Source organism: Chiloscyllium punctatum, chromosome 37 (assembly GCF_047496795.1).
Source record: "Chiloscyllium punctatum isolate Juve2018m chromosome 37, sChiPun1.3, whole genome shotgun sequence".
In the NCBI taxonomy this organism is placed as follows: Eukaryota; Metazoa; Chordata; class Chondrichthyes; order Orectolobiformes; family Hemiscylliidae; genus Chiloscyllium; species Chiloscyllium punctatum.
In genome coordinates, this window is record NC_092775.1 from 29,348,193 (window position 1) to 29,636,550 (window position 288,358).

General features: G+C 41.6%; 2 protein-coding genes across 6 annotated transcripts; both read right to left on the reverse strand.

Moving 5' to 3' along the window:
- Positions 1-3,400: 3,400 nt before the first annotated feature.
- On the reverse strand, positions 3,401-123,997 carry LOC140462958 (breast carcinoma-amplified sequence 1-like). Of its 4 annotated transcripts, none has more exons than XM_072556514.1 (12): positions 123,779-123,997; positions 111,011-111,092; positions 101,451-101,529; positions 80,673-81,193; positions 47,370-47,534; positions 46,526-46,588; positions 44,445-44,612; positions 40,920-40,958; positions 34,842-35,009; positions 30,741-30,806; positions 7,357-7,635; positions 3,401-4,705 (listed from the first exon to the last, which is right to left on the reverse strand). In XM_072556514.1, the coding sequence occupies exons 2-12, from the start codon at positions 111,080-111,082 to the stop codon at positions 4,631-4,633; spliced, it is 1,695 nt and encodes a 564-aa protein (XP_072412615.1). In that variant the 5' UTR covers positions 111,083-111,092; positions 123,779-123,997; the 3' UTR covers positions 3,401-4,630. The 4 variants fall into 4 exon arrangements, with proteins under 4 accessions (XP_072412615.1, XP_072412616.1, XP_072412617.1 ...); XM_072556515.1 differs by having other exon boundaries at positions 111,011-111,095; XM_072556516.1 differs by having other exon boundaries at positions 40,938-40,958; positions 123,779-123,995.
- A 133,817-nt stretch (positions 123,998-257,814) lies between these two features.
- On the reverse strand, positions 257,815-278,493 carry cyp24a1 (cytochrome P450, family 24, subfamily A, polypeptide 1). Of its 2 annotated transcripts, none has more exons than XM_072556520.1 (12): positions 278,337-278,493; positions 277,641-277,831; positions 277,072-277,165; positions 275,939-276,035; positions 274,815-274,906; positions 274,040-274,151; positions 270,435-270,571; positions 265,950-266,116; positions 265,064-265,142; positions 261,720-261,917; positions 261,500-261,611; positions 257,815-259,801 (listed from the first exon to the last, which is right to left on the reverse strand). In XM_072556520.1, the coding sequence occupies exons 2-11, from the start codon at positions 277,793-277,795 to the stop codon at positions 261,501-261,503; spliced, it is 1,242 nt and encodes a 413-aa protein (XP_072412621.1). In that variant the 5' UTR covers positions 277,796-277,831; positions 278,337-278,493; the 3' UTR covers positions 257,815-259,801; position 261,500. The 2 variants fall into 2 exon arrangements, with proteins under 2 accessions (XP_072412621.1, XP_072412620.1); XM_072556519.1 differs by lacking the exon at positions 278,337-278,493 and adding an exon at positions 278,037-278,301.
- Positions 278,494-288,358: the final 9,865 nt, after the last annotated feature.

Sequence of the window (288,358 nt, forward strand, 5' to 3'; positions counted from 1 at the left end):
TTCGCAACACTCCCCTACTATTGACTATATAAGTCCTGCCCTTATTTGCATTTCCAAAATGCAACACCTCACATTTATCTAAATTAAACTCCATCTGCCACTTCTCAGCTCATTGGCCCATCTGATCAAGGTCCTGGTACACTCAGATCATCTTCTTCACTTTGCACAACACCATCTATTTTGGTGTCATCTGTAAACTTACTAACCATACCTTCTCTATTCACATCCAAATCATTTATATAAATACTGAAAAGCAGTGGATCCAGCTCTGACCCTTGCAGCACACTGCTGATCACAGGCCTCCTGCCCAAAAAGCAACCCTCTACCAAGACTCTCTGTCTCCTACCTTCACACCAATTTTGTATCCAATTGGCTAGCTCCCCTGGATTCCATGTGATCTAGCTTTATTAACCAGTCTACCATGCATAGCTTTGCTGAATACTTTGCTGAAGTCCAAACAGACGTCTACTGCTCTGTCTTCAAACTTCTGTGCCACGTCTTCAAAAAACTCAATAAAGTTAGTGAGACACAATTTCCCACACACAAAACCAGGCTGACCATTCCTAATCAGTCCTTGCCTTTCTAAATGCATGTTAAACCTGTCCCTTAGAGTCCTCTCCAACAACCTACCCACCACTGATGTCAGGCTCGCCGATCTATTGTTCCCTAGCTTTTCCTTCCCACCTTTCTTCAATAATAGCACCATATTTGCCAAACTCCAGTCTTCAGGTAACTCCTTATCAGGATTTCATTTGAAGCAGGCAACTGTGGGATTCTCACACTGATTTAAAACAACCATTTACTAGTGTTAAATGTTAATGAATTTACATCCAATGTTTTCTTCCACCTTCCAATGGAATATTCTTCATATTAAAAATGATATTCAAACAATTCACAAATTGTCATGTCTTGAGTTCTGTAACTAGACCCCTCAGGCTGTGTGCCTAACAAAGAATATACATTGTGAAGATCAAGAGTATTGAAAATGCATTAATGCAAATCATAATGGAACATAGTATACAAAGAAAAGTTTATTTGTATTACACTTTGGTAATTTTCCAATTTAAAATGATTTACTCACTGTTTCTAAACATGCCATGGAATATATTCTGTTAATATTAAGACTATTGTGATCATACTGAGTGGAGCATACTGCATGGAAACAAGTTGAATTTTATTGCAAATTCCGTAACATTCAAGTTCAAATATTTTATAATTTGTTTTACAAATTTTAAAAATAAAATATTCATTTGGAGAAAAAAATCTATCAAAGGTGCTCTTGGTTTCCTGTTCTTGATCATTTTTCAGAAATATCTGTTGGAATACCAGCATGGACATTAGATGAGTGGAAGATTGTGTTTTGCTGTAAATCTCGTCAATTAGATAAGTTGCCATCAGTTTAAGATCTACAATGAAGATTAACAGCTTGACTAAGGTATTTAAAGACAGCACCGGCAAGATTCAGCATTTGCAGAAAAAGGGGGTAAAAGGGGCTATTATATAATCTTAAATATATAATACTAAATTACTCTTCAGTTTGTAAATTTATTCTTGGTAACAAGGAATTAATTTACAAAGTGTCTGAGGCTATAAATCAAAAGCTGCTTGAGCTCAACAGCAAACTGAACAAAGCAGGATATCACTCGACAAATTTTGACCAGAACTGCCAAAGATGTAATATCAATCAGATAAAAGCTTGCTTTATTCAAATGCAGGAACACAAATAGGAGTTTGTACAATGAATGAAATTTTAATTGTTCAAGATAATAATGAACTGTATACAGATGAATCAAAAGTAATGCATACATAGCCTGAAAGGCAATGTTCAGAAACAGTTCAGAACTTGTTGGCAATAACTCAGAGAACTCTGAATTTTAGCAGCAATTAACACATGATGAAAGCTTTATACCATAATTACGCTGTGATGACATGTAAAGGTTTTTTTTCCGTGAAGGTTTAATTCTGATCAGCTTTTCAAAATTCATGTAGCCAGAGTATAACTTAAAATTGTTCAATTAACCTTGGATAATAACGGAATAATTAAAGAAAATAGGATATCGGAAATTAAGGCATATAAACTAAATTAAATAGACGGCAATTATCCTAAGTCTTTCGTTGCGAATGTGTTAGTGAACATAAAAGATTGAATTATAAAATTAATTTCCAAAATATATAGACCATTGACATATCGATAAATATTCATTAAGAATTTCTACTTTTAAAATTATGATATTAGAAACCAGAGCTTTCTTCAATCATGTAGACATTCAAAGTTTCCTCAGATTATTTAAAAAGTTAATAAAATGCATTAAAAACAAATTTATCAAAAATTAGTAGAAAGTTGCTGCATTCTTTTCTTAAATTAAGGATTGGATATCCCATTTGTACTGATGTGGCATAAAATATTTTGCTATGTGGCTTATTCTGTGTTACGATGAAGAGCAATATTTAATGCTCAACTATAGAGCCAGCATCAGTCCTGTTTTGCCTCTTTTCAGGAATGGCCCCTAATTAAGGGCCAATCAGGTGGTTAAGTGGACAGTGCTGAGATTCCCTGGGATCAAGGGCACTTGAGTGGGGAGGGTAAAGGGAAAACTGACAGGCACTTAGCTGCTGCTAATTACTACACGCACCCAAGGCCTAGGATTGCCTATGGACCTAGGCACTATTGAAAGATGGTTCTTGAGGCATCAGAGAATGGTGTTCATGAGTGATGGGTAGAGGAAGGTGGCAGTAAGCCTAGGACTTGGCTGTTTCCTCTCTGGAATACTGGCTTCCTCAATCACATTCCAAGTACTTTTGAATAGGTATACCCTGGAACCCACAAGCAATAAAGAGAGAGTTTGTATGGCACCATGAATGGCTGGATAACTGTCCATTGGTAGGTAAATATTGGCAGTAGCAGGGTGACACTGTAGACATTAAAGACCTCAGTTGGCAACAGGACCAAATGGTCATGGAAGCCCCTATACCTGGCCATTCTGCTTGAATAAATGACCACTCCACCAAACTCACGACAAAGAAGGGCACATTCATGGCCTTTTCTTGAGTTATCACTAAAACTAAAGCTCTAACTTGGTTTGACATGACAATATTTAGACTCTCTGTAAACCTAATTCTAGTCATGAAAGCTGTAATTTATTACTAATACAAACACATCTGTTATTAGATAGTATATGCAAACTATAATATTCCCCATCAGCTTTTTTGAAATTAAAATGTTTGACCATTGCTGCCATGTAATTTAAAATCTTTAAAAAATCCTTAAAATTCACTGTACAATGAGGCTCAGAATGTGTTCCACGCTAATAGCACATCTCACTGTTTTATCATTATTTTGACTTAACTCTTTGACTTGTGATGTTATTTTAACTTGTTGCAGCTTAAGTGCCTTGCAACACGCTGAAGACAACTTGCTATACTGTGTGAAACCTCTGAGGGCAGGTTTCTTTTCCAGATGATGCTGCTTCCCAAACCACCTCCTGAGGAGTTGGGGTGGGGGAGGTGACATATCCTTTGTCAATCGCAGCAGCCTCAAAATGAGTGTTAATTGGATGGGGACAGGATGTTTGCCCAACACTCAGAGTAAAGTCCTGCCTCGGAGAGATGCTGTCCAATCTGATTGACCTTGCAACTCTCTAGCCCCCGGCAATGCCTCTGAAAGCAGTGGCCATATGTACAAGCAGTTCCCAGATTCTCAATGCAGGAGGCATCTCAGAGTGGGGGGGGGGGGGGGGGGGAATGTGAACCCTAGGCTGGGGCATGGCGACCTTGATTGTGAGGTCAGGGATGTGGGGGTTTTGGGGAAAGGAGAGTTTACCCATTAAAGGAAGGGCTCCCTTAAATCTTGAGTGAGACCCTGCTCTTTCAGTCTGGGCCATGAGCAGTGTGACCTGCCAACTCCTCAGAAGGTGGTTTGGGAAACTGCACTGTCTGGGGAAAAAAAAACCTACACTCAGAGGTTTCACAACAGCAAGTTGTCTTCAGTGTGTTGCAAGGCACTTAAGCTTGCAATGAGTTAAAATAACACCACAAATCAAAGAGTTATGTCAAAATAATGAATGAACAGTGAGATACGCTATTACCATGGAACACAGTCTGCTACTGAGCTTCTGCGTCAGCCTCAAAATTAAAGATGAGCTGGAATACGCCTTTAAGTAGTCAATAAATGCCCACATTTGGATGAGTGCAGGGAGGTGTCCCTAGACCTCACCCGGCAAAAGCCTGTTGACAAGAGTGAGGGCGAACGAAAAGGAAGGCCACCCAGAGAATTTCATGGGCCCCACCTATTGCAAACTTGCCAGTAGTGGACTGGAGATTTTACTCCTGATGTTTGTACATTAACAATTAGAACTAAATGACTAATATGTTTAGTGAAACTATACATTTCTACCAATGCACTTACCGAAAACATGAAAATGATGGGTATTCACATACAGCTTTAACGATTCTGAAATCTTTTGAAAGTACACTAATTAATTATCTAGAAATATGGTCAGAAATATATTCTTGGGCATGGCTGGAATGCTGATAGATACAAAAGGAACACTCAGAGCTGTCCACAGTATGTGATTTCACCAAGTGTTAAAGCATGTTGCCAAGCTTCCTTGAATGAAGGACTACGCTGGTATCACTTTGTCTTCCCTGCAGGAGAGATAACAACAGGATCTGTTTGCACTGCAACATCTGCTGTCTTTTTGCCTCCCTGTGAAGCATAAAAATAAATTGCAGACAATTACAGCAATGATGATCATCTACATATAGTTTTATCACTTTTACATCCAATAATTTAATATTTTATACCTGCTTTCCTTTATTTTTCTCCTCTCTGTCTGAAGAAATTTCCTTTGCTGAGGTGCATTGTAACAAAGCCAGTGCAGCAGAAGGACTGCTTAACTGCGGAGTACATCACAACTGAGTTTAAACATACCCCGCTATGCTATTCATATACGAACGCTTCCAATTTGGCAATTGTGAATGGGAACCTTGATTGTGATATTTTTCCTTCCCAAATCTATGATGGTCCAATCCATTATAGTGCCTCTATTACAGCCGTTTTTAAGATCAGCTAACACAATGTAAACATTCTTTTAACTTGCTTTTTCCTTTCTCTGTTCTGGCAATAACAGTGATATATTTGATTGAATAGAACCACTGATTAAACAGCATTCAACCAAGGTTAATGGACTGTGGAAAAATGCAGAACAGTTGGTTCTTTTCAAAGGAAAACAAGGTTGTACCGGAGGAAAACTAATGATGAATATTTTTTTGTTGTCTGCCAAATTGTGGTACCTCAACACAAGTGGACATTATTTTTAATTTGAGCCATTCCATTGAGTCATAGCAGACTATTCAACCATGAAGGTCATTACAATCCTGTCAACCTGACATCTGCACTTTGGTTGTTTCAGCTAGGTGGCAATGAAATAATGATTTGTAACAAACATTCTTTCTGATATTCCTGTCTGTAACACAAGTTAGTGAGATCAATTGCCACTGTGAATAGAAAAATATAGCTTGCCCTACATTTTCGTATGGCTTAAATTCTGTTCAGCTTCCTGAAAAGGCTTTATTAAGTATTAAGCAAATTTTGTAGAATTTACATTTAAACCCACCCTTTTAGACTAAATTTCTACAAAAAGTTGTTCATCTTTAAACATCGTTAATGCTATCCAACAAAGATTAAGAAACCTCCAAAGCTTTGGGATTACACATTTAAGATAGTCATGGTGAAGGACAAAAAGAAACACTAAAAATATGCAACAAAATAAAAGAGCAAGACTATGTTGATTGATGATAATATCAGTAATTTACTAATTCTGTTCAGGCATCTTAATTGTTACTCCTCTTGATGTGTTCGTAACCAGATTTTGAAAATGAGTACCTCAGGGTTGATATGAAATGGTGATTATGCTGTTATATTTCTGTTTTATTTTAAAACATTCCAATCATGTATAACTTGCACATGAAGGGTAAAAAGTGGGTGAAGGCACCTATTTTTATTATACTTGTACGTCTACATTTTGAAATTTAAAAAAACACTCAAAGCATCTGTCATGACTAATAAGTCACCTACAAGATAAAACTGTGCATTAAACTTCAGTTTTTCTAACTATTAATCAAATTATGACACAAGAATATCCTTCATGACTGTGAATACTGAGACCAATTATAATCACTGAACAGGATTGCCTCCTTCACTGGATGATCTTTCAATTCTCCTCTCATTAAGCCCCCACCTTCTGTTGGATCTGGTGTACTTTTCCAGACATTAGGAGCAATATCCACTAGGGATTATTCCATTGAGCAGAAGGAAAAGCTAAACGCATGACCAGCTGTGCTCACTGATCCAAGCTGGGGGTTAATCAGCATTCATGCAGAGGTAGAATTATCTAAATATTGCACTGTACTAGTACTATGATAGAATTAATACAGTGGAATTATTATCTGCAATCCCACTAGTGCTTCTGTGAATTATGCAGCTAATCATTTTGGCTTGATATAGAGATACGAGGCATATCAGTAACACTTGTGAGTAGCTATAAACTCAGTTATAATCTGATTATTTTGAAAATAATGTGGACCACTGATCAAAAGTGGTCTGTTTGCAAAGACTTTAAGTGGAACCATATCGGCCACACTAACTTGCAATTCATTGTTAAATTCTACTGAAAAGTCATCTGACTACATGTTAGACTTTCTGTCTTACAACATTTTCGGTGTTAAGTTCTTAGTCACAGCTGGAACTTTCCAGGAAGGCATATTACCTCAGGGAGAGTGGGTGTAGCAAACACAAAGGAAATTAAATTGTGAGTTAAACCATAATACTCCAATGTGCTGACAAGGAGGTGCAATGCTTAGGTTTGAACACAAGTCATGCACTGATATCTCAGTACGACAGCTGGGAAAATGTGGACAAGCGTAAGAAAAATAGCTAAAAACATGAACCGTAAAGAAAACGTGTCTATTTTTCCAACTACCCGCAGCAAAGTAAATGCGTGTTTCAATGTCTGCATCATTATTAGTGATTGCTAGTCGAGTTTACTAACTATATATTCATGAAAATTTATTTCTATTTAGACCCTTATGGAGATGCCATTAAAATTGCCATTAAAATTTGTGGTCTCTAGCATTCTTTCGTCAAGTCAGTTCAGGATAAACTATATAAAGACGAATAATGCAAGTGGGAAAAATAAAATAGCAAAGATTATGGAGCAAAGCTATCATTATGGTTTAACAAAATCCTCAAACTCCACAAAAATGACAAGTTATATAAATTTGTAGTTAATTTAGTTTTGAAATGCTTAAATGGAAAAAGCTGTGGAATCTTATTTTATCTGAGCTTCCTTAACATACCAATTGTTTCAGGAACACCCCAAATGATTGCTTCTTCTCCAGTCCCTTCCCTGGGGTTCCTTTGACTTTGATGTTATTGCCATTGGGTATTGGCACTGAAGCAGCATTCTGTTGCTGAGCAGGAGGAAGGTCTTCCATAGATTTTGCTCTCTGAGGTTCTGCTTGATTGCCTTCTGTTGCTGACTTTTTCTGTTTCGAATTGTCTTTGCCTTTCTTTGCTGGTGTATTTTCTCTCGTCTCAACTCCTTTCTTCGCCAGGTCATCTGCCAAGCTTGAGTCCTGCAAAGGAGAAAGCAATGCTATCAGAATCTTAAACAGTAACATGAAAACGTCTCATTAATTTTTGCACTTCCAGTAAACTGAGACAGAAAGCAGGTCATTGAGCTGCTGATGCAATATCAACCATAGTGAAGAGGTAACTGTGTGGCTGGAGAGATGGTGTGCAAAACAAGGTTTCAGACCTCTGGAAGGAGAACAGTATTAGAATTTGGGGAGAGGAAGAAGACTACCAGGGGTTTAGCACTGTCTGTGCGGCAAGGCTAAGTCATTTCAGACGTTGACAGCTGCATTTAAAACAATGCAAGTCAATGAAGGTAAGTGAACTATAAGGGACATGATAGGGTCATGATGACAAAAGGATCATTGCTGCACTGGAATTGCATCCAGCAGTTAACCTCCACCTTGTTTCCCTGTGAAAAGGTGCAGAAGGCTTCAGTGTAAAAATGTAAAGGGGCACTTTAAATCCCAGTCAACATTGGACATGCACTCTCTAGTGCTGATCCAAAGATCTGGACCATTTATATGCTGGAAATTGAAGCTGCCTGGTATAGAGATTAGTTTTTATATTAAGTTGCTTCTTCTTCTAAATAATCAGCTGATTGCACATTTCTATTTTTAAAAAAAATCACACAATACCAGGTTATAGTCCAACAGGTTTATTTGGAAGCACTAGCTGCTCTCTGTTGGACTATAACTTGGTGTTGTGTGATTTTTAACTTTGTCTACCCCAGTTCAACATGCGGCTCCTCTGCATTAATTCTATTCAAGGCATTCCATTACAAAGTAGCATAACTTAGGCACCAAGGAGAAAAGACATCCAGCTTGATTTTAACATTGTTTCTTCACCTGCTCAGCATCAGAATCTCTGAAGTCATTTCCCAATCCATGAGTTCCCAGCAGCACTGTGGATGTACCTGCACCAGATGCAGTGTTCAAAATGGTATATCACTCAGCATATCATTGTCTCTGGTATGTCTAAGAACGGACTATAAACTGTATCCCAGCCAATGACTCCCACTCTCATGAACAAATCTAAAAAACATGCTGCACAATTCAGAATTTTTGAAATGTTAAATCTTGCCAAAATTAAGTCTGTCAGCTGTATTTGAAGTTATATTCCAGGACAATGCTTTGTAATGGTCTTTTTAAAGGACTTATAAAGATATACCCTGTACACAGGGTGGTATTTAATGCCAAGTCATTTGAGAGATGGGTGGGGGTTGGGAAGAATAATAAGAAATGGGATGGATTAGTATTGAGAACACAGCAGCTTCCCAAATGGAGGCCAACTGAGGGTATTCGGGAGGGAGGTATCTATATGTTGGGAAGACTGCACAAGTATCCTCTGGGATGAGGTGGGAGGGGGGGGCGCTGCTGCCGGTCTTGAGGGTGGTGTCTCTTTTGCTTGGCAACCTTTTGGTGCCAAGTGTCCCTCACATAGGAAGACCACCGGCTACTTAATTTGACCCCTTCCCTTCCTGTCACTGGAGTTTGCCTGATTGTTCCTGTGAACCCATCCTATTTACCAGCCTTACAGCATTCCTTAGCTGCATTCATCCTTGGGTCTTCTGCAATACCTGTAGTAGCCACTACTCTCAGGAGTGCTGTTTTTGAAGATTTGCTGGTTTATGATTGGCCAGCAGCTCTTGAAGGAAGGGTATCATCCTACAGGGACCTGGAAGCCCCGGAGCTGAACAAATAGGTGTCTGATTGGTTTTTATTCATGTAGTGAGTTGGGGCACACAGGAATGGCAGCTCTGGGGTTGCCACATCATCTCCAACCATGGGCACTAAATCCAAATTTTTATTTATTTTCCTTTTATTTTCCATTTAGTTGCAACTGATAGTATGGAACACCTTCAGTGTCTGACAGAAAACAAGACACAGTCTGTTCTGTCCTGTTGGAAAAATCTTGCCTTTCTACGACCATTCTTGTAAATCTATCTTGCCCCTTCTCCAGTGCCTCTATATTCTGTTTATAATATAGCACTGGCACTTTATGCAATACTTTATAATTCTATAAGATGTAGGAGCAGAAAGGGCCTTTCATTGTGATCATGGCTGCTCTGATATTCCTCAAATACATGTTCCTGCCTTTCCCCATAATCTTTGATTCCCTTACTGATTACAAATTTGTCTATTTCAGCCCTGAATATAATGTAATCTAACCATGATCTGAGAAAATTATATCGTAACTTCTCTGCTTTTCAATTGTATCCCTCGAGAAATAACTCTGGATTTCCTTTTCTATTGTTTTATTAACTTTGTAATCTTAGCTAGCTTGCCCTTGCCACAGATAATCCAAAACATCATTACTATTTTTACCTCAACAAAATAGTATAGACTTGTCCTGCAATGTTTATAGGTTAGGAAAGTCACCATTCATTATGAGACTCTCTGTCGCTTCTTCAGAATTAGCTGCAGAGTTTCTTTATGTTGACATCAATGATGTAAAGAGTAGATTCAAGCCAACAAATCTTTTGCCTGTAAGATCACTGGAATGAAAAAGTGATCTCACAGCAGAAAACAAAGCCATAACTGTTAGATATAAATAATACGGTAGTTATCCTGCACAATATTTCTTGTGATTTCCGAAAAGGCATAAAAATAAGTTTTATAAGTAATCATTAAGGAATACGTACCAGGTAAACGTCCTTCCCATATATTTATGAGAACAAGATGCCCATTATTCATTTAATTTAAATGCAAATTAATCAAATAAATAAGGAGTTGAGCAATATCTGGCAGCTCTTTTTGGCTGCCAGTTGAATACTATTTCACAGTACTGTTGAGCTTATGGTGCTTAGAGCTCTAGATTTCTCCATTAAAAGCAATGAGTAAGAGAGGTTCCTAGAATCAAGTGTAAGTGAATAAAAATAAGTGATGTTCCTAACTGAAAAGCCAAACACTGCAATGTGCCTTCTCATGATGAAACGGGTGAAGAAATATTGAGAAAAAGAATTGCCAAGGGTATAATTTTTTGTGCATACGTGAAGGAAAGATTACAGTAACCCATAGCTTTGATTATTCTTTAGTACAATTTTTTTAAAATTAACTACAACAGCAACCGTTAACATTGCTAGCTTACACCTTTGCAGTTTATTAACCAAACCTGCTTTTAACTCTGCACAAGTGAATGGGCTTTGAAAGAGTTAAAATCTCATTGAAAGAATCCACATGAATTTGGGAATGCTCTTCAGGACTTCAATTTTACTTTAGTAATTCTATATAGAATTTGAGGTTGAAAATTTATGGGAGTGGTGCCCTCTCTTTTTCTTGAGAATGTTGTTGCTGGTGTTTTGTTCCATTTGTATTCGTAGTCCTTCAGTGCATGTATGAATAAACATTTCTCATAAGTCAACCTAACTTTAAGTACCAATGTTGAGTGTGATCCTGCTCAGCTTAAGGTGGAAAATGCCCATGTGTATCTTTCTCGTGTACACTGATAAGATAGCAAGCTGGATCTCAAAACCATTCAAATTTCTTCGATTCAAACCTAATGGGTCAACTGAGTCTATGCAGCAGCCTGACTGATTTTCGTTGTTGTTGGAGGGAATCCTGAGGGCCAGGATGTACATGTATTTGGAAAGGCAAGGACTGATTATGGATCGTCAATATGGCTTTGTGTGTGGGAAATCATGTCTCACAAACTTGATTGAGTTTTTTCAAGACGTAACAAAGAGGATTGATGAGGGCAGAGCGGTAGATGTGATCTATATGGACTTGGGTAAGGCATTCGACAAGGTTCCCCATAGGAGACTGATTAGCAAGGTTAGATCTCATTGAATACAGGGAGAATTCGCCATTTGGATACAGAACTGGCTCTAAGGTAGAAGACAGAGGGTGGTGGTAGTGAGTTGTTTTTCAGACTGGAGGGCTGTGACCACTGGAGTGCCACAAGGATTGGTGCTGGGTCCTCTACTTTTTGTCATTTACATAAATGATTTGGATGCGAGCATAAGAGGTACAGTGAGTAAGTTTGCAAATGGCACCAAAATTGGCGGTGCAGTGGCCAGCGAAGAAGGCTACTTCAGATTACAATAGGATCTTGATCAGATGGGCCAATGGGCTGAGAAGTGGCAGATGGAGTTTAATTCAGATAAATGCAAGGTGCTGCATTTTGGGAAAGCAAATCTCAGTAGGACTTAAACACTGAATGATAAGGTCCTGGGGAGTGTTGCTGAACAAAGAGACCTTGGAGTGCAGGTTCATAGCTCAATGAACATGGAATCACAGTTAGATAGGATAGTGAAGAAGGCGTTTGGTATTTTTTCTTTTATTGGTCAGTGTATTGAGTACAGGAGTTGGGAGGTCATATTGCGGCTCTACAGGACATTGGTTAGGCCACTGATGAAATATTGCACACAATTCTGGTCTCTTTCCTATCGGAAAGATGTTGTGAAACTTGAAAGGGTTCAGAAGTGATTTACAAGAATGTTGCCAGAGTTGGAGGATTTGAGCTACAGGGAGAGGCTGAACAGGCTAGAGCTGTTTCCCCTGGGGCGCCAGAGTCTGAGGGATGACCTTCCAGTGGCTTATAAAATCATGAGGTGCATTGACAGGAGAAACAGACAAAGTCTCTTCCCGAGGGTGGGGGAGTCAGAACTAGAGGGCATAGGTTTACGATGAGAGGGGAACGATATGAAAGAGACGTAAGGGGCAGCTTTTTCACTCTGAGGGTGGTACGGGTATGGAATGAGCAGCCAGAGGAAGTGGTGGAGGCTGGTACAATTGCAACATTTAAAAGGCATCTGAATGGGTATATGAATAGGAAGGGTTCGGAGGGATATAGGCCAGGTGCTGTCAGATGGGACTAGATTGGGTTGGGATATCTGGTCGGCATGGATGAGTTGGACCGAAGGGTCTGTTTCCATGCTGTACATCTCTATGACTCTATGACTCTGTTTGGGTTTCGCTGTTTGAGTCAGCAGGTATTGCTCATCACTGATTCCTGCAGAAGTGGTGGTCAGCTGCCTTCTTGAACAGATTCAGTTCATTTGCTGTGGGTAGACCCACAATGCCATTAGGGAAGGAATTACTGGATTTTTATCCAGCAACACTAAAGGAACTGTGGTATATTTCCAAATCAGGATGGGCAGCAGCTTGGAGGAGAACATGCAAGTATTTCCATGTATCTGCTGCCCTTGTCCTTCTAAATAAAAGTGGTTATGGATTTGGAAGAAGAAAGAATTAATTGATACGTCCAGTCATGTTATGACAAAACTCGGTGGTGAAGAAACATGAATCCAGGCCTCTTGGCTCAGAAGCAGGGAGACTATCACTGCGCCACAAGAAATTTCTTGCTTCCTCATCTTTCTGGTCAAGTTAACCATTGATTGTATTACGTATCACCAAAACAATTCTAAGTTACCTTTAAAAATAACAAGCTATCTAGGAGAGACCATGGTGAGCTCATTTAATACAAAATGAAGAGAAAGAAAGAATAAAAGTAACAAACCACAAATACTTTGAAAAATAGATAAGAGTGAGGTGGAAGTTCTAGAAGATTAGGTGGAGTTTTCATTTCTGTGGCTACGTGGAGGTGTGGAGGTAGTTGTACCTGTAGCTTATGTGTAGCTATAGAATAATAATATATAATAAACAATAATTCTTGTTTAGAACAGAAACTTAGTTGATATTTTCTGTCAACCTTGGTTTGAAAGTTAGGCAAATTGACTTATTTGAAAAAAAATCTTTACCTCTGCTTCTGACTCTGGGAATAGTGGGGTTTGATTTGCCATGCCCTGGCTCAGTAGGTTGTTACAGTGTGCTGAAGGGGAGATTGGATATGGCCCACCACATGGTGAGAACTTCTCGAAACGGCTTATACCAACTCCTCATCAGGAGTCAATATTGTAATGAAACTTTGGGTCAGGATGGCACATCACAGCACTAACAAAACTTTATGTTTATCTCTGCAACTTCTGTGACACAGAGCAAAAGGAAGGGCCAGAACAGAAAAGCCCAGCTCCCAAGCCCATTTCTCCCAACCAGCCTCCAGATGACCCCTTTGAGGAGGAACAACCAGGACTTTCAGAGAATGAACTGTCAATGCATTCCAGAACCCAACCTCCTCCAGTGCAGAGACACCCACCTCAGTGGGGAACTTAGCTTGAGTAGGTTTGGGTTCACATTCTGGTGAGCACACTGACATTGGCCTGAAGATATAGGAGGAAGAAATCATCAAATCACAGAAGCCCCACAGTGTGGAAGACTGGTCATTTGGCCCAATAAGTCCACGCCGACCCTTCAAAGAGCGTCCCACCAAGACCCAGCCCCCTACCCTTTCCCTACAACCCTGCATTCGCTGTGGCTAATGCAACTAACTTACATATGCGTGATGTCTCTGACACTCACAGGACTCATGGTGAACAAAGTTCTGTTCAGCTCAGTACAGATGATGAGTCTTTGGACTTGGCCATTAATGAGCTGATAGAGATGCAGAAGCACGCAGGGGAACATCTGGTGGAAGTGCCAGAGATCATTCACAGACATGGAATGATGGACAGGGGAGACTCCAATGCCCACATTCTATCTGATTTTGTAAATCCGGCATGGAAATTTTTGCTGTCTCCATAGATCAGTGATAGCTGCAGTAGCGAGCCAGGTTCAGCAGAACTGTCAGTATCTGCTGGACAGATGATTGGACTTCTCTCCAATGCTTGAAGGCATTCACTGGCTCAGCGAGAGGGGACAAAGGAACTTTAACCTCACTCCAGGTTCCTTAGCACCTTAAGTGGTGAGGGAGGTGTTGTTGCACGTGAAAAGGGAGGAGAAATGACAGATAGGATCCCAGAAGTTGTCCTCCTAGGTCACTCCAGAGGTGCTTTCCCACATCACTTTCCCTATGCGGCGCACCCAAGTGACTTCACCAGCTTCGGAGTTTGCACTGTGCACCCTTTAGTTTGCCAGAAGATGTCTGTTAACGTCATCTGAGGCAAAGCACTCAGCAGGTTTCCACAAGTTCAGATGTACTTACCAAGGTGGCATCACCTCATGGTATAAGCGATAGAAAGATTAAAGAATACTGAAGCCCCCTTGGATGCATGGATGTTAACTTTCAGGACACTACACTGGAAATAAATGTAACATTTGTATCTGTGTTCCTGTGGTTTCATCCAATCTACCAAGACTTGTAGCTGCATATCTTTTTATTGTAGATTATCCTGAGGTGCCATTTTGACACTACATATATATATAGCAGGTTTAATGTTGAAAATAGCTATGAGACTCTAACTTACAGGTGTCAGCTGGGACAGCACCAACCTTTTGCAGCCAGATACAGAAGCTCTATAGTTATGTTTGAAAAGTTAATCAGTGTTTCTTTATCATGTGAATAATCCTTGTAAACTAAACATTATCACTTCCATGTGTGGCCACCATGTAAGCCTGCAGGAGTCCATATTGAGGATCCAGTCAAGAAACTAAAAATGTGCTTATTGGTACAAAAGAAGCAAAATATTTTACAATGTATGACAAACAAAGGATCATAATCTTTCACAATTTTTAGGAAATGATGACAGTAACACCTCAGGGTCACTATTGTCCATAACATCTGAGTGTCCACAAAAATCTCCACACAAAGCAATAAGGAGTGAAAGTGCACAGTGCAGTAAGGAGTGATAGTACACAGGGCAGGAAGGAGTGACAGTACACAGTGCAGTAAGGAGTGATAGTACACAGGGCAGTAAGGAGTGACAGTACACAGTGCAGTAAGGAGTGATAGTACACAGTGCAGTAAGGAGTGACAGCACACAATGCAGTAAGGAGTGACAGGACACAGTGCAGGAAGGAGTGACAATGCACAGTGCACTAAGGAGTGACAGTACACAGTGCAGTAAGGAGTGATAGTACACAGTGCAGTAAGGAGTGACAGTACACAGGGCAGGAAGGAGTGATAGTGCACTAAGGAGTGACAGTACACAGTGCAGTAAGGAGTGATAGTACACAGTGCACTAAGGAGTGACAGTACACAGTGCAGTAAGGAGTGATAGTACACAGTGCAGTAAGGAGTGACAGTACACAGGGCAGGAAGGAGTGATAGTGCACAGTGCAGGAAGGAGTGATAGTACACAGTGCAGTAAGGAGTGACAGTACACAGGGCAGGAAGGAGTGACAGTACACAGTGCAGTAAGGAGTGACAGTACACAGGGCAGGAAGGAGTGATAGTGCACAGTGCAGGAAGGAGTGACAGTGTGTAGTGCACTAAACAGTGACAGTACACAGTGCAGTAAAGAGTGACAGTACACAGTGCAGTAAGGAGTGACAGTACACAGTGCAGTAAGGAGTGACAGTACACAGGGCAGGAAGGAGTGATAGTGCACAGTGCAGGAAGGAGTGATAGTACACAGTGCAGTAAGGAGTAACAGTACACAGGGCAGGAAGGAGTGACAGTACACAGTGCAGTAAGGAGTGACAGTACACAGGGCAGGAAGGAGTGATAGTGCACAGTGCAGGAAGGAGTGACAGTGCTTAGTGCACTAAGGAGTGACAGTACACAGTGCACTAAGGAGTGACAGTACACAGTGCAGTAAGGAATGACAGTACACAGTGCAGTAAGGAGTGACAGTATACAGTGCAGTAAGGACTGATAGTACACAGTGCAGGAAGGAGTGACAGTGCTTAGTGCACTAAGGAGTGATAGTACACAGTGCACTAAGGAGTGACAGTACACAGGGCAGGAAGGAGTGATAGTGCACTAAGGAGTGACAGTACACAGGCCAGGAAGGAGTGATAGTGCACAGAGCAGTAAGGAGTGACAGTACACAGGGCAGGAAGGAGTGATAGTGCACAGTACAGGAAGGAGTGACAGTACACAATGCAGTAAGGAGTGATAGTACACAGTGCAGTAAGGAGTGACAGTACACAGGGCAGGAAGGAGTGATAGTGCACTAAGGAGTGACAGTACACAGTGCAGTAAGGAGTGATAGTACACAGTGCACTAAGGAGTGACAGTACACAGTGCAGTAAGGAGTGATAGTACACAGGGCAGTAAGGAGTCACAGGACACAGGGCAGGAAGGAGTGATAGTGCACTAAGGAGTGACAGTACACAGTGCAGTAAGGAGTGATAGTACACAATGCAGTAAGGAGTGATAGTACACAGTGCACTAAGGAGTGACAGGACACAGTGCAGGAAGGAGTGACAATGCACAGTGCACTAAGGAGTGACAGTACACAGTGCACTAAGGGGTGACAGTACACAGTGCAGTAAGGAGTGACAGTACACAGTGCAGTAAGGAGTGATAGTACACAGTGCACTAAGGAGTGACAGTACACAGGGCAGCAAGGAGTGATAGTGCACAGTGCAGGAAGGAGTGACAGTGTGTAGTGCACTAAACAGTGACAGTACACAGTGCAGTAAAGAGTGACAGTACACAGTGCAGTAAGGAGTGACAGTACACAGTGCAGTAAGGAGTGACAGTACACAGGGCAGGAAGGAGTGATAGTGCACAGTGCAGGAAGGAGTGATAGTACACAGTGCAGTAAGGAGTAACAGTACACAGGGCAGGAAGGAGTGACAGTACACAGTGCAGTAAGGAGTGACAGTACACAGGGCAGGAAGGAGTGATAGTGCACAGTGCAGGAAGGAGTGACAGTGCTTAGTGCACTAAGGAGTGACAGTACACAGTGCACTAAGGAGTGACAGTACACAGTGCAGTAAGGAATGACAGTACACAGTGCAGTAAGGAGTGACAGTATACAGTGCAGTAAGGACTGATAGTACACAGTGCAGGAAGGAGTGACAGTGCTTAGTGCACTAAGGAGTGATAGTACACAGTGCACTAAGGAGTGACAGTACACAGGGCAGGAAGGAGTGATAGTGCACTAAGGAGTGACAGTACACAGGCCAGGAAGGAGTGATAGTGCACAGAGCAGTAAGGAGTGACAGTACACAGGGCAGGAAGGAGTGATAGTGCACAGTGCAGTAAGGATTGACAGTACACAGTACAGTAAGGAGTGACAGTACACAGTGCAGTAAGCAGTGACAGTGCACAGGTCAGTAAGGAGTGACAGTGCACAGTGCACTAAGGAGTGACAGTACACAGTGCACTAAGGGGTGACAGTACACAGTGCAGTAAGGAGTGACAGTACACAGTGCAGTAAGGAGTGATAGTACACAGTACACTAAGGAGTGACAGTACACAGGGCAGCAAGGAGTGATAGTGCACAGTGCAGGAAGGAGTGACAGTGCGTAGTGCACTAAAGAGTGACAGTACACAGTGCAGTAAAGAGTGACAGTACACAGTGCAGTAAGGAGTGACAGTACACAGTGCAGTAAGGAGTGACAGTACACAGGGCAGTAAGGAGTGATAGTGCACAGTGCAGTAAGGAGTGACAGTACACAGGGCAGGAAGGAGTGACAGTACACAGTGCAGTAAGGAGTGACAGTACACAGTGCAGTAAGGAGTGACAGTACACAGGGCAGGAAGGAGTGATAGTGCATAGTGCAGGAAGGAGTGACAGTGCTTAGTGCACTAAGGAGTGACAGTACACAGTGCACTAAGGAGTGACAGTACACAGTGCAGTAAGGAATGACAGTACACAGTGCAGTAAGGAGTGACAGTATACAGTGCAGTAAGGACTGATAGTACACAGTGCAGGAAGGAGTGACAGTGCTTAGTGCACTAAGGAGTGATAGTACACAGTGCACTAAGGAGTGACAGTACACAGGGCAGGAAGGAGTGATAGTGCACTAAGGAGTGACAGTACACAGGCCAGGAAGGAGTGATAGTGCACAGAGCAGTAAGGAGTGACAGTACACAGGGCAGGAAGGAGTGATAGTGCACAGTACAGGAAGGAGTGACAGTACACAATGCAGTAAGGAGGTTCAGTGCACAGTGCAGTAAGGATTGACAGTACACAGTACAGTAAGGCGTGACAGTACACAGTGCAGTAAGCAGTGACAGTGCACAGGTCAGTAAGGAGTGACAGTGCACAGGGCAGTAAGGAGTGACGGTACTCTGCAGTAAGCAGTGACAGTGCACAATGCAGTAAGGAGTGACAGTGCACAGGGCAGTGAGGAGTGATAGTACACAGTGCAGTGAGGAGTGATAGTACACAGTGCAGGAAGGAGTGACAGTACACAGTGCAGTAAGGAGTGATAGTACACAGTGCACTAAGGAGTGACAGTACACAGGGCAGGAAGAAGTGATAGTGCACTAAGGAGTGACAGTACACAGGCCAGGAAGGAGTGATAGTGCACAGAGCAGTAAGGAGTGACAGTACACAGGCCAGGAAGGAGTGATAGTGCACAGAGCAGTAAGGAGTGACAGTACACAGTGCAGTGAGGAGTGACAGTGCACAGTGCAGTAAGGAGTGACAGTACACAGTGCAGTAAGGAGTGATGCTACACAGTGCAATAAGGAGTGACAGTAGACAGGGCAGTAAGGAGTGACAGTGCACATGGCAGTAAGGAGTGACGGTACTCAGTGCAGTAAGCAGTGACAGTGCACAATGCAGTAAGGAGTGACAGTGCACAGGGCAGTAGGTAGTGACAGTGCACAATTCATTAAGGAGTGACAGTACACAGGGCAGTAAGGAGTGACAGTGCAGAGTGCAGTAAGGAGTGACAGTGCACAGTGTAGTAGGTAGTGACAGTGCACAATGCAGTAAGGAGTGACAGTACACAGGGCAGTAAGGAGTGTCAGTGCACAGTGCAGTAAGGAATGACAGTACACAGGGCAGTAAGGAGTTACAGTGCACAATGCAGTAAGGAGTGACGGTACTCAGTGCAGTAAGCAGTGACAGTGCACAATGCAGTAAGGAGTGACAGTGCACAGGGCAGTAGTTAGTGACAGTGCACAATGCAGTAAGGAGTGACAGTACACAGGCAGTAAGGAGTGACAGTGCACAGTGCAGTAAGGAATGACAGTACACAGTGCAGTAAGGTGTGACAGTACACAGTGCAGTAAGGAGTGACAGTATACAGGCAGTAAGGAGTGACAGTGCACATCGCAGTAAGGAGTGGCAGTACATCAGGGCAGTAATGAGTGACAGTGCACAGTGCAGTAAGGAGTGACAGTACACAATGCAGTAAGGAGTGTCAGTGCACAGTGCAGTAAGGAATGACAGTACACAGTGTAGTAAGGTGTGACAGTACACAATGCAGTAAGGAGTGTCAGTGCACAGTGCAGTAAGGAATGACAGTACACAGTGCAGTAAGGTGTGACAGTACACAGTGCAGTAAGGCGTGACAGTGCACAGTGCAGTAAGGAGTGACAGTACACAGTGCAGTAAGGAATGACAGTGCACAGTGCAGTAAGGAGTGACAGTACACAGTGCAGTGAGGAGTGACAGTGCACAGTGCAGTAAGGTGTGTTAGTACACAGGGCAGTGAGGAGTGATAGTACACAGTGCAGTGAGGAGTGACAGTGCACAGTGCAGTAAGGAGTGACGGTACACAGGGCAGTGAGGAGTGAATTTGCACAGTGCAGTAAGGAGTGACAGTACACAGTGCAGTGAGGAGTGACAGTGCACAGTGCAGTAAGGTGTGTTAGTACACAGGGCAGTGAGGAGTGATAGTACACAGTGCAGTGAGGAGTGACAGTGCACAGTGCAGTAAGGAGTGACGGTACACAGGGCAGTGAGGAGTGAATTTGCACAGTGCAGTAAGGAGTGACAGTACACATGCAGTAAGGAGTGACAGTGCACATCACAGTAAGGAGCGGCAGTACATCAGGGCAGTAATGAGTGACAGTGCACAGTGCAGTAAGGAATGACAGTGCACAGTGCAGTAAGGAGTGACAGTACACAATGCAGTAAGGAGTGTCAGTGCACAGTGCAGTAAGGAATGACAGTACACAGTGCAGTAAGGAGTGACAGTACACATGGCAGTAAGGAGTGATGGAACTCAGTGCAGTAAGCAGTGACAGTGCACAATGCAGTAAGGAGTGACAGTGCACAGGGCAGTAGGTAGTGACAGTGCACAATTCATTAAGGAGTGACAGTACACAGGGCAGTAAGGAGTGACAGTGCAGAGTGCAGTAAGGAGTGACAGTGCACAGTGTAGTAGGTAGTGACAGTGCACAATGCAGTAAGGAGTGACAGTACACAGGGCAGTAAGGAGTGTCAGTGCACAGTGCAGTAAGGAATGACAGTACACAGGGCAGTAAGGAGTTACAGTGCACAATGCAGTAAGGAGTGACGGTACTCAGTGCAGTAAGCAGTGACAGTGCACAATGCAGTAAGGAGTGACAGTGCACAGGGCAGTAGTTAGTGACAGTGCACAATGCAGTAAGGAGTGACAGTACACAGGCAGTAAGGAGTGACAGTGCACAGTGCAGTAAGGAATGACAGTACACAGTGCAGTAAGGTGTGACAGTACACAGTGCAGTAAGGAGTGACAGTATACAGGCAGTAAGGAGTGACAGTGCACATCGCAGTAAGGAGTGGCAGTACATCAGGGCAGTAATGAGTGACAGTGCACAGTGCAGTAAGGAGTGACAGTACACAATGCAGTAAGGAGTGTCAGTGCACAGTGCAGTAAGGAATGACAGTACACAGTGCAGTAAGGTGTGACAGTACACAATGCAGTAAGGAGTGTCAGTGCACAGTGCAGTAAGGAATGACAGTACACAGTGCAGTAAGGTGTGACAGTACACAGTGCAGTAAGGCGTGACAGTGCACAGTGCAGTAAGGAGTGACAGTACACAGTGCAGTAAGGAATGACAGTGCACAGTGCAGTAAGGAGTGACAGTACACAGTGCAGTGAGGAGTGACAGTGCACAGTGCAGTAAGGTGTGTTAGTACACAGGGCAGTGAGGAGTGATAGTACACAGTGCAGTGAGGAGTGACAGTGCACAGTGCAGTAAGGAGTGACGGTACACAGGGCAGTGAGGAGTGAATTTGCACAGTGCAGTAAGGAGTGACAGTACACATGCAGTAAGGAGTGACAGTGCACATCGCAGTAAGGAGCGGCAGTACATCAGGGCAGTAATGAGTGACAGTACACAGTGCAGTAAGGAATGACAGTGCACAGTGCAGTAAGGAGTGACAGTACACAGTGCAGTGAGGAGTGACAGTGCACAGTGCAGTAAGGTGTGTTAGTACACAGGGCAGTGAGGAGTGATAGTACACAGTGCAGTGAGGAGTGACAGTGCACAGTGCAGTAAGGAGTGACGGTACACAGGGCAGTGAGGAGTGAATTTGCACAGTGCAGTAAGGAGTGACAGTACACATGCAGTAAGGAGTGACAGTGCACATCGCAGTAAGGAGCGGCAGTACATCAGGGCAGTAATGAGTGACAGTGCACAGTGCAGTAAGGAATGACAGTACACAGTGCAGCAAGGAGTGACAGTACACAATGCAGTAAGGAGTGTCAGTGCACAGTGCAGTAAGGAATGACAGTACACAGTACAGTAAGGAGTGACAGTACACATGGCAGTAAGGAGTGATGGAACTCAGTGCAGTAAGCAGTGACAGTGCACAATGCAGTAAGGAGTGACAGTGCACAGGGCAGTAAGGAGTGACAGTGCAGAGTGCAGTAAGGAGTGACAGTACACAGGGCAGGAAGGAGTGACAGTGCACAGTGCAGAAAGGAGTGACAGTACACAGTGCAGTGAGGAGTGATCCTACACAGTGCAATAAGGAGTGACAGTAGACAGGGCAGTAAGGAATAACACTGCACAGTGCAGTAAGGAGTGACAGTGCACAGTGCAGAAAGGAGTGACGGTACTCAGGGCAGTAAGCAATGAAAGTGCACAATGCAGTAAGGAGTGACAGTGCACAGGGCAGTAAGTAGTGACAGTGCACAATGCAGTAAGGAGTGTCAGTGCACAGTGCAGTAAGGAATGACAGTACACAGTGCAGTAAGGAGTGACAGTACACAATGCAGTAAGGAGTGTCAGTGCACAGTGCAGTAAGGAATGACAGTACACAGTGCAGTCAGGAGTGACAGTACACAATGCAGTAAGGAGTGTCAGTGCACAGTGCAGTAAGGAATGACAGTACACAGTACAGTAAGGAGTGACAGTACACATGGCAGTAAGGAGTGATGGAACTCAGTGCAGTAAGCAGTGACAGTGCACAATGCAGTAAGGAGTGACAGTGCACAGGGCAGTAAGGAGTGACAGTGCAGAGTGCAGTAAGGAGTGACAGTACACAGGGCAGGAAGGAGTGACAGTGCACAGTGCAGAAAGGAGTGACGGTACTCAGGGCAGTAAACAGTGACAGTGCGCAATGCAGTAAGGAGTGACAGTGCACAGGGCAGTAAGTAGTGACAGTGCACAATGCAGTAAGGAGTGACAGTACACAGGGCAGTAAGGAGTCACAGTGCAGAGTGCAGTAAGGAGTGACAGTACACAGTGCAGTGAGGAGTGATCCTACACAGTGCAATAAGGAGTGACAGTAGACAGGGCAGTAAGGAATAACACTGCACAGTGCAGTAAGGAGTGACAGTGCACAGTGCAGAAAGGAGTGACGGTACTCAGGGCAGTAAGCAATGAAAGTGCACAATGCAGTAAGGAGTGACAGTGCACAGGGCAGTAAGTAGTGACAGTGCACAATGCAGTAAGGTGTAACAGTGCACAGTGCAGTATGGAGTGACAGTACACAGTGCCGTAAGGAATGACAGTGCACAGTGCAGTAAGGAGTGACAGTACACAGTGCAGTAAAGAGTGACAGTGCACAGTGCAGTAAGGAGTGACGGTACTCAGTGCAGTAAGCAGTGACAGTGCACAATGCAGTAAGGAGTGACAGTGCACAGTGCAGTAAGGAGTGACAGTACACAGTGCAGTAAGGTGTGTCAGTTTACAGGGCAGTGAGGAGTGATAGTACACAGTGCAGTAAGGAGTGACAGTACACAGGCAGTAAGGAGTGACAGTGCAGAGTGCAGTAAGGAGTGACAGTACAGAGTGCAGTAAGGAGTGACAGTGCACAGGGCAGTAAGGAGCAACAGTACACAGCGCAATAAGGAGTGACGGTACTCAGTGCAGTAAGCAGTGACAGTGCACAATGCAGTAAGGAGTGACAGTGCACAGGGCAGTAAGTAGTGACAGTGCACAATGCAGTAAGGAGTGACAGTACACAGGGCAGTAAGGAGTTACTGTGCACAGTGCAGTAAGGAGTGACAGTGCACAGGGCAGTAAGGAATTACAGTGCACAGTGCAATAAAGAGTCAGTACACAGTACAGTAAGGAGTGACAGTCCACAGAGCAGTAAGGAGTGACAGTACATAGTGCAGTAAGGAGTGATGGTACACAGGCAGTAAGGAGAGACAATGCACAGTGCAGAAAGGAGTGATGGTACACAGGGCAGTAAGGAGTGACAGGACACAGGCAGTAAGGAGTGACAGTCCACAGTGCAGTAAGGAGTGACAGTACACAGAGCAGTAAGGAGTTAGAGTGCTCAGTGCAGAAAGGAGTGACAGTACACAGTGCAGTAAGGAGTGATGGTACATGGCAGTAATGAGTGACAGTACACATGGCAGTGAGGAGTGAGAGTACATAGTGCAGTAAGGAGTTACAGTGCACATTGCAGTAAGGAGTGACAGTGCACAGTTCAGTAAGGAGAGACAATACAAAGGACATTAAGGAGTGACAGTACACAGAGCAGTAAGGAGTGATGGTACTCCGGGCAGTAAGGAATGACATTACACAGGCAGTAAGGAGTGACAGTGCACAGTGCTGTAAGGAGTGACAGTGCACAGGGCAATGAGGAGTGACACTGCAGAGTGCAGTAAGGAGTGACATTATACAAGGCAGAAAGGAATGGCAGTGCACAGTGCAGTAAGGAATGATGGTACACAGGGCAGTAAGGAGTGAATGTGCACAGTCCAGTAAGGAGTCAATGTGCACAGTCCAGTAAGGAGTCAATGTGCACAGTCCAGTAAGGAGTGACAGTACACAGGCAGTAAGGAGTGACAGTGCACAGTGCAGTAAGGAGTGACAGTACACAGGGCAGTGAGGAGTGACAGTGCACAGTGCAGTAAAGAGTGACAGTACACAGTGCAGTAAGGAGTGACAGTACACAGGACAGTGAGGAGTGACAGTGCACAGTGCAGTAATGAGTGACAATACACAATGCAGTAAGGAATGACAGTGTACAATGCAGTAAGGAGTGACAGTGCACAGTGCAGTAAGGAGTGACAGTACACAGGGCAGTGAGGAGTGACAGTGCACAGTGCAGTAATGAGTGACAATACACAATGCAGTAAGGAGTGACAGTGCACAATGCAGTAAGGAGTGACAGTACACAGTGTACAGTGCAGTAAGGAGTGACAGTACACAGTGAAGTAAGGAGTGACAGTGTAGAATGCAGTAAGGAGTGACGGTACACAGTGCAGTGAGGAGTGACAGTACACTGTGCAGTAAGGAGTGACAGTACACAGGACAGTGAGGAGTGACAGTGCACAGTGCAGTAATGAGTGACAATACACAATGCAGTAAGGAATGACAGTGTACAATGCAGTAAGGAGTGACAGTACACAGTGTACAGTGCAGTAAGGAGTGACAGTACATAGTGAAGTAAGGAGTGACAGTGTACAATGCATAAAGGAGTGATGGTACACAGTGCAGTAAGGAGTAACAGTGCACAAGGCAGTGAGGAATGACAGTACACAGGGCAGTAAGGAGTGACAGTGCACAGTGCAGTAAGGAGTGACAGTACACAGTGCAGTAAGGTGTAACAGTGCAAAATGCAGTAAGGAGTGACAGTACACAGTGTACAGTGCAGTAAGGAGTGACAGTACACAGTGAAGTAAGGAGTGACAGTGTACAATGCAGTAAGGAGTGACGGTACACAGTGCAGTAAGGAGTGACAGTACACAGTGAAGTAAGGAGTGACGGTACTCAGTGCAGTAAGCAGTGACAGTGCACAATGCAGTAAGGAGTGACAATGCACAGTGCAGTATGGAGTGACAGTACACAGTGCAGTGAGGAGTGACAGTGCACAGTGCAGTAAGGTGTGTTAGTACACAGGGCAGTATGGAGTGACAGTACACAGTGCCGTAAGGAATGACAGTGCACAGTGCAGTAAGGAGTGAAAGTGCACAGTGCAGTAAGGAGTGACAGTACACAGTGCAGTAAGGAATGACAGTGCACAGTGCAGTAAGGAATGACAGTACACAGTGCAGTGAGGAGTGACAGTGCACAGTGCAGTAAGGAGTGACAGTGCACAGGGCAGTAAGGAGTGACGGTACTCAGTGCAGTAAGCAGTGACAGTGCACAATGCAGTAAGGAGTGACAGTGCACATCGCAGTAAGGACTGACAGTGCACATCGCAGTAAGGAGTGACAGTACACAGTGCAGTAAGGAGTGACAGTACACAATGCAGTAAGGAGTGACAGTACACAATGCAGTAAGGAGTGTCAGTGCACAGTGCAGTAAGGAATGACAGTACACAGGGCAGTAAGGAGTTACAGTGCACATGGCAGTAAGGAGTGACGGTACTCTGTGCAGTAAGCAGTGACAGTGCACAGGGCAGTAGTTAGTGACAGTGCACAATGCAGTAAGGAGTGACAGTGCACAGGGCAGTAGTTAGTGACAGTGCACAATGCAGTAAGGAGTGACAGTACACAGGGCAGTAAGGAGTGACAGTGCACAGTGCAGTAAGGAGTGACAGTTCACAGTGCAGTAAGGAGTGACCGAGCACAGTGCAGTAAGGAGTGACGGTACTCAGGGCAGTAAGCAGTGACAGTGCACAATGCAGTAAGGAGTGACAGTGCGCAGGGCAGTAAGTAGTGACAGTGCACAATGCAGTAAGGTGTAACAGTGCACAGTGCAGTATGGAGTGACAGTACACAGTGCAATATGGAGTGACAGTGCACAGTGCTGTAAGGACTGACAGTACACAATGCAGTAAAGAGTGACAGTACACAGTGCAGTAAGGATTGACAGTACACAGTACAGTAAGGAGCAACAGTACACAGTGCAGTAAGGAGTGACAGTGCACAGGGCAGTGAGGAGAGACAGTTCACAGGGCAATGAGGAGTGTCAGTGCACAGGGCAGTGAGGAATGACCGTGCACAGTGCAGTAATGAGTGACAATACAAAATGCAGTAAGGAGTGACAGTGCACAATGCAGTAAGGAGTGACAGTGCACAGGGCAGTGATGAGTGACAGTTCACAGGGCAATGAGGAGTGTCAGTGCACAGGGCAGTGAGGAGTGACAGTGCACAGTACAGTAATGAGTGACAATACACAATGCAGTAAGGAGTGACAGTGCACCATGCGGTAAGGAGTGACAGTACACAATGTACAGTGCAGTAAGGAGCGACAGTACACAGTGCAGTAAGGAATGACAGTGCACAGGGCAGTGAGGGGTGACAGTACACAGGGCAGTAAGGAGTGGTAATGCACTGTGCAGTAAGGAGTGACAGTACACAGTGCAATATGGAGTGACAGTGCACAGTGCTGTTAGGAGTGACAGTGCCAGGGCAATAAGGTGTGACTGTACACAGTGCAATATGGAGTGACAGTGCACAGTGCAGTAAGGAGTGACAGTACACAGTGCTGTAAGGAGTGACTGTGCACAGTGCAGTAAGGAGTGACAGTACACAGTGCAGTAAGGAGTGACAGTACACAGTGCAATATGGAGTGACAGTGCACAGTGCAGTAAGGAGTGACAGTACACAGTGAAGTAAGGAGTGACAGTACACAGTGCAGTAAGGAGTGCTGAAGGGTGACCTTATAGAGGTTTACAAAATTATGAGGGGTATGGATAAGATAAATAAAAATGTCTTTTCCCTGGGGTCGGGAGTCCAGAACTAGAGGGCATAGGTTTAGGGTGAGAGGGGAAAGATATAAAAGAAACCTAATACTTTTTCACGCAGAGTGTGGTACATGTATGGAATGAGCTGCCAGAGGATGTGGTGGAGGTTGGTACAATTGCAACATTTAAGAGGAATTTGGATGGGTATATAAATAGGAAGGGTTTGGCGGGATATGGGCCAGGCACTGGCAGGTGGGACTAAATTGGGTTGGGAAATCTGGTCGGCATGGACGGGTTGGACCAAAGGGTCTGTTTCCTTGCTGTACATCTCTATGACTCTATGAATGACAGTGCACAGTGCAGTGAGGAGTGAGAGTAAATAGGGCAGGAAGCAGTGACAGTGCACAGTGCAGTAAGGAGTGACTGTACACAGGGCAGGAAGGAGTGACAGTGCACAGTGCAATAAGGAGCGACAGTGCACAGGGCAGTAAGGTGTGACAGTGCACAGTGCAGTAAGGATTGACAGTACACAGTGCAATACGGACTGACAGTGCACAGGGCAGTAAGGAGTGACAGTACACAGTGCAATATTGCCTGACAGTTCACAGTGCAGTACGGACTGACAGTGCACAGGGCAGTAAGGAGTGACAATACACAGTGCAGTAAGCAGTGACAGTGCACAGTGCAGTAAGGAGTGAAAGTGCACAGTGCATTAAGGAGTGACAGTGCACAGTGCAGTAATGAGTGACAGTACACAGTGAAGTAAGGAGCGACAGTGCACAGTGCAGTAAGGAGTCACAGCACACAGGGCAGCGAGGAGTGATAGTACACAGTGCAGTAAGGAGTGAAAGTGCAGAGGACAGTAATGAGTGACAGTACACAGTGAAGTAAGGAGTGACAGTGCACAGGGCAGTAAAGTGTGACAGTACGCAGTGCAGTAAGGAGTGACAGTACTCTGGGCAGTAAGGAGTGACAGTGCACAATGCAGTAAGGAGTGACAGTACACAGGCAGTAAGGAGTGACAGTGCACAGTGCAGTAAGGAGTGCCAGTTCACAGGGCAGTGAAGAATGACAGTACACAGGGCAGTGAGGAGTGACAGTACACAGGCAGTAAGGAGTGACAGTGCACAGTGCAGAAAGGAATGACAGTACTCAGGGCAGTAAGGAGTGACAGTACACAATGCCGTAAGGAGTCACAGTGCAGAATGCAGTATGGAGTGACAGTGCACAGTGCCGTAAGGAGTCACAGTGCAGAATGCAGTAAGGAGTGACAATGCACAGGGCAGTAAGGAGCAAGGGGGCATAGCTTTAAATTAAGGGGGGGTAGATATAGGACTGATGTTAGGGGTAGGTTCTTCACTCAGCGAGTCGTAAGTTCATGGAATGCCCTGCCAGTAGCAGTAGTGGACTCTCCCTCTTTATGGGTATTTAAGCGGGCATTGGATAGGTATATGGAGGATAGTGGGTTAGTGTAGGTTAGGTGGGCTTTGATCGGCGCAACATCGAGGGCCGAAGGGCCTGTACTGTGCTGTATTCTTCTATGTTCTATGTTCTATGAGTGACAGTAACAGTGCTGTGAGGAATGACAATACACTGTAGAGTGAGAAGTGATAATAAACCCATGTTGTCTGTATGGTATTCTGCCACAATGTATGAAATGGCAATACATTGAGCATTATAAAAGGTAGTTCTAGAAAAAAAGTATGGTCCTGCCCATGTTACACACAGTCCAAGAATAAATAAAAACTCACTGGCATTTTTATATCATCATCTAATCAATCTATATTAGAGGTTCTGTGAAAATAAAATTGACAAAGTGTAATTATATCCTTTTGCAGCTGAAAGGTTGTATTTAAGTGTGGATGTAGGAATTCAAAATGGACAGGATGCACTACTTTGAAAGAAGGACTGAATTATGTTTGAGAGTCTTAGTCTTATTCATCCACCATAATTCTGCTGACATTGATGACTCCATTTGGTCTTAACCTGCATATGTAACATCAAAGAAATTCAACTAGTGCTCAAATAAATAGCTTATCACTCATGAAAGTTTTCTGAGCATTTTCTCTGAGAGATGAATTCTCTGAACTGTTCTGCCACCACTCCCACCTCACGGGACCTATTCTCCACCCGCTGAGGTTTCCTATTTCCTGCTAAAGCTTTCGAAAATGGTTTTTGTGCCATAGCTTTTTTTTTAATCTTTCCGGCCTACCATTGGCAATTTGCCACTGAACATTGTTCTTGGTTTGAAGAATGACTGCTGGCTGTTTCTTTTGATGCCCTTCACATTTCTACCACTTGATGGAGCTTCACAAGCAAGCTGCAGATCTCCATTTCTGTATCTACAATATCATCAATCTGTTATAAGGTCAGAAGTAATGAGTTTGCTGACAATAGCACAATTTTCAGCACTGTTCATGACTCCTCAGATACTGAAGCAGTCCACATTCAAACGTAGAAGACCTGGACAACATCTAGGTTTGGGTTGAAAAGTGGCAAGTAACATTCATGGTGCACAAAGGCCAAACAATGACCACATCCTGTAGGTAGAACCTAATTAGCGTACCTTGATTTCAATGAAATAACCATCACTGAATTGTCCACTATCAACATCTTGGGGGTTACCTTTGACCAGAACCCTACAGGACTAGCCATGTAAGTAGTGGCTACAAGAGTAGATTGAGGCTGGAAATACTGTGGTGAGTAGACCATAAGACCATAAGACATAGGAGTGGAAGTAAGGCCATTCGGCCCATCGAGTCCACTCCGCCATTCAATCATGGCTGATGCGCATTTCAGCTCCACTTTTGCTTGAAGTCAGGAGTAGCTCATCTCCTGACTCCTCAAAGTCAAGAGTGTGATGGAATGCTCCCCACTTGCCTGGATGAGTATAGCTTCAACAACAGTGAAGACATTTGACACTATCCAGGACAAAGCAGCCTGCTTGACTGGCACAACATACCTAAAAATCCACTCCCTCTGCCATTGACACCCAGTAGCAGCACTGTGTACCATCCACAAGATGCACTGCAGAAATTCAGCAAGGCTCCTTAGATTGAACCTACCAAACCCATGACCACTACCATTAAGGAGGACAAGTGCAGCAGATATATGGGAGTACCATTCTTTCAAGTTCCCCTCCAAGCCACTCACCATTCTGACTTGGAAATATGTTCCTTCAGTGTTGCTGGGTCAAAATCCTGGCACTCCCTCCCGCCCTCCCTAGTGACATTTTGTGTGTTTCTACACCAAATTGACTGTGGCAGTTCAAGAGGATACCATCAACTTCAGGGTAACTAGGGAGGAGCCCAGAATGCTGGCCCAACCATTAACGTTCACATCACATGAATGAATAAAAATAATTGAGCACAACTAGTTTTCTCTAAAATTCATGGGACATTAATACTTTAATAAATCTGTGCCCTGAACATTATGACATATCATAAACACATTTACCTTTGCTTCAGAACCTTTTACAGTTGAGCCCATAGAATCGGCATGTTTTTCATCCTCTTTGACTGACTGTAATCATAGAAACAAACTACTATTAGTTTATGAAGACATATTGAAATGTACAGTCAGTTGCTGACTATCCATTCTATAGATGTCTTAATGATGCCACTGAGTTCATGATCAGCAGCACCAATAAGCATCATATCACCGCAGAATAGATAACTTGATCCTGGCTTTTCTTATCAGCTCTGACCTGCTCTGTTTCTTTTAGAACAGTTGCTTTCAGCATTAATCAACTTTTCCTTCCATTAATGATGTTTGTTGTAATATGTTGAACTGAAAGGGCTTCTGGAAACAGCTTGAAGTGCTGGTATTTATCATAAACAACAAACAAAAGGAAGACAATTAAAATGATTCACATGCTTTTTGAAAATTAAACCAAAAATGCAGACTATCAGTTGTGCATCTAAGATTGGAAAAGATAAGCTATGTCGCTTTGTTTGCAAGCTTGCCGTCAAAATTACATGTTCTCCTTTCAGATTTTTAATATGCATTGTGTTTTATCTTTTGAATTTATTGTGTGTGTTTGCTTTGCTGTGTGATTGCCAATTCCCAATTCAATTTCAAGGACAGCAATCACAGAATAGCAAGCATCAGAGCTGGTAACTTCTTATTATGTTACGATATCCTCCAATGTTATGGAGACAGTTAAAATTTATTTATGTATATTTTCAGAAAGGAAACTCGCAATACAGGTTAATACTTTATTAAATTCTTCTCATAATAACACTTCTGTGTATTTTACTTAATTACTAACTTTAAAGTTTTTAACATTTTCAAGAGATTTCCCTTTTGTGTGAAAACTTATTAAATTTTCTCCCTTCTGGGATATGATTTGGAGTTATTTACTGGTGGATATATTATTTAATGTATCATTTGTCAGTCTCAATGATGAAGGCTGTTCAGATATTCTGACATGGATGGTGACATATCTGAATCTGTTAACTTATCCTTAGCTCATATGATGTACACTCTTGTGTCTTCCAGAATCATGGTCTGGTGTTGGTGGACAGTGTCTTTTATTTTCTATTGAGAATTTCATAAATGCTTTGGGAAAATGCCAGAGGCAAGGTTCCAACTCAAATTAGTCTATTTTTAATGTTTCATAGTCTCATTTGCCATTCTTGTTATATAGTCCATTATTGGCTTGGCAATTTGCACTACCTAATAAGATTGTGCCTGCTACACACTAGATTAGTAACAAGTATGTCAACATCAATGATACAAATTCCTGGTCTAAATTGAAACATGACTTAATTTGTGCCACATGGTATTTGATGTGGCCTTAAACAACACTAACTACATTCTGCTAAGGTCATGACTTATGAGTGTTTCTAATGAAATAACACTGAATATCTGTAATTGATTACTGCTTGCAGCCATCACGTTTTCAATCAATATTGCGTCTAACAAGCACCATTTGTAAACGAAGAATATTCTTTCATGACTCGCAGGATGAAATAAATTGTTGAAAACTATAAAAGTTGTTGTAAAGATCTTTGTTTGTAAATCCAATATAAATTTTTCACAAATGCATTTTCAGCAATTCGTCATTTAGACGATCTCCAAAATCCCTCAAAAGTTTGCTGAATACAATCAAAAGCATTCAGAAACGTTAAACATGCTTTGAGCAGAAAAGAAGTCTCTGACAAATAGAAGTAAATTCCGAGGTTCAGAGTTGAGTACACTTCTGTTTTTGGTCATTATAAATGATTTGCTCTCGACAGTACAAATTTTAAATTTACTGCTGACACAACAGTGGGAATTTTAGCAAACATTGTGGAGAAGCATAAATGACTCCAGAACATAAATAGGAGGGTAGATTAGAAAGAGAGATGGGAGGTACAATGAAATGTGAATAAGTGTGAGGTAATTCACTTTAGGGGGAAAAAAATCATGCAAAGATAGTGAATTAAGGAAGAACAAAGAAATTAGCAATTCCAATACTGAGTAGCTGATGCAGACAACACTGCATCATTTTTGGGAAGAATAAATGAACATTCAAAAGCATGAAAGATATATGGCTATGAAGACAGAGCAGGGCAGTGGGATTAGTTTCAGATTGCTCTAACTAAGAGTCTACATAATGGGTTGAATGTGCTCCTTATGTACTGTAAACTTCTGTGGTCCCATTATTAATATTGTCAGTATTGTCAATGAGCATGTGCCTCTAACTGAGTGTCGTTGCTCAGTTTGAAAGGAAGCCCAGTTTTCACTGCCAATGTAATCTGGCAGTGACAGTTAAAGAGAGGCACTGCAAAATTCAGAGGCATAGCAGCTTGCCTTTCGCTGCCTTGGTGCGATTCTGCCTCTAAAATGATAGTGCATCAGATTTAACTTTGACGGCAACATTCCTGCCACAAGAGTGCCAGGCAACGATAATCGCCAACAAGAATTAAGCTAACCATCAACCTTCGATGTTTGATTGCATACCATTGTTGAATCCCCTGCGATCAACATCTAGGGGTTGTCATTGACCAGAAACTGAACTGGATTAGCCATATACATACAATGGCTACAAGAGTAGAACACAGGCTAGGAACTCACCTCCCGGCTCACTGTGGAACCATCTGTCAGGCATGAGTTAGAATTTTGTTGGAATAATGTTCATTTATCTAATAGGTACTGATAACTGAAAGGATTCCACTCCTTCAATGGTCAGCAGACGCACGACCAAATGCAACAAATAAAAAGTCAATTAATGATATCCTGTCAGTCTCTGAGCTAACATGACAAACATTTAGCTCTATCTGCTGATCACATGGAAAATAACTCAAGCACATACTCCATACACATGTGGGCAGAATACAGGTAATGAAAACCATGCAAGGTGATTGAACAAAATAATTGGGAAGCCTAAGCAATGCTTCTACCATCACAATCTACAACTCCACATTACAACAGGCACAGACTCACAGACGCAGGTAAAAGTATGTGTTACCACAACTCAGATTTCTTGGAGTGCAGTTGGCAGGAAAGCCAGTGATGATCAGATTGGTGTCAACAACATGGGGTTTGATCCCTTTTACAGCTAGGGTAGATTTGGGATCTAGCTCCTTTTCTGCTGCGTGACACAACCACCTTCTCAAGGGCAATTAGGGATAGGCAATAAATGATGGTCAGCCAGCAACAATCACGTCCTGCAAGTGAATAAATAAAATAGAGGTCACGGTGCTCCTGGAATGACCTGCATTTGGGCAGGGAACTAAAGAAGATAAGATTGGAGCCTGGGTAGTTAAATCAGTAGAATATGAGACTTTTAATCCAAGGGCCATGAAGAAGCAGAGGGTTGCATGATGGCTTACTATGGGAAGGGTAGAACATCAAGGGGCAGGGCGATGGAAGTTTACTGGGGCAGGGTACCACCGAGTCGGATGCAGAGCAGGCTGGAGTAGAGTTGGAGAGGCCTGGTGCAGGCCTAGGGATAGAAGGACAGACTGGAGAACCCTGGTGGTGGGGAAACTTAAAGCCTTATTGGTAGGGGCGGATGCCGCAGTGAGAAAGCTTGAGGGTGGAAGGAAATTAGAATTTGAGTGGCAGGGATGGATCAGAGGATCCTGATAAGTGAGTGAAGGAACTAAGCACCTGCTGTCAATGGTTTGAGTCTCGGTGCCCCTTTGTGGGAGGGAGACCTCAAGGTGAAAATGTTTAGGGACTACATGATGACAGAGGTTACACTGGAAGGCACCGGGACTCAGTGGTAGGTAAGCATTCTCCCCTTCTTGGTAAAGTTGCTGGCTGGCCAGACATTTGGAATACCCAGCTGGCAGCAATTAAAGCTCATAGCATCATTGTCATGAACTAAGTTGCAGTCCATAACAATGGACTTGAATGAGTTAGATTACACTGTCTGTTGCATCTCATTTCTGGAGTTAAGTTGGAAATGGGGAGATTTGAAGGTCCGTTTGGGTTAAGAGATAGACTTTTCAGACACCAGCAATCCTGTGCATCACGCAAGAAGTCTGTTGTTTCCGTTAAAATTCAGCCCAATATCTCAGTACTGGAGGCAATCTATTTAAGAGGGTGCACAAAGAATGCATTTACCGTCTGCTTGAAGAAATTCAAGAAGCCCTTTTTAGTCGGTTTAACCTCTTCTTCAGTTTTTAGTTGCTGTGCAGATTCAGGACATGCATCTTCCTGTTTTGACAGTCGTTTTTGTGATTGGGATGTGATTTTATCAGATTTTTCAGCAGGTAGAGTTTCTTGTTCATCCTAGATGATAAATAATAATAGTAATTGGTGAAATTACAATAACATACAGATTTGAACAAAAAGAACAATATCAACCCACACTATACGCACAAACAGGACAAAACCAGTTGTGCTTCTGAGTCCTAGATCCATGATGAATTACTTTAGATTGGAGTTCCCACAGTGACTGCACATCATTGACGCCAACATTTTGCAAACCACACAGTTGCGTTGATTAAAAGGCAATAAGCAATATTCAGAAATGTCACTTCAATTTGCCATTGTATTTGTTGTTGCGATGCTGATAGACCAAGCAATAATGTACAAGAATTGCTATTCAGCTGTTCTTCCCTGGATTGTATTGAAGTACTTAACTGAGTCAGACAAATATGAACTACAATAACTGGTCTCATCATCTAGACAAGAGATGAGAAGGGTGAGTGCACTTCCTGAAATAACTCTACAGAGGCCGACATCCCATCACCAAGTCACCCTTTATTTACACATGCATAATACTTCACACTGGCTCAGCTTCCTCGGAACCAGCTCTCAGGGTGAACGGGAATTCTGACATTCCTGTTTACATATATCAGCCAGGGCTCCCTAATTGGACCAGGTTAACAGCCCCAGTTAGGGAACTCATGTTCTATGAGATCCCCCTGGCTGACCTTATTACAATCACAACAGTTTCTACTAAAACATAGATATGCAAGGGCAGGCTTTCAATGATTAAACACTCTACCAAATATCCCATTAGCATTTATTTCTTATTGCCTTTCACCAGTGGTTTCCAAAACCTTTCCCCTTTCTCTTGTCCATAAAACCATTGACTTCTTGCTTGCTGGTTTCTCACCTGCTAGTTTTCCTTTTCCTAACCAGCCATTATTCATACTCCACCTTGATAAGGATTGATAATAAGATATTCAGCACAGGAAACTTTTCAATGGAACTCAAGCTCATCCTTATCCACTTCTAAATATCCACTATTCCAGCAATGAAGAAAAGTTTAGTTTTCTTCCTGGTACAGGAGTGCTGAGGCCATTTCTACTGCAGCCCATTAGCGATCTAGTAACTTGGCAAACCATAGGGACCAAAGCTGGACAATATGGCTTACTTATACATTGCGGTACGTTCACAAATGGAGATGACCTCTTCGATGAGATATCAAAAGGCCAGCAGCTAGCAGTGGATCTAGGCAGTAAATGATCACTACATTTGCAATGGGAAATGATTTTTATAAAAGCCACGAAGTAGGTATTTTTACAATCCACAAAGGGACCGATAAATTTAAACAAGATATTTGAATTCTTATTGATCGAGTAACAAGGATCACATGGCAAGATTTCAGGTCATACAGCTTCCACTGCAACAAAAGAATGAGAAATAACAAAGCCTAAACATTACTTAAGATAGCTAATAGTCTAATATGCAAGAGGAAAGATACCCTGACTTTAGCTTTCTAACATAACCAAAAGTTGCATGTCACAAGCCTGGTCTCTGAAGTATTGTCCATATCAGTCTAACATGACTCTCAGCTTTTAACATGTTTACTTTACTCTAATTTGCCAAAGTTTAATATGAAACAAATATCAAAAGGTGGTTCTCTCAGTTTCTGGAAAGTCCTGAAAAAGAATACGGTATGAGCAATAATGTCTACTCTGGCAATTGCTTCCCTATTGGCCACATGAGGAAGAAACTTGGAGATTCACTAGATTACCATTAGATTCATACCATCTCCCTTGCCTACCCGTGCACTCTGCCTGATGGTCCTTAAAAAGATGCACTCACATCATCTGCTGACCACAGCAGTTACAGCCCTTAGTTTCTCTGTGAGATGTCTCCTTCTTTCTCTCTGCCCAAAAGTCTTGGTGAGACAATGTTTTTCCACATGCTGCCCCAGTTGTTCTTGCCTTTGCTCCACGTATGAACCTTTTGAACTTTGCTCTTGGTAGGTCTGATCTTTGTTCTGCTGTTCCTTAGGTAATTTTTTTTATTCATTCACACGATGAGGACATCGCTGATTAGGCCAGCATTTACTGCCAATCCCTTGTTGCCCAAAGGGCAGTTAAGAGTCACATGTAGGCTAGACCAGGTAAGGATGGCAGTTTTCCTTCCTGAAGGGCATTAGTGAACCAATTGGGGTTTTCCAACAATCAACAATTGGCTCATGGTCATCATTAGAGACTTAACTTCAGAGTTTTCATTGAATTCAAATTCCACCACCAGCCATGGCAGACCTTGACCCTGGGTCCCCAGAACATTACTTGGATCTCAGGATTAACTGCCAATGATAATATCACTAAACCGTTGCGTCATTTGACCCATCAATACCCCATTGGACTTTGCACTAAATACACTGTCCCAAAACATAATAATCTTATAAAACCTCACATTCATAACTGCATTACATAAATAGTTTTTTCTTCATTTATTCCAAGGTTATGGGTATCTCTCATTAGGCCACCATTTATATACACAGGGGAGTTAAGAGTGAACCACATTGCCATATATTCTCAGAATATTAGACTGGAGTTCTGGATTCCTTCTCTAGTGATGGTATGACTACACCATCATCTCCTCAGAATAATCAAAGGATATTTTGTTCACTCATGAATCATGGATATCACTGGTTGGGCCAGCAGTTATTGCGAATCCTTAGTTGCCCTTAAGAATGTGGTAGTAAGCTGCTTTCTCGAACTGCTGCAAACTATTTATAGTAGGTACACCCAAAAAAATGTTAAGGATGGAATTCCAGGATACGGACCCAGTGACAGTGAAGGAACAGGGATATATTTTGGAGTCAAAATGGCAAGAGCTTGGAGTGAAACTTGTTGATGATGATGTTTCCACGTAACTGTTGTTTTCTAGATGGTAATGATTATGGATTAGAAAGATGCTGTCAAAGAAGCCTTGATAAATTTCTGCATTGTATCTTGTAGATTGCACACATTGCTGTTACTGAGTATCGGTGGTGGAAGGGATAAATGCTTGAAGCTGAGGTGTCTATTAAATGGGCTGCTTTGTCCTGGATGGTGTCAAATTTATTCTGCTGTTGGTGTTGCACAGCAGGCATATGAAGAATATTCCATGACACCCCTGATTTTTGTCCTGTAGATGGTGGATAGACTTTGTTGAATCAGGGGGTAAGCTACTCATTGTAGGAATGCCAAGCATCTGGCCTACTCCTGTAGCCACTGTATTTATATGGCTACTCCAGTTCAATTTCTGGTCAATGGTAACTCCCAGGATGATGATAGTGCAGGATTCAATGATGGTAATGCCGTTGAACATCAAGGCGATGTTTAGAATCTCTCTTGTTGGATACAGATGGATCCCTCCAAGCTGTGTAGCTATGTGTACTTACAGCCAGTTCAATGTTCCCCGCACCGCAGTTGGTGTTGGCACACTACTCACATTTTGGTTTCCAGTTTCAGAAATCTCTGCCATGTATGAGCCACAGAGGCCTGTGTGACCAGTAAGAAAATTAGAGGGAAGTTAGAGGTTTCTCACTCTGGACCTTATGATGGATAGAAAGTAATTGATGAAGCAGCTGAAGATCTTTCAGCATGGGACACTTCCTTGGCAGAAAGGTCCCATACCTGAGTTGACTGACCTCCAACAACTACAACCATCTTCCTTCGTGCTAGGTATGACTCTAGTCAGTGGAGGTCTTTCCTCCCAATTCTCATTGATTGCAGTTTTGCTGGGGCTCCACACGCAGTTAAACGTAGCCATAATGTCAACGGCAGTTACTCTCACCTTACCTCTCGAACTTAGCTCTTTTGTCCACCTGTGAATCAAGGCTGTAATGAGGTCAGGAGCTGGGGAGGCTCTGGTAGAACCCAAATTGGGCATCAGTGAGCAGGTTATTGTGAGCAGGTGCTGTCTGACAGCACTGGTACCGACATCTTCCATCACTTTACTGAAGATTGAGAGTAGTCTAGTGGGGCAGTAATTGGCCAGATTGGATTTTTCCTGTTTTTTATTTAGAGGATACAGCCAGCCAATTGTCCACATTGTCAGGTAGATGCCAGTCTCACAGCTATATTAGAACAGCTTGGCTTGTGCTATGGTAAGTTCTGGAGCACAAGTCTTCAGGACAACTCTCAGAAGACTGTCAAGTCCCACAGTCTTTGCTGCATCCAGTACCTCCAGCATTGTCTTGATATCATGTGAACCAAAATGAATTGTCTGAAGACTGGCATCTGTGATGCTGGGAATCTCCTGAGGAGGCTGAAATTGATCACTGCACTTTCAGCGAAAGATTGTTGCAAGTGCTTCAGCCTTACCTTTTGCACAAATGTGCTGGGCTCCCCCAGTACTAAGGATGGGGCTATCTGTGGAGCCTCCTCCTCCAGTAGGTTGTTAAATTGTTCACAACCAATCACAATTGCTTGTGGCAGGGCTGCAGAGGCTTAGATCTGATCCACTGGCTGTAGAATCATTTAGCTGTGTCTCTCACTTGCTGTTTTCTCTGTTTGGTACACTAATCCTGTTTTGTAGCTTCACCAAGTTGACAGCTTACTTTTCGGTATGCCTTGTGCATATTCTGGCATATCCTCCTGCATTCCTCATGACAGAAACCACCACTGAAAGATACTATTAAGTTGTTTCTCTCTTGTTAAAAATATCAATTGGAACTGGGAATATAACAAAGCATTAATTCACAGAATTGGAGACAGGGACCTTATCATTCATTTTCCTTTCTGATATTCAAACTTCTGAATTACAAGTACAATGGGTGATCAAAGAATCAAATGGTTTCAAGGAGGCAATTACAAACAGAAATTTATATCCATGCTATATTTGTTATGAATAAATATATTTGCAATCTGTGTCATCATCTTATTGGAATTATAATGACAACTGTTTTCTAGTCCTATCCTAGAAAACTTCAAAGCACTCTTAAATTCAGCCATTCAGATGGCTGCTGAAGCATTGGAGTGTGGCCACATGTATTCCATCCCCATCAGGTTAGACATTGCTTATATCTGTCATTGAAATACAACATAAAAATAATACAATAAACTTGATTTAATGATCAAAACAACTTAATGGGTTTATCAAATTAAGCTTGATGAGCACTGTGTAAATAAATTGCCTGGATTGTGTTGAGTCATATAAAGCAGGAGCCCTAGATTCCCTGTGTTGATTTAAGAAGCATCAATTTATGCAGCAATTAAGTTGACTCTGAGACAGTGAAGGAAGGAATAAATCAGCTCAGGTTTTTGCTATTCTTATCATGAATTCTGGCTCATGAATCTTTGTAGTTTCCAAGTTGTTCTGATGAAGTTAAATAGTGTACATGATACATGGGATGAAGCAGTTTTGAAAATATATTTTCATTCATAAAAATTATAGATACTATGAGTGGCCAAATACCGTAAATAGTAGTGTGCTTGCCTCCTAATCAGAAAGCATGAGTTTAAATCTAGGTCTGTCTGTAATTAAGTCCCTATAATTCAGTTGAGAGATGTTCCATAGCTTGAGAGGAGCTGATGGTTGAAGAAGCAAGATATTTTATCTCAGGGAAAAGAAAAATGACATTTTTGTGATGTTCTTTCTAAATCACACCTTCATTAGATGATCTCAATGGCAGAGGTAAAGGAAGTCAACAACAGCCGCTGTGTCCTTTCACTGCAAAATGATGCAAGATGATAAATGGCCTCTCCAAAAGAAATTTAGAATGAAAGTAGTACTTAATGTGATACAAATTCAGCTATTGTATGAACAAGAGTATCTTGAAAGTTTAATATAATTGTAGTACAGTCTGTAAAATATTAAATGCAGCACCACCAAGAAGGAACTCATTTGAATGGAGTGCAATTCATGTCTTCAGAGTTGCAGTCAACTTTTACCCTAGTTTCTTTTGACTGAAGCTCTCTGCTGGGTTCATAGGATCGCAGTCTATATATTATACAATTAACCTACCTTGCGAATTGCACTGACCTGTGGTACTTCTTTGCTGGTCTGAGTGAAGAAAAATAAATTAAAATGAATTAATCATTTACTAGGACTTTATGTTGTAAAATGTATAACTGGTTTCAGAAATGTTATATCTCCGTAGTGCAATTGCCTGCAGCAATGTGCAATCACCACTCTCAAAGAACAGAAATCTTTTTAAATATCAGTAGAAATAGAACAATTTCGTGCATAACTGAACATTCAATATATACATTACTAAATATAATTTTGTTCATCAACAGCTGTATTTTACACTTCTCTTCATCTCTATGTGAAATGAAATGAATTTTGATCCTATTAATTTAAATTTAATAAGATCCTAGCATTTATCAGGTTATTTATGTCTTTATACTTGAGATATTTGCAACATTTTGACATTTTGGCTCAGTGGTTAGCCCTGCTGCCTCACAGCACCAGGGACCCGGGTTCAATTCGAGTGTCAGGAGACTGCCTGTGTGGAGTTTGCACATTCTCCCCGTGTCTGCGTGGGTTTCCTCTGGGTGCTCTGGTTTCCTCCCATAGTCTAAAAGATGTGCAGGTCAGGTGAATTGGCCATGCTAAATTGCCCATAGTGTTAGGTGCATTAGTCAGGGGTAAATGTAAGGTAGGGGAATTGGTCTAGGTGGGTTACTCTTGGGAGACTTGTTGGGCCGAATTGCCATCTAATCTTAATGTGAACTATTACATAAAGGGATTATTTATGCAGCCCCTGCCAGTATGCTATACTTGAAAGTCAGAGATATGCCTGCAACACTCGTGTTTTTGAAGTAAACCTATATTCGTTTTAAAAATGCGGTCATTATTACAACAAGAGGTGAGGCCATACTGGATTTGGTTCTGGGTAACGAACCAGGCCAGGTGTTAGAATTGGAGGTAGGTGAGCACTTTGGGGACAGTGACCACAATTCGGTGACTTTTACTCTAGTGATGGAGAGGGATAAGTGTGCACTGCAGGGCAAGAGTTATAGCTGGGGGCAGAAATTATGATGCGGTGAGGCATGACTTAGGATGCATGGCTTGGAAAAGTAGGCTGCAAGGGAAGGGTGCAATTGATGTGTGGAGCTTGTTCAAGGAGCAACTATTGAGTGTCCTTGATAAGTATGTACCTGCCAGGCAGGGAGGAAAGGGTCGTGTGAGGGAGCCGTGGTTTAATAAGGAATTGGAATCCCTTGTTAAAGGGAAGAGGGCAGCCTATGTAAAGATGAGGCGTGAAGGTTCAATTGGGGCGATTGAGAGTTATAAGGTAGCCAGGAAGGATCTAAAGAGAGAGCTAAGAGCAGCGAGGAGGGGACATGAAAAGTCCTTGGTTGGTAGGATTAGGGAAAACCCAAAGGCTTTCTATACGTATGTCAGGAATAAAAAAATGATTAGGGTAGGAATAGGTCCAGTCAAGGATAGTAGTGGGAAGTTGCGTGTGGAGGCTGAAGAGATTGGGGAGACACTGAATGAATACTTTTCGTCAGTGTTCACTCAGGAACAGGACATTGTTGCCGATGTGAATATTGAGTCACAATTAATTAGAATGGATGGCTTTGAGGTATGTAGTGAAGAGATGTTGGAAATTCTGGAAAGGGTGAAAATAGATAAGTCTCCTGGGCCTGATGGCATTTATCCTAGGATTCTCTGGGAAGCAAGGGAGGAGATTGCAGAGCCATTGGCCTTGATTTTTATGTCCTCGTTGTCTACAGGAATAGTGCCATAAGACTGGAGGATAGCAAATGTGGTTCCCTTGTTCATGAAGGGGAGTAGGGATAACCCTAGTAACTATAGGCCGCCGAGTCTCACTTCTGTTGTGGGCAAAGTCTTAGAGAGAATTGTAAGGGATAGGATTTATGAACATCTGGATAGGAATAATGTGATCAAGGATAGTCAGCATGGTTTTGTGAAGTGCAGGTCGTGCCTCACAAACCTTAATGAATTCTTTGAGAAGGTGACTAAGGAGGTGGACGAGTGTAAAGCGGTAGATGTGGTGTATATGGATTTTAGTAAGGCGTTTGATAAGGTTGCCCATGGTAGGCTACTGCAGAAAATACGGAGGTATGGCATTGAGGGTGAGTTGGAGGTTTGGATTAGGAATTGGCTGGCTGGAAGATGACAGAGGGTAGTAGTTGATGGTAAAGGTTCATCTTGGAGTGCAGTTACTAGCGGTGTTCTGCAAGGATCTGTTTTGGGACCATTGCTGTTTGTCATTTTTATAAATGACCTGGAGGGGGGGGCTAGAAGGTTGGGTGAGCAAGTTTGCAGATGATACGAAAGTCGGTGGAGTTGTTGACAGTGAGGAAGGATGTGGCAGGTTACAGCAGGATATAGATAAGCTGCAGAGCTGGGCAGGAAGGTGGCAATGGAGTTCAATGTAGCTAAGTGTGAAGTGATTCACTTTGGTAAGAGTAACAAAAGGATGGGTTACTAGGCTAATGGTCGGATACTTGGTAGTGTGGATGAGCAGAGGGATCTTGGTGTCCATGTACACAGATCTCTGAAAGTTGCCACCCAGGTAAATAGTGCTGTGAAGAAGGCATATGGCGTGCTGGCTTTTATTGGTAGAGGAATTGAGTTCCGGAGTCCTGAGGTCATGTTGCAGTTGTATAAGACTCTGGTGCGACCGCATCTGGAGTATTGTGTGCAGTTTTGGTCACCATACTATAGGAAGGATGTGGAGGCACTGGAATGGGTGCAGAGGAGGTTTACCAGGATGTTGCCTGGTATGGGAGGAAGATCGTATGAGGAAAGGCTGAGGCACTTGGGGCTGTTTTCATTGGAGAAAAGAAGGTTTAGGGGTGACTTGATAGAGGTGTACAAGATGATTAGGGGTTTAGATAGGGTTGACCATGAGAACCTTTTTCCACGTATGGAGTCAGCTATTACGAGGGGGCATAGCTTTAAATTAAGGGGTGGTAGGTATAGGACAGATGTTAGGGCTAGATTCTTTACTCAGCGAGTCGTCAGTTCATGGAATGTCCTGCCAGTAGCAGTGGTGGACTCTCCCTCTTTATGGGCATTTAAACGGGCATTGGATAGGCATATGGAGGATAGTGGACTAGTGTAAGTTAGGTGGGCTTGGATCGGCGCAACATCGAGGGCCAAAGGGCCTGTACTGCACTGTATTTTTCTATGTTCTACAATTACTTTCTTTCTTCTTAAGTGTTAAGTTGTACTGGTAGCAATTTATTAATTTCCGGTTGGCCAATTGTTCTATCTGTTTAGTTAATCTGTTTGATTGCATTTTAGTCAGTAAATGGATTTGACTTTTGGTCTGCCATTTGTTAAAGCCGTTTAGTAATGGAAATTTGGATTTGAGTATGCAGACTGCTATACATCCATTAGAATTAGTCCAAATTAAAATTGTAATTAAGTGTATAACTATGTTTGACTATGATATGAAGAATTATTTCATTCTACATTTCAGGAGAGCAATGCAAAAATGGGGAAATCATAGTAATTCCTAATAAGCATTGTTATTCAAAATAATCAAATTTCTGCATTGATACTAACCTTTTGCTTAAACAGTTTTCCAAATGGACTTTGTGTTGGTGTCTTTTCTAGTTTTGCTTTATCAAGAAATTCTGCATCATTTGTCTTGGTTATCTCCTGATCTGCTGCTTTTTGTTCTGATTTGTGAGATTTGGCTGCTGCTTCTTTCTGTTCAACACTTACTTTTTTCTGCAATAAAGAAAGCTGCATTCAATATTGTCACATTTGTATGTGATTAATCACTAAACCGAGCTGACTGATAAAATCAAATATCCCTTAACGTACTTTTAATTAAAAACTCTGTTCCCATTTATAGAGTCAGACCATTGCGTCTGCACCGGTCAAAAACAAGCACCTAATTTAATCCCAATTTCCAGCAGTCAGACCATAGCCATTACAAAGTAAGGCTTAATTAACTTGTCAATCTTTTGGTCAAAATTTTTCCCTGATCATAGTGAATGTTATAAGTTCCTGCTCCTTTCCTTCCACATCTGGGTGTTTAAGCAATTTTGAGAAAATTTCCACATCTTCTGCAGTGAAGGTTGACTTGCGATACTTGTACTTAAATGCTTAGTCAATTCCCCATCCCCCAAAATTTTCCTTCTTTTCTACATCATTGTCTCAGTCTCACTCACTACAGAACAAATGCTAGCTTTGGTTACTCTTTTCTTATTTTAATTTTTGTAGAAACACTTCCTGATTATTTTTGTATTTCTACCTAGTTTTCTATCAGCCTGCACTTTTAAAAATTCATTCCTCACTGCTTCTGGCCAACGTTATGACTACGTTTAATGTCTGCAGAATTATACAGCATTTCTTTAAATTTTATAGACTCCTTAACTTCCTTACTGAGCCACAGATGATGTGTCCTTCTCCAAGAGGTTTTTTTTTCTGGCTGGCGTAAACATTTTCCTGAAAATTATTAAATATCTCCTTAAAAGTCTGCCACTACATTTCCAATATCCGACCTTTGAAACCAGTTTCCCAGTTCATACTAACTGGCTCTGCCAATCTTACAATGACCTTCATTCAGGTTTAGAACACTCATCATAGACCCTCATGTTTTCCCTTCAAACTAAATATGAAATTCTATCATATTATTTCACTGTCGCCTGAATGCTCCTTTAGCATGAGTTTGTTGAGCAATCCTGTCACATTTGTCATTCCTGTATCTAAAATAGATTGTTCCCTGGTTTTCTCTAGAATATACTGCTGTAAACATTGAGTAGAATACAGTATGAATTAATTTTTGAGGCTATTTTTGCTAATCTCATTCACCCAGTCTACATGTAGTTTAAAGTCACCCATGATTATTGTGGCATCTTTCTTACATGCCCTATTTATTTCTTCCTCTATACCTTGTCGTACACAGTGTAACTGGCTCTATACACCAGATCACAAGTGATCTCTTATCTTTTTTATTTTTTATCTCTACCCAAACTGACCCTATATCTTGGTCTTCTGATCCAAGGTCATTGTTGTGGTTATTTGCCTGTCAGTTAGTCAGCCACCCAGACTTCTGCCAGCCGTGCTGAGATAGTGCAATATGGTGTATGCCACCATGTTTTCTGGAGCTGTGGCTGCTCAAGATCAGCTTGAAAGCAATCGGCAGTTTCCTCTATTGAATGTCAGCAGCCTTCCACCAGCCACATTGCAGCTTCTGGAACAGCACTAACTAACTGGTACTAGCACACAGAAGACAGAAACCAAGAAAATGTGAAAGAGTGATTGACTTATTTTCTATGTAATACCACATGATTTCATTCATAAATTTTGCTTGAAATGCTTATTTCATTGGTGGCTTTATTTCTGCATGGTGGACAAACGGACACTTTGATGGTCAGTGACACAAGGAAGGTCGAGTTTAAGACTGTTAGGAAATAAAGGATGGGTTTGTAGTGATTTATAATGCACTGAAGTTAGCTTTCCACAGACAGTGTGGACAGAAAGGGGCTCTGTTGTTGTCTGCTGCTTCTCATTTTCTTCTTTGTCTTCTTCCTGTTCATGCTCCTGCTCATGAGTTGCTCACTTGATAGCTGGTGGCAAGATGATATGTGATATAAAGAAACAAAAAGGGAAGGGAAAATAAACAAGGGGCTCACCTTGTCATCTGATGTCTGCTGTGAGTCAAGTTCTGCCTTGGAAGAAGACTTTGTTGGTGTCACCTATAATGAAAATTGCAGTTAGTTGATACTCCAAAGTAGTCGAGTAAAACATGATAAAGACAAGGATGGAGGCTTCAACACAGATGGACTGTGGCATGGACTGAAGTCAGTTACAGGGATGATAATATGTGGTCTTCATGATTAAGAGAGACACAATTAATAAAGGCAATACAGAGTTTGTAATGGGAAACAAAAACTGATATTTTCAAGCTTTCCATTCCATCTTCTACTTAGAGGCTTTCCTGCATCTAGTGACTCATGAGGCTGACCAACACATTCTTGTATTTGTTCCCAAGGTCAGATTTTTTTGGAACAACATTAGTGTGACACCAGATGCTCTCAGGGGTGGGGAGAGAGGAAGACTCTACTTCAAGAATGACTAAATATGAAAGTGTCCTGCTCTTACAGACAGCTATATTGAAATGATCTGCAGGATCAACTAGTGTTACCATCAAGTCCTCAAGTGGAACTTTAACTCAGAGATCTAGCTACACAACCTCAGCCTTGCCTTTTCCAAAGAGAATAAACCAAACTGAATCAATCTTTCCTCAGAGTTAATGTTCTCCATTCTTGGCAACATCCTCCTAAATCTCCTCTGTACCCTCTCAAGATTTCTAACATAAATTTGAAAGTCTACTTTAAAAAATAGTGATAGAATATAATTGATCTTGCATTAAAACTTGTGCAGATTGTCCTGGGATTCCTAAATAGATCTTAAGTTCCTTCTGCATCAGCAACATATTCCTGACCACAGAACCCAACACAACCTGTCATCGCTTACAAGCGTTTTGAAGAAATTCATGACCGACTTATCGTCTGCAGGTGTGTCTACTTTATTATCCTTCTCAGGTTCCTGGAGGTTCTTAGATGATTTTGAAGTTGTGTTTTGAGATACTTTGTTACCGTGTGACGGTGTTGTATAGTCCTTATTGCTGTCACCTGTTTCCTGAAATACACAATTGAGAATAAAGTTGAATTGTGTAGTTTGCAATGAGTCAGAAGATGTCTGCTGTTATCACATTTATACCACCTAAGGGGTAAATCAGGCTGCTGACTTATTGTTATAGTTTAAAATTAGAATTGGATTTGTATGCTGGCATTTGTGAGACTAAATTTCACAAATCTCTTTGCTTTAGTGTGAAAATTATAACTGAGCTACCTTGATACCTCAAGACATATTTTTACCTTGTATGGATATCAAAGCTGAGAATATAAAGCAAGATAGCTGGTAAAATGTAGTAACTGGACAGAGACATCTGATAATTAATAATGCTAGCCAGAGTTTAGTTGTATTGGGGAGTAATACTCCCCAATACAACACTGCTCAGCTTCTGGCACTCTGGTATTGAGACAGACAGACTCGGATTTGATGTACAAAGAATTTGTAGCACACCATGTAGCACTGCTTTGTAGTCTGCATAGATTGGCCAGGAGCAAACATCGTCATTGGTGGATGTGGAATCCTATGGCTTTTTAATTGATATCATTGAGGAAGTCTGCATGGGCTGTATAGGTAGGGGTCTGCAGAACTGTTTGCTCCCAAAGAATTGATAGGCAACAACATTCTTCAAACATGTTTTTGTCCCTCCTATAGCACTGGGGGACAGGAGGCAGGATGGGGAGATGGTGGAATGGGACATACGCATTTGGATTTGTCCTAGAATTATGGGAGGACTTCTGAAACCTGGCAATATTAATTTGGGATTGCTGTGGAGGGAGGAGCTGTGCTTTGACAAAACAGGAGGGGGAGGCATGTTTAGCTTCCCAGCAATTCCTGGTTTCAGCAGTTAAATACAAATACAGCTGAAAGAAAATCAATCTAACTACTGCCAACAGTCAAAACCTAAGCAACAAGTAAAGAGTTTCAAAATCTAATGTTTTTTAAGCTGATGTGAAGAAGTTAGCTGAAGAAAGAAATTTTAAGGCAGGTTTCCAATGTACTTCTCTGTTGAGCAGGAAGATTATACCTTGCGCAAAACGGAATTACAATACTCAATCAACAGCTGTGTCACAAGTTTAATGAGTAGCTTGAATTCTGGGTAGTGAGAATTACTCCAGGAATAGGAAGGATCTTACTAACCTGTGTAACTGAGAGTTGTAAAGCATATCATGATGCACGGTGTATGCTATGTTCTATGGATTGGTACCATCTTATATCATAGAGTCAGAGGGATATATAGCACTGAAACAGACACTTCGGTCCAACTCGTCCATGCCAACCAGATAATCTAAATTAATGTAGTCCCAATTGTCAGCATTTGGTCTATGTCTTTCTAAATAATTCCTATTTATATCCCATCCAGATGCCTTTTAAATGCTGTAATTGTACCATCCTCCACCACTTCCTCTGACAGTTCCTTCCACACAAGCATCACACACTGCATGAAAATGTTGCCCCTTAGGTCCCTTTTAAATCTTTCCGTACTCACCTTAAAGGTATGCCCTCTAGTTTTGGACTCCCCTTACCTTGGGGAAAAGATCTTGGCTATTCACCCTACCCTTGACCCTCATGATTTTATTAACTTCTATAAGATCACTGCTCAGCTTCTGACGCTCCAGAGAAAACAGCCCCAGCCTATTCCTCCTGTCCCTATAGCTCAAACTCTCCAACCCCGGCAACATCCTTGTAAATCTTTTCTGAACTCTTTCGAGACTCATAGAGTCCTAGGGGTGTGTAGCACGGAAACAAGACTCTTCGGTCCAACTCGTCCCTGATGATCAGATATCCTAAATTATTCTAGACCATTTACTAGCATTTGCTCCATATCCCTCTAAACCTTTCCTATTCATATACCCATCCAAATGCCTTTTAAATATTGTCATTGTATAAGCCTCCACCACTTCCTCTGGCAGCTCATTTCTTACAGATACCACCCTCTGCATGAAAACGTTGCCCCTTAGGTGCTTTTTAAATCTTTCCCCTCTCACCTTAAATCTATGCCCTCTAGTTTTGGAATCCCCTACCCTGGGGGAAAAGACCTTCACTATTCACCCTATCCATACCCCTCAAGATTTTATAAACTTCTAAGGTCATGCCTCAGCTTCTGACACTCCAGGGAAAACAGCCCCAGCCTATTCAGCCTCTCCCTGTAGCTCGAACCCTGGCAACATCCCTGTAAATCTTTTCTGCTCCCTTTCAAGCTTAACACCATTCCTATGGCAAGGAGACCAGAATTGAATGCAGCATTCCAAAAGTGGCCTAACCAATGTCATGTACAGCACAACATGACCTCCCAACTCCTATATTCAATGCACTGACCAATAAAGGCAAGCATACCAAACACCTCTTCACTATCCTATCTACCTGTGACTCCACTTTCAAGGAGCTATGAACCTCCACTCTAAGGTTTCTTTGTTCGGCAACATTCCCTAAGACCATACCATTAAGTATATAAGTCCTGCTCTGATTTGCCCCAGCAAAATGCAGCTCCTTATGTTTACCTAAATTAAGCTCCATCTTGTCGAACCTTAACAGCCCATCGAAAGTTCAGGCCAAATTTTGCGATCATGTTTGCATCAGGAGCAGCATTTGTGACCCTACAAAACTCAATCTATCACAGCGTATGACAGTCCCTTTAACTACTCCAGACCAGATAAGTAATGCAGAGGAGACTTGAATATTCCGGCCTTCCCAAACCAAGAGGCCATTTTGGGTGTGTGAACAGTTCATTTACAAAATCCAAAAAAGGCTCAGCCAGAAGAACAGCTGGAGCCCTCCACCTGCTTTGCCAATCTCACTGATGGAAACAATAACTTCAGTTAGAGTCATAGAGTCATAGAGATGTACAGCATGGAAACACACCCTTCGGTCCAACTCGTCCATGCTGACCTGATATCCTAACATAATGTAGTCCCATTTGCCAACACGTGGCCCATATCTCTCCAAACCCTTCCTATTCATATACCCATCCAAATGTCTTTAAATGTTGCAATTGTACCAGCCTCCACTACTGCCTCTGGCAGCTCATTCCATATACGTACCACCCTCTGCGTGAAAAGGTTGCTCTTAGGTCTCTTTTACATCTTTCCCCTCTCACCCTAGACCTATGCCCTCTAGTTCAGGACTCCCCCAATCTAGGGAAAATACCTTGTCTATTTACCCTATCTGTGCCCTTCATGATTTTATAAACCTCTATAAAGTCACCCCTCAGCCTCCGACGCTCCAGGGAAAACAGCCCCAGCTTATTCAACCTCTCCCTATAGGTCAAATTCTCCAACCTTGGCAACATTCTTGTAAATCTTTTCTGAACTCTTACAAGTTTCACAACATCCTTCCAATAGGAGGGAGACCAGAACTGCACACAATATTCCAAGACTGGCCTAACCAACACCCTGTACAGCTGCAACATGGCCTCCCAACTCCTCTACTCAATGCTCTGTCCAATAAAGGAAAGCATACTAAATACCAGCTTCACTATCCTATCTACCTGCAACTCCACTTTCAAGGAAGTATGAACCTACACTCCAAGGTCCCTTTGTTCAGCAACACTCCCCAGGACCTTAGCATTAAGTGTATAAGCCCTGCTCTGATTTGCTTTCCCAAAATGCAGCACCTTACATTTATTTAAATTAAACTTCATCTGCCACTCCTCAGCCCATTGGCCTATCCGATCAAGGTCCTGTTTTAATCTGAGGTAACCTTCTTCGCTATCTGCAAACTTACTAGCAATATCTCCTATGTTCACATCCAAACCATTTATATAAAGGATGAAAAGTAGTGGACCCAGCACCGATTCATGTGGCACACCACTGGTCACAGGCCTCCAGTCTGAATGCAACCCTCCACCATCCTCTGTTTTTTACTATGCTTTAGTGTCTGCTGCGCTAATTTAAAGTACCCCCTATCAGACTGCAGGGTGCAGTTCAAATGAGGGGAAGAATTCACTCTTTCTTACATTACTTTTCCACCCACTTTTAAATAGAACCTACAGTTTTGAGCAGATGAGCAGGACACTGGACCCTGGTAGTTAGGGACTTTGTAGGCTGAGATGTTATCAGGATCTGCACTACATTAGCATGTACATAGTGATGGCCAAACCTATTGGGAGATGGAGCGATGGCCAAACCTCACCCAGGAAGTAGGTTTTTAATTGTTTTATTTAGGTTTCCTTTTAGGGTGGGCTTTTAATCTCCAGCCCTTCACCCAGAACCTGGGGAAAATACAGTGAATCCCTTTGCATGCTCAGTTGCACTCCGCCTGTTATTCTGATCATTAACGTAGTAGAGACTGGAAATTGAACCAGAGATTCTTTAGCTGTTCATACATCAATATCACATCAGGAAGGTGATGGTCTCATGGTGTTATCACTAGACTATTAATCCATAGACCCAAGTAATACTCTGAGGACCATGGCAGATGATAGAATTTGGATTCAATTAAAAATCTGGGATTAAGAGTCTAAGGACCATCATGGAACCATTGTCACTTGTCAGAAAAGCTTAGCTGATTCACTAATGTCCTTTAGAGAAGGAAATCTGCCATCCTTACTTGGTCTGACCTACATGTGAGTCCAAGCCCTCAGCAATATGGCTGGCTCTCAGATACCCTCTGAGCAAACTGGGGATGGGCAATAAATACTGGCCTGGCCAGTGACATCCACATCTGTCCAATGTCATGGCAGCCTGTTCATCCCTCTACAATTTTGTTATCATGACAGCACATCTTTTCCTTGCTCTCATTTAAGGCTACCCTGAGAGAACAAGGAAAGCAAAAAGGAAGAGAATTAGGGAGGAGACTTCTAGACCCCCCATCACTCATGTGGGCTGTCCATGAACATACACTCAGACTCTGGTTTCCATCAAAATCTCATTCTTCCAGCTGTTCCACAATTTTCCACTGTTCAATCCATCTCCCATATATCATCACAGCATCCTCCAGTCAAAGTATTGAAATTAAGATTGTATAATAACATCTTGGTAGCACAGAACTCCAACAAAGAAGAGAACCTTGACACTTGCAGCTGTTCATCCTGGAAATCGGGACTGAAACACAAGAAACCTAATTTAAAAAGGACGTGACAATAGATGGTGAGAGAAGAGTCTGCTGATTGGTTGGACACCTGACGCCTGGAGGAAGAACACTTCATTTTCCGCCTCAGGACCCTCTAAGCCCATGGTAACAATGTGGATTTCACCAGTTTCCTCATTTCCCCTCCCCCACCTTACCCCAGATCCAACCTTCCAGCTCAGCACTGCCCTCATGACCCATCTCGTCTGTCCATCTCCCTTCCCACCTATCCGCTCCACACTCCCCTCTGACCTATCACCTTTACCCCCATCTCCATCGACTTATCGCACTCTCAGCTACCTTTCCCCCAGCCCCACCCCCTCCCATTTATCTCTCCACCCCCGAGGCTCCCAGCCTCATTCCTGATGAAGGACTTTTTCCCAAAATGTCAATTTTCCTGCTCCTCGAATGCTGCCTGACCTGCTGTACTTTTCCAGCACCACACTCTTGACTCTAATCTCCAGCATCTGCAGTATTCACTTTCGCCTATGGTTGGAACTGGTAACTGTTATAATTAACTGATAAAATTCAAACCAGGCAAGTCAACACTGATTGTCAGGATATTGCCATGAGAATGGTCTTTCTCCATTGCCCTGTTTCAGCAATAAAGAATGGTGCTTTATGTGTGAATAAATGTAGCTTCTTGCATGTGCAACTGCATCATATTCTAAACACAATCTTCAATTGGATTTCAGTGTATTTTGTGACACAATCAAGTTTAATTAGAAAATACTATTGTCCCCATATGTCCACACTTCAGAAATATCCTAGAAGGTGCAAAGATAATTCTTGTCATCCTTCTCCACTACCTTCTTAAACTGGTTTTCTTTGTACCATCCTTCTTTACTTGCAAGAATTACTCCTGGAAACCACCTTGGCTGCTTCATTCCTCACTTCTCTTTGCTCACCAAGTTGAACATCTCAAAGGGTTGTCTCTCTCTTGCCCTGGACTCTCAGATTTCTCTTGTATCTGTCTTATCTCCAAAACATATGATTTGTATGACACCCACCACTCACATTATTGATCTCATTCTGGGAAACTGCTGATAAAAGCAACTGCTTTTCTTGTAAATGACTGCCCTTACTTGGGCACTGAATTATGACTCTTCAAACTGGAAACTAACAACAAACATATTAATTAGCCAAATAACTTAACCCAAGGTCTCTCAAAATAAGAAATGCCACAAACACATTTTAGAGTGGGGTCTGCTGTGAGCCAAACATGGAACAGGCTTGAAAGAACAATAATAAATGTTGATGGAATGGTTTATAAATATATTTTATATGTATAAAATATAAACCTTAGAAAAATATGCATTCAGGCTGGACTGTTTAGAAATATGTACAAAAGCAAATTCAAATGTTTTGCAATGAGTTTCAATATAGACAGCACTCTCAGGTGCCCTCCTGTTATAACATAGATAAACAAACATATTTTTCACTTGGTTATAAAGAAGCAACGTTTACATTTCAATGATCTTAGTGTTCACACTCCATGAGGAATTTGAAACATAATACTTTCAGTTCTGCTCAAAGAAGAAAAACAAATTACGAAGGAGAAAGCTGAAAAATACTATTATTGTTTTATGGCCTTTGGAAAATAAACTGTAAATTGATGCAGTGTTGAACTTTGAGTGAACAGCAATGTCGTATGAAAATGAATCATTTATTGTTACTGAAATACTAGCTTCTCACGCAGGATAATGAGGTGCTTGTGTCGGCACTAGCAGATGTTTTGAAAAGAACTTGCAGTATAATGGAGAATGCCAGTGCTAGGATTAACACAAAGCTTTTCTTACTGAACCAACAGATACTTTATTATACAAAGCATTCTAAAAATGATCACAATTTATATTACACCTCCCTTCTCCGCTTTTGTAGTTTCTTCTTAAACTGATGTGATACTTCAAAATACTTATATTGTTTCAAAACATTATGGTTTATTGGGTCTATCTCACTGAAACTTCTGAATAAAGGTTTGAGTAACAATTGATGCAAACTTCGACATACTTATTCTTGCTTAAAACACATGCAGATATTAAAATTGTGTTGTTAAATTGAAGGTCAAAAATAAATCGCCCAAAACCATTCCCAATAAAGGACTGTATACCACTTGAGTTGGCAAGTTATGACTACAAATCCAATATTTCCAAATGTTTTGACAGTAACTTGGCAAATGTAAACCCATTGTTGTGGTAAAAATGACCACCTTAGGGAAAGCTTTCATGACTATATCTCATCAAGTCTCATTCAATGAAGACCTGAATGAAAAACATTGATACATAACAGATACCAGTACTCTGAACAATAGTGGCTACCGATTATGAACACAGTATAATTTTTGGCTTTTTTTACTGACAGTCTTATGGGTTTTGAGCTCAGTTCATCTGTTAACAGTGTGTATGGGATTTTCATATCAGAGGTGGGAACGTGGAAGTGGGTCTAATTCTGCCAACACAATTCCATCTCTTTCACCAAATACCTGGGATATGGGATTTTCCCAGTGAAAGGTCCTACTTTGTGCCAGAGTGTTGTCTGCCCTTTTTCAAGAGTTCCAATCAGTATCAGCGCTGGCAATAGGTCTGAACCTCAGTTGCCAGCGCATATCAGTCTCCTGGGCTCTCTGCACATGAGTTATCAAAATTGATGCTTGATCAAAATCCGGTCCTTCTTTGGATTCACCGCCTGCTGCTATCCCTCTTTTACTGACCTTCTTCAATATTAGCTTGTCCCCAATATCTCACCCCTCAAAAACTCCCCTATGTCTTGACTTTGAAGAAATTATCTGACATTTTGTTTTATCTTCACACATCACAAAATGAAAATCCTGTCAAACTGATCTCGGTCTTTCAATGGCAGCAGGCTAGCTCCATGCTTCCCTGTCCTGCTCCCCACCTGCCACACACCCCCTTCCCCCGCCTCACCGCAGTCACCCCACTTTGTTCCCATGCCTTGCTCGTATGCCTTTCCTGGCCAGGCAGCATCCGAGGAGCAGGAGAATCGACTCCAGCATCTGCAGTCCTCACTTTCTCCTATGCCTTTCCTGACCTGCATCTCCCAAAATGGCTCACAAAATGCGCTTGGAACTATCCTTTCCATCTCCTACACAAATAGTGAGAGATCTACAGTGCAACACTAGGGGACGCCCACAGACAATTTCCCTATCTCCTGCCAGAGCTTCTTGTTGCAATTGACAAGTTAACAGTTAGTGGAAGTGTTTCTTGTGAACTTCAGCTGAAACCAAGATATGATTCTGGACTCCCCTCATATCTGCTCAAATCCTGACATGAGGATTTCAAACATCTTCATATAATAGCGTGTGTGTCTGTAATGGCTGCAATATTAATCTGTTTACTGTTTCACCTAATAGAGACACCATAGTTTTAGATCCTTGCCAAGTATGCCAAGCAAAGGGTTTCATTCATCTATGCAGGAATATCTAAGGCAGACCTGAGATTTTTATATGAATACAAAAGCGAACAGCAGTTACCATCATCTATGATTGTAGGTACTTAAAATGACACCTAATATGTCGCTAATGAGAGCTTCCATTCATTGTCTTCTCGAAGGACATAGAACAAACATCTTAATTTTGGAATCACAGACTCTATTCTCCCCATCCTTCCAATCCAGCAGATGCTGCACTTGAACTCCTCTTTTTCTCTTTTCTGATCAGACTCATTATTCAGTCTCAGCCTAGCCCCACTGTCCTATAGCCCACAGGCTCTAAGCTAAGTTTTACTGGTCATAAGCAGAGGAGCTTGGGAAGTGGGGATGAGTGAACACTCTTAAGAGGAGGTAGGCAGCCAAATTTCTCCAAGGTCCTATTATGGGGCATTTAACAGTGCACACAACATTTTAGTGACTGTGGATCAATTTCTGCTGTGTGAAGAATCTACCAGCTATATAGATGTTGCCCCAGATGTTGCCGAGGAAAGGGTTATGAAACTAATCAAGGGAGGAAATGGTGATTTGTTTCTTATGGTGGTGGTGGTGGTGGGGTTTCTCTTCCAGCCCCCAGTCTTTTGATATTTAAGAGTTTGTCTTCACCTACTTGCTTTAGGCCCTAGGTCTCTCATCCACCTCAGCAACAACCATCACACCCCCTCTGATTGTACTGGTAGCACTCACAGATGGCCCACCATTCTTCATAAGATGGGTGTCATCCATAAGTGCAGTCCCAGGTTCTGCAGTTTCTCCCCAACCCCGAGTCCCACTCCAAGCCTAGTGTTAAGCCCCCTTCAGCCTGAGGGAAACCATACCCTTTGATTTAGGACTCAGTTAAATTCAGAACTTTGGCTTTGTTTGTGGCCTCAACAAGGTCTTGCCAAATCTATTACTGGCTCTTCGCTGAGGCCCCATGAGTTGTAGTATGTGTGGTAATATGTGGTAAGATTTATTTTTAAATGAATAATAATGTACACCTGTATGCATAAGCTGTTCCAAATGGGAGGCTTATACAATTGTTAATGTATTATAGGAAGATGAAATGAATCATGTGACCTATTCTGAATTCTGTCAATAGGCTGAGCATTGGAGTTCTTATTGATTAAAGGCAATGCTTAATTGTTTTGCTCAAAAGAAAGTCTAAGGTATTCATGCTTGAAGACTTAAGGCAGCAATATATATGTTTATATGGTTAGGTTGGGAAATTCCATAATCCCAGGAAAGTGTTTAGAAAGCTAGGTTACAAATTGTGATAGTTTAAACCGTTCATTCATTTCCAAGCTACAATATAGTTAGGATTTAAAGATCAGGTAATCAGCATTTCTACCAGGATATGATGGCTGTGTTATTTATGTTGTCAGGAGATGGGGGAGAGACATGAGTAAACATGAAGAATCGAATTACACACCTTCCTAAAATATTAGTGAATTTCACATGCAAGTTAATCTGCCAGGATCTGGGAAAAGTGCAGCTGTGGACAGAGGTCTCTTTGATTCACTGTGTGGGAATGCTAGTGAGAATTCATGCTCAGATTGAAATGACTAAATTCAATGACAATTTAAAATGAGACCAGAGCACTTGCCTACCTTGAGCTCGAGGGAGAAACTCCAAGGAAACCCCTCACCATGAATCCAGTTATAAAGGTGAAAGGAAAATGGAAGAAAATCCTCAGAGCTACCCAAGGAAGATTTCCAACAGTGCTTGCAGTTAAAGGGCAAAGCTCTGTTTGAAACTCTATAGTATAAGGTGCCAACATGAATAGTGTATAGCCAGCGTTGATCATTACAGTGAAAGCTTCAAATCTTGCCATGTCATCTTTTTAGCAAATTGGAAATTTTAATTTATTTTTAGAAAAACATTATGAGCCTTGTTATTGGGATTGTAATAAAACACAAACACAACAACCTGAGTCTATACAGAGTTTTCACAATGAATCTATACAAAATCAAGGGACACTTGTACCCTCTATGGAAATCATTGTTACCTACTCTTACTGGTTGACGATGCTCTCCACCGCATCTCCTCCACTTCCCGCTCCTTGAACTCCGCCCCTCCAATCGCCACCAGGAGAGAACCCCACTGGTCCTCACCTACCACCCCACCAACCTCCAGATACATCGTATCATCCTTCGTCATTTCCGCCACCTCCAAATAGACCCCACCACCAAGGATATATTTCCCTCCCCTCCCCTATCAGCGTTCCAGAAAGACCATTCCCTCCACGACTCCCTCTTCAGGTCCACAGCTCCCACCAACCCAACCTCCACTCCCGGCACCTTCCCATGCAACCGCAAGAAATGTGAAACTTGCGCCCACACCTCCCCCCTCACCTCCCTCCAAGGCCCCAAGGGATCCTTCCATATCCATCAAAAATTCACCTACACCTCTGCACACATCATTTACTGCATCTACTGCACCCGATGTGGCCTCCTCTACATTGGGGAGACAGGCTGCCTACTTGCGGAACGTTTCAGAGAACACCTCTGGGACACCCGCACCAACCAACCCAACCGCCCGTGGCTGAACACTTTAACTCCCCCTCCCACTCCGCCAATGACATGCAGGTCCTTGGCCTCCTCCATTGCCAGACCATGGCAACATGACACCTGGAGGAAGAACGCCTCATCTTCCGCCTAGGAACCTCCAACTACAAGGGATGAATGCAGATTTCTTCAGCTTTCTCATTTCCCCTCCCCCCCATCTTATCTCAGTCCCAACCCTCGGACTCAGCACTGCCCTCTTGACCTGCAATCTTCTTCCTGACCTCTCCACCCCCCACCCCCTCTCCGGCCTATCACCCTCACCTTGACCTCCTTCCACCTATCGCATTCCCAACGCCCCTCCCCCAAGTCCCTCCTCCCTACCTTTTATCTTAGCCTGCTTGGCACACCTTCCTCATTCCTGAAGAAGGGCTTATGCCCGAAATGTCGATTCTCCTGCTCCTTGGATGCTGCCTGACCTGCTGCGCTTTTCCAGCAACACATTTTTCTACTCTTAATAATACCAATCAGAAATATCGCTTTGCTGATGATCAGTTTCTATTATTAGAATATTTTAAATTAATTAAAAATTGATTCCAGGGAATCAATTTAGCTCAGTTGGCTGGATTGTTGGTTTACAGAGCAGTGTGAAGCCAACAGTGTGGGTTCAATTCCCATCACTGGTTTGAGATTACCGTGAAGAACTCTTCTTCTCAACCTTTTCCTTTGTCTGAGATCTGTGACCCTCAGGTTAAATCACCACCAGTCGCTTCTCTCTCTAATGAGAGCAGCCCCTGTCGGGTAAGATGCTGATGACACAACAATTGCTTCCAAAATGGAAAGTGCTGTAAGATCTGAATAAGCTAAGAAATAGGAACAGGACAAGGGTTATGGTTAGGGTTAAGGCAGCCTCGAACCTGCCCTGCCATTCAATAGGCTCATGGCTGATCTGACATTCCTCACATCCTGGATTAGTGGTGCTGGAAGAGCACAGCAGTTCAGGCAGCATCCTACGAGCAGCGAAATCAACGTTTCAGGCAAAAGCCATTCCTCACATCCATCTAGCTGCCCTTTCCCCATAACCCTTGATCAAGAATCTGTCTATCACAGCTTTAAGCATACATAATAAGTCTGCTCCCAAAAGCTCTTAACGACACCAAGTTCCAAAGACTCACAACCCTTTCAGCAAAGATGTTTCTCCTCATCTCAGCCTTAAATTAGGGCTCCTTAACTCTTAACTCTTAACCACACAGATCAAAAAACCTGAATTCAATTTCTCTTCAACTCCCTGCTAGCTAACTTCAATTACTGGATTGCTATAATTGGCTGCTGCGCACACAAACAAAAGAAAGATAAAAGATTCACAAGGTTCCTACTCCTGATCATTATCCAGTCGCTCAAAATAAAAAATCTGCAAGTATAGTCATAGGTTGAGGACACGATTGGCTCAGCTGAGATTGCTTACATGGTCAGGGGCTTGGGATTGAGCTTCATGCATAGAGAATAACTACTTGGATGAGAAACCAGATGGCTGCGGTTCCTTGTAGTAACCATGTACACATGTGTTAATAGATGTTCATTTAAACATTTACATTACTTCTAAATCCATTTGTATTAACTGTATTGCTTAATTATCCAAATACACCATCTAATAATCAAAATATTTTAAATATGGTGTGGCTTATTCCAAAGAAAATCATAAATCCAAGAGAATAAGTTCTTCAATCTAATTTTACTTCTTAAAATATCAAAGCAAAATATGTCACAAAATATTATATCAGTTATAAATATTAGGTAGAAGCTTGTTTTTGTGGAGTGTAGGTGGAGTATTGTGATTCACCATGTAATCCACTCCCATTAATAAACTTAGTGCATCACCTTCAACAAAACTGTACAGTCCCACATTATTCGTGTCTGTTAAAATTAATAAATATGATACAGCTGATCCTTTATTTGTAAAAAGGACTTTTACCTCCATGATATTAAATAATTCTCTGAACAAGGACAAATAGTTCAAATGTGTTTTTGCACTGTTACACAGTGTTTAACTTAACCCAACTGCAATTTGAATTACGGATCATATGATTTGAAATTGTCTCCAAGGATACCTAAACTGTGACTATTTTTACGATGTGTGGTGTGTTTAAGCTGTTCTGGTGTAATATATTTTCTTCCACTATTTGTACAGCAGTTTATGAAGACAAACTAGTACTTTTTAATACAAGACAGCATTATGCATTGCTATTCAGCATCTCAAAGCAAAGCTATAGATTTAAGGGAAAAAAAAGTAAAACTTGGGAAATGTCACACAGTACTCGGACTTGCCTTGTATATCTGGAAATGGAACTACAGTATGCCCTGTATGCTCACTTCACAGTTTTGCTGCTTTGTACCTTTTTTTTCTCTCTGTTTACTTCCCTGGGCTTGCTTCCAATAAGATCTAGATTCACAAAATGACAAAATGACAAGATAATGCATGGCTTAGCAAGAGTGGATGCTGGGAAGCTGTTTCTGTTAGGCGGGAAGACTAGGACCCGTGGACACAGCCTTAGAATTAGAGGGGGTCAATTTAGAAAGGAAATGAGGAGACATTTCTTCAACCACAGAGTGGTGACTGTGGAACTCATTGCCACAGAGCGCAGCGGATGTTAAATGTCTTCAAGGCAGAGATTGATAAATTATTGATCTCGCAAGGAATTAAGGGCTACAGGGAGAGTGCGGGTAAGTGGAGTTAAAATGCCCATCAGCCATGATTAAATGGCGGAGTGGACTCGATGGGCCGAATGGCTTTACTTCCACTCCTATGTCTTATGGTCTTATGCTCTAAAATGTCATCCCTAAGTCTATTTTGCTGCAAATCTATGACAGTCGGCTGCAGCTTAAAACTGAGCTCTGGAATAGCTGATCTGGAACTGATCATCTCAAAAGTACAAATGTAATCTTAACAGTACTACAAATAAATCTATAAATATTTATTTGTTCAGCTCATTGAGCATACATTTATTCCAGAAATCCAATATTAAACTTCCTGCTCTGTTCTTCCCACTATAACCTTTGTATTGAAACAAAAAAGTAGGTTGTAATTTTGGTTACAGAAATATTTTAGTTATTGTCCAATTTTGGTACCACTTGACAACAGTATTACTGATTTTGGTTTATATCATTCAAGTCTTGAGTGACATGGACAATATCGCTGTATGTGGAAACATACAGAGAATTAAAAATTGAGATCTCAAAATTGAGAAAAAATTTCAGATTTATCATTTAAGATTTAAACAATGAGTTCAGAATCTTACTAAGAAGCGGTGACTAGCATATTTCCATACATTTGTTTCTCGTTAATAGCCTAACTCCCTTTATTTCTATGAAGCTGCTTATTCTCCTCTCCTTGCCTGAGACACTAGACAGTGCTCATTTCTGGCGTGAAATTCAGAATGATTACTGGTGGCAGCAGCTTGTTTCTTCAGGCCTTCATCCAAATCTACCTTCACCACAATATCCTTGAATGTCCCATGGACTCCATCCTCCTCCACCCTTCAGCCAAGCGAGTCAGCATCAGCTAACCACGAGCCTCAATACATCGTCATGCCTACTCTTGGGCTGACTCTCAAGCCACTTCAGCCCTTTAATTTACAGCTTACAACTTACACACTTCTGCCAGATCTGTCAGATCACAAACATCCATGTGGAACGTTTCTGATCACTCATAGGTTTATTTCTTAGCTCTCATTGACTTTGCACTCAATTGGAGACTGCAAGTCTCAGTGACTTACATTTTGTTTTAGTTTGTAGCGAGAGGTAAGCAGCTTTTCACAGTTCAGAGCACTATGCAGTTAAATATATTGCAGAACGGCACCATGCTACATCAGTGTCAGACCTACACCTTGTGCCAACAGTTCATGCAGCACACACTCTTATGACTTGGTCATGTGTGTCCTTTTGGTGGTGGTGTTGGACAGGGCAGTCAAGGAGGATTTTTTGATTCACTCAGGGGATATGGGCTTCTCTGGTTAGTTCAGTATATAATTGTCCATTCCTAACTGCCTTACAGGAGTTGGCAGTGAGCTGTTTTATTGATCTGTTGTGATCCATTTGATGTAGGTACATCCATAATGCTGTTCCGGAGGGAGTTCCAGGTTTTTGACACCGTGACACTGAAGGAACAGCAATATATTTCCAAGTCAGGATAGTGAGTAGCTTGGAAAGGAATTTGCTGTTGGTGGTGTACCCTTGTATGTGCTGCCTGCCTCCTTCAGGCATTGGTGATGGGTTGGAAAGCGCTGCCTCAGGAGCCTTGGTAAATTTCTGAAGTTCATCATGTACCTGGTGCACAGTGCTGTTAATATGTGTCAGTGGGGGAGGAAGAGATTGTTTGTGGATGTGGTGCCATTCAAGTGGGCTGATTTGACCTGGATGGTGTCAAGCTTCTTTTGCGTTGTTGGAGCTCCATCCATCAGGCAAATGGGGAGTATTCCATCACATCTCTGACATGCAATTTGGAGATGGTGGACAGGCTTTAGGGGGTCAGGAGGTGAGTTACTCACTGCAGGATTCCTTGCCTTTGACCTTTTGTTGTAGCAACAGTATTTATATAGCCAGTCCTGTTGTGTTTCTGCTCAATGGTGTTCCCCCAGCATGTTGACGGTAGGACATTCAGTGATAGAAATGCCACTGAATGTCAAGGGGTGATGTGTAGATTGCATCTTGTTGGAGGAGGGCCTTTCCTTAAGACGCAGTAGTAGCACCACTATCTCTAAGCCAGGAAGCCTGAATTCAAGATCCACCTGTTATAGAGTTGTGTCAATAACGTCTGAACAGATTGATCCAAAAATATCTACCCTCAGGGTCTCTTGCAGTAATGTCCTAGAGCTGAGCAATAGCAATTATCTTCCTTCGTACAAACCAAATGAAAGCTTTCTCCCTGATTCCCATTAACATTAGTTTTACCAGGGCTTCTTAATGCTACTCTGAGTGAAATGCAGCCTTCATGTCAATGCCAGCCATTCTTACCTCACCCCTGGGAATTAGCTCTTTTGTCCATCTTTGAGTCAAGGCAGTATATAATATGGAGCTGAGTGATCTTGAGTGGAACCCAAACTGAGCATCAGTGGGTAGGTTATTGCTAAGCAAGGCAAAAGCGAGAACATTCCTGATGAAGGGCTTTTGGCCGAGGTGTCAGTTTTCCTGCTCCTCGGATGCTGCCTGACGTGCTGTGCTTTTCCAGCACGATATTCGCGACTCATTGCTTAGCAAGTTCTGCCTAATAGTACTGTTCACAACTCTAACTATACTGGATCATCTTGGCTAGAGGTGTGGCAAGTTTTGGAACATAAATCTTGGGTCAGAGTCCCAAATATTGTCAGAGCCCATACACTTTGCTGTATTCAGTGGCTCCAACTGTTTCTTTATATTACTGTGCAACAAGGGTGAGTAGTTTGAGAGTGTAAGGTAGGTCAGATTGATGAGTGGACATGATGCATGCAATTGTGAGAGCTTAGTCCATAAGCCTTAGTGACGTGCGTTATCCGCAGCTCCCCTCACCCCCAGTTCTGAAGAAGGGTTATACCTGAAATGTTGACTTCTCCACCTCCTGATGCTACCTGGCTTGCTGTGTTTTTCCAGCCTCCTGCTTTTACAATGTGTATGCTGCAGCAGAGTTAGAATGAATGATGGCCCTGTGAGCATGTGACAGTTGGTGGCATATATGTTGGCAAAATATTTCGGCCAGGACACTGACCTGGACTTAAGCTGGGTGAGTCTGGTGGCATGTTTCTTGCTCTCCTCTTTGCCAGTCCATCCAGTAGTATCTCCAGGTATCTGTTGGCGAACTGAGGAGCTAACATGCCTACCTTGGCCATGTCCTTGGGGATAATAGTGCAGGATCATGATGTGAAAGTCAGTTGCTGTCTTCCAGTTTCTGAAGTGCTGTGGAGTGGTGGTTTAAACATGGTACCAGTGGCATGAGTGCTACAAAGTCCCAGTAGTGACAAATGTTTCTGCCTCGCTTGTTGTACGATTCCCCAGTAAGTGTGCCATGGAGGCTGCTTTCAAGATTAATGAGATGAAAAGTAGAACTTTGAGAGAGAAGGTGTCATGGGCCATACTGGGTGTCCCACCACGATCCTTTCTAAAAAAGACACTTTACCCAAAAATGGGAAAATTCACCCCTTAATTTGTTTTCACTGTTAACCACCGCATGAATATTTTCCTCATGATGTTAGTGTGCATTATAATTGTGATTTGAAAGATCCTTAGTTATAATCTTATATAGCTCATAATTCAAGTTGGCTGCTGATCAATTGGTCGCAATGGATTTAACAAGCTACCTGCTGCTTGTCCATCTCAATTCATGCTGCTACATTAGCATCCAAATCCAGCCCTATAAAGCAAACGATTGTGTGCTCTACTCCAGGATTTGAGCAAAGAAATCAGATTGGCACCTGAATATAGTACTGAAGTACTGGTGCATTATCAAGAGGTACCACCTGTTAAACAGCCCTTCCCAAAATCCACAAACCAGACTACCCTGGTAGGCCCATCATACCAGGCTGTTCTTGTCCCATTGAGCTCATTTCTTCCTACCTTGACTCCATCCTCTTCCTACTTATCTAGACCCTGTCCACCTCCATCCGTGATTCCTCTGATGTCCTCCATCATATTGAAAATTTCCAGTTCCCTGGTCGTAACTGCCTCCTGTTCACCATGGATATCCAATTTCTCTATACCTCCATCCCCCACCAGAAATGGTCTGAGAGCTCTCAGCTTCTCCTTCAACCAGAAGCGCTAACACACTCCATCCACCACCACTCTCCTCCACCTGGCTGAACTCACTGAACAATTTCTCCTTTAATTCGTCTCACTTCTGTCAAGTCAAGGTGTGGCTATGAGCACCCGCATGGGTGCCAGTTACACCTGCCTCTTCTTGAGTGTATGGAACAATCCTTGTTCCACTCCTACACAGAGCCCCTCTCACAACTGTTTTCTCGATACATTGATGACTGCTTCGGTGCCGCTTAATGCTCCTGCCAGGAACTTGAAAGATTTGTTCATTTTGTCCCCAATTTCCACTCCTCTATAACTTTCACATCCCTTCCTTTTCTAACACCTCCCTTCCTTTCCTTGATCTCTGTGTCTCCATGTTGGGAAATAAACTGCCATCCCCTATAAAGCCACAGACTCCCATAGCTACCTTCACTACAGCTGTTCACACCCCACATCCCATTCTGCCAATTCCTTCGCCTATACTGCATCTGTTTGGATGATGCCACCTTCCAGAACAGCGCTACAAACATGGTTTGCTTCTTCTAGCACCGTGGTTTCCAACCCACTGTTGCTGAGAGAGTCCTCAGCTGCGTTCAACTATCACTCGTGTGTCCGCCCTTGCCCCTTTCTCATCACTCACAACAGCATGATCGGGTTCCCTTTGTCCTCACTTTTCATCCCACCAGCCTTCGCATTTAAAGGATCATTCTCAACCATTCCAGACAACTCCAGCAGAACGACACCACCAAACATGTCTTCCCCTCATTCCCCCATCTGCATTTCTTTGGGATCATTCCCTCCAGGACAACCCTAGTCCATTTATCGACCACGAACACTAGTCCCCGTTCCCACAGCACATTCCCATGTAACTGCAGAAGGTGCAACATCTGTATCTTCACCTTCTCCATGCTCACCATCCAAAGACCTATACAGTCTTTCCAGATGAAGTAGCATTTCATTTGTCCCTCCTCCAATCTTGTGTATTGTACTCGTTGTACTCAACGTGGCTTGCTCTACATTGGAGAAAGCCAATGTGGACTGGGTGACCACTTTGCAGAACACCTCCAATCTGTGCACAAGCATGACTCTGACCTTCCCCGAGCCAGTCATTATAATACTGTGTCTTGTTCGCATGCCCCCTTGTCTGTCCTCGGCATGTCGCAGTGCTTCACTGAATCACAGCACAAACTGGAGGAACAATATCTCATCGTCAAACTGGGCACTTTACAGCTTTCTGGACTTAATGTTGAGGGAACCAACGCCCATTCCTTTCCAAAAGAGAAAGTGCTGGAAAATCTCAGCAGGTCTGGCAGCATCTGTAAGGAGAGAAAAGAGCTGACATTTTGACTCTAACTGACCCTTTGTCAAAGCTAAAACAAAAAGGGAGAAATAGGGAGGTATTTATACTAGGCTGAGAGAAGGTGAGTCATGGGTCCAGAAGCAAAGGTAGCAATAAAGAGGTAATAATGACAGTGCATTGAGAGATTATAGGGAGATTAGGAGCTGTGAATGACCAAGGCTGAAGCCAGTTCCATGTGACAAAATATGTGGGGGATGGGGGGGATGGGTAAAGCAGAGGCAAAATGGAAAACGGGGAGAAGGGTAGCAAAGGGGGAAGAGGAGAGGAAAAAGGTGATGAGAGAGTGGGGAGCGAGAGAAAGAGAGACAATCAAGAAATAAGAGGTACAGAACAGTGTAAAAAAAAAGAAAAGAGAAACAAAATAAATGAAATAAAATTACAGAGCAAAATGAAAACCGAGGGGTCGAGATGGGATAATCATCTGAAGTTGTTGAATTCAGTGTTGAGACCAACAGGCTGTAACGTGCCTAGTCGGAAGATGAGATGCTGTTCCTCTAGTTTGCGTTGAGCTTCACTGGAACATTCAGGTACTCCCATTACTTTCCTTTCTTTTATCATTAATTGCTACATTTTCTGTTACCATGTCCTCTGTCCCCTCCTGCCACCCCAGTGGAACTGTCTGTTCTTTCATGTCTGGTAATTAGACACACCATTGCTCTGCCATTCTCATATTCCGGTCACAACATTTTTCTCCCGTAACACTCTTCACCACCCCAATCCCTGCCCCAACTATAGTTTAAGTGCTGCATCCTCCACACTGATGAAGGGTCATCTAAACTCTCTCTCCGCAGATACTGCCTGACCCACTGGAATCTGGTATTTGGTAAATGTTGTTAAACAGTTTGTCCGTTCAAGTGGACTCAGCCATTTAAACAAGTGCAAGTCAGTTCTTTCAATCAACACTCACCCTGCAATCAACGCTTCCAAAAGCAGTCTAACTAGTTCTGTGGGATCATGCTATAAAGATTGGCTATGACAGTACATCTATCAGGGAAATAACACTTTAAACACAGATAATTGAATGTGGGGTTCTTCCGAACACCCTAAGGCTACATCAAATGTGAAAGGTGCAATAGATATACAAACCCATGCAAGTTATTTCTTCTATTCCCCTAACTATATTTCAAATCCTTTATATCTGCAGAAACTGGTTGTCTGCAACAAAGGTTGCTTGCTTATTTAAATAAAAAATAGTCAGGCCTTAAAATGTGCTAACTGGCTAGTGACTAAATGTTTTCAAAATATTCAAGTGTCTTTCAGGTGGAGCCACAGGACTGAACCTTACTTTTTTTGTTCATGCCTGAGTTGAGTCAAATATTTTTAGAGGAGTCTTTGTCATGAGGCCTAGTAAGATTTCCTCCCAGATATCATCAAACCCGTTGCATTAACGCCTCCCTTTGCAGTCTCTCTCAGTCAAAACTCCGCCCGATCATTCAATGTGTCATTCCCAGCACAATTCACCACTCAGTAAATGTCCGTCAAAAGACTGGCATCCTGTCTGCCAGTCTATCTTCGAAAAGGCTGCTATGCGTCCAGACAAGCACTGGCATTCTGCAGCTGCTCTGCGTGCTCAAGGACACTTTTGGGAAATATTGGAAAAGGAAAGGAAACTGCTATGACTCTCCGACATTGACCTGAAGGTCCAAGTCGAGGGGTGGTTAAAGGAGAGCCGGCAGAGGAGGGTGTACCACTGGACCCTGACAGCGGGTCGAAGCTGCCACCTGGGTCCACAGGGCAGAGGAATACTGAAGTCAGAAGGTCAATGCCATCACTCTTCTCCCTGCTATTTCATATGCACTCCACGTCAACTGTACCCACCTCCCACCAAAGCCCATGCCCTGCCTCTTTCACTGTTGCCTGCAACATCTTCCCTCACTTCCTCACCATCAACCAGGCATGGCTACTGAGCTGTCTCCTCATTCTGTCTGAACATCTCACCTCTGTTTGACCACCTTCAACCAGGATCTCTCTTGTGGGGAAGCCAAACATCCATGTCCCACTAACCGAGTATGTATTACCCTACGCCCACACAAATAAAAATTGCTGAAGAAATCCAGCAGATTTTTTAGCATCCGTGGAGAGAAATGTTTCGAGTTCAGTGACCCTTCGTAATTCCACTGCAGCTCTCACACAAACTCCACTGTCACTTTCATTCATTGCACACTACTTACAACCACTGGCTGCAAGACTTCCTCTCTCTTGTGTCTTGCAGGTTCTGCCAGCATCTTGACCGTACCTCTGCACAAATGCTTGACTTCTCTAGAAGTCACCTCTTGGTCCTCTGAGACAAGGGTACAGAAGTCTCAGAGAAAGCATTGGCAAGGCTGCCCTCCTCTAATCCCCACCAGCTCAGATACTGACAAGTCGCGTGGTGGCATTAGGCTTCAATAGAAACTATATTTCAGAGTAGTTTTGCTGATAGTTCCCATTTCTCTCAAAGGTAGAGACTCTTGCTACCAGCCCTTGGTAGTTTTCCAAATGGCTGTTCTTCTGCAAGAGCCTAAACAGTGAGTGCTTCACGGTTGAGCTCAGTCCCATTTCCACTGGTAACCAGTTTCCAAACAGCTCTCCATAGTGTTCCAAACTATATAGCCCTGACAATGATGAACTATTTCATCAATGAAGTGGGAACTTTCAGCATTTTTCCATTTTTTTAAATGCGGGGTGTATACACTGGAGAGGAACTATTTACAACTGTCAATCTTGTTAATGTTAAATTTGATCTTTTTCATAAAATGTTTATCTCTTCAGCTGTTTAATTCAAACTGCAGATTATGCTTTTGTAGAATTGCTTGTACTGACTTTAATTAACCAAAAGACAATGTCACTGACTGAAGAATATTGCTCATTGCAAACAGAAGTGCAGCAACTTAAAGAATCAAGTTGATAAAAACTAAAGCTAAAACTAAAATCTGACAGTTTGAGCTTACATATGCTACATTTTAATCACAATGGGAAGCAAATACCACTTCAGAAAGGAAAACTTATTAATTATAGTTGCTGTACTTGTCATGACCAGCTCACGTTCTACTGTAGTACTGGTAGAGTGCTGTAAATAATTCCTCCTCAACCTGTTCATGCACATTAATACACACTCCTCGGGCAGGTGAACACTAGGTACATTGGGGTCACAATCACTGCACCACAAGAGTCCCTCACAATGCTGCATTCTCAGAGATGCTCCTTCAGATAAGATAGCAAACAGAAGTGAAAAGTGGAAGTAGCCAGTGTCCCAGAGGAACATATGCTGCTCTCTCATTGGACAGAAATGACTACAGTGTTGGGTTTGCCTCTCTTGGATTGGGTGGCTGCTGTTGCAAATTCTGTGGTCATTGTTGACATTTTCCTCAACTAGCACATCAAACTTGTTTCACGAATAATCCTCCTGCCCTCCTGCAGAGACTCAGCACAGAATCTAGAGTTAGATTACTTTTACAGGTCTGCAGGAGTGATGTATTAGTCATTCAGTTGCAGTTTGCAGTACCATTGATCTACCTTTGATCGCCACCCTAATTGGGCTCAGTATTTCAAAATAACAAGAATATTATGTTGGTTTTAATCACAAAACATGATAAAACGTGTCCAAATCAGGTTTAAAATTATACGTCATTCAAAACATGTTGGCACAAAGACTGTACAGAGCTGGAAAATAAATGGCAAAGGACTGTATCCTTATTTCTCAAATACAAAGAAAATTTTTAAAAATATCATATTGGTCTCGAATCATTAACTCTCCACAGGTGCTGTCAGACCTCCAGAGTTTCACCAGAATTTTAGGTTTTTATTTCAGACCTCCAGCATGTTCTGCTCTTTGTTTTTATTTTAATTCTGCTCCTCCATTGGAACTGATACATATGACTCATGTTTGAGGTCTCTGGATTTATACTTGATGGAGTTAGAAGGATGAGAGGGAATCTAACTGAAACCTACAGTATACTGAATGACCTGGACAGAGTGGACGTTGGGAAGATGTTTCCATTGGTAGGAGACACTAGGACCCGAAGGCACAGCCTTCGACTAAAGGGAAGACTTTTTTAGAACAAAGATAAGGAGAAATGTCTTCAGCCAGAGAGTGGTGAATCTATAGAATTAATTGCCAAAGAAGGCTGTGGAGACCAGGTCAGAGTATATTTAAGACTGAGATAGATAGATTCTTGAGTATCAAGGGGATCAAGGTTAATGGGGAGAAAGCGGGAGAATGGGGTTGAGAAACCTATGGGCCATGGTTGAATGGTGGAGCAGACTTGATGGGCTGAATGTCTAATTTCTGCTCCTATGCCTTATGGTCTTATGATCTTATGATACTATTGCATATAATCTTTGTTGGTTTATAAGAATGATCTATTTTGAGAATGAGGTCTTGTTAATGCTTCAAGAATATCTTTAACTAATACTTTTGGTTTTCAACAATAAGTGTTTACAATTAATTACCAAAGAATTTTTAAAAAAAAGAACATTTCTTTATAAGAAAATTGTTTATATAAACTAGAACTTCTAATCATCAACAGTTATTGAAGCAGAGTAAGTTATTTTATAGAGGAATTAAATGAAAAAGAATATTAACAAATAGAAAGCAAGAGTTTGAGATTAAAGTCGATGGCTGTGTAATATAGCACATCTAAATATGTGGCATACCAAATTGACTTTTAATGATATATTGTGCTGGTTTATGGTTCATAAGGTGCCAATGGTATTGGGATATCATAGTAAGTACTGAACAATGTGTAAGCCTATAGTGTTACAGCCAAATACCTATAAGACTCATCACAGTTGAGCCTGTTGTAAAATTTGTTTGAGATACACATTTTTCACAGAGATTATATCTAAAGATGTGCAGGTTAGGTGGAATTGTCATGCTAAATCGCCCATTGTGTCCAGGGATGTGCAGGCTAGGTGGGTTAGCCATGGGAAATGATACAGGGATAGGGTAGGGAGATAGGTTTGAGTAGGAAGCTCTTTGGAGGATCAGTGTGGACTCATTAGGTCAAATGGCCTGCTTCCACACTAGAGTAGGGATTCTATGATTCTCTGTGGAATAATGATTTACCATTGTGGCCCTCTGAGATCATGATGCAATATTGAAGTAATGGGGTGGCACAGTAACACAGTGGTTAGCACTGCTGCCTCACAGCACCAGGGACCCGGGTTTGATTCCAGCCTTGGTCAAATGTGGAGTTTGCATATTCTCTCCATGTCTGCGTGGGTTTCCTCCGGGTGCTCCAGTTTCCTCCCATAGTCCAAAGATGTACAGGTTAGGTGAACTGGCCATGCTAAATAGCCCATAGAGTTCAGGGACGTGTAAGTTAGGTGCACTGGTCAGGGGTAAATGTAGAATAACAGGGTAGGGGAACGGATTTGGGTGGGATTCTCTATGGAGGGTCGGTGTGGACTTGTTGGGCTGAAGGACCTGTTTTCACGGGGATTCTATGAGAGAGGCAGAGAGAGAGAGAGAGAGGGGGAGAGAGATAGCTGGGGAAAGTGATGATGGAAGCACAGTAAAAGTCCAAGATTAGCAGCAGAGCTCTGACTAGGCACAAGGATGGAAGCCTTCTACCACTTCCAGACACTTTTGCAATAGTATAAGACCTGCAGCAGGAGGAGGGACAATCAGAGCTACATAGAAAAGACAACTGCAAACAGGTAAGTTAAAAGTTAGAGTCATCACAGATGATGCGTTGACCAGACAAATGATGGATGAGGTTTCAGCTTCTTATAACAAATTCCTGAAAGACTTTGATACATATTTCAGCATTTGAAGAAAGTATAATCATTGAACAGCTAGATATATCAAATGGAAGTAAAGCCCTAGGGTGTCCATTGATTGTTTCATTTCCAAAGGAGTCAGTGTGATGATGAGGCATGGTCAGATCTTTTAAAGTTGAATGAGAAGCTAGCATTCATGGAGATGGTACAGTTCCTAAGGCAGTCTGAGGTCTGGGAGCTGAATAGGGGAATTTTAGGAGGTGAGGTCATGGCTCTTTGGAAGAAGTCAAACGGATCAGTAGCGTGTGGGGTCTGAAATCAGAAAGTTCGGCAAAGCAAAAGTGTGCTAAAAGTACTAAATGTGCATCAACTGCTATTTCCAGCTGCTTTAGATGCAGCGGGAACAAGACAGATGAGTGAGATGGTTGTCTAGCCAGAGGAAGCTGAATGACACAGCTCTCATCTCGAAGATCTAAGAGGAACAGATTTCAAGGTCAAAGCTCTGATCACGGCAAGAGTAAAATAAAAAGGCACAGATAGAACACTCCATATCTTGCAGAATTAATAAACTTAATTTCTCAGCAGGTCAGCATTCTCTAAGTTACAGCTAATCATGAAATTATTCAAAGTTGCTGAGAAAGATAGCAATATATGACTGAGAAAAGAAATTCCTAAATTATTTTCACACTTGAGTAAGTTGAAAGTTGAGTACTACATAACATTGCAGCTAAATGTAAGACCAATTTCACTTCTTTACACCAAGAAAGATATTACAATGGATAAAGTGAAAAAATGTAGCAAGAAGTGGTGTACTAAAATTTGCTCAGGTACAGTCACTGTTCCTAAACCAAATGAGAAGGTCAAATGTGTGGAGGGATGCTGCCTGAACTGTTGTGCTTTTCCAGCACCACACTAATCCAGAATCTGATTTCCAGCATCTGCAGTCATTGATTTTAACCCTACTGCGAATCCTCTTGTAAGGATGCCTGCCTTGAAGATGTTTTCCTCCTCTCTCCACAAGAATCTCAGGGAGTCCCACTCCCACTGCACCTATAGCACTCTATGCTACTTTCTCCCCACCCCCACCCTCCTCTCATTTATCCCTCCACTCTTCAGGCACTCTGCCTGTATTCCTAGTGAAGGGCTTTTGCCTGAAACGTCGATTTTCCTGCTCCTTGGATGCTGTCTGAACTGCTGTGCTTTTTCAGCACCACTCTAATCCAGAATCTGGTTTCCAGCATCTGCAGTCATTGTTGTTACCAAATGCGTGGAGACCTGACACATATTGACCAGGCTGCACAGAGAGAAATTCATCGAATGTCATAAATTAATGATTATTTAGCAAAATTAGCAAAGTGTATAATATTTAATAAAATAGATGCAAACAGATGAATACCATTAGACCAGAAATCAAGATTATTAATTGCTTTTATAATGCATTTTGATTGATACTGTTTTAATCTGGAATAATTTAATTTGGAATAATATGAGCATCAGAAATATTCCAGAGGCTCATATCCAATCTAATCCAAGAAAAGGAGGGAGTAAAATGCCACATAGATGAAATTCTCACACATAAAACATCTTTTTTGATGAATTTCTGAAGCCTTACATGACTAAATGCTGGCAAATGGGACTAGATTAATTTAGGATATCTGATCAGCATGGACGAGTTAGACCAAAGGGTTTGTTTCCGTTCTTTACATCTCTATGACTCTACGGCTTGATGGTTCAACAAAGCAGGAATATAATTGTCGGGTTAGGCATGTTCTGAAAATGGCAGTGCCTGTTGACATCCACAACTGCAGACACACAATTCCAGAGCTTCCATCATCTTGCAAGAGTTCAATGACTGCCCTGTGCATGTACAGAGGAGAAGCAGAGCATTGAAACAGGATTCAGCAGGGACAATGAGGGAGGGGAGTGATGACGCAGGACTAAGGATGTTGAAGGGGTGTGAGGTTATGGAAAGGAGAAGGAAGACTAGGGAAGAGGGGAGTGGGGATGAGAGAATAAGGGAATAATGATATGTCAGGGTTGGAGAGAGGACATTCGGTGGTGGGAGTGAGGACGTGGGATGGGGGAGTGAGAACATGGTTTGGGGAGGAGTGACAACGTGGAAAGGGGATAGTGAGGTTACGGGAAGGGAGTAGTGAGGATGCAGAAAGGGGATAGTGAAGGTGCAAGATTGGCTTCGTGAGGATGCAGGAAGTTAGGGATTGGTTGACGATTGGGAGTTGATAACTGAGTTGGAAGTCTTTACAGCCTCAGAATTGCAAAACTTACTGTCATTAGAGAAGCAATTGCAGAAAGTCAGAAAAACTCAAAGTAGAGAGAAAGAACGTCTGCATTTCAGAGTTATCAGAACAGCCATAATCTAATTGATTTGCTGAATGACCTACTTCTGTTCCTCCATCTTATGGTCTTGGGTCTGCACTAAAGGGCACAGCAAGACAAAAGGTATCTCTGTCTGAGGGGGTAAAAAGGCAAGGCAAATCAATGCAAGGAGGGATGCTGTTAGCATCCCAGCAGTTTCACAAAGAGTGAACACCAAGAGACAAACAAAGAGCTGAGAGTAGCAGCCTTGTCCAGTCCCTGAGCTTGATGTGTTTTCCTGAGCGCAGAAATGAAACTTCATAATGAGACGTGCCGGTGCAGCCTGAGGTGCAGTAGTGACCCATCCTGTAAGTGAATTGGAGATAAGTCAAGAGGATTGTTAGTGTTTGACACATGTGACATGCCAATGGATGGGGAGTTCACGTGGGCTGTTGTGCATGCAGCATGCTCTGAGATGCTGGTTCTCAACATGGAAGTCAATCAGAGCAAGCTGCAAGCTGAATTCACCAGGTGCTTGTTCTCATTTCCTTGTCAAGATTTCTTGACAGAGTTGAAAAATATGGTGCTGGAAAAACACAGCAGACCAGGCAGCATCTGAGGAGCAGGAGAATTGACATTTCTGGCGTAAGCCCTTCTTCAGGAATGAGGCTGGTGTGCCAAGCGGGCTGAGATAAAAGGTAGGGGAGAGGCACTGGGAATACGATAGGTGGAAGGAGGTGAAGGTGAGGGTGATAGGCCGGAGAGGGGGTGGGGACGGAAAGGTCGGGAAGAAGATTGCAGGTCAAGAGGGCGGTGCTGAATCCGAGGGTTGGGACTGAGATAAGGTGGGGGAGGGGAAATGAGGAAGCTGGAGAAATCTACATTCATCCCGTGTGGTTGGAGGGTTCCTAGGCGGGAGATGAGGCGCTCTTCCTCCAGGTGTCGCATGGTCAGGGTCAGGCGATGGAGGAGGCCAAGGACCTGCATGTCATTGGCGGAGTGGGAGGGGGAGCTAAAGCGTTCAGCCACGGGGCGGTTGGGTTGGTTGGTGTGGGTGTCCCAGAGGTGTTCCCTGAAACGTTCCGTAAGTAGGTGGCCTGTCTCCCCAATGTAGAGGAGACCACGTTGGGTGCAGCGGATACAGTAAATGATGTGTGTGGAGGTTCAGGTGAATTTGCAACCGATATGGAAGGATCCACTGGGGCCTTGGAGGGAGGTGAGGGGGGAGGTGTGGGCGCAAGTTTTGCACTTCTTGCGGTTGCAGGGGAAGGTGCCGGGAGTGGAGGTTGGGCTGGTGGGGGGTGTGGACCTGACGAGGGAGTCGCGGAGGGAGTGGTCTCTCCTGAATGCTGATAGGGGTGGGGAGGGAAATATATCCCTGGTGGTGGGGTCTGTCTGGAGGTGGCGGAAATGACGGAGGATGATACGATGTATTCGGAGGTTGGTGGGGTGGAAGGTGAGTTCCAGTGGGGTTCTGTCCTGGTGGCGATTGGAGGGGTGGGGTTCAAGGGTGGAAGTGTGCGAAGTGGCGGAGATGCGATGGAGAGCGTCGTTGACCATGTCGGAGGGGAAATTGCGGTCTTTGAAGAAGGAGGCCACTTGAGTTGTTCGGTAGTGGAATTGGTCCTCCTGGGAGCAGATGTGGCTCTTTCATCAAAGAAAGTAATACAAAAATCTTTCATGTACTCACCCCCACACTCCGGATTCCTTAACTGTTCCAGAACCTTCTTGCGACATCCGGAACCGCTCGGGCACCATTGCCTACACGGCTGCTGCAGTCACCACCGCCGCGGCTAGTGGTAACATCACTTCCGCCCCCACCGCCGCACGGACAACAGCCACCACCAACCATGCAGCCTCTGCGATCGCTGCCCACACAACCGCCTCTACGATCGCCAGGAAGACCGTCGCCGCAGCAACTTCCACCCCTGGCAACGTCACTCACCTGCTCAAGGACCACGCTGCCCCCGTGTCGATCACCGCCCTCACGTTGATCTCCACCCCCACGACCGACTCCACCCCCACGACCGACTCCACCCCCACGACCGACTCCACCCCCACTCCCAGCTCCAGCCCCACACCAGGTCCTAGCTCCCAGCCCTGCCGTATTTTCACTATCCCTCCAGACCTCCCCCTCTCTGAGGATGAACGATCAGTCCTCAGCAGAGGCCTCACCTTCATCCGCCTACACTCCCGGATCAATGAGTTTGACACGCGGCTAGATATCAAGCATTTCTTCCGCCGCTTTCGCCTCCGTGCCTACTTCTTCAACAAGGACCCGCGCCCACCCTCTGACGACCCCTTCTCCTGTCTCCAACACACCCCATCCACCTGGACACACCATGCTGGCCTCTTACCCGCCCTCGATCTCTTCATATCCAACTGCTACAGAGACACTGACGGCCTCAACCTGTCCACCCCTCTCACCCACTTCAACCTCTCACTCTCACAACGCGCAGCCCTCCACTCCCTCCGCTCCAACCCCAACCTCACCATCAAACCGGCAGACAAGGAAGGCGCAGTGGTAGCTTGGTGCACCGATTTTTACACCACTGAAGCTAGACGCCAACTCGCGGACACCTCCTCCTATTGTCCCCTTGACCATGAACCCACCTCACACCACCAAACCATCATCTCCCAGACCATCCATAACCTCATCACCTCAGGGGATCTCCCATCCACCGCCTCCAACCTCATTGTCCCACAACCCCACATCACCCGTTTCTACCTCCTGCCCAAAATCCACAAACCTGACTGCCCCAGCCGACCCATTGTCTCAGCCTGCTCCTGCCCCACTGAACACATCTCTGCATACCTCGACACGGTCCTGTCCCCCTTAGTCCAAGAACTCCCCACCTACGTTCGGGACACCACCCACACCCTCCACCTCTTCCATGATTTTCGCTTCCCCAGCCCCCAACGCCTTATCTTCACGATGGACATCTAGTCCCTATACACTTCTATCCCCCATCACGAAGGCCTCCAAGCCCTCCGTGTCTTCCTTTCCCGCCGACCCAACCAGTACCTTCCACTGACACCCTCCTTCGACTGACTGAACTGGTCCTCACTCTTAACAACTTCTCCTTCCAATCCTCCCACTTCCTCCAAACCAAAGAAGTAGCCATGGGCACCCGCATGGGCCCCAGCTATGCCTGCCTCTTCATCGGATATGTGGAACAGTCCATCTTCCGTAGCTACACTGGCACCCCCCCCCCCCCCCCCACCTTTTCCTCCACTACATCGGTGATTGTATTGGCACTACCTCGTGCTCTCACGAGGAGGTTGAACAGTTCATCCACTTTACTAACACCTTCCACCCTGACCTAAAATTTACCTGGACCATCTCAGACTCCTCCCTCCCCTTCCTAGACCTCTCCATTTCTATCTCGGGCGACCGATTCAACACAGACATTTATTACAAACCGACCGACTCCTACAGCTACCTGGATTACACCTCCTCCCACCTTGCCCCCTGTAAAAACGCTATCCCATATTCCCGATTCCTCCGCCTCCGCCATATCTGCTCCCAGGAGGACCAATTCCACTACCGAACAACTCAAGTGGCCTCCTTCTTCAAAGACCGCAATTTCCCCTCCGACATGGTCAACGACGCTCTCCATCGCATCTCCGCCACTTCGCACACTTCCACCCTTGAACCCCACCCCTCCAATCGCCACCAGGACAGAACCCCACTGGAACTCACCTTCCACCCCACCAACCTCCGAATACATCGTATCATCCTCTGTCATTTCCGCCACCTCCAGACAGACCCCACCACCAGGGATATATTTCCCTCTCCATCCCTATCAGCATTCAGGAGAGACCACTCCCTCCGCAACTCCCTCGTCAGGTCCACACCCCCCACCAGCCCAACCTCCACTCCCAGCACCTTCCCCTGCAACCACAAGAAGTGCAAAACTTGCACACACACCTCCCCCCTCACCTCCCTCCAAGGCCCCAATGGATCCATTGCAAATTCACTTGCACTTCCACACACCTCATTTACTGTATCCGCTGCATCCGATGTGGTCTCCTCTACATTGGGGGAGACCGGCTGCCCACTTGCGGAACATTTCAGGGAACACCTCTGGGACACCCGCACCAACCAACCCAACTGCCCTGTGGCTGAACACTTTAGCTCCCCCTCCCACTCCGCTAATGACATGCAGGTCCTTGGCCTCCTTCATCGCCAGACCCTGGCTACACGACGCCTGGAGAAAGAGCACCTCATCTTCTGCCTAGGAACCCTCCAACCACACGGGATGAATGTAGATTTCTCCAGCTTCCTCATTTCTCCTCCCCTCACCCTATCTCTGTCCAACCCTCGGATTCAGCACTGCCCTCTTGACCTGCAATCTTCTTCCCAACCTCTCCACCCCCACCCCCTCTCCGGCCTATCACCCTCACCCTCACCTCCTTCCACCTATCGTATTCCCAGCGCCCCACCCCCAAATTCCCTCCCCTCACCTTTTATCTCAGCCTGGTTGGCACACCAGCCTCATTTCTGAAGAAGGGCTTATGCCCGAAACGTCGATTCTCCTGCTCCTTGGATGCTGCCTGACCTGCTGCGCTTTTCCAGCACCACATTTTTCAGCATCTGCAGTCCTCACTTTCTCCAAGATTTCTTGACATCCAATTTGTTTGGCAAGTTTGGTTAGATGGGAGGCTCAATATTAATGAAGTGCCAACTGGTAACTTGTGTTGCCTAGTGACAATCTCGCCATGCTGCTTGGGACAAGCATGAAAGATGCAGCAAAGGAATCTTATGAGGTTCAGTGGGAGTGTCCCTATCTCTGTAACAGAAGGTCTAGGTTCGATCCCCATCTGCACCAGAGGTATGTCCTAGCATTTCTGAGCAGGTTTATTAAAAATATTAAAAGATGTAACAAGATGATCAAGGTGTCAAGATGAGTCTCACTGGACTTCTTGGTCAATTCTGCCATATGTCTTGCTATTGACCACCTATCTCAGACCCCTATAGATTTCACCCTTGTTTGCTAAATTCCGACTTGTTAACTGGATTTAAATTCCAACAGCTGCAGTGGTAGGTTTGAATTCAACTCCACAGAATATTCTCCTGGGACCCTGAACTACTTGTCCAGTGATCTAAGGGTATGATTAGGGTAACTCTATCTTTACCATGAGAAAATCATTTGACAAATATAAAGGAGACTGGGACTTTACTGAATCTCACAGCTGACAAAAATAATGCTCTGTAAATGCTGCCATGTTGTGCCAGTTATTCAGTTACTAACTCCTCTGGCCTGTCCACAATATGACATCAGGAAGCTTGTGCACAATTTGGGCAGAATTGCAACTACTGCCATTTTGGAAAAGGAAATACAATTGTTGCACATCACTGACACAGAAAAGCTCCTTTCATAATTAAATGAAGTACCTAATACCTAACTGATCCCTCTTGTGGGGAGATTTTTTGTCCTGCTATAGTTTGGTTAGCAAATATGCTTCTTTGGTGGACTCCACATCAAATGAAAATGGACTGCTGCTTGTACACCACTAAATCACTGCTTTCCTCCAATGTCCTTTTGCCCTCTGGATCCTGGTCTACATCGTCCTACTTCCTAGCCCTGATCCTTCCCTCCCCTTCCTCAGCCTCTTCTCCCATAATCTCCACTCAGCTCTCTGACATGCTATCAATCCTTTAATCTTCATTTCCCCACACTAGGTTATTGCTTGTATCACATTGACTCGATATTGACACCTGATGAAGGGCTTTTGCCCGAAACGTCGATTTCGAAGCTACTTGGATGCTGCCTAAACTGCTGTGCTCTTCCAGCACCACTAATCCAGAATTAGGGGTCCCCTGGTTTGTTCACTGAGGACCTGAAATTTTAATAAGTATCTGCCCGACCACAGACTCTTTCATTTCCATATGCTTTAATTCCATACGTTTTAAAAATAAAATCTGCAAACAAAACAGTATTTCAAAAATTTTAGACTCAGCAATTCCAGTGTTGATTTAACTGAATGAAAGTAGGTTGTACTCACCAAGTAATGTTCCACGTTATCCAGTCTGTGGATAAGTTCAGTAGCTTCACTATCGGCAGCAACTGGGTCCTGACTTCCAGCAGTCTTCAGATTGCCCTGATTCTCATTTTGCTGTTTGCCCTTATCACCTTGTTTGAACAGTTTTTCAAAAAAGCTTACTTCTTTTTGCTTGGTTTCATTCACAGCGTGTTCTGGTGCATCTGATGATTCAGTCGCAGGCTGCTGCTGTTGCCTTTGTGTGGAGGATTCTTGAAGATTCACTTTATCAACTGATGCTGTGTTCACTGAGACACTCTCTTGATTGGTTTGGAGTGTTGCCGTTCCTGATAATGGCCCTGGAGAAGGGTCATTAGTACGCCCTGGTACAGAGCGAGAAAAAGCCATAGAAAATCTGGATTTAGAAACTGTCTTGGCAGACTTTTCAATTTCTTTTTCCTCTGCATTTGTATTGGCATGTTTCTCCATTGTTGCTTCTGATGTGTATGTCCCAGTGTCCTGCTTAACATCTGCTCCTGAGTCTACTGCAAATAAAAATATGAACAAAGATCCTGTTAATAATCTGTCAAATGTTGTAGATATATCCGGGCTTGACATATCACAAGTCTTTTTAATTTGAATATGTCCACATTTACCTGGCAAAAAAAAGCCTCAGATTTAACCTACTGCAGTCTGAATCTGCTGTCTCACTTGTATGTCCCTACATTTTCTGTTTTCCCGTTCAGATTTCCTGCATATAAAGTAAGCTGCTTTTTCTGAAATTTAACCTTGGTTACTCAAAAGAACGACAACAATACAAGGTTATGAAACAATATGTAAAATTTCGATTTGAACACTGGAAGCATGCTGAATATAAGCATATTACTTTAAAAGCATGACAAAATGTTAATGCTTATTGTTGTAAGGTAAAGCACAGAAAAAGTTGGAAAGTAGATATAAGGGGTAAGTTCAATGTGAGTCTGTGGCTGTATATTTAACAGCACATTGGAGTATGAAAATTGTTCCCTTACACCAAAGAATGGCTAACACCATTCTAGTCTGTTTACAAAGGAAACAGGGCGAACCTAACTAACTACAGACCACATTAGCTTGATGTCAGTATTGGATTTGGCAGAATATATCATGACCAGAACTTTCCAATAGACACCAAGACACAGCTTGGCTGGTGGTGAGATCCTTCTGCCACACTGCACACTCCCCTCGATGCAGCTGTCACACACCTCCTTCTGGAATATGCCTTTGCAAAGGAAGTCTGGAGAGTGATGTAGTGTTTTTTTCCGAGGTTCATCCGGAGCAGCTCCAAGACAAAGGATTCTATGGTCTATTGTTTGTTCCCTGGGACAAACACCGAGACATTCATCAACTGCGCCTAGACAACCATCAACTTGGTGAAAGACACTCTTTGGTCTGCCTGAAACTTGTTGGTCTTCCAGAACAAGCAGTTGACCTCAACTCTGTGTCACAGACTGGCCCATTCCTAGGTCCAGGACTACATGTTGAGGGATGCAGTAAAGCTTGGATCAGCTGCAGCCAAGGCACAATGGGGAAAGACCACTGTCTAACCCAAAGTTAAATGGGGGTTTGTTTGGTTATTGGGCCCTCCTGGTGCCTCAAATATATATAAATATAGTATTGTACAGATAGGAAAAGCCTCTAGTTAGTGACCAGGAGAAGGGAAAGAAGTTACAGGGCACTATCTGCCCTGACACCTCTGTCTATTTTTATTTAGCTATTTACTTAGTTAAGGCTTATTTTTCCCACTCAGTGCTCTAAGTTTCATATCTTTATGAATAAAGTTATTTTTAATTTATAAAAGTCAGTGTTGCATGAGATGTTTGGGCTAATAATTATGGATGTCCATATAACTACTGAGACAAAGAAACCCAAGACTGTAATATAATTCCCCTTCCTCCACTCAGATATGAGTTTGGAGTCAGGAGGTTGTGGGGCTATAGGTATTCAGCAGGGGGATGGGCTTGTCTATCAAAAAGGATACCTAGATTTGGCTGTAGGTTTTAACATGAGAGAGAGAGATGAGAGAGAGGTGTTACAGGACAGCTGGTATTGGTCAATGAATATCACTGTTTTACTATGCATTAAATTCAAGCAGTAGTATTGATTGAAAGCTGGAAGAATTTACTGTTTCAATAAATCAATAACTTACAATCAAAAAAACAAATTAATTCATGAAATTAAGAGTACTGAGTGGGGGGAAAAAAGCCGTAACTAAGTAAATAACTAACAATGACAGACAGCGATGTCAGGGCAGGTAGTGCCTTGTAACTTCCTTCCTTTCTCCCGTTGATTAGTTGAACAGCAAACCTGCTTGTGACCCAGTGAAAATCCCTCTTCGCAGCAGGCTGGCAACGGGAGGCCAGATCAGTGAGGATTTGTCCCACCTCTCAATTCCACGTCCAATGGGAAACGATGACACCTTGAATCAAATGGAATGCATTCTCCGTGTGTGTGTGTGTGTGTGTGTGTGTGTGTGTGTGTGTGTGTGTGTGTCCACACAAGGCAAGCATATGAATGAGAAAGGAATAGAAAAAACCTGTTGAGTGAGTTGGAGTGGGAGAAGGCTCCTGTGCAGTAGAAATGCCAGCAGAGACCAGTTGGTCACTGCATTCACAACATAACCAGAGCAGCTTTCAGGTATGGGGTATGAATTCCACAGAACTTCTCCCAACTTGCTGCCATCATTTCAGCAGTAAACCTGAAGAACTGGCATAAGTATCCACATGCACTCACTTATATATTCCTTCCAATAGATCAGAGAAATTCCACGCCATTCTGTATGATGGTCTGAAGATCTCGTGGGTTGGGATTTTCTCGTTTTTGGTTTATACATGTTGGATGTCCATGAACTCATCACTAATGCCCACGCCCAAGAAAGCTGGTTCAGTTGCAAGACAATCTGCTCATTAAGAATTAATTGGCAGAGTTTAAGTAAATTTCTTGGCAAATAACATGCTTCAACACCAGCATATTGGAACACCAGAAGGTGATGATCAGTGAGGTGGTGTGTTGAGGCCCTTAAATGGTCATTAATTGATGCTACTGAACCTTTTAACCCAGAACTCAATTAGTGAGGTGCCAAAAAGAGGAGAAAGTATCTTTCCAGAGCAAATTTGCTTAATTATTTACCTTCCATGTCACCTAGAAGGGTAAAATCCAACTTTTAGCAATTGACTTCGTTTGTGAATAGTCCAGAATGTTTTTGCAGGATAATTGAAAGGTATTTCAAAAGAGCCTGTTACATACTGTGTCATTAAACCAAAATAATTGTTTGCAAACATGCTTTGAGCATTATGTTCTTTGGGGCTATATACCACATGAAGTGTCAATATAATAAACTCCATAAACACTGAGCACAAGACTTTCTCCATGTTGAGGGTGTGGTCTAAAGTGTGTTACAACATTATTAAAACTGAACCATCAGCTTGAAATGTGTCTCACCATTTGTATTCTTTGCAATATCAGATTGCCCATCAGAAGCCTTCACCCATTCTTAACTAATTTCCCTTACTCATACTGCTACAGTAAAGCTCATTTCTTAGCTACAACTCAACACTCAGCGTAAGACATGAGATTTGGTATTATTTTCAGTCATGTTCTGAATGAGTCAGTCTTAAACAATTTGAAAACTGTATCTTGACCGAGTTTATATTGCTCTTGTTTTAGTCAAAGAGCCATCATAATTGCAAGTGCACAAATAAATAAAACACTGTTATTTCATGAAATGCTAGTCACACATTAGTGCCCTGTAATGTGATAATTAACTGAAAGGAAGTACAAATGACAACCAACTGCAGCTGACACCATGTGGCTTAGAGGACGTGCCTCAGGAAAGGCATGAAAGTGGTCCATACAAGTGACATATCACACAATGCACAATGCAAGCTCTATGACACAAGCTTGCAAAACTTGTGACTGTCAGCATGTTGTGATTACAATAAACTTGTTGTATAATAGTTGCAGAACTCATTATGTGAAATGACATAAATTAACAAAGAAATGTACCTCTTGGACTGTAATTCCTGAACGCTGTTACCAAGGAGAAAAAAACTAGTTTGAAGTAATTTAAAATTGGAGATGGCATCATTTGTTTAAAACCTAAACAGTAGATCTTATTACATTTTAATTAGATCTTGTTTAAAGTAATGTATATTCAGAGAAAAAAAATTATTGAAAACACAATAAAGTAATGTGATGAACAACACATAAGGCTGGATTAGAATTTTTTATTCTGTCTTTGAAAGACACTTTTCAGATCCCTCTGCCCTCTGAACACAGGATAATCCGGGGGGGGGGGGGGGGGGGGGGGGGGGGTTGGAGGTTTGCAAATGTGATACCATCATTTAAGAAAGAGACAGGAGGTAGGTATAAATAGAAATTTCTCAGATTGGAGAAAAATTGAAATTGGCAATCCTCAGGGATCAGTGTTGGGACATTTGCTTCTTTGAATTTATAATCTCTAAATTAACAAATGATACCATGATAGGGGGAATAGTGAATTGTGGGAGTGATGCTGAGTGACTTCAGAGAGACATTGACAAGTTGGCTGAATGGGCAGATGAATTGGCAAATGAATTTCAATGCAGAAAAAGGGAAGATAATGTGTTTTGGTTGAAGAAACATGGAGAGACAAAACAAGCTCAATGCTACAACGTCGGGGGGATTGCAGGAGCAGAGGGACCTCAGGTCCATGTGTATGATTCTCTGATTGTGGCCTGACAAGTTGAGTTCAGAAGGTTTAAATGATCCCTTGTTTAATAAATAGAAGCATTGTGTATAAAAACAAGGAAGTGATGAAACCAAGGACCAAATCAGTCAGATCACTTTTGGAATATGGTGTTCAGTTCTGGGTAACTTACTTAAGAAAGGATGTTAAAGCCCTGGAGAGAGTTCAAAGGAAGTTTAGAATACATTCCCCATAATATGGAAACAGGCCATTTGGCCCAACAAGTCCACATTGACCCACTGAAGAGTAACCCACCCAGACCCATTCCCCTACCCTATATTTTAGCTAATGAATGCACTTAACACTACGGGCAATTTAGCATGGCCAATTCACCTGATCTGCACATCTTTGGATTGTGGGAGGAAACCCACGCAGACAAGAGGAGAAATGTGCAAACTTCACACAGCCCAAGGCAGAAATCAAACCCAAGACCCTGGTGCTGTGAGGTAGCAGTGCTAACCACCGTGCTGCCCGTAAAACTGAAAGCACCTAGCATGGGACTCGAACCCACGGCCTTGAGATGAGGAGCATCATGCCTTGCTGACTGAGCTAGCCAGGCCAGACTAACTGCTGTTTACTGGAATGATATCAGGAATGGGGGATTTTAGATACAAAGGAAGTTTAGAGAAATTGGGCTTATTCTCCATGGAACACTGAAGATTAAGAGGTGAATTTATTGAGGTGTTCAAACTTATGAAGAATTTTGACAGAATAAAGCAGGATATTCTGTTTCCTCTAGCTGGTATGTCAGTAACAGGAGTCACAATTTTAAGATTGTCAACAAAAGAGTTGGAAGTAAGATGAGGAGAAACCTTTTTACTCAGAGAGTTGTTGGGCAAATTCCATAGGAGGTTTCAAAACAAAGCTGGATATATATTTGAAATTGATGGATTTAGAGGGCACTGGAGAAGGGGATTACTTGGGTAGCTCTTTCAGCAATCAGTATAAACACCATGAGCTGAATGGCCTCTGTAATGTAAAATTTGATAATTCTAGTGAGTTTCCAACATATTGTAAGGGCAAGATGTATTCATTTCCAATGTTTCAGTCCACATTTGGATCTTCAATCCTGTGCTGTGGGTTGTCTGTGAATGAATAAAGGTTTCAGCAAACTGGCTGTAAAACCACCATAAAGCATTAAAGTTGCTGAGTGGGTCATAATATTCCAGTTCAAAGTTTCACAATATTCCATTACAATGTAGGTGACATTGAGAGGGACGTTTTTCAAGGGTTATGTGCCATATAACATTGGTTCATGAAGCAACATCTGTAACAAGCTACATTCAAAATTAATTACCTCCAGAAAATATTTAAACTTGTGTACAGTTCCAGTCTTTAGCTGACAGTACTTGGGTGGAGCAGCTCACTGCTAACGTTTCATTAAGGAAACAAGCAGCATTTTGATACAGAATAAAACTGTAAATAAACACATGATTTCTTTAAAACTCAGCAAATTTTAACAACTTTTCTCGACCTTATGAGCTTCGTTCACCAATTCACTGACTAAATCCTCTTAATGATTTCAAGAAAAATGGCATACTCCTTCAACCATGGCTGGGACCCAGTCTGCCCAGCTCCTGAGTAAATGAGCAGGCAGGGCCATGTAAAACTGGGTAGCATCACTATAACCCCCTACTGCAACCACCTATCACCATCCCATCTACCCTTTCCCCGGCCTTACCACTCTCCCTCTATTTACAGCTGGGCTCCCTCCCCCTCCTCAGTCCTGACGAAGGGTTTCAGCCTGAAATGTTGACTTTCCTGCTCCTCAGATGCTGGGCTTTTCCAGCTTCACATCTATTGACTCTAGCATCCAGTGCTGTACTTGCTACCTCCGCTGGTATATTACCAGGAAGGGGGTAGATGGTGGCAGGTTCATCTGCCATTAAAACCAACAAGGTACTTAAATTGTCAATTAAATTTTTATTTATGTACCTCCTCCCTCTGGGGAATCCCACTACCACATGACTAAGGCATCAAGCAAACCTTGGTCATTTATTCAGGTAGTCCTTGACCAAAGGGAGATTCTCCGCACACCCTTGCACCGATGATTGCTAGTGCCATTTGTACTCTTGGCTGAGTTTCCTGATTGCTGCCCACCAAAACTTCAACTGTGACTGTGACTGACTCCATCAAAGCTGAACAACTTATCTTGCAGCTCAGCCACTTGTCATGAGGGACAGACTGCGGTCTCAGAAGTGCTTGTACATTCTGGTTTCGCAGTGAATTAGCCAATGTGATACTGACCAGATTTTTTTTTGTTAAAAAAATCCTGCAGTTGGTTAACTGATAAACATTGTTGGAACACCATCGCCCTCTGCAAATGCCACCACGTGATCCTTTGAGGGGAAGAACATGATTTCATAATGAGATCTTATTGAAAATTCAGCACCTCTGACATTGCAGCATCAGTCCAGATTTCATTGTCAAGAACAGCACTTTCAGTAAGTATTGGGGGTGACATGTGACATGGACAGGTCAATAATTTGGTGCTGCTGGTCTATGTTTGAATTTCCTAGCACTATTCCCAGGACTGCCACTCCGACCCGAGCAAATTGAGGAAGGCCAAACCAAGCACGTAATGGCTACGTGTAATTTCCCAAGAGGTCTATGGACTCCTGCTGGTGTTCATGGGACAGTTGATGGCTGCAGGTTTAATTTCTAGCAGAAAGCCAATGTGCAGCATTCCATGATCAACCTGAAGCTTCCTCCACTAGTCTGACCATGACTGCGGGTCACTGACTATGCTCTGGTGTGGCATGGACAGGCAGCTGTGGCTTTTTATATTTTCAGCTATTTTAAAAGTGCTTGAGTAGCTAGCCTCCTCTGGGCCACAGATTCTGCCACAACAATGAAGACAGCACATGGGTACGCAACGTTTCTAGCTTTATTTGCCACCACACATGACCTCTAATGCGGGAGCCTGATAGTCGAATTCAGTACTGATTGTGGTGGCAGTGAGATGAGGGGGGAAAAGCCTCTTTGAATACAGGATGCCCAAACCAAAGTTCCTGACAAGGCAACAAGGCATGTTTTGCTGCTGAATGCACAATTCACTGCTGGCCTGCTCCCTTTGAGTGACAGTTTGTGATGTCAATGTGTGGTTTAATGGTAAAGGGAAACCCACGTCCACATAGATGAGTGCTGAAAGAGAAGGTGGAAGGGCAAAAGTACAGCATCTAACTATCAGACCTAGAAGCATGTGGCCAATCTGAGTAAACTGCAGAATTTCAAGACCAACTGATGCTGCCATCTCCATGTCTGAATCTTGTTAAGCTTTGCCAGCCCTAAATTGCTACTATTACTTAGCAGCTTCATTACACATGGTTAACAGTGCAGCATTAATTGGTTTTTTTTAATAGAAGGCCCACGATGGACCATTTCAGTAACCACTGGTTCGACAACAATTTCATTTAGCGACCACTTGAATGTTGATGGCTCGCTCTTCCCATGAACCATCAGCAACACTATCAGCTTCCTGGTTGACAGAAGGCGCTGCATGCTAGGGTACTCTTCATACTGTACTCAAGACATATCAGCGCACACAGCCCATCTTCACATCCATCTGCTTCCAGGGTTAGCGAACTTGACTCACTCCTGCACTTCCCAGCCTGAAGTGAACAGCATGCAACAAGAGGAGAAATTTAACTCAAGCTGCCTGCCACATTAGGGAAAATCTGGGCTGAAATCTCTTTTTACTGAAATACATAGCATTTTTAAATGTAATTAGTTTTAAAAAAGTATATTTGTATAAACCAGCTTTTCTCAAAAATTCCTGAAATGATACATATGGTATTTTTTCATCCTATCAAGTTGTTTGACTGCAATGTTCAATTGGCAAGCATTCGTTGTTTTAACAGTGTCCTACATTAAACTTAACAATCATGATGAAGCAGAACCCCACACCCTTTCCGTAAACAAGGCTCATGAGATGCTTATTCAATTGTGTGTTAACTTATTTCATGAAATTTGTGCCATGTTCCAATTTAGACTTTTATGATAAATGCAATAAGTGTTATAAGTTGTTCAGGAGTGTCGAGTTTCTCATTCTTTTCAGTTACACACTTTAATGTTTAATGAAATAAAAGAAGGCCACCAAACAATTTTACAAAATGCAAACAGTAAAAGCAGACATGTTTCTCTTCATTTCTAAAGAGACGTACCAAATACTTTCTAATGATTCATAGCTAATATTTGAACTTAAGGTGGTTCTGTTGTGTTATATTTGGAAAGTAAACAGTTTATATGGAAACATTTGCCTTTATGCTAAATGGTTGATTTCACACCGTGGTAATGGATTTCAAATTCTAGCATTGCTAGAACCGAGAGTGTTTATTAAAACCATACAGTAAGATTTTTAATGGCAATTGGGAACCACAAGAGGATGTCTTGTGTCCGTTTTGACAGATTTTCCTGACTGGAGAAAGGGGACAGAGCATGTTTCATATGGGAGGGATCCCAAACTAAGCAGGCCATACGAACCAAGAGCTGGCTTCAAACAGACCCCACTTTAGCTGCTGCTAGGTCCTTAATCCAAAGTGTAAGAGTCAAATATTCATGGAGTAGATGTTAATAATCTTGAAGGTGCCTTGACGTGCCTGAAGGTTCTCAAATCCCCTGCTCTTTAAAGTTGAAAAGAAAAGCTATTACAAAGATTAAAACATAACCTCTGCTGGAGTACTCAGATTAGAAAGAAAAGTAGCATCTATTTGAATAAGTTAAACCAATCTCTTTGTTGTATTCAACTCTTGGGAAAATGTCAATGTTTTCGTCTATGGTTAGCCGATTTTCAAAAGTTTAAAATTGCTCAGTGACTTCCACCACCCCTACTGCCGTGGTCACCACCACTTCCGCCCCCACCAGCGCCACTCACTTGCATTCTGCTGACATGCCCCCCACAGAACCCACTGTCACTATCCCCACCCCCCAGAACCCCGGAGGAGAACACTACCCCTGCTCATGACTCCACCCCCATTCCCTCCACCATCACACCCACTCCAGTTACAGGTTCCACCCCCACTCCCAGCTCTACACCCACACCAGATCCCAGCTCCCAGCCCTGCCAAGTTGTCACCATCCCCCCAGACCTCCCCCTCACGGAGGACGAACGATCAGTCCTCAGCAAAGGACTCACCTTCATCCCCTCTGTCCACGCATCAATGAATTTAATACACGCCGTGACGTCGAACAACTCTTCCGTCGCCTCCACCTCCGAGCTTACTTTCACAATCAGGACTCCCGGCCACCTTCCGAGGACCCCTTCGCCCACCTCCAACACACTGCATCCACCTGGACACCCCGCGCTGGCCTATTACCTGCCCTCGACCTCTTCATTTCCAACTGCAGCCCGGACATTAACCGCCTCAACCTGTCTACCTCCCTCCCCCACTCCAACCTCTCACCCTCACAACATGCAGCCCTCCAAACCCTCTGCTCTAATCTCAACCTCACCATCAAGCCAGTGGATAAAGGGGGCGCAGTGGTAGTCTGGTGCACTGACCTCTACACCGCTGAAGCCAAATGTCAACTCAAGGACACCTCTTCCTACTGCCCCCTTGACCATGACCCCACCCTCCATCACCAAACCATACAGAACCTCATCACCCCAGGAGATCTCCCACCCACAGCTTCCAACCTCATAGTCCGGGAACCCCGCACTGCCCGGTTCTACCTCCTTTCCAAGATCCACAAGCCTGACCACCCTGGCCGACCCATTGTCTCAGCATGCTCCTGCCCCACTGAACTCATCTCTACTTACCTTGACACTGTCCTATCCCCCCCTAGTCCAGGAACTCCCCACATATGTTCGAGACACCACCCACGCCCTCCAAGACTTCCGTTTCCCTGGCCCCCAACGCCTCATCTTCACCATGGATATCCAATCCCTCCACACCTCCATCCGCCATGACCAGGGCCTCCAAGCCCTCCGTTTTTTCCTCTCCAGACGGCCCCAACAGTACCCTTCCACCGACACTCTCATTCGTTTGGCCAAACTGATCCTCACCCTTAATTTCTCCTTAGAGTCCACCCACTTCCTCCAGACCAAAGGGATAGCCATGGGGCACACGTATGGGCGCCAGCTATACCTGTCTTTGTTGGCTACGTAGAGCAGTTGATCTTCCATAATTACACCGGCACCACTCCCCACCTCTTCCTCTGCTACATTGATGACTGCATTGACACCACCTCATGCTCCCGCGAGGAGGCAAGTAATTCACCAACTTCACCAACACATTCCACCCTGACCTTAAATTTACCTGGACCATCTCTGACACCTCCCTCCCCTTCTCCATTAATGACGACCGACTTGACACTGACATTTTTTACAAACCCACCGACTACCACAGCTACCTGGATTACACCTCTTCCCACCCGACCTCTTGCAAAAATGTCATCCCGTATTCCAAATTCCTCTGCCTCCGCCGGATCTGCTCTCAGGAGGACCAGTTTCACCACAGAACACACCAGATGGCCTCCTTCTTTAGAGACCGCAATTTCCCTTCCCACGTGGTTAAAAATGCCCTCCAACGCATCTCATCCACATCCCGCACCTCCGCCCTCAGACCCCACCCCTCCAACCGTAACAAGGACAGAATGCCCCTGGTGCTCACCTTCCACCCCACCAACCTTTGCATAAACCAAATCATCCGCCGACATTTCCGCCACTTCCAAACAGACCCCACCACCAGGGATATATTTCCCTCCCCACTCCTTTCCACCTTCCACAAAGACTGTTCCCTCCGTGACTACCTGGTCAGGTCCATGCCCCCCTACAACCCACCCTCCAATCCTGGCACTTTCCCCTGCCACCACAGGAACTGTAAAACCTGCACCCACACTCCTCCCTCACCTCTATCCAAGGCCCTAAAGGAGCCTTCTATATCCAAAGTTTTACTTGCACATCCACTAATATCATTTATTGTATCCGTTGCTCCCGATGTGGTCTCCTCTACATTGGGGAGACTGGGCGCCTCCTAGCAGAGCGCTTTAGGGAACATCTCCGAGACACTCGCACCAATCAACCGCACCGCCCTGTGGCCCAACATTTCAACTCCCCTCCCATTCTGCCGAGGACATGGAGGTCCGGGGCCTCCTTCACTGCCGCTCCCTTGCCACCAGACGCCTGGAGGAAGAACGCCTCATCTTCCGCCTCGGAACACTTCAACCCCAGGGTATCAATGTGGACTTCAACAGTTTCCTCATTTACCCTTCCCCCACCTCACCCTAGTTCTAAACTTCCAGCTCAGCACTGTCCCCATGACTTGTCCGAAGTTGTCCTACCTGTCTATCTCCTTTTTCACCTATCCACTCCACCCTCTCCTCCCTGACCTATCACCTTCATCCCCTCCCCCACTCACCCATTGTGCTTAATGCTACTTTCTCCCCACCCCCACCATCCCCTAGATTATCTCTCCATGCTTCAGACTCACTGCCTTTATTCCTGATGAAGGGCTTTTGCCTGAAACATCAAATTCAAAGCTATTTGGATGCTGCCTGAACTGCTGTGCTCTTCCAGCACCACGAATCCAGAATCTGGTTTCCAGCATCTGCAGTCATTGTTAATCTGATTCTCAGATAGTTTTGATTTACAAATTATGTACTTGCTCTAAATTTCACAAAATGCTATTACTATTTCTCTTTTTGTCAGCTGATATCATATCACTGAAACCAAACTGCACTTTGCTTTTTTTTTTCCATCCTCCAAACCATGACAGAATAATATTGGGTCCTGTAGTTGAAGTATAGTTAGTGTACTACCGGATTAGAGGCAAGTCAGTTTGATTACAGAAACAAGAAAAAAAAAGCAGAATAAAACGTAAACTCAGGATAGCAGTTTTAAATGAATGAAACTCAATGGATACAAAAGACATCTCAAGGCATTCCGCACATTTTATTTAAAATAATGCAACTGTGTTGTAAACCAGGGAAAATAATTGTTTAAAACACAGTGAAGGCTAATGAAATTAAGACAATAAAAGGGGCTAGTGTAGTTAGGGAAGTGAAAATACAAGAGGTTTAGTCTATCGTTTGACATACCTTTTGCTTTTCCAGACTTCAAATGCAATTTCTTCATCAGGTAATCAATTCTGCGGATATCTTCAGATGGAACAAGTGAAGGATGCAAAGAGACAGGATAATGAAAAAGAAAATACTGAAGAATAAAAAGAAATTGAAATAAGAGACATAGATGCAGTCTGTGTTATGTATGCAGCATTCTCAACTCTTCCCCATTCTTGGTCAGGGATAAGGAAGAACATAGAATATAGAACATTACAGCGCAGTACAGGTCCTTCGGCCCTCGATGTTGCGCTGACCTGTGGAACCAATCTGAAGCCCTTCTAACCTACACTATTCCATTTTCATCCATATGCTTATCCAATGTCCTTAACGTTGGCAAGTCTACTATATTGCAGACAGTGCGTTCCATGTCCCTACTACTCGGAGTAAAGAAACTACTTCTGACTTCTGTCCTATAATCAATCACCCTCAATTTAAAGCTACATCCTCTCATGCCAGCCATCACCATCCAACGAAAAAGGCTCTCACTATCCACCCTATCTAACCCTCTGATTATCTTATATGTCTCAATTAGTCATCTCAACCTTCTCTCCAACGAAAACAGCCTCCAGTCCCTCAGCCTTTCCTCATAAGACATTCCTTCCATACCAGGCAACATCCTAGTAAATCACCTCGGAACCCTTTTCAAAGCTTCCACATCCTTTTGCGGTGACCAGAACTGTATGCAATACTCCAAGTGCAGCCGCACCAGAGTTTTGTATAGCTGCAGCATGACCTCATGGCTTGGAAACTCAATCCCTCTACCAATAACAGCCAACACATTGTATGCCTTCTTAGCAACCCAATCAATCAATCTGGATGGCAACTTTCAAGGATCTATGTACATGGACACAGATCTCTCTGCTCATCTGCACTCCCAAGAATCTTACCATTAGCCCGGTACTCTATATTTCTGTTGCTCCTTCCAAAGCAAATCACCTCATACTTTTTTGCATTAAAATCCATTTGCCACACCTCAACTTAGTTCTGCAGCTTATCTGAGTCCCTTTGTAACCTGCAACATCCAACAGCACTGTCCACAACTCCACTGACCTTAGTGTCATCCATAAATTTACGATCCAATCCTTCTATGCCCTCATCTAGGTCATTGATAAAAATGACAAACAGCAGTGGCCCCAAAACAGATCTTTGTGGCACACCACTTGTAACTGAACTCCAGGATCAACATTTCCCATCAACCACCACCCTCTTGTTTCAGCTAATTTCTGACCCAAACCACTAAATCACCCTCAATCCCATAACTCCGTATTTTGTGCAATAGCCCTATTGTGGGGAACCTTATCAAAAGCCTTACCGAAATCCATAGGCACCATAGCAATCACTTTACCCTCATCCACCTGTGTGGTCACCTTCTCAAAGAACTCAATAAGGTTTATTTAAGAATTCAAGTAGTGGGCCAGTCCATCACCCATTTGTGATTACAGTGACATTGTTCACTTCTTTTTCTTCAATGATTTAATTAGAAAACCTGTCACAAATGGTTTCAAAATTGAGTGGTGCTGTGCATTGGTATTAAAAAAATAAACAGGAGAATGGCACCTCAATCCATTCATGCCCTCAGTTTTAAAATGTTACTGAGATTTAACAACTCTTCTCACTTTTTACTGAGAATGTGGTGGTAAAATAGAGTAAACTATTGCAATGTGTTCTGTGTACTGTAATTCATCACTGGTTAGTTATGATTGGTCACAATGTGAAATAGCTGTGATTGTATCTAAGTTAAAATAGGTTTAGGCCTCACCATTAGCTGTGACTTCTTAAAAAAAAAGCTATGTATTTTCCACCAATGAACAATTACTGAATTGTTTAGACAAGCTTAAATGTGATCTGTGAAATAGAGCACCAGTGGGTGACAGTTCTGATGCCTGCAAATCACAGTTAATTGATAGCACATGGGACTACAGCAAGCAGTCGGTTACTTGAACTGAATGAGACCCACTCAGATCGACAGAAAATTCAGACTTGAATGCAAAACCTGACCTCAAGATTGGACCTTGCTGGGCTCAGTTTTTGGGATCAAATCAAAAATGTACCAGCTTCACAGTGGTCTCTCCGGACAACTGTCTTTCAACAAAATGGACCTTAAAGAGCTTCTTACAGTCATAGTCAGACACAAGTGAATGCCAAGTCACATTAAAATGGACTGGATGCTGGCTCAGTGGTGGCATTTAGGAAAGGCATTAAAAGGAGAGGGAGTTGGTGGCAATCAGAGGAGTTGGGGAGATACAGGGCTTAGAAGGTTGAATCCTCTAATAGAACAGTGAAATAGAAAAGTTATAAGGTTTGTGGATTGGACAGGGCAACATGGTGGGGGGGGGGAAAAGAGGGTGGGGGGTGCGGATTTAAAACTAAGGATGACATTTTTAAATTCTACATAAATTTCCCCATTGACTGATGAAAGCATTACTGGGTTATAACCTATATTTGTTTCTTTTTCTCTTTAATATTAATAGAAAGAGATTTTACAGATGTTGTGCTCTATCCTGGACACTTAAAAAGGTTCAGCAGCACTGATCAATAACATCTGTTAAATAGCATAATTTGTTTACCATGGTGTAACATGCTTGCACTAATCTTGCATTCAGAGTTAGTACTTTGATGTTCCTACTTCGAAATTCAAGGCTAATAATCATCAACATGAAATTAAAGTTTTCAATTCACGAACTCTTGTCTTTTTTTTTTTACAATGATTGAATTTTTTTTGAATTGCTAAAAGTATTCCTACACACGAAGAATGCATTCAACATCAGTTTAAACCTCTTTTCACTGTACACAAAATCTTAATACACTTTCTTGAACTTTGGGTGTCAGCTGGTGACAATGTGCCAATTACTTCACAGAATAATCCTTAAATAGCAATATCCTGGCAATTAACAAAAACTGGGTGTATTTCTCCTTTGTTTACATTACTAATCCATAAGAAAACATAACTTGAAGTTATCAGAGATCATGTTAGTTCTAAATTTGAAGTCAGTAATATTGAGATAGCATTATGGCATTCTTTGGGTCCAAAGTCTGTAAAGATTCATATTTAAATTTAGTTTTTACTCTATGTTCATGGTAGACTGAAAAGCTTGTAGAAAAACCTGCTCTTTGATTTTATTGGTTATAAAAAGTTGGTGTTCTAATTAATGAGAATTAATTTTGCCTACTGAGCTGATTCAACTGGAAGTAATTCTGATTATTTAATTACCTCCTTTCAACACAAGTCTAAAGGGCTGTTGGCAACACAAGCATGATCAGTTCACTGTGTGTTGGTTCCTTTGTAAACAGTGCAAAACTGTTTACAAAGTGCACTAGAGCCATTTATTGGCAGAGGTAAAGTACTGCAAGTCAGAACTAGATTCAATTCCTCCATTTAGACACTCTCTCAAAATGAAATCCATTTCCTGTTCATTAATAATATTTTAATACTTGTATATAAATCTGGACCATTGTTCTTGTGCAGGTTGAGTGGTCTGTTTGAAAAACAATTTCATGATATTAAATTAACTTGTATTGTTTGTGTTTAATTACTTCTGCCCTGGTGTTATCCTTGAATTATGACAAAGATCTCAGGAGTAGGTATATTATGTCTCAGGAAGATTAATAACCAGTTCTTCTTTGCTACATATGCCATTAAACAATTCATGGGGAATTGCAAAATTGAAATTAATGTTATTTTGTGATGGAGTGGAAGAGACCTGTATTTTTGATTAAGGAAACAGATTCTTCGTGAAAAATGGATTACAAATATTGGTATAATTTGCTTATATGTAAGCACACACACACAATGAATCAGCGGTGGGAACGTTTGCTGACAATTACACAATGTTCAGTACCTTTGGCAGATCCTCAGATACGGAAGCAGTCCTTGTCCATATGCAGCAAGACCTGAATAACATTCGGATTCGAGTTGATAAGTGGCTTGGTACATTTGTGAAACACAAGTCACAGGCAATTCCCATGTGCAACAAGACAGAATTAAACCTTTGTCCCTTGACATTCAATGGTATTACCCTCAATGAATCCCCCATTATCAACATCCTGGGAATTATGTTTTGACCAAAACGGAACTGGACTAACCAGAGAAATAGCATGGCCACAAGAGCATTGTCAGAGGTTAGGATTCTTGCAGCAAGTAACTCATTTCCTGACTCAAGGTGTGTACACCATTTATAAAGCATAAGACAGGAGTGTGATTGAATCTACTTGCTGAGATGAGTCAGCTGCTGCAACAACATTCAAGAAGTCAACACCATCCAAGACAAAAACAGCCTATTTGATTGGCACTCCACCGAACACCCTCAACATTCACTCCCTTCAACAATCACTCCCGTCAATATTCACTCTCTCCACCATTAATGTTCTTTAGCAGCAGACTACAAGATGCACCGCAGAAATTCACAAAAATACTCCTCAGACAGCACTTTCTAAAAACTCTTAGTGTCTGTCAACCAGAGGGTGAAGAGCAATAAATACATCAGAACACCATCACTTGCAAATTCTTTTCCAAACCACACACCATTCTGACTTGGAACTTTATTGTCACTGGGTCAAAAAACTAGAACTCCCCACCTCCCAACAGCACTGTGGTTATGCCTAAACAACACTGGCAATGGTTGCTAAAGTCAGCAGCTCAAGGGCTATAAAGGGATCAGTTACACTGAATGTAGAATGTCAGCACCCCAGGGTAAATTTTGAGGGCAAACCCACCTCCGCTTACAGGGCATGCCCTGTTTTAATGGTTCCAATGACCCGCTTTAATGAGCATGATGCAAAACTTTTGTTAACTCCCAGGAGGAGGGCCTGCTTCATTGAATTCATGGGTCAGTAGCTATACACTCCAGCAGCACCAAGCAGGGAAATGGCCCTGCTGGTAGGTTAAAGAGTTGGCATTCAGTAATGAAGTCAGAATTGAAGCAAGTCCAAGTTAGCTGGGGCTAGGCTGACAGGCCCCAGAAAGTGCAAGGCCTCTGGTATAGCTGGTGCTGTGGAAGCATATTGAACAAGATGGATTGTAGAGGTAGCCAGAATGTGGGATGGGGACTTCCAATTTACATTGGGTCCAGAATGAAAGCATTGCAGTTTTGCTGAGTAGCAGCCCACATGTTAAACCTGCCAAGCTAGAGAGTGGGCATTGGTCTTTAGATCATAGGAGGTGGTCAGATGAGCTCCATAGTTGGACATTAATAACACACTTTAGGGCCTCAACTGAAGTACAGATGGTTGACCCAAACAACGTCTCCTTCACAGCCCACCCATAAATGTGGGAGTGGGAATATTGCTGATGGCATGGCAATATTCTACCTTTCGGACCTCCCACTCAATATCTCATTATATTGTACTTAAGATATATTTTATATTCAAATCATGAGTCATTACTATCAGATCAGTATCGGAGAAGGTTCACCCACTGCTGACTATGATTTAAATTACCCACTTGTCATCTTATACGGACACCTTTGTGCCTCCTGGTCTTGGTTCCAACAAAGATCCAGCGGCAAATATAATTCCATTGAAGCCCCATCCTGACTCCATCATCTTAAACTCAGTCTTCAGGTCATTCACAAACTGTTTTTAAAATGGAACTGCCAGCCCCAATGTTGCACAACCTGCTGGTCAACAATTTTCACCCATTTCCCTTGCCTCCCAACAATGCTCACCTCTCCTCCACCCCATCACATGTAACTACAAAGGAATATTGTACACATACTAAAGAATATCATAATATTGTAATATTGTGAGTAACAATATTGGAAAAGCTGTAATCTTTTTCCACATAAAAGTAATCTTGCATTTACATTGCACCTTTCATAAGCACGGCATCTGTAAAAGTGCTTCAGAGTCAGTGGAGTCCTTTTGGACTGTATTGTTGTAATGTAGAAATGTGGTAGCCAATTTACACACAGCAAACCCTCACAGATGTGACAATGATCAAATAATCTGATTTTCTGGTGTTGACTGAGGAAACTGGAGGTAACTCGCCTGCAAAATGGAATCGGTTATATCCACCTGAGAGAAAGATCAGGCTTCATAACAGCGTATCAAAAAAAAACCAAAATGAATCAGATTAGTTATGTGTTTTCTGGGTGGAATAGTTTTTAAAACATTAACTGTCTAGTAGCAACTAAATAAAATCACCTAGCTAACCACAACTAACCATTTCTAATGTCAACTGAGCAAGCAACAAGGACGCCTGCTCAAGTGCAGTAGGTATTTTATTTTTAGAAGATGTGAATTACATCACTGACATCGGAGTGAAAATTAACTTGGTGTCTACAGTTGGAAGCCATTGCAGCTTTTTCAAAGAGTTGGGACAGAACATATTTTTTGTTAATTTTCAGTAGAGACAGATGTCATGATCGCACCTATGGAAATACTAAACTTGTAATCACAATTTTTGTTTTAGATAAAGGAGGTACAGTCAAAATGAGGTAAATTCAGAGGCTGACTGGAGAGGAGTTCCAGAATGTCACACCTATACTGAGTCAGGGAAACCTCACGTGGAAACATTAGAGTTAACGAGAGTCTGAAGGCTGACTACCCAAACTTCTCTCAATAGCAGGAAAACTCCTTCAGACAACGGTTGCATTTTACCTTTCAAAACCTCACAAAAATATAGAGTTAAATGTGAGTTTCAACCCTTATTTACATGCTACTGTTATTGACACCCTGGTATGTGAACTAGGGTGGTAATAAGGCCTCAGTTTGGCACAGCTGTTAAATACACATGCACTACAGGTAAAGATAAATGAAAAAGCCAGCCAGTTACCATTGAAAGAACTGGGAGAAATGAAATAAAATTAACCTGCAAAACCAAGGATCCCAAAATTAATTGTTTAATTAATAACAATGTTACCAGTATTGTACTATCCACTGAATGTGCACGGCATTCAAATATCTGCTTGTCACAAATGACTCAGGTACTATCTAGTAAATCTCTTTTTAAACATTTACCTTTTATTGGGCTCACCTTTATTCCTAATCTATGTGTAGGTGAATTGCATTATTTTCTTCTCTTGCTGTTAGTTGGCATAACCACATGCTTTTGTTCTCCCAAGAATGTCTGGTTAAATTAGCTCCTTGTAAAATGTAAATTCATTTGTTCTGGGAGAAAGTTATCTACAACGAAAGGGATCCTTTTTAAATCCACCTGGTTATGATCAAGCCCGGCGAATGGTTAATAAAAAAAGGACAGCCAGTTCACCCCTCCTTAACCAGGATCTTAACAATTTGGGGTATCTTATTTGGAGTTGTAACAAACTGGGGAAACTCATTCAAGAACTGTTTGAAACATAGGAGAAGGAAATGTCCTCCTCCAGACCCTACCAGGAAAACCTGAGACCCTCCCTGATGGTGACTCACCTTTTTTTCTACTTTGAGATCTTTACAAGTCAACCTTATTAATTGATACCAACCTAACCCTACCTGCTGTCTCTGGGTGACAGCCAAATTATGTGATTTTCAATTGCTTCCCACTTGGAGTGGATTGGCCAGTGACACTTAGCTGAACCTCAGAAATTACAATATTAGAATCATGTCTAGAGCAAAAGTTGACTTTTATTTTAATGCAGATCTCTATTCATGCATTTAACAGAACCAACATTATTCATCTCCTCACTAACTAACCTGTAGATTAACAGCTTCTTCAATATCTTAGCAGACTATATGTCAGAATTGAAACCATATTCTTACTTGGATGGGATGAAGTGTACACACGATATCACCAGTCTCATATAATTGGTTTCCGGATTTCAAGCCATATGAACTCTCTAATAAGAAAGATCTGTTCTAAAACTGCAAATAAGTGAAACTTTGCCAAATGTTAATTTAGTGCCAGTGGCCTGCATACAGGTATTCTAAATTCAATTCCATGTGATTAGCTTCAGTGTCAAAAATTTGAAATATAAAGACTAATGGTAAGAAGGATGCTTTTTAGTTTAACTCAAAATTTACTTCTCGAATAAAGTAATACATACCAGCATCACTCTTATTCTCAACTGAATTTGGTTTTTCGAGTGTAGGACCATTCTGAACAATCTCAGTAGGAGTTTCAGTCTGAAAAATGAAAAGGTGTATAATTGATAGATAAATGATATCATGCGTTAAGCCGATTAAATGCAAGGCAAGTTACGTTATCTCATTATGAAATGAAAAAAAAAGGCAATTTAAGAGCAATATCTACAATTTTAAAAATATAGGAATGAAGAAATTATTACAATTTATGACTCACAAAGTCACATGTGAAGTATTAAGGTTTTCTTCACCAATGTAACAAATTCTGTAATCACCAACTCCCCAGTGAGGGCTTGACATCTACCACACATCAATTGTATATTCCTTTTGATAAAAAGAAGTTCTTGTGACCTCCAAGTATATTGGGAACTGCATACTCTTCAGTGCACATGTCTTCCCACCAGAAGGCAAGTGAACTATCCTGAAACCTTTTATCAAGAATAAAGAATTGACCTTATTGATACAATATAGTATATGCTGTGGTGGTGTAGTAGGTCTCATTCTCAAATTTATACAGAATTGAGATTATAAAGTACAAATTGTTAAATGCAATGTGCCAAGGACAAAGCTAAGGATTGTGTGATATCACAAAACAAGAGTTCAATGTCTCCCTTTTTGATGAGATTTGGAAAAGAACAGTATCTCAAAAGGGAGGCCAAAGAAAGTCAGTTACATTGTGACCTAGTCATATAACAATACAAACTTTCAGTTAATTGCAGCAGGAAATGCTGGAAATAATCAGTAAATCAGGCAATATTTTTGGGGAGAGAAACAAAGTTAAATGTTTCAGGCTGATGACCTGAAAGATCATTGACCTGAACCATTAGCACTGGAGAGAAAAAAAAAGTTGAGTATTTTCCGCATTTTATGCTTTTGTTTTAGATAGCCAACATCCAGAGTGTTTTGGTTGTACTTTAATTCCTGCCTAACGCATTACTGCTACAGTGAATGGGGAGGCCAGAGGATTCACTACCATATCTGTAACTACATTCAACTCCCAATCCTCAGCAGTTGAAATAAATAAATTAAAAGTTTTAGAATTTTGAAATGAATCTATTGAATACTACACAAATTTACTTCTCATAACAACAAGACTTTGAACAAGTCCATGGCACTGAGTTACCAACAATGTGACAGTGTTTGGCTTTGCATGATCATTCTCACATGAACTTTCTAATCATATTCTGGAGGAACAAAAAGCACTTGATCTCAAATCATAATATTCTCTGCCAAGATTCTCTGTTTAACTCTGTTTTAACTCTTGGAAATGCAATGATGAAATAAGAATCCTTGAATGTTTGAGTTCAATATAAAATGTAGGATAATGCCAAAAACATAGCACAGAGAAAGACAAAGTTTGGCTACTCAATTCCTGGAGGACAATAAATAGCATCCAGGTCAGAAAACCTCCCGAGCAGGTAATTTCTTTTGCGATTCTAATAAAGTTTTTTCACCATGTACTAAAGTTGAATGACATGACACATCTATTCTGAAGAAGGGTCACTGGACCCAAAATATTAACTCTGCTTTCTCACCACAGATGCTGCCAGTCTCACTGAGATTTTCCAGCAATTTTTGTTTTTTTTTCCCCTTTCCTGCTTTACAGGTCAATGCCTGATCACCAAAAATATCACCACAGCACACAGAATGAAACAGCATCTGTTAAAGATGCAGCAACATTCCTACAAAGAAACTCGATGGGATTTGCCAGGACAGAACACATCTGTGTCTTGGAATAATGTTGTAAGAAGTTGATGATGCTTTCATGTACCTATTGCCATTCTCCCTCTAAATGATAGAGATCATGAGTTTGGAAGGTGAACTTTAGTGAAGCGTTGCAGTATGCCCTGAAGATAGTCCACACTGCTGCAACGGTGAAAGGATTTAATAGTCAAAGGTGTTAGAAGGGGTGCCAATCAAATGGGGGCTGTTTTGCCGTGTGGTCCCAAGCCTTTTGAGCTGTTGAAGCTACTCATCCATGATTCATAACGAGTTGGTAGGATAAGTTAAAGCGGAAAAGGTAGTGGGTGGAAGCAGGCACCAAGTTGTCAGAAGGATATATGAGGCATCTTGGGGATGGACAAAGGTTGCATGGATTGCTGCAAGTGGGGCATGGAGACTGCATGGGGTGAAGGGATGAGATGTGTGAGGCTGTATGAACACTTTACATTTCTCTTCTTTTGGACAGGTTAGGTACCCTGATAGATCTGGTCCTAGGAGAACCTTTGGCAGAGATAATGTGTCCTTTCGGTTGTCAAAAGGCATGCCTGTGTGTAAAAAGTACACAAACTCAGTGGGGCTTGCAAAGTTGTCCACAAAAACTGTCAAAAGAAATGTGGAATTAAGAAAACAAAAATGCAAGGCTTTTCAGTGTGACTGGTCATTTAAAAGTCTGATAGTGGAATCCATAATGTACAGTAAATGCTATCTATCACAATCACAATGGGGTGCTAACTGACAGTCAGTTCAAACCAGTTATTGAATGGAAATGGTTTTCACATAATATATTAAGCACTTAAGGGAGGTATTTGCTATTAATGAAGGAATAGTTGAAGCACACTCAATGTATTGTGTGGGCTTTGCATCAACGAAATTGTTTTTCTTGTTAAAGCTGACAGGGTCAACAGATCAATAACATTTCCGGTTAGGATCCTACTGATTCGTACCCATGTCAGATAATAGGTCAGTTAGCATCTGTTCAGAGGAAAGGGCAGAGGGTGGTGAGTTGACACGGAGTTGGATTAGCCGTTTTAGATGCTATACAGGTGATTGGAAGGAGCCAAGGCATAAGGGCTATGGAAATAGAATGTTATGCATAGGACTGGACGTAGATGCATGGGTTGACATGGATGGAGCATGCAGAGTGACGTGGTGAGAGCAGAAGAGTCACAGAGATGTACCACATGGAAACAGACTCCTCGGTCCAACTTGTCCATGCTGACCTGATATCCAACCCAACCCGGTCAGCACAAGGCTCATATCCCTCCAAGCCCTTCCTGTTCATATACCAATCCAAATGCCTTTTAAATGTTGCAATTGTATTAGCCTCTACCACTTCCTCTGGCAGCTCATTTCATACACATACCACCCTCTGCATGAAAGAGTTGCCCCATAGGTCTTTTATATCTTTCTCTTCTCACCCTAAATCTATGCCCCCCATCCCAGGGAAGACAGTTTGTCTATTTATCCTATCCACGCCGCTCATGATTTTATAAACATCTATAAAGGTCAACCCTCAGCCTTTGACGCTCCAGGGAAAACAGCCCCAGCCTGTTCAGCCTCTCCCTATAGCTCAAATCATCCAACACTGGCAACATCCTTGTAAATCTTTTGAGTCCTTTCAAGTTTCACAACATCTTTCTGATAGGAAGGAGACCAGAATTGCACACAATATTCCAACAGCGGCCTAACCAATGTCCTGTACAGCCTCAACATGACCTCCCAACTCCTATACTCAATAATCTGACTAATAAAGGAAAGCATACCAAACACCTTCAATGCCATCCTATCTACTTGCGACTCCACTTTCAAGGAGCTATGAACCTGCACTCCAAGATCTCTTTGTTCAACACCACTCCCTAGGACCTTACCATTAAGCGTAGAAGTCCTGCTAAGATTTGTTTTCCCAAAAATGCAGCACCTCACATGCATCTTAAATAAACTCAATCTGCCACTTCTCAGCCTATTGGCCCATCTGATCAAGATCCCATTGTAATCGGAGGTAACCTTCTTCACTGTCCACTACACCTCCAATTTTGGTGTCATCTGCAAACTTACTAATCCAAATCATTCACATAAATGATGAAAGGTAGTGGACCGAGCACTGATCCTTGTGGCACTCCACTGGTCACAGGCCTCCAGTCTGAAAAACAACTCTCCACCACCACCCGCTGTCTTTTTCCTTTGAGCAAGTTGTGTGTCCAATTGACTAGTTCTCCCTGTAATCCATGAGACCTAATCTTGCTAACCAGTCTCTCATGGGGAACCTTGTCAAACGCTTTCCTGAAGTCTATATAGATCACATCTACTACTCTGCCCTCATCAAAACTCTGGTACTTCTTCAAAAAATGCAATCAAATCTGAGGTATGATTTCCCAGGCACAAAGCCATGTTAACTATCCCCAATCAGTCCTTGCCTTTCCCAATACATGGACATCCTGTCCCTCAGGATTCCCTTAAACAACATGTTACCACCAACGTTAGGCTCACTGGTCTATAGTTCCCTGGCTTGTCCTTACCACCCTTCTTAAACAGTGGCACCACATTAGCCAACCTCCAGTCTTCTGGCACCTCACCTGTGACTATCAATGATACAAATATCTCAGTAAGAGGCCCAGCAATCACTTCCCTAACTTCCCACACAGAGCTCTAGGGCACACCTGATTAGGTCCCGGGGATATATGCATTTCAAGACATCCAGAACTTCCTCCTCTGTAATATGGATATTTTTCAAAATGTCACCATCTATTTCCCTACATTCTATACCTTCCATATCCTTTTCCACAGTAAATACTGATACAAAATACTTATTTAGTATCTCCCCCATTTTCTGCGGCTCCACCCAAAGGCTGCCTTGCTGATCTTTGAGGGGCCTTATTCTCTCCCTAGTTACCCTTTTGTCCTTAATGTATATGTAAAAACCCCTTGGATTCTCCTTAACTCTATTTGCCAAAGCTATCTCATGTCCCCTTTTTGCCTTCCTGATTTCCCTCTTAAAATTTACTCCTACTTCCTTTATACCCTTTACTCTATCTATCCTGTCTATACCTGACATATGCTTCCTCCTTTTTCTTAACCAAACCCTTAATTTCTTTAGTCATCCAGCATTCCCTATACCTACCAGCCTTCCCTTTCACCCTAGCAACAATATACTTTTTCTGGGCTCTCGATATCTAATTTCTGAAGACTTCCCATTTTCCAGTAATCCTTTTACTGGTGAACATCTGCCCCCAATCAGCTTTTGAATGTTCTTGTCTAATACCATCAAAATTGGCCCTTCTCCAGTTTAGAACTTCAACTTTTAGATCTGATCTATCTTTTTCCATCACCATTTAAAAACTAATAAAATTATGGTCGCTGGCCCCAAAGTGCTCCCCAACTGACACCTCAGTCACCTGCCCTGCCTTATGTCCCAAGAGTAGGTCAAGTGTTGTACCTTCTCTAGTTGGTACATTCACATACTAAATCAGAAAATTTTCTTGTATGCACTTAAATTCCTCTCCGTCTAAATCCTTAACACTACGGCAGTCCCAGTTGATGTTTAGAAAGTTAAAATCCCCTACCATAACCACCTTAATTTTCTTACAGATAACTGAGATCTCCTTACAAGTTTGTTTCTCAATTTCCCTCTGACTATTAGGGTGTCTATAATACAATCCCAAGAAGGTGATCATCCCTTTCTTATTTCTCAGTTCCACCCAAATAACTTCCCTGGATATATTTCTGGGAATATCCTCCCTCAGTACAGCTGTAATGAAATCCCTTATCAAAAATGCTACTCCCCCTCCTCTCTTGCCTCCCTTTCTGTCCTCCCTGTAGCATTTGTGTCCTGGAACATTAAGCTGCCAGTCCTGTCCATCCCTGAGCTTTTTTTTTGTAATTGCTATGATATCCCAGTTCCTAACCATGCCCTAAGTTCATCTGCCTTCCCTGTTAGGTCTCTTGCATTGAAATAAAATCATAAATAAAATCAGTCCTACCTTGCTCTCTGCTTTGTCCCTGCCTGTTTTACTCACCTTTGTTCTCAACTATACCAGTCTCAGAAAGATCTCTTTCCTCACTATCTCCCTGGGCCCACCACTTTACTAGTTTAAACTGTCCTGAAACCTCCAGCATATCTCCCTGCCAGTATATTAGTCCCCTTCCAATTTAGGTGCAATCCGTCCTTCTTGTACAGGTCACTTCTATCCCAAAACAGCTTCCAATGATCCAAAAATGTGAATCCTTCTCCCATACACCAGCTCCTCAGCCATGCATTCATCTGCTCTATCGGCCAATTCTTACCATAACTAGCTCGTAGCAGTGGGGTTAATCCAGATATCGCTATTCTTGAAGATCTCTTTTTTAAGTTCCTGCCTACCTCTCTGTAATCTCCCTTCAGAGTCTCAACCTTTCCTCTTGCTATTTCGTTAGTTCCAATGTGTAAAATGCACTCATGCTGGCCCCTCTCCCCCGTGAGAACCTTCTGCACCGTCTCGGAGACATCCTTCATCCTGGCACCCGGGAAGCAACACACCATTCTGATTTTTCGCTGCTGGCCATGGAAACATCTGTCTGTACCTCAGACTGGACAGTCACCTAACACAATTGATCTCTTGGAACCCGACGTACCCCTCGTTGCATTAGAGCCAGTCTCAATACCAGAAACTTGGCTGTTCATGCTACGTTCCCCTGAGAATCCATCACCCCCTACATTTTCCAAAACAGCATACCTGTTTGAAATGAAGATACCCACAGAAGACTCCTGCACTACCTGCCTACCGCACTTCTCTTTCCAGTAGTTAACCCATCTATGTGACTGTATCTGCAACTTTTCCCCCTTCCTATAACTGCCATTCATCACATCCCCTTGCTCTTGTAAATTCCTCATTGCCTCTAACTGTCTCTCCAACCGATCCATTCAATCTGATAGGATTTGCAACCAATGGCATTTATTGCAGCTGTAATCCTCAGTAAACCATAAACTCTCCCTAAACTCCTGGTTTAATCTTTATTTTTAAGCTTTGAATATAGTGTTGGACTTCCCAGGCAGGCTTTCTACCCAGACTGCATTAGGAACTGGCAACATCTTAGTCTCTCTTCCTGTATCACATGGTGTGGCTCCCAATCCAGTTCAACCATCTTCTGACCTCAAAGTTGGGGCATGTGTGGCCATTTTCAAAAGTCAGACTTGTGGAGTCGGAATTTCTCTCAAACGTGTGCCCCAGACCTGGGAACATAATTAGGCCAGCTAGTCTTTGCAAATTTCATCCAAAGTTGGTATATAGCTGGGGCCTCATTTGGAGCCATCACCACAGTTAAAAGTCAAAGAGTGTCTTTCTGGAAAAGCAAAGTGGGTCAGGTAGCATCTAAGGAGCAGGAGAATCGGTGTTTCTGACATAAATCCTTCAACAGGAATGAGGCTCGAGAGTCACGGGGGCTGAAAGATAACTGGGAGGAGGGTGTGGCCGGGGGGCAGGGAGGTTTCTAGGAATGCAATAGGTAGATGAAGGTGGGGGGGGGGGGGGGGTGAAAGTGATAGGTCACAGAGGAGGTGGAGCAGATAGGTGGGAAGGAAGATGAACAGGTAGGATTGTTCAAGAGGACAGTGTCGAGTTGGAAGGTTGAGATGGGGATAAGGTGGGTGGGGAGGCAGGGAAATGGGGAAACTGGTGAAATCCACATTGGTCCCATGTGGTTGCAGGGTCCCATGGCGGAAGAGAAGGCATTCTTCCTCCAGGTATCAGGTGGAGGCAGCCCAGGACCTGCATATCCTTGGCGAAATCAGAGGGGAAGTTAACGTGTTCAGCCCCAGGATGGTGGGGTTGGTTACTGCGGGTGTCCCAAGAGTTGTTCTCTGAATTGATCTGCAAGTTGGCATCCTGTGTCCCCAATGTAGGGGAGACCACATTGGGTGCAACAGATGCAGAAGATGATGTGTGTGGAAGTAGAGGTAAACTTGTGTTGGATGTGGAGGATTCCTTTGGGGGTTTGGACAGAAGTGAGAGGGGAAGTGTGGGCGCAGGTTTTGCACTTCTTGCAATGGCAGGGGAAGATGTTGGGAGGGGAGGGTGGGTTAGTGGGGGAGTGTGGACTTGACAAAGGAATAGTGGAGGCAATGGTCTCTGCAGAATGCAGATAGGTGTGGGGAGAAAAATATATCTGAGGTGGTAGAGTCTGTTTGTAGGTGGTGGAAAACGATGCAGTGTATGCAGAGGTTGGTGGGATGGAAGGGGAGGATTTATCACTTTCACCCCACCTTCTCAGGTGCCCTTCTCCCAGCCATGCCCCCTTCTCATTTATCTGTCAGCCCCCTTGGCCCACAAGCCTGATTCCTGATGGAGGGCTTATGTTCGAAACGTCGACTTTCTTGCTCCTCGGATGCTGCCTGACCGGCTGTGCTTTTCCAGCAAGACACTCTTCGACTCTGATCTCCAGCATCTGCAGTGCTCACTTTCTTTTAGTTGATCATCCTCACAGTTATCCATGTTTTCTGTCACTTTCCGATCCATTATCCTGGGAAATGGCAAAAGCTAGAGCAGGTAAATAGGGAATGCCTTCAGAGTGCAGATCCCACCTCCCTGCAGGCATTTATATATATATATAACAGGTAGGCCAAAGGATCAGCCTAAGCAGAAAATGGTAAAGCGAAAGGCTCTGCTAACCTAATTTCCCATGGTTTCCTGAGGAAACTGCACTGCTTTTGATCTATGTATTTTTATTTGATGAACTCCTTATATTCTCAGCACTTATGAATCATGTAATAAAATTCACTCCGTGATTATGTTTAGTTTAAAGCTATCAGAAGCTCACAAAAGATTCTTGTAATCGTTTCTGTACTGTCAATTCATTTACTTTTTTATTTTGCATCCCCACATTGAACTTTATTTTAGAAGCATAAATTTCTTAAGGTAGTCATTTCAAAGACATTTCTTCCAATCAGTGTTTCTAACAATGTAATGGAAATATTAACAGTTGGTTAGCTCAGTTGATTGTACAGCTAGCTTTATGCTCAGAATAATGTAACACTGTGCATTTGATTCCCATTCTGGCTGAGGTGGAATTGGGATCGGACACCGTCAGAGTAGTGAACAATGGCAGATATTATAAAAAATGGTTTGCTAAACAAAAGGGTTACCCTGCTATAGGAAGGATATTATTAAATTCACGAGTGTTCAGAAAAGATTTAACAGGGTTTTACCAGGACAGGAAGATTAGAGTTAATCGGGAAAGGCTGTGGATAGGCTTTGACTTTTTTCACTGCAACAGAGAGAGGTTGAGGATTTTATAGAGGAGAAAATAAAATCAGGAGGGGCATAGATAAAGTGAATAGCAAAAGGTCATTTCCCTAGGATGGGTGATTTCAAAACCCATTTTTAAGGTGAGGGGAGAAAGATGCAAAAGATATCTTAGGGGCAAATTTTTCACACCGAGGATGGTTCGTATGAGGAATGAGTTGCCACTTGAAGCAGAAGATGCAAGTACAGATACAACATTTACAAGACGCTTGATAGGTGTAGGAATAGGAAAGGTTTAGAGGGATGTGGGCCAAATGTGTGCAGGTGGGATTCGTTTTGTTTGGGAAACTTGGTAAGCATGGACAAGTTGTACTGAAGGGTCCATTTTCATGCTGTATGACTCTATAAAATAGGTCGGGTTGAAGTATCAGAGCTACTTTATAATGTCACATTAGGTCAACATGAATTATGTAAAACATTTACTGTGGACATGCATTAGCATATCAAACCTTGAATTCAACTCTACAAAATTAGAATGAAACTCAGACAAACATAAATCAAAGAAAATTCATTAATATTAGCATTACCAGGGTTTGTTCCGAAACGGAGAATTCTGCTCCAGATTCATCCAGAGGTTCATGTGATGTTGTATTACCCATGGTGAATATACTGCTTAAATACAAAATCAAAATGAAAATTCATCAATTTCAAGTCACACAGTTTAATTTTGCTCTGTATACATAGATGAGGAACAGTAGTAACAATAAAATTCAAATAGCACAAATCTGTACATTACTAGAAAAGATTTAAAATAATAAAGATTGTTTGGATTTATTTTAAAAGAAAACTATGCCATGAGTTCTTCTCAACAGAGAAGGTGGCAGATAATGTAGGTTAAATTTAGGAGATTAAATTGTGAAACTTCTTTCTAGCCCTTCCTAACACAATCTCGCAAAATTTCAGAACACAAAGTTAATATTAGCACTTGCATATTTACCTTTGACCACTTATATTCCAAAAAGAGACCCACCCAAAACCTTAACCATTGATTCCTTTGAGTATAAGATCTTATTATTGTCCAAACTTTTTAAATTCAGGGCTTATTTGGCAAGGTGCTTTTCATTGCTTTGGGCTCTGGCATTTTAATACTGTTTAGGAACTGGACTGCATGCAAGTCTAGTGTATTTCACCCAAATATTATAGAGTGCATATATACATGAGTGATACAGAATGCAGCTTAAAAGGATGTATAGTTCTGTGTCTGTCATTATACTACACTGTACAATCGGATGTCATTAATCTGAGCTGATCCACCATAATCTCTTCATATCAAAACTTAACAGGTTATTTATTGATTTATCATCAGCCACTTTGAGTAAAATACAGGGTAAATTGTGTAATTCCATATCAATCTCCATATCCACTAGAACCAACTAGAAACTGGCAAGGGCCAGGAAGGAGGGGTCGCTTATGGTGGAGTGACCATTATTTTGCTTCTGGCATGGAACATTACCTGTGATAGGGATGGAGAAGGACTCTCTCCTGCCTAGAGGTCAATTAAGAGTCTCATCCTGCCCTGCTGACAACTTACTAGCAATGGGTGGGCCCTCTGCTCTATGAAGAGACCATCAGGTAAATCTTGTTGGCCTCCCTGCAGGTTTAGGGGACCAGTGGAGAGTACTCCATCACACTCCTGACTTGTACCTTGTAGATGATGGACAGGCTTTGAGAAACAGGAGGTGTGGTACTCACTTCAGGCTTCCCAGACTCTGATCTGCTGTTCATAGAGCCATAGAGGAAAGATTTTAAAAGGTTCTAAGGGGCAACTTTTTCATGCAGAGGGTGGTATGTGTATGGAATGAGCTGCCAAAGGAAGTGGCAGAGGCTGGTACAATTACAACATTGAAAAGGCATCTAGATGGGTACATGAATAGGAACGGTTTAAAGGGATATGGGCCAAATGCTGGCAAATGGATATTAATTAGGATATGTGGTCAGCATGCGCGAGTTGGATCAAAGGGTCTGTTTCAGTGCTGTACATCTCAATGAACTGATTGAGCCACAGAGTCACAGTCAACAGTGGGACCCAGCAGCAGCAATGACCACCAACAAACCCGGACCTCACCAATCCCACCCTTATTGATTCCCTCCTGACTGGAAAGGGTAGAATGAATGTCATCTTTCTGCTATTCCATTGCCTTATAGCATGGATGATCTCCTCAGTAACACTTTTGAAGCTGAAAGAGAATTCAGAATGGCTAGTAATTCTTGGACATAGTTTCTGTTGAATGAGAGGTACCTAAGTCATTGCTGAGCTGCCAGAAATTGTGACCATGGGTGTCCCACAAATAGCTGAGGCTGGGCTGACTCTGGAATTGTCAAAGGGCTCCATCATGCCAACACAATTCCAGCCTAAGGGATTCCATAATCAAAATCCTAAAGAGTAGACTGCTTCTCCCCCAGGGAGGAGAATTCAATAATGGATCAGATTCAATAATGGATCCTGAACCTTCGCGCTCTATGTGCCAAATAAGCAGGAGATAACCTTTTAATTGACTATCTCCATGCTGACAGCTTGAGAGCCTTGGAAGTCCTGTTGATGGCCATTGTTGCAACTACACGACATCCCAAAATGGGCTTTTAACCTGGAGTTACAAGTATGTCGGATTTACTTTTCTGGGGATAAGCTGTCCAGCAATATCAATAAGGTAAAGTCATTATTGTCCCAGAGGACAATAAGCTGCTCTCTCACAAGAGAGAGATAACTGGTGGTGTTTTAACCTAATGGTCACCATGCCATAGGTGTGAAGCAAGGTTGAGAAGATAGGACCTTCATGGTGACCTCAGTCAATGTCGAAATAAATCCACACTGTTGGCTTCACTCTGCATTACAAACCAGTAGTCCAGCCAACTGAGCTATCCAACCCCATACAAACCCATTGACTCACGCATTTAATTTGACTATACTTCCTTTCATCCTACTTCTTGTAACGATTCCATTCTATTTTCCAAATTTCTTCATTTCTGTTGCATCTGTTCCACAGCTTCCAATATATTTTCCCTTCTCCTCAAGGATTCCTGGGGTCACCATGATTGACAGAATGTCTCATGTATGTCTAACCTATTTCCCACACTTCTGTCCTCATCCTTTCCCCTCCCTCCCAGAACAATGCTTGGAACCCCTTTGTCCTCACTTTCAATCCCACAAGGCTCCATATTCAAAGGATTATCCTCTGCCTTTCCACGACCAGCAGCAGGAATATATCTTTTCCTCCCCTTCCTTTTCAGAATTCCACGGGGACTATTCCCTTTGTAACACCTTGCCCACTCCTCTCTCTCTCAACACTTCAACACTGTCCATAGTACCTTTCCATGAAATCACGGAAAGTACAACAAAAGCCTTTTTATGTCCTCTCTAGCAAAAGCTCAAACACACCATCAGGTAAAGCAGTTGTTAATTTGAATTTATTTCAATCTAGTTGACAATATCTCTGCTCATAAATGTAGACTTCTCTACATTTGAAACACCAAATGCAGATTGGACAATCATTTTGCTGAACACCTCCACTCATTCTGTAATAATGATTCTGAACTTTCAGTTGCTTTCCTTTTCAATAAACTGTCATGCTAACATTTCTGTCCTAGGACTACTTCAGTGCTTCAGTAACGTTCTGAGCAAGCTGAAGGAACAGTACCTCTTTCTACTTCAGCACCTTTACATTCCTCAGGACTCAATATTATGTTCAGCAACTTCAGATACTGAACACTTTCCTCCATTTTGATTACCCCCATCCCCATGTCTGGTTTGCATGGATTGACTCTAAGTGGGCCTGACCTATATCCAGTTACCATTAACTCCTCGGATGCTGCCTGACCTGTTGTGCTTTTCCAGCACCACTCTAATCTAGACTCTGGTTTCCAGCATCTGCAGTCCTCACTTTTGCCTACTTACCATTAACACCTACTCAGCATTCAGATATCTCCTCTCCTCCCATTAGTACTCCTTTTTGTGCTTTGCTCTCAGCAACCTCACTATCTGTTCCACTTGCTGCTCCTCACTTAACAGCATCATCATTTTCCTGCCTCCCTTAATTCCTTTCTTGATCATTTTGCAGAGTTATATATGATTTATTTATACCAGGTGAATTGTTTAACACAAATCACGGGGCTGACAGGTAGGATAAATGACAGATATATCAAATTGAGCTGAAGCAAATGAATGCATATAAGATCATAATCTTCTATCACCTGAGGGAAGAGAGAGGTCAGGGTTTGGTGGTTGGGTCTCATGTTAGTGGCAGAATTGCACCAACATCAAACCCAGCACAGACACCAATGCAACCAAAGCTCCAGGATGTTGCAGCGACATTTCAGAGACCGCCTTGAACTGATCATTACCAGCAGACCAACTATAGAGCAGCCACAAACCCCAGGTACTTTCTTACAAATTACAAATCCATGTAAGTGAGGACTAAAGTAGCATTCAAGCCATAAGCTCATGTCAGTACCCACAATAACAGCCATCGCACTTGTGAACTTTATAAAACGATTTTAATGACTTGTCAAAAATATCTTTACCCATCAATGCATCCTTATGATAGCAAACTATTTCTACATGTGGCCTCAAAAGTAGACCAGGTAGGGAAACACAATGATACATAAATTGGAACAGGAACAGTAGGGCACAAGAACAGAGTCAATGTTGGCATGTTCAAAGATTGATTATCCTCATTATGCTTAACTCTCGAGATTTTGTCAGGTCCACAATACCTGAAAAGAGATCATAAGTCGCCTTAAAAGCTACACTTCCTTGTTAAATTTTTTTAAATGGGTTTTGCTGGTCTACACTTTGCCTGTCACCAATCGCTTGAGACAAATGGACCACAATTCTGGAAATTTCCAACCAGATCAGAACTTAGATCCTCCTGGAACCTCATAACCTTGTATTGTGTGGGTCTTGCCATTAACCCAACATAAAGGCAGAGCAGATAATGCATATCCACGGCATGGTCTGAGAACGAAAGTCCAAATCCAAACCCTAAGCCTGAAGTGATGCCAACAGTGCAACATCTATCACAGAGTCATAGAGATGCACAGCATGGATACAGACCCTTCGGTCCAACCCGTCCATGCCGACCAGATATCCCAACCCAATCTAGTCCCACCTGCCAGCACCCGGCCCATATCCCTCCAAACCCTTCCTATTCATATACCCATCCAAACGCCACTTAAATGTTGCAATTATACCAGCCTCCACCACTTCCTCTGGCAGCTCATTCCATACACACCACCCTCTCCGTGAAAAAGTTGCCCATTAGGTCTCTTTTATATCTTTTTCGTCTCACCCTAAACCTATGCCCTCTAGTTCTGGACTCCCACACCCCAGGGAAAGGTCTTTGCTTATTTATCCCATCCATGCCCCTCATGGTTTTGTAAACCTCTATAAGGTCACCCCTCAGCTTCCGACAGTCTAGAGAAAACAGCCCCAGCCTGTTCAGCCTCTCCCTATAGCTCAAATCCTCCAAACCTGGCAACATCCTTGTAAATCTTTTCTGAACCCTTTCAAGCTTCACAACATCTTTCCGATAGGAAGGAGACCAGAATTGCATGCAATATTCCAACAGTGGCCTAACCAATGTCCTATACAGCCGCAACATGACCTCCCAACTCCTGTACTCAATACTCTGACCAATAAAGGAAAGCATACCAAACACCTTCTTCACTATCCTATCTACCTGCGACTCCACTTTCAAGGAGCTATGAACCTGCACTCCAAGGTCTCTTTGTTCAGCAACACTCTCTAGGACCTTACCATTAAGTGTATAAGTCCTGCTAAGTTTTGCTTTCCCAAAATGCAGCACCTCGCATTTATCTGAATTAAACTCCATCTGCCACTTCTCAGCCCATTGGTCCATCTGGTCAAGATCCTGTTATAATCTGAAATAACCTTCTTTGCTGTCCACTGCATCTCCAATTTTGGTATCATCTGCAAACTTACTAACTGTACCTCTAATGCTCGCATCCAAATCATTTATGTAAAATGACAAAACGTAGAGGACCCAGCACCCGATCCTTGTGGCACTCCACTGGTCACAGGCCTCCAGTCTGAAAAACAACCCTCCACCACCACCCTCTGTCTTTCTATCTTTGAGCCAGTTCTGTATCCAAATGGCTAGTTCTCCCTGTATTCCATGAGATCTAACCTTGCTAATCAGTCTAACCTTGTCGAACACCTTACTGAAGTCCATATAGCTCACATCTACTGCTCTGACCTCATCAATCCTCTTTGTTACTTCTTCAAAAAACAAAAGTTTTATGATTTCCCACGCACAAAGCTATGTTGACTATCCCTAATCCGTCCTTGTTTTTCCAAATACATGTACATCCTGTCCCTCAGGATTCCCTCCAACAACTTGTCCACCACCGAGGTCAGGTTCACCAGTCTATAGTTCCCTGGCTTGTCTTTACCACCCTTCTTAAACAGTGGCACCACATTTGCCACCCTCCAGTCTTCTGGCACCTCACCTGTGACTATCGATGATACAAATATCTCAGACAATGAACAATGGATTGACCAGGGCCATAGAAACCGGATGTCATTGACCTTATGGGGGCGTTAATAGTTCAATTCATCTTCTAAGGCAAATACTGGACATTGGCCAGAGGGGTAGAAAACAATTGTCCAATTGAAACTGATTCCTTGAAGTGCCTATCACATGACTAAAACTCTTCTATTCTTTGGAAAAAAGCTTTAATTACACATTCCCAATCCATTTTCTCTTTCTGGAAAAAAACCTAGTCCTCTGTTGATATTACAGTTTCCTGGGATTTAATTGGTGATATCATAAGGGCAGTACGGTGGCTGAGTGTTGAGCACTGTTGCCTCAGAACACCAGAGACCTGGGTTGGATTCCACCCTTGGGCGACTGTGTGGAGTTTGCACATTCTCCCTGTGTCTGCGTAGATTTCTTCTAGGTACTCCGGTTTCCTCCCATGCTGCATAGATATGCAGATTAGGTGGACTGGTCATGCCAACTTACCATCGTGTCCAAGGATGTGCAGGGTACACAGATTGGCCATGGGAAATGCAGGGATATAGTGGGGGTTCTGGGTGGGATGCCCTTTGGAGGGTTCGTGTGGACTCAATGGGTCGTATGGCTTGCTTCCACACACTGTAGGGATTCTAAGGTTCTGCAAGCACTGTGTCCAGGCTTTGCTTGATTTGCCTCAAATTGGCTGACTGAAGGCTATTGCAGCATCATATTACAATGTAATAGTTAGTGATGCTCAGTGTATACAACTGTATGAAATTATGGCCAGAAAACTATGCAAGGCTGGATGGCCTGGCCCCAGAAGAAAAATCAGTGATGAGCCAACAGACTCAAGATAAATGCCTGCAGATATAATGTGCTTTGGGTGGGTAGTCTCAGCATTGCCAGTGTTCCGGAATGGGCATGGCCAAGATTTGCTGACAATCCACATGGGAGGCTGAATGCATTGAGGAGTGAGTTAAATCAGGGGCTTTGGTGTAGGAATATTTACATCTTTGGTAGGGAATCAAGGAGAGTATAGGTTTAGTAATCTAGGCCGGAGGTAGGAAGTAGGTTATTATCTTCTCTTGGGGGATGGGGTTCCTCAGATAAACAAAGGGCATCCTAGTAAGATAGTACCCTCACTCCTTCCTGCAGTTTCAACTCTTTAAATGAAATGGAATGCCCCAGCCCCATCTATCTGTCCATACAAACTGCTTTTGTGGAACAGGCTGGTGATATTGGGGTCAACTGAGATTTTAACAAATTCAATTGCACCTTCATTAGTTATTTACATAAGGTAGATAAGCTGCTGATTACGATGCCAGCCCATCCTCTGTAAAATGGTGCGAGCAGGCCAGAAGTGAGCTAGCCACATGACTTGTCATATACACTCCATCACCACTGAAGACACACTCCATGGGGTCAGGTAATAACCAGCCATAAATAAGAGACATTGAGGGAATGGTTATTCTTGAGTGGGAGTTGAGAGAGGTGTAGAAATGTTAGTTGACTTGTTATTCATGATTAGAAAACAAGGTGAAGTGCAATGGCATAGTTAGTAGGATTTGGTGTTATACTACAAATTAAAGTAACACTACAGCTTAAATTCCTAGAAGTCAAGCTAACATGATCTTGTGTGCTCATGAGAGAGCACTGGAAGTATTATATGCAATTCTGACACATATCAGATCACATTCCAAGTTCTAGGGCAGTCAAGAAGAGACCATTGAGACTGGTCCCACTATTAGACAGAAGAGGTTTGTGAACTGATTAACTAGTTAGTGCTTCAGCCTTAAGAGATATTTCAGAGGGAATCCTAAAGAAACATCATTCTTAATAAAGTGCAAAAAGTAAACCAAATGAGCATTCAGATAACTTTAACTGTTAAGCAAGAAATTCAGACACTGTAAATGATAAATTTAGGACAGAATTCAACAAGTATTTCCTTAAATTGACCATGCTAAATAGCTGAAACAGATTGTTTGAATGGTTGATGCTCGGGCATGTGACTTATTCAAAAAACCCTGAGGTGCTATCATTTGCAGATGCTAAAACTAGTACAGAGCTAAAGAGGCTGAAAGTCCATTTTTCATATCCTTCAAACTTCCCGTGGTTTAGTGATAAAGTTCTATGAAAGTGGTCATGGTTTCAAGACCAACACCAAAAACCATCAGCACATAATTTAGCCTGTAAGTTCAGTGTAGAATACATCTTTTAATTGAGATGTTAAACTGAGACCTTGCCTGCTCTCTTGAATGAAAAAGATCAAGTTGTACTTGAACAGAAACAGGAGAGGTCTCCTGATGCTTTGACCAACACTTTTTCCCTCAATGCCAGAAGAAATGAATTATCTGATCATTGATCTATTTGCTGCTTTGGTTGCTGTATTTCTCCAATGACTAGAAAAGTGCTTAATTTGCTTTGAGATGATTTGGGGCACCTCAAAACCAGGAAAGGTATGGTATAAATGCAAGCTTTTCCAATTTTAGCTGCTCAAATATTGTAACTTATGTTATGGATTTGTTACAGATGATATTTATTCTGTCCCAAACAAATAATCACTAAATAATAAAGTGTTTACATTACACTATGAATGTAAAATAAAACACCAAGGAATTCTCCAGAGGCATAATTGAAATGAATGTGGAGTCAATGGAGAAGATACTAGCCAGAGCACAAATATTTGGTCAAAAATTTTAAATAGAATCTTCAAGAGAAGATAGGAATAAAGAGACAGAAGCGATTCCAGAGAATAGTGTGAGGTTGCAGATGGCATGTTGCTAATGAAGTCTAAGGCCATAGTCTAGAAGTGAAAGATTTGATGAGTGTCACAGAGATAAGATATGGAGAAACCGTGATGGATTTCATAAATCTGAATGCATAAAAACTGAAATGCTGATTGGTCAGGAGTTAATGTATGTCAGTGAGAGTATGAATGAACAGAAACAGAAATTGCTGGTCTGGTAGTATCTGTGGAGAGAAAGTAGAGTTAATGTTTCAGGTCCAGTGATCATCTTTTCAAACTGACTGTAGCAAGGAAAAAGTTATTTTTTTATGCAGATGGTGGAGGTTGGGCTAAGGACATGGAAAAAGGTGCTCAAGCCCTAAGATTCCTAACTCAATGTTGAGTCCAAATGGAAAATGAGGTGCTGTTTTCCCTCTCACAATGTGGTCTCTTCTGCATTGAGAAAATGAAGCATAGACCGGGTGACCGTTTTTCAGAACGCCTACACTCTGTCGCAAAAAAGACCCTGAGCTTCTGGTTGCCTGCCACCTCAACACACCACCGTGTTCCCTGGCCAACATCACTGTCTCAGGCTTGCTGCAGTGCTCCAGTGAAGCTGTGCACACACTGGAAGAACGACACCTCATTTTCTGCTTGGATACCCTGCAGCCTTCTGGACACAAAGTGTTCAATAATTTTAGGGCATGAACACCATCTCCCATGTGCTTACCCCAACCCCCATGTCATCATATGGGCTACAACCCACTGGCAGCTGCTAATTAGAAGCTACTCATTACCCCAGGCTGACCATTACCTATTCCTTTGTCTACCCAGTTGTATTTCTCCCTCTCTGGGCTCCAGCTCCACCCATTGTTTACTCCTCCCACTTCCCCTACCTCCATGTTCCACCCCATCCTATCTTTAACATACATGCTATCCTTTTCCTAGCTACAATCAGTTCTGAAAAAGGATCAATAGACCCACAACGTTAACTCTGCTTTCTCTCCACAGATGCTGCCAGATCTGTCTGCTGAGTTTTTCCACCAGTTTCTGTTTTTGTTTGATTTCAAGCATCTGCAATTCCTTGATTCGTTTTGTTATAGAACATAGAAAAGTACAACACAGAACATGCCCTTTGGCCCACAATGTTGTTCCGATATTTAATCCTAATGTAAAATATAGTAACATAACCTACTCACTCCTCAACTCATTGCTATCCATGTGCATGTCAAGCAGTCACTTAAATATCCCTAATGACTGCTTCCACCACCACAGCTGGCAACGCATTCCATGCATTCACAACTCTCTGCATAAAGAACCTACCTCTGACGTCTCCTTTATACCTTCCTCCTAATATCTTCAAACTATGACTCCTCGTACCAGTCAATCCTGGCCTGGGGAAAAGTCTCTGGCTATTGACTCTATCTATTCCTCTCATTATTTTGTACACCTCTTATCAGGTCTCCTCTCTTCCTCCTTCTCTCCAGAGAGAAAAATCCAAGCTTATTCAACCTTTTCTCGTAAGGCAAGCCCTCCAGTCCAGGCAGCATCCTGGTAAACCTTCTTTGCACCCTCTACAAAGCCCTTTGCATCTTTCCTATAGTAGGGCGACCAGAACTGGACACAATATTCTAAATGTGGTCTCACCAGGGACTTGTAGAGCTGCAGAAAAACCTCGCAGCTCTTAAACTCAATCATCCTGTTAATGAAAGCCAAAATACCATATGCTTTCTTAACAACTCTATCCACTTGGGTGGCAACTTTGAGGGATCTATGTAGTTGCACACCCAGATCCCTCTGTTCCTCCACACTGTCAAGAATCCTGTCTATAATCCTGTATTCAGCATTCAAGTTCAACCTTCCAAAATGCATCACTTCATATTTATCCAGGTTGAACTCCATCTTCCATCTCTCAGCCTAGCTCTGCATCCTGTCTATGTCGCGCTGCAGCCCGCAATAGCCCTCTATACCAGCGATGACACCTCCAACCTTTGTGTCATCTGCAAATTTACTAACTCACCCCTCAGCCTCCTCATCTAAGTCATTTATGGATGAACAGTACTTGAATGTGGTGATACAGAGGCTGCAATAGTTTGGATTAGCTCAAGTTTGAGTGAAGGGTAAAATGTCCAGCTTGACAGCAGGAGAACTAAACCTGGAGAGAAAAAAAAAAGACAAGGATGAAATTTGCTGCAGTAAATGGCATGAGGTAGAAGCAGAGGTAGAATTTGCAAAGTTAGAATAAAAAGGTGTTCTGATGGCAGAACCTGAACTCAGTACAGCTTAGAATACCTTATCGTACAAACAGCTTGGTTCAGCTTGAGCTAAATGAATGGAGTCAGGGTCAAAGTAGTTTGAGAATGAAGAGCTACTTCAGCACTTGATACTCTGGTCTAGTTACAGGCAACATTAAAATTTATAATTTGGCTTGTCGAGTATGCAAACACATACTCTGAAGCAAGACATCAGCATTACCAATTAATCAACAAGACTTTTCTCCAAGCTTTGATGACTTCAGTAAAGTGGGAATTGTGGAGAATGCATGAATTATGGGTCTGACGTGGGAAACAGACATACAAAATAACACAAAATATAAGCTATTTGCATCATACCATTTATAAAGAAAAGAATGATACTTGGACTTGAAAGCTACACATAACATAGCAACTGAGATATGTTGCTACCTTGGCAACCACAAGGAGGCTATTGCCAATCAAAGTTGCTGCCTTTAGTTTCAGTAAATGACAGGGATCAGGAGCCATCTTCCTGGAGAACCTTAGCTGCAGCCAGCCAAAAGGTCTAGTTTTCACTTGGTTACAGTAAGTACTTCTGTGGCTCCTTCAATACAATATGACAACAAATATTGCAGTTTTAGATATTTTCTAATCCATCCCTGGAAGAAGTTGAACCCAAGCTTTCTTGTCCAAAGGAACCACATTACAACATTCCACTGCACTATAAGAACCCCTAATATTTTAAGCAGATATTTCTAATCAAATTGTTCAAAGATGTCATTACACACCTCAGGAGCAGGTTGGGCTTGGCTAACATAATAGCTACAAATTGAGTATTTTTAATGAAAACCTGAAGAATTACTGATGCTGTACATCAGAAACAAAAACAGAAGTGATTACAAAAACTCAGCAGATCTAGAGCTGTTATGATGCACTTCTGGACCTTGAACCTGGGCCTCATAGCACAGTGGTAAGGTCACTACCAATACACCATAACCTTCTGTATTGTAGCTGACGTACTTACCCATCTCAATGAAGCAATAATATTAAGTCAGGTTTAGAACATGTGTTGTAGTGAAGATCACATATTGGACTGTACAGAAGACATTACCTACTGGTGCTGTGTCAATGTCGAGTCCTTTACTATCATTAATTGATGCTACTCAATTAGCAGAATGTTAGTATAAATTATTATAACTTAGCTTGTTGATATTGCTGTCTTTTCCTTTAATGCTAACTCAGTTGGTGCAAACAGTCTATTACAGTAATAAGTAACAGGGTTTGAAGACTCTCCTGATTCCCTGTTTCCTACGTTTCATTCAGGATGCCAATTGTCATTCTTAAAAACAAAAGCACCCAGCTCACATGCTTTTGTTGTCATTCCAACCATAATCATTATCAAGTGTCACTGACAATTTGAAAACTGCTTTAAAATAACAATGACCATCAGAGGAAGACTGAACTGTGTAACAACATAGTCCTTCTGCCATTTGAAAGAGATTGGTCCAGTATTCACAGAGTAAGCTGCTTGGATAATTATGAATGTGAACACCTCACGCTTTTCAAACTTGTCGGACACTCAAAAAAGTCTTCCGAATAATAATTCTGTTCCCAATAAAAGGAAAAATCATTTCTGAAAACGAAAGCAATTTTTCTTCAGTTTGCCAAAATAACATACATTAAAATCAATCTGTCCTCTTATTTATGAACATTTTTGTTGAAAATTCCATGACTTCAGCAACGTTCTCACTTTACTTTATATTCAAAAAAAGCCGCAATCGTGCCCTTAATTCGGCAAGGCGGGGCGTTTTTTTCTCCAGATGAACACTGTATGACTCTGCAGTGAAAAGAGGTAAAACTTGCCTGTCTGCAGCTCAGCGTCTTCACAGCATCGATCCAATTGCAGCCAAACCCAGCAAAAAAAAGGTAACTCAAGTCTCAAACTACTATCGTTTCCTTCTACTGGCAAGATTTTTTGTTACTAGTGGCCAGTTTCACCGGCTATAAATTGCTACCTGCTGTACTCAATTAAGTTTAACACAATTACTTTAAAGGGTGGAGCTGTCACTGCTGACCGCAACTCCTTGTCAGAGTGTAGCACGTTCAACGCGCAAACAATTTCTCAACAGAAAATTTAGCAACAATGAAAAGCATCTACCCAACCCACATGAGGTCAAGTCATGGCAACTCAAGTGGACGATCTCAACTACTGGAGCTGCTAATATAAACAGCTCAATTTTATTTTAATGGAAATTACTGTGAGGGATCCACCGCATAAAATAATGAAACCCCACAATAAGACATTGCAATTTTTGAAGTGAGTTTCCTCCAGTCTATGGTGTGTAGTAGACTTTCGTTAATATGTGATAACATTTCTCATAAACTGAACAAATGTTTATCTTTTCACTATTTCCAGAACAATAGCTAAGTAATAACAGGGCAAAAATGACAAAAATCTAAGCTAAAGGTATGAAGAATATCTAACCTAATTAGCAACGCCACAGTATCAAAATTTTAAAAAAAGCATTGTACATGTTTCAATTGTTGAAGTAACTTTTTTTTGTCAGTAATGAACTGAAGTGATACTGTGCTGATTGTAACATGAAAATATGACACAAAAGCTTGGAACATAAATTCTTTGTAGGCGTGTGAGAATGCTTCAGATAAGAAGGCTAAAGACATACAATACAACCACTGTTTTTGCCAATCTGCATGCAGCACTGAATTTAAAATTCTGTTTCGGTTGAATGACCTTCGATTAAACTTTTGCCTTACATTATTTGCAACAAATAAATCTTTGGCATGTGAATGCTTTGAAAGCAGAGCTCAGAAGAGCTATAATTTCCCACTGATATACTTGGTAAATTTGTACAGAATAATTGATATTCAGGGTGAATGTGTAAGTGAGTGACATTGGAATGATTATTGTTTGGTATATGATATGGACAAGTCCAGATGCTGTAAAGGACCATGCATACTTATGAATTTCTGTTTTGTTTAAATGGATAGTCCGTTCTATACATTCATACAATCATTGTTTTCTGAAAACACCTCAGTATATCATCATTGCAAATTATAGTGTTAGATTTTTAGTTAAAAATAATTAGTTTGTGACATTCCAGAGCCACTGCAAAATAGAGATCATTGCAGAGAAAGGGAATTGATGAAAAACTTCACAATCTGACTTAACAATCAATCTCATTTACATTGTAGATTTAAAATAGTAAGTTGCTCCAAGGCACAGGAGTATTAACAAGTAGAATATGACACCCATAAATAATAGACTGTTGAAAAAGGAAGGATTGAAGAGCATTTGTAAAGGAGATCGAGACAGTTATAGAGAGAATCCGGTATTTAGGGCCTAGATTGTTGAAAGCATGGATGCCAGTGACTAAAATTGAGAATGTGCAAGTGGCCAAAATTGGAGCAGCCCAGAAACCTTCAGGTAGGTGGAGTTCAGAAACAGGCAAGGCTGTGGCTGGATTTGTAAACAAGTGTGAGCAGTTTGAAATTGCAGTGTTGCTGGATAAAAGCCAATGTATGTCAATGAGCATCAGGGTAGTGGGAGAAATGGAATTTATTTAGTTAGGATTTTTGCAACAAAGTTTTGATGAATTTCCAGTTTATGCAGGGTTCAAGGGTAAACATAGAAACATATAAGATAGGAGCAGGAGGTGGCCATTCGACACTTCAAATCTGCTCCACCGTTCATCACGATGACGTCAGATTATCCAACTGAATACCCTAATCCTGCTTTCTCCCCATAACCTTTGATCCAATTTGCCCCAAATGCTATATCTAGCCACCTCTTGACAGATAGATTTGATTTGTTGATCCATTTCTTATTTTCTATCAGCCACCAGGACATAGCCCAGGCTGGGGGTGAGGAGGACAGTGGTTGTATCCAGGGTCAGTAATTGGGGTGGGGACTCAAAAGGACCTGCTATACTCAGGTGGGGTTTATCGGCAAGACCAATGTGATTGTTTCAGGGACCTGGGCCAGAAGCAATACAGAGACCTGTGATTTTTGCCCCTGTGCCTACACTCATACGATGTGACCATTAGAAGATGAAAAGTCACAGGCAGTAACCAGTTAGCACAATCTATGATGATAAAAGATGTTTGGAGTTGCTTAAGTGAGCTGTTCAGCATGATATGTGCCTTAAGTATTTGTTCCCAGTACTTTTGATGGATCAATTTGTATATATGGCAGCTGTAAGTTCCTTGTCACAATTCTTTTGTACAGTATAATGTGCTGTGCTTGGAAGGAAAAATATACAATACATGCCCCTTAAATGATACAGAAAAAGCTAACTGTCACAGCCAAAAGGATCTATGAGGCCAAGCAGATGCAAGTTACTGCCAAGATTATTCATATTCCATAACACCATAAGACATAAGAGCAGAAGTACATCATTCAGCCCATCAAGTCTCTTCTGCTATTCAATGGGATTATCAGTGATTTGATACTCCTCACTTAAATTTCCTGCCTTACCCCATAACCTTTCATTCTCTTACCAATTAAACATCTGTCTATCTCAGTCTTGAATATAGTAATGACTCAACCTCAATGGCCATCTGTCGTGAGGAGTTCCACAGATTCACAATTCCCTTCATCTCTGTTTTAAATGTGCAACCCTTTATTCTGAGATTATGCCCTCTGGTCTTTGACATGTCCACAAGAGGAAACTACTTTTCTACATTCATCCTTATACATTTCAGTAAGGTCTCCCATCATTCACCTAAACTGTGATGAGTATAGGCTCAACCTACCCAACCTCTGTTCATACAAAAAACCCGCCCTACTGGAATCAATCTAATGAACCATTTTTAGACTTCCTCCAATGTCAGTATGTCCTTCCTTAGTTAAGGGGATCAAAACTGTTCACAGTATTATCAGTGTGGTCTGACTATTGCTTTGTTTAGTTTTGGTACAACTATACTATTTTTATACTCCAATCCATTTGAAATAATTGTTAACATTCCATTTGCCTTCCCTATTACTCACAGAATTTGAATCTAGTTAATTGTGATTGATTCATTTTCTCTGTATTGAAGCTGCCAACAGTTTTTCCTATTGTAATAATTTTCACTCCTCCTCTAATCTGCCAGCAGAATGCATATTTGCCAGCCAAGTGCAGATTCGCAAATATTGCAACAAGGGCTTTTGCCCAAAACATTGATTTTCCTGCTCCTCAGATGCTGCCTGACCTGCGCCACACACTCGATTGTATTCTACTGCCAAGCTTTCACCAGTTCTCTTAACGTGTTTGCATTCCTCTGTAGATCTGTTGCATCATCCTCACCACTTGCCTTCCAACCTATTTTTGTGTCACCTGCAAATTTGCAAATAGTGAATTCACTTCCAACATCCAAGTCATTAATATGCATTGTAAATAATTATGAACTTGCCACTGATCCCTATGGCACTCCAGTAACTACACCTTATCATCCAGGAAAAGTCACCTTTATTCCAATTCTCTATCGTCTATTATTTAGCCAATTCACTACCCTTGGTAATATCCTACTCCTAACACCACGGGCTCTATTTTATTGAGTAACCTTCTGTGTGGTGTCTTATTGAATGTGGCACATTTTCATCCATTCTAAACCAATATTTTTTTGTTGTTAATTTCAATTATCAACTGCTGATATGGTATTTCTATAGTATGAGTTAACTTGTTATTTTCCTGCACGTGCCTTGACATATTATAATTTTAGTGCGAAAAGTTTTGCCCTGAGTTCATTTTATACATTTGTAAGTCAGTTAATAAAATGTTGTAGTATTTGTTTACAGTTTCACGACACACTACAAGCAGAGTAGGAGGACTTAATGCATTTTTCTTCTTGAATCAGGATTTCAATAATGTGTCAAAAATTCCATGATGATTGGGTCATTCATTGCTTGTTGCCTGACAATCCTTAATGGCTTCATTCAACCAACGTACTTGAAATATCATGATAACACTCATCAATGTGTTTCTTTCATTTCTTGTAGGTCAGTTCAAGGATTTAAAAGTGGTTTTTCATTATTTTAAAAATATTTAAATATGTGGTTCTCCTTGTCTCTTTAGATTTTCCCAGACTACTTAGTATTCCAAGCTAAAAAAAGAGAAGCTGTGACCTGTTCAAATCCCTTTGTCCTACTGCCCTGTCGTGCTAGGTGCTGTAGCACCATATACTAAACCACATATTTTTCACAATATTTCGCACACAAATAAAATCAGTTTTTTTTTCCAAAACATTTTATAGAATTTTGTGTTAAGGTAATCATTGAGAACCTAAATGCATATCAGTGGTAATTAAATGTTTAATCTTTTCTGTTTGATTTCTCCCTGTGATTTACTTTAGTTAAGCCATTGTATTACATCTGCAATGAACTCGGAAGAACTGACATGCTACGTTATCACAATTCTGCAGTTACTTCATGATGATATAATTGCAACAATCTTGTGGAGGAGATGTGAAAGAGATGCCTTCAAAAACCCATGTCAGAATCAAGCAAGGTTGTTAGTTTGCACCCCCCCCCCCCCCCCCCCCCCCACCACCGCCCCCTGCCAATATTGTCTACAACCTGACAGTAGGTGTTCTCCTCAAAGGTAAACTGTTCCGTGGTTGTCAGTACTAAATGCCATCTATCCATCTACCCCATAGACTTCCATGCCAAATCTAAACCGACTGCCATAGACGTATATGACATGCAGTTTGTGGATGCCTGTCCTAGCATTGCCCACTCTGTGTGAGATTAGTGAGTCAGTCATGCTCTCTACAATTCTTTATGAGAGACTTGGCCTGTTCTTAAATGTTATCAAGTACAAAACTCGTATACCAACTCTCATCAGGTCAGCCATATAGTCCACTTATTATATAAGTTGAAGGAGAGTCTCTGGGATATGTTGAGCACTTTCCATAGTTTAATAGCCAATGCACACAAAAGCCCACCATTGATGGGTTCCAACACCAGATCAACTGTAGAGAACCATGACAACAAATGCTTGACAATATAGACATCCTTAAGCCAACAAGAATCTTCATGTCCAGAACATTTTTCATAACCACACTGTACTGTATCGTGACCTGGACTGTGCATCAACAACATATAAGAACGCTATAGAAATGCTCCCAACAATATCTCCGGTGACAAATTTAATGGGAGGACAATTGAATAAAGGCTTGTGCTCTTTGTTAGGAATATATATTTATGCTTAAGAAACTACCTGGGACACACAAATAGTTTTTTGAACTACATAGATGCTTTCCAGATTCAGAAGGGTTTTACCATTTGATTTTTTGGAAACTGACATTAAAACTTTAATACATGCATGTATTTTTTGCAGAAAGTCAAATGACTTTAGCGAAACGGCTAAAGAAACCTTTTAAAGAGGTAAGAGATAGGGTTTACTGGCTTAATCATGGAAAATCGCTTCCAGAGACCAGGGGACTCTATCCTCATGGTTATGAAGCAATTACCAATGGTCTTTTCCTCTCTCCTGAACAGAGATTTTTGGGAAACCAGTATGATTTCCAATTACTAATTAAATCTGCTCCTCTTGGAAAACTTGGAGTAGTAGACGGTGATCAATTCTCAGGGACTCAGATTTAATTTGGATGGAATTAGAATGAAGCACTTAGCTTCAATCTATGGCTGTCAACAATGCATCTTCATCAACAGGAAATTCAGCAGATGTGAGATCATCAGATTTTATCCTTTCTTTAGCACTGCTGCCTCACAGCGCCAGAGACCCGGGTTCAATTCCCGCCTCAGGCGACTGACTGTGTGGAGTTTGCACATTCTCCCCGTGTCTGCGTGGGTTTCCTCCGGGTGCTCCGGTTTCCTCCCACAGTCCAAAGATGTGCAGGTCAGGTGAATTGGCCATGTTAAATTGCCCGTAGTGTTAGGTAAGGGGTAGATGTAGGGGTATGGGTGGGTTGCGCTTTGGCGGGTCGGTGTGGACTTGTTGGCCGAAGGGCCTGTTTCCACACTGTAAGTAATCTAATCTAAAACCCCTGATTGACAGGGTTTTTTTAAACAGAAAAATCCCTTTTGCCTTTTTATTTCTCCAGAGGCTTGTTTGTGTCTGGTATAAAGGGGGACTTTTTAAAAAAAATCTGGGTTTTGGGTTTGGTGTTAATCAGAGTTTGCCACTTGCTTTAAGAATAGGTTTGTTCATAATAAATGGATCATTGTTGTGGTTCTGTTCGCCAAGCTGGGAATTTGTGTTGCAGACGTTTCGTCCCCTGTCTAGGTGACATCTTCAGTGCTTGGGAGCCTCCTGTGAAGCGCTTCTGTGATGTTTCCTCCAGCATTTATAGTGATTTGTATCTGCCACTTCCGGTTGTCAGTTCCAGCTGTCTGCTGCAGTGGCTGGTATATTGGGTCCAGGTCGATGTGCTTATTGATTGAATCTGTGGATGAGTGCCATGCCTCTAGGAATTCCCTGGCTGTTCTCTGTTTGGCTTGTCCTATAATAGTAGTGTTGTCCCAGTCGAACTCATGTTGCTTGTCATCTGAGTGTGTGGCTACTAAGGATAGCTGGTCATGTCGTTTTGTGGCTAGTTGGTGTTCATGGATGCGGATCGTTAGCTGTCTTCCTGTTGGTCCTATGTAGTGTTTTGTGCAGTCCTTGCATGGGATTTTGTGCACTACATTGGTTTTGCTCATGCTGGGTATGGGGTCCTTCGTCCTGGTGAGTTGTTGTCTGAGAGTGGCTGTTGGTTTGTGTGCTGTTATGAGTCCTAGTGGTCGCAGTAATCTGGCTGTCAGTTCAGAAATATTTTTGATGTCTGGTAGTGTGGCTAGTCCTTTGGGTTGTGGCATGTCCTCATTCCGTTGTCCTTCCCTTCGGCATCTGTTGATGAAATTGCGGGGGTATCTATTTTTGGCGAATACATTGTATAGGTGGCACGGTGGCACAGTGGTTAGCACTGCTGCCTCACAGCGCCAGAGACCCAGGTTCAATTCCCGCCTCAGGCGACTGACTGTGTGGAGTTTGCACATTCTCCCCGTGTCTGCGTGGGTTTCCTCTGGGTGCTCCGGTTTCCTCCCACAGTCCAAAGATGTGCAGGGCAGGTGAATTGGCCATGCTAAATTGTCCATAGTGTTAGGTAAGGGGTAGATGTAGGGGTATGGGTGGGTTGCGCTTCGGCGGGGCGGTGTGGACTTGTTGGGCCGAAGGGCCTGTTTCCACACTGTAAGTAATTTAATCTAATTCAGGTGTTCTTCTTCCTATTTTTGCAGTTCTGGTGTACTGCAGTGTGTTATGGTCCTTTTGAACAGTGTCTTGATGCAACTTCTTTTGCGTGTGTTGGGGTGGTTGCTTTCATAGTTTAGGACTTGGTCTGTGTGTGTGTGGCTTTCCTGTATACCTTTGTGGTGAATTCTCTGTTCAGTGTTCTCTGTACCATCACGTCTAGGAATGGGAGTTGGTTGTCCTTTTCTTCCTCTCTAGTGAATTGGATTCCTGTGAGTGTGGCGTTGATGATCAGGTGTGTATTCTCTATTTCTGTGTTTTTAATGATTACAAAGGTGTCATCCACATATCTGACCCAGAATTTGCGATAAGACTGTTTGTTCTAACCTTTGCATTACCGCTTCTGTATGAGTCCAGAGATGGGTGAGCCCATGGGTGTGCCGTTGATTTGTTCATATATTTGGTTGTTGAATGTGAAGTGTGTTGTGAGGCACAGGTTCAGTAGTTTGAGTATGCCGTCTTTGTTGATAGGTTCCCCGTCTTGTTGTCTGTTCTGTATGTCCAGCAGGTTAGCTATTGTTTCTCCGGCTAGGGTTTTGTCGATAGAGGTAAACCAGTTTGTGTGATGGTGTCCCTGGTAGTTATACTATGGGTCTGAGTGGGATGTCTGGTTTGTGCACTTTAGGTAATCCATAGGATCTGGGGATGTTGTTGCTTTCAGGTTTCATTCTCTAATCATTTTGATCATTAGAAAAAAACTTGGTGGACTTTTCTTTTGCTTTTGGTAGTGGCACTAAAGAGAACCAATTGGCCGATTTGGTAACACTCATTTACACTGATAGTGTCATTAGTGGAGTAGTGAGGCTTGATTGTCAGCACGTTTCTCCTTTTAGGAAGGAATTATGTGGGCCGCTTAAAAATGATGTGCGGTAGATCCTAGCTGAAAGGTTTCCCTCTGAATTTCAATTACTACTAACTGTCATTTGAGATGGGATTTGAAATTGTCTCTTATGATTCTTTTTGTACTTGGGTTGAGAGAATTGTCAACTTTTCTAGTCTAGATTTGATCTGATAAGAGTTTGCATGATTAAACGCTTTTACAGTATACTTGTTTTTGGAAGAAAATAACTGAAATTGGAAAATACTGATTTTTTTTCCTCTTTAAGTGAGCTAAAAGGTGGCATAATCTAGTCTGATTTGCATCTATTGTTTAGTGGAGGTCATCCTGACTTTGTTTAAATACCCCACTACCAGGGATATATTTCCCTTCCCTCCCCTATCAGCGTTCCGAAAAGACCACTCCCTCCGTGACTCCCTCGTCAGGTCCACACCCCCCACCAACCCAACCTCCACTCCCATCACCTTCCCCTGCAACCGCAAGAAATGCAAAACTTGCGCCAACACCTCCCCCCCTTACTTGCCTCCAAGGACCCAAGGGATCCTTCCATATCCGCCACAAATTCACCTGCATCTCCACACACATCATTTACTGCATCCGCTGCACCCGATGTGGCCTCCTCTATATTGGGGAGACAGGCCGCCTACTTGCGGAACGTTTCAGAGAACACCTCTGGGACACCCGGACCAACCAACCCAACCACCCCATGGCTCAACACTTCAACTCCCCCTCCCATTCCACCAAGGACATGCAGGTCCTTGGACTCCTCCATCACCAGACCATAGCAACACGACGGCTGGAGGAAGAGCGCTTCATCTTCCGCCTAGGAACCCTCCAATCACAAGGGATGAACTCAGATTTCTCCAGTTTCCTCATTTCCCCTCCCCCCACCTTGTCTCAGTCCCAATCCTCGAATTCAGCACCACCTTCCTAACCTGCAATCTTCTTCCTGACCTCTCCGCCCCCACCCCCACTCTGGCCTATCACCCTCACCTTAACCTCCTTCCACCTATCACATTTCCAACGCCCTTCCCCCAAGTCCCTCCTCCTTACCTTTTATCTTAGCCTGCTGGACACACTTTCCTCATTCCTGAAGAAGGGCTCATGCCCGAAACGTCGATTCTTCTGCTCCTTGGATGCTGCCTGACCTGCTGCGCTTTTCCAGCAACACATTTTCAACTTTGTTTAAATATCTTGACCAAACATCTTATTTCAGTACAGTGTAATTAACAGATTGGTGTTTGGGGTTAAATGCAATAGCTATGTTCCTGTACATTGCAACACAACAAACCACAGAATGTGAATATGAACACAGGGGTGGAACAAGAATGTTGAAACATTAACTTTATTCTGGCTATACCTATTGTTCCCAAATGCTACAAGCTGGAAAAAAAAAGATTACTGAACATTACTCAATTATTTGAACAGTTTTGTCTCCCATTTAGAAACGAGCATTTTACAATTAAGGGCATGGTACTTTATTATATGTTTTGAATTTAATGAATTATTATAATATACACAATTTTTAATGGAATTGTTCCTAGCTACACTGCTAGGTCATGCTTTGTTGCTGTAGAAAATGGTGGTCAGTGCACAGAATAGGCAATGGAGTTGAAGTCCTGCTTTATCGTTTCTAGTGGGATGGATCTGATTCTGGTGTGTGACACTTCTGAAAGAAAAATACCTGGAATTTGTATTGCACCACCATGTTTGTTAACACAAACCTCTAAAAGTACCTCATACATAACTCTTTGATCCTTTCTTACCATTTTAAAGACAAATTCATCCAGTATTGTTTTTGCAGCCAGTTCTGATGATTGAACTGTGGTTTCTAATGATGTTGGTAAAATGAAAAAATGTTCATTCATGTTAGCGATTCATGGGCAAGAAATTTTTGACTTCAAATTTTTAAAGTTTGCACAGCCTGAAAAGCTAGAAGTCTGAAAATACGAGAAAAAGATACATAACAACTAGGACCTGGGAAGAAGTTTTCTTTACTGGATTAGTGGTGCTGGAAGAGCACAGCAGTTCAGGCAGCATCCAACAAGCAGCAAAATCGACGTTTCAGGCAAAAGCCCTTCATCAGGAATAAAGGCAGTGAGCCTGAAGCGTGGAGAGATAAGCTAGAGGAGGGTGGGGGTGGGGAGAGAGTAGCATAGAGTACAATGGGTGAGTGGGGGAGGAGATGAAGGTGATAGGTCAAGGAGGAGAGGGTGGAGTGGATAGGTGGAAAAGGAGATAGGCAGGTAGGACAAGTCTGGACAAGTCAAGGAGACAGTGCTGAGCTGGAAGTTTGAAACTAGGATGAGGTGGGGGAAGGGGAAATGAGGAAGCTGTTGAAGTCCTTTGAATCCTCCCACTTCCTCCAGACCAAAGGCCTAGCCATAGGCACACGTATGGGCCCCAGCTATGCCTGTCTCTTTGTTGGCTATGTAGAACAGTTGATCTTTCGTAATTACACCGGCACCACTCCCCACCTCCTTCTCCGCTACATTGATAACTGCATTGGCACCACCTCGTGCTCCCGCGAGGAGGTTGAGCAATTCATCAACTTCACCAACACATTCCACCCTGACCTTAAATTTACCTGGACCATCTCTGACACCTCGCTCCCCTTCCTGGACCTCTCCATCTCCATTAGTGACGACCGACTTGACACTGACATTTTTTACAAACCCACCGACACCCACAGCTACCTGGATTACACCTCTTCCCACCCTATCTCTTGCAAAAATGCCATCCCGCATTCCCAATTTCTCCGCCTCCGCCGTATCTGCTCCCAGGAGGACCAGTTCCACCATAGGACACACCAGATGGCCTCCTTCTTTAGAGACGGCAATTTCCCTTCCCACGTGGTTAAAGATGCCCTCCAACGCATCTCGTCCACATCCCGCACCTCCGCCCTCAGACCCCACCCCTCCAACCGTAACAAGGACAGAATGCCCCTGGTGCTCACCTTTCACCCTACAAACCTTCGCATAAACCAAATCATCCGCCGACATTTCCGCTACCTCCAAAAAGACCCCACCACCAGGGTTATATTTCCCTCCCCACCCCTTTCCGCCTTCCGCAAAGACCGTTCCCTCCGTGACTACCTGGTCAGGTCCACACCCCCCCTACGACCCACCCTCCCATTCTGGTACTTTGCCCTGCCACCGCAGGAACTGTAAAACCTGTGCCCACACCTCCTCCCTCACCTCTATCCAAGGCCCTAAAGGAGCTTTCCACATCCATCAAAGTTTTACCTGCACATCCACTAATATCATTTTTTGTATCCGTTGCTCCCGATGTGGTCTCCTCTACATTGGGGAGACTGGGCGCCTCCTAGCAGAGCGCTTTAGGGAACATCTCAGAGACACCCGCACCAATCAACCAAACCGCCCCATGGCCCAACATTTCAACTCCCCCTCCCACTCTGCTGAGGACATGGAGGTCCTGGACCTCCTTCACCGCCGCTCTCTCACCACCAGACGCCTGGAGGAAGAACGCCTCATCTTCCGCCTCGGAACACTTCAACCCCAGGGCATCAATGTGGACTTCAACAGCTTCCTCATTTCCCCTTCCCCCACCTCACCCTAGTTTCAAACTTCCAACTCAGCACTGTCTCCTTGACTAGTCCGGACTTGTCCGACCTACCTATCTCCTTTTCCACCTATCCACTCCACCCTCTCCTCCTTGACCTATCACCTTCATCTCCTCCCCCACTCACCCATTATACTCTATGCTACTCTCTCCCCACCCTCACCCTCCTCTAGCTTATCTCTCCATGCTTCAGGCTCACTGCCTTTATTCCTGATGAAGGGTTTTTGCCCGAAACGTCGATTTCGCTGCTCGTTGGATGCTGCCTGAAATGCTGTGCTCTTCCAGCACCACTAATCCAGTATTTGCTTTCCAGCATCTGCAGTCATTGTTTTTACCAAGAAGCTATCTTTATATGAGTGTAAATGGAGTATTGGTACAGTCACTTAATTACTGTCATTCATGTCTTATGCAAATGGTAACCTTAACATAAACTGGACAGATCCTTGAAGGTCAGCACATTCAAAAGCCACTTTCATAAGTGGGCTATAGTCCCATTATCCTTCTATTGGGAAAGTGTTTGGCCACAGGAAACCCATTTTGGCAAATGCTGTTGCAAATGTCTCATTGGGTTTAATATAAATGATGTTGGATAAAATGTGTCATGATTTTGTGTTGGGTATAACCTGCATTAAAATTTGTGCGTATTCTGAATTCTGTTTATTTCAGACTTGTAAGGGGAAAAGTTGAAAACCAGGTAAGGAATCTCCTTGTGATTATAACCCTTTGTTCATCTAGCATCAATACTATTACAAGGCACTTCACAGCCTGTTCAGAATGTGCAGGCTGCCTCCCCTCTTCCGCCTTTAACAGAATGATAAGTTGGATGTTGCTGTACACAAACCCAATGTTCAATAAGTGGTTTTGGTATATCTCAGTATTGAGATGCAGCACCCAGAAAGCCATGTGTGTGTGATTGATGATGTTGTGCATCATAGGAATCCCTGTTGTCCTGGCACAACCACATGCGTGCTCCTATTTGTCTCTGTTCCAAGAGAACATAATTAAGTCTCTTCCCCTGTGACCTTTCAAATACAGAAATGAATAGCAAAACATTTTATATGTTTCCCATTCCAGCCTGGAAGAACCCAATTATAAAAATGTTCAGAGCAATGGTCACCATAACTGCCACTGAGTGTGCCACTCTTGTCCTGCTCTGTGACTGAAGTCTGGTTGCAAAGGATTTCGCACATCTGTGATCAGTACCTTGGAAAAGTGAAGCATACTGCTCCTGCCTTAGGTACAGATAAGAGAAATGTTGCCTACAGACAACCAGCCGGCCCCAGCTGAATGAATTCTGACTGCCTGCTGTCCATCCTCTGTTTGCATGCAGTGTGTGTTCTTTGGTGGGCCTGCTCCATATCTTTGTGCACTTCAAAGCGGATAGCAACTGCAGTATCCATGAGTGGTTGCAAATGGAATAATCAGCAATAGTCACTGTCTTCCCTGAGGTAAAATTCTGGATTAGTGGTTCTGGAAGAGCACAGCAGTTCAGGCAGCATTCAACGAGCACCTGTCTTCCCTGAGCATACCACCATTACCTGCAGTTTTTAATCAACATTACTGAATACTTTCAGTAAACTGTAACTTCTAATAAAATCTTCAAGAGCCAAGGATAGTAATAAACAACTAACTTGCAAGTTGAATGGCACCTTTAAACAGCGGGACTGGGTGTGTCCTTTGTATTGGTAAACATATGAATTTTTGGCATGACCTGCTCTCCCGTTGCCTCTGCCTTTGTGCCCATTTTTTTGGACAGGTGTCCACTCCCCATCCCATAGATGCCTTCACCCATTTCCATCACTCTCCATCCACCCGAAACACTCCTGCTTGCCTTTTACCTGGACTTGTTCATTGAGAACTGTCAACACCACATTGATTGCCTTAATTTCTCTACCCTTTCCCTCCTCGCCCATTCAAACCTTTCTCCTTCTGAACTGACTACATTCTGTGCAGTCACATCCAACCCTGATTTTGTCACCAAGCCTGCCAACAAGGGTGGTGCTGATGTAACCTGGTGTACTGAGCTCTACATTGCAGATGTTGAGTGCCAGCTCTCTGATATCTCCTCCTATCTCCCCTGGCCATCGAGCATTGGGCCATTGGGTCCATGACTACCTTCAACTTCGCCTCATCTGGGGATCTCCCCCTGACTGCCTCCCACCTCGTAGTCCCTCAACCCCAAATAGCCCACTTCTACATTCTCCACAGAATCCTCAAACAGGACAGTCCAGGCAGGCCCATTGTTCTGTCCTTTCCTGCCCCATAGAACTTGCTTATTCCTACATGGCTTCATTTTTTTTTCCCCTTGCCCAGTTCCTTCCCACTTACATCCACGATTCTACTAATGCTTTATGTTGGTTTCAGAATTTCCAGTTCGCGAGCTCCAGATGCCTTCTCCTCACCGTGTTGTGCAATTCCTTTACACGTTAACCTCCCAGGAAGGTTGGTCTCAGGGCTCTCTGCTTCTTCCTGCAAAGACGGCCTGACCCACCACTGTCCTCTGCCTGGCCGAGCGCACCCTCACTCTGAACAACTTCTCCTTTAACTTCTCTCATTTTCTTCAGATTAAAAGTGTAGCCATGGGTACCCGCATGGACCCCAATTATTCCTGTCTCCTTGTGGAATATGTGGAACATACCTTGTTTGAGACCTACTCCTGTCCCCACTCACAACTCTTTCTCCGACACATCGATAACATTATCAATGCTGCTTCCCTCTCTCGTTCTGAACTGTAACAATTTATCAACTTCCCTTCCAACTTTCATTCCGTTCTCACCTTCACCTGGTCCATCTCCGAATCCTCCCTTGCCTTCCTCAACATCTCTGGTTCCATTTCTAGGGTTAGACTGGCCACCAACATCCAATACAAACCCGCCAACTCCCACAGTTACTAGACTACACATCCTCATACTCTGCTTCCTGTAAAGACTCAATTCCATTCTCCCAATTTCTCCACCTCCATCACGTCAGTTCTGATGATACTTCCTGCATGCAGCTTCAGAAGTGTCCGTCTTGTTTCTCATCCAAGGATTCCCCACCATCATGGTTGACAGGGTCCTTAGCTATATTTGACATTTGTCCCATACTTCTGTCCTCACCCCTTCCCTTTCCTCCCAGAACAATGATAGGGTCCTTCTGGACCTCACTTGGCACTCTGTCAGCCTCCTCATCCAAAGAATTGCAAACTGCCAATTTCATCCCCTACAGTGAGATGCCGCAAACACGTATTCCTCACTCTTCTCTTGTCAGCGTTCTGCAGAGACCATTCCCTCCAGGACACTCTGGTCCACTCCTTCTCTATTTCCAATGCTTGCCCACAACCCTGTGGTACCTCCTCTTGCAAATGCAGAAGGTGTAACACTTATCTCATCCCTCCTCACTATCCAAGGCCCGAGACACACCTTCTAGGTGGAGCAACAATTTACCTGCACTTCACTCAATATTGTGTTCAGTACTCACAAAGTGCTTTCAGCTACATTGGGGAGTCAAAACAGGGACTAGGTGATGACTTTGTGGAACACTTTCGTTCTGTCTGCGAAAATCACCTCAAGCTTCCAATCTCCTGCCATTTCAGCACACTACCATGTTCCCATGCCAACATCTCTGTCACAAGCCTGCTGCAGTCTTCTAATGCAAGCTCGAAGAACATAGAAACATAGAAGATGGGAGCAGAAAGAGGCCATTCGGCCCTCCAAAACTGCTCTGCCATTCATCACGATCATGGTTGATTGTTCAACTCAATAGCCTAATCCTGCTTTCCCCCCATTACTTTTGATCCCATTTGCTCCAATGCTATATCTAGCCACCTCTTGAATACATTTAACGTCTTATTTTATACTTGGGGACCATGCAGCCTCTGGGACTCAACATGGAGTTCAATAAGTTTAGAGCCTGATTTTATCCTTCCATGCTTTTTACCCAGCCCTGTACCCAGTCCTGTTATGACATGGATTGCTTTTAGCACAGTCACCCAATGTTACTCAATCTTAGGTGAAAGTGGGTACTGCAGATGCTGGAGATTAGAGTCAAGATTAGAGTGGTTCTGGAAAAGCACAGCAGGTCAGGTAGCATCTGAGGAGCAGGGAAATCGACATTTTGGACCAAAGCCCTTCATCAGGATGAAGGGCTTTTGCTCAAAATGTCGATTTTCTTACTCACTCTTAGGCCTATTACCACATTACATGGATGCTTCCAGTTCAGATCATCTATTCTCTCTTATTCTTTGCTTTAATTATCACTGATTCAGCTTTCCTTCTGTTCTGGTCTGCTATCTCCTTATTCACTTACCCCTTTCATATCTCTTTCTCCACCGATCTGCTCATTTCTCTTATGCTCCTAACCCTCTCAACTTCACCTTCAGCATAAATACCACTTTTTTCTCGCTGCTATCAATTCTGATGAAGAGTCACTGAACTCGAAAGGTTAACCCTGCTTTCTTTCCATAGATGCTGTCAGGCCTGCTGAGGTTCTGTTTTTGTTTCAGATCTCCAGCGTCTGCAGTTCTTTGTTTTATTTCATATGTTCATGCTGTGAGAGTGTACGATGGCATATAAATTGGAGCAACAGAGTCAAAGAAGTTAAGTCAGGCATCAAATCAGCATTAGACACTTGAGCTGATTTCTCATAATATCTAGACTATCACAGCAACCTGTTCAAAGTGTGTAATGGTAGGTCAGACCGCATTCTGTTGACATCCATGTCACTTATGTCTCAGTGATAAACTTCCTGGCTCCAGTCTCTAAGGGCTGAAGATTACATATGCCCCACTGGGTGTGTTTTTGACAGATGGGCAAGTACTACTGGTGAGGTGACCAGCTCACCAACATCTCATCCACTCCAAAGTCACTCCCATAAGACAGAGGATAGGTGGGCACCAAAATCAACAACCTGCCCACACAAAATGCAAATAAATAATTAAGTCAATCAGGCTTAATAAAAACTCAATTATCCTGAATTTTTAAAAAGAAATTCATTCGTGATTATTGCCCATCCCTAGTTTCCCTTGAGAAGGTGGTAGTGAACTGCCTTCTTGAACTGCTGCAGTCCACCTGCCGTGGGTTGATCCACAATGCCTTGAGGGAGGGAATTCCAGGATTTTGGCCTAGTGACAGTAAAGGAACAGTGATATATTTCCAAGGCAGGATGGTGAGGGGAACTTGAAGATTGTGGTGTTCCATGTATCTGCTGCCCTTGTCATTCTAGATGGAAGTGGTCATTGGCTTGGAAGGTGCTGTTTAAGAATCATTGGTGAATTTCTGCAGCACATCTTGTAGATAGTACACACTGCGGCTACTGAGTGTCGGTGATGGAAGGACTGAATGCTTGTGGATTTGGTGCCAATCAAACAGGCTGCTTGATCTTGGATGGTGTCAAGCTTCTTGAGTGTTGTTGGCATGTCAAAACATGGTTGGTGTGGGCAGGATGTTTCCAGAATTTTATGAGATGGTAGGAATCAGGAGAGATCCGACCTTCAGGGAGTGCTCTTTGTTTAGGAGGCATACCTTACCAACTTCAACTGACAATGGCGCCTCCCTATTTCTTCACTTCTTTCTTCCTGCTCTGAAGAACCCAGTCTTCTCCTTGGGCTTTCCAAAACCTCCCCAACCCAACACCCTGCACTTGCTTCACTATGGGATCCATGCTGTCTTCTTCATCAGCCTGCCTGCACTACCATCAGTGGGAGAAAGTGAGGACTGCAAATGCTGGAGATCAAAGTCAAAAAGTGTGGTGCTGCAGAAAAAGTACAGCCAGTCAGGCAGCATCCGAGGAGCAGGAGAGTCGACGATTCAACTCTCCTGCTCCTCAGATGCTTCCAATCGGCTGTGCTTTTCCAGCACCACATGTTTTGACTCTGCAGTATTTTCAGTGCCCACTAGGGTGCTAATGATGCTGGCAGTATGACAGGAGTTTTACTGTGAATTCCATGTCCCAAGATCCTGCCCCTTAGTTACCTGACAAAGTAGCAGCACTCTGAAAGCTTGTACTTCCAAATAAACCTATTGGACTATACCCTGACGTTGTGTGATATTTAATTTTGAGAAAGTGAGGACTGCAGATGCTGGAGTCAGAGTCAAGAGTGTGGTACTGGAAAAGCGCAGCAAGTCAGGCAGCATCCAAGGAGCAGGAAAATCAATGTTTTTGGGCATAAGCCCTTCATCTGGAATGAGGCTTATGAGCCAAAGGAATAAAGAAATAAAAGAGAGGGGGATGGAACTGGGGGAAGGTAGCTGAGACGTAGATGGAAGTGGGAATAATGGTGATAGATTGGAGAGGAAGGTGGAGTGGATAGGTGGGAAGGAAGATGGACAGGTAGGACAAGTCATGAGGGCAGTGCCGAGTTGGAAGGTTGGATATGGAATAAGGTGGGGGGGAGGGGGGGGGAGGCGAGATGAGGAAACTGGTGAAATGTACATTAATCCCATGTGGTTGGAGGGTCCCAAGGCGGAAGATGAGGTGCTCTTCCTCCAGGCATCGGGTGGTTAGAGTTTTGCGATGGAGGAGGCTGAGCACCTGCATACCCTTGGTGGAATGGGAGGAGGTGTTAAAGTGTTGGCCACGGGGCATGGGGTTGCCTCTTGTGTGTGTCTCTGAAGCGTTCTGCAACTAGGCATCCTGTCTCCCCAGTGTAGAGGAGACCACATCAGGATTTTTAACTTTGTCCACCCGAGTCCAACATTGGCATCTCCACATCATACACTACAGGAGTAGCCGACCAAGTTGGAGATGGAAGTCCCACAATGGCAATGTATCCCATCTGCAGTGTGTTACAAGTTGTGGGAGGGCCTTTTTCTGGTCTGTTGGCTTGTGGAAGACTTTCCTTCTGGGTAGTGAGCAGTCCACATGTTTATAATGTTAAACCCAATTGTTTTCAAATCCCCAAACCATCAAGAAATTCCTGTTGGCCAGTTCTTCTGTAAAGAAAAGGTCCCTGAATCAATAAAGAAAATTTTGCACTGTAATGTGAAGCATTCAAAAAGGTGCGGCTCCCAAACTTATACAGGTTTTTCCACTTTGGGAGAGGATTGCTCTGACTATTAAAATGAGACAGAGTGGTGCTGGCTTACAGCCATGGAATACATTTAAAAAAGTCATTAAGCTTGATTTGGAAATCTCTAATTATAAGTGAAAGGTAAATCACCATTTTGTTATCCAGATTTAAATTTGAGAAAACAAAAATGCATAATAGTGATTTATTCACACATATTTTGAATACAGAGCCACAGATATGAAAACATGATGTAACTCCATATTTTGGAAGTATGGAACATCCTCTGGAACCACACAGATTTTTGCAAAACACAAAAGCAAAATAGTTGGCATGATAGAAATTTGAAATAGAAGCAGCAAGAAATGCTCAGCTGGCAGCCTTTATGGCGAAAGAATCAAAGTTCAATTTTCAGGTCACAGCATTCATCAGGACTGGCAAACGTTAGTAATGTAATTGATATAATGGGGGAAATTGGAACAAGAACACAAGGGAAAAACTGTGAAATAATAAGAATTGGTGGATGTAGTTGACTGAATATCTGAATAATAATCAGCTGCAGTGAAAAGCAAAAACAAGAAAAACAAGATGATAGTCATCACATGCAGATGAACAGCACCTTATTCTTTATTCAGGCACTTTATTACTTTCTGGACACCATATTAAATTCAACAGCTTTAGCCTGTAATCTTGGGTGCCCCTTTCTGTTTCCTTTTCTTTGGATGTGTCAATCTCTATTTTGTTTTTCAGGTTTTTCTTACTGGACAATCAGTTGTTCATTCACCTCTCCTCTGGAACTATCTTTTGCCTCTTTATTTATCCCATTGTGACTTTGTTTGGCTCTGCTCCTTTATTGTCTTATCTTTCCTTCTATCACAGGCCATCTCTTTCTTTCTCCAGGCTGGAAACTTTTCCATTTCTAAATGTAATGATTTTTGTCATCTTTGTTTATAAGATGATCAGAGGAATAGATAGAGTAGACAGTCAGAAACTTTTTCCCCAGGTACAACAGAGTGTTACAAGGGGACATAAATTTAAGGTGAAGGGTGGAAGGTATAGGGGAGATGTCAGGGGTGGGTTCTTCACCCAGAGAGTGGTGGGGGCATGGAATGCGCTGCCCGTGGGAGTGGTAGAGTCAGATTCATTGGCGACCTTTAAGCGGCATTTGGATAGGTACATGGATGGGTGCTTAATCTAGGATAGAAGTTCGGCACAACATCGTGGGCCGAAGGGCCTGTTCTGTGCTGCTGTATTGTTCTATTGTTCTATTGTTCTATTGAAATGTTGTTTCTCTCTGTCTAAATGCTGCCAAACTTGCTAAGTACTTCCAGCATTCTCTGTTTTTATGATGCATTCAGTGTACAAAGTACAACATTTTTATGAGATTTACTAAATGTAAATATCACACCCGTTCAGCCAAGAGTTGCATCTGTATCACTCAAAAAAAAATAATTGTGATGCGACACTGAACGAATACTGAGGATTGGATTGCAGGACCATTGCCTTTTTATTCTTGCAATTTTGTAATTTTGTGATTCTCGATCTGAAAGTTTAGAATTTTATAAAGTAGTAGAGGTCATAGAGAAATACAGCATGGAAACTGACCCTTCGGTCCAACTTATCCATGCTGACCATCCTAATTAATTGAGTCCCATTTGCCAGCATTTGACCCATATCCCTCTAAACCCTTCCTATTCATATACCCATCCAGATGCTGTTTAAATGTTGCAATTGTACCAGCTTCCACCACTTCATCTGGCAGCTCATTCAATGCACACACCACCCTCTGCATGAAAAATTTACCCCTTAGGTCACTTTTAAATCTTTCCCCTCTCACCTTAAATCTATGCCCTCTAGTTTTGAACTCCCCTACCCTGGGCAAAAAATCTTGGATATTCACCCTATTCATGCCCCTTGTGATTTTATAAACTTGTATAAGGTCACCCTGCAGCCTCCAACGCTCCAGGGAAAACAGCTCCTGCCTATTCAGCCTCTCTGTATGGCTCAAACCCTCCAACCTTGGCAACATCCTTGTCACTCTTTTCTGAACCCTTTCAAGTTTCACAACATCATTTTGATAGGAAGGAGACCAGAATTAAACACAATATTCCAACAGTTGCAAAGTGAAGACAAACGGATAGGTGACAAAAATTAGACTGCAAGGCTAACAGTTAACAAATTGAATTCAACATAGATAAATGAAACCGTCAATTTATAAAAATAAAATGAGATGATGGATTAAAAGATTAATTTGAAAAAAGGGAATCAGAAAATGAGTGTGAGAGTCTTAAAAGATCAATCTCCCAGGATGTCAAACCAAAGGGAAGCTTCCCAACAAAATATAAGTGGGATGTTGTGTGAGTAGAAATATGATCAAAGGAATGGCTTTTTCCTTTAGAATGATAGTCAAATCACACCCGGAGTGCTATACATAGTCTGGAATAATAATCAGGGGTGTAGGATGCAGTTAAACAATAATAAGTTCATGGAAAAGCTACCAGAATGTTCAAACTAAGGAACAATATTTGAGAACAGAATCACAAAATTCAATTAATGGTTTTGATACCAATGAGTGACATTTCCTGAGTGTACACCTCCCCCTCCAAGAGCAATGGGTGTGTCACGTGGCAAAATGATCATTGTGAGTTGGCACTGAACCAAACTTCTTATTTCAACTTCTTATTTCAGTCTTTATATTGGAACAAAAGACTAAGTGAGAAATTATGGAAGAGTTCAAAATGGTAAAACTAAGAGGTTGGAAGCGAAGCTAGGGACGTGTAATTTTGTGCAAGAGAGTAGAAAGAGAATGTGAATAAACTCAAAGATGGAAGATTCAGGTGAGATTCTAAGAAAATTTTAGTTAACTTGAAATGTTAGTCAGTTTGCAATGTTGCTTTTACTAAGGAAGTTATGTGGATAGATGTTCAAGGCACGATAAAATAGGTACTTTAGGAAAAACACATAGATTAGATTAGATTCCCTACAGTGTGGAAACAGGCCCTTCAGCCCAACAAGTCCACACCATCCCTCCGATGAGAAACCCATTTCCCTTCTGACTAATGCACCTAACATGACAGACAATTTAGCATGGCCAATTCACATAACCTGCACACCTTTGGAAACCCACGCAGGTACAGCGAGAATGTGCAAACTCCACACAGACAAGTCACCTGAGCCTGGAATTGAACCTGGGTCCCTGGTGCTGTGAGGCAGTAGTGCTAACCACTGAGCCACCATGCCGCCCTAATAAACTTTTACAGTTTTAACTGGAACCACTCAATTCTTTGGAAACTTGAATATTCCCAGAGGCTGTCAGCTTTTGCTGGCTTTTCAAATTCATAGAATCCCATTTCGTCCACAGTGACCCTTCAAAGAGCACCCAACCCAGACCCACTCACTACCCCTGTAACCCTGCATTCCCCATGGATAACCCACCTAGCCTGAACATTCTGGTCAATTTATAGCATGGCCAATTCACCTAACCTGCACATCTTTGGTCTGTGGTAGGAAACCGGACCACCCAGTGGAAGTCCACGCAGAAACTCCACACAGACAATGGCCCCGAGCGTGGAATTGAACCTACATCCCTGGAGCAATAATGCAGCAGTGCTAACCACTGAGCTACCATGCTACCCTTCCTTTACAATTTCTAGCACAAAAAGAAAGTAGGTTAGAAAGAACTCATGACTCGGCTGGGATATTTTCCTTGGAGCTTTGGAGGTTGAGGAGTGATCTAATGGAAGTTTAAAGAATAATGAGGGGCATGGATAGGGTGAATAGCCATGGTTTTTTTTCCCTAGGGTATAGGTAGTCCAAAACCAGAGGGTATAGGTTTAAAGTGAGAGGGAGAAGATTGAAAAGGGAATTAAGGGACAACTTTTTTTCACGCAGATGTGTGTGTCTGGAATGAGTTGCCAAAGGAAGTGGTGGAGGCCGATACAATTACCAAATTTAAAAGGCATCTGGATGGGTACATGAATAGGAAGGGTTTAGAGGGATATGAGCCAAATGCGGGCAACTGGGATTAATTTACAATTTCTGGTCGGCATGGATGAGTTGGATCAAAAGGTCTGTTTCCATGCGATTCTTCTCTATGATTCTAGTTAGGAATGAAAATGTAAACATGTAAGTACTATCTTGTAGCCATTATGGAGACATGATTTTATGGTGACATGGCTTGTGTCCTGAATTTCGAACGGTACAAAACATTGGAGAAAGATAGGAACCGAGGAAAAGGTGGAGGGGGTGGTTCTGTTAGCTAAAAATATTAGCACAATAGAGAAGGAAGACGTAAACTTAGGAAACTAAGATATTGGAACAACTTTTCTAGAGGTAAGAAATGGTATAGGAAAGAACTCACATGTCACAGTGATGTAAAAAGGCCTCCTGCCAGCCAAACATAAAGGAAGAAATAATGAGAGCTTTTCAGAAAGGTATGGCAACAATCATAGGAGATCTACATATCAACTGAAAAAGTCAGATGGACAACAATTGCCTAGGTGAGGACTTCATCGAATGTTTTTGCAATGATTTCTTAGAACAGCATGTTCTGGAGCTGACCCGTGAGCTGGCTATCCTCAACATCCTTGTAAATCCTTTCTGAACCCTTTCAAGTTTCACAACATCCTTGCTATAGCAGGAGACCAGAATTAAATGCAGTATTACAAAATGGCAAAGTATTGCCCAACAAAATATAATTAATTAGTTATCTCATAGTGAGGATGCCTCCAGGCAGGAGCAATTACAATAAAATTAAATTTTACATTCAGTTTGAGGAAGAGAGAAGGAGGTCTGCGAGTATTTTTAACATTAAACTGAGAGTGATTATAAGGGCCAATGCCTGTACCTAGGACACCGCACCATGATGCTGCCTGAGGACACCTGTTATGCTGTGCTCTTTCCCAGGCAGAACCTTGACACTCTATCACAGTTGACAACATCTTTCTTTTTTTTATATCCAGAAGTGCTCTTAAATACAATTGAATGATTTTTTCGCCATCACCATGTTTCTTTCATCAATTAATTATGACCAATATATCACCCATATTTTTGAGACTCATAAAGTTATAGAGATGTACATCATGGAAACAGAACCTTCGTTCCAACTCGTCCATGCCGACCAGATATCCTAAATTAATCTAGCCCCATTTGCCAACACTTGGCCAATATTGCTCTAAACCCTACCTATTCATATATCCATCCAGATTCCTTTTAAATGTTGCAATTGTACCAGCCTCCACCACTTCCTCTAGCAGTCCATTCCATACACGCACCACCCTCTGCATTAAAAAGTTGTCTCTTAAGTGTCTTTTATATCTTTTCCCTCTCACCTTAAACCTATGCCCTCTAGTTTTGAACTCCCCCACCCCGGGGAAAAGACCTTGTCTATTTACGCTATCCATGTCCCTCATGATTTTGTGAACATGTATAAAGTTACCCCTCAGCCTCCGATTCTCCAGGGAAAATAGCCCCAGCCTATTGAGCCTCTCCCTATAGCTCAAATCCTCCAACCCTGGCAACATCCTTGTCAATCTTTTCTGAGCCCTTTGAAGTTTCACAACATCCTTCCTATAGCAGGGAGTCCAGAATTGCATGCAGTATTTCCAAAAATTGCCTAACCAATGTCCTGCATAGTCGCAACATGACCACCCAACTCCAATATTCAATGCACTGTCCAACAAAGGCAAGCATACCAAATGCCTTCTTTATTATCCCTTCTACCTGTGACTCCATTTTTAAGAAACAATGAACCTGCACTCCAAGGTCTCTTTGTTTAGCAATACTCCCACGTCCTTACCATTCAGTGTATATGCCTGGCCGTGATTTGCCTTTCCAAAATGCAGCACCTCACATTTATCTAAATTAAACACTGTCTGCCACTCCTCGTCCCATTGGCTCATCTGATCAAGATTCCTTTGTACTGTTTGCTGTCCACTACACCTCCAATTTTGGTGTCATCTGCAAACGTATTGACTATACCTCCTATATTCTCATCCAAATTATTTATGTAAATGACAAAGGGCAGTGGACCCAGCACCGAGCTGTTTGGCACACCACTGGTCACAGACCTCGAGTCTGAAGAGCAACCCACCACCACTACCCTCTGTCTTCTGTCTTTGTGCCAGTTATGTATCCAAATGGCTAGTTCTCCTTTATCCCATGTGATCGCAAGACACTCTTCCAATGTTTTCCTTAATTCAGGTCACCTACTGCCTTGTTTGAGCCACAGTTACATGAGAATCTTAATTTAGGAAGATCTAGTAGATAGAAACCTAGAAGCATAGAAAATATGGGCAGGGGTATGTCATTTGTCCCTTTGAGCCTGAACCACCATTCATTACTATTATGACTGATTGTGCAATTTCAACATCCCATCCCCACTTTCTCTCCATACACCTTGATCCATTTACCTGCAAAGACCATGTCCAGCTCCCTCTTGAGTATGCCTAATGAACTGTGGGAGAGAATTCCACAGGTTCACGACTCTCTGAGTGAAGAAATCCTTCTTCATCGCAGTCCTGAATGGCTTACTTCTTATTCTTAGACAGTGACCCCTGGTTCAGGACTTCCCCAACATTTTTCCCGCGTCTTGCCTGTCCAATCCTGTCAGGATTTTAAATGTTTCTATGAGATCCCCCTTCATTCTTCTAAAGTCCAGTGAGTACAATCGCAGTCAATCCAGTCTTTCCTCATATGTCAATCCTGCCATCCTGGGAATTAGTCTGGTGAACCTTCACGTGACTCCCTCAATAGCAAGAATATCTTTCTTCAGACTAAGAGACCAAAACTGCACACAATACTCAAGGTGAGACTTCAACGAGGCCCTCCAGCTGACAGCATCTCCAGCCTGTCCTGCAGTTTATGGACTGCCCTACGAAACTCAAATCTTAAGGCTTTGAGCTGAATGGGTCCATTGTTCAATGTCTTGGTGCTGTGTAGCTAAAAATTCAACTGTACCACCTAGAGATTTCTTCCAAAGGTTTTAAGAGTTGAGCTTTCAATGTTAAATGATTCATTCTGAAGTACTATACAGTAAAAGAACATGCATTAAATTATTTCCATTCAATTGTCATGTATTGCCTACAAGGTGGACTGCAGAAATCCACCAAAGGTCATTAAATAGCACCTTCCAAACCCACGACCACTTCCATCTAGAAGACAAGGGCAGCAGATACATTGGAACAGCACCATCTGTGAGTTCCCTTTCAAGCCGCTCACCATCCTGACTTGAACATAGGGATAGGCAATAAATGCTGCCAGCTAGTAATGCCCATGTCCCACAAGTGAATAAAAAAATGCGCTGACTACGATCGCCATGTATGGATATATTTAATTACTACCAGTTTTATTCCAATACAGCTTCCCACCATCAGATGGCGCCCTCTAGTAAATAGTTCACTGCAGTAATTTGTAAGATATGATATTCCTATTTAAGCAAAAATAGATGGCATATCGATTATTGTAATACATTATAATATCAAGTAGTTCTAGTTCAAATTGTAGTGTGAAGTTGTTGGGTTTCTTAGCATTAAGTAATGATTTTGTTATATCAATTTTCAAACATTCCAGTGAAACCTAGAAATGGATATAACCTCTTAGCAGTGAAATGGTATTCAGTGGTATTGGAAAATATAGAAAAAGTAAGTTAATTGTGTTAGTATTGTTGATTTAAGAATAAAATTTGACACAGCAAAGGTATAGACAAAAGAGCATCAACAGCACATTACTGCTACATCTCATTCATCTGATAAATAAATGAGATAGGGGACACAGCTTTAAATTAAGGGGTGGTAGGTATAGGACAGATGTTAAGGGTAGATTCTTTACTCAGCGGGTTGTGAGTTCATGGAATGCCCTGCCAGTAGCAGTGGTGGACTCTCCCTCTTTATGGTCATTTAAGCGGGCATTGGACAAGCATATGGAGGTTATTGGGCTAGTGTAGGTTAGGTAGGCTTCGGTCGGCACAACATCGAGGGCTGAAGGGCCTGTACTGCGCTGTATTTTTCTATGTTCTATGTTCTATGTTCTAAATCTGAAATTAATCTTTTAATATAATTACATTTGAAAACTATAGTAAGTTTGTTCATTGAATGATGTGAAACTGCTACATCCTACCAGCCCAGTTACTGCAATGACTTCTCCTCTCATCCCTATATGTCCAGGTTGTGGTTCACTCAAGATTCAACCTGGATTTCCCCCTGCACCCCCTGTTTTCCCCCTGATCTCAAGCATGTTTCCATTCTGATAACATGCTGCTTTTTTAATCAACCATCATCTGTAGTTACCTGCTTGTCCAGTAGGAAATTGTAATTCTCTTTTAAAAATAACTTCAGAAAGACTATTGAGTGTTAAGTTCTTGCCAAATCTCAACAGCTTAGCCCTCAGTTACATCCTCTAACTTTGTTCATGCAGATTGAATCACTGTGTGTTGTCACCATGTTCTATTGTTCTAAAATATCCTGTACCTTGTGCCATTCCTGCTGAAACCCTTATTGACTGTCAACTGGATTTATCCATTCCAGTACACTTGTTTTTCTAATTTCCATCCTCCATGAACAACAGTTTTAGTGTATAATGTCATCAACTGCAACTCTTTGAAAAGTTTGTAATGTGCCCAATTTTAAAGTCATCATACCACAATTGGGAGAAAGTGAGGACTGCAGACGCTAGACATCAGAGTCAAAAAGTGTGGCACTGGAAAAAACATAGCAAATCAGGCAGCAGCCGAGGAGCAGGAGAGACGACGTTTCAGGCATAAGCCAACATGTCATCGGACATTCCTGATGAAGGGCTTATACCCGAACTGTCATTTCTCCTGTTCCTCGGATGCTGCCTGACCTGCTGTGTTTTTCCAGTGCTACATTTTATGATACTTACCACAAATGCCAATAATAATTTTAGAGAAGGCCAAAAGTGTTGTTAAACTCAAATGTTGAAAAGCTGTTGTCTGAGCTGCACTGCTTCAAGAAAGTAACTTGAAGAAAATAGCTGTCTGAATCATGCTTCAAATGCTTTGAATGTTGTGAAAACTCTTTCAATTAAGATGTTTCAAGGCTAATTATTATTTTAACAATGTGATGAGTGTTGATGACGAAGAATCAATTTCTTTAGGACCAAAAAAGAAATAATACAAGTGTGGGGTCTCATACCTGCAAGTTTTAGTCCTTGTTGGATACCATAAAAATGCAAAGTTTTTTTTAAACCACTTATTCCTTCTGCCTCGTTCTGTTTTTAATCCAATCCTACTTTCCATTTCTTTATTTCTCCTTTTATATCTGTTTGTCATTGAATGCACTAACTCCGTAGAGTCATAGAGTCAAAGAGATGTACAGCATGGAACTCGTCCATGCTGACCAGGTATCCTAACTTAATCTAGTCCCATTTGCCAGCACTTGGCCCATATCCCACCAAACCCTTCCTATTCACATACCAATCCAAATACCTTTTAAATGTTGTTATTGTACCAGCCTCCACAACTTCCTTTGGCAGTTCATTCCATACACGTACCACCCTCTGCATGAAAAAGTTGCCCCTTAGGTCCCTTTTAAATTTTTCGCATCTCACCCTAAACCTATGCCCTCAGTTCTGGACTCCCCCACCCCAGGAAAAAGACTGTCTATTTATCCTATCCATGCTCCTCATGATTTTATAAACCTCTATAAGGTCCCCCCTCAGCCTCTGGAGCTCCAGGGAAAACACCTCAGCCTATTTAGCCTCTCCCTATAACTCAAATCCTCCAACCCTGGCAACATCCTTGAAAGAGTTCAGTCAAGATTTACAAGTTACACAATATCCTTCTGATAGGAGGGACACCAAAATTGAACGCAATATTCCATAAGTGGCCTAACCAATGTCCTGCATAGCCGCAACATGACCTCCAATAATCAATGCTCTTATCAATAAATGAAAGCATACCAACGTGTTCTACTCTATCCTATCAACTGGGACTCCACTTGTAAGAAACTATGGACCTGCACTCCAAGGTCTCTTTGTTCAGCAACACTCCACAGGACTTTACCATTAAGTGTACAAGTCCTGCTCTGATTTGCCTTCACAAAATGCGGCACCTCACATTTATTTAAATTGTACTGCATCTGCCATTCCTTAGCCCATTGGCCCATCTGATCAAGATTCTGTTGTACTGTTGTACTTCTTTGCTGTCCACAACACCTCCAATTTTGGTATCATCTACAAACTTACTAACCATACCTCCTATGTTCACATCCAAATCATTTATATAAATGATGAAAAGCAGCACCAATCCTTGTGGCACACCAATGGTCACAGGCCTCCAGTCTGAAAGGCAATCCTTCACCACCACCCTCTGTCTTTTATCTTCAAGCTGGTTCTCTATCCAAATGAATCATTGTCCCTATATTCCATGAGACGTACCCTTGCTAATCAGTCTACCATGAGGAACCTTGTTGAATGCCTTACTGAAGTCCATATAGATCACGTCCATCACTCTGCCCTCATCAATCTTCTTTTTAAATTATTTTCGAAGAGCTAAATCAACTTTGTGAGACATGATTTCCCACGCACAAAGCCATGTTGACTATCCCTAATCAATCCTTGTCTTTCCAAATACATGTACATCCTATCCCTTGCGGAAGGGGCGGGGAGGGGAAGATGTTCATCGTGGTGGGGTGTAGTTGGAGTTATCAGAAGTGTTTAAGGATGATGTGTTGAATGCATCCGCTGCACCTGCTCGGACAAGGAGACATTCCACTCATGAGCATCCCAGATGTCCTATTTTGAACAACATGCTTTTCCTCCCTCCATCATCCAGATAGCCCTCGGCCACACCACATTCATTCCATGTTCCACGGCTCTAAAACCCCCACCAACGCAATAAAGACAAAGTCTCACCTACCACCCCACCAATCTCCACATCCAATGCATCATCCTTAAACACTCCCACCAACTCCAATTGGTCCCCACCACCAAGAACATCATCCCCTCTGCTTTCCACAAGGACCACTTCCTTCAATCCTTGATTTGTGCCGCTCTCCCCACTGACCCCACTGAACCCCCAAGTACCTTCACCTGCAACTGGAAAAGATGTGAAACCTACTAGTACACCACCCCCTTCATCTCCATCCAGGGCTCCAAACTGTTCATCCAGGTGAGACAGAGGGTCACCTGACTCTCTTCCAACCTAGTTTACTGCATCAGGTGCTCCCACTGTGGTCTTCTCTACACCGTTGACTGAACATAATCTTAGGGAACGGTTCACCGAGCAGCACAGCCGATTGGACCTCCCATCGCCCATTTCAATTCCTCTTCCCACTCCCTTTCTGACATGACCATCCTTGGCCTCCTCCATTACCAAAATGAACCACAGCCCAAATTGGAGGAATAACACCACATCTTCCATTAGCCCAGAGGACTCAACATTGAGTTCTCCAATTTCAAATAAACTCCCTTCCCAGCCCCTCCCCATCCATTCCACTGCTCCCTGCCACCAACCGGATTCATTCCTCCCATTGACCAACCAGGTCATATCCTCTACCTGTCTTCACCTATCCCCACTTCACCACCCTGCCACCTCCTTTATCTGCAGCTTCCCTCACACCCACTTCCCGTCCTGAAGAAGGGTTACACCCAAAATGTCGACTTGTCTACCTCCTGATGCTGCCTGATTTGCTGTGTTCTTCCAGCATCCTGCCTGTCAATTTAGTAAGGAGCTACATAATAGCTTGAAAATTGATGTTTTGGGCAAAAGCCTTCATCAGGAATAGAGGCAGAATGCCTGGAAAGTGGAGAGATAAATGAGAGGGGGGTGGGGGTGGGGAGAAAGTAGCATAGAGTACAACAGGTGAATGGGGGTGGGAGTGGTGGTGGATGTGATAGGTCAGAGAGGAGGGTGGGGGAAGGTAGCAAAGAGTACAATGGGTGAATGGGGATGGGGATGAAGGTGATAGGTCAGAGAGGAGGGTGGAGTGGATAGGTGAAAAGGAAGATAGACAGGTAGGACAGGTCATGAGGGCGGTTCTGAGCTCGTAGACTGGAGCTGAGGTGAGGTGGGGGAAGGGGAAATGAGGAAACTGGTGAAGTCCACATTGATGCCCTGGGGTTAAAGTGTTCCGAAGCGGAAGATGAGGCGTTCTTCCTCCAGGCGTCGAGTGGTGAGTGAGCAGTGATGGAGGAGGCCCAGGACCTGCATGTCCTCGGCAGAGTGGGAGGAGGATTTGAAATGTTGGGCTACAGGGCGGCGTGGTTGATTGGTGTGGGTGTCCCGGAGATGTTCCCTAAAGCGCTCTGCTAGGAGGCGTCCAGTCTCCCCAATGTAGAGGAGACCACATCGGGAGCAACAGATAAAATAAATGATATTGGTGAATGTGCAGGTGAAACTTTGATGGATGTGGAAGGCTCCTTTAGGGCCTTGGATGGAGGTGAGGAAGGAGGTGTGGGCACAGGTTTTGCAATTTCTGTGGTGGCAGGGGACGGTGCCAAGAAGGGAGGGTGGGTTGTAGGGGGGTATGGACCTGACCAGGTAGTCACGGAGGGAACGGTCTTAGCAGAAAGCAGAAATGGGTGGGGAGGGAATATATATCCCTCGTGTTGGGGTCCGTTTGGAGGTGGCAGAAATGTCATTGGATGATTTGGTTTATGCGAAGGTTGGTATGGTGGAAGGTGAGCACCGGGGGCGTTCTGTCCTTGTTACGGTTGGAGGGGTGGATTTTGAAGGCAGAGGGGCAGGATGTGGATGAGATGCGTTGGAGGGCATCTTTAACCACGTGGGAAGGGAAATTGCAGTCTCTAAAGAAGGAGGCCATCTGGTGTGTTCTGTGGTGGAACTGGTCCTCCTGGGAGCAGATATGGTGGAGGCAGAGGAATTGGGAATATGGGATGGCATTTTTGCAGGAGGTAGGGTTGCAAGAGTTATAATCCAGGTAGCTGTGGAAGTCGGTGGGTTTGTAAAAAATGTCAGTGTCAAGTCGGTCATCATTAATGGAGATAGAGAGGTCCAGGGAGGGGAGTGAGGTGTCAGAGATGGTCCAGGTGAATTTAAGGTCAGGGTGGAATGTGTTGGTGAAGTTGATGAATTGCTCAACCTCCTCGCAGGAGCACGAGGTGGCGCCGATGCAGTCATCAATGTAGCGGAGGAAGAGGTGGGGAGTGGTGCCGGTGTAATTATGGAAGATGGACTGTTCTACGTAGCCAACAAAGAGATAGGCATACCTGGGCCCCATATGGGTGTTCATGGCTACCCCTTTGGGCTGGATGAAGTGGGAGGATTTGAAGGAAAAATTGTTAAGGGTGAGGACCAGTTCAGCCAAACAAATGAGTGTCGATGGAAGGGTACTGTTGGGGACGTCGGGAGAGGAAGAAATGGAGGGCTTGGAGGCCCTGGTCATGGCGGATGGAGGTGTAGAGGGATTGGATATCCATGGTGAAGATGAGGGGTTGGGGGCCAAGGAAACAGAAGTCTTGGAGGAGGGGGAGGGCATGGGTGGTGTCACGAACATATGTGGGGAGTTCCTGGACTAGGGGGAAAGGACAGTGTCAAGGTAGGTGGAGATGGGTTCAGTGGGGCAGGAGCATGCTGAGACAATGGGTCGGCCAGGGTGGTCAGGCTTGTGGATCTTGGGAAGGAAATAGAATTGGGCAGTGCGGGATTCCCGGACTATGAGGTTGGAAGCTGTGGGTGGGAGGTCTCCTGAGGTGATGAGGTTCTGTATGGTCTGGGACATGATGGTTTGATGATGGGGTGTGGGGTCATGGACTCTTTGGTGATGGGGGGGTGGGGTCATGGATGGTTTGGTGATCTTCCACTTCGGAACACTTCAACCCCATGGCATCAATGTGGATTTCACCAGTTTCTTCATTTCCCCATCCCCTACCTCACCCCAGCTCCAGCCTACCAGCTCAGCACCGCCCTCATGACCTGTCCTACCTGCCTATCTTCTTTTCCACCTATCCATTCCACCCTCTCTCTGACCTATCACCTCCATCCCCACCCCCATTCAATTATTGTACTCTGTGCTATTTTCTCCCCACCCCCACCCCCCTCTCATTTATCTCTCCACTGCAGGCATCCTGCCTCTATTCCTGATGAAGGGCTTTTGCCTGAAACATTGATTTTCCTGCTCTTCAGATGCTGCCTGACCTGCTGTGCTTTTCCAGCACCACTCTAATCTACACTCTGGTTTCCAGCATCTGCAGTCCTTGTTTTTACCCTGTTTTTACCTACATAATAACTTGCCCCATTCATTTAGGTCCCAGCTATCAGACTTTATTTGCTTAATTATTGAGTAAAATAAAACAAAAGTTGTGCAAGGAGTCCAGAATGCAACTTGGTTTTAGTATTTATATCACAAATCAGACCATTTGGCCCAATTAGTTTATGTTTGTATTTATACAAAGGCAAGGTTGAGGTCAACAGTTCAGTGATTAATTACTAAAGCATTGGTTAATGATTATATTACTTTATTCAAGACATAATTTAAATTAAAGGTACTCACTGCTTTTATCTGTACTGATGCAGAAATCAATTTTCATCTGTCAACTATCCATATATGAAATAGCATTCTTCATCACCACATTGAAGTTGTTATTTACTTTGCTTCAAATCAACCGAAAGATGCTTAACGGTCAGTTCCATTTAGAATTGCCTTTTGAAACAATCAAACTGTTAAAACAAAAATGTCTTCATTATCTTCACTGAGACAAGGACAATATAAATGATAAAATAATTCCTAGTGTTAGATGTGTGTAGTTACATATAGTGTATTTGTATAGGTCTTTTACCAATAATATATAGGTCTCTTCAATTTTCTTTAATCATCATAACCTCCCAAATGTATTCTGCCCTAACTTTACTGAAGCTGTGATTTTTTTGTTAATTGCACAGACATTGACACTCACTGCGACTAAACATTGTTTATCATTAGAATATGCCTGTGCGACCTTCTTTAGGCAATTATTTAATTTTACATTTTCTCAAGTAGACATTGGCCCCTATTCAATATTTATCTAGTTTTCAAGAATTTCAGTACATTATTTAATAACTCAGTTGAGCTCAAAATGATAATTGAATTTCATGTAAAATAATCAAATATTTCTCTACTCCTGTTATTATTAAAAAAGTTCCAAATAAGATTATTCATTTTTATTCCATTGCTGTTCGTTCAGAAATTGACATTGTGCAAAAGAAAATCTATACAGACCTGCTAAGCATTCTCTCAACAAAAGTAAAACACCACCAGAGAGTCAATTATCTTTCTTAAGTGTTTGTGCTTGCTTGTGGCTGTTTTGTAGAATGCACTGGTTACTCCAGCCTTTGTTGTTAGCATCACATTTTATGAATACTGCTGAGAACTTTCAGTTGTCCGTCCTGATTGGTTGGATGGAATCCAACTTTATTTTGGCCTGAATGTATATGTCTTTAGAAGTGTTGCACAGATGTTCAAACATTGGTTGGTACAAAGTGTCTTTCAAGCAAACAAGCAAATGTCAACTCATGGGAACATGTTAAAATTACAAGCACAAAGAAAGCTATACAATGTGCAAAGCACAATGTCTACATAATTTCAAATGATTGATAAATCTCCTTAATTAATATGAATTATGTCCTGATTAATAGTAATTACAATGTTTAGGGAACTATATTTCTTTGCTATTTAGTTTTGCCCAAAAATAATATCTGTCACAAACTGACAAACAACAGACATAAAGGACTCTATTGGGTATTATCTTAGTTAGGAGAAAGTGAGGACTGCAGCTGCTGGAGGTCAGAGCTGAAAATGTGTTGTTGGAAAAGCGCAGCAGGTCAGGCAGCATCCAAGGAGCAGGAGAATCGACGTTTCGGGCATGAGCCCGAAGAAGCTCCTGAAGCAGGGCTCATGCCCGAAACGTCGATTCTCCTGCTCCTTGGATGCTGCCTGACCTGCTGCGCTTTTCCAGCAACACATTTTCAGCTATTGTCTTAGTTATACAATTAATGTATAGAATTAATTTTTAAAGTATGCAATTACCCCAAACAAAATACAAACTGTTCTTTCTCTATTCTGTTATCACACTTATCTGTATGTGCCAATTTATGCTTCTCACTGAAGTAATTATACTCAATAATAAAATCCAGTTTAAAGAAAAGCAAATACTTTAGTTTCATAATCAAAGCTAAGGACCTAAGCACTAACAAAAGGCTAAGAAATTCAACTAATTATAGACAGAAAACACTGCAGATGGTGGAATCCAAAGTAGACAAGCAGGCGGTTACAGGAACACAGCAAAGCTGGGCAACATCGGGAAGTGGAGAAATTGATGTTATGGATATAACCCTTCTTCAGGAATTCAGAAATTTAACTAAGCAGTACCTGGATCTTGGGTGTTAAATGACCTCCTAATTTCACAATTTGGAAAACAAACAAATGCATGTTTTCAAAGGAGTGCATCACCACCCATTTTAATAAAAACCCCAATCTGGAGAGCTGTACAAGGTGACATATTTTTGCTTTGACCATTAGCAAGTGGAAAGCATAAGGATAAAATCAACTCCAAAGATTGAACAAAATATGGAATATACTTCCAAATTAATATGAGTAGGCAAGTACCTAAGCATCATGTGGAAACCAATGGATAACCAAGAGGTCTATCTCGATCAATAAACTAATTATGGCTCATAGTTCTTCTCATTTACCAAGTTCTGGATTAGTGGTGCTGGAAGAGCACAGCAGTTCAGGCAGCATCCAACGAGCAGCAAAATCGACGTTTTGGGCAAAAGCCCTTCATCAAGTTGTCCATAACATTGTGATCACTAATGTGACAAATAAAAAACTATCACGTTAAAGCAACAGGAAACTTTATTCTACATTCAACTGTGATAAAATGACTTCTAGCCAAACTGTTTCCAGCTCTCTGCCAGAACGCCACATATGTTCAAAAACATAACATGCACACGCAAAAGAAAAGCAAACACAAAAGTGAGTTATTTCTTAACTATTAACATTGTCAGTAGAAATATATTGCTACCAACCTACTAATTATTGTCAGATGTGATACAGTGCTTGCCTTTGAATTTGACTGGAAGCTAGTTAACATCTTAGTGTACTATTAAGAGAGTGTCATCTGTCAATAAGTCATTAAATGGGAATTGCATCTGCCCTCTCAGATAGGTGTAAAGGATGTTATGCTACTATTTACTTGCAGAACAATACAGAGTTACCCCAGGTTTTATGACTAATATGTATCCCCTGTCTTGATAGTGTTAAAAAATGAACTACCAATTTTTGACTTCCATCAGCTGAATTAAATATCTAGAATTTTCATGGCCTGAAATGGTTTCAAAAAGAAAAAAAAAGTAATTAAAAATGGCTACAGGAATCATCTGACTGTGGTCAAACCAAGCCTTGTGAAATCATCAATAAATAATAACAAGTCATGACTGAAATGATCAATTTTATCAAAAAGGACTGAAACCAATCAGGTTTGAAGAAATCTATAGATTTTGTTTGATTTACATTTATGATAAGTTTCACCGGTTGGAGATGTAAGATTGCCTGCCGTTATCCAGATTGAGGATAATGAACCTACACATGGGAAACGCAAAAATGTGCTATGTTTCAGAGAACTGGTTGATCAGAAGGAGCATCATCTTAGTCAAGCTACAGTGCAACAATGTCAGCAGCAATCACCCAGATGGACTTCTTTGGTAAATACACCCAGTACAGCTGAGGTGGATGAAGTCTCAATCATTAACTGCAAATGTATTGATGCTTGGGAGGAAAGCAGCCCTTGTTTATTCCCACTGTGAATGCAGCTTATCAATTTATTCTTTCTTAACTTTTATTAAACAACAAAAAAAGCAAATGTTGCAAACCGACGGAAGGCTTCAGTAGATCTGATGCTTCCTCATTCAAACATGACAATGTTTATGCGAGTGTGTGCTGGGGAAAGATTAACAATCCTTCCGACCAAGTTCTAACATCATGTGGCATTAAGGATGAGAGCCCTCTCCAGCTTCATTTGTTTACCAATCGCTACAATAGTTGATCACACGGATGAGGAAGTAAAGTGAACATAGTTTTACAAATATAAGATTCCATGTACAACAACTGATCAGCATGTTACCTATGTGCCTCCAAATGTGTCCTCTTGGCTCTCCCTTCCACTATGTAAAGGTTCAGTCCTGGGCTCTACAGCTGGAGTAAAGGGAGCCTCCCCTCTTGTGGAGCTAGTTGATGTTGGAGATTTGAATTGATGAGTCTGAGGGTATTTGTGATTAGAAGGTCCAGACATTCTGAGAATATCCTGGCCAGATAAAAGATCATTCTTTTCGCTTTAACACTCACAGAATTCAGAGTTGTAGGCAGAATGAAGATCGAAAGAGTGGACACATCTGGATTATCCTGACGGGAGATTCTGTAGATGGCTGGATGTCATTCATCCTTTATCTGCATAGCTACTGGCAGCACCCGGTCTCTTGAGAAGAAGGAGCACCTGGAATGAAGTATCCCCTTGTTCCCATGTCATAAGTGCTGATAGTCAATGGTTACAGTGGTGGAGTGCATTCCTTCATGCATCCCCATGAGCCAATGAACAGTCTACTGGGCCTGGGTCTTCAAAGCAGCTGCCAGACTTTTCATGGGGACAGCCAGACGATGGCATGCCATGGTCAGCATGGGTCAGATAGCATTGGTGAACTTCTCTAACCTTTGACTGAGTTTCCCAAGTGACTCTAAAAGAAACTGTCTGCTTCTGCAGTGCCTAATAAGAAGTCACACAACACCAGGTTATAGTCCAACAGGTTTACTTGAAATCACAAGCTTTCAGAGTGCTGCTCCTTCAGCAGGTGCCTGTGCCTATTCCTAAAGTGGTCCTCTCCTGGATGGGACCGAGCAGGACCTGGGGACTGGCAATCTTCTGAGCTTCAGCTACCTGAGACATTGCTTTTTCAGCCACTTGTGGAGACATACCAGTGATTTACTCACTAGAATGTGCTCCTGATTTTAAGCTAGCTAAAGAAACAACACAGTGTCAGTGCCTGAGCTGTGTGGAGGGTGCAGGACAATGGCTTGCTGGTGCATCCTCTGGGAGATCTGTGGCTCACTGCTCAGAGCGGAGGAGGTGGTGGCTGGAGGAGCTGTTATTTTTGTGTTGAAGGTTGTGTGGATGCTGCTCATGCCTGCAGGGTACTAGAAAGAACGAGTTGCAGAACGGGGCAGATGCTTGAGAATATTAAGAATACTTTCACAGTGCTGCCACTGGGAGAATAGTGCATGACTTGAGAGAATGGATCTTACTTGGTTACCAGCGTGTGGAGGTCTCTAGGTCTTGGCTTCACAATATAAGGGGATATTGTCCTCTGCTGTTAAGACAAAGCGTCTCTCCTCATAGCGCATGAGCAGATGAATGTTAGGGGCCCACCACCTGCCTTTAGCCTTCCTACCCTATTATGGATTTAGTTCCCCTGGAATGAGACAAGGGCAGGAATTGAGCAAGGTGAAAGCAAGGTTAGCACAGTTGTTAGTGTTGGCACAGGTGGAGGAAAGTTGGTGAGATATCACAAGTGATTGAATAAGATTCACAGAGGCCATACAGGATGAATAAACTGGGAAGATTGAGTAGGTGAGAGTGAGTGGGGCAAGATGCTGCAAGTAACAATGGGAGTGGTAGGCCACAAACCTTGGTAGCTGGGGGTGTGGCATAATAGGGTTAGTGTGATTGTGAGGTGGTAGAGAAAAGATGGTGGCACTCACCCTTACCATGTGCAGAAGGCCACTAACCTTCTCTCTATGATAAGGATCTCTGGTTTCCTCCTGAATGAAAATGTAGGTGATGAACTGAATTTTCACAAAACAAGAGAGGCAAATTGGCAGGAGGTTGGAAGGTAAAATAACAGATGAATATTTGGGAGGCAAGCCCCACTTCTTACTGCTGTGATACCAAATTGCCAGTGTATGAAAATTGGCAACTCAACCCAGCACCCATCTGAATAACTGGCCAATGAAGAACCACTTTCTGCCTCCATTTTACTTCTGTTGGCAAGACATGCTACCATATTGCCGGAGTGCCAATGAAAACATAGCAGCTTCCCAGGTATTTTTGCAGTGGGGTAGGCTCACCATACAGGGCACTCTGGTAACAATGGTCACCAGTACCATTAATGCTTTCAAGCCCAAATTTCCAGAAACTGCATAGACCGTCTTCAAGAGTGCCCAACCATTCAGACACCCTTTCATGGATGTGGTAGCCTCAGCAGTGGTCACTGCTGATGTTAGCGTTGCTGAGCTGTCAACCCTCCCTTAGGGCCAGCAACTCTTGAAGGTGTCTGTCATCCTGGATAGCAACATCAACCAAGGACTCTTAGTTGGCTGCTTCCAGCAAAATTTCATTCCAGAGTCCAACTGTCAGCTGAAGCAGGGTTGGCTTCTGTTTTTGAGCCTATTGGTCAGACTTCACCATCACCAAAGTTCAACCCCTATTCACCACTGCCATTCCACACATGATGTGGAGGTACCTGTGTTGCACTGGAGTGGACAAAGTGAAAAGTCACACAGCACCAGGTTAAAGTCTAACAGGTTTAGTTAAGGCTTCCCTCCACTTCATCAGATGAAGGAGCAGTGCTCCGAAAACTTGTGATTTCAAATACACCTGTTGGACTATTCCACACATTGGCTGTGATACAGGAACAAAATTAACAATCTTCATCTACAATTCCAGCTGATTTGGAGAAATGCAAAATATGAGCGAAACTTCACTGAAGATATTAGTTTAGTCTTTTAACTTTAAATAAATACACACAAGCTCTCACGAATGTTACTGACCTGTAGTCCATAATTTTCTTCAATTTAAAATAATCACACAGCTTGGTACAGTGTTAATTTTTTACTCTTTCTTTCTTCCTGCCATTGCAGTTATATTTAGTGCATTTCGGCAGGCGTGCCTTCAAGGCACTTTTTGTAACATTATCACTGGGACCAATACAAGTTTTGTTACAGTGAGTCCCTTTTGTGTTCTGTGAGGCCATTCTATCCCATTGTCTATGTCAATTTTGTAATAGGACTGGTGGTACTATATTTATTTTAAAGATTATTTCAATGTTACTAATATACTTTATAATTATGTGTCTTAATCTAAAACTGTGTAGTAAGAACTGGATCTGTTATTTCTCAAGTGACCTATAGGAAAGACAATACAAGTTAATAAGATTACAAAAAAGTCATTGAGCAATAATGTGACGGTGTAGAGTGAACAATATGAGAGCAACTGTTCATTATGTACCCACCTAATTTGTCTTTCCATTGAACTCTATGGAAAAGATAATCAAGCACAATGATTGTTTAATCCATTATCACACATGAAATACCACTGCTAATGGGTAAAATTAACCCTGTGGATTAAGGTGCTGTCAGCAATCTAAATTAGAACAGTTTTCTGCAGACACCGCTGTGTACTTCAAGAACCAAGGCTGGGTTTGCTAATACAGTTAGTGTCAGGCTGTGGGGCATTTGTTGACAGCAGCATTTCTTGGTGGAGGTGGGTACTGCAGATGCTGGAGATTAGAGCCAAGATTAGAGTGATGCTGGAAAAGCCCAGCAGGTCAGGCAGCATCTGAGGAAACCGATTAAGAGCTTTTGCCCGAAATGTCGATTTTCCTGCTCTTCGGATGCTGTCTGACCTGCTGTGCTTTTCCAGCACCACTCTCACCTTGACTCAGCAGCATTTCGTGACTTTGCTGGAAAAAAAAGGGAGAAAAATATATTTAGGTTAAGGATTTGTGTGCATATATTCCTGGAATATTTATTTGGGAAATGCACTTTAAAATTTCAGCATCATTATTGAAATAAGGATATTCCTAATGCTTGAATAGTTAATTTCTGGAATGTTTAATGTCTGTATTTTCTCATTATACTGCATGAACTGAAAAATAAACAAATTGGGGCCAAAGCATTTTGTCAAACTTACTGGAAGTTCAGAGATCAAGTGCTGGAGAATGAGCTCGCAATCGGGATTTAATCTCTGTAGATTTATAAATTAATATCTCACTCAAATATACTTATGCCATCTTTCTTCTATTACTGTCTTATAATCATTCCAAGCACCTGTCATGATAAATATAACAATATAAAGCAAATTTTTTATGTAATATGGCTCAAACTGCTTTAAAGCTATTGAAATACTTTTGAAGTATAGCCGAATGTAAGAAATGTGACAGTTAATTTGCATACAACAAACTCTCACAAACAACGTGATGCTGACCAAATAATCTATTTCATGATGTTGATTGAGATAACCCAGAAGAAAAGTAATTGAGAATGCCTTGTTTTGACTTTTATTCAGAACAGTGCTACAGCATGACCATTTCCAAGTCTTACTGTTTCTTTTAGTGGTTGTTCCCTCTATGAAATACTGCAAAATTATCAGGAATAACTTGTCTGCCCTTCTTCAAGAATGCTCACTTGATGAGCTTTAGTTTGTTGTCTCTTTTGAAGGGCACCCCTCTGATGGTGCAGTATTTCCAAAAAACTGTTCTGCTCCTTCAGACTTTTGTGTTTAAGTCATGAACTGGCACTGGAACTCTCTACCTTCAAATGTGAAAGCAAGAGTACTGCCAAGTGAGCCACATCTGACAAATGGCTTTTGCATAGCATATATATCAGCTGTACTGCAGATCAAGTGCAGGAGTAGCAATCCATTATAACCCTAGGTCTTATAGATTACAAGATTTAATGTTCTATTTATGCATTCAGTCAGTTCAGATCAAAGCATCCAATTTGATATGTTTTGTAATTCCTGTTATCAGCCTTAATTATACTGTACTGCATTGTCAATTTCATTGTAGCTTTTATTGTCTAAATTTGTATATGGCCACTTGATGACTCCTATGCAACTGAATGCTTGTAGCCCTTCCATATGTAAATGTCAGGTACCCAACTATAACACTCCACCACCAAACCATCAATTGTCTCCAGTCTTTCAGATTTTCTTAAATGACATTATTAATGAGACACAAATCCAGATGAATATTTGGAATCCAACGCCATAATTTTTGTAGCTGCTACATACTCCACTGTCTTTCCACTGACTCTATTGTTTTTCTCTGTTGCAACAGTCAGATTGAGCTAAACCATGTTAAGTCTTGATATGCCATGATATTCTATAGCCGATCCATTACCAATGCTAAAAATCACACAACACCAGGTTATAATCCAACAGGTTTAATGGGAAGCACTAGCTTTCAGAACGCCGCTCCTTCATCAGGTGGTTCATAATGTTCACAACCACCTGTTGAAGGAGCGGCGCGCCGAAAGCTAGTGCTTCCCATTAAACCTGTTGGATTATAACCTAGTGTTGTGTGATTTTTAAGTTTGTACACCCCACTCCAACACCAGCATCTCCAAATCATAATTACCAATGCTGGTAGCTTCCACCTTCACAAATTTGCTAATCTGCATTGCTAATCCATGACTGAAATCCTTACCCATACTTTTTAAGCTGTTGAATATCATTCTCATTATTTGCTCATTGTCCATAAACTCTAACTGATCTAAATCACAATTGCCCATATCATGTATAAAACAAGATCATTCTAACTCATTGGCTCCAATCTCGAATGTTCACTGTCATGCAGTCTACTAATGTGTTAACTTATAATCCTTGTTCTGCTCCTACAATTTATGTATCACTTAACTGAAAGCTACATCTGCAAGCTTTGTCTGTTACTGATGCCCACTCATACCCTTCAGCACTCACATTATACATTCCTTTGCATTTCCCTCTTTTTTCAGTCTCTATTCAGCACTCTTCTTTTCATCTACTTCCAGTCCCAGTCTGAATATAGTGAAAATATAATGTTTCAAATATTGTCAGCATAGCACTAAAGAGGAAAACTGCTTCTAAATGTCAGGGAACAAACGTCAATTAGAAAGTAAATGAACAATTGTTTCAAACACAGATTTCATAGATATAAGAATTAATAATTAACTGAATTTCAGTTGTTCAGAATTAAAATGGCATCTTTCATTAGAGTGCATAATAATGAGCAACCTTGCTCGATAATATGACTTCAACATATTTAAACAGTTTTTGTGATGAGTGAGACACATAAAATACAATGTGCTTAAGGTTCAAATATGAGATAACCACACCTTGCCAGAAGTGATAGCTGCCCTTTTAGATTTTCAAATTTTTAAATAAACAGGGAAAAAAGGTCTGTTTTTGTAAGTTAACTGTTGTTGCTATATAAAACAGGGCAATAAAAGATGATAGACCTCATACAATGAAGAAACCACCCAGCAAAAAGTTTCCAATTTTTTTGTGTGGAACATCCCTCAAATGCCTGATGGAAATGGTGCTAATCATGCTAATCTGCTATTCCGTGTTGGACACATAATTGGTTTTATTCATTCATGGAATTTGGACTTTGCTAACAAGGTCAGCATTTATTACCCACCCTGAATTACCCTTAAGGAGGTGAGTGACCTCTTGAGCTGCAGCAGTCCTTGTGTCATAGGTACAATCAATATGCTATTATGAAGAAACCTCCTAACTCACATAGGTGTTAATCCCACAACAATTCAAAGTGTTATAGGAGGCTGCCTGTGATCCGAGAGTGAACGTAGCATCTGCAGTCATTGCTTTTACCTTATTGGACAAACCAGGCATTCAGAAATTATCATGCATCTCTGGCCCATAACACAGGGAGGCTTTAGTCAGTGGACATCAATAGCATTAGCCTTATACTCTTACATATATATTGTACTACCAATTTTCGAGTATCAGCTTGAACAAATTAGCAGCAGTTCCTTCCCTGAGTCACAAACCTGTGAGTTCAAGATTTATCCCAAGCCTAAGCACTATTTCTTCATAATCGCCATGGTGTTGTCCTGAGAAATCACATTTTGCATTGGTAGCTATCCTGGGAAAATACAACGTAACCATTTCATTTGCAGCTTTGTTATACTTTTACTTGGATACCCGCAAAAGTATCAGAGGAAATGCTATTAAATTAAGAATGGTCATTTCACGAAAGTGTAAGGACGTTAGTATGAGCACTGCCTTAACCCTAGGCTCAAAACATCATTAAATCAATTCTTTGGCATCAAAATTAGTAGAATTTACGCAATCTATGTTATAGCTTTTTTAAATATGATGTAAAATCCTAAAAATAAATCAGCAGCTTAACTAGTCATTGAGTCATGATGACACTGAAAGAGACCGTTTGGCCCACAAAATCACTGCAGGCTTTCTGGAAAGCATTCAAGTCAGTCCCGTTTTCCTGCTCTATTCCCGGGCTCTGCAAGTTTATTTCTCTCAAATGTCAATCCAATTTCTTTTTGAAGTTGGTGATTCCACTTTCATCACCCTGTTAGGGAATGAGTTCCTGGTCTTGACGATCACTGTATAAAATAATTCTTGCTCAAATCCCCCTGCATCTCTTGCCCAAACTGTGTCCATAGATTAGATTAGATTAGATTAGATTAGATTAGATTACTTACAGTGTGGAAACAGGCCCTTCGGCCCAACAAGTCCACACCGCCCCGCCGAAGCGTAACCCACCCATACCCCTACATCTACATCTACCCCTTACCTAACACTACGGGCAATTTAGCATGGCCAATTCACCTGACCTGCACATCTTTGGAGTGTGGGAGGAAACCGGAGCACCCGGAGGAAACCCACGCAGACACGGGTAGAATGTGCAAACTCCACACAGTCAGTCGCCTGAGGCGGGAATTGAACCCGGGTCTCTGGCGCTGTGAGGCAGCAGTGCTAACCACTGTGCCACCGTGCCGCCCATTATACCATCAGTGAATGGGAATAACCTGTCTTTGCCTACCTTACCTAAATCTTCCACAATCTTGTATAATCTTCTTTCAATTTTTTTCTTCAATCCCCTTTAATCCAATAACAATTCCAGCTTCTCCAGCCTAACATTGTAACTAAAGCTCCCCATTGTTGGAACCATTCTGATAAATGCTGAAAATGTGTTGCTGGAAAAGCGCAGCAGGTCAGGCAGCATCCAAGGAGCAGGAGAATCGACGTTTCGGGCATGAGCCCTTCTTCCTGAAGGAAGAAGGGCTCATGCCCGAAACGTCGATTCTCCTGCTCCTTGGATGCTGCCTCCCTTCTTCCTGAAGAAGGGCTCATGCCCGAAACGTCGATTCTCCTGCTCCTTGGATGCTGCCTCCCTTCTTCCTGAAGAAGGGCTCATGCCCGAAACGTCGATTCTCCTGCTCCTTGGATGCTGCCTGACCTGCTGCGCTTTTCCAGCAACACATTTTCAGCTCTGATCTCCAGCATCTGCAGTCCTCACTTTCTCCTCGACCATTCTAATAAATCTCCTGCACACCCTTTCAAGAATATTCACTCTCTTCCTAAAATACAGTGACTTGAACTGAACACAATACACTTGATATTGTGTACACAGAGCTTTATTTAGGCCCAGGTTCTCTTTCCTGCTTTTTGTACTCATTAGTTCTGTTAAGGCCCAAGATTTGTATATACTTTGCAAAATATTCTCTCAACATATTATGCCACCTTCAAAGATGATTCCCAGCAAATCAAAAAATTTAATTTGATTAGTCAAGCAAAATCCACATTTCACAAGTCCATGCTGGCTATCCTTAATTAACTCAAAGCTTTGCAGGCATCTGTTGATTTTTTTTTCCCTCTGATTTTTGGATTTTATAACTTTCCTCACCATTGATGTGAAACTGTGGTGAAAAGAAATGTCCTTACTCACTTTTTGGAAACAAAGATATCAACATTTGCTGTTTCCTAAACCTCTGGTACCTCCCCTATGGTTGGAACATTGCAAAATTATGTCAAAAGCTCAACCCTGATTTCTCCTCCAACCTTGAGCACAAGCTATTCAGGCTAGACAACTAACCATGTCTAACGCTTCCAGTACAAATCTGTCTATCAATTTTCCCCTCATTTATTACCACTGCCAAGTCTGCTTCTACCGATATCTTGTCAACAATTATTTTCTGAGTAAGCAATCATTTCTATCAGCAATAAAGGAAATACATTTGCCTTGAGATTGCACGGAGGGTCCCATTTTCCCCTTCCTCACCACATAACACTTTTAGAACAAGAGGTGAAAGGAGGTGATAGCAGCTTGCTCACTCACGTTGGCTCGCAGCTCACATGCACATAACAGTCACCCTCATCATGGAGATGTTCATGGGGGTAACTTCTGGGGCAACCCAATCATCAACCCAATTCACCTTTAGTACTCCCTGCTATGTAGTGGGTCCCACAGACAGAGAGGCCAAGAAAGCTGAGGAAGATTGGGACATCTTGCAAGGGTGCTCCTGTTGGGACTCCAGATGCTTGTTGGAGGACACCAGAGAAATTACATTGCCATGAAAGATTTCTGTGCTGCCAGTGTTTCTGACTGGTCCATGCTACTTGGTCTTTCATACAATCATTTGATGACCACTTTACCCTCTAATTCCAAGTCTTTTGTCATTACCAAGAGCTGTTGTTTTTCTCAAAACTTAACCACCTCCTTTTCCTGGCTCTCGCCATTAGGGTCTTATGAAGGAGGAACTCATGCCTCCTCTTTTCTGGGCCCTGTCTCTGACATTACTTGGCTGTTTTGTCTGCAAAGACAAAATCAATAAGAACTGTGGCCCTCTATGTCCAGTGTCCTCCTCCTCAATCCATTAGGTGTTGTGTAGGTCAACTGTGAAGATCTTCAATAGCATAGTGGCTGGGTGCTGCAAATGATCAGGACACACTCTTCCCATGCTCAGGAATGCCGTGTACCCTGGTGCTCCTCAGATGCTATGTTTCAAGAAGGGTACAAGCTGTTGAGAACTGAATTCATCTTGCCAGTTCATACAAGACCCTTGAAACATTTAAGGTCCTGAATACAGGATTTTTTAGTTTTCCTTGTGCCTCTGATGGTGACAGTGAGCTACATGCAGGCTTCTTTGCTTTTGGCTGGTGACCTCTCCTGCCTGTCTGTGCTGTGGAAGGCTCTGGCCCAAAACACAAATCCGTCCCCTAGGCCAAGTAGCAACATCAGTGTTGGCTGCCACAGGGAATCTAAATCTATCCCAATCTTCATTTGATGCACCTCTATTCCCATTCCCACTGGCTTTAATTGGGCAGGAAACCCATCTCCATAACAATTAAATGCTTGTGAGAGCTGTGAATGTTGTGACTTTCATCAGATCCTGCCCTGAAAACATAGCAATTGTTTCCTGCTTCAAATTCATCCCTGTCCCTTTAAATGTCCTTTATTTGCCATTGATTTAAAAAGAGAAAATAACTGTGGCAAACTTTTATAAATAAAACATTTCAATGGTACAATTTGACCTGATCTTATCTGCATACAGAAAGAACACTTCAAGGTACTGAGCATTCAATACTAATTTTGTAAATAATCTGCTAGTGTGTTATCATAACACTAGACAAACAGTAACCTTCATGTCCACAACATTGTGCATTGATAACTACTCCCCAAAACACTAATTGTAATACATTGTTTTCTGTTTCTGTAATTGGGCTCTTGTATCAACTATTATTGCACACATACATACAAGTAGAGGCCCAGTAAAAGGCAATTGGTTCGAATTTACAAATACTAAATTTGGATGAATAAATATTATGTTGGTCAATATAATAACTATCTTTGCACTGACAATTTTTTTACATCCAAAGTATAGTCAAAGCTGGATAGTTTGAAAGCTCATTTATGTGCCAGATGGAAGCCTTCAGTACAGCTGTGTAAATAGTTTCTTGAATAACGTAGCATCTTGCAGCTCATAAAAAAATCCTCTGATTATCTGGAAAAAAAACAGTGCTGTGCAAATTACTGAAGAAATTGGTGACTTCAAATGACCATGTTATTTGAAGATTTTAAACAAAACACATATCATTTTGTTATATGGTGCCATGATTATTTGTTCTGTATTGTATTTTACAATCACTTGTTAAACTGATACTCTCGAACCACACACACAGATTGCACTGCCTTATGCGTTTTTGATCTCAGCTGAGTTTCTTACAAGTTACATGTCATCATAGCTGCGCAACACAGGAATGTTAGTCGACATTATTCTTTCAAGTATTTTAATGGTTGTTTTAAGGATATCAAAGCTAACAGTTTAAAAGAGCAACCAACTGCAATGATAATTTTTCAAAACTGAAATGTTGAAGAATCCAGTGACATATCCAAACTCTTCCAGGAGTCCAAACTACCTCAGACCAAGCTGTGATCAGACCTGATAAGTTCTGAGTATTAAACAGATAACCAGCTTTAGCACATTTCCCACACAAAATAGATGCCACTTCCTACAACACTGTACAGACTGCTATCTTCAACTTCGGTTTGAGACAGGTTTCCCTTATTTGCTCTGTCTACCACAGCATGAGGTCTGCTTGGTGAATACTAACATTAAATTAAAGATTGGAAAGTAAAACAGTAAAAACATCATGGAAATGTGCATTCGCATTAAAGGTGTGATAATGATTGTGGTGCTAGTCTAATGTCCAACTGATCGGAAAGTTAAATCCCACAATGGCATTTTTGTGAAGTGGAATTAAGAAAATTCCAGTCAGATCAAAAATGTTTGGAAAACTGCCTGATTATTTTAAAAACACAACTTCTTCAAGATTGTCCAACAGGGAAGGGAACCTGACACCCTCATCGGTCTGCTCTGCAAAAATCCCCAGTCGCATGCTATATTATTGACGTGTAACATATCCTCTGAGTGGGGTAGCATGCCACTCAGTTGTCAGAATTATTATGAGCTTGAAGGAGACTGAAAAGTTGTTGTGATCCAGGATCAGATTGTCAACTTGATATTATGATCTAGTTTGGAATCGATGTCCTTTATTTCTAAAGACAAAAGGCAATTTCAAAAGCAGAAATTGTTGAAAAGGCTCAGCAGATCTGGCGGCGACTGTGGAGAGAAATCAGAGTTAACATTTCAGGTCCAGTGATCCTTCCTCAGAAAGGCAATTTCAACTGGTTTACAGAGAATAAAATCACAAGGTTCCATAGTTTTGAACAAACACAAAGACTTTACAATAGAAGTTAGAACAGTAATACAATCAACAATATGTGTATAACTTATTCCTAATACCCACAGTTAGCATGTGGTAAACATTGGTAATACACTGTTATGAACGCTCTAGAATGGACATTAAGGAAGCAAATATGATCTAGGAATATATATGAGGAATTTTCTCAGCTATTCTTCCCCAAATGTCAATGACACAGTGGGTCATCGAATCTCACTAAAATTCACAAGGGATTACAATGCATCACTTTTGCCCATCTGGCCTTGAAATTCATTCTCGAGAACAGGAATGTCCAATGACTGCTGCTGACCTAGTCAATCATCCTACTGCACTCCAGTACTTATTCACAGCATTAAATCCAGCAGCTACCTCCACCAACTCTGCCCCTGAGTCTTTCCTGAGCTCTAATGTTGCTCAATTGTATGAAGCAAATGTGGCTGGTGGGATTTTTTCAACTGCTACTCTCCACAGTACTGACTTATTAGTGGTACTCAACTTCTTGTGAGCCATTACAATTTCCAGGATGTTTCTAAGCCCAGACTGCAATATGTAGCCACCTAATTATTCTTAGAACTTGACCTCAGTTCTAACAGCACAGAGACATCTAACTGCTCTTGACAGTTAGTCCAATGTGTCCCCACACTGAACCTGTGTCGTTCACTTGTCTGCTCTGCAAGACAGGGATAAATCAGCACTTTAATGTGGCATCTATTACCTGTCTTCTTCACACACAACTAACCTTTCTTCATTATGCCTGTCTCCTTTGACCTGTACTTCAGTGACTCCTGAGCTGCCCTGAAAGATCTATTGAAAAGCTTGCAATAAGTCACTGTCCTCTTGCTGGGCAGAATTAAATGTTGCCAACTTGTGGAACTGCTTTGAAGTTTACCAATCAGATTGCAGGCTTGCTCAGTAGAAAAAGTAATGTAACAAGAGGATTTTTATCATTGAATGAACAGTTTCTACGAAGGATTCGTACACCCATTTCTCAGGGCAATTTGGGATAGGTGGGAAATGAACATTACCAGTGCCATCCATATTGTGAGATTTTTAAAAAATCTTGAATTGCAATAGTGCTATTCCACCCTGACGGAGACGCAACCTCTGCCTTTTTTTATAAAATTCTCCTTGGGTAAGTCAACTTCTTTTGTAATGAAATTTGGATGGTCAAACATAAAAATACCAAAATAAATGGTGTGACCCACTAATCTATTCTATAACTATCGGGGAGAAGTTTTACTCAAGCAATGAATTGACTACTTTTTGTATTAAAAAGTATAGTTATATGAAATAGTCCACGATAAATTTAAAGAAGGGGAGGGATGTCTTCTAGTATCCTGGTCAAAAGTCAGTCAAAAAATATACGTCGTGTGGTGCTTTTGCAGCCAATTAAGTATTTCTTGAAGTGTAGTCACTGTTGTAATGTAAGAAATGCAGTAGAAGTTTGCACAGTGTTCACAAACCAAAATGTGATAAAAGCCAGGTAATCTGTGAGGAATGTGAGTATGATGCTGTAATGAGGGACATTGACAAGTTGATCAAATATGCAGACACCTGGCAGATGAATTTCAATGCAGAGAAATATGAGGTAATGCAATTTGGTTGTAGAAATATGGAGATATGACAATGATTCATAGGTCCAATGATACAGGAGTACAGGAGCAGAGGAACCTTGGGGTTCCCATACATGATTCTCTGAAGGTGGCTAGGCAAGTTGAAACAGTTGTTAAGAAACCTTATTTCGGGTTTATAGATAGAGGCAGAGCATAAATGAAAGGAAGTGATGCTACATCTCTACAAATCATTAGCCAGATCATGTTTGGAGTACTGTGCTTAGTTCTAGACATCTTATTTAAGGAAGGATGTTGAGGCCCTGAAGAGAGTGCAAAGTAGATACAAGGAAAAATTAAAGAAATTAGACTTATTTTCTTTGGAGCAGAGAAAATTAAGAGGTGACCTTACTGAGGTCAAAAAATTGAACAATTTTGACATAGTAAAGAAGGATAATCTACTTGCTCTAGTTGGTATGGCAGTAACTAGGGGTCACAATTTCAAGACTGTCAGCAAGAGAGCTAAGAGTGAAATAAGGAAAAACTTCTTTACTCAGAGAGTTGTTGGGATTTGGCATGTGCTGCCTGGGAGAGTGGTGGACGCAGATTCCAAAGGAGGTTTCAAAAGAAAGCTGGATATATATTTGAAAATGATTAATTTAGAGGGCTATGAAGATAGGGTTAGGGAATGGGACTAGCTGGATAGTCCTTTTGGAGCTGGTGCAGACACGATGGATCAAATGGCCTCCTTCAGTTCTGTAAAATTCTATGATTCTATAATCACCTCCCCAGGCTGTCTTCTGGCTTCTCTTCCAACCACATCCATCTCAGGGGTGGGTCATGGCTGGTTAGGTATTAGGAACATCCTAATTCCACATCCTTTTGGACTAGTGATGTGTTTCAGAGCACCATTCAGCATTTAACTTAACAGCATCTACCAGTGAAGTCGAGGGGCCAAGTGTCCTGCAGAGCTGTAACCTGGCCAATACCATTTTAATTAGTGAAACAAACAGTACTCATCCTTTGGATGAGAACAGGAATCATAGAATCCCTATAGTGCAGAAAGAGGCTATTAATCCCATCAAGCCTGCACGAACCCTCTGAAGAGCACTCCACCCAGACACAGCCCCCTACTCTATCCCTGTAAGTCCATATTTCCTGTGGCTAATCTACCTAGCCTGTACATCCCTCAACAGAATTGGGCAATTTAGCATGGTCATTTCACCTAACCTGCACATGTTTGGATTGTGAGAAGAAACCAGAGCACGCGAAGGAAACCAACACAGACACGGGGAGAACGTGCAAATTAAACCTGGTCCCTGGTGCTGTGTAGTGGCAGTGCTCACCACTGAGCCACTGTGCCACCTTAAGGTTGGATATTAAGTCTAATATTGTCCTCCATTAATCTGAAAGTTTATTTACAATTGCCATCAGTGTTCAGATATAAAAATGACTACTTTGACAATTTCCCTGAGAGCAAAGCATTCTCAGGAATGATATCCTTGTGAAAAATGGAGGGTTTGGAATTGAAAACAATTTAAAATTTTTGACATTTTGAAAGATCAGTAATGTGTAATCTAGGTCCAACTTTAACTCACTCAAAATCTATTTCCAGAGTTGAAATAAAACCCTAATGGCCATTCAAGCTTATAATTCAAGAGGGTTCAATCAGGTGGCCATGGGTTCAAAATCAAACATCAGATGTTGATAAATACTTTCTGATCAATATCACCCGGGATCTCGTTTGTGATTTAATATTCTTTGATAATTTATGAAATATAATGTATTTGTGGAAATCTCTTTAGGTCTTACTTATCTGTAGATGTTTTGGAAATTGTATGGTTTTTGGAAATTGTATGGTTTTATACATGGAAATTGCCAAGAAATATTTTTGTGAATACAAAGAATAAAATAAATTGTTGTAAGTGAAAGTTTACCTTTAAAGCAAAATTTTATTTGGTGCATATTTAACAGATTAATTAGTGTGCACATATTTGACCTTTGGGCTAGAAAGGGAAACAAAAATTAAGTATTTTAATTTTACAAGTGCTAGGTTCATAGATAATTATACTATTTATTTTTAATTTGGTGATGCTTTTATTTCTTTTTGTTTGATCCAGATTTTACACTGAAGTAAATTGGTTAAGTCACAGAGATGGCTCAATCACACAATCTTTATGACACTTGGAACTGAATTGATTTCTTCTTGCTGGAGGAGCGCATGATGAAATGTCTGCATCCAGTTCAACTCTGCTGTCTCCCATACTCTCCTGCGAGATTGACTTTATCTTTGCTATTAAGGGTCAGCCTCTGATAGAAAACTGTAATGCACAACTGTGTTACTTTCAATTGTGTGACCACTTGGTGGCATCAGTTAGTCAGCTCTTTCGACTGGAATTTGTAGAAAAAATGCAAAGTGATTGCCAAAGAACTGTAGACCCTTTGAGGTTTTAACTATCTTTTATTGAGAAACCAAGGTGAAGGGCCAAGGCTTGTGGCGCAGGACAGCACTAAGGTTCAAAGGATTAAAAGAGATAAGGGAAATCAAAAAGTAGCTATGAGGTGACACCAAGCTTGGGTTTTTGTTGGAGGCAGAAAAGACTGAGAGTGATAAGGAGGTCAATAGGTTTAAGGTCCTGATGAGTAGGATACCATACTATTTTGCACACAGTGAAGATGTCGGAAGGATGAAGAGTACTGGATGGTGAATTCCCATGTTAGATCAGAGGGAATATTGCAAAGGATTACTGATTGCAACTCTACCAATAAAATAGAAACAAATGGATAGAGATGAATGAGTGTGAAGAATATTGCAAATCAGCTAAAAGAGATTCCAAGTCATTGGAGTGCAGGTTCATAGTTCGTTGAAAATGGAATCCCAGGTAGTCAGGCTAGTGAAGAAGGCATTTGGTATGCTTGCCTTCATTTGGTCAGTGCATTGAATATAGGCGTTGGGAGGTCAAGTTGTGGCTGTACTGGACATTAGTTAGGCCACTTTTAGAATGTTGCATGCAATTCTGGTCTCTCTACTACAGGAAGTATGTTGTGAAACTTGAAAGGGTTCTGAAAAGTTTTGCAAATGTGTTGGCAGAGTGAGAGGTTTTGAGCTTTAGAGAAAGGCTGAATAGGCTGGAGTGTCAATGGCTGAGGGTTGACTTTATACAGGCTTATAAAATGCGGGGTGTGGGTGGGGTAAATAGACAAGGTCTTTACCCCAGGATGGGGGAGTCCAGAACGAGAGGGCATAGGTTTAAGGTGAGAGGGGAAAGATATAAAAGGGACCTAACCGGCAACTTTTTCTTACCAAAACTGGTGAGTTTATGGAATGAGCTGCCAGAGGAAGTGATGGAGGCTGGTACAATTATAGTATTTAAAAGGCATCTGGATGAATAGGAAAGGTTTAGAAGGATATGGGCTAAATGTTGGAAAATGGCACTAGATATATTCAGAATATCTGGTGGACATGGTCGCATTGGACTGAAGGGTCTGTTTCCATGATGTACAGCATGTACCTATCAGATGCCTTTTAAATATTCTAATTGTACCAGACTCCACCACTTCCTCTGGCAGCTCATTCCATACACACACCACCCTTTGTGTGAAAAGGTTGCCCCTTGGTCCCTTTTAAATCTTTCCCCTCTCACCCTAACCTATGCCCTCTAATCCTGGACTCCCCCACCCCAGGTAAAAGACCTTGTCTATTTATCCTGTCCACGCCCCTCATGATTTTATAAACCTCTGTAAGGTCACCCCTCAGTCTCCAACGCACCAGGGAAAACAGGTCCCGCCTACACAACCTCTCCCTCTAGCTCAAATCCTCCAATCCTGGCAACATTTTGTGAATCTTTTCTGAACCCTTTCAACTTTCACAACATCGTTCCTATAGGAAGGAGACCAGACTTGCAGACAATATTCCAAAAATAGCCTACCAATATCCTGTACAGCCACAACATGACCTCTCATCTCCGAAACTCAATTCTCTGACCAATAAAGGAATGCATGCTAAATGCCTTCTTCACTATCCTATCTACCTCTGACTCCACTTTCAAGGAACTATGAACCTGCACTCCAAGGTCTCTTAGTTCAGCAACACGCCCCATGACTTTATCATGAAGTGGAGAAAGTCCTGCCCTGATTTGTCTTTCCAAAATGCAGCACTTCACATTTACCTAAATTAAACACCATCAGCAATTCTCTGCCCACTGGCCCATCTGATCAAGATCCTGTTGTATCCTAAGGTAACTTTCTTCACTGTCCATTACTCTTGCAATTTTGGTGTCATTTGTAACTTACTAACTATATCTCCTAAATCTGTTACTTTTCACAAAATTCCTGAGCTTCTGACCCACTCTTGGAATCACTGTATTTTTGTGCCTAGTCTAAATCAATTTTCAGTCATTGCTAACTAAGTATGCTGATACTGTAGGGATTTAGTGATAAGTATGCTGTTGAATGTCAAGATGAGATGACTAGCTTGTTGGAGATCTCTTGTTGGAGATAGTGATTACCTGGTGTGTGTTTGATGTGAATGTCATTTGCCCCTTATCATTCCAAGCTTGAATGTTGTCCAGGCCTGGCTATGGATGGATAGGTGCTATTTCTGTACCTGAAGAGTTGTGAATGGTACTGGACATTATGTGATCATCAATGAACATCCCCAATTCTGACCGAATTGTGGAGGGAAGGCCGTTGATAAAGCAGCTGAAGGTAGTTGGGCCTATGACACGATCCTGAGGAATTTGTGCAGAGATGTTTTAGGAAAGAGGTGATTACTCTCCAACAGCCACAATTGTTCTCCTTTTTGTGAGGTATGACTCCAACCATGACATTTGTGGTCCATGGTAGTATCCCTCCCTCTTGGCCAGAAGGCCAAGTTTCAAGTCTCACCTGTTCTAAAGATGTGCCTTAACAGATTGACTAAATAAAGGTTTATGATTTCAACTAATGGAGAATATTCCCCCCACCCACAAATCTTATTGACTTCAATTTTGCTTGAACTGAATGAAATGACATTTGATCAGATGCTGCCTTATTGTCAAGGATTGTTAGTTTCACCTCACAATGCGAGGAATGTTATGATTGGATCAGGAAAAGTATAGGAGAAAGTGAGGATTGCAGATGCTGGAGATCAGAGTCGAAGAGTGTGGTGCTGGAAAAGCACAGCAGGTCAGGCAGCATCCAAGGAACAGGAGAATCGATGTTTCAAAAATAAGCCCTTCATCAGGTTGATTCTCCTGCTCCTTGGATGCTGCCTAACTGACTGTGCTTTTCCAACACCACACACTTCAACCTAGGAAAAATATGTCTATTTAAGTATTAAATTGGTGTAAATGACATTCTTACCAGACATGCACCAGGACATTACTGTCTCCAATGAGAGAACCTTGTCATTTCTCCTCTTTATTTACAGCAATACTATCACTGAATCCCCATATCAATACACAAGTATTTTAAAGGCAGAGTTAGATAGACTCTTGATTACCATAGAGATGAAAGATTTATCAGGTTATGCAGGAATGTATAACTGAAGTTAAAATCAGACCAGGCATGCTCTTATTGAATAGAAGACCAGGCTTGAAGGGCTGAATGGCCTACTCCTGTTCATAGGGAGAAAAACAAAAAGGCTAATTGAATGCTGACCTTTATACCTCATGGACAGGAATAAAAGGGGGTAGAAGTTAGTTAAAGATCTCAAAAGGCTGAGCGATCTGCTCTTACACCCACCATAGAATAAAATGATAATGAATACACTTTGTATCACCCACAGTTTGTATTTACATTGATTTCTAGATTTGATAGTGCATTTGTGTTCCATCTTAGTTTCAACTCTTAGATACACCCCAGTAGCTTTGAGTGTTGTGGGAGTTCATGCCCACTACCTAAGTAACAGGATTTGATTTTGAAAAGAGCTTAATTTTTTTTTAAAATGCTGACTGAGATTACATCAGAAAGTTTTCTGACAAATTAGAGAGAATATTATAGAAGGCTAAATGTGGTAAAGATATGTCAAGTTAGATTTGCAGCTATTATTTAGTTTGCCTTATAAAAGTAATAATTCTATACTGCAGGCTGGGTCTCAGAAAACTATTTGTGCTGTCCTCTCACATTTCAATTTGAATATTGTATCCATCCCTTCTTAATAATAAAATGAAGAACTATGTTTTGTTTTAAATGGTAAGCTGAACTCTTAAAATTAATTTTACAAACCTAAACATACTTTGAAAATGGGTTTTTCTGAGTTCAACTGTTTCCTGAACTGGGTTACATTGGTAACTAAATTAACAAATGCACCCATTAACCTCCAGAGCCCAAGATTGCATCCAGCCTATTAGAGATATTTATCTCAAAGTAAATAGGATGACTCTGCAGATACTTGTTTACTGTTTGTAAACTCATCAGTTAAACATCTGGGGAAACATCTGATTAAAACATTTTCCCCCTTGAATTGGTTTAAAGTTTTAGATTGGTTTGATTGTTTTCCGAGATTATCAGTAAAGAACTTAGAGAATACAAATCTAACAAAATATTTAATTTAAGCAAGGTTTGCCTCTTGTAGTTGGCTGCCTCATACATTTATCTCAAATGCAGAGATGCACTGGAGCCCAGAAGATATGGGCTGAAAAGTATTTCGTGGAGGTGGAAATAGCAAAAAGAAATGGGATTTGCAAATAAGAGGCAGGGAACCAATGGTAATCTACTGACTAACAAGTTAATGAGTTGCTATAGTGGACTCACATATAATTTACTTAGGAAGAACTCCAGGAGTTAACAATTTCTCTGTCTTTATTCTTGCAAGCTGGGAATCATTCCTGATTGAAAGCAATTAAGGTCAGTGATTTCTTAAAGCCATACAGCCTTGTGTTGGTCATTCTGATATACAATTCCTTAAAGCTGAACCACTGTGACAGATAGAGAATGCTCTAAAACATTCATTTTGCATTGAATCCATTTTTTGCTCTGTTCCAATTTAAAATATGGAAGTTAACATTCAACTCCAGGCTGTATATGAAACAGTTGCATTGACTTTGACTGACAAAGACACAAACAATTACCAAACATAATGTGATACATAAGATCTCGTAACGTAGGTGACCACAACCAAGAAGGCTGACGGTGAAATGGGGGGGCGGGGAGAGAGGGAGAGGGTGAGGGTGAGGGTGAGGGTGAGGGTGAGGGAGAGGTGTCAATGATAGAATGATGGCAATTGGTAATTTTCAAGAGGCCAGAATTGGATTAGTGTCAAAATCTCTGAGTGTTGTAGGGCTGGAGGAGTTGAAAAAACTTTGGAGGTAGGTGATTATGGACAGAGTTAAACATTAAAAATGTAAAAATGCCCTTCCAGAACAGAAGTGAATCTAGGTCAGAAAGTAAAGGGTGAATGAGATTTGGTGCAATTTGGGATCTGAGCAACAAATCATTGGATGGTCTTAATTAACAGAATGAGCAAGTGAAAAGTCAGCCAAAAGACTGTTGCAAATAGTCAAGCCTGCAGGTAACAAAGACAAGGATGAGAATTTCGGCAGCATATACATTTAGTCAAGATGGAGACATGTCACCAGCTGAATCAGCTTGACTGAGCAGTTGAAGAAGTTGGGAACCTTGCAATAGAATATTTAGAAAGAGTCCAACAAAAAAAGCAAGTGATGGAAAGTGTTAGAATTGTTAACCTGTTTTTAGCCGCATCAGAAGGAAGAGGAAGAGGAATAGCATGACCTTAATGTCTTGGCCTGAGTGATTCTGCAATTTAAGAAGGGTACAGCGGAGATTTCGAGAAGAAATTTTGAGAAAGGTGTTCAGAAGACAGGGAAGACTTCATTTGGCTTTCTCCCTCACATTCTATAGCGGTCTCTTTAGTAGCCTGGCTGTGGTATAAAGTGCAATATGGAATTACAGCACCAGGATGCCATATTTAACATTTTTAGAATTGTTTCTGTGAAACTGAATTGTTATGTTAAAATACATATTGCTACTAATATCATATTTATCCAAAGGCAGTCACACTTTTTTGAAATATACCCAATTAAGAAATAATCTAGAATTTGAAATCACAAACATAAACTTTTTGCATCAGTTTTAAATCAAGTTAAATATGGTATTTTAATTATGATCACATTGATGCTAATTGTTGAGTTTGGCTATCAAGTTTCTGGAAATGAAATATTCTGTCTGCTTTACTAATTATGACTTTGCTTTGCAAAGACTGATAAGTATCCCTTCCAAATCCTTTAGTTATTTTGTCCCCCAAAACATCAATACATCATGTTATTACGAACCTATCTCCCTTTAAAAATCTCTACATTCAGTATATGTTCTTCATTTTTCCCTTTTGAAGCTCCATGAACAGGTGTTAAAGCATTTTAATGCCATGCAAATCTTCCTACTTGATCAGGAAATGGATGGCATAAATGGGTGGAGTGCTTACTTGTCTTCCTCCTGTCAACAAGCTTTCTGTCTATGCTTATTACTGAACCTGATAACCCCACCAGGAATGTCAATTTGCCTTGTGAAGGAAGCCTGGAGGTGGAACTCTTAGGCTTGTTAATAAATAGTTGGCAAATACAAAATGGTGAAATCTCATGTTGGATTTCTGCCAACTTGGTAGTCAAACTTATCAACAAGATGAATTAAACCTTGAATGCCAAAAAGTTCTGGGGTTCAACTGGGTCTCTTAACTTTGTTTTGGCATTCTGAGTTAGACAATCATTTTCATTTTGTCCATTGAAAAATATGTGACTATTAAACAACTACCTTTTTAAAATGTTTGTGTGCAAGTTCAAACCTTACAGATGTATTGTGAATCTAGGAAGGAGTTCCTAGAATTTAACATGTACCATTGCCCTGAGATTAAACAAACAAATTAATAGAATGGTGCAGATTAGGTGGTTTACATAAGATGATTCTTTTCAATAATTCAATATTTTGCCTTTTAAAGCATTTTTGTACTAACATGATAACTGTTTCCAGGAATATTTTTATAAGAATTTTCAGGCTTAGATTCTCTTGTGTGCAGGAGAGCAATATTTTTGGAGGTTTACCCACATTGTTTATTAACTAACTGTATATAAGCAAGATCTAGAAATCTAACAAGAATTTTTCTCTATGATTTGAGCTTTTGCACATGCCTCTCCAATCTTCCTGATAGCAGACTTAAAAATGTAAAGTCAAATATGAATCGCTGACCTACTTTATTTCACTGTAAGTGAACTTAAAAGAAATTTTCAATAGTACAATTTCTCTTTGCAAAGGATTGCAAAAATAATGAGTAAGCAGAGCTTTCTAATGTCAGTAAATGAAGTTGCTTGATAGAAACTAAATGGTTTTGATTTTAACATTGCACAATTTTACAAAATGGGGTGACAGCAAATCAGTAGTGTGTTCTTCACCTGTTCTGATTTTTATTTATGTTGATAATATAAACAAAAAGGGTTCCAGTTCACCATCATCCATTAATGTCATTCCTCTTGGCGACACTTAGGCTTGTTGTTACAAGTTTCTGTTTGCAGACCTAACTGACTAATTACCAAACTAATTTTAATCCGGAGTTGATATTGAGTCATTTGAAGTAGATCAAATGTGAAATGGTCTAAGTTTCTTGGTTATTCCTATAATGCTGCTAATTGCACTTTCCGCCCTGTTTGCCCATTCTAGTTAATAGCTAAAATGAGCTTTGGATAATCTCCTAAAAGTCTCCTGGGCAGAAGCGAGACAGCCAATGTTTTCATACAACTTTTCTTCCATTTATTTTGAAATGAGAAACCAATCTCCAAATTAATCCATTTGACTATTGATAAGTATTTTTTAATATTGGTCCTCTCTCCAAGAGCAAGCATGTTAAATCAGAGAATGGGACATATTGGAGATGTTGTTTAGACTGAGCAACAATGGCAACAATTTTTAGCATTGCCTTCTGTTTTCATTTCTATAAATACTGCAACAACTGAGCTAGAGGCCTTGATTAATATGCTGATTAAGTGATCCTGGTATTTCAGAAAGTTCAACCTAAAACCATGGTTGCATATGCAAGGCCCAAAGGAGCAATAGTCTGAAGATTTCAGCTACAATACTTCACTTTTTCCTCAGACTAAATGTGCTTTTAAAATGCAAATATTTTCATCCATCTTGAATATGTTGTTGATCAAGCACAGTGCTCTCTCTGTTCCATTCCCTGGCTATATATCTCTTTGGGAACATTATGTGAGAAGGCTCAATGATGACTTTATTATTCATGTGTGATGATTGTTCAGTTGATCAGATTATATTTTGGTCAAATAGCACAGTACATAAAAACAAATTATATCGCTTCTAATCCTGTGAATTTACAAACTATTACTGCTGATGATATTTTCCCCTCAAAACCCCTTGCTCTAATATTGTTAGTCCAATTTTGGTCTTCTCACAGAGAGTGAACAACATGGCTAAGAATATAAATGGCAATCCCTGTGATAGTAACTGCACTCTCTTCTGGTTTGATGACTTCTCAGCCTTTGAGGTTGCAGATCACATAATTGTCCTCTGCCACCCGGAAGCCCCCTGTGCAGTAACCGAACTCAGAACACCTGAGAACTCCAGGTGGGAAAGCTTTACAGTTAGCAGGGTAATCAAGAAAGCAGGAGAAAGTGAGGACTGCAGATGCTGGAGATCAGAGCTGAAAAATGTGTTGCTGGAAAAGCGCAGCAGGTCAGGCAGCATCCAATGAGCAGGAGAATTGACGTTTCGGGCATAAGCCCTTCTTCAGGAATAATCCAAGGAGCAGGAGGATCGACGTTTCGGGCATAAGCCCTTCTTCAGGAATCAAGATGGCACAAGATCATGGGGACAAGAGTCATTTGTCATCATTTACTGCAGGATTATCCTGTAATATTAAACAACATTGGTTGAGATCAATTTGAGATTATTGGGGAGGCAATGACCTTATGGTATTATCACTGGACTATTCATCCAGAAACTCCGCTAATGTTCTGTGGACCGAGGTCCAAATCTTGCCATGACATGTGGTGGAATTTGAATTCAATAACAAATCTAGAATTAATGGTCAAACGATAACCATGAAGCCATTGTTGATTGTTGGAAAACCCATTTTGTTCACTCATGTCCTTTAGGGAAGGAAGTCAATCATTCTTACCTGGTCTGGCCTACATGTGACTCCAGACCCACAGCAATGTGGTACACTCTTAACTGCCCACTGGGCAAGGAGGGACAGGCAACAAATGCTGCTCTAGCCACGATGCCCTCATCTCATGAGTGAATTTAAAAAAAACTAATCATTCATGTGCTCACATAACGTTCCCAATGACAGACATAGCCAGGGAGTGTAACACGGGGAACATTGTACTTAATCAATAACATATTCGAAATGGATGAAAATATTTGTATTTTAAAACCACCTTTTGTCTCAGGAAAAAAGTAAACTATTGCAACCATAGTCTTCAGACTATTGCTGCTTTGGGTCTTGGATATATAACCATGGTTTTAGGTAGAACTTTCTGAAATACCAGGATCACGTACTTCAGCATAAGTTTATGTGGGCTCTATTTTTAACAGGCTGCAGGGCTCTGATGCTAGGCTGAAGAATGAGTCCTAATCTTGCATTCGCTGTCAGTGGAGCATGTTCAGCAATTTTGATTTTGCAGCCTCCTAATTGCAGAAGGCTTGTTGCCCTTTTCAAGACAGCAGCAAGACTCCTGATGTTAAGGCGAGGTGAATACGAGGGCAGGCAGCTTGGGCCAGCATTATAACAGGTGGGTGTTGCTGAGGCACCTCAATGTCTTCAGAGAGGGGAGCACCTCAAGATAGAGTGAAACAGAGGCAGTAGGGGTAACAATTCACTATGAATAGCGTCTCACATTTTGTTTTATTCACTCATGGGATGTGGGTATCACTGGCTGGACTGGTATTTATTGCCCATCCCTAGTTATTCTTGAGAAGGTAGTGGTAGTTGCCTTCTTGAACTGCTCTAGTTCACATGCTGTAGGTACACCCACAATGCCGTTAGGGAGGGAATTCCAGGATTTTGACATTGAAGGAACAGTGATATATTTCCATGTCAGGATGGTGAATGGCTTGGAGAGGAATTTGCAGGTATTGGTGTTCATCTTTCATCACTATGTTTGTCAGTGAACGTTTGGCTAGCAGCAGCTTCAATTTGGAAAGCCGTTCTATTGCTACATAATACTTTGTGGTCCGAGTTGTGCAGGAAGGTGATTGCTGCTTTGGTAACTTAGGTGAAACTCTTCCACATTGCTTGTGCATTCTGGTCATTCATGAGATTGATTCGTCATGATGCATGATGTTATCAAGAGTACTTGAGGTCAGAATTTCCAATAGATAATGCCAAAGGTTCACGTACAGCATTCTGCAATTTCAAGTGTATTTCAGCTCTTCTGTATGAGTGTATGTTTAATGCTGTTACCCTTTCAAAGGTGAAACTCTATCCCTCACAGAATGAAACACTTACCCCACACACATTGGGTTCATTGACAGCCATTTTTAGATCCATTGTGCAATTTACAGCATCATGGAAGGAAACAATGGTTGTGCTTTATACAGTGAGTCTTAGGCTCAGTAACTCACTCTCGGTGAACCCCAAATATTACACTTTCCATAGGGTTGATGGGGAGGGCTGCAAACAATCAGCTCTGGACCTGCCCACGTCCACACCCAACCCATCTATCTAAATCTTAATTTCCCCACTTTACTCAACAATCCGAGGTATATTAAGTCAACAAGGCAGATATAGTAGACCACGGGTGCCCACTGAATTTGGGTGACTGAATTTGGCAACATGTCCATCCCCTTGATTGATCACTGCCATTAACACGATAAGCTGCCTGGCTTACTGTTTGCATGAAGAGTCAAGGCAATGCAGAAACACTGTAAGCCTGCAAGCTCTGGAGAAGAGTAAATATAAAATGTAAGACAGTACACGGTAGAGATGGTGTGAGTGTCTAAACGGGTGCAAAGTGAAGGAATTCGGGGGTAGAGAGTGAGGATCCCAAGATGCACCCTGGTGAAACCCATGATATCTTGCATGCAAAGTGTCCTAGCAGGAGCAGCCCAATGAAGGATACCAGTGAACTACAGTGGGGCGGCACTGTAGTGGCTCAGTGGTTAGCACTGCTGCCTCAGAGCACCAGGGACCCGGGTTCAATTCCCACCTCAGGCAACTGCCTGTGTGGAGTTTGCACATTCTCCCTGTGTCTGCATGGGTTCCCTCTGGGTGCTCTAGTTTCCTCCCACAGTCCAAAGATGTACAGGTCAGGTGAATTGCATGCTAAATTGTCTGTAGTGTTAGGTGCATTAGTCAGGGGTAAACGTAGGGAAATGGGTCGGGGTGGACCTGTTGGACTGAAGGGCCTGTTGGGAATCTAATCTAAAAGGAATATTCAAGTGTACTATAAGTGAACTGGGGATGAACCACGAAGATGCAGTGAGGCTGGTTGGTGTTGGCTGCCAAGGTCTGTGGATGGGGTTTGTATGCAGTCTCTGCCCATGGTGTGTGCCTTGCAATGTTGGTGCCTCATGTACAAAGGGATTTCCAGAACACCACATAACAGCTGAGGTCAACTGGTAGCTAGCTCAAACATTAATTTGGGGCGGCACGGTGGCACAGTGGTTAGCACTGCTGCCTCACAGCGCCAGAGACCTGGGTTCAATTCCTGCCTCAGGCGACTGACTGTGTGGAGTTTGCACATTCTCCCCGTGTCTGCGTGGGTTTCCTCCGGGTGCTCCGGTTTCCTCCCACAGTCCAAAGATGTGAAGGTCAGGTGAATTGGCCATGCTAAATTGCCCGTAGTGTTAGGTAAGGGGTAGATGTAGGGGTATGGGTGCGTTGCGCTTCGGCGGGGCGGTGTGGACTTGTTGGGCTGAAGGGCCTGTTTCCACACTGTAAGTAATCTAATCTAATCTAATCTAATTAATGTCCGGAATTTGTACATCCAGTTTCCATCCACTTGTTGAGAGAATTGTAAACTGCACATTAATGAGGCAAGATTGGGGAATATTGAGATGTTAATGCATACAAGGAGGCCTCTCACTGTTCAGTAACAAGAATCTTTTCTTGCCATTCCCATTCAACACTTGGTTGGAAATGTAGATATCATACTCTCGACAAAGATAATGTTCTCACTGGCCATCTCCAATGATTTTCCCAACTTTCTTGCCAATGCCCACATTGTTCAGGAGCTGGAAAGATGTGGCTTTCTGTCTCTTGATTTCTATTTAATCCACCAAATTATAATCAAGTACCAAACCCAGTTTACTATCCTACCTGTACAACTAACACCAGAAACCGGTGTTGGACTGGGATGGACAATGTTAAAAATCACACAACACCAAGTTATAGTCCAACAGGTTTATTTGGAGGCACTAGGTAGTTATGATGCACCCGATGAAGAACCACCTGATGAAGCATAAACACTTCGAAAGCTATCACCTCCAAATTAACCTATTGGACTATAACCTGGTGTTGTGAGATTTTTAACATTGACCAGAAAAGGAGCATAACCTGTGAAGAAAATCTGAGTCTATGAAGGTAATTTGCATTCGAATGGCTGCAGAACAATAGAGGCCTTTACCCTGCTGGATCCAATTTACACAGTCCAGAACAGTCTGGGACTGAACATAATACTTCAGTTAAGGTTAAAAGAAACAATGTTTGATGTTGATTGATGTCTCACAGCAAATGTGTGATCTACCTTTAAAGGACATAGTCATGATGTCACTTCCATATGGCTTGCATGTGACTGACTGATATAAAGCAGGATGCAGAGAAATGTGGTCCAGGAAATCTGAACTGTTTAGTTTGAGCAGAGACCCACAAGTGCCTGTGGTTGTAATGTACATACATCAATGCCAGGTGCTGGAAGAAAAGTCCATATAATTATTCAGTACCATGTGACCCACGTTTCATTGTTATGTTACGAAAGATAATATGAGTATCACAGCATGATACTACCAGATTATTATTACCTCGCCACATCATGCCATGATTTTATGCAAACTCAACATAACTTCCTTGCTTTTGAACTCTATGCCCTATTGGTATAATCTGAGGTAACATATAATTAAACCGGTCTCTCAACCTATCCTGACACCTTCGTTGATTTATGCACTTACACACCCAGGTTCCTCTGTTTTTATACTCTCTTTAAAATTGTATTCTTTATTCTGTATTGTCTCTCAGCATTCTTCTTATCAAAATGAATCACTTCAGTTTGTACTCCCACTAGCCTGCCTATGTTCTTCTGAGGTTCTACACTTTCCATCTTGTTAGCTAAAATATTGATGCTGAAAAGGTCAATGTTGGAGACTGCACTAGGCTCCACCTAATCTGATGAATGTAGCACTCCCTTGGGTGGCAATAAAGGCAGAATAGCTAAGGATCTCATCAAGTGAGACCTATAAATCAGGTCTCCCAATAACTTAGTAGCAGCATTTACCTTGCTAATGTAACTTGTACATGATTGGTGAGATGCAATAAATAACTTTGTCTTTCAGACAATTGCTTCATTCTCATCACTGGTTGGTAGCACAGTTAGTGGCAACTAATTACCCCAACTACAAGCAATAGTTGGTATTCTAAAACCAAATATGATATTTGTCATAATTCACAACTATTCCATATTAAGTACCATTCACAAATGTTAAAACTGTGCCCTGTATACTAAAGTTGAGCTAATTAATATATATCAGGAAAAATAGGAGATCTAACACCAATCATGGAGAAATCCATTACAAATCTTCTTGCAGTCTAAAAACAACCATTAAAAATCACCAAATACAGAGCCAGGGCTTGGCAATCAGGACAGTGGTCAGGGATCTCAAAGGAGATTGAGGATCATGTTGTTGATTGTGGAACATGCACTAACCACAGACCTCAGCAGGAAGAGCCACTGATATCCATCCCATTGCATACCATTTGTTGACACTTGTGTTGGGGAGCCGGTGGCATAATGATAATGTTGCTGGAAAAATAATCAAGAAACCTTGGTAATGCTGTTGGGAAATGGGTTCATATCCCACCATAGCAGATGGTGAAATTTGAATTCAATTAAAAGCTAATCTAAAATTAAAAGCTAGCTTAATGGCAAATGTATCAATTGTCATGATGAAGACCCATCTGATTTACTAGTATCCTTTAGGGGTAGAAGTCTGCCATCCTTACCTGGTCTGGCCTACATGTGACCCCAGGCCCACAGCAATGTGGTTGTCTCTTAACTGCCCTGAGGACAATTAGCAAATGGCAATAGATGCTCACATCCCATGAATGAATAGAAAAAAGCTTATTATCCTCTGTTTCCTGTCAGTCAGCTCCATGTTGCTATCGTCTCTTTTATTCCACAATATTTAAAGTTGCATCAAATCTTTTTGGAAGTTCATGTCCCACATCAACAACATAATCCTAATTACCTTTCCCTGTTGTTTAACTCAAGTAAGTTTGTTTAACATGAATTGCCCTTATCAAACCTGTGCTGGTTTTCCTGAATTTGCCCAAATGACTATTAATTTTGTCCTGAATTATCCTTTCTAGAATGTTCCCCACCATTGAGGTGAAAGTGACTACTCTGTATTTGCTTGGCTTATCTTTGTTCTGGCTCTTTAAAGAAGAATGTACCTTGTGCCAATCCTCTTCCATCTGCCTATAATCCGGTCCATTCTTCCTTTCCAGAAATAATCCAATTTTCTCGAGTGCCTCAATTGTACCTGCCTGGTCAACACTCTCGGTCAGCACCACTCAGACTTTTACCACTTGCTGTGGGAAAAAAAACATTGTCCCCATTGATTTTTGCCAACTCTCTTAAGTTTGTGCTTTTCTAGTTCTCAATGCTTCAACCAATGACAGCTGTTAAGATTCTATCATTATACCACCTAATATGCAAGATTGTAGTCTACAAGGGCAGCATGGTGGCTCAGTGGTGAGCACTGCTGCCTCACAGTACCAGGGTCCCAGGTTCGGTTCCAGCCTTGGGTGACTGTGTGGAGTTTGCGCATTCTCCCTGTGTCTGCGTGGGTTTCCTCCGGCTGCTCCGGTTTCCTCCCATAGTCAAAGATGTGCAGGTCAGGCGAATTGGCCAAGCTAAATTGCCCACAGTATTAGGTGCATTAGTGAGAGGGAAATGGGACTGGGTGGTTTACTCTTCAGAGGGTCGGTGTGGACTGATTGGGCCGAAGGGCCTGTTTCCACACAGTAGGGAATCTAATCTAACTTCAAATATTAGCAACTTTCACATGCTGACAACATATGAAAGGTACTTTCTATTACAAATACTGAAACGAATGATCCAAGCCACAGAAATTAGAACTAATTAATAATAGTCCTGTGCTTATAACTTTCCACTGCCATTGGAGCTAGAAACCCTTGCAATTTAGCACATTGGATTGCCAGCAATCATTATACTCCAGGTTGTATACTAATAACTGGCATGAGTATAAATCATATTCCAAATGGAACAAAATGACATGAAATTTTGACATGAGTATCCACTTTCTGTACAGCTGTCAACAAGGGAATCAGTCTGGGAACAGAGATGAATTAGTTTACCTAGATCCACTCTCCACTGTTGTAGATACAGGGAGCATGGCTGAAAATTAAGTGCCAGGATGGATGTTGCATAATTGAGATGAAATCGACAGTAGAGATGTGAAATAAGATTTATAATGAAATATCATTGACAGTAAAAGTGACAATACTTTTAAACACTCATATGACTCCTTTCAAGAAACTAGAAAGTTTCTCATTTTCTTTTCCTATTATTCCTAGATTATGCTGCCCATGTAGCTACAGCAAAACTCATTTGCTGCATTGTTAAGAAGCTTGTGGGCAATGTTCTTTGGGTTGTGGAGCCCCTAAGGTGCCGATAAAATATTACTCCAGCTGCACCTCTGCAGGAGCAGACTCAACAACTTGTCAGGTTCTGGATGAGATGTTGGAGGGGGTGGGATGGTGTAGGAATTATGATGGCGGGGCGATGGAGCAAGAATGTCTTAAATTTGACATACGCCTTCTACATATTCCTCTCATGGTCCTCTCACCTTTCACTTCTATCCAAGAGCTCTTAGCTTAGATGAGACTTTCCTTTATCCTTTTTAAGCTGCAGACCACTGATCAGGGCCAGAATGAAATAGATTCTCTAAGTTTGTGACTGAGTCTGTTGGTCTGTACAAGTGACCTTCGTTTTCCTATGAAAGTAGCCCTCAGACTTGAGACAGTAAATTAGGAGTTGGATTCTAATATCTCTTTAATGGTCTGCAGTGTGCCTCTGGGAAAGTGGACAGAACCTTACAAATCCTCTTTGTTGATCATTCTGCATGTGCCTCCAGCCTCCATGATGGGATCTCTTCATTGCTGTCCCTGTCTCCCACAACTGTTCTTGCTCACTTGTATGACTTTCCATGTGAAATCCCAATTGTCTGTTTCAGAGACCCCACCAAGGTGTGGTTAAATAAGCTAGCGAAGAGTGCACATGAGTTAGTAATGGTTCTTCCTCACAGTGTGAGACCTCAGGCAAGGAACATGCCAGCACCAGCTCCTGTATTATATTTGAAGATTTCTTGGTAAATGAATGACATGAATTAGCATTGACAAGGTTCAACAATTTACAATGCATACAAAAACAGGTATTGATTCATTGGAAGCAGACGCTGATTGGTCAGTGTGTTGGTATGGCAAATGCACCAGGGAACTATTATCTTGTTTAACTGAAAAAGGTATGATCCCTGGACATCTTCTTTCAGTTTGCAGAGCACAAGACCCTGTGCGTGAAAAAAGAGAGTTATATGTATGAGAAATGGAGTGCAAAGAAAGGTTGGAATCACAACAATTGTGGAGGGAGGGATGTGAGGTGGCATTAAAATGGGCATGTCACTGATTGCCCTTCAGATAGGGTGTATGGAATGGGTGAACATACAAAGCATCACGGCCTGAGGAGTGTTGTGCAGGAGAAGGTTGAGAAGTAATCATGAGAGAATTGGCACTTGAATATGCATGTTATTCTCTTTTCCCACCCTTTATATATGCATGTTATTCTCTTTTCCAGCCCTGTATCACAGGGAAGGAATGCACTCTTGGTTCATCACCTTAATCACTTCCACCCATGTCCTCCGAGCATCAGAGGCAGGCTTCTTCTCCATGTCTGTGAATAATAACTTGATGACATTTTTCTGAGGGTCCTTACAGTCTGCAGCATAATGTACAAGGCTTCAACTGTTGTGTGCCATTTGTAATCATGCTCCTGTGCTCTGATTTTTCCACCCAGAAGTGGATCTCTAATGTCATGGTTCAATTGAAAAACTCCAGTAAAAGCCTGCTCCACAAATACCCAAATTCCAAGCTTCTGCAGAAATTCCAGGTGTTCAAATCAATCTCAGTATGTTCACTGATCATTTTCATGTTCACAGTTATGAAAGAAGTAATTGTTAGCTGAGCCAAAGGCAGCTTGTGTACTGGTTAGCTCGAGACAGCTGAACTTTAAGATCTCTGAAGCTGAAGCACGAAGAAACCCAGTACCGCGGTCTTTTTTGTCTGAGTGTGTATTGAAATCTTCATTAGTAGTAAGGTCACAAGAGGTATATCTGCAGCTTGGAATGCTCAGTTGATGTAATAACTGTTCATTTTGTAACTAGATAACCTTTTTGCACTCCCTGACATGTGGAGTGATTCAGTAAATGAAAATGTAAACATGAGTTTGTTGCTGCAAGATGGGGCAAGTAAACTCTTTAACACTAACATTGGCCAACAGTGTCTGCTTAAACCTTACTTATAATCGTAGCTGTTATTTAGATGGAAACTCTGATCATTTGGAAGCAACAAAATACAATTTGGTGCTAGTCCAAAAGATTTGCTACGTTTATTCAGGCAGCATTCTGTTCAGTACTATTAATAAGTAACATCCTTTTAGCATTAGGTATGGATTTTTCTTCCTATCAAAGACTTTTCCTCTGTGATATTCTATTTTTGAAAACAAAAAGTAAGAATTCAAGCTATGCATAAACCCTTGCTACTTGTTTTTACGTGACACTTCAATATTTCCAATGTATCAACACATTGATAATGTTTATGTTGAAGAGTGTTTTCAAATTATATGATACAATTTAGTTTTCAGTTTCCCTACAAACTCTCTGACCTCAGGGTTTACATTTTCTTAGTTGAACAGAGTAATGCCAGAAAGAAAAACTAGTCTTTACCATCCTTAATGAATTTAATCGCAATGGTTGAAATTTTGCTGTTGATAGGAAGATTTATTGCCAAATTCATTATGAACATTGAGGTAAAGAATATGATCGTGAGGTTTGGATGCATGTATTTCTGGACATGGAACTGATGAAGTCTACAATCTTGTGCCTGATGAATAAAGCCTAAAGCTTCCTTGATGTTGGATCTCACACCTCATTTCGTAGAATTACAGAATCCCCACAGTACGGATAGAGGTCATTCAGCCCATTGAATCTGCACTGTCCCTCAATCTCACCCAGCTCCATCCTCTCATAATGCATTTCCCATGGCTAACCTACCTAGCCTGCACAACTCTGGACACTATGGGGCAATTTAGCAGGGCCAATCCACCTAACCTGTGCATCTTTGGACTGCAGGAAGCTTTTGGAGCACCTGGTGAAAAATAAAAACAAACTCCATACAGATAGTTACCCCAGTTTGGAATCAAACCCAAATCTCCGGTGCTGTGAGGTAGCAGTGTTAACCACTGTGCCACGGTGTTGATGTAAGCCTGGAAGCAAGCAAGCTGCAAAAAGGAACTTGTGAAATGAAGAGGTGGGTTTGTTGTAGCAGCACTTGTGTAAGCAAGGAAAAAAGGGTAACTGGTTTGGGAGGTAAAGATTTCTTCTAATTCTTAGTTGCATGTGAGCATAGTGGTAATATTGGTTTGGTATACCAATGGTCGAGACTAATACACTTGGAATACAGCAGCAAATTGACTTAAATTCAATTAATTTTAATCAATGGAACCTATTAGAATTGAAAATTAGTCTCAGTAATAGTTACCTGAAACTTTGAGCATAATTGTAAAAGAAATCTCATTCACCAATGTCTTTTTAGGAAGGAAATCTGCCACCTTTAACTATCAGTCTTACTTGTAACTCCAGATTTACAGCCTTTGGAAAACTGCTGGAGTCCAAAATTTAGGAAGCAATAACAGGACATTTAGAAAAGCTTAAACTCAATCAACATGGTTTTATGAAAGGGAAATCATGTTTAATAAATTTGAGGAAGTAACAAAGGGTAACCAGTAAATGTCATGTACTTGGATTTACAGAAGGCAGGTGATAAGGTCCATATGACTTCTAACTACATTCTGAAGTGGCCTAGCAAGCTATTTCATTTTACTAAATTTTCAAAATGAAATCAAAATGGACCACCTGACATCTACTTAGTCACTGAAAGCAACAATGGTAAACAGCTCTGCTGACCCTAATACATCCTCCTTAATATCATTTAGAGGCTTGTGCCAAAAATTGAGTGAATTGTCTTACACACTAGTTAAGCAACAGCCAGGCATATTTCTACTTATAGAATTGCCCCAGGTACCACCATCACAATCTCTCTAACCAGCTGGACAGAAAGACTAGAGAGAATGGCACAGTGATGCACAGTCATGAGGGATTTGCAGTCAGAATCCTTAACATTCACTCCAGAACACATGATGTCTCATGGCATCAGGTTAAACATGGGTAAGGAAATCTCTTACTGATTAACATATACTGCTATCCCTTAGCTAATAAAGCAGTGTTCCTTGATGCTGAACCCCATTCAGAAGAATTACTGAGGGTCATAATGACATGAAATGTATTCTGGGTAGGGGAATTCAATGTCTGTCACTGGGAGTAGCTCAATAGCACTATTACTGACCAAGCTTAAAGGACAAATCTGATAGTCTAAGTCAACCACAGATCGTAAAGGAACCCACAAGAAGGAAAAACCTACTGGATCTTGTCCTGACCAATCACTCTGTTGCAGATGCAATTATGCATGACTATATAGGCAAGAATAAGCACCATATAGCCTTGTGAAGATGAAGTCCCAACTTTACACTGAGCATCATATGTGGCACAATCACTGTACACAATGGGGTAAATTCAGAAGACATGCAGCAGCAAAAACTGGACATTCAGGAAGTGCTGTCAGTTATTAGCAGAAGTAGAAATGTATTCAACCACAGTGTGTAACCTAAAGTCCTGGCAAAACCATCATTTGACCTTTGCCATCAAGGCGGGGAATCAAACCCGGCTCAATGAAGTGTCTAGAATGGAGCAGCATGAAGAACACCTAAAAATCAGGTATCAACCTACTGAACTTACACTTGCATCACCTAAACAGTGAAAGTAGAATCACTGACATTACATAGCCCGGAAAGAGAGCTATACTGGTCTCCAAATGAACAATTCACTTCGTGCACAGTCCTACCTTCTCCCAATAAACGTTGTTACAAAAGTAGTGAAAATGTATACCAATATTTTGCTTTCACCATTTGAATTTTATAACTGAGATTTTCATGGACTAAAAATGTTTTTTTTAAAAGAACACTTCTGACTAAAAATAGCTGCTTTGATAAACGTAATAAGGTCAAGCAAAATCAATTACATCAAAATTACTGTTTTAATTAAGAGGCACTGAAACTCAATGAGGCCTCAAGAAAGTCACATCTCTTGTTTTACTCAGATGTACATGATACCTTCACCTATTGAGAGAATTTAAAATTATCCACAACTCTCCAGCTTGGAATGAAAGAATGGCATAAACAACAGAATCTGCGAATGACTTGTATATCCACAGCAACCTTTGTGCAACAATGGAGACAACAAACAATATGGACTGAAAACAAAATGAATACTAACATCTTCTATCCCTCCTTTTAGAGTAATGTGGATGTTGCAGCTGCTTCTGAGTCACAGTCATTTCTTGTGAATTTCCTTGGGTTTTTAATACAGCAGAAGCAGAAAATTTTCATTTAAAATTGATTTTGGAACTTTTATAGTCGAAAAAATTTTCAAAGTAAAAAACATTAAGGATAGACTGGGACTTTTTTCACTGGAACGTAGGAGGTTGAGGAGTGACCTTACAGAAGTACACACAATCATGAAGGGCATAGATAAGGCGAATAGCAAAGGTCTTTTCTCCAGGGTGTGGGAAGTTCAAAACTAGGGGCCCATATAATTTTAAAGTGAGAGGAGAAAGATTTAAAAAGGACTTAAGGGGCAACCTTTTTAAACAGAGAGTAGCTCAGTTGTGGAATGAACTACCAGAAGAGTGGTGGCTGTAGGTACAGTTACAACATTTAAAACACATTAGGATAAATACATGAATAGGAAAGGTTTGGAGGGATATGGGTCCAATGCAGGCAAGTGGGACTAGTTTAGTTGGGAACAAGGTTGACATGGACTAGTTGGACTGAAGGGTCTGTTTCTATGATGTATGACTCTATGACTCTATGTCTCTAACCTTTAAAACCCATGCCTAATGAAAAAAGAGCTTGGAGCAACCACTGTTTACTGGTAACTCAAAATCTACAAACTTCACCACTACTGAAGAAACAAGACAGCAGATGGGACCCAGCTTCGAAATCTAACATCTCAGCGGCTTCATGAACTTTAAACTGCAACTGTCTTTACTTTCTTATTTGTAAAATCAGACATTCCCCACCTGTAAGCTTTTAATCATGTTTGTTCATGTCTTTTTATTATTCTTTTGGGGAATATGTAATAAAAACCCTATTTCACTCAAGAAAACCTGGTAATTCATTGGCTTCTTTGTTTAGATTTAGTTAGTTATGGGATAGCTGCATTCTAGTAAAAAGATTGCTGTGACCAACTGGAAAGTGGTTTAAAAAAAGGAGCCATTCCTCAGCTGGTTGTAACTCCCTGAAAACCAAAAAGGCTGTTGGTGTAAATGGAATTCTGGCCTCAGGAAGTGAAGCACTATTGTCATGAATGCATGATCTCACCTCTGTCATTTGGAAGAAGGGGAGCATGCCAGCAGAACTCTGAAATAAGATAACTGTGATCATCTTCAAGACAGGAGGTAATAGTAAAATTAATTGTCCACTGTAGGGAGAAAAAAATGCATTGCAAAAATTCTCCTCAATCACCCCCTTCAAGTGGCTGAAGAGCTCCTCCTGAAGTCACAACGTGGATTCCACCGATTATGAGGTACAATGGCCATGGCCTTCAAAGCATGACAAATTTAAGAAGGATGAAGAGAGCACCAGCAATCTTTATCCATGGCCTTCTTCAACCCACAACAGGTTTTGACTCTTCCTCAAATTTAACTGTGCAGCCACTGGCTGTCTGAGGAGCAAATTCTTTCAAGACGAAGACCTCAAACCCAGCACCAAGCTCATGGTCTACAGGACACTTATGCATTTGTATACGTCAAAAATACGTACAATGTACAGCAGTGTTACACCAGATCCCAGGTAAGGTTCCCCAAGTTATTTTAGTTAATGATCCAAAGTAGCAATCCTCTCCCACATAATTATTCTGTGGAATTGTAGTGACTCTTCAGGCAGCACAGGCCATCCAAGGCATCACCAACAACAGAATAGACAGACTACCTTCAATTGGCATATGGATTGTGTTTTAACAGGATGTATTAACATTGCTGCTGATCACACAACTATCATTAGCTAGTAGACCTTACAGCAAATTTCAGGCACTGTGGGTGGAATTTTCTTGTCTTATCAAAAAAAGCTTTGTAAAAATTCTCTTCAATTACCTCTGTCAAGTGGCTGAAGAGCTCCTCCTGGAATCACAATGTGGGTTCCAACAATTAAGAGGTACAATGACCTCATTCCTCTGCTGGAATGACGGACAATTTTCAAGGTGAAAAACTGACTCTCTGATTTATACACTTGGTCATTTCTCTTTCTTAGAACAAAGTCATTGAACTCCTGCATCCAAGCCCTTGCCTATTTGGGGAGGATCGGCAGGAAGATACCTCTGTGCACCCCTATGCCAGGTACTTTCCACCTTCTTCTGCTGTCTGCTGTAGTCCTCTCTTCTGCATATTGTTGCACAGGAGACAGTAAACAATTGTTACCTTGGACATGCTTGCTAGGGCGGAGTGAAGAAAACCTTCAGATCAGTCACAGCCTCATTTTGAACAGCCAACTAGCCAAGATCTTGTATGTGTATCCATTGTGCCCCATGTCCCAACCAATGAAGCTGTCTGCAAGTGTTGAAGCGTAAAACATGAGGCTGCCAAAAGGGTGAATGAGTCAGAGCTGTTCCCTGGAGATTTGGCCCAGGCTTGCATTATCCACTTGGGGTGGTCAAGTTATCAGCTACTCATTGAGGTAATGAATGATCAAAATATCTGGCTCATTCTGATGATGTCTTGATCACTACATGTTGCCATCTATCACTGTCTGAATTTATGAAAATCCTGAGATAAAAAAGAAACAACAACAATTTGACTTTGGCATCCCAAGTTGATGTAGTTGAAAAGAAAAAAAAACATCAGTGGTACTTTAGTGCAATAATATTGTGATATTTTCCACATGTCAGCTGGTGGAGGCCTGATGCAAAGATATTGAGGGCTGTGGTCACATGACGAGTAGGGGCAGTGAGGGGTCACAATGTTTGCTTGGGTGGAGGTATTCTTCCAAAAGGCTGCTGTGATCATCTGGCACCAGCCAGAGCCTTTATATGCACTGCTGTTTAGAGGGATTGAGTAAGTTGACCCTTGGCTTATGGATTATGTTGAGGATATCACCTCCTTCATGGTACTTCATTCTGTTCCATGCAGTTTCATGTGGCTGGGAGAGGGGGGGGGGGGGGGGGCAGCAGCTACTGGAGTTGCTGCCCCTGACGCTGTGGGCTGTTTCCAAAATAAGGAAATAGCATCATTTGCATTTCATTTATCACTGTCAGTGTGATAACCATTGCAGAAAATGGCTGTACCAGAGTTGATACAATTATATGGAAATAAACCTACTGAGAAGTTAAATAATAAAAGTACTGGCAACAAAGAAAATCTAGCCAAAACTAAATAAGATGAAATTTTTACTGCTTTGTTCTGGTGCTCTAATTTTAATTCAAGATAAAAAAAAGGCAAGACACATCTTGCAATGCTGTTGTAAAGGTCTTAAAGGGTTAGTGCTGAGAAGTCCCCAAGTACTAAACACAATGATGATATGTGGACTTGTGGACAGAACAGCTTTGGACCCTGAAGGAGTGTGAAATATCGTCTGGTCCTCTACAGTCTCTGAAATAATATTGTATCATGGAACTAGAGGCTCACACACAATAAATGTTAGCTCTTAGAAATTCTTCTACTTAGGTTGTGACAGCAAGCTTCATCTTGAGACACAGCTCATTCAGTACAGTGAACTTGCTTGTCTATACAATATGTTTTTTTTAAAAGTCATGGCATTGTGTGATTCCCCAGAAAATTAACTTAATTGGCCTTGAATGTTTTTGTTTTCCCCAAATCTGGAATGAACAGGTCAGAGGTGGGAACATTTGTTCTGCAGGGCAGAATCAATTAAAGACAAAACACATGCAAGAGCAGTAGTAATAAACAATAGAATGACATTGGTTCCGTAATATTGAACTTCCTCACTCATTCAAATTGTTTTATAACCAGTGAGTGTTGATAAGTGAAAGTTAACAAAATTAGCAATGTTATTAAGGTTGGTGTTTCACAAGAGAAAGAAATATGAAACTTGGTTGATGATGTATATTGAGTTAGGAATATTGACCTTAGACAAAAGCACTCCGTGTACATAACTTTCCACTTCAAACAATTGTTCAGTAAACAGCACATTACATTTTCTTTTTCCATTACAAAGTATTTCTGCACCATGTCCGTAGATAATCATAGATTTTTTTATGTCTTCAGAATGCAAAAAAAAGTCATCAATAATGAATTTGTTAAAAGAATGTGTTTTTATAATAAATAACATGCATCATGATTAACATTCAATAAAACTTACTTCATTGATAATGCATTGCCAGCTAACAGTTGTTGTATGACAGGCAACTATGGAACAATGAATATGACCAATTATTGAAACATATGGAATGAGGTTTACATGGAGGGGAGAAGGGGGCATATTGGTCTGACTAGCTGACATGTTACCTATCTACGGGGTCAGCTTTGGGATGGCTACCTGTTTTGTTTAACATCCCCATCCACGTTCCAATACACCAAGAGCTATAAGATAAATCACATTGGTTCTGAAAAATAAGTAAACTTGAGGCAGGTAAATCACCAGGGCCTTATAACATGTGCTCTATTTTCTTGAAGGAAGTTATGGGATGGCAAAGATCACAGCCCACAATTTTTCTTTCCCTTTCAAATATACACACTGATATGTGCGACTGGATGGTGGCCAATGTAAAAACCTCACCTAAAAAAGGGAGTGAAGGCTAGGAAGTTTATTTTTATTATTTGCAGGTTAATGCCTTGAATCCATAATTTGAGAAAAAAGATCAGTGAGCATTTAGGAAGAAAGGAATAAATCTAGGACAACCAGTTGAATTTGATAAAAGCAAGTCATTTGATATCTTCTGAGGTAGAAGTGACCAGTACAAGAAGGACGGATTGCACCTGAATTGGAAGGGAACTAATATACTGGCAGGGTGATTTGCTAGAGCTGCTCGGGAGGATTTAAACGACTGTGGAGAGGGATGGGTGAGCGGGAGTGGAGGTGAGACGGGACGCAGGGTGATAGGAAGGAAAGAGGTCAATCTGAGATTGGGACAGTTGATAAAAGAAGCTAGGCAAACAATCAGGGCTGGCAGGAACAAACCAGAGAACAAGGTAGGATTGATAAATTAAACTGCATTTATTTCAATGCAAGAGGCCTAACAGGGAAGGCAGATGAACTCAGGGCATGGTTAGGAACATGGGACCGGGATATCATTGCAATTACAGAATCGTGGCTCAGGGATGGACAGGAAGGGCAGCTTAATGTTCCAGGATACAAATGCTACAGGAAGGATAGAAAGGGAGGCAACAGAGGAGGGGGAGTGACGTTTTTGATAAGGATTAGCATTGCAGCTGTACTGAGGGAGGATATTCCCAGAAATACATCCAGGAAAGTTATTTGGGTTGAACTGAGAAATAAGAAAGGGATGATCCCTTAATTGGGATTGTATTATGGACCTCCTAACAGTCAGTGGGAAATTGAGAAACAAACTTGTAAGGAGATCTCAGTTATCTGTAAGAATAATAGGGTGGTTATGGTAGAGGATTTTAACATTCCAAACATAGACTGGGACTGCCATAGTGTTAAGGGTTTAGATGGAGAGGAATTTGTTAAGTGTGTACAAGAAACTTTTCTGATTCAGTATATGGATGTACCTACTGGAGAAAGTGCAAAACTTGACCCTACTTTTGGGAAATAAGGCAGGGCAGGTGACTGAGGTGTCAGTGGGGGAGCACATTGGGGTCAGCGACCATAATTCTATTAGTTTTAAAATAGTGATGGAAAAGGATAGATCAGATCTAAAAGTTAAAGTTCTAAATTAAAGAAAAGCTAATTTTGATGGTATTAGGCAAGAACTTTCAAAAGCTGATTGGGGGCAGATGTTCGCAGGTAAAAGGACGACTGGAAAATGGGAAACCTTCAGAAATGAGATAACAAGAATCCAGAGAAAGTATATTCCTGTTTGGGTGAAAGGAAAGACTGGTACATGTAGGGAATGCTGGAAAACAAAACAAATTGAGGGGTTGGTTAAGAAAAAGAAGGAAGCATATTTCAGGTATAGACAAGACAGATCGAATGAATCTTTAGAAGAGTGTAAAGGCAGTAGGAGTATACTTAAGAGGGAAATCAGGAGGGCAAAACGGGGACATGGGATAGCTTTGGCAAATAGACGTAAGGAGAATCCAAAGGGTTTTACCAAAACATTAAGGACAAAAGGGTAACTAGGGAGAGAATAGGGCCCCTCAAAGATCAGCAAGGCGGCTTTTGTCTGGAACAGCAGGAGAGGGGGGAGATACTAAACAAGTATTTTGCATCAGTGCTTACCGTGGAAAAAGAAGTGGAAGATATAGAATCTAGAGAAATAGCCAGTGACATCTTGAAAAATGTCCATATTATAGAGGAGGAAGTGCTGGAAGTCTTGAAATACTAAAAGTGGATAAACCCCCAGGACCTAATCAGGTGTACTCCAAAACTCTGTGGGAAACTGGGAAGTGATTGCTGGGCCTCTTGCTGAGATATTTGTAGCATTGATAGCCACAGTTGTGGTGCTGGAAGACTGGAGGTTGGCTAATTCAGTGCCATTGTTTAAGGAGGGTGGTAAGGTTGAGCCAGGGAACTATAGACCAGTGAGCCTGACATCAGTGGTAGGCAAGTTGTTGGAGGGAATCCTGAGGGACGGGATGTACATGTATTTGGAAAGGCAAGGACTGATTAGGGATAGTCAACATGGCTTTGTGCATGGGAAATCATCTCTCACAAACTTGATTGAGTTTTTTGAAGAAGTAACAAAGAGGATTGATGAGGGCAGAGCATTGGACATGATTTATATGGACTTCAGTAAGGCGTTCGACATGGTTCCCCATCAGAGTCTGGTTAGAAATGTTAGATCTCATAGAATACAGTGAAAAGACAGAAGGTAATGGTGGAGGTTTATTTTTCAGACTGGAGCCCTATGACCAGAGGAATGCCACAAGGATTGGTGTTGGGTCTACTACTTTTTGTCATTTATATAAATGTTTTGGATGTGAGCATAAGAGGTATAGTTAATAAGTTTGCAGATGACACCAAAATTGGAGGTGTAGTGCACAATGAAGAAGGTTACCTCAGATTACAATGGGATCTTGATAGGATGGGCCATGGGCTGAGAAGTGGCAGATGAAATTTAATTTAGATAAATGCAAGGTGCTGCATTTTGGGAAAGAAAACCTTAGCAGGACTTATACACTTAATGGTAAGGAGGGTGCTGAACAAAGAGAACTTGGAGTGCAGGTTCATAGTTGCTTGAAAGTGGAGTCGCAGGTAGGATAGTGAAGAAGGCGTTTGGTATGCTTTCCTTTATTGGTCAGAGTATTGAGTACAGGAGTTGGGAGGTCATGTTGTGGCTGTACATGACATTGGTTAGGTCACTTCTGGACTATTGTGTGCAATTCTGGTCTTCTTCCTATCGGAAAGATGTTGTGAAACTTGAAAGGGTTCAGAAAAGATTTACAAGGATGTTGCCATGGTTGGAGGATTTGAGCTCCAGGATGAGGTTGAATAAGCTAGGGCTGTTTTCCCTGCAGTGTTGGAGGTTGAGGGGTGACCTTAGAGAGGTTTATAAAATCATGAGGGACATGGATAGGATAAATAGACAAAGTCTCTTCCCTGGGGTGGGGGTGTCCAGAACTAGAGGGCATAGGTTTAGGTTGAGAGGGGAAAGATATAAAAGAGACCTATGGGGCAACTTTTTCATGCAGAGGGTGGTACGTGTATGGACCGAGCTGCCAGAGGATGTGGTGGAGGCTAGTACAATTGCAACATTTAAAAGGCATCTGGATGAATATATGAATAGGAAGGGTTTGGAGGGATATGGGCCAGTGCTGGCAGGTGGGACTAGATTGGGTTGGGATTCCTGGTCAGCATGAACTAATTGGACCGAAGGGTCTGTTTCCATGCTGTACATCTCTATGACTTTAAGTGAGCAATAACTAAAGGGAAGCATTAGAAGATTGACAGCATAATGTGTGTGTGAGCCCTTCAGTGCACACTCTTGTGTCTGATATTGAAGTGGGCATGCACTTGTGATATACTGTACAATGGCAGGGTTAGAGCGAGTAAAGTGTGCATGAGTATAAGGTTGATTGAGAAGATCATGGTAGTTTCCCTTGAAGAGCACAGGTGATCATTCATTCACTTCTTGCACTGGGTCTTCCTGTGTTGATTCTTTCTTAAGGTCCTGACCCCCTTTACAACTGGCCTCAGGCTTTTCAGGTCTGATAGGAAGGCCTCTTCCCACTAACCAGGGAAGGAGGAACTCCACTATGGCCAGGATGACTTCAAACAGACAATCTGGTAAGACACCCTTTAAAGGTGGTAGACTATTTTATGACACATGAGAACTATTTTGTGGGAGTGGAAGAAACAACTACGGCCTGTTTTAGATTTCCTGGCTTTCAGTGAGTGGAAGGGTGGTTCGGTATCTTGTAAAAATGATGTCAGATCTTTCAATCCAAGAAGGTTCCTGTGATGGTATGAACGTCTACCCAAATCTGCAATTGATTCACCATTTTACCATTTAACTTGCCATTGAGCTTATTTACATATGAAATGCACTGAAGAGCAGATGAACACTTTCAGAAAACTTTGCTGAGGGCATGCAAATGTGACACCATCGAAAATGCCTTCCACCATAAATAGAACATTGCAGCCATACACTCATTGGAAACAATGTTGGGGTGTAAATTTAAGTTGGCTAATGTCAGTTTAGTTCTATAAAGCAGGAAATATGACAAAGAGTATTGTTTTGTCGTTGTTATGAATTACCCCAAACCATTGGGAAGGCTTAATGGAAGTTATGTGTGTGATTTTGATCAATCCATTACATAGGAAATATTAAAGCCATGGAATGGAATCTTGCAAGAGAAATTTGGCAACTCTGGGGGTTCTTAATGATGCAAAATCCTGGCGGTCTCCTTCCAATGCTGCTATCATTTTACCAAGAGAGGGAGTGCCCACACCAGATGGCAAGGCTCCAGTAAACCTGGTGGTGTGGCTGTGGGGTAAGGAGGTGCCACTTATTCAGAAAGCCAGTGCCTGGTGGAACTATTCCCAGAATGATGGTGGAATTGTGTTACTAAAATCAAGAGGAGAGGCCTAAAATATTTGGAATTATTTTCTTTTAAGCTGGGATGGTTCTGAGATCAGGTTCAACTGAGTTGTTTAAAATTATGAATGAAAATGTAAGGGTTATTTCTTTTGATTTAATCATCAATTTAACATTATCACAAACAAAGCAAATTGTTTCATCATTACTACATTGCCATTTGTGGTTCCTGGTTTTCATATATGGCTGCTGTGCATCCATATAATAAAGGGTATTGATATAAAACATATTGAGATACGAAAAATGTTACATGAGTTTAAGGTTGTTACTTTTGCACCCACCCATGAACTTCCCTCTGAATTGCTCCGACCTCATTTAAATCTATCAAAATGAGAGGTTGCTCGTCCATTTGCACACACGCATCTACTTATGGGACAAAATAGAGCAGTAAATTTTGAAGGTATACAATCCATAGCATCTCTGCCAATTCAAGTCTGGACATGTTTTGGTTTATTCTGCTGGCTCTGTAGAAATAGAAAACAGTATTTTGTTTTGTAGTGGAAGCCATCGTATGGGTAAATACATGGCAGATGCAAAACAATATGGTTCGAGGTGAAGTTATACACTTTGGTATGAAAAACAGAAAAGCAGGCTATTATTTAAATGGTGATATACAGTGTTGGGAAATGTTGATGCACCAGTGGATCTGGAGGTCCTTATATATCAGTCATTGAATTGATGAAAGGTGCAGCAAGAAATTTGGAAGGTAAATGATATATTGGCCTTCATTGCAAAAGGATTTGAGTTTAGAAGTAGGGATGTCTTACTGCAGTTATACAGGCCCTTAGTGAGACCTCAACAGGAGTAGTGTGCAGTTTTGGTCTCCCTATCTAAAAGAAACAATATACTTGTCATAGAGGTAATGCAGCAAAAGTTCATTAGCCTGATACTGGGCATAGCAGGACTGTCCTATGAGGAGAATTTGACTCGACTGCACCTGTATTCACCAGAGTTTAGAAGGAAGAGAGGGGATTTGATTGAAATATATAAAATTCTAACAGGGCTAGACAGACTAGATGTAGGTGGATATTTTCCTGTTTGGGAAATCTAGAACCCAGCATCACAGTCTCAGGGGATAAATCATTTAGGGCAGAGATGAGGAAATATTCCTTCACTGAAAGAGTAGTGAAACTGAGGAATTCTCTACAACATGAGGCTGTGGATCCCAAGTCACTGAATATATTCAAGAAAGCGGTAGTATTTATTTTAGATTTTAAAAGCTTCAAGGAATATAGGAAGAAAGTGCATTATGGCATTGAGACAGAGGATCAGCCTTGATAATATTAAAAGGGCCAGCAGGCTAAAAGGGCCAAATGGCCAACTCCTGCTCCCAGTTTTTATCTGTGTTTTCTGTGTTTCTAATGACAAATTAGGCAAGAACTTTGTTAAATAACTCATGAACACAATTGATCTTGGCACTGCTTCCACATCAGTTGGTCGCTGCCTCTCTCACCTTCTCAGAATCTGGGCGAAGTCTTTTTGCTGTCAGTGCATGAGTTATATACTTGGCTTCAGGCATTTTTATTTTATTTTGTTCAGATACAAGTTCATTTGGTGAGCTCTCACTATGAATCATATTAGATTCTGATCACGGTATGTGATAGTTCCTTGTATTGTTTCTTCACATAGAATTATATTCTGTGACATCTAAAATAGTTTCCGTTCTGGGAAGATCAGAAACGATCTTGTGCTGTCCACATTGTTATTCTTGGAGCAGTGGAAATGCCAAATAGCTTGCATAACCATCTCTGTTTCCCAAATTGCATCCAGAATGTAGTTGGAAAACTGCTTTCATCCAGTGACTTATAATTCCTCAGATACTGAAGCTTTCAATGTTCAAATGCAACAAATTCTGGACAATATTCTGGCTTGATCTGGCAAGTGGCAAGTAGCATTCATGCCACACAAATGTCAGGCAATGGTCATCTCCAGTAAGATACAATCTAACCACTGCTCCTTGACATTGGAGGTTACCATTGACTAGAAATTCAACTGGACTCACCACATAAACACAGTGGCTACAAGAGCAGTTCAGAGGCGAGGACTACTGCAGCAAGTAACTTACCTTCTGATTCCCCAAAGCCTGTCCATCATCTACAAGGCATAATTCAGGAGTGTGATGGATACTTTTCACTTGTCTGTATGAGTGCTGCCAGTTTGACACCATCCAGGACAAAGTATCTCATTTAATTGGCACTACATCCACAAGCATCCATTCCTTCCACCCCTGACACTGTGTAGCAACTGTATATAATCTACACGGTGCACTGCCAAAAATCTACCAAAGATCCTTTGACAGCCTTGACCACTTCCATCTAGAAGGACAAGGGCAACCATTACATAGGAACACCACCACCTGAAAGTTCCCCTCCAAGCCACTTACCATCCTGACTTGGAAATATATCGCTATTCCTTCACACTTGCTGGGTCAAGATCCTGGAATTTCTTCCCTAGTGGAATTGCAAGTGGACCTACAGCATGTGGACAGCAGGGCTTCAAGAAAGCAGCTCACCACCACCTTCTCAAGGGCAATTAGGGATGGACAGTAAATGCTGACCAGCTAGTGATACCCACGTCCCATGAGTAAATAAAAAAAGTCTTCACTTGCCAGTAATGATCCTTTGCACTGATGGCATGAAATAATGAGATATCTTCATTACTTTATTGAGAGTATTTGAATCTGCGACATACTCTAAATTTCCCAGGCCTTTTTAACCAATAGTATCCAGTCTCCTTGAGTTGTTTCATACTTGATTATTCCCTTCTTTCCCAGCTCTTCTATCTTGCCTTCAGATTGGATTTGAGGGCAGCTGGAGCTCCTCAGCAGATGCTACATTGTCCTCAAACTCTCATCTACTTTAAGATGATGTTCACCAGGAAGACATCCAAAACCTGTAAAACCATCTATGAAATCTTCATGAATCTAATCAACAATCAATGACTATGTGGTCTAAAAAACTCAGGGGTCAGTATTGATTAATGTCTAATATCAAGAATTCTGAAACTTCATGCTTTCCATTGTAGTTGGGCTCTCAGTTTCATTTGTCCAGTTGGCATGAAGATGTTTCCAAAGTAAAAACAATGACTGCAGATGCTGGAAACCAGATTCTGGATTAGTGGTGCTGGAAGAGCACAGCAGTTCAGGCAGCATCCAAGTAGCTTCGAAATCGACATTTCGGGCAAAAGCCCTTCATCAGGAATAAAGCCTTTATTCCTGATGAAGGGCTTTTGCCCGAAACGTCGATTTCGAAGCTACTTGGATGCTGCCTGAACTGCTGTGCTCTTCCAGCACCACTAATCCAGAATGAAGATGTTTCCACCAATTAGCTTCAATGACGGTTTTTAAGGCTTTATTTTTGTCACCATCTTGAACCATTTTGCATAGCTCTGCCTGCAGAAAATAATGGTGCCTAACTGTCTGTTCATGTTCACTTAATGTTCTCCTTCTACAATCTTCATTCTCATGGTCACAAACTATTGGTTACGACTTTAAACTTGATGACACTAACCTGTTGTAATAATAGTGATTCATTAGAATCAACTGACATCTCTCTAGCAGCCATCTTTGTAGACTGTTTTGCTTCTTCTTAGCAAATACTTGCGTGAAAAGTAATTCATCTTCTTGCAGTTAGAGTACTGCTTTCCCCATGCTGGACATGCTTCATTTTCTTTTATGTGATGCCCCCCACAATATTTGTATCCTGCCCTCTAGCCTTAGTCATTTTACTGCCTCTTCTGCAAATATTTCTGTTGTTTTCTTTCAGCCTGTACTGTTCCTCAGTGTGACGCAAATCCTGATCTGTTCTCCAATTACTACACTCTGAATTGAATTGAATTGAATTGAATTGAATTTATTGTCAAGTGTACCAAGGCACAGTGAAAAGCTTTGTCTTGCGAGCAATACAGGCAGATCACAGAGTTAAGTAGCATAATTTGGAGGTGCCGGTATTGAACTGGGGTGTACAAAGATAAAAAATCACACAACACCAGGTTATAGTCCAACAGGTTTAATTGGAAGCACACTAACTTTCGGAGCGCCGCTCCTGATGAATCACCTGATGAAGGAGTGTGCTTCCAATTAAACCTGTTGGACTATAACCTGGTGTTGTGTGATTTTTAACTTAAGTAGCATAGTTAGTAAATAATAGGTGAACAGCAGCAAAACAAAAACACATTTACAGGTGAATGTTAAGAGTTTGTGAGTCCATTCAGTATTCTAACAACAGGAGGGTAGAAACTGTTGCGAAACTGGCTGGTGCATGTGTTCACGCTTCTGTACCTTCTCCCTGATGGCAGAGGTTGTAGAAAAGTATTGCCAGGGTGGGATGGATCTTTAAGAATGCTAGCGGCCTTTCCTTGACAGCGGGCCTGGTAGATGGATTCTATAGATGGGAGTTTGGCCTTTGTGATTGTCCGGGCCAAGTTCACCACTCTGTAACCATCTCTAATCTTGAATGGTACATTTGCCAAATCAGGTAGTGATACATCCAGACAGAATGCTCTCGATGGCGTACCTATAAAAGTTGGCAAGGATATTTGCCATCGTGCCAAATTTCTTCAGCTGCCTGAGGAAGAAGAGATGTTTTTGGGCCTTTGTGCCCAGTGCATCCATATGAAGAGTCCAAGAAAGCTTGTTGTGTATGATCACTCCCAGGAGCTTGACACTCTCCACTCGTTCCACTTCTGTGCTGTTAATGTGTAGGGTCTAGCAACTCTAGCAAATAAATGACAGTCTCAGAACTTCTGCACGTTAATGGTACTCTGAAAGTACATTTCTCCTCTCTCTGTACATAGTCTGTCACCACATGATTTCTCATAGCAAAGAAAGCCTATCTCTGAGATAATTTTTTCTGTTGTCCAAACTCACAGATCCAATTAGATACATCAACTTGGTTACATTTTGATCAATAGTCTCCCTCTACTCTTGAGCTCTGATGTTGATACACTCTTTTCCAGTACTGCTAGACGGGTTACAACTCTTGTCTGCTCAGACTTTTAAATTAATTCTGTTGCTAATTCATAGTTTTGCCACTGAGAGTGAAATAAAATCTAATTCCATATCATATCTCTTCTTATTTATGTTGAGCAGGGAATGGAAGAAATATAACCACTTTCACCTACCTAGCAATTCAAAGTCACAGACTGGGGATATCTCTTTACTTCTTTCATAATGTTTGTTTCAATGATTAGCTCTCTTAATCATTTGAAAATCCACACATCTTTAGCTGCATTACTCTGACTCCATATTACAAATGATGGTAGTTTAATGGCTGCCACCGATTGCAGTCGAATGCACTTACAGCAGAGGAAGAGGTCACATGACTGTGACAAGCCAGCCAAGACACTAACCTTATAATCACATTTTCCAAACTGTGTCCACAGAACAGCCTTATTTTTTGAAAAGATTCTCCATTAATCCACTCATTAAAATATTGCAAGGCTCCCAATCATTGTTTTGGGTAGTTTCCCAATCACTTGAAAAATAGCCATATTCAATATCGGGTCAAACATTTTCAGGTATCCTTTAGACACAATATGTTGTATCCCAAATTGTTCCTTTTGTGCTTTGTTTACATCTATACAACCAACACATCAAGGTCACTCTTCATCCTTTCATTACACTCTCTTTTATTTTCTTTTGTTTTATGTGTGTTTATGTTATTGTTCATATGAGCTACTTTTTTCCTGTTGACTTCAAAATACATGGTCATCCCTTCCTCCTCCTCAGATTCCAGTTGTGATGAGATAAAGCTCATCTCTCGACTGTTTATTCATTATTTCCCAGGATGTCAAAAAGGTGAACCTTCTGTAACTTTTTTTATTTTATCTTTTCTTCCATGTGATACCTTAATTATGTTTATCTTTTAAATATGATTTTCAAGTTTACTTTGAATTCTCTTCACCCTCATCAGCCTTGTTGTCTTGGTTGTTCACTTTGGTTACTCAAAGAAAAGTTTAACGATTCTTTTATGAAACTAATTTGATTAAATACATTTACTAAGCAAAAAAACTATCAAATTAACAAAGGATGAAAAGTATTGGTTTTACAAATAAACTTTTAAATACGTTTCCCTTAATATAAGTGAACCTTCCACACATACTGACAGAATATATGGAAACATTTTTCGAAGTGATAAGAGGTCATTGAGTTCATTGAGTTCATCTCGTCATTTGGAAATACATTTTTGTATTACACATCATCTTTTCCAGTTCACCTCTCCCCAGAATAAACCCAACAGCCTCTGGCTTTATCGTTAACATCAATGCTCAGTTTTTCCATAGTTCCCATGATCAGCATTTTGTCACATTCTTAAAACTTATTTAGAAAAGCATCCTGTTCTGCATATGCACATTTACATTCTTTCACAACAGATCACTTTAATAATTTAAAACTTGCAACACATCCTACTGTATTATTTTCAAATATGCACGCAGATATGCTAAGTAGTTAAGTTGAGGATTTATATTTGGCATTGTTTTATGATGTTAGTTAAAATTGTATCAATGCATCGGAGTATCTCTAAATTATCCTAACAATCTCTAACATTATGGTTAATGACATAAAAATAGATATTCACTTTTTTTAGATAAATACATAATAGTACAATAAGTGACATGAAATATTACTAGTCACATTAGTTACTACAAATACATTTCTTTAAAATGATGTTGTCTTTACTTGTCTTCATATTCTTAAAGCATTTAAATCTAGTTACCCTACATTTCACAGGTGAAAGATAGCTCCTGAACTAATTGACTGATAATCAAATTGTTTATTAGTAGGCCATTAGATTACATGGGCATTGCGTGGATGCCTATTTCTGGGCAGCCAATTGGCTCAAATAGTTGGATAACCAGTGTAGATCAGATTAGAGTCAGCAACATGGACCCTGTTCTGGCTGGAATGGATTTAGGACTTGCCTTCTTGGTCCACCCATGATGGATGTAATGGCACCATGGGTCAAAGACTTCCCACAGACAAGCAAAGAAGAAACAGCTGATGTTTGGTGTTAATTCTGAAGAAAAACATGCGCAAGTCTAATTCTGTCTACAGTCAATCATTGCAATCAAGTGTCGGAAGCCTCTTGCCTTCTCCACCTATGGATTATGAGCAGTTGTAACATTCTATTACCAAACACAAGTTGTTACTCAGAGTATGTACACTTTTCTGCACTGCATGACTCTATTTAAAATCATCTATGTTTATCCTTTCTTTGTATTCAGCACTATCCTAATGTTAACCCAGGCAGATGATGAAATCCTTCCACATTATACAGGCAGTTTAAAATCAAACTATTATCACGTCTCCTTTAATTTGAATGACAAAAATATGTTCCACTCATCATTTAACTCTATGAAAGCAGCTTACTTCAGATTGAATATCTTGATGCACACACCCTCATAATGAAATGGTTGAGTCAGTAGCTCAGATTTTACAGTAATACTAAAAATGAAATTGTCATCACTACTCTGAAACTGACAACAAAATCAGGAGAGTGAACATGCAGTGTGAGATTTGAAAATTCAGAAGTTATCAGTATCTCCACTCATTTGCAGAAAAATCACTGTAGACAATCCTCCAGACTGCAATGAATTAGTGAGAACATTTGTTCTTACACTGTTTGTCTCACTGGCAAAATTCCACTTGACAACCTAAAATAACAAAAAAACTTGCACCTTTTTTGAAATTTGATGTACTTGTCTTCCCAGGGTAAACCATAGGATTTTCTGTAGGGATCTCTGGTGAGTTGTTCTAGTACTTTACCATGCCGACTGTAGGCAGTCCACATTTAGGATCCATAGAGAAGTTTGGCAAGGACAATGGCTTTGTAGACCAGAGGTTTAATCTGGGCCTGTAGGTCATGGTCTTATAGACTTCTTCTGAGTTGGGCATTGACTCCACTAGCACAGCTCAGATGGTATTATATTTCTGCATCAATTTTGGCCTTAGAGGAGAGAGGTATGGGAAGTGACCCATATTTCCAAGGGGATGGTTATTGAGCCTTATTGTAGAACGAGTGGAGGGACTGTTGGGTGGAGGTTGGTGGAGTACTGGTGTCTTTTTTATGTTAAGGAAAAGACACAGGAGCTTGTATGGATTAGAGTGATGCTGGAAAAGCACAGCAGTTCAGGCAGCATCCGAGGAGCAGGAAAATCAACATTTTGGGCAAAAGCCCTTCATCAGGAATAGAGGCAGAGTGCCTGAAGGGTGGAGAGATAAATGAGAGGAGGGTGGGGTTGGGGAGAAAGTAGCATAGAGTACAATAGAGAAATAGGGGTGGGGATGAAGATGATAGGTCAGGGAGGAGGGTGGAGTGGATAGGTGGAAAGGAAGATAGGCAGGTAGGACAAGTTATGAGGACAGTGCTGAGCTGGAAGTTTGGAACTGGGGTGTGGTGGGAGAAAGGGAAATGAGGCAGGACATGGTTGAAGAGCTTCAGGGCAGAGGAAATGACCTGGGAGTTGCAGTGGGAGAGGGACTTCCTGAGATTCTTGTAGAGAGAGGAGGAAAACTTCTTCAAGGCAGGCATCTTTACAAGAGGATTCGCAGTAGGGTTAAAATCAACGAGGTAAAATTGTTTTTACCGACAGGAGCTTGTATGGCTTGGCAAAGCCATCCAAGATGCACTGCAGATCTTCTACAGAGTGTGCTGTGATGGCATTGTTGTCAGCATATTGAAGCCCCAAGATGGAGGTGGTGGAGACCTTGCCCTTGCCCTTGCCCTTGTACCTATTAAGTTTGAACAGCCAACTGTCTGTGTGGTAAATGATTTAAATTCCTTTGGGCAGGTTTTGGCCAGTGAAATGGAGGATGGTGGCAATAAAGATAGCGAACAGAGTGGGTGTGATGATGCCGCCCTGCCTGACCACTGTCTGCATTGTTAAAGGCTCCAACTCCAGTGCACAGTTGCTAAGCACTGACACAGACATGTTGTAATGCAGCAGCCTCATCATTCTGATGACCTTATCATTGCAGCCGCATTGTGACAGTATCAGCCAGAGTGCTGAGTGGTTAACTGTATCAAAGGCTTTAATTAGGTCGATGAAAGCCATGTAAAGTAGTTACTTCTGTTCTTGATATTTTTCTTGTAATTAACAAGCTGTGAAGATCTTGTCTGTTGTTCCCTTGGACGGGTGGAAGCCACACTGAGATTCGAGGAATATTACCTCAGATAATGACAGAAATCCATTGGCAAGGGCATGTGCAATAACTTTGCCAGTGGCTGACAGAAGGGAGATGTCCCTCTAATTCCTATGGTCAGCCTTGTCACCCTTTTTGAATATGCTCACAATCAGAACATCCCTGAGCTCTGAGGGAAGTTTCTCTTTGATCAAATCTTCAAGAGCAAAGCATGTTTGTGTTCTTGAAGCTGAGGGCTACTCTCCTTTAAGATCTCTGCAGGAATCCCATCAGGACCGTCACATTGGGATATGAACGTCACCAGGGCTATGATTGGCTCCGCTGACTGCTGGACTAATCACCATCTTAGCCGTTCCACAACATCAATCAGACTACACAGAAAGAGGAGGGTTCTGAAGAAGCAGACCCGGCCAAGATTCAACATTACGAGCCTGAATGACACAGTCACTATGCAACATTTGCAGGTCTCACTTGCTAAAAACCTACCTCAGGAAAACCCAGAGGACATGGGAGAACACTGGAGTTTGCTTAAATCAACCATTGTCAGTGCCTGCAATAAACCCTTGGGTAAAAGTCCAGAAACCATCAGGACTAGGGTGATGAGAATGATACAGAAATTGAACAGCTCATCTCCACGCCAAGGATAGTCTACTGTGACTGGCAGAATGAAAGGTCAAATAAAGGTCATATGCCAAAGCCAAGGCTGATGTCTTGAAGAAGGTAAGGGAACTCAAAAACAAATGGTGAACTGATAAGGCCTTGGAAATCCAGTAGCTGGCATGACAGTGACACAGGAGGCTTCTTCAGTGCCCCCAAGGCAGTATACAGTCCAAACTACTGTGGTTGAAGCCCCCTGTACTCTAAAGACAGACAAAAACTGTTCAAGGACAACGGAGCAAGAAACACCCACTGGAGAGAGCATCTCCAATAGCATCTCAACGGTAATACCAATGTTAACTTGGAAACTATCAACTCACTCCCTCAGAAATCCATGCAAGATAAAATGGGAGAATCTCCCAGTGACACTGAAATACAAGATGCTATAAGGAACCTCAGAAACAACAAGGCTGTTGAACTATAATTCCGTTAGCACCAGTTTTCTCTTTATTTATCCAGTTAGCCATTAGTTATACTGAGTCTTCACGGTGATTGTCAGTTGGCTATTTGACTGAGGGAAACATCGGCAAGTCCAGGATGTGTTCAGGAACCATCTTTGATCTTGACGTTTCAAAACATGTGAGCCTTGAGCAATTTGGCTGCTGTCAGTATTTCTTAGAAAATAAGCCTGGTAACTTTCTGTACAGATTGTGACTCTGTTTTCTACAACTTACTACACTTAACTTTTCTTTTCTTCATATTATCTCTACTGTAACCTAAGCAAATAGACTAATCTTTCCAGACTTTACAGTTTGTTTAAAGTACAAAGGCCATCACTTTCGCCTTAATTCTAATTACATTAAACATTAGTTATGCTCCATCTATCATATAAATCAATTGGTATGGCAGATAATTTCATTTTACATTCATTGGCCTTTGTCAATGTTCTCCGTGCCTGAATCACTCTATTTTAGGCTGATCCTAATCTTTCATACAACCATTTCAGCACCGAATGTCATTTAACCCATTCTGGGAGTGCTGCCCTTCGAAAAAGTAACATATAAATGTTTGATTCACAAAGAAAAGTAAGCCTTTTCAATATCCCAGATCCCATGTATTTTCATTTTGTACAATAACCTAATCTATGAAACTTTATCAAAAATATTTGGAAAATCCAAACGAACTACATCCACTTGTTCTCCCTCGTCTATTCTACTGATTACCTCCTCAAAAACACTCCAGTAGGTTTGTCAAGCATGATGTTCACTTCATAAATCCATCCTGACTTGGTGTAATCCTATTAGTATTTTCTAAAGCACAGATTTTCTTTATCTACTGAGTTCTGATTGCCATAAATTTGAATACCCAAATCTCCTCTCAACTTCTTCTTCTCCAAGGAGAGCAGTCTCAACTTCTCCAATCTTTTTCCACAACTGAAGTTCCTCGTCTCCAGAACTATTCAGTGAATCTTTTTGGCATATTCTCTAAAGCCAGTTGCCTGGATGAGTGCAATTCCAACCTCAGTACCATTCAAAACAAAGCACTTGATTGATGCCACACCAATTACCTCTCCAACACTGATGCACAGTGCAAGCAATGCATAATACTACAGTGCAATGCAGCCACTTGCTGTGGCCCCTTAGACAACACTTCCCAAACCATTGACCTCTACCATCAAGAAGGATAAGGGCAGCCAATTTATGGGAGCACCACCAATTCAAGAAATCGTATTGAGTTGCCACAGTGCACTACTTTCACGGTACATTGGTGGTCAACAAGTGAAGTAGTGGTTGGAGTGCCAATCTATAAATTGATTTGTCATAGCTGGCATTGAGCTTCTTGAGTGGAGAGGCAAAAGGAGAGTATGCCTTCACAATCCTAACTTGTACGTTGTAGATGGTGGATAGGCTCTGTGGGAAAAGGTGACTTATTTGCTGCAGAATTCCCAGCATCTTACCTGCTCTTGGTGCTGCAGTGTTTATATAGATGGCCCCAGTTCAGTTTCTAATCAATGGTAATCCCCAAGATGTTGATAGTGACAGATTCAGTGATGGTAATGCCTCTGAATAAGAAAAGTCCATGGTTAGACTCTCCCGTTGTTGAAGGTCATTCTTGCCTGCAAGTTGTGTGGCTTGAATGTTGCTTATCACCCAAGTCTAGATGTTGTCCATGTCTTATACGTACGGACATGAGCTGCCTTAGTATGTGAAGAGTTGCTAAACATTGTGAGACCATCCCCCTTTCTGACCTTATGATGGAGGGAAGATAGTCTGACAAAATTTTTGTTTTCTCTTGATGAGAAAACAAGAATAACCCAGTAGTCATTTTATTTTTCAGCGAAGTACTTAAGATACTTTTCTATAATAAGCTGTTATATAAATGCAAGTTGTTGTTAACAAACAGCAAATTCTGTATCCCCCAGCCCTTCCTATAATATCGTGGTGTTGAAATGGGAGACAGGTCACAAATCTTCTATGATAAATCATTGTTTTTCAGGGCATCAAAACAAAATCTCCACTGTTCCCTACATCTCTCCTTGCTTCTCTAACCTCAGGTTTTAAAAGCCAAGGTTGGTATTGCCTAATCCCTACTGTCTGATATATGTTGTCTTTTCTTTAGCTGTCTCCAACTTTCGTGTTGTCCTGCACTCTGGGCCTTGGCCCTTCACCTTGGTTTCTCAATAAAAATGGTAATGAGGTTTTCACGTTCACCTAATTGTACTGTATAGTTTCATTACATACAACTACATAAAGTAAAGCAACGTGGAACAGTGTCGATATTACAATAATCAATTCCTTCTCTTATTATACACACTTTCTGTTCAATTTTTAAAAGTAAACATAAATTAAAACCTTATGGTGTGAAAGAAAGACACGCAGTTCATTGAGTTCATTTTGTCTGTTTGGAAATGCATTTTTGCATCACCCATCACTTTGAGTTTGCTCCTCCCTTGAATAAACCTAACAGCCCCACTTTATATTCTGCACTTTAATGCTCTGCTTTTCTGCAATGTGTACTATTGGAACCTTGTCAAATTCTTTTTTGAAGGTCACCACAGAAAAAGAATTAACTACACAAGACAGCATTTTCTTCTATAATTTCATTATTTTGTGTCCTTATTTCACTTGAGTTGAACTCATGCTTTTAAAGTTTATAGTCTATCAAATTCATTTTAACTTTCAGTGATTAATTCAAAAGTACATTTTAGTAATTGGAAAGAGGCCTGTAAAACATTTTTAATGACTTCTGAAATGTGATTAGTAACGTTCCATTTGAAGTGAACAAATCATGTGCAACAAATCAGTTTCTTTGATGTCATGGAGTTAGTTTTCTGAAATATTTGATTTCTTGCTATCCCAGGAAGTGAGGTTATCTAAAAATGTCTCAAGCTTGCACATTCATCTAAGTAAGCAGCTACTAACAATTTTAGCAGCTTTATCTCAATAAAACTAAAAAGGGTAGATTGCAAAAGTTGGAAATCTAGAAAATTAATGGAAACATAGGAAAAGTCTCATCTGTAAAGAGAAAAGGCAGGTTACAACATTTTATATGTTCTGATGTTGGCTTTGCACTCAAAACCATTGTTTTCTCCTTACATTCTGTTTTATATTGTCTATATTATTAGAGGTAGGAACTAAACTGTTATGTATAAGTTTTTCAGAAGGAAAGATTTTCACAACTTTACTTGCAAGTGTGTAATAAGTAATGAAACCAGTTCTAAGCAATTTGTTGCAGTCTGTGCAGATATTTCTTGCAGACATCAGAATTAAACAAGAAAGAGTTATCATTCTTTGATGATTGAAGTATTTTTAGTCAAATGACACAAAATGTCTATCTATATATCACAGTCCTTTACATCATTGCTGATTCATATCTCGTCTGTTACCTTTCTCAAATGTGGGTAGATTTTCCATTCAAATTTTCATTTAAAAAATTGTCATAGAAATGGCACAATAATATTCTCCAAATAGTTGCACATTGTTCATGTTACTGACCCAGCCTACAATTTCAGAAACAAGAATTCAAATTCCATTGTAGCAACTCATGGAATTTAAATTCAATTGATGAATAAATCTGGATTAAAAAGTAAATTTCATTAATGATTATCATGAAAACTACCACAATGTTGGAAACTAAAACTATGTACTGTCTAATCCCTTAGGGAAGGGAATCTGTTACACTTACCTGAGCTGGTCTACTTGTGACTCTGGGCAACAGCAATATATAAAGACTCTCAGCTGTCTTTAAGGTAGCCTAACATGCATTTAGTTGTATCAAACTACAGAAAAATGTCTCAAAGAAGAACAAAACTGAATGGCATACCCATCATTGGTATAGACATCAGAAACAACAATGGCTCACCCTGCCATGACAAGTCTTCATTACTAAAATTCAAAGAGCTGTCCTACAGACCGGTCAAACAATCATCGTTCTCACTGAATGATGACTTTACAGTTAGTAGCCTCCATCAACATTCCTGGGTATTTTCTATCCCCACTCTAGGACTGACCAAATATAGGTAGTAATACAAAGGCACACAATTAGGAGGGAAAGGCCCTTGAAGTTTTCAACATTGACTTAGGATCCCATGAAGTCTCAAGCACAGTGGAGGCTAGAAAGCTGCACCAGAATATACAACCTGGTCAGAGGTCACTTAAGGAGGAAGTGCCAGATCTTCTTAAACTGTAAAGGTAAAATTTACTTGCATAAACAGCAAGTAAAGAGGTTACAATATTGAGAAATGCAGGACCCTCTCAATGTATGATGTTGAAAGATGAGGAGATTTGTACCTCGAAAGGACTATTGCCAGAAATTCACAGTGAGGCAAGAAGCTCTCACTTACGTAGAGTGAGGTTAGAGTGTCCAGTGAGTTGGAGTACTGGACAAACTCTCAGCTCCAAGAATGCAATTTGTCCTTGCTGGCTCACAGGTAGGAGCGCTGCCTACTGTGGTTAAAAAGCCAATGGAAACTCAGGCAAGTGAACTATTGTAGGACACATATCCTGGGATTTTCCTGGATTGTGTAGTAATGAGGTCACAAAGTCAGCAGTTGAAACAGGAGAGATCAAAGAGTACAGATAAGAAGGCTGAAGTGGAATTAGCAGAGGCCCTGTTTGATCAGATGGTTGACACAATCCAGGAGCAGATGGATGACACAACAGACATCTTTAGCTCAGATAAATTAATTGAGTTATAGCAGAAAGTTGAAAATTTAAAGCAATTGATTCAAAAGGCATGCACAGAAAAAGAATCCAAATGCATCCCTGAATGCTATTATCTTAGAAATTATGTCTTAATGAAGAAATAGATGCCATCACATATTCAGGCAGATGAGAAATGGGCAGAAGTTCATCAAGTTGTATTGCCAGTGGGTTATAGAATGGAGGTGTTGCGAATGGCACATGAATGACCATTTAGGGGTGAGGCAAAACTCAAGCTACAAAACAAAAACATTTTACTGGCCTGGCCTACACAAGGATGTAGTTGAATTTTGCCAGACATGTCATACATATCAGGTAATTGGAAAACTACAGGCAGTAATAAGACCCACACCTTTAACGCCTATTCCTGCATTTGAGGAACCTTTTACAAGAGCCTTAATTGAATGCTTAGGTCCCCTACCTAAAACAGAAAGTTGGAATTAGTATTGGTTAACAATAATGGATGTGTCCACTAGATTTCCAGAGACCATTCCATTATGCTGCTAAAAGAATTGTAGGGGAGTTACTTAAATTTTTCATTGGATACGGACTACCCACAGTGATACATTCAGATCAAGGGTCAAACTTCACATCGAATTTATTCAACGACGTTATGGATAACTTAGGAATAAAACAATTCAAATCTGCTGCGTACCATCCAGAGTTGTAGGGAGCACTAGAAAAGTAGCATCAGACATTAAAAACCATGTTGAGGGCTTAGAGTCAAGACTATCCAGATGACTGGGGTAAGGGAATTCTGTTTGTATTTTTTGCGATCAGAAATGCACCAAATGAATTGACCAAATCCAGGCCACTTGAATTAGTTTTTGGGCATGAAGTAAAAGGACAGCTAAAATTGATTAAAGAGAAATTAGTAAATCAGAATTCAGTGACCACACATTTGGACTATGTGTCATATTTTAGGGAACGATTAAATAGAGCGGGGGAGTTGGCTAAACAGCATTTAGAAGTATCACAGCATACAATGAAACAGGAAGCAGACAAGAAGTCAAAAACTCACAATTTTGTTATTGGAGATAGGGTATTAGTGTTACTCCCAGTAATAGGTGAACCTTTAAAAGCAAGGTTTAATGGACCTTATCAAGTCAAAGGGAAATTGAGTGAGGTGAATTATTTGATAAGGACTCCAGACAGAAACAAATCTCACAGAATGCATCATGTGAATATGCTCAAAAAATATTTTTACAGGGAAGGGAAGTCAAAGGAAACTGGGTTATTGGTTACAACACAGAGTGAAGAACCTAGTTCAGAGAATTCTGAATTGGACATGCCTCAAATTAAATTGGACAATGAGGAAGTTTCAAAAATTGGGATAAATTATTGAGTTACCTTCCAGAGGAAAATCAAAATGACTTGAAAGAGTGATTACTATCACATGGGGAGATATGTAGAAATAAGCTGGGAAGTACGAACTTAATTATGCATGATGTAAGTGTAGGAGATGCAACATGCTTCTAGGCATAACCCACTAAAGTTGGCACAGGTTCAAAAGGAGATTGAATACATGCTCCAAGACGACATAATCGAAGTGAGTTACAGTGACTGGAGCCAAAATCAGATGATACTCAATGGTTACGTCTGGATTTTGTAAAGTCAATGCTGTTACAAAGATGATGTACAACAAATTCCCCATTTGGAAGACTGTATTGAAAAGGTGGGACAAGCAACTTATGTTTCAAAGTTGGACTTTCTCAGAGGATACTGGTAGATACCTTTATCTGAAAGAGCAAAGACAATTTCAGCTTTCATAACATTGAATGGACTGTGTCAGTTTAAAGTCATGTCATTTGGTACGAAAAATGTGTCAGCCACATTTTAGAGACTAACCAATAAGGTTATCCTCTGGATTATCAAATTGTGTCCTATACATAGATGACCTGGTGATTTTTATTCACACACGGAAGGAACATTTGTAACATTTATCAGACTTGTTTGATCGACTTCGGATGCAGACTTGGTGATAAATCTGACTAAAAGTGAATTTGCCAAAACCCAAGTCACCTTCCTGGGCTATGTTATTGGACATGGAGAAGTGGCCCCACAGGATGCAAAAACAAAAGTAATTGGGGAATTTTCCATACCATTGACAAAAATATCAGGACTATGATTCCTGGGATTGAGTGGATTTTATTGAAAATTCGTACCAAATGGTAGCAGTGTGACTGCTCCACTCACTGAATTACTAAAGAAAGGCAAGAAGTTTCAGTGGAGAGCGGACTGTCAGGAGGCATTTCAAAGCTGTGTTAACCACTGCCCAGTGATAGCCAAACCTAATTATGCAAAGCCATTCAAGGTGGCTATCGATGTGAATGGTGTGGGTGTCAATGCTGTGCTCTTACAAGAAGATGATGATAAGATAGAAAAACTTATCAGATATTTGTCCAGGAAACTGAACATTCATCAGCAGAGATATTGGACAGTTGAGAAGGAGACTTTGAGCTTGGCGTGACATTACAAGATTTCAATGTAATCATATACACCGATCATAAACAATTAAAGTTTGTGGAGAAATTTAGGGACAAAAATACCAGACTGCTTAGATGGAGCTTGTTGTTACAGCCATTCAATTTGAAAACTGTGCATGTGGCAGGATGAAAAAACTTGATTGGCGAAGCCTTGTCTAGACTTGAATGCGAAACAGAAGCATTTGGTAGCAGGAGTAAAACAGACTGAAACAGAAATGTAGTAGTGCATTTTCGCAGGATTAGAAGCAGTATATTGTATATTTGTGTTGTGGTGTACTAATAATTTTAGATTAAGGGGGTTTTAAAATGAAGCCATCTTTGGATTTGATTTTTTTTTAAAGGGGTGGGGGTCGATGTGATGAAGCTGCTCCTTTAACAAGGTTATGCTGTCCTTGGTTTGTTTTCAGAGAGGTCAGAAAAGCAGCAATTCCGAAAAGTCTAGGTTTGAAGGGAATTGGGGCCAGTTTGATAGTTGCTAACAGATACTGCCTTAGAAAAAGGGCTTTCAAGTTTAAAAAAAAAACACTTTTACATTGAAAGGGGAGTTCAGCTTTTCTCTAGTTTGGTTTGGTTTGGTTTTAGCTGTCTGGCTGTTCACTGAAAACAGGCTGCTGATCCAAGAAACAGCTACATGGAAAAAGGTGTTCCATGCTGAATCTCTCTGCCAGCTCTCTCTCTTTCTCTGTCTCGCTATCTCTCTCCTGTAAGACCTTGCATTTGACTTGATTTTCTTTTGCCAAAGAGTGTTTATGGGGATTGTTGCAGGAAGTTGGAACAGCATCATTAATTTGAGATAGTCTGCTTGGTTTTCAGATAGGTTAAGTTATTCTGTATTCTGTTCTATTTTGTTTGTGTTTCATTTGGTAATCTTACAAATAAATTCAGTTTTTGCTTAAAACTAAGTGGTTGGGACAGCTGCATCTCTCCTGGAATATCCACTCTCCACCTGTTTGAAACAATTATCAAAGTTAGGGATGGGGCTACTTTCTTGAAATGTTTTGAGGGGTTCTGGCCTAACAAGTACATCAAAAAAGTTAAAGCTCTGCCAATTCTGATATTTTTCCTTGTATTTTAGGTAATTTAAGGGGACTTGGTCTGGTACATAACAAGCACCTATCCAACAATGTGGAAAATTACTCAGACGTGTCCTGTACACCAAAAACAGGACATATCCAACTCAGCTAATCACCACCAATACCCTCAACCAATAGTAAAGTAATGGAAGATCAAGCAGCATCTGCTCAACAATAACCTGTACACTGATGCTCAGATTGAGTTCTGCCAGGGCCACTCAACTCCTGACCTCATTACAGCCTTGGTTCAAACATGGACAAAAATGCTGAATTCCAGAGGTGAGATGAGAATGCTTGTGATACTGAGGCAGCATTTGACCGAGAGTGGCATCAAGGAGCCCTAGCAAAATGGTAGTCAATGAAAATCTGTGAAAAAAAACCTCTCTGCTGGTTGAAGTCAAACCTGTCACATGGAAAGATGATTGTGGTTGTTGGTGGTCAGTCATCTCAGCTCCAGGACGTCTGCAGGAGTTCCTCAGGGTAGTGTCCTCAATGAAGGAATATGTTGAAATACAGCAAGACATGGACAATATCCAGGCTTGGGCTGATAAGTCTCAAGTAATATCTATGCCACTCAAATGCCAGGCAATGGCTATCTTCAATAATCAACAATTTAACCCCTTAAAAATCAATGGCATCATGATCACTGACTTCGCCACCAACAACATCCTAAGGGTAACCATCGGCTAGAAAGTGAACTGGAATAGTCATACAAATACAATGGCTACAAAAGCAGGTCAGAGGTTAGGAATACTGCAGCAAGTGACTCACCTTCTGACTCCCCAACACATGTCCACCATCTGTCAGGCTCAGGTCAGTAGTATGGTAGAATACTCCCCACTTGCCTGAATGAGTGCAGCTCCAACAACACTCAAGAACCTTGACACCAGCCAGGACAAAATAACCTGCCTGACTGACACTGCATCCACAAAAATCCCTGAGGTTTCAGTAGCAGTAGTGTGTACTACCTACAAGCTATCTATCTATTATCTATCTTCACCAAAGATAAATACTTGTGACCTGTACTGTTTAGGCAGCAGATGCATGGAACACTGTCACTTGTAAGTTTTCCTCTAAGCCATTCACCAATATATTGCCATTCCTTCACTGTCACTGAGTCAAAATCCTGGAATTCTCTCCCCAACAGCATTGTGGGTTTACTGACAGCAAAACAAGAAGGCAGCTTATCAACACCTTCTCAAGGGCAGCAAGGAACACGTAAGAAGTGTTGGCCCAGCCAGCAATGTCAAAGCACCATGAGTGAATTTTTAAAAAACTGGAGAATTATCCATGGCATCACCATTACCAATCAGAGCCAATTGCCAATCAAGCAGCATCCTGTTCCTATACTTTATGAAATGTTATTCTCCTTTACATTGGTATTCTTGCAATAGGTCTGAGGAGTACAAAAGGAAAAGTTTGGGAAAAAGATCTCCTTTTCCAGCAATGCTTAACTTCTGTACTACCATACAACTTTTGGCTTTTACTTTCTGTCCCTAAAAGTAGATAAAGCTCAGATCAACATATGCTTCATTAAACACATCGTCAATCAATCATTCCATCTTCTATAGTTTATCTTCATAAACAGCCAGGTCTTTCTGCTGTTGCAGTCCCTGTTGAATTGCTGTCACATCCTCACTGGAGTATGATGCCTCACAATTATCTGCAATGGCCAGAATTTTACCTTGGTGGTGGCAGAGCAATAAATGGCATGTAATGAGTCTGGATATGTTGTGATCATCCACTGAATGTTACGTAGCACTGACACTGTGCTGAACGGGATTGAGTCAGAATACCTCCAGATCAAAACTGCACATCCTTGAATTACTGTGATCATCAGCATCAAGATTGTGTTCCTTCACAATCTGTGACCACAAGGAATGGCATATCCTTCAATCTATCATTATCACCAAGTCAACAGATCAACTCTGGATCAGTGAGGAGAGTGGGAAAACATGAAGGTGAGGCACTGACAGACCTAAAAATGAGATTCCTACCTGGTGAAGTTACAACTTTGACTGCATATAAGTAATTGCCAGAAGCAATGTGTGATGGATAGAGCTTAGAATCATAAGACCAATCGTTCAGATCAGATTACGAATCCATCAAGTTGTGAAAGGTGATAGTCAATGAAACATCCCTATGCTGTATGATACCAATCAATGTGAAGTGGGAGATGGTACGGGGCAGGGTGACAGTAGGCACATGGACACACAAGATGGCCCCCGAGACATCAGTTGGCCACTTGACAAATAAGATGGACATCAGACCACAACATGGAGAGAGATAGCAGAGCAAATACAGACACGGCCTGGGGACACCAGAACGCCAGCACAACGCACTGACAATCTAGTTGATTAGTTTAAGGCAGGTGGGGGAGAGAATACACGTGAATAATGTATGCTGCCCACCGAAGTGTCTGGGTCCAGCCAACACCTTTGATAGAAATGCTAACAGCTTGATACGGACTCAATAGAGAGTGCTAATAGCCAGGGCTGCAGTAATTGTCCTTCTCAGGAAGAGCAATTAGTGCCCATTAATACAGCAACGGACCTCCGTGCAGACACTGAAACTGATAATAGCTGAAGCTAACAACAAATGCACTGAAATTAACAAAGGCTGCGCTGGAACTGACAATGACTGTATCCGAAACTATCAACGATTCTACAATAATTACCTAAAACAAACCATGTTACAAAGACAATAATCTCATCACTGACCTGTTATATCAAGAAATGTATCTAGACATGTGCTCCAGGTCGAGAGAAGAATTGCAGCTGACCACTGTGCTGTTGGTGTCTTTCTCTCCCCAGAGCTCTGATATTTCCTTGTACAATAAACTCTGTCATTGAACCCCAACTCTGACTCTGAGACTGGTAATTTTCCCCATAACAATTGGTGTGGTCGGCAGGATACTTAATACTGGTTATCTAGCAAATGACACGATCAAGGGGTTGGGGATAGAACCAATTTGTACTTGCAAATGGGAAGCGTCATATGGGTCCAAGGACACTGTTTAAAAGGTATACCAATTGTAATGTCTGCTTTGCTATGGTACTGAGTTAAAAATTCTTTTTCATGGATATCTGTGGAGAATAAGTGTTTAACTGTATTAACTGCTGTAAGAACCTGCTGCTTGTGCTGAAACAGTCAGAGGACAGAGGGCGGCACAGTGGCACAGTGGCACAGTGGTTAGCACTGCTGCCTCACAGCGCCGGAAACCCGGGTTCAATTCCCGCCTCAGGCGACTGACTGTGTGGAGTTTGCGCGTTCTCCCCGTGTCTGCATGGGTTTCCTCCGGGTGCTCCGGTTTCCTCCCACGGTCCAAAAAATGTGCAGGTCAGGTGAATTGGCCATGCTAAATTGCCCGTAGTGTTAGGTAAGGGGTAGATGTAGATGTAGGGGTATGGGTGGGTTACGCTTCGGCGGGGCGGTGTGGACTTGTTGGGCCGAAGGGCCTGTTTCCACACTGTAAGTAATCTAATCTAATACCTGTCTCAAAAACTCTACCATAAACCAGTTGTTAAGAGGGACAGCCCCCCCCCATTCCCATGCAAAGGTTGGAATTGAGGCGCTAAGGGCACTAGGAGTTGTGAAGCACAAGTGGCAAAGTCAGGTAACACTGGACTCTGTAGGGGCGAACAACACAGAGTCCAGTTAGAGTTTAAGTTAAAAGTTGGGTGCTGTTTGTACTTGTAATTTCCAATGTGGTAAGGAAGAGGAGCTGATCACTCTGACCAACAGCCAAACCTCAGTGGAGTGCACGTTCCAAGGTGGGAACATAGACACTGTGAGTAACCGTGATACGCTGTCAGTCTGTAGTAGAACAACAGAACTTGAATAGTGGCGGTGGCCAGGAGGGTAAAGAGTCCCAGCGGTAAAGAGCACACGGAGCTTGAGGTATGTTTCTGGGCCTATCAGGAGGATTTGGGTCAGTAGAGGTGGCTGGGAGGGTAGAGAAGTCCCACTGCTAGAAAACACACCTTGCTAGGTGGCTGTTGCGGCCGTACGGACGGTGCTGGGACAGTATTATTGGCCGGGGGTAGAGAAGTCCCCACTGATTAGGAACACTTTACTGTTGGTGGTATCCAGGGGTACACAATCTGTTAAATGGCAGATCAAAGTTTTAAAGGGGATACTGCAGGTTCCCTTATTGAGAAATACAAAAGACACAGACTAGGATTGACAGAGAAAATGAAGAAAAGTGGTTGGGACCCATCCCAGACATTCGCACAACAGAGAGAGTGGATAGATAAGCAGAAATTGAATAAAACTAAAGAGATTGGGATAATGTTAGTGTACCAATTAGCAAGTCTAATTGAACAAGTGAGAATCTCCACAAGGAGTTGGAGAAAGGACCAGGAACAAGTTTAAGAGCTGAAGAGCAAGATAAAGAATCTAGAATTCATATTAGAAAAAAATACAGGAGGACAGAGAAATTGACTCTGTTCCCTCCAATGAAACCGTCCAGCAGGGACCAACTGCTCCCTCTGTGGGACGAACCGTGCAAGAGTACAACTTAGCGCCTGTTACCAGAGGAGGAACAGAATCACAACCCAAAGCAAATTATAAACCCTTCACCACAGGGGAGAGGCAGCAGATTATGGCCTCCCTGGGCAAATTACAGCCCCAGGCTGTAAACACCCGGTTCTGGGAAGAGCTGGATAGTGTATGGGTAGGGCACCAACTACACCTGAGGGACAGACACCAGCTGGTCTGGGCAGCTTGCCCAGGGAACAAGTTGAGACAGGGAGCTGGTGGACCTGGTGCCACAGCAGCCCAAGACTTTAGGGGAGGGCACTGGACACATGCTGTTGCCCTCACAGCTGGGATAGATGCCCAGCAGGCCCTCTTCACTGACTTTAAAGAAGAAATCCAGAGGGTGCTAGGAAATGCTCACATGAACTGGAGCAAGATCACAACCACTAAGCAACTTAAAGGGGAAGGAGTCTCTGAGTGTGGGGAATGATTATATAGGGTCTATCAGGAATGCTCACGGCAAGCAAACCCAGATCGGGGGGGACTGGGCATTCATCCAAGCTTTTAAAGATGGGCTCTCTAGTGCCCACCTAGCCATCCTGAAAATGGGAGTAATAATGTCCCAGGATTATGATCTAGTTGTGTAGGCTAGCGGGGTGCAGGATGCAGAGTTCCTGCAACAAAGGCAAGACCTGACAAGCGCCTACCGGAATGGAGACAAGAATAGAATAAAACTATCCTGCCACAACTGTGGCCAGCAGGGACAATTTGCTAGAGAGTGTAGGGTCCCATGAGCAGGAGATAGACCAGGGAACACTGTAAAGTACTGCAGCCACTGCAAAAGAACAGGACTCATAGAAGCAGTGTGCTGGGAAAAGCATGGGGCACCCCCAAGCACCACCAGGAACACTATGGAACTACGGGAGTGCCCAGGTCAGCAGAGCTGACAACCAGCTGCCCCATTCATGAGAGTAAGGGAGAGGGGAGAACTTACGTACCTGCAGAAATAGGAGGGAGGAAATGTGAAATGCTAGTAGACACAGGCACGGCCGTATCTATTACAAACTTACCCTTACCCCATAGAAATCACATGATTCACTTAACTGGAGTAGGTGGGAATAAAACACCATCTTACCTAAGGGAAACAACCCTTGTAGAAATAAACAATATATATATATCCCCATGAGATTCTATGTATGCCAAAATAACGAGGGCACCATAATGGGCAATGACCTCATGAGAGAATATAATGTTCTAATCAATTGTGCAAACGGGAATTGATTTGGCCCAGACAGGACAGTCGGAAGACTGAGATTGGGAAACTTACAAGTCATCTTGAGGCTAGTAAAGTGGCTACAGCCACTAGCAGGGACAAGAGCCTCGAAAAGGGGGAATTCAGAGCCATCTGCACCTCCGTCCCCAGAGCATTGCAGAAACAAAGTTAGATACAGGTCTAGTTAACACAGACCCCATGAGGGTACCCCAGACCTGAGCATAAGCCCCACCGGCAATACCCAATAAAACCCAAAGCAGAAAGAGCAGTTGCAGAGATAATGTAAGGACATAACAGGGAAACAGGGAATCCTGAAAGCAACCACAACTACAACTAATTCCCCAACGTGGCCATTAATAAAGCCTGATAGGAGCTACCGGCTCACCATTGATTATACAGGACTAAATAAGGTCACCCCGAGATTGCACCCCATTGTAGCAGACCCCTCCACCATCTTAAATGGCTTGGCCCCTGAGCACAAGATGTTTACTGTTTTAGACATTGCCAATGGTTTCTGGTCTATCCCGTTACACCCTGAGTCCCAGAACAAATTCGCTTTATGGTAGGGAACGGGCAGTTCACATGGACTCACCTGCCACAAGGGTTCCACAACAGCCCCACTATTTTTCACAGGGTAATGAGTGACATTCTGAAGAGAATAGATTTACCAGAGGGTAGCACTGCCCTCAGATATGTAAATGATATCATAATTGCCTCAGAGTCCAGGTCAGGACACCAAGGAGATTTATGTCTAGTACTGCAGGAATTAGCAACTGAGGGGTTAAAAGTCAGCCCCACAAAGGCACATATTGGCAAAACGCAATTCTTATAACAGGGACACCTTATATCCCAGGAACTCAAAGGAATGCCCAACGACCACAAGAAGGTAATCCAACAGATGGTGCAACCTGCCACTGTCAGAGGAGTCAGAAAGGTCATGGGGTTATTCAACTATAGTCGGAGCTTTATACCCGAGTTCGCAAAATTGGCTGAACGAATCCAGAGACTAACTAAAGGAGGCAAGCCTGCCTTGGAATCTGTAACCTGGGGGCCAGAGCAGGAGGAGGCATACAGTAAGCTTAAAACTCCACTCATATCGGCCCCCAGGATAGGTTGCCAGATCCCAGCAAGGATTTTCACATCCACTGTAATAATGAGGGAGGATTTTACTCCGCAGTGGTCACCCAATACCACGATAGCAGGAGAAGGCCCTTTCAGTACTACTCGACTACAGAAGGGCCAGTAGTCACTGGGTTGCCCAGGCGCATAGCAGCCTTAGACTGTGATGCTTGAGCTGTTAGGGTTAGCAAGCCCATAGTAATGACAGGGAATGTCATCCTCCACACAAAACACATCCTAGTAAAGATGCTGAACACAGGGAAACTCAGTGCTGTCCCCAATATGTGGGAGCAAAGTGGGACGCAGTTCTTTTACCCCCAAGTCGGTCTGTGGTAATAATTAGGGATACAGGAGAAAACCCAGCTGAGGGAATTCTAGACACAGGGGAACTACACAACTGTGGGGATATAGATGGGGATGACGATAGGGGATGAGTAAAAGATACCCACCAGACACAGCCAATGAGACCCTCTTCATGGACGGGTCATGAAAATACATAGCAGGGTCGCCTCCAACAGGACGGGCTGTGGTAAATGATAACTGAGAAACAGTTATGTCCGGAAGGATTGATGGATGTCAATCTGCACAGGTAACAGAACTGGTGGCACTCACCAAAGCACTGGAACTAGCAAAAGGAAAATTCATGAATATATATAGGGATAGTCAATATGCCTTCAGTGTAGTCCATGACTACATGGTGGCATGGGGTAGAAGAGGAACCCCTATCAGACACTAATTAAGAACTCAGGCACTATTGTGTGCCAGTGAACAGTCAAAAGAGGCTGCAGTAATAAAAATAAAAGCTGATCAAAAGGAGCCAACAAAGAGAGTCCAGGTTGGCTAAAATTCAAAGGAAACCAAGCAGCAGACCGAGCAGCTCAGAAAGCCCGCACGGTGGCATGCTGGTTAGCACTGCTGCCTCACAGCGCCAGAGACCTGGGTTCAATTCCCACCTCAGGCGACTGACTGTGTGGAGTTTGCACGTTCTCCCCGTGTCTGCGTGGGTTTCCTCCCGGTGCTCCGGTTTCCTCCCACGGTCCAAAGATGTGCAGGTCAGGTGAATTGGCCATGCTAAATTGCCCATAGTGTTAGGTAAGGGGTAAATGTAGGGGTATGGGTGGGTTGCGCTTCGGCGGGGCGGTGTGGACTTGATGGGCCGAAGGGCCTGTTTCCACACTGTAAGTAATCTAATCTAATCTAAGAAGCCATTAACATGACTGCAATAGCTACTATTCAATTAGTGAAAGATGCTATCCAAATTCAGCAGCTACAGGAGGACACCCCGCAGGAAGAGAGGGAGCATTGGAAACTGCAGAGGGCATTCAAAGGGGAGGGTGGTGTCTGGAGGCAAGCAGGCAAGGTGGTAGCACCAGCATGTATACAGAACACGTTGCTTGAACTGCACCACAGGCTCTCCTATCCAGCTAGTGAGGCCATTATAGCAAGCCTAGGGAGAGAGTGGTGGTGGGAGGGAATGGGAAGAGACGTGGTCAAGTACTGCCACAGATGCATGGTTTGTCCACAACATAACCCAGGGAGACCCATAACAGTTTAACCAGCCCAGACCTAGGGGACCCTGGGAACACCTTCAGGTGGATTTTACAGGGCCACTACCACCTTCCCATGGTCATCATAGAGCAATTCACCCAGTGGGTAGAAGCATTCTTGATCAAAGGCTGCACTGCGACCACTGTAGCCAGAATATTAGCAGAGGAGGTAATCCCGAGGTGGGAGGGAGGGCCCTCCCAGATGACTCCGACCAAGGGACACATTTTGCAGACAAAGTCATGAAGACTATCTGCCAATTACTTGGCATTAGACAAAAATTTCACATTCCCTATCACCCCCAGAGCTCAGGGATGATAGAGAGAATGAATAGAATGCTCAAAAATACTTTAGCTAAGGCTATGCAAACCTCAGGCAGAATATGGGCTGAAGTGCTGCCAGCCATACTAATGAAATTAAGAGCCATCACGAATCAGGCAACCGGGTTAACACCATATGAATTAATGACTGTGCGAGCAATGCAATTGCCAGAGACAATAATCAAAGGTGGCACTGATATGGGTCCACTAAAAGACAAAATTCAGTGGTATGTAATAGAATTAAGCCCCCAACTGAAAAGGATGCAGAAATCTGTAATTGACAAACAGGACAAAAAAGACAAGGGCAGGGGAACTCGAAGCCTTCCCTGAGGTCCCAGCAGCAGGAAGCCACATCCTAGTGCGAGCATTGTCTGACAAACCAGGCTTTGCCCCAAAATGGAATGGGCCATACATCCCATGGAAAGGCACATGGAAGCACTGGACCCAACTAAAACCGTTTAAAGACTCCTGTGACCAAACTAATGTCATTGACCATTCCCCAGGTGCAAACAGGAATGACAAACAAGACGGTCATCCCGGGGGGGGGGGTGGGAGTACCGAAAACCCAACAGAACAAACCATACAGAAGCATGACTGCGCCTCCTGACACAAAGACTTTGACTGATAACTTTATTTTAACTGCAACATGTATATACCAGTATGTATTTCACTGTGTTTAAGTGTCACAACTGTTGGGACCATATCAGGATTTGAGGATAACCCTATTTGTGGCCACCCAGGTGTGGACCCCTCATGCCCTGTATACAGTGGACACTTCGGGACCGCCATATACAGGGCAGATAGGGAAATACAAATGGGGACTCCAGAGTTGATGTGTGCAGCTGGGCAGGACCACTGGTCCATGGGGCTAGGGAAGGGAAGACCCATTTAAAACCTGGTATTACCCACTCTGTTTCACAGGACAGGGATGGGGATGCGTTTATGCTCTGGTTCCCAAAAATGACTCATGCATCCAGATACAGAACACTTATCAGCGCTGTACGGACAATAGGGACAGTTTATCTGCGTCTGCTTGAACATGACCATGGGTGTCATGTGTGGTCAGTGCAATGGCACCCATGTCAGCTCTGCTACATGGATGTACCTGTTCGATACTTACCAGCAAGGGGGATCAGGGATGATATGGGTGGACAAACAGAAGGACAGGACAATGTCTGTTACTGAACGGTGACGGGATTTGTTTTTCTATTTAAGGACTTAGGCAACAGATACCACAGATGTCCAAAACCTGTTCGCCGTAGGGACAATTGCACCCCTTATTGTACCATGCCCCAGTGGGGGACATATTTGGAGAAGGATAGTGACCCGCTTCATCAGTCAGGAGTGCTGTGTTGACTGGGAGGCTCCCACCACTTTGGGATCATCATTGGGGTATGGATTCCTGGGATCTCTGTCTTTGAAGGGCGCAACTGGGGTTGTCAGCACTAAAAACCAAAATTACCTTGTATGTGCTTCCATGTGCCTTTCCATGGGATGTATAGTCATCCTAGGTAATAGTACCTCGAAAGTTCTGGCAGCAATTAACATAGAGCTGGCTGAACTCAAACTCTACGCATAGCAGACATGTTACAAGGTAGATTATCAATTAGCACAGCAAGGGGGAGTTTTTACAATTATTGGTGACAATTGTATTACCCATGTTATTGATGACCCTTATAACATTACAGAAGCCATCAAGAATATCCAAGGCCAGACAAACAGTTTTTGACGGAGCCACAATTACAGACAGCTGGCTAAATTGGTTGCTGGGTAAATCTTGGGGACCCTATTTGGCACACAGGATAGTTGTCCTCATTGCACTCATGCTGGTATTCTGTGTGGGCCTCGGGTATTTAAAGCTCTGCTGTAAGGCACTACTGATGAGAATTATGCCAGCAGCGAGTGTCACCATGGAAGAGCTCCCAACGAAATTGCCACTCCATGATATGCCTTGGGAAGGGGCTCTCCTAGAGATGACCTATCCCTACATGTGAATTGGGTGGTCTGTGGGAGATCTCCGAAGTCACCTGCTTCACCACAAAGCGGGGGAGTGAAGTAGGAGATGGCACGGGGCAGGGTAACACTAGGCACACAAGATGGCTACTGAGTCATCAGTTGGCCACTTGACACATAAGATGGCCACCAGACCACAATATGGAGAGAGACAGCAGAGCAAATACAGACACTGCCTGGGGCTACCAGAATGCCAGCACAATGCACTCACAACCTAGTTGATTATTTTAAGGTGGGTCAGGGAGAGAATGCACATGAGTAACGTACACTGCCCGCTGAAGTGTCTGGGTCCAGCCAACACCTTTTATAGAAATGCTAACAGCTTGATACAAACTCAATACAGAGTGTTAATAGCCAGGGCTGCACTGACAATGTCTGCGCTGAAATTGACAACAACCGCACTGAAATTAACAAAGGCTGCACTGGAACTGACAATGACTGTATCGAAACTATCAACTATTCTGCAATGATTACCATAAACAAACCATGTTGCAAAGACAATAATCTCATCACTGACCTATTGTGTTACAAAATGTATAAAAGTATCTTGACATGTGTTCCGGGTCGAGAGAAGAACCGCAGCTGACCACTATGCTGTTGGTGACTTTCTCTCCCCAGAGCTCCCGTATTTCCTTGTGCAATAAATTCTGTCATTGAACCCCGACTCTGACTCCGAGACTGGTGATTTTCCCCATAACAAATGCAAAAGACAAAGCTGCTGTATGTTCAAACATCTGTAAATAGAAGATCCATCTTGGCATCCACCAGTGGCTCCTGAGGCCAAACTTGAGCCAATTTCATTTATTGTATCTGATGTTAAGACTACAGTGAAAACTCTGGATTCAGAAAAGGATATATGGACACTGATAATATTCCAGCTGTAGTATTGAAGACATTTGGTCCAGAAAACACCTTCCTTGCTCCAACCTGCCCCCAATTCCCCTGCCTTCTGCACCAATAATCCTATCAACCCCCACATAAGCTTTTCTAATACAATTATGACAAAGGTGGATAATGTAGTTAAGTTCTGTCTATAAAAAAAACATGAAAAAGCCAATTAACATCTAATGAGTCTCATTTAAATCACCAGAAAATGTATTGAAGGTTGCCGGCATTGCTATCATGTAGCACATACTGAGGAACAGCCTGCTCATCAATGCATAGTTGGATTCAGCGAGGGAAACTCAGCTCTGGACATCAATGAAGCATTGCCCCCAAAAACGGACAAAAGAACTGACTTCCAAAGGTGAGACTGAATGATTTCCCTTGACATCAAGGTACCTTTTGACTGAGTGTGGCACCAAGGAAAATTAATTCGTTGGAAATAAAGGGGAAAGTTTCCACTGGATGAAGTCATGTTGGGCATAAAGGAAGATAGTTGTGGTGTTGGAGGTCAATTATCTCAGCATCAGGATATTATTGCTGGAGTTACTCAGGGTTATAGTCTGGGACCAATCATTTCAATTGTTTCATCAGTGGCTTTCACTCCCGCATAAAGTCAGAAGTGGGGCTGTTTAAGGATGATTGCACAATGTACAGTATCAATCACAACTCCTCACATACTGAAGCAATCTGTCTCCATCTGCAGCAAGACCTGGACAACATTCAGGCTTTAATTGGAAGGAACATTCACACCTCATGATAGCTAGGAAATTACTGTCTCTAAAAAGGCAGAATTTAACCACCTCCCCAAACGCTCTGTGAAAATACCATCACTTAATCTCATGACATCAACATCTTGGATAACTAGAAATTTAACTGGACCCATATATAATTCTTCTGGTTACCAAAATAGGACAGTAACTGAGAATTTTGGAGTGCTTTCTGACTCTCCACAATCTGTTCACGATCTACAAGGTAAAAGCCAAGTCTATGATGAAAAACTCTGCAACCACATTCTGTAAAAACACAAAGTTGATTAATAATTACAGAACTATTACATATTAATAATTGTGTCAAGAGCACATCAGTAATTTTGAGCACGTTAGTTACTTAGCTGATGCATACAAAATGCTGCTGAATAGAAAAAATATGGCAAAAGCTCAAAGGAAGAGGAGTGACTGGAGATAACCAATTACCAGCTCACTCCTAAAGTGATAAGGTTGTTGACCAGATTGTGGCTATTTGAGAACATCATGCGTTTTTGGAAGCGTTCTCCTGTCCTTGAAATCTGTAATCAATCTCTTCTGTCTGCACTCTGTAACATCTGGAGAACTCATTCCACTACTGACACGACACAATATTTTGTAATAAATTTCTAATGTAATATCACTTAGGCCTATCTATCCAGGACATTTTGGGCTTCCCTTGTTATTTTTGCTGAATTAAATTATTTCATCCCTTCAGTTATGAGGTGAGGCATTCACACCTGTCGTAATCTACAATGTTTGATATTAAGCATACAGATAACCATGTGTGGCAGTTTCACTGGGTTGTGCATTATTCTGATTACTGACTTGCATTTCTATATTCCTTACTAAAACTGGATTGATTTCCAGGTTCTGTGTTCATGGAGACTCAAGAGAAAGATTGATCATGGTGTTACAGATTCTGGTGGCTTTCTGTTGTTGGCTCATTGTGCTTCAAGGATAATTGGGTTTGCACTGCTGCATTTGTCCTTCATCTATCTGACTTAGAACTGGAATAGTGTAATAGTTTCTTGTTGTGAAGATGTGACTTTGTATTCCAAAGATTATATGATGGACGTCTCCAATCAGTTTTCTTTTGGGCAGATATGACTGGTATAGGTAGGTTGGTGCTCAAGGAGTTGGTTTCTTTTTATTAGTACCTTCATGCACTTGTGCAGAAATGTCTGGTGTCTCCTCATGTTTCAGTAGCAACAGTGCTCATTAGCAACATTGAACAGTGTCCATTGAAATCTCACATCCAGCTTTATTGCTCTTGCTTCCCATTGTGCTTCCTCCATGTGATAATCATGGTATTGATTCATCAGTTGAAGGATGGGGAAGGGAAGTGGGTGTGGGGGAGTGTATTTTGTGTTTGGTTAATCTGATGCCAAGAGAATTCATTTATGGTTTCACGTTCCTACTTGGAAAAATCCTACTCCCAGCTGTGTCATCCCGGCAATGAAATGAGTGAAAAGCACTTATTACTGAAGGAAAGTCTTAGGAGAGTGACATTTATTTTCACCTACCAATGGCTAGATTAAGACCAACCATATCATGACCTGAAGCTCTTGATGTGAAAGCAGCACCAATAGAAAATAAGGTAACAGACAGACGCCATGTGGCTAGACACAAAGGAAGGCCATAAACAAGAAAACTGGAGGGCAAAGCTGATCAGTACATAGTTGCAAACCCAGAGAAAAAAGCAGGCAAGACACAGAAAGAATTACCCAGAATTCCTGTGGGAAGATGCCAGCAAAGCTCTGTGACAGGGTCACTTTTCATTTTGGGAGTGAGAAGTTGAATTTCAGGAATTTTGGGGAAGTAATGAATGAGTGAGTTAAAGGACTGAATCATAAAAAGGTGGCATGCACATCTTAGGCCAAGAAAGAGCTCTGAACATGTATTGGGAGGACCAAATTATAAACTGGGTGTTATGGGTTGGTTGGTTGAACAGGAATGCTGGAAAGGTACTACCTCATTGACTAAGAGAGGGTTGGTTGACATGTACTATATGTGAATGTTAATCATATCTGAAGACTTTGGGTGGAATACATCTGTTGGTGAAACCAATTTGAGGGCCATGTCAATTGCGTTGTAAAGAGTTACTAATGCAGTCCCAGAATCAGTAGATTCCAATCACTCCAATTGTGACATGGGATCTTTTAGAGTCAGCAAAGCAAGCTGATAAATTAGTTTAACACATCCTGCAAAAAACCTATCTCCAACAATATATTGCTCCCTTGGTTTTGTACTTAAGTGACACCTAGGATTATATGCTCAGGACCTGAAATAGGTCTAGATTTATCATCCAGAAACAACAGTTCTACCGCTGATCTAAACTAACATGTCAGTCACAGGGATTCTAGATTATTTGACAAGGTTATAGGTTTGAAAGGGAAATCATTTCACTGTAATTGTCAAACCAATATGTCATGATTATTTACATTCCATACATAAAACTTTGCAAAGTCATGCACCTCTTTATGAATTAATCACTGGAGTAAATTCTGTCCTATCTGCTACCTGAGAGTAAGGTGTGCCTACAAAGAAAATTATTGATAAGCTGCAGCGCTATGATATAATTTTATCTCTATTTGCAGGTTATTCATAACGCAGGAGTAATGAGCACGTCATGGAGTTTGAGCTCTTAGATAACCCAAACCAGTTTCAGTTTATTCTGTTAATTTTATAGTTCAACAAGGACAAGGTCATTCAAGGAACTTAAATGCCCACTGCTGTCTTACGTTATAACCATGGGAACATTGAACTTTTACCATTGTTTGAACCCCATGACATTTATTTGGGTTTCCCAATAACATCTTTGCAAAGCTTGACACTCTACTGTAGTAGTGTCTAGGAACATATAAAAGCACAATCATACAATAGCATTTTTTGCAAACATGCAAACATTTTACTTTTTAATTTTTTTTAAAGTGCAATATTTGCATCACCTTTATTCAGGTCTTCTTTCAGCTTTTATCATTCCATCAGCAAAGAGGATTACTGTTTCAGCTTTTGATATGGCCGCTCTTAATGCAGTCGAAGGTGGGTGAAAATAAATGCCGGGCTCCTAAGACTTCCCCTTAGTAACAAGTGCTTCTCTCTCACTTCATTGCTAGAGTGACACACCTGAAACTAGGATTTTTCCAAGGTGGAATTTGAAATCAAAATGACCAAATTACCCAGTCTGATCCAAACATTAAACCATTGCTGGATTAGCGATAACTTTAATTCATACCTAAGTTACTAGCGCGTACATTTCTAATGAAGAAAAATTAAAGTGGCCAGAGAACAGACACAAACATTCTGTCAGATGATTTTCTCAATTTACAATGTATAGCAAACTCTCACGTGTGGTAGGAAAACTGCCATGTTCACAATTTTAAACAAGTTATTTCAGTGTGGAAACAGATTCAAAGGAAATCTTCCACTTATTGTCCTCCACTTCTTGAATGAATGTACCAAGTCTTGTTGGGTTGGATATTACAGTTGCAGCCATCCTCCAGCACCTTTCACAAATAAGGATTGAGAGAGGGTAGATGAATTGAACAGATATTTTGTGTTGGTCATCACTAATATCTTGGGCTTCAAGTAATATCCTGGAAATTAGGAATTGAAAGGAATGGAGGAACTCAAGAAAATTATAATTACTAGGGAACTAATACTGAGTAAATTGTTGGGATGGCAAGTAGACAAGTCCCTGGGTTCCAATGGATTCATCCTAGCCTCTTACAGAGTAGCTTGTGAAATAGTTGATGCATTTTTTAACTGTCCAGAATTCATTAGATTTGGGGAAGGTTCTTTTAGATTGGAAAATATCTAATTTAATTCCTTTATTTAAAAAGTGAGGGAGGCAGAAAGCATGAAATTACATGCCAGATGTCTTAACATCTGTCTTCAGCAAAACGTGAGATGTTGTTATTAAAGATGTTATAACAAGGCACCTGAATAAGTTCAAGGTAATCTGACAGTCACATAGTTTTGTTAAAGGATAATCATGTTTAACAAACATATTGGAGTTCTTTGAAGAAGTAACTTGTGTTTTAGATAAAGAGGAATCAGTGGTGTGTTGTATATACATTTCCAGGTGCCATGTCAAAAGGTACTGCAAAAAATAAAAGCTCATAATGTTGGGGTAATAGGTTGGCATGGAAAGTCGATTGGCTGGCTAACAGGAAGCAAAGAGTAGGAATACAATTTTCAGGCCGGCAAGATGTCATGAGTGATGTGCCACAGGGATCAGTGCTGGGTCCTCAACTCTTTGTAATCTATATAAATGATTTGAATGAAAGGGCCTAAGGTACAGTAGCTTGATTTGCTGATGACAAAAATTTAGGAAGGTAGGACACCAGCTGATGAGTGTCAATGGACAATTTAAAAGTCATGGAAATCACTGTAAGGCTACATCTAATTGCTCAGTCTCCAAATGGACATGCTTTTCATCAAGGATAATTAGATAGTCATCGGAAGTAATGACAATCATTACCTCTCATGCCCAACTATAATGCCTGCTACCCTTTAATACAAGGGCAGACCACACAGGGAAATTTATAATCTATAAAGTTTAATTAATGACTGGACAATGTATTTACCAGTTAAAAAGTCAAAGCTGTGCAGACAACTTCAAACAATGTAAAAATTATCCAGCTTACTTAAGGTAACTTGGCTTGACTGAAGCTGTCTTCAGACATTTTTGATATTTTTTATCTATTTAGGTTAACACAATATTTTTACAACATAATGCATCTTGAAGAATTCTTACTTAATTGTTCAGGCTATTGCTGCCTGTAGGAGTTCTCTATTTAACTACTTTAAAATTTCACTTGTTCTACTGTTTACACATGAATACCAGTACTATAACAGTCTCACAGATCATGGGACAGACATAAAGTTGTTCTCTCTCAAATATTTCTCTTTGGAAAATCCCATCATACTGAAGTCTTTGTTGAGCAAAAGTTTTTTTTTTAAAACCTGACAGTGTTGTTGATCAATAAACTGGGAGAAACTTGCTGCTGTAAACTGTATATGATAATAAAAGAACAAAAGTTAATCATTCCTGTCATTGAGAGAGCTCCTTTCAGTTAAGACTATGGCTGATATTGCATGTCAATTCTACTTGCCCACTGTTTAGTAATTGTATAGTTTTTTTTACCATTACAAAGAAGAACAAAGAACAATGCAATAAAGGAACAGGCCCATCAACCTACCAATTCTGCATCGACACATATGGCTTTTCTAAATTAATACCCTTTTACCTCTGTGTGGTCCATATTCCACTATTCCCTGCCTATTCCTGTATCTGCCGAGATGCCTCTTTAACATTCCTATTGTATCTGCTTCTACCATCTGATCTGGCAGCACATTCCAGACACTCACTACCATCTGTGTATAAAGCTTGCCACTCATATCTCCTTTAAACTTTCCTCATTTTAGGTTAAAGCGATGTCCTCTAGTAATTGACATTCAAACCTGGGAAAAAGACTCTGATTTTCCATTCTATCCATGCCTCTCAAAAATTTAAAAATCTCTATCAGGCCACTCTCATCCTCTAATTTCAACTGAAAACCAAACTGAGTTTGTTCAGGTCTTCTCCTAGCTAATACCCTCCAAACCAGGCAACATCCTGGTAAACTATTTCTGTGCATTCTCTAAAGCTTCCACAAACCTTCTGGTAATGTGATGACCAGAATTGTGCACAATATTCCAAATGAAGCCTTACTAAAGTTCTTTCCAGATGAAACATAACTCTATGCCCCAACCGATAAAGGCAAGCATCCCATATGCCTTCTTGACCACCTTATCCACTTGCCTTGCCTCTTTGAGGGAACTGTGGAACTGTATGTCTAGATCCTTCTACATGTTAATGCTTCTAAGGGTTCTGCTATTTAGTGTATACTTCCTTCTTTCCAAAATACATCATCACACTTTTATCCAGATTAAGTTCCATCTGCCATTTCTCTGACCAAGTTTCCAGCCTGTCCGTATGCTGCTATATCATTTGGCAATCCTCCTCACTATCTGCAATTCCACTAATCTCTGTGTCATCCACAAATTTACTAATCCAACCACCTATGTTCTGCTTCAAATCATTTACAGGTGTGTGTATATATATATATATATATATATATATCGATAGGAATCTTAGAACTGATTCCTATGGAACACCACTGGTCACAGATATACAGTTAGAAAAATACCCTTCCACTGCTACTCTCTATCGTCTTTGACTAAGCCAATTCTGATCCGTCTTACCATCCTACCAGCTCCGATGTGATTTCACCTTCTATATCAGCCTGCCATGAGGGACCTTGTCAAAGGCCTTGCTAAAGTCCATGTAGACAACACCCACCACTCTGGCCTCATCAATCAACTTCGTCATTTTCTCAAACAACTTGTGAGATATGAACTCCCCCAAACAAAGTCATACTGCCTGTCACTATTAAGTCCATATTTTTCCAAATTTGAACAAATCCTATCCTTAGGAATCTTCTCCAATAATTTCCCTACTGCTGATGTAAAGTTCACTGGCCTATCACACTTCCTGAATTATCTCTATTGCCATTCTTAAACAAAGGAGCAACTTTGCTATTCTTCAATCCTCTGGGGCCTCACCTTTAACTAAAGAGAACACAAATATTTTGGACAATGCTCCAGCAATTTCCTCTCTCACCTCCCTCAGTATTCTGACATAGATTCCATCAGGTCCTGCGGTCCTTCATGCATTTCAAAACACTGAACACCTCCTTCTTTTATATATTGACTTGCCCTAAAATACCCATTTGCCAATGTCATTTCATGGTGTCTTTTGACCCTTCTAATTAATTGTTTAAGTTCATTCCTGCTTTCTTTATATTCCTCAAACCTTACTTATGCTTCCTTTATTTTACTGACTAATCTCACAATTTCTCTTGTTCTCCAAGATTCCCTGAACTTTTACAGGAACATGCTGGTCCTGAACTCTAATTAACTGGCCTAACAAAGGTTTCTCTCAGTCTTGAATGCTGTAATTGTCCCAGGCTGCCACTGGTTTTTGCTGACTGGTTCTGTTTTGTGGACAAATAATGCTTCCGACTGTCCCTCCTGAATACCTGACTCAAATATTAAGAATATGTTCTTGATTTTTCCACTAGAGTAGACTGTTTTGCTGTATATACATCATTGAATAGCATTTTAAACACCAAGGTGAGATTATTCATCATTCTTCTCAGCCTAAAAGAATACATTCCAACTTTATCCATCTGTCCTCATAGCTCAACCAGCTAAGGCCCAACCTTACTTTGGGGAATTGTAGTGTACTCATTCCAGAAACTGTTCATGCCTGATCTGCCAAACCAGAAATCTGTCCTGTTCTTCCCATCTTCATTCAATCTGTTCAGGAACATTGTGCTAAAGATATTTGCTAGGTACTGACAGCAGTGTTATGATCCATCCATTCACTACAGCTGCTGAGTTTCCCTTTCTTTGGCAGCTCGATGAGTATTTCTTATCTCCAATCCTCTGGGATATCCTCTGCAATTCAAACTGTATTGAAGAGGTCTGTGTGCTCTGTTAAAATGCTGTTTGTGCCACATTTCAACAGATCTACTGGATCTTGTTGATCCCAGGTGCCTTTATTGATCTTTAGGCTTTTTGAACCTCTGATCTGGCAATTTCTCCCAGGCTGAAGTTCAGATGTAGAGGTGTGGTGCAATCACCAAATTTAAATGTTGAATTGGGGCTGGGCTGGTTTACAATCCGAGTAGAACTTTATGCTCAGTGAAGCAATGACCTTTCAGGCTAAACTATACCAAATATTAATTGTGCCATTTTTTCACCTTTTATGGAATGGTTTTCTCATGGGGCCCAGAGAGTGTTCTTGTCTCATTAACTATGTGTCAAACCCTTATAACACATCACTTGTCTGACACTAGCCCCATCCTTTCACTGACTGGAGGCAGAAGTACTCATCACTGCCTGGACATCCTGGAGTACCCAGCATCAGCACTTTACTTGAGGCCAATGTACCCTTGCAGCCTATAGCTGTTCTGCAAGGTCTTTTTTTCCTGGGTATAGCAAACAAGGGGAAATCGATTCCCCATTTTGCAGCCAGGGACCTGGAGGTCCAGATGGATGGGATGATGCAGAGAGGGCCATTTTCTTCCCCCAAGACCACCAGAGGATGCCCCAACAGTAGACCCTGCCAGCTTGATTCCAGGTTGCCACCCAGGCCAGTGTGGCCTGCAGAGGGACACCCAGCAGTGCAGAAAGAAAGTCAATGGTTTTCTGCATTCCAATAGGTAAGGGTCACCATCTTCTCTCTGCAACCTCACACTCATTCTCTCTCTGCTGTTGCCCCCACCTCCCACCAATGACCATGCCATTCCACTCTCACTGCCACATGCAGCATCTTCCCTCACCATCTGTCATCCACCCAGTTCCCCCACACCAGCAACTCCCCTGCATCTCTTACTCACAAGGGACCCCTCACCACCTTTCCCTCACCTACACTTGCACTAACAGCTCTGCCACCCACAATAGGCTGCCCGCCAACAGAAAGCCAAGCTGGGTGGTGCAATCCCTAACAGTCAGCCCCTCCGCCCCTGGGAGAAGCAAATCCTGACTATGCCCTGTCCTGATAAAGGATGCCATCATTGACTTACACTGCCAGGACAATCAGCCCTGTCTCCTTCAACTTGGTTACACCCCTTAGTCTGTGAGACATAGCCACTTAGCTGATGCATACAGTGAATTTGCTGTTTAGGTGGCTGGCACATTGTGCAGACATGACATTGAGATAACATGGTGCTATGTATAAATACGTCCCCGCCTTGAATGATGACCACCGTAGGTGTTTGGCTTTCTGTCTGCACTAAACAGCAAGGCAAGACAGAAGTACCTTGAGCCTGTTAGCTCTGGCTGAGGCAGACAGTGTTGCAGCAGCATTGCAATGGGAGATTCTGATGCACTCTGAAATGCAACAGTGAAGAGCTAATGCAAGGCCTACAGGCAAAAAATTCAGAATATTCAGAAACAGACAGATTTATACAAAAATTGAAATAAAGCAAAATCATTTTGACGTTTTATGTGGGCATTAGGGGTAGAGAGGGGTACAGTTGGCTGGACAGCAGGTTTGTGATGCAGAGTGATGCCAACAGTGTGGGTTCAATTCCTACACCAGCTGAGGTTATCACAAAGGACTCTCCTTCTCAACCTCTCCTCTCACCTGAGACATGGTGCCCCTCAGGTTAAACCACCAGCAGTAATCTCTGTTGCCTTCCTTAATGGAACAACATTAGGAAGTCTCCAGTTCTCTGGAACTTTGCCTGTGACTAAAGCGGATACAAAGATTTCAAACAAGACCCCATCACTTTCCTCCCTTGCCTGCCTCAGTATTTTGTAATTGATCTCATCAGGTCTTGGGACTTGTCTACCTTAATGCTTTTTAAACAGCTAACAGTACCTCCTTTTTTGTTTGAAATGCCCTAGAATGTCACCATACCCATCTCTATATGCACCATCCAGCCTGTCTTTCTCCTTTGTCAATACTGACATGAAATATTTGTTAAGGACGTTACCCACTCACTCTAGCCCCACGCTGAAATTTCTTCCTTTGTCCTCCATTGGACCTACCCTTTCCCTAGCTACCCTCTTGCTCCTTAAGGATTTGCTTTTGCATCCTCTTCAATGGTATCTCCAGACAGCACCTTCATCTGGCAGCTGAGCTGCACAGCATCTCCAGTCTGAATGATCAGACTGACCAGATCCAGAAGATCTCCTCGGTGAGGTTACCCGAAGACCAGAACCAGTCTTAGATGAGAGAGGAAGGCCAAATTGATGACTGCAGATCCTGATACATCAGCCAATCTTCAAAGACTGAGGAACAACCTCTGTCCTAGCCTTATTGATTGTGCATTACCGACCCTTTCCGGCAATTTTTCAAATACAATGGTAGATCTGTGGATCGGGTGTAGTCAATCCTTAGAAGTGTGCATCCGAAGTAGATTTTTGTACTAATGTAGATTTAAGACTGTGAAGAGTTTAAGAGATTATAATTAAAGTACGATCGTAGACTTCCATAAATTTTGTTTTTCTTTTACAAAATGTTCAATAAAGTTGTGCTGCACCTTATCCCCTTTCTCTATCTGATGCCTGATTTTAAAAATATTACCGGAAACTGGTCCAGGTTAGTCAGGGTACACTTACGCACCCTTTCACTTTACAACAGTGATGTCATTGGGTAGATGGGATGAGAAGTACCCGAAAGGATACTCCAGTAAATCAGATGCCACCAAAAAGGAAAGAAAACTGACCAGATGTTGGGCAAAACCAGGTGCTTACATTGTGAGTTAGACAAACTGTAGATTTCCAAGACACAATCCCAAGAGTGAAAGATAAAATATATGCTATGATCAGTACAGAGGAACCTTGATTATCGGCATTGGATTATACGAATTTCGGATTATGCAAACAAGATCGCAAGATCCCGATGCTTGGCTAAATTATGTTAACTGGCATTCAATTATCCAGCATTTGATAACTGAATGAAGTACTCTCTGCCCGTGTCGTTATACAAATTGGGAGGAAACCGTAATGAAATATTGAAATAAGAATGGATAGAGTAAAAATTTGCGATTAACTGGCATCTGGTCTAGGATCTGTGAGCCAGAATTACTGGGAGGAAATTCATTGTTTATGGAAGTATGCTTTCAAAGACATTAAGGCCATTGTCGTAGCTAGTCATATGGAACAGCTCTGCAGTAAAGAAATGGAGATCTTAAATTTAAGAAGCATACAGAGAGCAAGAGAGAAGAACTAATTAGCAACAAATGAGAAATTGAGGAGAGGCTGGTCAAGAGACAGAGAGGGACAGAGTCCCTCAGACTTAATGAGAAGTTTGATGGCACGAGGTTAAAATTAGGATACATGAACACCAGCTAGCCACAAAAAGACACGATGCTCTCTCCCTCGTAGCCCTACACACGGATGAAAAAAAACACCATTTCGACTGGGACAATACATCTATCCTGGGACAGGCTAAGCAAAGACATGCCAGAGAATTCCTAGAGGCCTGGCACTCCAACCACAACACCATAAACAAACACATAGATCTAGGTGCCATCTATCAACCCCTCAGAAAACGAACAGGAAATGACATCACCACAAACCCCAGGAACCCCATCCAGGAGAAAGATATAAATAGAAAGCAAGAGACAACAGCTTCGCTTCACTTGGAGGTCGCCACTGATGATGTTACCTAGCCAGGTAATGAAACGTCTGGATATCAAACTTTCAGCTCAGCGAGCAAACCTACACCCTAGGATAAATGAATTTAAAGCTCCTGGAGCAGGAGAATCACAGTATAGTAAACTGACAGCAGGATCAGCGGGAGATTAGGGATTGCAATGCTGTCCAAAGAAACACGGCTGAGATTGCAGAACAGAGTAAAAGTCTACAAGGGGCGATCAGGGTCCTGTACCAAAAATACAGAAAATAGAGTTCGTTCTGCTGAACACTCAAATTGTCAGAATGAGGGGCAACTTTTTCACGTCAAGGGTGTTGCATGTATGGAATGAGCTGCCAGAGGAAGTGATAGAGGCTGATGCAATTACAACATTTAAAAGGAATCAGGATGGATAGATGAATAGGAAGGATTTAGAGGGATACGGGCCAAGTGCTCGCAAGTGGAACGAGATTAATTTAGGATATCTGGTCGGCATGGACGGAGTTGGACCAAAGGGTCTGTTTCCATGCTGTACATCTCTCTGACTCTGTGACCGAAATTATTATTGTTGGTGCAGAAGAGCATGATGTGCACCTTTGACACTGTGGGACCCCCGGGGTTAGTGCCCAGATCATAGACTGGGAGGATACAGAGGAGGAGGCACACAGTTGTGCTGCCCTGAGTAGTGAATAAGACTCACATCTCCCTTTGTTGAAAAATGTGAACCCGCCTGCATCCCGTAGAACCCAACTACTCACTGCACCTCCACAAACCACTGGTGTCCCAGGACAGCCTGCTGAGCTAATAGAACCTCCCACTCTGAAGCAACCTGAACCCCTGCCCCACCTCCAGTTCAGCTGCCTCCTCTTCTGCCCCTGCACCTGCCCCAGTGAACCCTTTGAGCACCAGTTGCTAGAATGGTCAGAATAACAGCCCCATCATATACACCAGCCCTTTCTGCATCACCCAGCTTTCTAAGATTGTTAGGAAAATCCCTATATTCGGCCCAGGCATTCTTTGATCACATGCATCACTCTCGGGTCCTGCCAGGACTGAATGATACTGAACAAGGAAAATTCATTTCACGATGTCTGAGTACAGATGTCCATTCCACTCCATCCAATCCCCAGGTCATGTAGGGGGAGGTACTTCAGTGGGTATGAAGGAGGCAATCCTGATCGCAGTACGTTACAGCAGGTGGGGCCTTGTGGAAGGATTGAATAAATACAGGAAAGAGGAAAGCAGACTACCCAACTGCATTTGCCAGGTGCCACTGGAGACTTTTATAGGAGACTTTATCGACAAAGTTAAGGCCAAACTAACACCACTGCAAAGGGCCAACTGGACCTGAACTCTTGGTTCACACACCACTGTGATGGGCAAGAAAGGACATTGTGTGAGAATTTCAATGCAGACAATGATGTCCACTCTGAGTTTCGGGTATTAAAAGGATGACCTGGATCTCAGGGAAAGCGACCCAGGAATTACAGCACCTTAAACAGAGCAAGGGAGGCAAGATCAATCAGATGAATGTGGCAAATGTAGCAGCGAACCCTACATACTCCAACCCCCTAGGCCAGCGCACTGGTCCCGTGTGGTGGAATGAAAGGAGTGACAGAAATAAGGGAGGCTACTCCAGATGTTGTGCCCCCCCTCCCACAATGAGAAGTAGGGAACAACTGTAGGAAGATCTTAGGCAGTAGCTACCACAGGGAGAACGCTATAATTGTGGGCCACAGGCCACTTTGTTCGAAATGGTTGGGGACTCCATCAGTAAGCACCACAGCAAGAACAAGAACAGAGACTTCGTCCCTTACCACTAGAGGGACAGCCGAGGCAAACCACAGTGAATTTACTGAGGGAAATGACACACGCTATGTTTACACATCCCAGAATGTGTTAGTGCCCAGCCTCTCCACAGTGGGCATGGGGCCCCACGTAAAATAGTGTACATTGACCCCGGTAGGGAGTGAGGTAGGAGGCTACCCCATTGAGTTTCTATTGGACACAGGGGAATCCAGATCCTTAAAACATCCTGCGATTTAGATAATACATGGTGCTCCAATAGAAAGATCATCCTTAGCAGTCTCACAGAGCATCTACAGAAGGGAGTAGAGACAAACTCTTTCAAATTTACATGGGAAATGTGATTTGTCAGCATGTGGCAGTGTTACTGAGTCTCCATCCAAAGGCAGGATGCATCCTGGGTTGGGACCTTACAATGGAGGTGTCATTTGTCGAGAAACTGAGCAAACTACTGCATTTAGCAGATGCCCAAAACCAATAAGGCCCCAGCAGAAGTTGTCACAGACATGCATTTAGAAAGAGTTTTTACCATGAGGGAGTTAGGGATGAAACTCACTGAGATGACAGATGACCCAGCAGCAAATTCTGGAATAACACACAAAAGCATTCGCCAGCCATAAACATGACAGTGGCCTCTACTTCCTCAGACAGCTAAAGAAACCTGGCATGTCCACAAGAACGCTTACCCATTTTTATAGAAGTGCCATAGAAAGCATCCTATCCAGATGCATCACAGCTTGGTATGGAAACTGCTCTGCCCAAGATTGGGTGGCACGGTGGCACAGTGGTTAGCACTGCTGCCTTGCAGTGCCAAGAGACCCGGGTTCAATTTCTGCCTCAGACGACTCTCTGTGTGGAGTTTGAACATTCTCCCAGTGTCTGCGTGGGTTTTCTCCGGGTGCTCCGGTTTCCTCCCACAATCCAAAAATGTGCAGGTCAGGTGAATTGGTCATACTAAATTGCTCTTAGTGTTAGGAGAATGGGTTTGGGTGAGTTACGCTTCGGCGGGTCGGTGTGGACTTGTTGGGCCGAAGGGCCTGTTTCCACACTTTAAGTAATCTAATCAAACAAACTACAGAGGGTTATGAACGCTGCCCAGTCCATCATGCAAACCAGCCTTCTATCTCCAGCTGCACATCCTGTTGCCTCGGAAAGCAGCCAATATAACCAAAGATCCTGGTTATACGTGTTTCTACTCTCTTCTGTCATCAGAAGACACAAAAGTTTGAAAACACACACCAACAGATCCAAGAACAGCTTCTTCCCAGCTCTTATCAGACTTTTGAATGGACCTCTTATATATTAGAGTTGATCTTTCTCTGCACCTTCTCTGTAGCTGTAACACTATATTCTGCATTTTGTTCTATTACCCTGGCATACATATAGAAGGTATGATTTGTCTGGAGATCATACAAAGCAATACTTTTCATTATATCTTGGTATATGTGACAACAATAAATCAAATCTGATCAAAACTGATAAATAAAGAAGGTAGAAGAATTGAACCGGGTGTAGTATCTGTTGGCAGTGGGTGATAGAACAGTTGTGGAAGAACTGGAGCCAACGACAGGTCTCATCTTGAATCAGGGATGAGCAAATAGAGCACTTGTTCCATGGGAAGAGCGACCCCAATATTTTGATTTATCAGTAATGGCAACCAACTAAGGTCTGGTTTGACAATAGCAGCAAGGGAACCACAAGAAAGGCCTTCGGCATGGTACTAGATATCAGAAACGTAATGCTGAACAAAAGCGGATTTAAAGTCTGTGATGGTGAAAATATCAGCAATATCCAAGATGGAATATGATTAGAATATAATGGCACCCTATTGCATGCTGTTGGAGAAGGGGGAAGGCATGTGGGTACCACTCTGGAAAAATGTCAGCAACCCAAACAAGTTTTTTGCTCCAATCCTGTGTATTCAAACAGACATACTTTGTGTCGTTTTGGCCAAGCACCAGTTTAAACTACACCATTGATATCTGGAGCTTGAATACTTACATCACTCAAGTAGCGTACAGAGCGGGGGGAGAATAGTGCATCACAACTCCCCTCAATACGGAACACACAACACCACTTTCTGCATTAGGTCTCACTTATCAACCAAGGTAGACTTAACTGAGCTTATAGACAAACACATAAGAAGTGAGACCTTTGGCAATGTCATTGAAAATCTCCGATTGACCTTAGGAGATTACTTGGAAAAGTATGACTCTGGTGTGATCTCCTACCAGAAAAATTGTCAACAGGTCCAGACACAATTGGCTAACACACACAGCATTTTCACCATGGCAGGCTGATAAACAGAGCAAGAACAATAAAAAGTAAAGAAATTGAATCACCAGTTGGTGAGATGAGTTTTGGAATCAAGGCACAAATGTACAAATCCACTCTTGGTTTTGCCTCCTATCATACATCACTGTATTGTTCATTCTATTTGCTTTAACATATATCACCATCCTAGCAGATGCATTCTTTTAAGTCAAAATGGAAACTCAAAGAGTTTGAGTGTAGAAACGGCACTGATCAGACAGCCCTGCTCAGCAAATATTGAGTACTATAATTTATGGTACATAATATCCTGAACAATTTGTAAATAATTTGCTCACCGCTGCTGTACAGACTCTACATTACCATGTATATGGATATTTGTTTAATATTTAATAATCGGCTAATGAAAGTTTTTATTCATTTTTCTCTTTTTCTCTATTCTCTATTGTATTAGAAGTATTATTGCAAGATCGTGTAGATTAATGTTAGGTATTTAGACCCTTCACCTGGAAGCTTGCTAGTTACCTGTGCAATAGTGTGAGCAGTGCTGTGATCCCAATCTGTTGACACTCAATAAATCAACAGTGGGGAGTGTGGTCAGGTGACCCACTCATTCCAGGATTGTTACAGAAATATTGACATATTTTTTCATGAACATGGATAAAACTTGAAAGACAGAAGTCAAGTTTAAACCTAGCAAGACTCTGCAAATTTGCAAACTGTGGAGCTGGAACAAACAGTATTCATGTAGCCAGGCCTTGGACAATCAACTTCTTGTCGAAACCAGACAGGCCTGAAACTGCCTGAAGCTGCTAACAGCCACATTGTTTCAGAATGAACCATTGCTTGCTCCTCCAATGAACCTGCTATGCTGGAAGAATGCTATGCAGACTTGGTGGCACCCAGCTCAGTAGGAGGCCAGAGGCACAGAGTGACAAGGACAGCGTCTGACAAGATTCAAAACCATGCTCTGGAAGCCTCAAAATATGGAAAGTTGTCACTTCATTAGATCCTGCTGTCCTGACGCAATGCTAGTATTGGACACAGGCCACAGGATCTTTGAGAGGAACACAAAGACAGGTTTGAAATGGGCAACCTGGACCCCCAGCTCTCTTTGTTTTTTTCACCTTCTTCAACCGAGTGGCCAGAGAGCACCTTAGACTGGTAGCTGAGCTGCACAGTATCTCCAGCTCCTGGTACTTCATGATGAGCATCATCAGATTCACCAGACTCAGAAAGACCACCTCAGTGAGGTGACCCAAAGACCAGAACCAGCCCTAAATGAGAGGGGAAAGCTCGAATCGATGACTGCAGATCCTGCAATATCAGCCAAACTTCAAAGACGAAGGAAAAGCCTGTCCCAGCCTTATTGAAAGGAGATCACCAGGCAACAGTACAAATACAACAGTGGGAAGCTATGGATAGGGTGTAGCAAATTCTCAAAAGTGCATTTCAGAGTTAGATAGTTTGCATAAATTTGAAACTGGTTACTTAGAGATTTAAGACGTTTTATTAAAGAGTCATCTGAAGAGATTGATAGAGTTTGATAGATTTTAATAATTGAAATACACAGTAGATTTTGATAAGGGTTGTTTTTCCTTGATAAAGTGTTCAATACAGTTGAGTTAAAGCTTCTCTGTACTCTTGTCTCTTTGTCTGTCTCACCAATATGCACCTAAGTTAAAAAGTGTTACTGTAAACTGATCAACATTAGTCAGGGCACATTTACCCACCTTTGCAATGCTGTTGTTGTAAAGTGAAGTGTGCTATATTAATATCTTCAAAGCCATATACATGACTCCAACTGATTTACAAGACAAGCAAGGATGTCATGGTCTCTTTTGACATTATCACAGAAATACAACCAGACTGCATACTCCCACCATTTTGTTGGGATTTCATCGTGAGGGTGATGGCTGGTGCAGACTTTGACTGTTCCATCAAAATAAGTCTGGTTGCAAAATCTGGGTTTTGCAGGTGTCAACACCTTGCTGGTCAGAGAATCATATGCTCCAACCATTCTTGATGGTAGTGACATCAAGGTTGATCATTCATCAGCTGTGACTTGCAAAAAGAAGAACCCCAAAATAAAGCAACACATGCAATTCTAAAGGTGGTATAGGAACACAGGGATTGAGGATATTTCTGAGAAATTGTTGAAGGTAGCAGGCCAGTTTGAGAAAATGGTTAAAAGGCCATTCATGATGCAGGGCTTTATAAGTAGAGTAGTAGGGCACAAAATGAAGCCCTTTTTAAAAAAATAAGCATTAGTTCAGCCTCAACTGAAGTATTGTGTTGAATTGGGCAGTACATATTTGGCAAGAATATAAAGGTTTTAGGGATGGTGCTGACATGATTTGTGAGTTTGATTCCAGGGATTTGAGACTTGAGTTATGTGAATGCATTGGAGGAGCTGTTGTTGTTGGAAAAGGAGACTCCTTGATTGTTACTGACTCTTAAATGTTTAAGTCTGACACAACAATGAAGAAGAACAGATATAAATGTTTCCCATCAACTTGTTCAGTCATGGTGTGATACACCTCTGGAATATGCGGGATCTAGATTTTCTGGTCCAGAGACGGGGCCGCTATCACTGCAACACAAGAGCCCAGAAACACTAATATAGATTAGATTCCCTAGAGTATGGAAACAGGCCCTTGGGCCCAACAAGTCCACACTGACTCTCCGAAGAGTAACCCACCCAGATCCATTCCCCTACCCTATATTTATCTCTGACTAATGTCCCTAACACTATGTGTTAGCAATTTAACATGGCCAATTCACCTGACCTGCACATCTTTGGATAATATATACACACAATAATCACTTGGTCTTTGCTGATAAATTTTAAACATGAAAGGGAAGATTATTCTGACAGAGTTTGTTTGTTCAATAAAAGAAACATCATCATATTGCTGGAAAAAATGTTGTAATTGCTGATATGTACACAACCTTGTAGTGATGCTAGAACTGTCTGAAAATTTGAGAAGAAAATTTGACAAGAAGTTGTATAAAACCTGCCTAAAGAATGACTGAGTAACATTCTTGAGTTTTACTATATACTTGTCATGTTTACCTTTGGATGAAACAAACAGAAATGACATTTCATCTCTTTCAACAGTAGAAATGTGTAAAGACCACTTATATATTCCTTTGGAATACAAACTGGGAAAAGTTGAGGCTTGAACCCTGCTGAGTTACAGACAACCATCTGTTTCGTTTACAACTCAATGGTCAAAAATGGAATCCTGTAGTGTTCACTTATTGGTTACACAAGGTAATGTAGACTTTGGAGAAGTTGGATTCGCTACCTTTATGATATAAGCTGGCACCAGGTGTCTTTGAGTTGAAAAGATGCCTAGATTTTGGATAGTTAGGTTGCCACTTGTTACAGAAAAGAAGAGGGTAGTTTCACTCAAATGTCCAGAAAATCTCTGGAAAGATGAACTTCTAATTCAAGCAAAGTCTTTGATTCAACTGACTGGGTATCAGATTGAAGATCTTCTGTGATCAATAATGATGTAATATCATCATCAAAATTGTTTAAAAAATGGTGAAAAAAACTACCCTATTATTGTGGTTTGCATTCTTGATCCATAGAATATGTTGCTTTTGTTTTTCATTCATGATGTTTTTACAGAATTGTCTTGTCTATCCTATGAATTTATGAATTAATGTGTGTATGTTTGGATCGAAAGAGAGTGTAGTTTAAGTCTGATAGGTTTGTTTATAATGAATAGATTTTGTATTCTTGTTTATTGATGAAACCTAATATTAGTCTCTTTTATCTTGGATATTAGTCAAATTCAGGCAAATGAACCTCCTTCCTGATTAAGTTGGACATTTATACACATGTAACAACTCATGTAATGGTGGAGCTTGATTATGAGCGCACTCCTCCCATCAGGGTTGTGACTGATAATTCCATGGATATATTTACATTCTGGTGACTATTTGACCAATTCCCTTTTGTGTGACAAATCAAAATATGACATTGTCCACCACATTCAGTGAGTTTAGTAAGTGTAACATCTCAAAAAATTAGGTATGTCTGACAATGGTCCATGATGCACCAGTGCATCTTTGCAAGATCTTCAGTGTTCAACATGTTCGCTCTTCTCCTCACTAACTTCAGTTGAACAGTCTCGTACAACTCACTGTCTCTATTGTGAAATCCACAATCAGTAAATGTAAAGCGACTTGCCAAGATTCTTGGATAGCTATATTAAAGTTATATAGCACTCCTCTAGGCAACAGTAGGCTCACTGATAGCGCTCATTTGCAAAACTGATCTATACAGTCTCTCCCTTCCACTCTCTCACCACCCAACCATATGTATGTGGCACATTATGAGGAAGAAGGGAGAAATTCTTATTAGAGAATGATCAATGAACATGCAGACAATTATCCTAGCTTGAAACAGGATGAAGCATAAGATTTTGAGATTTTTGCACGAACATATGGGTGTGTGAGAAAATATTGCATAGGTGTGTCCAGTCTAGGTCACATGACATTGCAATAAGAAATGGTCAAGTGTCAGCAAAGTAATAGATGGCATATTTGAACAACATATTATCAACCATTCATCGCACAGGATAATATGAAGTCATAATACCGAACAACAATTACACCGTGACAATATATGGTGCACCTACATCTGCAACTACAACGCATTTCAGTGAGAATCTACACCACCAAGCAACAATTGCTGTCTAAGGACTAGCTCTAATCTTGTTAAACATCTTGTATATCTTAAAAGAGATCCCATTCTTTAAATGGTTGGGATAAAGGCAGGTTTGGGCTAGAAATTCCAGACCAGACAGGCCTCAATCTTTACGACAGTTACATGACATCATAACTCATGATGTTCTGTTATAAAGGAGTGCGCCTCACCTTCACTCTCTTTGTGTAATGGAGTCAGTATAGTGTATTCACACAATTAGCTATGTGTATATAATGTACAATAACATTAGTAAGCACAGAATACAGTTTGTATGTGTAAGTCTTTGATATGGTAGCCATGGAAATAATTAGTGTTGTTAATAAACTTCAAGGCAGGTACCTCAATAAGAACCAGACTCTTTCCAGTATGTGTTACAGGGGCTAATATATAGAAACAACAAAGTGCCTCACTCATGGTGTATAGTTAGCTGAACAATAATCAGGGCTTGAATTTACAGGATTAATGGAGAAAGGTGGCGGGCCCAATCAGGGGCCTTCATTTTTCGCAAATCTTCTCCAGTTTGGCTATCCTGGACAAAAGGTTTTTTACATGACCAGAGGGTTAACTGGCTCATTTCATGATCTCCCTTCACACATTGACCAGTTACACAAACATTGCCATTGCAACTTGATTCCACAGGTTGGACATGATTTTATTATGGCTAGTGAATTTTCAACAGGGTCTATTGTCCAATGTAATTGTACCCAATGGTTTGTTCCCCTCCCTGTTGTCTGGATGATTCCTGAAGGGTCAGGAGAATGCCTTTCACATTCCTTGATGGTGATTGTCTCTGATGGGCTCCTCTGGAGAACCTGGCTATGTTTTATTGGCTTAGAAATTTGTAAAATACAAACCACTTTCTCGGATAGCCAAGGTCATTTTTAAAAAGAGCTACTGCTCAGTCTTATAAAATTCAACCAGTGATTTCAACTGTCTCAAATAATAGATCATTGCATTATAATATTGTTTTAACACTGGAATTATTTGAAAAGTTTGGCAAAAAGCAGTGGAATACAAAAGAAAACATTTATTAAATGCCTCTTGTTAATTTTAATAGAAAATTGAAAAACTTTTACAAATCAACACATAGAAATCTTTTCAGTACTACAAAATTGCCCAATAATAGCAAAGACCCTGAGTTTCTAATTGTCATTGAAAAGTGCATTGTAAATTTGTCCCATAACAGGCTCATAGTCCTGTAACTGAAATTTTTAATTACCAGGGAGACTAAAGCATTATTATAAACTTTGATTTGTTGCATTTCTATGTGGAGTAATTGATTGAGTAATAGTATTTTCAATTACACCATTTTCTAATAAGTATTTGACCTTAAAAATATTGCTTAATTTATTGCAACAGAGATTATGGGGTATTGTGTCAGCTACCTTTGTATGTCTCACACGACTTTCAATTCAAATGAATGGGATTTAATGCTCCCTGGTGATCAGATGTAAAGCAATGAGTGGCTATACCATGTGGCAGTAAGATATAGGGTGAAGGCTCCACCTTTCTAATTCCCCTTGATTAAATTCAAGGATAGCCTTCCTACCAGAAACCAGGTGAGATTCAAAGACACCACCTGAGACCTGGTTAAGGGCCATAGCGTACTGCCTCTGGTCTAGCCCCTGGCCATGTGGACAAAATATAGAAGTAAACCTTACTGGGTATTCTCATGGGAAATCCTTCTTTCTTAGGCATCCTGAACCCAACAGATGGGCCTGCTGGCAGAAATGCCAGGAACCTTGGAAAGTCACTGAGATGTCCTTGACAAGGAGCATTCTGTATCTCCCCACACCGGGCCATCCTCATACAATATGACCCACTCACGTTGGTCAGAAAGGTCCCAGCAATGATTCGCGTAGTAGTTCCCATGGCAGAACTGGCAATAGCCACGCATCCCATTGTTACTGCCAGGACTGGAGAGCTATTGGCTGAAGTCAGACTTTTACACCTCACTAGAAATCTGATTTAATTTGCCCTCATTGGAGCCAGTAGAGCCAATGGAGAATTTAATCATAATGTTTTTCCCATAATGCTTGTGTAAGGTTGTTGCAAATGGAAGACCCCACTGCTGCGTCATAAGTGTTTTGTCCATTGATTATGATGCAACTAACAGAGTGTATAGCAGGCAGCCAATATGATACATCCCATTTTACACTACCAAAAACTAATTTCTACACCAGTTCCATGTTTTGTGATTATATATATATTCTGTGACTCTCTGCCAGTCAATCCAGAAAAGTTCCTGATAACTTCTGATGCAAAAACAGTAAACATTGGAAAAACTCAGCAGGTCTGGCAGCATCTGTGGATAAAATGCCGAGTCATTGTTTCAGGTCCAGTTCTGAAGAAGGGTCATTGGACCCGAAACGTTGACTATGCTTTCTCTCCACAGATGCTGCCCAACTTGCTGAGTTTCTCCAGCAATTTCTGTTTTCGATTCAGATTTCCAGCATTTGCAGTACTAGTTTGCAGTACCTAGAATTTCCTCCATGTTCAGAATCTCAGCTTCTGTTGACAACTTTGGCAATGTTCATAGTGGGGAGTTGTCTGCCTCTCGCTGTCAGTAGTGTCCAAACAAACGCCTAGTTTCTTTCACTGAAGTTCCGTATCAGAGTTAACATTGGAACAGTCAGGCACTTTCAGATTATCAGAGTTCTTTCTGGTTACTTACATCTTTTGGGAAGGTAGCACTATGACCAGCCATAATTTATATCTTAACTTGTCATGATGTATTAAGCATCAGATGTTGGATAATACAGTTTTTACTTCACCAGCAAAGGCTATTGCCAAGCAAAAAGGTCCAACAGTATAATTTACTGCATTACTCAATTTCTTATCAGAGCAGCCTTAGGATTCAAAATGTAAACCTTTGTGGGTCAGTGAATGTGTTGTAATCTTTCCATTCCCATAACATTCTTCTGGTCTTGCAGTGCCTTTTTTCACTGATTATAAAACGCTGAGCTTAACAAGAGTCTAGGCTGGGCTGTGCTCTCGAAGAATCACAGTACTCCTGAAAAGAAAAAAATATTGCCTGATGCAACAGCTATATGTAACAAATAAAGAAATGAATGTAAAACCAGTTTTCCAAACAGAAATATTTGTCGCTTTCTAGCTATGTTTGTTTGTTAGATTCAAGACACAATGTTCTTTTTTACAACCCATTTACCTTTTGCTCCATTTGTCTTGTCTCAACCACTCTACATTTAAAACGGCAGGATGTAAAACCTGTTGCATCAAAGCTGTTTTGTAATGACAGCTTCCAATTTTGGATTATAACCAAAATTACACAACCCTTGGAACTCATCACTGTTTTTTCTATTAGTAAACAGTATGACTAACATAAGGTATTTAACAATAGACATTTACAGCTTTTAGTAGTAAGTATTAAGGTGTTACAGGGAGAGCTGCATTGTGTTTATTTGCCAGGCCACAATATTCCTTGGAATACTAACATGTTAGCTTTACTCTGCTTCACACTGTAGAAGTCAATTTCTACTCTGCCACCTGGACAGTAACATGGTACAGGTGGTCACTTGCTCATTGCAGAAGGCACAAGAGAACATCAGGATTTTCCTGGCTATATGGTGAAGGCTCCCTGATACAGTTCCACTGCCAAAGAAGTTTCCAGCTGTGTGACCCCATACAGAGGAATGCAGTCAATTTAAATAATTGAAGGTTCGATTCAGGGTGACTTCCCCAGCCTGCCAGCAATAGAGACCGCCATAAACCCCAGTCAGTCTGGGAAAGTGCCAGCCTCCTGGACATGGGCTCGCTGTGAATGCCCCAAGGGCAATAGGAACAGGATCCTTCAACCACTAAAGAGAGGTTGGGGGGAGGCCACACACATAACCTTAAATGGACATCTGGAGACAACCTGTCTGAATGGCTCCTTAAATTGCTCTCTCAATCACAACCAGTTTCTGCACTGCCCACCCATCTCAGTTGAACGATTGTATCAACAAAGCTGCAGAGCAATCAGCTCGTTGATAGAGCCAGCAGATTCAACATCCTATCCATTGTCCTTAATCAGATGACAAGTTCAGAGGCAACCAGCTGCAATGGCCACTTGTAGGAAAATTGCTGAGCTAGTCTTTATGCTACAAAGTGCAGGCTCAGAACCCCACACACACCTCTACCCTGAATAGGTCCTTACATTGGGGGCCCAAAGCCCATACACCATAGGGAACACAACAAAGCATTTGCACCCTAAACCTGTTCCTTTATTGAATGGAAGCATAGCTCATCACAACAGAGATGAGGATCTGGCAGTTTCCTTAATAACAGCAATTCATATAACATTTTAAATGAAGATAAAGCATCCCAAAGTTCCACTTAAGAGTGTTATCAGACAAGCTATAACATAGCTTGCAGTCACAGAAAAGAATATTATGAGATGTAATATAAATTCTACTTCTTTGATCAAGCCTTAAGAGGGAGGTGAGTAACTGACTTCCTTTGCCAAAGAAATACTGAATTTCAAAATGAATTGCAGTGATCTTGTGGTATCATTTGACAGGACTGGGCAGAGAATTATGGAAAATATTAAGAATAAACCAATATGTATCATTTGAATGTAAGCCAACTGCAAGTTTTCAGCAGTATCAGCAGTATCAGCAGCACACAAGGACAGGAAAAGGGGAAAATCAAAGCAACAGGATCACCTATGCAAAATTTCAAAGTAATGATTTGAAGACAATTATAAATGTACCTCAACGCCTGTGGAATGCTACCGGGATTTCCCGATTAGGCACCAGTGTTCCAGAATGCAGTGTTTCCACAGGATCTTCATCAGTTGCCACTATTTTGTACCTTGGCACCAGCTGCAGTGGAGATAACAAAACCCTGATTAGAAAAATCTGAGACTGGTTGATTGCTGTATTTAAATATAGTTAGCAAAACAATGGTGATGCCCAGCACACGAGACTTACCCAACAGAGGGCTAACTGCAACTGTAGCTCAGCCAGCCGCCGGCCTATACACATCCTCTTCCCAACCCCAAATGGCACATGTGCAAAAGGATTGATTGTATGCCTATCCTGTAGCCATCGTTCAGGTTTAAACTGCATTCCATCATTGAAATATTCTTCATTCCACCCCAACGCATGACTGTTTATCATTAAAATAGTCTACAGAAAAAGAAAGGAAACCACATATCCTTATATTTAGAAAGGAAGTGAGATCATTTTGGAAATGCATTTGTTGAACCCACTCAAACCCAAGACTCACATTTCCATGATATGAACAATTAATTGCTCTTATATTTTATAAATAGCTAGCTACTCTCCAGCAGCATTAGCAAATAAAAAGAAAGAATGTGGCCTCTTTCCCTATGTGCAATTGTTTCTCTGTTTATCTTTCACTATCTAATTCTATTAGTTTGTGTTGATGTGTCTTATCTTTCACTATCTAATTCTTTCAGTTTACTTCTATTTGTCTGCTTTAGACACAGTTACATATTAAACATGATTTTGATCTTAAAGCGCTATAAATAAAAGCGTGACAACAATTTGGCAACAGTTTGATGATTTAACAGAAGCTACTGCCCAGCTGCAGAAATCACGATTGACGTAGGTAGTCTCTTGAAATAGTACTTCAACCAAATAATTGTCAAGTGACAACCCAGCTCACTTGGCACCACTCAAAAACCAGTTGTAGGAAGTTTATTTGAATGTATAATCTGGGATGATATCTCAGTGTATTACTAAATTCTGTTTGAGATACTCAGCTGTTGATGCAGGGGTCAAAATTCATATTCTCTCTTGAGGGTTCCTCTTGAGATTTTCAGAGGAGTTCTTTTTGGTTTAGAGCCATTCTTTCTGATTTTTAGGGCTCCTTTCTCATTGTCATTAAAACCTTTTTTAGATGATGGAGTCATGTAGTAATGATATGTTCTATATTTGTGCTGACATATGGGGTATTTGACTCACAAAGAAGCAGATTTAGAAGAATTAATCTGTATTCTCAATAGTCAAGCTTGTATTTTTCTTCACTCATGGTTTGTGGGTGTCGCTGGCTAGGTTAGCATTTATTGGCCTAGAGGAGGCTGTGGTGAGCTATCTTCTTGAAACTCTGCCATGTTTGGGGTGTAGGAACCTGCATGGCACTGTTGGAAAGGAGCCCCATGACTTTTACCCAATGACAATGAATGAACAGTGATATAATTCCAGCTCCGAATGACACATGGCTTGGGAGGTGGTCCTTGTATGTGGCAATGCTCCCATGCAGGTGGCAGAAGTCACCTGTTGTTGATGAAGGAGCAGAAGTGATTTAGGTCAGTGCATCTGCAAATGACACATACTGCTGCCACAGTGTGTCAGTGATGAGGGAGTGAATGTTGAAGGTGGTGGATGGGCTGCCAATCAAGTGAGCAATTGGATGGTGTTGAGCTTCTAAGTATTGTTGCAACCACACTCATCCAAGCAAGTTTAGTCAGTATTCCATCACATTCTTGACTGTTGCTTTGTAGATGGCATACGTGCACTGGGGAAATAGAAGGTGCATAATTGCTCACCTCTGGCTTCTTCAAATTACTATACTTATATGGCCTGTCCAGTTCAGGTTGTGGTCAATGGTAACCCCCAGGATGTTAACAATGGGATATTCTGTGATAGAAACACCTTAAAGCTCATGGGATGGCAGTTAGATTTCTCTATTGTTGGAGACAGTCATTGCCTGGTACTTGTATGGCACAATAGCTTGCCATTTAACAGCCTAAGCCTGGATGTTGTCCAGATCTGGCATTATCTCCATTGGACATAAAGCAACAGCACACAAGGAACGCATTAATTTTTGAGGCACCAAAGGATTTAAATTAGCATAATATAACAAGCATGTTAGCAAAATATGTTTTTTTTTGGAAAATAACTGAAACATTCTTCTATGCCCTAATAACCATCATCCTCAAAGTTTATCCTATAGAGTGGTCAGGTCAGAAATAAATGGTTGCATGTTTGTCTTTGACGCTGTCATTGCACCTCAAGTATTTCACAATACATGAAATGCTTTGAGATGTATTCATGTGTGTATGGCATGAGCTGCCAGAGGGAGTGATGGAGGCTGGTACAATTACAATATTATTAAAGTCATCTGGATGTGTATATGAATAGGAAGGGTTTAGAGAGATATGGGCCAAAAGCTGGCAAATGGGACTAAATATCTTGGACCAAAGGGTCTGTTTCTATGCTGTACAGCTTTATGACTCTACGTGATCATATAGAAACACTAATCTTTAAGAAATAAAACCATTCAATATTAAATTATATAGGTCATAATGTTCATTATGATAGCATCCATTATACATTCTCCTACAAAATACCTCATGAATTTCTGCAACTTCAACCTATAGTTTCCATATTCACTTGGAAGGAATTCATTGCCTCAGTGACCTCAAGTTTTCCTGGTTCCCAGTTAGCTGTGTTTTCCAATGTTGGAAGATGTAAATGTGCTCTCTCCTGATTAAAGTCACTTCGCATTGCAGCCCTTTATTCCCCTTTGAAGTCCTTCCCCCTGGTGTTTGCAGCTTCTCTTTTTAGCCTCACTTGCCACCCACTCTCCTTTCCCCATCCCCAGCCCTACAAGCCTACAGTCTCAGCCCCTTGCCCTCTCAACCCAGAGGTCTCCTTCTCCTCAAGCCTAGCAGCCCGACCACCTTCTGTGGCCTCCAAGCTGACTTTCTTAGATCTCTACACCCTCTTTCACTGCTGCCACTCACCTTCCCCATATTGCACTAACCACAAACTGGTTCCCTCTCACATTTACTGCTGATAGGTGTCTATGACTATAGGAATGGCAAGTGAGAGATTTTTAACAGTCCCACTAATGAGGTGACTTTCCATTTTCCCAAACATTTTGGATGATGGTTGGATAAGATAATAAAACGAGAACCTCTCAGCTTTTTCTGGTTCAAGTGGATGTTAAAGATCCCTTATTGCTGTTCAAAGAAGAGCAGAGTGATCTTCTGGTGTCCTCGACCAACATATGCCTTAACCCAACAATGTTAATAACAATTCACTGGTAATTAATTATATTGTTCCTTGAGAAAAACTAGTCTGACCAAAATAGATACTTTATTATATTTAAATAACAGTCATTTAGCTTCAAGTGTAATTTGTTACCTGAATTATTTTAGGATACAATAAATGCTGAGTTTTGCCTAGCACCATAATATGAAATGTCCTTCAAACTATAGGATGATGAATAATTTAAGATGTTGATCAAGTAACAGCAAAATGGAGTATTGTTATTTGTATCTGAAATGTCACATGATACTTACTCCCTTCGGTAGTAAATAGTCACCAAGAACAGTTTCTTCGTCCAGTGTACGACTCGTGAAGGGCACAGAAGGTGTAATCCTAAACAGGTATTTGATATTAGTGATTACTTTATTGAGGCATTTTGTTACTGCATTTGAACAGGATTACAATTTTCTTTGTAAACATCTTTGTTTGTTTTAAAAATTAATTGGAATGATCATTATAGTTGTATAGGATGGAAAGATATGTGCAATAGTAAAGTGTGATCAAATATTACACACTAAATAGTTCTGAAGAAAATAAACCTAAATGGGGCAGATACAATTGCAATACATCAGTATTTTAGTCCTGTTCTGACAAAAGAATGCTTGACAGAACAAAGTCTGAACTCTTTCTCAGTAAAAAAAATAACAATTTATGTCTCATTCTTAAAATGATACTGAAGTAATAAGCTGCAAGTTTGCTAGTTCCACTGTAATTCACTAGTGTGATTTACAGTGCATGCTAAAAAATGATTGGATGATTATAGAATTGTTTGCTTTCAGAATTTTGTATATTTCACAATCTTGGCCAAACCATATAATGAGAGAATTGAGTGCTTGTTCATTAGAAGAAAACTGTACAGTATCATTCTAGCTGTGATTAGTTGCTTATTTTCGACTGGGATTATATGCATAATATAAGCAAAATGAAAAAATGCAGGATTGGAAATCACAATATAAAGCACAGAACTATTAAATACAAATGTAGATTTATTTTTAATTTACTCATGCAGTGTGGATGTCAGGGGCTGAGCCAGCATTTATCACCCATCCCTAATTGAGCAGGGTGATGATTCCCTCTTATTTTGAACCACTACGATCTGTTTTGTGTAGATATAATGCACAGCCAGCTGGTCAAACAAACCTCATAGATTCCTTTAGACAAGCCTTCAGGTAAGGCATTTTCTTAATATCTTTTGCAGTTGGGATCTCGTCTTTCGACAGCACAGACAATATTTCTTTGTGAAGTTCTTCTTGTGCCTTGGGATTGCGAGACAGATTGAAGATAGCCCAAAGCAAACTATTGGCTGTCTGTAATATAAGATAACGTAAAACGTTAGTGGACTTAGTGCAGAATTTTCATTTAATTGCTGTCAATTAACTAAACTGTTACTATTTACAGTATTTGAACAAAGTTTTTCCTTCACCTTGAATTAAAAACACAATGATATCATGTATGCATAATAATAGGAGGATCAAACTTTGTAATTTAGCTCTTCACAAAATTTAATCATATTAAATTGATTGAATTAAGACTTGTAGGAAATCTTGTAAATCTACAATATCGTGGCGGTTAATTCAAAATTTATAGTTACAGCTTAAACAATTATGGGTTTAGATCAAAGTTTAACAGTCCTGTCATGTAGTCATTAATAATAGGACAATTTCACAACTAATGAGGAGAAAGCTCAATGGATCTCCCATTTTAAATGCTTGCAGTGATCAGCATCTGGATGCAATAGGCAAGACTGAAGACTTCTAATTTTCAGGGTAAATGAGGTAGTTGCAAGGCAATATTTCCAGAAGAAACCTTCAATTACATCCCAGGCTTACTCAATTCAATTTTTGAGTAAATCTCAACCCAGATGGAAAACTGGGTCTGTCAATTCATAATGAAATATAAGGAGATGGCAGACGAATTGAACAGGTATGTTGTATCAGCACTTTATAATGGAAGAAACACCCCAGATGCAGCAGTCAATCAGGAAATGGAATGTAGGGAGGAACTCAGAAAAGTTGCAATATCATGGAAGTGGCATTGCGCAAATTGCAGGAGCTGACAAGTCCCTGGGTACTGATGAAATTCATCCTGATGCCTTAAAAGAAGTGATTAGTGAGATAGTTGTTGCAATGCTTTTAATTTACCAACATTCTCTATCCGCAGGAAACATTTCATCAAATGGGAAGACAGCAAATATAATTCCTTAATTCTAAAAGGTAGGGAAAGAGAAAGCAGAGATCTACAAGCAGTTGGGTAGACATCTGTTGTAGGGAAAATGTTAGAAGCTACTTTTTAAAATATTATTATGGCTTTGTGAAAGGGAAATCATTTTTAACCATTTCTTGGCATTCCTTGAAGAAATAGCACATGGTGTGGATAAAAGGGAACAGGTGGAAATACTGTACTTAGATTTCTAGAAGGCATTTATTAATGTGAGACATCAAAGATTACTGTCGGAAACACAAACATATGAAGATATGAATTAGGAGCAGAAGTATATCATTTATCTCTTCAAACCTTTTCATTCAATAAGATCATGGCTGATCTGATTTTGGTCCAGATTCCACATTTCATCTGTCCCCAGTAATCTTTGGTTCCCTTTCCTAACAAGAGTCTACCTACCTCCATCTTAAAAATATTTAATACTTCTATTTCCACCATTCTGCTTCAGAGAGTTCCAACTGAAAGATTTTATTTTTATTCATCTTTGTCCAAAACTGCACAAAATATTTGAGATGTTGTCTCATCAATGCCATATGCAACTGAAGCATTTCATTTATGTTCAGTTTATCTAGTAAGAATTTATAGCTTTCTATTAGTATTCTTATTCACTTGCTGCACCTGCATATTAACTTTTCATGTCTCGTGCACTTGAACAGCTAGATCCTGCTGCACCTCAAAATTATACAACTGGTCTCCAGTTGAATAATACTGTTTTCATTAGAATCATAGAATCCCTACAGTGTGGAAACAAGCCCTTCAGCCCAACAAGTCCACACCGACCCTCCAAAGGGTAAGCCACCCAGACCCATTCCTTTACTCTCTTATCCTATATTTAACCCCTGAATAATGCACCTAACCTACACATCCCTGAATACTATGGGCAATTTAGCATGGCCTTATTCAACTAACCTGCACATCTTTGGATTGTGGGAGGAAACTGGAGCACCCAGAGGAAATCTGTGCAGACACAGGGTGAATATGTAAACTCCATAGAGACACTTGCCCGAGGCTAGAATCGAACCCAGGTCCCTGGTGCTGTGAGCCACCGTGCCGCCCTATTATTCCTGCCAAGGTGAATATTTAGTATTTCATACTCCATCTGTCAGTGTTTAGCCCACTCTCTTAACCTATCTATACCTGTCTCTGTCCTGTGATGTCATCTCATGAACAACACACCATACTTTGTGTCATTTAGTAATTAAGCCTTTAATCCACTCAGGTAAATGCTGAATATAAACACTAAAATGTTAAAGGCCAAGTATGTACCCCTGCAGGCTCCCAATCATCACATCCTGAAATCAAATTTCAATTTCACCAGCTGTTATGGGTGAGGTTTGGACCCATGTCGTAATGCCTTGCCATTGGACCATTAATGCAATGCCATCACCACTAAAGCATTATTTCTCTGTATGTGAAGGATTAATATATTGGCTAGGATAGAAGATTGGCTAGCTAACAGGCAATAGAGTAGACATATATGGATCATTTCCTTATTGGAAGACTGTGAAACACAGTGTGCACCACAGGGGTCAGCGGTGGGGCCATAGCTCAACAATTTTTCTAAATGATGAAGGTAACAAAGGCACAGTTATTAAATTTGCTGATAAATGAAATATAAATAGGAAAGAAGGCTATGAAGAGGACATAAGAAAGCTATAAAATGATATAGATAGGTTAAGTGAATGGCCAAAGATTTGACAAGATGGATAAAATATAGGAAAAGTGGCCATTTTAGAAGGATGGATAACAATGATGCATACTCTTTAAATGATGAGTAATTACAGAGCTCCAGAGGAATCCAGGTGTCCTACAGTTATTGCAAATGGCTACAATATCTGTTCAGTGAGTAATTAGGAAAGCTAATAGAATTCCACTGTTTATTGTGAGGGAAATTCAATATGAAAAAAGGGAGGTTTTCTTCAGTTGTACAGGGGACTGGTGCAAGGCCATCTGGAATACTGTGTTAGTATTTGTTACCTCATTTAAAGAAGGTTGTGAATGCTTTTGAAATGTTCAGAGAAGAGTTACCAGACTAATATCTGGTATAGACAAATTGTCTTAAGAGGGAGGTTTGGACAAGCTAGATTTTTAGTCAAGAGGTGGCTTGATTCAAACATACAAAATCCTGAGGGTTTGTGACAGGTGGGATCAGGAGAGGATGTTTCCTCTTAAGGGAACATCTAGAACTAGGGATGTCAGTTTAAAAGTAAGATGTTGACCATGTAAAAAAGATGAGGCAAAGAAATTGAGAATTCCTTTGGAACTCTCTTCCTCAAAAGCTATTGCAAGTAGAATCTTAAAAGATTTTTAAGGCAAAGGATAAATTCTTGATAACCAAGGAGGTGACAGGCTATTGGTATTGGTGGGAATGTGCAGTTTTAAGTTACAGCCAGATGACAGGAGCAAGCCCAAGGGGCTAAATGATCTACTGTTTCTCCAAACTCATTTGTGTGTTCATAGGTGGCCGGTAGTCTTGTCCAAAATAGGATGGAACCTCAACAAAATATTTAAATCTGAGTTTTAATATGTGCTTATGCTCGTCTTTTTGTGGACTGGGCTCTGCACCTCAGCTGGATGGAATTTAGCTTTCAGAGATCTAACCACTAGACATTAAAGGGACAATTAGAGGTCACTGTGGAACAGCTTTCCTAAGCAATTCCTGTGGCACAGGAATACATTGCTGGTCCTTCTGCGCAATCTGCTCCTCCCAGAGATTGCCCATTCTCCACTCAGAAGAACTAGTCAGCTTCCTAGAGGAGTTGTTGGATTTTCCTTTGCCTGACTCCCCACGCCCACACAGAGGGCTACAATTCTTATCTAGCATTGCCATCTAACTAAGATATTTTTTTCTAATGATACCTGACTGTGGTATATTTGGTTATATTGGACAGATAATGTGCAACTGACCTATTCCCACTGTCGGCCCAATGTGCACAATAACTGCCCATCACCTTTAGCAAGAGTAGATCATTTAGCCCCTTGGACTTGCTCCTGTTATCTGGCTGTAACTTAAACTCCACATTCCCATTGACATGACTAACCTGTCATCAAGAATTTATCATTTGCCTGAAAAATCTTATAAGATTCTACTTGTATTGGCCTTACCAAGGTATCTTTCAGTTAGCATCAAATTTTCAGCCTCAAATCTTGGGAAAGAGCATGAAATCATGGCAATAAAAATGAAAAGAGAAACTCAGACGATCTGGCAGCATCAATGCACAAACAAATTTCAGTATTTTGAGTCTAGTATGACCTATTGTCCAAACTAGAATATTCTGACTCCAAGGTGAGATTGATATCACGTGAGATAATAGTAATTAAGATTGTAACCAAGTGTTTTCTCTTAGTGTAGGTCGGAGCTACATCTTTTCAACAGCTGCATGTGGATTTCTGTCAGAATATTACCGTTTCTACTCCTCCAATCTGGAGCTCAGTGATTGCTGCATACAACTCTTTTCTCGATAGTTCACTACCATTGTAGATTTCTGAGAGGAAGTCATTGGCTGGGTGTCGGTTCAATCTTCCATCAATATGGCACTTTGCTAAAAAAAATTGCACACAAGAAAAATTAAAATGACAAATACACAAGCAAAAATAAACAAATGAGCAAAATATACAAATTCAAATCACTGTACCAATCTCCAGGCAGTTATGAGAACAAACTACTTCTTGACAGTATCAAATTTTTCATGGAATTATCATTTAGACAACCTAAACTCTTTCCTTTTCAGTTCAGATATTTTCTTGGTAAGGTCAATTTTAATAATTGACATATTCAAATACATTTATCTATGCCTGATCACTAGTTGACAAAGATAAAAAAACAGGTGATGGCATTTAATAATTTCCATAAGGTATGTTGAATAAATAACTAATAAAATTGCACTGAATGGCATTGATTAATGGTCTTTAAAAAGTAGACTATTAATTTTCTTAAATGCATTATTATTCAGAACTGAGTTACAAGAATCTGAATTCTTGAACAATCTGTTTGGATTCAGACAATTTGTGTGAGTGACATACAAACTGTTTTTATTTGTTCTGTTTATTGCTTTTTGCCCTCCTGACCTGCTAAATGTTTAACATCTACTCAAGATGACAAACAGGAGATTATCTAAATCATCTGGCTCAAACAGTACTGTTTGGTAAACAATTATCTGAACAAGAACTAATTACCTTAAAAAAATAAGTTTTGTTTGATATAGCTGTGGTTGAGTTCAAAACTAAGGACCATAAAAGTAGGATAGTCACCAGTAAATCAAATGAGACAATCAGGAAATACCTCTTGGAAAGGTGGTCAGAAAATGGAACCTGATAAATTGTGAAGTTGTGGCTGTGAAGAGGATACATGCATTTTGGAGTGAAGCTAGTCAAACTAATGAGGGGGGGAAAGGAAGCAAAGGTTGGGTTGATGGTGTTAAATGAATTACATTATGTGAAGGCTTACGTGTACCACGTATATGTCATAGATGTGTTGAGTCAAAAGGCATGTTTCCGTGTTGTAACTTCCATCTAATTATACATAGCCACATTAGATCTAATTTCCACAATGTCCCTGAACTTATATGAATCCAGGATCCACTGGATCTTTTCATGAGCTTACGTACAGTCCTGGCAGCATCCAGTTCAGAACTCTTCTCCGTTCAAACATTTCTGCCCATGCTTCCTTTTAAATTCCAATATTCATTAATTATTCAGTGCTTTTAACATTCTGATTTCATCATAACGTTTCCTGTAGTTTCATCATAATGTTTGATTCCTCTAACACAAGTGAACAAATGTTGTGTATTCCAGTACTTTGTTTCAAAGCTGGTGAAATTAATAGTTTTAACAGACAATAGGCTTACAATGAGCATCATTCTTGAGGTATCAGCTTTTTCAGGTGCTATTTTAGATTCTTTGAAACTGCTGTTTAGATTTAGTTTGTTTTCTAGTTTGAAATAAGTACTACTAGCCATTAACAAAATTGTCTTTTTCAGTAAATAAGGTTAAAGCTAAAATGATTGTCATATTACTTTGACAGAACATAAGCAAAAGAAATATAAGCAAAGAACATGATGACTACAGGTTAATCAGTTAGAAAGCAGAACAAATATTCTCTGATATGTTAATATCTGATACAATGCCCATAAATCATGCTGAAAGTGCTTTATCTTTGCTAAACTACTTCAGCTATTTTCACTCACGCAATAGGAAAGTAGGTGTGTCTGTCAATAGTGCCTCGAATGAATAAGCTATGTGCGCAACTAGAGTTACATATCGCTGTCAGTTCAGCGACCTTAGTCAATGTCTCATGTTAACCTTAGACTGTTATAAACACTTGGCTCCAATACCTACCCAGGTCATTCAGTTTACCAGTTAGATGACGATCCTAGAGCATGTCATTCCAGTGAAATGGCATTAGGTTCAGCAATCAATCACATGATCCAAAAAGAAGTGACTTTAATTCTGTTCTTTTCAGATTTGATAAATGAATACCCATATTTTTTAAAAATGATTGGGTAAAATAGTTGTTAAATTAGACACTAATTGATTCTTTAGCAACATTTGATGTTTTCCAACTGTAATGACTTCTAAATATCATTTAACTATTTGATAGTAATAAAACTTTTGCTTTAATGAAGAGAGACAAAACTAAAAACAGAAAATTGTAGGTTAGTGAGTCTTACTTTTCAGCTGCTAAAAACAAAATAGCATCTACATTACAGAAAAGCACTATGATGCACATAGTGATACTTGAACTAGTTGTAGTTGGTCGGCAGAAAATTTGAAAACGTAGGTTATACTTGGCCAACTCAGTAGAATTTTTGATGTCTAGGTATGCCAAAAAAACTCCGCTCAGTGTTATAATATTCTTTGTAATTTTTGTTTAAGCTTTATGTACTTTAGGAATCAGTTGCATAGTTAATTTTCACATGATTGTTCAGTGTTTGAAAACTTCAAATCCAACTCTGTTGATTGAATGGAGGTCCCTTCTATGAGCAGGACAGATTCCACATGTGAAATTAACTTGTGTAATCTAAATGGAATTCCCAATCACGGTGGACTTGCTTTAATGACCATGATATCTCTTCAGCCCAACCTCAGAAAAGTTACATTTATTTCCACTTCTGGCATCAACCATCTGATGTATTTTTGAATGAGCATTTTAAAAACCACCTGTGAGCTAATTTTGTGCTGCAGATTATACACAAAAAGAACTGAATGAAAAGCTGCAGAAGTCATTTTTTGGCTGATCACCTTGCAACTGGTGTAGCTTTTTATGCATAGAAAATTGGAAAACAATAAAGGATGATGATGTTATGGGGTAATATACTTCCAAAACAATGCAATCCTTTTCATTGCATATTCTACAGAATCATGTCTTACAGGTTTCTAGTTTATTTTGGGTGGAGCTTCAGCCAGTCCAATCAGAATGGAATAATGGGTAAATAAAAAGTGGAGTGTTAAACTACCACTTTCAAATAACAATTATTTTGACAGCTTTATACATGCTGAAACAGACATTAAACTACTAGCATGTCAAACTGCAAGAAATACAGAACCACAAGTTCAAAAAAACTATTGCTTTGAAACCATTTTGTTAAATATGAATCAGTGAAGGAAAAAAAGTCTATTTTCAGGTAGAAGAATGTTTCCTATGTGCAAGATATTAATCCACCACTTCCATGCTTAGTAAAATCATCAGTTAAAAAAAAGTTGCCTACAGGACAATGCCCAAGAAACAAAGCAAAAGTTATTTCCCTTCCATCAATCAGGACTACAATTTGACAGTAGAAGTATTATCATAATCTCTTTTTTATTCAGAATATCAATATATCAAATTTGAAACTGCCTGAAAGTCAAGAGTTCCCACAAGAATGCACTGAAGTTTGAGATTTTAGGTATTCATAGCTGTTCAAAGATTTCTATGGTCCCTATGATTAAAACATTAGCTTTTCGGTATATTTTGTTGAAATGATTTTTGTTATAATTTATATTACTAATATGCACTTTCATCAGACATGTACCTGTTTTGAATATATTGTCCCAAGCTTCAGTGTGGTCCTTCCAAGTCTTTGTGTTTAAACGTTTATGGAGCCCAACTGGAGTCACCATCATTTTACCAAATGTATTCATCATCTAGGATATACAAGAAAGATGGTCATTTGCACCTTATATACAGGGAAACGATAAATGTATTCTGAAGAATGAAATTAGCTTCTCTTCATTGAGTTTATATATATAGTTTATGTATAGTTTATCTGCAAAAGATGCTTCTTCCAACATGAAAGATGCAAGTAAACTGTTTAGTTACTTGCTATATTAAGTCAGATGTCACAGCCGACAGTGTTGATCTACATAAAATCATTTTGGGATCCCACTTATTTTAGGGATGTGCCTAAATCTCGATTGCTTCATTGCATCTTAACATTCAGAATAAAATAGAGAGCACAAGCAACTCGTAACATTCTATAAGGTTCCATAAGAAGAATCAAAAGTAAGTGTTTCACATGTGGGCCTTCACTAGAACCCTGAACCTTGTGTTTGCTTTGCTTTCTTTCCATTTTATCATTTTCTTTCCATTTTATCGTTGTAATTGATAGCAAGCTTTTATCCAATAAATATAAAGGATGTTGCAGAAAATTATACTTGTTGTTTTAAATGTAATTTTAATTAGATATTAATTCAGTAATCGGAGTATTTTATTGATTTATGTAATTAGTTAAAATGCTGCAGAAAAATTGATATCCTATAGCATTTATTAATCATTTATTGTAAATTCATTTATCACTGTGTACTTACAATTTTAATTGCCTGAATGAAGTTCAAAGATTCTTCAACAACATTTTGTTCCAAAAGACCAAATCTTCTATCATACAACACCAAACAAATTGCTGGAATTAGAAAGTTATTGATAAGTACATAATGCAATTGCCAAAATACAAAAATATATATGATATATTAAATGTCATTATTCCTTTTACACCTTCTGTATCTGTACACTTTATTAAAGAACAAAAAATAGTAATTTGCAAACAAATATTTAATTCAAATATATATTGATCCCAATCTATGACACAGCAATTAAGAACACTGTATCTGAAGGATGGAAAAAAAATAATGCCACACGTGTACTTGTCTTTTTTAAATGTATTTTCTGAGATTTCTGGGATGGAATGCAGGGCAGAGGTCAAACGTTTCCCCAAGAGAATTTTAGCAACCCGAGAGAGGGCAAGTCTGAAAAGTTGTTTATATGATCTTTCTCTTGCATCATTCATCTCACAAAATTTGTATTATTTTGATACAGAATGGTACATGTAACGTTTGGGAGATCTTGTCTTCTGGGGAATTTAGAATGACACAGGCAGCTTAATATTTGGGGAGGGAGGGATGGAATTATAAAATAAAGAGCGGGATCTCTACTTAAAGTATTTTCTTCTTGGTTTCTTCTAGCTAGAAATATATTCAAATGTTCACAAATAGGTTGTGTGTGCATCCCCCACTGATCGCTTGGTTCTTATGGTATGATTGGTTAGAATTGAAGATTAGAGGTCTACAATCTGAGTGCCTATTTCTTTCACCAACTTCACTTTCATTACTAGTAAGAAAACTTTGACCTTTTAAAACTTATTAACCCCATAATGACATGTTTAAAAACAGCCTTGTGTGTAAACAAAGATCAAATAACTTTTGTGTCCATTTCAATTTAAATATTGTTGGTGTTTTAATTTACTGAAATGCAATTTATCAAATTTAGTCCCACAAAAAAATGAGTTGGAAGGCTTAAATAATCTTAATCCAGTTACCCTAATATTTAAAATGGGATTTTATTCTAAAACTGGTGAATAAGACCGCAAGGTGGAGTTTGCAGCTTTATTGGCCATAGAGTAGTTCTCAATGTGTTTGGCGTCGAAACAAGAGCTTACTTTCGAAGGACCATTTGTTCAGTTCCTGGTACAAATCATTGATCTTTCCGGTCTCATCGCGAAGCTTCTCCACTCTGTCGACGAAATCTTTCAGAACCTGACAAACGTTTGACAGAACAAAAACGGAGTGAACAAATATCCAAAGCAGGAGTTCCTGGAACGCACGGTTTGCAAATGGGGGGGGGGGGGGGGAATCACAGGACCTCCTTATTGTGATTCTGTTCGCCGAGCTGGGAATTTGTCTTGCAATACATATTCCCAGGTCGGCGAACAGAACCACAACAACGAGCACCCGAGCTACAAATCTTCTCCCAAACTTTGAACAGGACCTCCTACTTGAGAATCTGATCGTTACATTTTCAACTTGCTCCCTTTCCCTATTTACAACACAATATTGATTTCCCTGCAGAACACACTTTTTCTATAACGATCGCCCAGTTTTGTGGTGGGAAGTCAGTCCGGCCTTTTGTCGTTTGGTGAATACCTTCCCCACAATGTCAACATTTGGAAGGGACCTCACACGGAAATAATTTTGAAAATCTCACCTGCCCCGCGCACCTTATTACTGACTTGCCTCATGTTGACTGATTCCTTTGCAATGTTTCCTCATACCAACTCCAATCACCAACTTGCAACCCTAACCCCCCCGCCCAACCCTATTCATGTGGCAAAACCTCGCTGTATTTCCAGGCACGTAACGGTGCTTTCCAAAGATGCCGAGCACTGACCAGGTGCTGGATCTAAGTGCGTGCAGTGAGGCAAACGCTTTTTACAGCGAACAGCGAACTCGGTAGTTTTAGGGCGACCAAGGCGGTCCTTTTGCTTACACCGATACCTGATTACATTGGTTGCAGAGCTCAGCTTTGGCGTACACTTTATGTAATCCCCGCGTCAATCTTTTGAACTGCGCTGTGGGAAAAAAAAAGTCATCTTTTTCCAAACGTGTGCCTCTTGACAGTCTTCCAGAACCCTGTGAGATGGACAGCTCTCGGATTCCTCTGTTAAACCAGTTGGCGTGAAGGCTCAGTCTTGCCTGTACACTGAAGTCAGCGCCGCGACGGGGGGGGGATTTTATATGAACCCCTCGGTCTCCCCTTCAGATTGGGACGCGCACTGAACTCCAATATCCTTACCCCATTGATTCTTCCGTCCAGTTTTAACACTTCCGTTGGCTTCATTAGCTTTCGCTGAAAGATGCTCCTCACCCTTTGCCAATCTTTTCCTTCCCTAAAGACAAGACAACGAAAAAGAAAATATATATATTTTAAAAAACCGAACGATCTGCGGATGCCGGAAATCAGAAACAAAAACTGAAAAGCTCAGCAGATCCGGCAGCATCTGTAGAGAGAAATCAGAGTTAATGTTTCGGGCTTTTAAAAAAAAAAGGTTTGTGCAAAAAAACCCATTAGTGATCGCCTCGGCTACGTCTGGAAGACAAGGGTTTGTACGCGCGATCTTTTTTTTTAACCATTTACTTATTGTTTTGGAGCAAGCGGCCCACGTTGGCAATAATGCAGGTTCTCAGTCTGATATTTCGGGGTTTATATTTTGCAAATATTTAAAATAGTACTAACTTGTAACTTCTAACGCAATGCGCTCAATGGAAAGTAGTTGGGTGATTTGTCTGTAATAAATGGATGTCGGCGTTTCTGGTAATGATATGGTCGGGCTAGCCCGTCTTCCTTCCCACCCGTGAACTCACAGTATGAGGAGGCCATACGCCTCATCCCTGTAATCTCGATAGGCTTTCCACGGTTTGATCTCCAGGCGCTGAGGGTAATTGCTTTCCTTACGGTAAAGAGCTTCCAGGAGACACGGGGCCCCGATGTGAACGGATTCAAACGGACCCAACTTCATCTTGAAAATCTTCCCAAACTTCTTGTGAAATTCCACCTACGGGAAGGAATACAACACGCGCTTAGTTAGACTGTTCACTTCGTTCATGGGTGCAATGCATCCCTCTCTAACCTTATCGATATCTGTCTCCTTTTAACGAAATACATATAGGTCAGTTGAGCTACGATTTTTAACTTATTCCCTGCAGTCGCTCACGGCCCTCCCGTAGCTGAGTCTAACCCTGTTGCATCCCTCGGTTTACCAGTGTTTGGTGCTGCTTTTGGAGTCCTCCCCTCCTAATAATCTCCAGCAGACTCCCCAGCACGGGCCAGTTAGTGGGGCCAGGGAGAGTGTTGTGCCCAGACGGAGCCAAGAGTTTTTCTGAGACACTGCCAGCGGTAGAAACCGGAATACTGCCCCGCCACTTGCCCCCTTGTCTCAAAAACTGCAGAAACATCCCGACGTTTCGGTTCTGAAATCTCATTTTTTTTTCTTGAATCTCAAGTGTTAAACTAGGCAGCAAGAAATTAGCAGCTTCTGGTTGGGGCTGCAATTTCCTTACCAAATTTATAGAGACAGCGGCTTGTGTGGCTCCCAGGTTCCTGGCCAATCAGGAACCCCACCTGCTTGGTGGGGCTGACAAGCCCATGGTTTTTTTGCTCTCTCTCTCTCTCTCTCTCTCTGCAAACACACGGAGTGCCAGAACAAACTGTGGCGTGGACTGTAGCCGCTGCAAAGTTGGCTCGCACCTGACTGACTGACTGTGAGTGCACCTCATTCAATCGCGTCAATCGTTTCAGGCCAGGGGCACTGAGGTCCGGCTTCATTTGCACAGCAACCTCAATTAGGAATCCCATCTGTAAACAAAAGTCAGGACGGGAAAGAAACAACCTCTATCAACAACTTCAGTTTTCTCTTTTTCAAAAACAAAACTGAATTTGGGAGTGATAGAACCCTGCATCCGATAACTTCGGTTTTTATTACGAAAGCTAACATGCACACTATCCGCAGAAATCTGACATTCCTGTATTCCACCGTCTGACACGTTCCCATTATGAACCTGAAATGTTTCTTTCTCCTGTTCTGAGGAGCGGCCTCTGGACTCAAAGCTTTACTCTGCTTTCTCTCTCCACAGATGCCGCCAGACCTGCTGAAATTCTCCGGCAATGTCTTTTTTTTTCGTCATCTTCCCTGTTCGTTTGTCTTGCCTTAACGAAATATTCGTCCAGGTAGCAGCTTCGTGGAAATATTAAAGGGGCGAATGATTTAACATCGCCAATCTGAGTTGTCACTATGTGTATTTGTTTCCGTCTAAATAATATGGTGTCACCTGGGCACAGACCGTCCATGATAACTGGCCGGTGAAAGGCAAGCGCCCGTAATTGAGGCTGGCACGTTCGTGTGAATGCCGCCCTATTGAAGGAGCTGGCTTTCAGGATGACACATATTAAAACAAAAACCCCGCCCCATTATACAACTGCAAAATCTACAACGCATGGCACAGTTCCGAAAGGTAAGCGGAGTTGGAGCTCTCTTCCTTTTACCTAGTTCCTTCAGAAGACAAAGAACTGCTTATCACTAAAACTAAGAACAATGGATGCTGAGAATCTGAATCACAAACTGAAATTGCTGGAGAAACTGATCAGGTCTGGCAACATCTGTGGGGAGAAGGCATGGTTAACCTTTCAGGTCCAGTGACCCTTCTTCAGAACTTTAACACTGCTTTCTCTGCGCAGATGCTGCCTGACCTGCTGGGTTTCTCCAGCGATTTCTAATATTTGTTCATGTCTCTGTTGCTTTGGATGGTTGTGTAGAAGAAACAGTGGGGTTTGCTTAAACTAACAACTAGTGGACTTTCACTGGAGATGAAAGTGGTATCAATCTAATAGAAATGAACGTCGAATCCTTACAATGTAGATAGAGACCATTCAGCCTATCAAATATGCATCAACCCTCCCAAGAACATCTCACCCAGACCCACCCAATCCCCATTTCCCACAGCTAACCCAATAAACCTGCACATCCCTAAACACCACAAGGTAATTTAGCACTGTGGCCAATCTAACTAACCTGCGCATTTTTGGACTGTGGGAGAATGTGCAAACTCCACACAGGCAGTCACCTGAGGCTGGAATCAAACCTGTGTCCCTGGCAGCAGTGTTTTCTAAGTTAATTTCTTTCCTTCTCCAAAATGATCAGATTTCCAATTTTTTAAAAAAAACAGAATCGAATATCTTATTCTTGTCTGCTTTCCTTTCTTTTTCTGTTGATTTCTCTGCTATTTCTCCCCCCATTTCTGCATTCCCCACCACACCACACCATGCTTTTTTCATGACTATCAGTTTCTCATTATAACAGAAACATGTTCTTCCTTCTTTAAACAATTTGAAGATTACTTTTACTCCTTTGGGTCAGATATCAAAAGCTCTCATCTAATCCCACTGACCCTTCATCAACTAAAACACTCTTATACATGAGCACGATGTTATGGGGTGACATGGTGACTCAGTGGTTAGCACTGCTGCTAGGGACCCATGCTTGATTCCAGCCTTGGTGACTGTCTGCATGAATTTTGCACATTCTCCTAATGTCTTTGTGGACTTCCTCTCACAGTCCAAAGATGCACAGATTAGGTGGATTGGCTATGCTAAATTGTCCTGTGGTGTTTCAGGATGTGCAGGCTAGGTGGATTAGGTGTGGGAAATGCAGGGTTATAGGGATATCGTGGGTCTGGGTAAGATGCTTTTTGATGGGTTGGTGCATACTCGATGGGCTGAACAGTCTCTATCTGCATTGTAGGGATTCCCTGTTCTTTTCTCTTGGATTAGATTCCCTACAGTGTGGAAACAGGCCCTTCGGTCCAACTAGTCCACACTGACCCTCCTAAGTGTAACCTCCAAACCCAATCCCCATATTTATCCCTGACTAATGCACCTAACTCTATGGGCAATTTAGCATGGCCAATTCACCTAAATTGCACATCTTTGGGCTGTGGGAGGAAATCGGAGCACCCAGAGGAAACCCATGCAGACACGGGGAGAATGTGCAAACTCCACACAGACAGTCACCCGAGGCTGGAATTGAACCCAGATCCCTGGTACTGTGAGGCAGCAGAGCTAACCATTGATACCACTTTCATCTCCAGTCTAACAACTGCTGTCACTTTACCTACTTCTTTGGCTGTTTCATACTTTGATTTGTTTTTCAAATTATTTTGTAGGTTATGGTGGCATGATTATACTTAGCGTCAAGACTGTGGTGCTGGAAAAGTACAGCAGGTAAGGCAGCATCCGAGGAGCAGGAAAATCAATGTTTCGGGCAAAAACCCTTCATCAGGAATGAGGCTGGGAGCCACGGGGGTGGAGAGATAAATGGGCTGGGGGGAAGGTAGCTGAGAGTGCGATAGGTGGACGGAGGTGGAAGTAAAGGTGATAGGTCGGGGGAGAGGGTGGTGCAGATAGGTGGGAAGGAAGATAGACAGATGGGACAGGCCATGAGGATGGTGCTGAGCTGGAATGTTAGAACTGGAGTGGAGGAAGTGAGAGGAAGCAAAGGAGAAATTGTTGAGGGTGAGTACCAGTTCAGCCAAATGAATAAGAGTGTCAGTGGAAGGGTACTGGTGGGGACACCAGGAGAGGAAGAAGAAGGATTCAAAGGAAATTATTACACTTAGTGACTAGGCAAAAGTGAGGACTGCAGATGCTGGAGATCAGAGTTGAAAAGTGTGGCACTGGAAAAGCACAGCAGGTCAGGCAGCATCCGAGGAGCAGGAGAATAGATGTTTTACCCTTCATCAGGAATGTGTGTGTAAGTGTGTGTGTGTGTGTTTGGGGTGGCGGGGGAGGGAGGTGAGGTGGGGATGGTGGAGAAAGGGGCTGAGAGATAAATAGGATGGTGGGGATAGGGCTGGGGGAAAGTAGCTGGGAAGGCGGTAGGTAAATGCAGGTGGGAGTGATGGTAATAGGCCGGAGGGGTCGGTGAAGCAGAAAGGTGGGAAGGAAGATGGACAGATAGAACAGTTCAAGAAGGCGGTGCCATGTTGGCAGTTGGATCTGGGATGAGGTGTGGGGGAGGTTAGCGAGTAATTGCAAACAACTAACATTAGGGATCAGTTGACCACAATGTAGAGTGACACCAGCAACCTGAGTTCAATTCCCAAACTGGCTGAGGTTACCATGAAAGACTCTCCTTCTCAACCTCTCCCCTCACATGAGGCATTAAACCACCACGAGTTGTCTCTCTCTAATGAGACAATGTGACCATGATGACTTTATCTGTAAGAATAATTATGTTCAATTGATTTCGATAGATATAAATAAAATGCACCATATTTTGCACAAGGTTGTAAATATATCCATACATTGAACTTTTCCAAAGCATTCATTTTTTTCTGTAACAGCTTAAATTTATTTGCCATGTGAGAAAATCATGTCACTTTTTTTTACTTAGTCTGGACATCCATTATGAATGAAGTTATTGATACTGATTAGCACAAATGCAAAATTACTGCTTAAAAATAAAGAATGCACACTAAATTTAACAATCTGGTAGCAGAAGCTATTCATAAACAATCAATCAGTCACATTGTTCAATTTAATTTCAAACAACTTTCTGTTGCCATCAAGGTCTGTGACCCCGCTGTATGTATAAGTAACAAAGAAGAACATTATAAATAAATATAAAACATTTCTGAAAGAAACACTCGGGTTACATTTATGGCAGAATCATTTCTTTACACTGTTGAATCAATTGCTTAGGGAAGACTTCCCATCATGCCATTAAAGCCACGTCATAGCATAGCTTTTAAAGCGTGAATTGTAATCAAAATGGAACTTTCTGGAACTGACTTCTCTTTTGAAAATGAACATTAAAGGTGCAAAGAATGGTCACTTGGAGTTACTTAATTGATTGGTGAGTTCAGACTTCTAACTGTATTGAAAAGACAAAATGATGTACCTGACTAAAAAGAGTTAAAATCCTGTCTTGAGACCAACCAGAAAATAATTCCTGACCCAAATGTTTTATTTTCCAAAAGCAAAAGTGATTTTCTCAGGTTCCCAAGGTGAATGAGCACACACATTTGTAGTGAGGTGGTGGCCTACTGGTATTATCACTAGACTATTAATCCAGAAATGCAGGGAATGCTCTGGTGACCCGTATTCATATCCCTTCACAGCAGGTGATGCAAGTTGAATGCAGTAAAAGTCTGGAATTAAGCGTCTAATGATAACCATTGTTGTTTGCCAGGGAAAATCCCATCTGGTTCACAAATGTCCTTTATGAAAGGAAGCCGCTGATCTACATGTGACTCCAGACCCACAATGTGGTTGACTCTCAACTGCTCTCCAGAAAATTAAGGATGGGTAATGAATGCTGGCCTAGTCAGAGACACCCACATCCCATTAATGAATATATTTTAAAAAAACAGAAGGTGCACAAATTGGACTCTGTTTTGTGAAGGCTTTGCTGTCTAAGAGATATGTAACAAATGCAGAGACAGCAACAGCGACACTTTTAAAATCTAGAGGCTGCAATATCATAAGAGTTCCAAGCCTGTTTGTTCTCAATTCCACAAATACAGAAAACCACCCTCCTGTACCAAAGCTGCAGGTGACTAAAGTTTGTGACATGTTAAAAATCCATTATTTCAAATATATCATTCAATAATTCCAACAATATGACTGTGGTTACTGATGTCAACTTGATTACACTTAAGAAAATTTTTAAAAATCATCAGGCCTGTATGGTCTGATTTCCAAGATAAACAAATCACTGTTGTGAATCATTCTTTTGTTTATAACTTGTAAAAATGCATTATTTTCTTTAACTGCAATTTCCTCAAGTGCATTTCTCTGTATGAGTGATCAATATACCATGGGATTTTCTGGGATGAATAGATGAGTAAACAATCCTCTTTATTTAAACCCATGAAAGGCTTGCCACTGGTTTTCAAATTATCTCAACACTCAGGAGCGAAAAGCACACATATCCTCCTTTTCAAAAACACAATTATTAAAGATTTGGAGATGCCGGTGTTGGACTGGGGTATACAAAGTTAAAAATCAAATAACACCAGGTTATATTCAACAGGTTTAATTGGAAGCACTAGCTTTTGGAGCGCTGCTCCTTCATCAGGTGGTTGTGGTGTACAAAAGTGTAAGACACAGAATTTATAGTAAAAGTTTACAGTGTGATGTAACTGAAATTATACATTGAAAAGTACCTTGATTGTTTGTTAAGTTTCGTATGTTCAAGATATTTTTCAATGCATAATTTCAGTTACATCACACTGTAAACTTTTGCTATAAATTCTGTATCTTACAGTTGTGTACTCCACAACCACTTGTGAAGGAGCGGTGCTCTGAAAGCTAATGCTCCCAGTTAAACCTGTTGGACTACAACCTGTGTCGTGTGACTTTTAACAATTATTAAAGGAAGTTAGGGAAAGGAACAGGAGTTTCAATTCTTTCTCTTCCAAGTTTGTAACATTTTCAATGCTCTTCAGGAATGCCATTATTTAGATGAAATGTTAAACCAATACCCCTCTACTTTTTTAGGTGGTTGTATAAATCCAATGGCACTATTTTGAAGAAAAACAGGGATGTGCTCTCCATGGCCTGGTCAATACTTATCCCTCAATCAACAGCCTACCAAAAAAACCAGACATTCTGGTCATTACCATGATTAGATTAGATTACTTATAGTGTGGAAACAGGCCCTTCGGCCCAACAAGTCCACACCGCTCCGCCGAAGCGCAACCCACCCATACCCCTACATCTACCCCTTACCTCACACTACGGGCAATTTAGTATGGCCAATTCACCTGACCTGCACATCTTTGGACTGTGGGAGGAAACCGGAGCACACCCACGCAGACACGGGGAGAATGTGCAAACTCCACACAGTCAGTCGCCTGAGGCAGGAATTGAACCCAGGTCTCTGGTGCTATGAGGCAGCAGTGCTAACCACTGTGCCACCGTGCTGCCCGATGTGGAGAAGAAAGGAGTTGCTGAAGATGAAGTCATTATGGCTCATCACCACAAGATGTTTTGCCTGTTTATTTAATTCTGCATCTTCTATTAGATGCTTATCCATGAGAATGAGTGTCCTGAGATATTGGTGAGGCCAGCAGAAATGCAGACTGAGAATGTTTTGAAGGCAACATGGCTTTTGTTCTTTTAGAATTATACTCAAATAGTCTTCCTTGCTGTAGTGATTTCAGAGTTAGAGATTTTTCAGAGTTCGACAGAGCTTTCAGAATTGAGAAAGAAGGAGAGAAGCTCTAATGTGTGGTCATAACCATTGAGTCTTGCACAAATGATTCTTTCATTTGAATTTGTCGGGAACAGCCAATGGGCTGACTGGGCAACAGGCAACAGCAATGTCATTGGATAGGAGTGGCAATGATCTCATCCTGATGGAGCATTTAGGTTTCTGTTTCATGGAGCCACAGCCAATCTTTGAGGTGGTGGCTAAGCAGTCCTCATGGCCTATTAGAAAAGACTTTGATGGAATATTGAGACATCCTAGGTGTTGCTTCATACAATGGCATTCTGAGCCACATTAGAAATCTTTGAGTTTCTATTGAAACACTCAGTGACCCACAAGGGAAACTTTTGCATCGCAAGTGTAGGTATTATGTTGACTATTAGATGGTGTATCATGATTGGTTCCATAGATATACTGATGTAAGTGGGCACCAATTCGACTTGGACAGAATGAGCCCCAAGCTGTGCACCAAGTTCCATATTAAGTTAGTGTTAAATGCCGCAGTCTCCTTTACTGACAGGCTTTCCAGTGCAACAAGCATTTTATCATGTGTACCTATCAATTTCCTAAATTTCGCCCATCAAAATCTTTATTTAAATTGTCTGGAGCAGATCAAGTGTACGACCTTGCCCTCTGCTATCCTTTCTTCCATTTCCAGCAACAAGACACTGATAACAGTGTCTAACATATCCTTGCTTTCTCTCTTAATGTCTAAAATACATGCAGTGTCATTCATTGAGCTGGCAGCTGAGAGACTAATATCATGTGATACTGTTCCATTGTATTCAATATCTTCTTCCTCTTTCTCCTTTGTTTGTGAATATTCCAGTTCTTGTGTACCTGTAATGAAAAGGAACACGGGTTTGTTTATTTTGAGGGAGACTAGAAAGCATAAATGCATACTCACACTTTTTGTAACTTGACAGTCAGAAGAGACTGAAGGGTGAGGGAGAAGTGGAAGCAAGAAGGAAAATTTGCTATTTGGATATCTTTAATAACTTATAAGTGCCTCTACCCATAATTACTATCTTTTGTATTCATGTCCACCTATCTGGGATCACCTGGGTAGCTTCACTGCCAACAATCCTTTTTGGTAGTCTAAATTACTGATACCAAGTGCTCACATGAGATCTTCAGCAGCAGATAGGATCAACCTTTATAAGTGGAATAGGTTTATTGGATAGTATTTAATAGCTAGTGTGGAATATCTGAGATATATAAATCTTGAAGATAGCAAGCTGTAACTAAGAGTAAGATCACATTATACTCATGAAACATTCTGCTAAATGACTGAGAGACATCTGAATAACCTAAAAAGAATGTCAGCACTGTCTCCTTCATGAGAATTAAAATGTATTGTCCTTCAGTTCATTCCTGTTGTCTTCTGTTATACACCAACATCTCCCGTAAGAAACAGATGCATATAAGCAAATATTTTGAAATATGGTTGGATGATGTAGCTATTGTGGTTACATAATTGCCTGTGTGAGAGATCTGTGTGTTGTGAGGTGAAGTTTGTAGTGGTGCTAAGTGTGTGACAGTGAGTTATTGAATTGAAGAGTTGAGTTTGATGGTTAGAGATTTTTGAAAGATTGATGATAGGAACATGGTGAATTAATCAGGGGATTGATTTCATGCTCCATTGGTAGGATAAATCATTTATGCTTGCTGATACCCAAGAGCGTGCACAGTTACAGCAATTGTTTTACACATGTGGTCAAATAGTGACAAGTACCTAATAAGGAAAATCATTTAATGCAAGAGTATATCCCTAAGAGAAATAAAGTCTTAAAATAAAAGTTATTTCATTTTTAAAAATCAAATTAATGTTGTGCACGTGCATGTGCAATCTGAAATAATCACCAGTGAATATGCACAGTTGGCAATCATCATCAGAGCATTGGTGTTAGTAAACATGTCGTTTGAAGATTGAGATCTACCACCTTGATAACTTGTCAGACTTTTCAATTTCTTTCTGTATTATCAATTTTTCTGAAGCTACAGTCTTGACATTGATCTCCATTTCGACTTCTACCCTCTGCTCCCTGAGCATTTGTGGAGATCCTCCTACCTACCTGCATCAGTTGCATTTGTCTCCTCCATGTTATGCACCAAGGCCTCTGGTGCAATCTCAGAATGCTGAGGTGAACAGTCTCTCATCATATTCTTCAAAGTATGGTACTGCTACACTCCTCCTTGCAGCCACATGCAGATCCCACTGAAGAGCTGCAGGCTGTCTGGAAGCAGGGATAACCAATCACATTGGTGGTCCAGCTTCTGATGTATGCAGCAAATGAATGATGTATATAATGAGGCAGCACAAAGCAATCATTTCGAACTGACAGTAGTACAAATTTAACATGCAGCATGATGAATGAACTTAGTTGAATTGCGTGTTTGCAATCCCCACAATCAATTTTGAAGTTCCCTGATTTAAAGCCTATAATGCTTTATTTAGATTTAATCATAAAGAATGTGAGAATTTGATGATTTGTAAAGGTATTAATTCAACGGCATGTGCTATTTAATAAATGGCAACAGAAGTCCCCGTGTGCTTTGATTGGTTTTCTATGGGAAGATAAAGTGGATTTACAGGTTTAGGAGACGTTCAGTCAGGTCAAAATAGAGTCACTGAGTTCTTTCCAGTAAATTCTATTATCAGCAAATCTCTTTGCCAAGAGAAGTTTGTGAAATTATTGCCAGCGTCATTACCAAAGGCGTAATGAACCAGACTGCCGTCCACAGAGTAGGCTTGTTTTATTTACTCATCAAAAGCAATCAACAAAATCTGATCTTTAGATTTGACTGTTGCCAGTGAGCTATAAATTCCTGACCCCAGTCTCCTAGATACACATGTGTTTCTGGTGCTCTGGGGATTAGAGCCAGTGAACTGGATTTCAACTTCCTTTTTAATTTTAGTTATTCTAAACAACCTGCTCTGGCATGTTATGACATACTACTGAGCAGGTCGGACTTGAATGTGGACCTTCTTGCTCAGAAATAGGGACTCGCTGGATCCCGGTTCATGCTCAGGCACGACCTGCCCCCCACCTCCAATCACTGGATCCCTCACCAGATCCCGGTTCATGCTCAGGCGGGGCCTGCTCTCCGCCCCCAATTGCTGGATCCCTCGCTGGATCCTAGTTCACGCTTAGGCAGGGCCTGCTCCTCCTCCAATCACTGGATCCCTCGCTGGATCCCAGTTCACGCTTAGGCGGGGCCTGCTCTCCTCCTCCAGTCACTGGATCCCTCGCTGGATCCCAGTTCACACTCAGGCATGGCATGCTCTCCGCCTCCAATCACTGGATCCCTCGC

Excerpts from the sequence above, each read along its gene's own strand:
- LOC140462958 (XM_072556514.1), bottom strand. The coding sequence starts at position 111,082 with ATGGGTAATACAACATCACATGAACCTCTGGATGAATCTGGAGCAGAA. Across the intron at positions 35,010-40,919 it reads AGGTCAGTGCAATTCGCAAG|GATGAACAAGAAACTCTACC; the intron begins GTAGGTTAATTG and ends TTTATCATCTAG. Across the intron at positions 7,636-30,740 it reads TAAAAGGTTCTGAAGCAAAG|GACTCAAGCTTGGCAGATGA; the intron begins GTAAATGTGTTT and ends TCTCCTTTGCAG.
- cyp24a1 (XM_072556519.1), bottom strand. The coding sequence starts at position 278,258 with ATGAGATTTCAGAACCGAAACGTCGGGATGTTTCTGCAGTTTTTGAGA. Across the intron at positions 277,832-278,036 it reads AAAAGCAGCACCAAACACTG|GTGGAATTTCACAAGAAGTT; the intron begins GTAAACCGAGGG and ends TCCTTCCCGTAG. Across the intron at positions 274,907-275,938 it reads GAACAAATGGTCCTTCGAAA|CAATTTGTTTGGTGTTGTAT; the intron begins GTAAGCTCTTGT and ends TTCTAATTCCAG.